Consider the following 288,358-nt stretch of genomic DNA (forward strand, 5'->3'; position numbering starts at 1 on the left):
TACAAATGTAGTTTAATCCAGGCTGACGAAGCCTTTGGTCCCTCCTAGCCATAATAAATCGTCTTTCAGCAGAAAAAGCTGCTGTAGCAGAGACAAAAGAACAATCCAAAACATCTTTGATTATTCTGTCACTTCTCTCTTCTACTGTCAGGAATGGCAACAGGAACAGAATGATGGGTAAAACAAGGTGTTCTGGGATATTTCCTGTCCCTTGAGAATTTTCTGGCGAAAAAATAAGTTACCGCCACTATATAGACGGAGGTAAAATTTTGCGAATATTCTGGTGTTAATTTTGTCTTTCGTACATTTCACTGTTTAGTAAACCAGGCATTAATGTGTACGTAGTGTTATTTTCAGCAAATGTGATAACTGGTGAAAACATATTCTTGCGCAAGAAAACTCGCAATTTTATATTTACCGCAGGTTAGCAAAATGGCGAAAACATATTCGGCAACAAATTTGTCTATTTACCGCTCTTTAGTAAACAGACCCCCAAGCGTTGAGTTTCATAGGCAGGTGTGTCCAATCATGAGAAAAGGTATTTAACTTTCATCTGAAAAAGATGTTCACTTATTAAAATGTTAGATAAGTCATTTCACTGAACTCTGGTTCTTGTGTCAAAGCTTGTGACCTTTGGTCTCTACAGCACCAGCAATTAGATAGGTTTGTCCTCTAGTATTCTTGTGTACAGGTATGAGGTCTGTCATGCTCAAACACATTATTTGAAAAGTCCTAAAATACAGTCCTTATCATAAAAAGAATTTTTGACAGCTTTGCTCTTTCTCTGTAATGATAAAACTGTAACTTCTGCTTCATGGTAACTAAGATGTATGAATCCATACTGGGTTCTTTTTATGTTTTTAGTAGCCTTTATACATGGAGCTTAAAATTACACAAAGATCCTTTTCCTGCCAAACCCAGGTCACAAGCATTTGAGATTAAAATGCCATAATTGAATTAAAAAAAATAAATTGTTCTGTGTCCTGTCACCAGTGGCAGTAATTGTGCTCGAGGAAAACCCCTGTTTCAAAGATGAATCATTAATAACTCTCCCAGAGACATACATATTAAGGGGCAGATTTATCAAGGGTCGAATTTAGAGTTCATGGGAGTTTGTAGAAATGCCCATAAACTTCCATGAACTCGAAATTCGAATAAAAAACGAGCAATCAAATTTTCTTAAAAAGTTTGAATTTTTCAAACTCGGGTGAATGGGATCGACCTGCAAACGCGAATCCAATTTTATTTGAATTTGAATCAAATTCAATTTGAATTTGAATGAAATTTGATTTGAATTTGAATAAAATTTGAATCGAGTTTTTTCTTAAGAAAAAAACTGGATTTTCAGGAAAGCTGCAAACAACTCCAAATTGATCCCAGGTAAAAATGCCCATAAACTCCCATGAATTTGAATTTCAAATAAAAAACTAGCAATCAATTTTTCTTAAAAAGTTAGAATTTTTCAAACTCGGGTGAATGGGATCAATCCACAAACTCCAATTGAATTCAAATCAAATATGATTTGAGTTTTTTTCTTTGAAAAAAATTGATTTTCAGGAAGGCTGCAAACAACTCCAAATTGATCCCAGGATCTCCCTCATTGGCTAAAACAGCAATTCATCAGGTTTAAGGTGGCGACTAGTCAAATTTTAATTTTTAAAGGGCCAGAACATGATAAATTTAAAAAATTGAATTACATTTGTTTTAAAACAAAAATCGAATTTAAACTATTCCCTAGTCGAATTTCACAAAAAATCTCGAAAATTTGATTCGAAAACAAAAAACAATTAGACCACAATTTTTTTTTACACTTTGCACACTACCTTCTGGTGCTTCTCAACTGCTGGTAACTTTAAGAGAAACATTGCCACTGTTTTTAACATGGTGAGTCAGCAGTTTTAAAATTTCTCTCCGAAATAATGATGCCTCCCTCCCCTACATGTCACCTAATTTCAGCATTATTCAGAATCGACAGTATGCAAGTGGCATTCTGCTCCTCATGACGGATTTTTAATCCAGTAAGTAGCAGAGTTTAGCAATCTCAGGGGTGCAAGGAAAGTGATTGGTCTTTTATATGTAACATTTCAAGTCTAATTCGTTGTAAATCTTGTTTATTTCATATACCTACAAGGAAATAGTGTTTTTTATGTTTTCATCTAAACTTCTTACATTAAAAATATTTTCAGGTTTTTAACTAAACTAGACTTTGATAATCACTATGCAAATGAGTAATTTGTATAGAAAGTGCAATTGTCACCTGAGATAAAAGCATGGTTTTTAAGTAAATTAAGGTTTGTCTCTCATCAGAACGAGACATCTGCGAGTGACATGCCTGCTGCTCTATGTTTGTTTAAAAAAAAAGAAGCAAACTCAAATGAATGAGGATTAATTGAAAACGTATAACAAAATGTAATCAGGAATAATAATCAGTTGATTTGAAATAATACAATATATGTTACCAGTGTCAGTTTTCCCCCTAAAAACTTAAGAAAGATAACGTCAGGTTGATATAGAATAGGGCACTGGTATTAAGCCAAACTGTCATGAAAGGTATTTGTTCCAAAACTTAACATGATATCGTCATAATAAATTTCCACTGGAGTTTGGAAAGAAGAAGAACAAAAATGATCATTTAGGGATTCTATCAAGGTGCCCTTTAATTTGAATGTTATATAAATTTATTCTACTCTATAGCACTACAGAATATGTTGATGCTTTATAAATACATGTTAAGTTTTGGTATAAATTCTGAAAGACACATTTATCAAAGGTCAAATTTTGAATTTATGTGAGTTTTTAAAAACGCTCATAAACTCCCATGAACTTAAAATTCAACCAATCGAAATCATCGATTTGTAAAACTTGGGTGAATAGGATCGAACCGAAAACTATACTCGAGTTTTTTATGAGAAAAAAACTTGAATGTCTCCCATTGACTAAAACTGCAATTCGGCAGGTTTTAGGTGGCGAATAGTCGAATTAGAGTTCTGAAATGGCCAGAGTATGATAAAAATCAAATTGAAATTTTTTTAAAAACTCAAATCGAATTTTAACCAGTCGAATTTGATCGTTTTGGCCAAAAAAAACAGTAAAAATTAGAATTTTTAATTTGACCCTTGATAAATCTGCCCCTGAGACAACCTAAATCAATTCAGTCATTTGGACAACAATAAGGATTGTACTGCTTTCATACTGGTTAATAAATGACATTTGCAAAATTAAATTATATTAAGGGGAGAGAAAAGTTGTGATAGCACATTTTCTGACACAACTGAGGCTTTAGTAACACCCAAGGCTCTCTAAAGACACTAGCTGTACCAACTAAGACAAAATAATTTTTCCCTTTTTATCTTTTTTCTTATTAAATGAAATGTATTGCTTTTATTCTTTGTTGCGATGATAAAAAGAAGCACAGAAGTCATGCTGAGAAGGAACAGAACAGAATGTTGGTTCCTCTACCTACGTGCAGCTCCATAGCTTGTCTAGGAAGCTGTGTTGATATCCTTATTTTTGAAATATCTTCAGCTTTATAAAGATGTCTAGTCCAAAGTCTACCTGCTGCTTCACTGGCTGATCCATATTTTACTTAGCAGGTTTCTCATTATGGAACTCATGAAAGAAAGTAGCTGCTCTCTGCTTGATCAATGGTTCTGTATGCTTTGTGTTATGAGGCCATAGTTGATTTACAGCAACAGTGTGTATGGAGCCTAATGAGTTTGCTCTTGGGTAAAATCTGTACAGCACCTACAATTGTGGATCATGATCTTCTGAAGGGGTTAGAAAATCTTGAACCACCAGGAAGGCATGCAAAGAAGTAGAGATTGCAAGGCTTATTATTATTTCTAGGTCGAAATTAGTTTTTTTAGATTTTGGATTAAAAATAAACCTCGAAATGAAAAATTTTAACTTGAATTTTTCGAGATTTGTTATACCCCGACCCTGGAAATAGAAACCAAAAATACACATCTAAAACCTGTTGAGGTCATGTAGGAGTTAATGGCAGAGGTCCCTTCAACAATTGGAATGTTCTTAATAGCCTTCATGATGTTCGAGTTTTTTTTGGTGGGTTTTGCTCGAAAACTTGATTTAGTTCTCTGGTTATTAACTCCAAACTCACTGATTAGTTTTTTCCATTCAAGTTTTTTCTTAAAGAAAAACTTTACCCCAAAATGAATATTTAAGCAACAGATAGTTTATGTAAAATTTAATGGCATATTAAAGGAGAAATCAACATGTGGGGAAAAAACCCCCTACCCCCCACCCCAGGTAGACCTCCCTCCCTCATCCCCCCAGGCTAAATACCCCACCCCCCAGGGGAAATGCCCCATATTCCATACTTACCCCTCGGCGCAGATTCTTCCAGTGAAGTTCAATGCGTCCATCTTCTGCGTCCTCTGTAAGATGACCGCTAGATCGGTATTTCTGCGCATGGGAAGTTGGAGCAGTTTGCCGGTTTGCGCAAGTGCACATTCGTGGAATTACACGGAAATTGCCGATGTCCCAGTCAGCTTACCGAGGACGCAGAAGATGGACGCGTGGAACTGCGCTGGAAGAATCTGCGCCTAGGGGTAAGTATGGGGCATTTCCCCAGGGGGGTTGTTAGCCTGGGGGGAGGAGGGAGGGAGGTCTACCTGGGGTGGGGTTTTTTCCCCCACAGGTTGATTTCTCCTTACCAAACCGGAATATATAGTTAAAGGGCATGTAAAGGCAAAAAAATAAAATCCCATTTTTACTTTCTTTAATGAAAAAGAAACCTATCTCCAATATACTTTAATTTAAACATGTGTATCATTTTTATAAGAAACCTGACTGTATGCAGTGAAATTCTCCCTTCATTTACTGCTGTGGATAGGAATTGTCAGATGGTCCCTAACTGCTGAGCAGGGAAACAATCATACTTATGAACAGCAGGGGGAGCCCCCGCCTTACTTCCCAGCCATGCAGAACTCAAGCAGCTTTGTTTATGACGATCCCTAAGCAGCCCAGACCACACTGAGCATGTGCACAGTCTTAGTCTTGCAAAGATATTTAACAAAGTTACAAGATGGTGACCCCCTGTAGCCAACTTTGAAAGCATAAATTATTTGTTTGATTAGGCTTGTGGTGCAGTAAGTTCATGTTTATATTTAGTATACAAAATACAGCATTTCTAGCCTTATTCTATTTCAGACTTTACATGCCCTTTAAGTAAATATTGTCCTTTTACATCTCTTACCTTGAACTACCATTTCATGATGGTCTGTGTGCTGCCTCAGAGATCACCTGACCAGAAATACTACAACTCTAAATGTAACAGGAAGAAGCGTGGGAAGCAAAAGACACAACTCTGTCACTTAATTGGCTCATGTGACCTAACATGTATGGTTTGTTTGGTTTGTTTGTGTGCACCGTGAATACTACGATCCCAGGGGTGGGCCTTGTTTTTTAAAATGGCAATTTTCTATTTAGGATTACCCAATGGCACATACTACTTAAATAGTATATTATTATGAAAACAGTTTATTTACATGAAGCAAGATTTTACATTTGAGGTGTTTTATGCAATATCTTTCGATAGAGACCTACATTGTGTGAGGGGTATAGTTTTCCTTTAAATTAGAAACCATTCGAATTGTGAGTTCATTTGAGTTTTAAAAAAGCTCACATAGCTCTAAATAACCCCCAAAGTGAACACCAAAGAATGATTGGACAGATCAAATGCATGTACTGGTATATGATCCGTTATCTGTAAACCTGTTTTCCAGGAAAGCCATCTCCTATAGACTCCGTTGTTTATCAAATAATTTAAATTTTAAAAAATCATTCTCTTTTTCTCTGTAAAAATGAAACAGTACTTTGTACTTGATACCAAGTAAGATTTACTTATTGGAAGCAAAACAATTTACTGTTTAGATTATATTTTAGTAGACTTATAGTATGATGATCCAAACTATGGAAAGACCCCTTATCTGTAAAACCCCAGGTCCCGAGCATTTTGAATAACAGGTGCCATACCTGTAGTTGTATATCAGCCATGCCTCTTTTTACAGCAGTGGTTGTAAGATAAATGAGTTTCTTGGTCTCTTTTGTAAACTGCAGAAATAAAACAATATTTTCCACGGTTGATCATTCAGTAAGAGCGTGTGTCTAGGGACTTGCAGCATAACGTACCTTAGGCTCATGCTCCCTAGAAAAAGGGAGAAAACTGTATAAGTAATCTTTATGCTCAATACTTGCTGTAAAAGCAAACAATCTCAGTAAAATAGTAAAATTATTATAGTCATATGAAGTTTGGGAACCCCTCTTAATTCTTTATAGTTTTGTTTATTATTGGCTGAGCTTTCAAAGTAGCAACTTTCTTTTAATATATAACATGTCATATGGAAACAGTAGTATTTCAGTAGTTACATAAAGTTTATTGGATTAATAGAAAATATGCAATATGCATCATAACAAAATTAGACAGATGCATAAATGTGGGCACCCCAACAGAGATATTACATCAATACTTAGTTGAGCCTCCTTTTGCAAATGTAACAGCCTCTAGACGCCTCCTATAATGTTTGATGAGAGTTTGGATTCTGGATGGCGGTATTTTTGATCATTCGCCCATACAAAATCTCTCCAGTTCCGTTAAATGTGATGGCTGCCGAAGCATGGACAGCCTGCTTCAAATCATCCCATAGATTTTTAATGATTTTCAAGTCAGGGGACTGTGACGGCCATTCCAGAATATTGTACTTCTCCCTCTGCATAAATGCCTTTATAGATTTCGAAGTGTGTTTAGGGTCATTATCTTGTTGAAATATCCAACCCCTGCATAACTTCAACTTTGTGGTTGATGCTTAAACATTATTTAAGAATTTGTTGATATTGTGTTAAATTCATCCAACCCTTGACTTTAACAAGGGCACCAGTCCCTGAACTAGCCACACAGTCCCACAGCATGATGGAACCTCCACCAAATTTGACAGTAGGTAGCAGGTGTTTTTATTGGAATGCAGGGTTCTTTTTCCAGCATGCAAAGCGCTTTTTGTTATGACCAAATAACTAAATTTGTTGTCTCATCAGTCCAAAGCACTTTTTTCCAAAATGACTGTGGCTTGTCTAAATGAGCTTTTGCATACAACAAGTGACTCTGTTTTTGGCGTGAGTGCAGAAAGGGCTTCTTTCTCATCACCCTGCCATACAGATGTTCTTTGTGCAAATTGCGCTGAATTGTAGAACAATGTACAGATACACCATCTGCAGCAACATGTTCTTGCAGGTCTTTGGAGGTGATCTTTGGCTTGTCTGTAACCATTCTCACAATCCTTCGCATATGCTGCTCCTGTAGTTTTCTTGGCCTGCCAGACCTGGGGTTTTACAGCAACTGTGCCTGTGGCCTTCCATTTCCTGATTACATTCCTTACAGTTGAAACTGACAGTTTAAACCTCTGAGATAGCTTTTTGTAGCCTTCTCTTAAAGCATGATACTGAACAATCTTTGTTTTCAGATCTTTTAAAAGTTGCTTTGAGGATCCCATGCTGTCACTCTATTAAATACATTTTCTCATGATCGGACACACCTGCCTAGAAGTTTATTTATCATAATCTATAATATATATATGTTAATATATATAATAATGAATTTTAGTGAGTGCAGTTATAGAGGCGGCTTTAGAAGTAATTTGCTGAAAAATATGTATTAAAAGAATCACACCATAATGTGACGTTTCGGGCAAGTCACATGCCCTTTATCAAGATAAAGACCCTTTAAACAAAACAGGGATTGTTTGTCCATATATTGCAATATATTGCAAGTTTGGGAGTTTTACTTTGAAAGCAGCATGTAAGTTGCAGGTAAAACTTAGTCCCTTTGTAAAATGTATAATGAAGCAATAGAATTCTTAATGAATCAGATGAAAATTAAGCGTAGGACTGGCCAGACATGGGATGACTTTGACGTAGTTGGCCAGCTTAAATATATTGCAATATATGGACAAACAATCCCTGTTTTGTTTAAAGGGTAAGGCATTTTTTAGTAGCAGTATGCACAAAATGTCTCTGTCTTAAATATATTGATAATGGGTTGAGTGCAGAGGAATCTTGTATTTTTCCATATGTATTTTGTGGTCACACCCTCATTGCACCCCCGCCTAATCATTTTAAAAATTAGTGGTGAGCACAACTTTCCCTTGTGTATATATATATATATATATATATATATATATATATATATATATATATATATATATATATATATATATATATATATATATATATATACACTTTCCAATGAGTATCCGCACTCCAAGGCTGTTGCTAATGGCGGGGTGCACGGTAATCGTATGTATGTCAATTATCAGCAGACCAGCACTCCCTTTAAAAACATAATAATTTTAATGCCCGACGTTTCGGTCCACATTTGGACCTTTTTCAAGGATGATATATATATATATATGGGATTATGTAATAAAAAGCAATAAGTCTGCCAAGGAGCAGTAATCTATATCAACCAATCAGCAGGTTGCATTTACTGGTTACCTGTTTAAAAGCAAACATCTTATTGGTTGCTGTGAGTTACTGCTCTTTGGGCAAACATTGCTTTTTATTACAATTGGGGGTAAGTATGTTATAGAAAAGCCAATTCATAGAAACTTCATTTCCTATTCTTTATAGTTTTTGAATTATTTGATTTCCTTTTCTGAAATTTGCCACCTCTGAAATGGGGGTCACCGAACCAGCAACCACAAATGTTTGCTTTGTGAGGTCACAATTGTATTGTTCTTGTTACTTTTGATTTCCTAATACTCTCCTATTCATATCCAAGTCCATCATTCGAACCACTGCCGGGTGGCTAGGCAAAATGGGACCCTGCTGGAGCTGCTGAAGAAAAAGCTAAATAATTCAAAAAACATAAATAATAGAGAATGAAGGCCACACACAATTGTCATCTTCTGCATCATATTAAAAGTTCATTTTTAACCTACCAAAACTGCAACCATTCTGCGGTTGCTGCTGAATGACAATGATTTGCATTCAGACAAAAGGAGAAAACAATTTCTTCTTTTTTTATAGGGAGAAAAACTAAACAGTTTTTTTTGGGCACCCATTGAAAAATCAGACAATTTTAAGGTGTTAGTGACACTATCATGTACAGTATTGATGTTCTACCTAAAATCTAGTTTAGTTTGCATGTGTATAAATTTCATAACTCTTACTGCTTTAGGAAAAATCAAAGTGAGAATGTACATTGTGGCTGACTCATATAATTTGGTGTTCCTGTGATTAAATCACCATGTGCGACATAATCCTAAAGCAGAGCGCACAGGATCAAGATAATGGATTCCTTATCAGCTACTCTGATGATTACAATCCCTTGATATGTGTTTATAGAATTAAATAGCACCGAAAGGAAGAGATAGGTGAGCCAGCAGCAGAAGTACGTCTGCATAAGGTTTTTAGGTTACCTATGACAGGCCTATGGCATGCATAATTTCAGACACCCAGCTGTTGTGCTTTCACTAGGAATGAGCTGTTCAGAATAGGAAGTAGGTATATTAAGATCCCCTGTCATGCAAAGCAATTGTAACAATGTACAGATATTTCTCCCATTTAAAATATAACAGCAACATAAAAAAGGTAATAATATAATAGTCCTTGTTAATCTCTCTGGCGTAGCTAGAAATGAGGAAACCCATAGAAATGTTGGAGTTTTGATGCAATCATTAAGGGGGTTATTTATCAAAGGTTACGTTTTAGAGCTTTGTGAGCTTTTTTTTTTTTTAAACCTCGAATGAACTCACAACTCGAATGGTTTCTAATTTAAGAAAAAACTTGAATGCAAAAAACTCGTATCAGTAAATTCGAGTTGAGAAGCCCAAAAACTTGAATTGATCGGGTTTTCAGCGGAAAAAACTCGAATTGATTAAACCTCGAACATCATGAAGGCAACAAACACATTCAAATGGTTAAAGGGACCTAGAACCTAGACGGTGTAGTTTCATATTCAAGCTATTTCGAATTTTCAGGGTATCATAAATCTCAAAAAGTTTGAGTTGTTTTTTTTTTAACCTGAAAAATCGATTTTTCACTAAAAATACCCTTAAAAACTTGAATTTTTCATGGAAAAAACAACTCGACCTTTGATAAATAAGTGTCATTTCACTCTGCCCCAGGCACAAATGCAAGAGAGCTAAGGGTTGAAAACCTAGGTTCCTTAGGGCTCATTTATTATAGCAGTTGTGCCAAGGGCAATGGGAAATGCAAGCTACACAGTCTGTGTTTTATTCAATCTTGTTCCTTATATTCTGATTTTTTTTTTAATAAGCATGCAAACATTCAAGTTTGTTTTTTTAAATGTGAGTTTATTCGAAGTAGAAAAATCTCTTAAATTACACATATTTTCAAAATGAGTCATTTAAAGGGGTCATTCCATGTGGCACCCATACCCAAGGCACCATATATGTATCATTGTATAAGACTCTGCACTCACACGATATTTTGAAGAAGAACTAATGCCTAAAATTGGTTAGAATGGTTAGAAGTGCTGCATTTTATATATTGAATGTCCTGTACCCACCCAGAGGGGTACACAGGGGCTCCTCAGTGTCAGCAACACTGCTCTCTATGGAGAAGCTAATCATAGGAGTGATCAAAAATAATCAAACAGAAAATTAGCTTTATGTGTCATTGAAGCAGGTGCTACAGGGTCAATAATCTAATTCGAATCTAAAATGATTAGGTTTCTGAACTGCTCTCAATTAATTACTATTAATTGTACTAGTGTGACAGAGTCATGTAGCTTAAATATTTTTTTATTTATCTTTAGATATCTGTGGACAGTTCTTTCTATCTTTCTTTCTTTCTTTCTTTCTTTCTTTCCTTCCTTCCTCTGCTGGACAGCACAAACAAAAACAATTTCTTTCTTAATCTCTTTTCATTACTTCTTGTGTCTGTCCTACACAATTCTCAACATTGCAACACATTTTTTTTCCTGTGTCAAACATGGCAACAACAAGGTTAAAGGGCATGTAAAGTCTGAAATAGAATAAGGCTAGAAATGCTGTATTTTGTATACTAAATATAAACATGAACTTACTGCACCACAAGCCTAATCAAACAAATAATTTATGCTTTCAAAGTTGGCTACAGGGGGTCACCATCTTGTAACTGTGTTAAACATCTTTGCAAGACTAAGACTGTGCACATGCTCAGTGTGGTCTGGGCTGCTTAGGGATCGTCGTAAACAAAGCTGCTTGAGTTCAGCATGGCTGGGAAGTAAGGCGGGGGCTCCCCCTGCTGTTCATAAGTATGATTGTTTCCCTGCTCAGCAGTTAGGGACCATCTGACAATTCCTATCCACAGCAGTAAATGAAGGGAGAATTTCACTGCATACACTCAGGTTTCTTATAAAAATGATACACATGTTTAAATTAAAGTATATTGGAGATAGGTTTCTTTTTCATTAAAGAAAGTAAAAATGGGATTTTATTTTTTTGCCTTTACATGCCCTTTAACAGCCATGTGAAAACCTGATGTTTGCAGATCTGAAATGCTAAAGCATTTAAACATTATTTTTCTCTCTTAGAAAAGCATCTAACTTGCCACTAAAACAAAAAAAAAACATTTTTTGGATATAAGCGTGCAAACTTCAAACATTTATGGGGGAATGTAATAAAAGTCACAAAGAGCAAAACAATTAGCACAAATAAAAATAAAAACTCTCTTTTCTTAATGTAATACTCTTCCTTAAACACATGATAAAAAAATTAAAACCAATTGCAAATTGTCTCGAAATATCACTCTCTGCTTCATACTAAAAGTTAAAGGGATACTGTCAAGAGAAAAACAAATGTTTTTTTCCAAAATGAATAAGTTAATAGTGCTGCTCCAGCAGAATTCTGCACTGAAATCCATTTCTCAAAAGATCAAACAGATTTTTTTTATATTTAATTTTGAATTCTGACATGGGACTAGACATATTGTCAGTTTCCCAGCTGCCCTCAGTCATGTGACTTGTGCTATGATAAACTTCAGTCACTCTTTACTGCTGTACTGCACACCCTCCCTCCCCCCCCCGACTCAGAAGCCTAACAACAGAACAATAGGAAGGTAACCAGATAACAACTCCTTAACACAAGATAACAGCTGCCTGGTAGATCTAAGAACAGCACTCAATAGTAAAATCCAGGTCCCTGTGACACATTCAGTTACATTGAGTAGATGAAACAACAGCCTGCCAGAGAGCAGTTCCATCCTAAAGTGCTGGCTCTTTCTGAAAGCACATGACCAGGCAAAATGACCTGAGATGACACACCAATATTACAAGTAAAAAAAATACACTTGCTGGTTCAGGAATGAAATGTTATATGGTAAAGTGAATTATTTGCAGTGTAAACATTGTTAGTTAGAAACAAAATCTACATCATAAAAATCATGACAGAATCCCTTTAACATGAACAACCCATTTAATATGGTTATTATGACATCACGGTGGGGGTAATTGCCACCATTTCCACGAAAAAAATATTATTCCAGAGATTTATCGTAACTTTACACTTGTTTTTATCTCAAGACATTGATGCTAAGAAATTGCAGAGAGTTAAGGATGACAATTTATATCACATTTTAGGATGCCTTGGATTTAAAATAAAAAGTTCTGCTGACTGATGCTCATCTTTTATAAATGCTTAGACAAGACAACACTGTGTTACTAATTCTAGGCAAGAACTTAGGTACAGTACATGGTGTACTTTCTGGGCACTTTTTTTTTAATTTGGAGAAAGGGGGGATTAGTGATTTAATGTAACTGGATTAGAATTGAAAGTGCGGCTCACATCAGTCTGGTAGATATGCAGAGCAGCTTTTCATTGCAGAAGTCACCTGTAAATCCATTTAACATAAAGAGTTGTTTAATCAGAGAAATAGGGAAAAAACATGTATCAATAATCATCCAGAAAGGAGCACGGAGCTGCATTCAGTTTTGCTGCCAGCGGCGCTGCTGGCGTGAGGCGTGAGGTGAGTTGTAAAACTTGACTCAAGGCGGTAGCAGCCGGCAAGTAACCAGAGGTGGCATAAAGCCTCTCCTGGTAACTTAAAGAGATGAAATTTTAAATTTTAAGTCAGAATTTTGTCTCTTCACCTCTTCTCTTCAACTTCATGGCAAAACGTGCAAACATTCCCTTCTCCCTCGCCCGCCTCCTGGGACAGACTACTGTCTGCATGCGCCAGTTTGCTACCTTTGGTGACGTTCAATGCAGAAAAGGGGCTGGGAGGGGGCTCTACAATACTGCAGACTCACAGGGGGGGGGGCTGGACTGCAGGGTCTGTTATAAGTAGTTGGGCCACTATCACAAGTGGCAGTGTGCAACGGGTTATCAAAGTCAACAGAATACCACCTCTGGTAACCTTAAAACAGAAGGAAAGGTGAAATTACTGAGGGTGCAAAATATTAGGCACCCCCCAGGCCAGTGCTCCTGGTAGCAGAAAACTGCACCTGTCTGGGGTACTGCTGAGCAAGCACCAATGAGCCATCCTTTTCTTTCTCTTCTTCCTCTTCAATGGCCCTGGGCCAATGCATGCACAGTACAGTGAAAAAGACGGCCGTTTTTCTTAAAGTTTGGATTTTTACTGTACTGCACATGCACACTGGCACAAATAAGGAAGAAGATTGTGCTGTGCTGCTTACTTATTAGAGATGGGTGAAAAATTTGCGAAATGCATTTAGCGAGCGTCAATTTTTATGCACGCAACTATTTTGTCCAAATGCATTAAAGTCAATGGGCGTCCGAATAATTTTGATGCGTAACAAATTTTATGCGTGCGACAATTTAAATTTTCACTGCAGTTTCGCAAAAACATTCGCCAACGCCAAAACGTGAAGGTCCACCGCAAATCAATGCCTGGGAAATGTATTTGCCCATCACAATTACTCATTAATTCACTGGGTGGAGTTTTCCGTCACTTTTCTGCTAACAGGAACAATGGCCTTTCCCTTCACCTTTATGATCCATAATAAGAAGGCGCCTGACCCCTCCCCCCGAAAAAAACTTACAAGGGGTAAGGTGCACACAGAAGCTCTGACATGTTACCCCCCCCCTCACCTGCACACATGCACAAATATTTAAAGAAGAAGAGCGGCTGGGGAGGGGTATTTCTGTGCTATAGAGGAAGTCAACTCTGTGGATCCTCTAATGGAGAGTGTGCAACTGTGTTCTCTGCAGAAGCAATGGGCCGCCCTGGACCCGCTCCAATGACAATTAGACAAGGGAGGGTGAGGGGATGTCAGCAAACCCTGAAATACCCTTAAATATTATGGTGATTGTTACTACTAGTAAATTTTGCGATTTTGGGGGCCCAGCCTGAATGTTAAGGTGGCCAAAAACGGGCAGATCCGCTCATTTGGAGAGGTAACTAAATGCGTGGATCTTGCCCCAATATGCTCACCTTGAGTGAGCGATATCGGACTGATCCGATTGTGAGCCCAAGTCCCAACGATCAGATCATAACGCCAGGAATGCAGGCGGTCAGTGTGAAGACCACATCAATGAACCAATGCGGTCCTCAATCTGAAGAGATTTTTAATTCGACCCGATTGACATCTGGTTGATTTTTGGTCAGATATCAATAGAGGAAGCCCATCGGAAGACCCCATGCGCTGGCCATGTATGGCCTCCTTATGTTGGGATCTGAAGAAAATGGTCATTTGTTCTTCCAGATAATCCTGAAAGTTCAGACTAGGGGTAGGATTTGAGTTGAAAATGTATGATCCATTTTGCAATCCTAGATATACTTGGACCAACCAATGGCTGAATACCTGATGTACTAAGGTATCCCTATTATCTGTTATCTTGTTACCGGGGTGGCCCGGCAACTTATTGGCCCTTCAACTGGCTTCCCCAATCGATATCTGGCCGAAAGTCTGCCAGATGTCGGAAGGGCAGGTCTAAAAATCCCTTCGCATCGTGGACCACATCTGTTTGTTGATGTGATCCTGCGATCTGACCTCCTGTATTGCCTGCATCATGATCCAATCGCTGGGGCCTAGGGTCCAATGATCGGATCAGCCCGATATTGCGAGCCGAGATCCGCTCGTTGGGCACATGTATGGCCACCTTTAGACAGATTCAGCATCTTATCTGCCTGTGGCCGGGATTTGTGGAGAGGTCACCAAGGCCTGGGTGTAGCGCTGCAGGATTTTAGGGGGTGGCATGCTGCCCAACCACACCCACATTGGTTTGGAAACACCGGGAATGCACAGGAGATACAAGGAGTTTTTTAATTTCCTGTGCGCCAATCCCCATTGCTCCGGTTCCGATGATGAAAATTGAAATGAATAAAAGGGTCGGGAAAGGGGGTGACAAACGATGGCGGCAGTGTCAGACTGTCCTACCAGGATACCAGGAAAACTCCCAGTGGGCCCAGGTGTCAGTGGGTCCTCATGCTGCTAAATATTTGGCCTATTTCATGTCCATTTCCTATTTCTAGGCTAAATAGATGGAATAATAGATTATAGTATGTAAAGAGAACAGAATAGGCAAATAGAGGTTGAGTGAGTAGAGGAAGAATAATAGAACTGAGAGTGGGCCCCTGGTCTAAGGTTTTTGGGTGGGCCCCTGTTGTCCCAGTCCGACACTGGACTGAGGGCCAAGGGGCGCCCACTATGTCAATCCGGCCCTGGTAGGAGGCAGTGTCGGACTGGCCCACAGGGATACCAGGAAAAGTCCAGGTGGGCCCAGTTGTCAGGGGGCCCTCATGCTGCTAAACATTTGGCCTATTTTATGGTCATTCCCTATTTCTATGAGAAAAAAGTGGCTAAATAGGTGGAAAAACAGATTATAGTATGAAAAGAAAAGAGACAAGGACAATAGAGGTTGAGTGAGGAGAGGAAGAATAAAAGTACTGAGAGTGGGCCCCTAGTCTGAAGTTTTTTGGTGGGCCTCTGGTCTAAGGTTTTTTGGTGGGCCCCTGGTGTCCCAGTCTGACACTGGTAGGGGGTGTTCCAAAGGGTATCCCTAATGAATATCAGGCCAAGAATCGTCCAGATATTGATCTAGTTTTGATTTTTTTTGGCGATGGAGGACACGTCGGCTAGTAGAAGCAATGCTCATCCGGTCTGTGCCAATATCGGGTAAAGATCGGCTCATTTGGCCACCCTGCATATCTCATGGTGTCTGACCACCTTACAAGGGGTTTAAACCACAAACCTCCATCCACCTCTCTGTTTAGGAAGCTCTTGTGCCAGTGACTATTCCCCTGCTCTCCCTCGTTCCCCTGTGGGGCTGATAAATCTCTCTGGATCCCAACACGAGCAGCTCAGCGATTGGCATTACAGATGTATAAACTTTAGGACAACGATCCGTTTATATTGCGCTTTCCATTAACCGCGCTTCTCATTAGCCCCGGAGATCGTCGATTCGGGTTTCTATAGAGATGACGCGGGCTGCGACCAACTATTGGCTGTCGGCTTGGTAAATTTCATTGAGTTTGCTCCAATAGCTAAAGGAGAATGACTGCTACAGCCTGGTCCTTTCTCCCTCCTCAATCCTTTTTTTTTTTTTTTTTTTTTTCTTGCAGATCGTTCTCTGTGTCTGTCTGTGCATAGGCAATGAGAGCTCTTTACTGGCACAGCCGCTCACACTGATCCCAATGATTTCTCCTGCTCAGAGAATACTCAGCTCTTTCTTTTATTCATTTAGCCGTTGTGTTTCTCGCATTCCTTCGGTCAGCGACAAATCGCCTTTGGATTGGAAACAAAACGCGTTTATTTGTATGAAGCCATAAAGGGAGCCTGATCTGCTTCGAGGGATCACGATTAGGGATTTGCCTGCGCCCGAGCTTTTGCGCCGCTTTTCCCTGGCGCTCAAGGTACGTGAAAATAAGATTTTCCTATGGATTTGTCTGGTTGCTGCTTTGGTTTTGCTGCAGTCGCTACTTTTCCCCATCGGTTACAAGTCAATACTTTACTCCTGTGCTGCTGCAGCTGCAAAGCCTCCCCAGTCCCCCTACATATCACATCAATCTGCTGGTTATCTCCCCGACCCAAGCGACGATTTTGTCGCATCTGTGGAAAGAGACAGTAAAAAAAAAAGAGGCTGTGTGTGTGTGTGGTGTTTACAAAGTAGCTAATCAGCCTTTCAGACAAATGCAAAGAGTAAAAGGGGGAAAATCCAAGCACAAAAAAAAGGAGTCGCAGTTTGTCTCCTTCTCTCTGTTTCTTGCTATTTTGCACGACTATGTCGTCATCTGTTGGGGCACATGGCGGGTGTTGGATTTATTTGGGGCTGTGCTGGAAATGAAGGGCATTCTGTGAAGCAGGGGGATATGGTGTGAGGCTGCTCATGACATGGTTTCTATGTTGTATTTATTGCTAGGCTGCACCTTGCAGGAACCAAATGCTGCACATTCAGTCGGAGCCCAGATGATGCTCATGTTACCAGCAAAGTTTACAAAAATGTAAAGATCCTACCCCCCACCTTAAGCACATTTTCCATTAACAGTCCACCCTGCAGTGTTTGTGATGTTTAATCAAATCTTCTCCATCCCAGTAAAAAAAAACAAAAAACAGTTTTGGCTCACCTATCCCTTATTATTTAATAATATAGGACTGATTTCATCTTGCAGGCATTAGCCCATGTGGCATCCGAATGCCGGTTGAAATGACACAGGCTGTAAAGTCCCTTCTCAGTTCTGCATGCGGTGATTTTTTTTTTGTTTTTAAGCAAGTCGCAACTCAATCGCCTGTAAGCCCCCCAAAACTGTGATATTGCATCTGGCACCTATGCCAGCATCTGTGACAAATATTGTGCAGGTTGATGCAGTCATTTATTATAGGGGTAACCATGCCGTGTCCAAGGGTGGATACCAGCTTCATGTAATCGTGGCAGGGTCTCAGATCAGATGCACACAGATGTCTCTCACAAAGGGATATTTGTGAAAAAGTTCCATTTTAACCCTTCCACTGCCAGAGGGTGCCGGCCCATTTTGCAATAATGGTGCATTATGGAACAGTGGACTGATGAACTGCTCTCTGGCATTGCAGCTTTTGGCTGCAATGGCTGAATTTTAAATAGACGAAGACAACATTTTTTTTCCCCCATGGTTCTGGATCAAAGGGTTTACAGTAGATGTACAAGTACAGAGCGGGCGATCGTCGGTTGTCTCCTTTGTGGCATTGCTTTTGACTCTTGGGTTATCTATTAGTATTCATATCCACATTCACATGCGATCGTCGCTGTTATACTAACCCTGGAATATTGTGGAAAAGAGAACCCCATATAAGTTGAAACTGCAATCGACTGCTCTTAGTGTGTTGCTGAATCGCTGGCTCCACTTGTATTAATAGACCACCCGCTGTGTCGTTTTAAGATGATCACCCAAATTCCATATGGATTGTTCTCATATCAGGACTTATAGCCATATTCATCACAGGTCATTTTATATTGGATTTTGATACTATTTATCAACCCCCCCATAGCCTGCCCTAGAATTCCATATCCCAATTTTACTATGAATTAATATATCTCAATATTCTTGCAGTGGAAGTAGAAATGATGTGAGAAGAGGATAACTACATTTCTATCATTAAGCAAAGGCTCTGTTTTCCCTCCCCTTTTTTTTGTGTTTGATTTTAAGAATTCATGCTGCGTTTTCATTTGCAGGATATAAATATATTGGACTGCCTTCATACTGTAGTGAGTCATTAAATGGCTAGTCCCAAACAGGAGATGATTCCAGTCCGGTCGTAAATTACAGAAATCCTAAAGCGGGCTACAGCTACAGGAGACAGTGTCTGTCCTTTAAATATGAATCCACAAGGTGGTAGTGTGTACACTTTTTTTCTCGACAACCATTTTTTTTTTTCTTCCCTGGTCACTTACATGAAAGATTTAGTTTGATGAACATATAAGGTCTCTCCGAGAGTGATCTATTTTATATTTAAAGACCAACAAGTGTATCAGAGCCTCCATTATTCACTCAGGGCCTTCTCAATCGCCTACACCAATCTGATAAATCAAAGTCTTCTAAAAGAACACATTGGCCAGGATCACAGTAGCTTAACACTTTATTGGCGTATTTGGCAGGAGTGTGGGGGGGATCTGGAGATGTGCTTTTTTTTTTTTTTAGAACTGATCCTGTGCTCACATGTATGATTGGGGCATATTTCTAACATTACTGTCCAATAGGAATATGCTCATGCAGAACATCCAGTCACTCACTGAATGATTAGGTGTTTACTTTGCTAATTAGAAATCTGTTCTTCACAGTCTAGAGTATTACGCCATTGCAATGAAATTATTGACAGCTATTCCCTGCGCAGTTCTGGAGGATTTTCCATTAGTCTTAAAGTTCAGGACATCAATCTTACAATAAAATGCAAATGAAAGTCAATAAATAATTTCCAAAGGACATCTGAGTGCCACTTTTTCTGCTGTTCTGTATGTTTAAACAATTCATCCGAAACACTTTTCTTTGCATTGGATTCAATTAGCCAGCCTGGAGTGAAATGTCAGTGTTTTCCCTGAATGTGCTCTTTTGTTGATTGTGTAAATGTGTGTCCGAGGGCACACATGCAACAAGAATGTTAACATTGTGTACAAAGAGAGTTGTGTCATCTGCAAGGATTACAAAAGGGTTTCTATAAGTGCTTCAATAAAATGAAAGGTCATCACAAACTCTAGACCAGGGGTCCCCAACCTTTTTTACCCTTGTGCCACATTCAAAAGTTTTGGAGCAACACAAGCACGAGAAAAGCCTCTGGGGATGCCAAATAAGGACATCAATTGGCTATTTGGTAGCGTCATGTGGACTGGCAACCTACAGGAGACTCTATTTACAGTACACGTTTTTTTTTGCAACCAAAACTTACCTACAAGCCAGTATTTAAAAATAAGCACCTGCTTTGAGGCCACTGAGAGCAGCATTCAATGGTTTGGTGAGCAACATGTTGCTCACGAGCCACTGGTTGGGGATCACTGATCTAGACCATAAAAGAACTTGCAGGTAAAATGATTATCAATGTTTCCTGCCCAGTTTCTAATACTATGCTACAATATTTGTTTTCCCTCTTCCATGAGTGGTTGATGAAAAGCTGCTTTTGGTGCAAGGGCCCAATCAGTGATTGCTGACATAGGCAAGCACATGATGTCAATAGGCAAGGGTTGAGCTAAAGAATCATCAAGATCCTAAGCACAATGATAGCTGATAAGCCATACCTTTAGTTCTATATAACTTAAAAGATACACATTGACTGATTATTACTCCAGCCCTGGAAGAGCAATAGCTTCCAAGATCAAGCACTCTTTCCAACACAATTGTTTTTTTCATATGGATCATTTATTTTGGAAAGGCTGAATACTCTTAAGGTGAGCAGAAAATTTGACTAGTCCAGGGCTATAGGCAGACCTGGACTGGCAATCTGTGGGTTCTAAAGGATGCCACAGACAGTCACTATTTATTGGGCCTGTGTGGGGCTGTTTGAGCTTCTTTGTACTTGAAATGCCAGGGCTTATTTTGAATACCAGTCCAGACCTGGCTATAGGGCATGGCATTATGGCAGCCTTGTAACATACTGTATGTGATATGAAGGGCAAATAAAAACTCACATTCTGGTGAATAGTTGAGCTCCCCAGTTGTTAAAGGGCAAATATATTTTCCCCAACCAAAGGTTGTGCAGTGAACCTGCACTATGATTGGGGGTAACAGTAGTTTTTTTGTAAAATAATTGCCCCCCGCCATTGCTAGGACACTCCCACCAGGAGGGAACTCCCAGTGTGAGCAGCAACGCATAATGCCCATAATGAGCTTCTGATGTCACATGCATAATGAGCAAGTTGTGGCATTAGCTTATTATGAGCATGCTTGTGCCCCAACATGGCAGCTCAAACCAGGAGCTACCAGTTACCTCCAACCAGAGTGTGGGCTCTATTAGCCCGCACCTTTGTTTGGGGAAATGTTTTCACCTAATAGGTGCCCTTTAAGAATTTGACCATTGCAGACTACTGACTAGGAGGGATCTCAGAGAAAATAGTGGTGGAAAGGCCCATAAGTTTATGCTTGTGGTGTCTGAGATGGGGAGGCAGTCAGTGGCAAGTTGCAAAAACCAATGACTAGACCCTGCCAGAGGCAAGGGCTGTTGTACTAAAGAAAGCTTTCTTTTGTATACCAGCTTAGTGCAGTATGTTTAACAAAAAGACACAGTAGAATGGGGCATCCAATGCCTATCAAATAATAAACTTGTAATATCTTATTAAATCAGCACACATAGAGAAATACAAATCCACCCATTTTTTTTTTTTATAACAAAATAATGTGTAACTCTAAGGAACTGTCCAATAGACTTAATTCAAGAAATATTTTCAGTGGCTTCAGAGTTTGTTCTAAATGCCATTTTTATTGCAATGACTATGTATTTGTCAATTACTCTTGGAACAATTTAACAGAAACCAAGAGATTAACAGAACTGGCAATATGCATGAACCCACTGTGGGAATTGGTTTCTTGGCTGGAAGAGAGCAGGCATTTTTCTACTTTGTTTTAAGAGCCAAAACCAGCATTGCAGAAAGGGACAAACACTGGTTTCAATTGTAATTGCATATACCAATATCTGAAATGTTTGATACATATTAGAATGTTGCTTAAAATTATTTTTTCCACAGTTAAATAGCCATAAGATATTTATATCCATATACTGTATATTGTACCAGTTACTAGGCTCCAAATATATCACCCATAAGCACGCTGATAACAGTGAACAGCCAAAGAGCTTACTCACCAGAGATCCAATCATCAGCTCTGTACTGACACACCCACCTATGAGAGACAGTTCTTACACTCAATACAACTCTGCATTGCTTCCATGCCCTTCATATTCACAGTAATATACATGAATATACTAAATAAGCTGAGATTAGATTTAGCTGATTATATTTAGTGGGAAGACTGTCAAGGTCACATGAGTATCATCGTTTTTCATGGTTATTAAATAGGAACAAGATGTTAATTCCCCCGCCAGTAATTACTATAACAGCACAGATAAACACATTTACTACTGCATACACAATTAGTTGTAATATTGGTGTGTAGGCAGACATCTTTGGTCATTTTGCCTGGTCATGTGCTTTCAGAAAAAGCCAGCACTTTAGGATGGAACTGCTTTCTGTCAGGCTGTTGTTTCTCCTACTAACTGAATGTGTCGCAGTAGGACCTGGATTTTACTATTGAGTGCTGTTCTTAGATCTACCAGGCAGCTGTTATCTTGTGTTAGGGAGCTGTTATTTGGTTACCTTTCCATTGTTCTGTTGTTAGGCTGCTCCAACTTGCAGTATAGCAGTAAAGAGTGACTGAAGTTTATCAGAGCACAAGTCACATGACTGGGGGCAGCTGGGAAACTGACAATATGTCTAGCCTCATGTCAGATTTCAAAATTAAATATAAAAAAATCTGTTTGCTCTTTTGAAAAATGGATTTCAGTGCAGCATTTTGTTGGAGCAGCACTATTAACTGATGTGTTTTGAAATAAATTCCCATCACAGTGTCACTTTATGATATTCCCTATACCAAACACTACTGCACCCACCCTGGAGCTATACTCATCCTGATGGTGATAGTAATTTCAGGGTTCTGTCTGTGGGTTACATCAATAGGCACATCATACCTAAAAAACCACAAGCAGAAATAGTTTTGTAGGCAGTTGAAGGCAGTTTACAGTGCCATTGTGTAATGTGATGAGTTGGGCACAACTGCCTCATATGGAATGGAATTGTAGGGAACAAACTGCACCGTTCTGTGTGAAAATACACATGGTGAATTCTGGAATAGCATTAAACACACTGCACTTGCCTTCATAAGTGTTCCCTAAGGATTACAAATTTGCCTAAAGGCATTACAGACTTTTATTTTTGCTGTTGTCATGTGTCAGCACTCTGTAAGCATGCCCTAACCATATCGACCATCAGGGTAGCGTCTCCATTGATCAGCCAATGATCTGGCTCATCCAATCAGGAAGTCTGCCCTGATTCACTCAGTTTTTTTTTTTAATTCTCCTCTCAGCAATAATATATTTTAATTCAATATGGACAGGCTGAGATTATATTTAGCTGGCCCATTTCAAACCCTATAACAATGGCTCTTTTAAGCATTTTTTACACTTGATTTGCAGTAAGTATCATGAATGATGTTCCATGGTCCAGTGCTTTCTATTTAAGCATGGCTTTAATGCCATTATTGGAATTACACAGAAAATAACCCTTTTGGCAGGTGCCATATACTGTATTTTCTAGTTTGGTACAGCAAAATACACATAGCAATTACTTTAGCTTTTGTTATAGTCATTTTATTTATTTAATTGATTTTTTTTTATTCATTAAGCATAACGCAGAAAGTCTCCAAAAGCATACATCATAAATAAATACAAATACATCAAAAATATTTGGTGAAAATCAGTGATGGAATATTAGTGTCTGTTTCAGATTTAACTGTCGTTAATTAAGGTTTTGACACTTGTTCATTGAATGCAGTAGGGGTATAATCTGCTTGTCTGAGAACTATAGAGTAGCTGGGTTTAATTGAGGGTACTTAATTGAAAACATTTAGCAGAACTCTTATGAGGAAACATTTTTGTAGTTCAGCGCTCTACTAATTGACTGGGTAAATTCTGCATACATAACAGAATAGTCTTGCTTCTGTTTTTGACAGACTCCCAATACGACCCCCCTCAGCGTTCAGAAGAACTCTCTCCCTTTGGTGTGAAAGCCATTCATAGTGACAGAGTCACCTGGAAAAGTAAAATAAGATAATCCAGTTCTGTGCTCAACCAAGCAGCGTATTGCTCTGCCATTTCATGAATTAATGATATTAAAAAAAAGTGACTAGCATGTTGAACGTCTTTTCCTATATCCTGTAGGTTAGAAGTTTAAATATTCTGTGAGAAGGCTGATAATAAAGGTCTAACTGTAAGCCGAGAGCTGGCAATAAGCCACACAGATCAATATGGAGTTCTCATTTCAAACAGCGGTACTTCTCTGTCACAGTTCAGCTCAGGTGCACTCAAGCAATGTTTGTAAAGCATTTATGCTCTGAGCCATTTCGATCCCCACATTTGACAGGGTTATGTACTCAGTTCTGTCACCTTTTAATAGTTCTCCTTCTGTTTGCCTTAGTATTCCTAAGATCTAAATGATATAACAAAATACCCATGCTTTATTCCCTAATACTCTGTGCCCGGATAGTTGTTTACACTCAGTCTGCTAATGGATTCTTGCTTTTGCTTTATAAGGTTAGCTCACTGAAAGCAAAGATAATTAAAGTAGTGCTGCTTTGATATTTTAATAAATAAACCCGGTTGAAGCTCTTTTCTCTATATAATTCATATTTCTAACACTTGGGGGGTTATTTATCAAAGTCCGAATTTATCTCAATATTTTCTGAAAAAAATACACTTTCCCGAAAATTTTGTTTGCATGAAAAAATCCGATTTTCACGTTTTTTTCGGGTTTTTAACGCGAAAACTCAGAATTTTCCCCAAAAACTCTGAAAACTTTGGGGTACTGCCAAAAACCCAGTGCACATCAAAAAATCATTGGGATTTCTTCCATTGACTTATATGCAACCTCAACAGGTCTGAGATGCCGGATTTTCAGATTCTGACTTTTCCCATCCTCGGGGTTTAATAAATTCCAAAAAATGTGTAATTTTTTTAAAAGTCCGATTTTATATTTCGGAGTTTTGTAAATAACCCCCTTAATTTTCTAGCTTATAGTTTTTTATACTTTATTGTTGCAGAAATATTGAATTATGATAATTTACACTCAGAATTATGTTTTTGAATCAATCACATACCCATTGTGGCTTCTCCTAATAGTGGTCCTAATAGATGGAATTCCAGCATAGGTCTCCTCTGAAGAACAAAGGCAAAAGCCAAACTCAACAACTGGACCACTGTTAACTCTTACAACAGATATATAAATGGAGCTTTATTCACATTCAGAGATGTACATAATTCTTTGTCACATGTGGTTTGACATCTGACATTCTTCCTGTCATGGACGTGTCTGGTTTTGCTTGGCTACATATATTACACTGATATTCCTGGGAAAGAGATCCTTACCCACTAAGTGCCACCTTGTAAGGAAGGGAAAGTAAGGTTTTCAGTAATTGTTTTCTCCCTTCGGGACACATAAATATATAACGATTTCTTGTTACCAATTTGGTAAAAAAAACAATGGTAGACCACATTAAATTTTTCAAAATATAAAAACAGTCTAACTACAGTTCCTGAAATTCCCCATTGGTTCCGACTCCTGTTTCCAGTTTCTCCTCGGGCGGCAATCACAATATCACAGTCTGTATGAGTCAGTGCTAAAAGCTAGGAGAAATAAGAATGCAGCATAAAGATAATCTAAGTGTAGTGGGTTTTGGTAGTTGTAGTTCCACACTGTCGCAAAAATCCACTATAAGGTGCTAGATTACTTTTTACATCCACCACGTGCCTTGTTTTTAAGTTGGGTACTTACAAACGTTTATAAACTTTAAAGCATTCAGATATACCAGGAATGGAGTATTCTATGACTTTTCCATGCTGTCAAAGAGAGTATATAAAGCGCAGAAGATAGTGTAAAACCTTTTTATTATATATAAAAAAGAACAAATATTCCACTCACATTTGAGTGTTATTTTAAGGCACATCAAATCTCCATTTTTGGTATCCCGGTTTCAGCTATGACCCGCGTTGCTTCTACCCACCATAACACCCCTTGGCGCCTGGGGATGACGTCACCGCCCTTGCCTTACGCATTTCGTCACTATGGGACTTTGTCAGAGGCTTCATAATATTGTCATATTGTCATATATCAAGAGCCATTAATATCCTTTTTATATCCTTATTAATATTGTTATCATTAGTTATAATTGCTGCTTAGTATAGTTAGTTATAATTGGTGCTTATAAAAATTTCATTAAACTGTAATACAGATTTAATAAATATATAGTCTTTATAATTATATCTTTTAGTTGTTTCTGTATTTCAACCTAACTTTTTTTTTATTATTCCACACCACACACTCATGCTGTGTGACAGATTATACCTGCTCTACCTGGCAGATACTAGCATGAGTCAGAAATATGACATGCTGACACACAGCACGTTAGATTTGTTTTTTAAAAAAACGTTGGGTTGAAAAAGTATACCCATAATCCATAAAATCATAAAGCCTAATGTTGAAAAATAATTATTAAAGGGATTCTGTCATAGGAAAACATGTTGTTTACAAATGCATCAGTTAATAGTTTTCCTTTAGCAGAATCCCGCTTTTTAAAACAGCAAACATATTTGTTTTATATTTAATTTGGAAATATGACATGGGGTTTGCCCATCAGCAAAACAATGGGATGCTAACTAGACAACAGCTCCCTGACACCTGCATTGCTAAAAATGAAAATTCAAGTCCGGCTTACCCAAGTAATGAGTAAGGAACAGTAACACCAAAAAATGTAAGTGTTTTAAAGTAATGAAAATATCATAAAGTGTTGCCCTGTGAAAAAAAACTGATCTGTTTGCTTCAGAAAACTACTTTAGTTCATAAAATACAAGCTGCTGAGTAGCAATGGCAGAAATTATGTCACAGGTTAAATAGTGGATAACAGATAACATTATGTTCTACAGAGATTATCTGCTATCTGCTGTGTAACCTGAGCCTTTTCGCTTTTAATTAGCTGCCCCCATTACTACATAGCAGCTTATTTACATAAACAATAGCAAGCAAACACACCAGTTTTACTGGTGCAGGGCAACACTGCATTATATTTTTATTACTTTAAAACAACTAAATTTTTTGATGTTACTGGTCCTTTGAGTTGCTTTGAGTAGGAGAAACAGAAACCTATATGAAAGTGGTTCCATCATGAAGTGTTGGCTCTTTCTGAAAGCTCAGAATCAGGTACAGTGACTGAGATGGCTGCAGGGCCAGGCCGCACCGCGCAGGAGCCCTAGGTAAGGCCGCCCGACATGGTGCCGGGTTAGCGCAAGTGCTCATGTGCAAGGTGGCGCTCGAATGCGTGAGGTACGTGCCTGGCGCCCCCCCAGTTTTGCACCCTAGGCATGTGCCTATTCTGCCTACCCCTTGGCCCAGCCCTGGATAGCTGCCTACACACCAATATTACAGCATTAGTTCAAAATAAAATTTTAAATGGTAGAATAATTTTTTTGCAATGTACAGAGTGTCATTTAGTAACAAAAACTGTTCTAAAAACAGGACAGAATCTGTTTAAAGGAACACATTCCTATGGCAATATTACTAAATAGTTGCAGTACAAAAACCTGTATAGGCAGTAAAGTCCCCCAAAGTCACCACCAGCCCAACGGTACCTGACAGTCATAAAGAAGACTGACAGCAGAAAGAGCTACTGTTTTCCTCTATTACTTTGACTTGGGGGTGGCACAATCCTCCTATAAGCTAATTGCAAATGAAAACAGTACTCTAGTACTCTTGAGTGTCCCTCAGATAAATACTGTTTAGCTGGAGGTGACTTTGAAATACTTTGGGCTTGGAAGATTTTCATTCTGCAACTCTTTAGTAATACTGAAACGTTCCTATGGATTTTCATAGGAATATGTCATTGTCCCTTTAAGAATCCACTGCAGTTTAGGTGCACTTTAATATCACATATATATCACAGTACATACTTTAGAGGTTCTTTTTTGTATTCCCTTCATTTAAAATACACTTTGCTTTTATGAATAAAGCCCCTGTTATCCTTGACCTTGCCTATACTCTGATATATAGTTATAATCATGGGCTGAACCTCTGCAGAGAATTTTTATGAGCCATTATGGATGGTCTCCTTATGCTAAGTTTCAGCAATGCCTGGACAAATTATTAGTTAGAAAAACCAGCACATAGCTTATGCCGGTGAAGGTTTTTCTACACGGCTAAATGAGGTATGATGCAAATCACTAATAAATCTTAGCTGCTCGGTGAACTCCTTCAATTTGTTTGACTGAGCTGTGATTGGTTTTCTCCTTAATCTGATTTTTCAGTATAGCAGTGCATCTGATGCTTCACTAAAACAGTTTATGAGAACCAAAGTAGTGCAATCAATGCATGCGCATACTATAATCTTTCACTGGAGTGAGCTCTGCATTGGTTTAAGACGTAGACATCTGCATATTTATATGTTGTATAGGATGCAACTATAAAATAAAATCCATGTGCACCTCACTTGATATAAGGAGTCAATCGGAAAAGGGTGACAAGCCATTACATTTTGGCTAAATAACACAGTGGCTCTGAAATCAAATTTCTGCACAACCCTCCTTAGCACTACTTGACAGGTAGAGAAACATTAAAAAATACCTTTCTGCATGAACATTTTTCTCTTAGAGCTTAGCCTGGCTCTGACATTTGTATACAATTTGAAATGAAGTAGAAACATTTTATTTTGGTAACTGTTAATATCAGCTTTTTGTATATTTTTTCTTAGACACCAATCTTTTCTCTCAGTCAATGTCCTTGGTCATGCATGGAAAAACGTTTTTTTGCCCAGGATGGTATTTACAGTTACTTTCCCTCTCCAACAAAAACATTATTAGAGCATGTATTTATCACCTGCTGTGTATGATTCACATCTCTGTGAAAGCTATTTCTCTTGAATAGTGTTCTGTTATTCTTTGGTATCTACAGCTCGCTTTGCTTAAATGGTGACAATATCATGGCACATTAGCTGCTTATGGTGACAAAATGAAATCAATACTTGACATCAGGTGCCTCTGGTTGGTGGCATTGTGTTAATGCTTGATAGCTGTAAATATGTCTTGTATGGATGTTATATATGTTTAATGTTAATTAACCATATTGTTTTGGATGAATTGCTATTCTATATGCAAAGAATTCATACATAGTGCTCATTTCGTTTTGGACAAAGACTAAATCAGCAGCCTTCTGGCCTGTGTATGGGACACTATTGCCTTTTCTAATAATTGATTCATCCTCATTCAGTTATCATTTGAGCCAGCTAAATTATCTCTTCATTTAAGAATGGCATTGGTCTGTATATATATATATACATATATATATATATATATATATATATATATATATATATATATATATATATATATATATATATATATATATATATATATATACATATATATATATATATATACATACATATATATATATATATATATATATATATATATATATATATATATATATGGCCCCCTACGGGTTAATCTGCCCTGGGTTCGGGCTTGGAGGCTTGCACCGAATTTCACGAAGGCCTGAGGTGCCGCATATCTTGCGGTGGATGAGATTTTTGCTGGTGCCAAAGATGTTCCTGTGCAAGAAGAGTGGAGCGATTGGAGCAGGAGGCTCCTGGACAATTGTTGTCGCTGCCGACTTATCTGCGTGTTACCCCGCTGCTGCGGGTGCAAGAGATTTTCAGCCATGTGATACCATGCCCATATTCAAGATGGAGGATGCAATTGGGATGGATGGCCAAATTCGGATGTCCTGGAGGGGATAGATCCATGTTAAAGTGCTCTCGGTATTGGATCTGAAGATTGGAGGTACCGTTGGAGATGGAGGAGCTGGAGGAGTGGACACTAGGACCCAAAGTGGTTCACAGTAGTGAGGCCAGGAAGATGGAAACTAGTGTACCAGAAAGTGAAGTGCTGGAGTGGACTTGTTAAGGCACTCGGGAGAGTTGTAATAAAGTTTGAGTAACTGCAACTGCTTCATTTTGCACTTGAAATGTTGATACAGTATTGTGCATGCTGTTTTTCCTTTGCAGTGACCATTGTTACCAGGTATACCTTAGGAGAGGATACAAGAAGTGGATGTGATGGTACTGTAAGTTGATATGTGTGGGGATGTTTAAACCATTGTCGGGACAAAATGGGTTTTTCCCCTGGGTGTATGTAGGGGCCCCTACGGGTTAATCTGCCCAGCAGCTTTAAGGCCCCCACCTTTTTCTTAGAGTGATCTGCCAGGAGAAGTATGACAGCTTTCCTGGACACTCCATGTCATACTTACCGGGATAGCCCCGCCCCAGTGCTCCCATCAGAAGGACCCTCCCCAAAGCTTTAAAAGCCCAACCCCACCCCCTAGTCCGGTGTCTTTTTTTCCTTCTGCTTCAGTTTTTTTTTTTTTGCTCCTGTTAGAAGCAAGTTTTCTTTTTAACCTTGGGGAAGCAGTAGGGCTGCTGTTAGCGTCCTAGGGACTCGGGTTGGTCCTGGTGATCTTTTACCCCTAAGCACATTACCTCAGGTGGAATCTTCAGTGTTTAAACATCTGGATCAGGTAGGCACAGTTTTTACTGTGGCTAATATCATTGCTTTCCTTGATCCATGTGCCCTCCAGCCTGATTACATCCAGGTCTGTGGCAAGTGCTATGTCCCCCCATCCGTATGCCTACCTGGGCATGTCTAAAAAGCGTCCAGCGGCATTGGGGTATATGGCTCATACACCCTTTATGATTTTTACGGATGGGAGAGGGAGGTGGCAGTTAGGTACGTTATTCTGATGACAAATATTTAGTTAGCGGCCTGAACCTTATGGCCTCCTTCTCTTTTTTCCCCCACATGGGGGTATTATTTTTTTTCTTCTGGAGGAATTTAGGTGTCAGAGCCAGCTGCCTCCCTCAAAAGACTTTCCCAAGGTTGAGGTAATTGGCAGCTTCCAGGGTTAAATAAAAGAAAACCCTGAGGTCTTAAATCTACTGGCAGTTAAAGCTAAATTTAAGCTGAGAATGCCACCTTGTTCCAGAGTCTCCTAACTCTTAAAAAAGTATGAGCCTTGTTGGCCATTGGAAGAACTGTGCAGCTGCAAGGCTGATATATACGTTCTATGAGCAATGATAATGCAATGCAGTGAGAATGCAAAACTGTTTCTACGTGCTGAGAGCAGCTGAGAGCAGTTCTATGCAATGATGATCTGCAGGGTCTGAAAGCAGCATTAAGGCAAGACTTGTCTATATGTGATGGGAATGTTGCAAATACAATGTTAGCCTTCTTATTTGAGCGCTGAGAATACTATGTTGATCTGCAGGTTCGGTTAACAGCAGCTGCAGGTAATTGGGTAATTACTCTGGAGGTCAGTGTTCAGGTTCAGTTAATGAACAGGTAGATCCCCTCCCAGCCCCTCCCTTAGCAGCTCAGATTGATTATCTGAAACATCAGGTAAGGTTCTGTGTTACGACTCTTTCCTTTATAGTATAGGTTTGTGAACTAAATTAACATGTACTTCTTCTACTCTGCTTCTGATTTAGCTAGCTTAGAAGCTTAGACATTACTGTATGGAAGGAAGTAAACTGTTTAGCCAGTATATATATGTGTTTATATATGTGTGTATATGCGTGTGTATATGTGTGAGCATGTGGATACTGGCTAGCTGGGATGGGCAGCCAGAGAAAGGGGCCTCTTTACTCTTGAGCCGAGTGCTCTGTCTGCATTATGTAGGAATTCCTAGTCCTGGCACTACTGAATATTGCAACCAAACTGACTGTTTGTTTCAGTGATTCTAGAGCTGGCTTTAATAACCAAATACAAATGCATATGTTATCCATTTATGGGCCTGTCGCTGCATAAGGCAGTAACCAAACTGTCTGTATATGTGGAAACAAAATGTGTATGTTATACATTTATGGGCCTATCACTGCATAAGGCAGTAACCAAACTGACTGTATATGTGGAAACATTTCAGTGATTCTAGAGCTGGCTTGAATAATCAAATACAAATGCATATGTTCTACATTTATGGGTCTATCACTGCATTTTCTAGTAATCAAACTGACTGTATATGTGGAAACATTTCAGTGATTTTAGAACTGACTTGAATAACCAAATACAAATGCATATGTTATACATTTCTGGGCCTGTTGCTGCATTATGTGGTAACCAAACTGACTGTATATGTGGAAACTTTTTAGTGGTTCCAGAGCTGGTTTTAATAACCAAATATGAATGTACATTTTTGGTATAGGCACTTTTTAATATTACACCAAACTGAATGTAGATGGGGTAACATCAGTGGTTCGGAGCTGGCTATAATAACCACATACTAATGCACATGTCATACATTAATTGGGCCAGCCACTGGTCACTACTATAACCTTACTGTATGTATATGCTTAAACATTTCAGTGGCTTTGGTGCTTACTAAGGTTATAACTAAAGTAAATGAACATGCTATACATCTCTCTGGTTTGGACACCAATCAATAGAACAACCAAACTGAAGGTAAATGTTAAACTGATGAGTAATGGGTGTGGTAAGGTTCTAGGCATTTCCGGAGGGTGCCTATATAACCTTCAGGTTTGTATGTAAGCATGGTAACACAAGTTAAGGCTCCAGTATCCCTGGGTCATGTCTGTTTCAAGTAACTTTGATTTAGGTTATAAGCATGGATTACTCTTGCAAATAAGCCAATAGGGTAACGTATGCTTGCTGATAACAGCAGCCAAGACTGACTTAAAGGCGCTAGCCAAGTCAGATATAGGTATTATGAACTTAATTACAGATGCAGCCACTTTGGTTTGTCTGTTTGACACAGAATAACTAAACACAGATATCCCATTTATCTCATTTAACACAGAAAACTGTGTCACAACATCCCATCTAATTAAAGCATTCACCATTGTGAACAATGGTGCTTTGGTATGCTAATGAAAAGGTTAAATGCATTAAATGAGTTAAGATGACTTTAGATAACCCAGTTTCTTCAATTAACCCTGAGTCATGACGCATTTAACTCACAAATCCAAGTGGCTTCATCTGTAAGTACGTCAGCTGTGTTGCAGATAAGTATTATACCCTTATTTACAGCAGTCCATAATGGCTTAGGGGACTGTGTCCCGGTAAGTATTCCACAATCGGTATATGGGTTACAGATACAGTAAAGGTGGTAACTGATGTAGACATGTATCTTGTCTAAATGGATTGGCTAAGGCCAATTCTGATTCATATAAATGCTATGTAATATATAGGATTATGCACAGTTACAAAGATGGTGTGAGAGTAGTGGCCAAGTCTGGTTTAAAGGTATACGACTATATTGCATATGGGTGTTATGCAATAGTCAAACAGCAGGTAGGTATTATACAATGGCTGTATTATAACATGAACTTGTAGACCACAACTTTTGAAGTCAACGTGGTCCATATATTTGCTTACATTCAACTATAGGCTGTTGGAATAGTTATCAGTCTTAAGGATCTCACTAATTAGAATCTATGTTCTACGACTGGACTTATTCCTGCTGATTAAGAAAATAAGATAAATACGTATCCTGCTTCTGCGATAGGATTGGCCTGGGGCTAAATGGACGTAGACATGTATACAGTCATATATACATTTAACAAGGATTCTAATATCGCCACAGCTGGATATCAGGCAAGATAGATGTTCTGTATATTCCAATGATAAATCAAGGTCTATTTATAAAACTGGTATGATATTCATCAGGATCTCTTTCTTGGTTACAGGAGTGCAACTTATCTGGTCTCAGTCTGGAAGACAGTGGGTGCATCAGTCAGTGCAAATGTTTGGTTAAATCACATACTGTATACTGTATTCACTACTGCCACAGGGTTTTAGAGCTTTGCAATGAGGTATTTTATAGTACAGACCTATTTAGTTTGTCTCCAATACAATAGGGGTCAGCTCTTGGACTATATATTCATGGGACATATTATATTAATGGGTACCATATAAAGCTGGCTGTAAAATTAGGTATTCTCCATCAATTCAGTTATAGCTAAAAGTTTTGATCCACAGGTTCATTATAACAGGCTATTCTGTAATGTTAATCCATATGGTGGACAGGAAGCATGCAATCTTGGCATGCTGGATTTTCTAAAGGTCTGTTACTCTGGGTTTAGCCTTTTACACCACCATAGACTGGCCTGGCTAGTTGAGGTAAGTATCATAGGGCTTAACATCAAGCTATAAAAAGGGTCTTATACACTATCCTTTTAGACCAAGGCTGCAGTATCGGCCTTAGGCAAGGTCCTGGTTATTGCATCTCTTGCCAACAGGCTTGGACATGCATGTATGGTTAGTAGGGGAGTTCCATTGCAGAATAATAGGTAAATAATTATATCTCCATACCTAGATTAATTTTAATCTTGAACACTTAAGGATGGTACTGTCCATGTCCGGGGATTTGAGAATAACCAATCTCTAGCAGTATTGTTGGTTGTAATACTTCCTTGAGTCATTCAAATTTCTTCCTATATGGTAAACTCATGGGAGCAGGCCATACAGATTGCTTATAAGCACAATCTATGGTGTACAATAACTCCAGCTATGTACAGGTCACATCTGTGAAGGCTCGAGGACTGTATCATAGCAAGGTTATGCATATCTGCAGGCATTTCTTTTACCTGGTCTACTCCAGGGCACGCTGATCTTAATACTATCCAGTCTTGTTTGGTGTTGGATCATGAGCTAAAGATAAAAACAATTTCAATCTGTACAGACTGCAGAATGCTTCTAGATACCTCACAGGGCAGGTAAGGTATTCCCACATTGGCAGCACTCCTTCTCCATAAGTCATTCTACGGACCTCTCATTGAGAGGTGTATTGGTTATGGTCTGGAATAAATACAGGTTCCTTAGTATTAAAGAGACTGGGAACTACACTAGGTGATGCCATGTACCGGTAGTGTCATACAGAGCGGGGTCATGTAGAAGACTAGTGATGGTATTTTTCCTTCCCCCTACTAAATCCTCTTTTGCAGGTACCATGCTTTTGAGCCATTTCCAAGAGTCCTCTTGTGGATGTTATGCGGTTGGAATAAACATGCTGGTATGTAGTAGGAGTAAGACTATGTAGAAGTGTTACTCTGGGTTCCTATCCGCTTCTATTTAATAAGAGATAGTTCTCTCTTTTTAAATGTAATTGTCATGCTGGTTTCACACTCGGTATCATTACTTTGGTGTGGGTTCCTTTAAGGAGTACTATTTCCTTTTATTCTCTTCCAGTCCATTTCCTCTGAAAATAGAGTTCACAGATTTCCACAAGGTGATTTTGGTCCACCTTTGGGGGTTTCATTCTTCTGAGTTTTATCTGGTATAGATTATACTCGGCCACTTCCTTATGTGTAACAAATTCCCTCCCATTGGGATATTAGCTTGCTAAGTCCCGGTAAGTATGACATGGAGTGTCCAGGAAAAGGGAAGATTGTATCATACTTACCGTGATCTTCCTTTCCTGGACACTCCATGTCAGGTTTCCCATCCCTTTTTTGGTAGTTTCTAGAAGCTTATTACGAGACACCGGACTAGGGGGTGGGGTTGGGCTTTTAAAGCTTTGGGGAGGGTCCTTCTGATGGGAGCACTGGGGCGGGGCTATCCCGGTAAGTATGACATGGAGTGTCCAGGAAAGGAAGATCACGGTAAGTATGATACAATCTTCCCTTTTCTGCTACACTGCACTATAGTGTATGTAAGGAGTGGCCTCTTCCTCTTTCGCCTCTGGATGCTGATCCAGCTGGGTGTGCTCAGAGGGGCTGATAGATATGAATAGATATACTAGGGCAGACTTGTCATAGTCTCTCTAGGAGAGAAAGGCAGAGAGGTTAGAGAGAAAGAGCAGTTCTGAGCTCCAACATAGGAGTGATAGATTGGAGGTATCTCTCCCAGGCAATATTGCCTGTAATATAGGGATCCCAGCGGAGAGGGAATCAGGTGAAAGTGATTGCCTGAGGTTGATCCAGAGACTACTGCTGGAATATGTCGCAGAGGTGAAGTGGGATAGCTGCCAAGTCTGTCCCCAGGGAGTGTCAGCCTGTATCTGCTCTAGGTGAGCCTGCCTGCAGATCTGTGTGAACTCTCTATATGCTGTTGTAGAAACCTGATGTCACTTGCCTCTGCATAGTAATAAACCTTGTTCCTGTTTTATTAAGAACCTCCTGGCGCCCAAGTCTTTTGTTATTGCACAGTAGCCTGTGGGAGTTGTAGTTACACTACGCCTCACCTTTAATCTTCCATATAGCGAAGGCCCTAACCTGAAGTGTTAGAGTCACGTGTAACCCATGCTGTATTGCACTAGCTGGTGAATTAACCCTGTATGGCCCAAATAGGTTTTACATATATATATAACCAAAAGGGCAGTTTTTATGTTCTACTGGCTAGTATTAATATATATGTTTAGATTAAAATAAATGGGGTAAAACAAAATGTTTTTTTTAAATAAAGTGTATTTAAACTACTCAAGATATTAAACCATTATCTGTAAACCACTATCCAATTCAGATGATAACTGGATGTTTTCTGAAATCTCTCTGATAATCATAACCAAAATTAAAATCATTTGTACTTGTTCTTCAGGGTCAGAAGTCAAAGCATTACTTCAGTTTTTTTTCTAAATTAATATATTCATTATCAACAATACAGTACATCAACAGAATTTGTGCTTGGTCTGTAATCATAAGTGCTAATCATGCCCAACTCTTCATGTACCCTTTTCTTAGCCAATGTAGCATTCTGCCAGATCTGAGAAGTGCTCCATTAAACTCAATTCTCATTTCATTCACTTTCTGGTGAAAATAATTCCATGAATATTATTAGAGTCTCAAATGTTTAATCTAAATGAATATAAAATCATTAATATACATTCTGTTTTCTGTGTTATGTAACACATTATTATAGTTTGTTATAATGCTAACAGAGGATTCCAGACATATAAAAGCAATATATACTTTTCACCATAGAAACCATCATTTATTCTTTAAAAAGTTCTCAGAGAAACTCAGTTAAGCAATTATTGTTGAATTTTTCAATCACTCAATTAAGGGCCTGAAATGACTGTAGAAAAAGTCAAACACCTTTAACACTGACTGAGCCATCCATGTATAATAACCACCGTCTATTTTAAGAATTTTTCTGTATGACATGTACAAACATTGGTTTCACAAAGAAGAGCAGATTCCAACCACAGATTCATCTATGTTCATTTAGGTAAAATAAGGAGAATTGCAGCAAAATGAATTTATAAAAAGAGAGGGAAATTGGGAGGGGCTAAGGGGGTTATTTAGGGTCAGGCAGGTTACAGTTGTGGAAAAGTGATATGGGGAAATACATGTTATACAATTTCAGAGGATAGTGCTAAAAAGGTACAGTAGTACATAGCCAAGACTGGTCCAGCATGGCCTCTTAGAAGAATAAGTTTGACAAAGGTCTATTTAAATGAAGATAGTAACATTACAGAGGCCAAAATAGAGTTGACAAATAGGAATAGGGGTGAGCATAATAAAACAGTGTTTATATATAAAAGAAGCCATAGGGTCAAGGGAAAGTCATGAGTGGAGGTGACAGGAAAGTCAATTACAGGATCAAAAGAATCAAAGCGTAAGCAAAGGTGGTAGTCAGGGCCCTCTCATGTACCGGAGCACCCAGTGCTCCTTAGCATGCGGCAGGGCGACATGCCGTCCCTAAAATTTTGCCACAAATCAGGGCCTGGTGGTAGTATATGTCTGTAGGGGGGGGATCTATTTGAGTATAAGATCTTTGTTTTTAAGAAGTCTGTAACGTCCTGAGGAGAGAATAAAGAGTTGATTGATTCATCAGCGGAGCAATGTTACCTTTGTTAGACTTGGATGAGTATCAGGGATGCAGTGGATTTCAAAGTAACTTAAACATATTTATAATTTTCTAAATTTATATAAATATTTGATACATTTTCAATGTAGAGTAATTGTTTTGTATGTGTACTGTACTGTAGATATGTGTCAGTTGTTTTTGTAAATAAATACATTAATTATTAATTAAAAACCCCCCTATAACCAGCAATACTTGTACATGAGTATAGGAGAATAAATATACATATTTACAGAAATTTATCCATGGTCAACAAGCAATATATAAGGGTATTCAATATAAAAAGTTATTATTAATTTGTTATTGTCTATACAGTGTATTGTAGTAATCTTGCTTAGCTTCTGTGACCATAGAATTGAAGCATGACAGGCATGTTTAGTAAACAGTGAGCTGAACACCACTGTTAATGCATACACACACACAACGTTTTGCAATTACTGACAGTTTGTAATTCCAGGGTTCTTTATGAAGGTGCTGGATTTTGTAATTTAGTACAATTTAGTACATTAGTAATAAGAGGAAGTCCACATGTTAAGGCTTTTCTCTATATAAATCTTCTGGTAACCTGAGGGCAGTTACAGCAAAAATCTAGAAACATTATCATTTTCTGTTGCATTACTTTCTCAAATTTAGCATTTTGCATTTGGCATTTTCTTGAGCATGACAATACCCAGAAATGTTTTTTCTTGATTTGCTTGAGGTACCCATAAGCTTATTTCTATACACTGTAGCTTGAGAAAGAAACCTAAACCACTGTTAAATCTGCCCTTTAGTAAACAAGAACAGATTGCAGAAACTGGGAACTCCCGTGTCCTCTAGAGAATAATCATTATTAGTTGATCTTTCATTTAACCAAATATGTAATTTATATTATTTTGATTTGCCTGCTTACTTTAAAGGGATACTGTCATGGGAGAAAATTTTTTTTCTTCAAAATGAATCAGTTAATAGTGCTGCTCCAGCAGAATTCTGCACTGAAATCCATTTCTCAAAAGAGCAAACAGATTTTTTTTATATTCAATTTTGAAATCTGACATGGGGCTAGATATATTGTCAATTTCCCAGCTGCCCCAAGTCATGTGACTTGTGCTCTGATAAACTTCAATCACTCTTTACTGCTGTACTGCAAGTTGGAGTTATATCACCCCCTCCCTTCCCCCCCCCAGCTGCCAAACAAAAGAACAATGGGAAGGTAACCAGATAGCAGCTCCCTAACACAAGATAATAGCTGCCTGGAAGATCTAAGAACAGCACTCAATATTAAAAACCCATGTCCCACTGAGACACATTCAGTTACATTGAGAAGGAAAAACAGCAGCCTGCCAGAAAGCATTTCTCTCCTAAATTGCAGGCACAAGTTACATGACCAGGGGCAGCTGGGAAATTGACAAAATGTCTAGCCCCATGTCAGATTTCAAAATTGAATATAAAAAAATCTGTTTACTATTTTGAGAAATGGATTTCAGTGCAGAATTCTGCTGGAGCAGCACTATTAACTGATTCATTTTGAAAAAAATGTTTTTCCCCATGACAGTATCCCTTTAACCTAAATACTCTTTAAAATGTTGGTTTAATGGAAGGAAAAAAACTTAGGGGCAGATGTATGAAGGGTCGAATATCGAGGGTTAATTAACCCTCGATATTCGACTAGGAATTAAAATCCTTCGACTTCGAATATCGAAGGATTTAGCGCAAATCCTACAATCGAACAATCAAAGGATTATTCCTTCGATCGAACGATTCGAAGGATTTTAATCCAACGATCGAAGGAATACCCTTCGATCAAAAAAACTTAGGCAAGCCTATGGGGACCTTCCCCATAGGCTAACATTGACTTCGGTAGCTTTTAGCTGCCGAAGTTTTTTTTAAAGAGGCAGTACTTCGACTATCGAATGGTCGAATAGTCGAACGATTTTTAGTTCGAATCCTTCGATTCGTAGTCGTAGTCGAAGGTCGAAGTAGCCCATTCGATGGTCGAAGTAGCCCAAAAAACACTTCGAAATTCGAAGTTTTTTTACTTCGAATCCTTCACTCGAGCTTGATGAATCGGCCCCTTAGTAAAGAACTTGCAGTTTTCATTCTATAAAAAGTGTCAATGTCAGCATTTCTCACTTACGGTATATTAAATAATTTATTATGATTTGAAAAAAAAAAAACAACTGCCCATCTAATTAAAAAAATATGTCTGTTTTTTGTCAATAAATCTTACCAAATGCACATGTATATAACACATAAAATCTTAATTTCATTCAAATGTTCAGTCTTCTGCAAATTAAGATACAGATCACTGTTAGCTCGCCAAAATTACTTACAGTTTTGATTTTAGAGTACAGAAGAGCTAAGCTTTTGATTTTATTACATTGGTTTCTGTATTTCTCTTTGGGAATTTTGCTTAAGGCTTGCAGTATTACTAATTGGGACACTTGATACAGATATTCCTATTGAGTTCAAAAGAAATATTCCTGTAATATGTTCATTTTCCTAATTAACCCCATGAGAAACCACTGTTTTTGCAGCAGATTACAAGGCAATCTGTTTTTAAAATAACTCGTACACAGGAATTTTTACTTTTTTAAATGTACTTGGTAGGATTGCTTAGAGCATTTAACATTTTTTTCTATTTAACCTTGGTAAGTTGTGTTCAATATTGTCCATATAAACAATAAAAATGTTACAAGAGTTAAAAACATGTATTTACTATTTATTAACTATTAAATTATGGTAATAAGAGAAATAAGCTTATTGTTTCCTTCTCTTTCTCAGTATAAAAATACATAACTAACATTTCTTTTTTTGTTGTGAGTTGAAATAGAACTCTGAACTTGCCAAACTATTTAATAAGCTGTTTTTTTTTAATTGGAAATAAGCAATAGAGTAGTTCCTATTCATATGTAAAAATGTGTTTATAAATGAAGAGAAGATAGACATCTTTGTCTCCATCAAGTTATGCCATCAGAAAGCAAGCTGGGTGATCACGGGGTCACACATTTTTGGTTCATGAAGCTTCTGCATATTGGAAAACTCACAACAGTCCTGTGCACTGAGAACAACAACATATGAATAATATATTTTTATCATATTATATGAATTAAATAAATATAAATATGACCTATATGTAGATACAATAAAGAAGCAAATGAGAGGATATTTAAAACTAACAGGCTATAAATAGAAAAATTCTTATTGGATAGGTAAATAATGATAATGGGGTCTTAAATGTTTCCTGGTAAATATGGTACATTTATATGTGTATATATATATATATATATATATATATATATATATATATATATATATATATATATATATATATATATATAGTGAATAAAGTACCCCCTCTTGTAAAATATAAGGATATTATAAGTTACCAAGGAGTTTCATGACCATATAAAAACACGAGGCCGAAGGCCGAGTGTTTTTATACAGGTCATGGAACTCCGAGGTAACTTATAATATCCTCATATTTTACAACTGGGGGTACTTTATTAATTATAATACACAAATTTTAGTGAGTCATGTGACAGAAATGACATCACTACTCACCGTTTATAACTGATGACATCACTACTCACCGTTTATAAGGATATAATTTACAGGATATTCATGGCTTTTGTGTATTATATATATATATGCAAAATATATTGTTGCATTATAATAATAGTTTTGGTTGCATATAACCCCACCATCAAAATACTAATATATGCTGGGGGTCATTTATAAAGTTCACACAGTGCATATTTTTCCGCAGATGGTTGTATTGAGCATGTTTTTTCCTGAATGCTAATATATTGCACTCCTCTGCTCATATTTCCGTTTTTTGCGAATTCACAGTGTGAATACATTTTCGCAAATGGCGCACAACTGAGCCATGAGTTTGCGCGAGCACACCCAATGTGCAAGGTTGTTGTGCGCAAAAAAAGTGTTGACAGTAACTTAACTTTGCGGTTTGCAAAACTGTTTTGCGAATATTTTATCCACCACCAAAGTTGTGCGAATTGAGACGCTGAGTGTGCACATAAATATTCGTGAATTGTGGCATATTTAAATATGAATTTGGAAAAAAAAATCGCAATTCTGTTTACACCCTCTTATTCAGCTTTATAAATATGACCATGCGCAGGGCAAATATATTCACTTTGCGAACCAATCTGCTCTGCACGAAGTTTATAAATGAAACCCGCTTTGTAGTGTTGAGAACTGGGCAGGTTTCCATTAAAAAAAGCCCTAGAATGCATTATAATTTCTGGATGTACTGTACAAGACAACATGTTGGCTTTCTTACAACAAACAGAAATATAATTAATAAGTAATGCTATCCTGGATTTCCACTGGGACAGTTTAAAACATGCTGAAGATGCTAAAACGAATTCAATGGAGATCTGATGAGACAAATAGCTGTCTGAAATTGACAACTTTAAATATACAACTGGAACTTAAAAAAAGAATATGTCCAGGGTTTTCCACCACTGGATGGTTGAATTTCTGCAGAAATATATGTCATGCTTATGTAGATAATTAAATTTTTGTAGTTTGCTACTGTTTTTTTATTTAAAACCAATGAGATAAGTGTTCAAAGTTGTCACAAGAGTTTGCCCTCTTGGATTCTGTTAGGAGTGACGGTGACACTGCACATGGTCAGTGAGCTCTAAGCAGCTATTAAAAAGCTACTTTAGTCCTCCTTTAATACTCATGTTAGTAATATACATTCTGCAATGATAACATTTTGGTAAATTCTGAAACTCTGTAATATGAACCTTCAACAAATGTAAACAGAAATTGTAAATAAGGGAGCTACTCGGTGGGATGCCTCTGAGCACACATGACCCACCCATCTATAGTTAAATAAAATGTAAATATACAGATAGACATATCACACATAGAAACATAGGTACCCCAAATTATTATATAATGTCATAATATAAGTCCCACAGAATTGTTGATTTTAACATGAGCAGACCCAAATTATGCTCTGTTGCACCTATTGGTATAATTTTACTAACACCCCAGCAAATCTCAGTTTTTGGACAGTTATAAAGTGCATCCCTACCAGAGACAAATACAACAGAAAATAATACACACAATATGTCTATGCAGAGAAAAGGGTATTAAATGCAAATACAAGTAGATGACAAGTCGTGCAATTATATTTTTTAAGGTCTGTGCAGTAATCTGCTAAACAATGTAAATTTATTTTATGCAATGCTTGCTAGGATTAAAAAATTATAAAGTAATGTACCTGTAAGTGCTTTTAAAACAGCCTCTAATTAAAACATTTCTCATCAAAAGTGTTTTCCAATGAAAGTGGCTGATCTTATATATAAGAATAGTAAGTGTAATTGGTGTTAATTGAACACTTTGTTAGTTATTATACGCTAGTAGAATGGCATTAATGTTATTAGAAATAAAGACAACTGCGAATGAAGAAGCAAAATCTCTTAAAGGAATAGTTCAGTGTGAAAATGAAAACTGTGTAAATAGAGAGACTGTGCAAAATAAAAAATGTTTCTAATATCGTTAGTTAGCCAAAAATGTATTGTATAAAGGCTGGAGTGAACAGATGTCTAATAAAACAGCCAGAATCCAACTTCCTGCTTTTCAGTTCTATAACTCTGAGTCAGTCAGCGACTTGAAGGGGAGCCACATGGTACATTTCTGTTCAGTGAGTTTACAATTGATCCTCAGCATTCAGCTCAGTTTCAAAAGCAACAGATATGACCCATGTGGCCCACCCTCAAGTCTCTGATTGGTTTCTGCCTGGTAGCCAGGGTAACCAGTCAGTGTAAACCAAGAGAGCTGAAAAGCAGGAAGTAGTGTTCTGACTGACATGTTATAAATCAAATCACTCCAGCCTTTATACATTACATTTTTGGCTAACTAACTATGGGGTCCGTTTACTAAAGTGCGGTAAATCTGACTTTAAGTTTCCGAATGTTATCGCTGAGAATATTTTTAGGCCAGAATATTCGCAGCGACTAAGTTTACTAAACAGCGATGCGCTCAGAAGTCATTGCGATCACTTGCGGTAACTATGTTAAGGAACGAGCTTACGTTAGCGGTAATTTTAGCGAGTTGCGAATTTTCTGCCGAAAAATTAAGTTTTTGCGAATATTTATGCTATAAAATAGTCTTGTTTTATGGCGGTTATTATGGCAATTTTTACTGACATTTATGGCCAGAAATGCATCTTCAAAACTCATAAACTTTATTGACTGATGATTATACCATCCAACAACATTACCAGAATAACACCAATCAAACATGTCTGCATCATATAAACCCTTCTGCCAAAAGAATCATAGGAACAAGAAATGATACCAGTCAATCTCTTTGCTTCATAGAAATGCACAGTTTAATGTAGCCAATCACAATGAAACCACAAAAGTGTAGAGGCTGACGAATCCTTGGACTGTGATGCCTGCTGCCAATAATACGCCTCTGAGCTGAAACTGCTGCTGTTGCAACAGATAGAAGCAGAAGCCAAAACATCCTGTCAGCAATAGCTACAGATCTGTCTCATGTCAGCAAAGAATGATGGGTAAAAAAAAAACAGTATTATGGGATATTTCCTGCCCCTTGAGAATTTTCTGGCGAAAAAAATTCTTTTACGCCACTACATAGGTGGCGGTAAAAGTTTGCGAATATTCTGGCGTTAATTTTGTCTTTAGCACATTTCGCTGTTTAGTAAACCATGCGTTAATGTGTACGTAGCATTATTTTCAGCGAATGCGATAACTGGCGAACAATTTTTCTTGCGCAAGAAAATTTGCAAATTTATATTTACTGCAGGTTAGTAAACTGGCGATAACATATTTGGCGAAAATTCTGTCTATATATTGTGCGAATATTTTTAACGCACTTTAGTAAACCCCTATATTAAAAACATTTTTTATTTTGCACAGCCTATCTATTTACCCAGTTTTTATTTTTACACTGAACAATTCATTTTAAGAAACCAACAAATATATTTGTACAGTATCTAAATTAAATGAAAGTGAGAAATATGCAACATGTATTTATATTTAAAGTAGTATACTTAACATCTTTTTTGAGAATAGTTAATTAACTCAATTTTTGTTTTCCTTCTTCAGGAGCTAGACTGGGCATATACTACTTTAGTCATATAGGATTCACCTTTAAATAGGAAACCCCTTATACAAAGACCACAGGGTCCAACTCTCTATTATTTGCAGGATTCCAAAACATTCATATATCTAAAGACCTTCGATAAAAAAATCTGTTGACCTTACCTTGGTAGATTTTTGGCCATCTAAACAATTTCCAACCAATTTTTAGATCTGGACACTAGCATACTGTTTATGAGCAAAACTGGAAAACTCTACAACAGTATAGCATTGCACTGCATATTGACCTGCCTTGCATCATGTGCCCCAGTCAGTTGGAGCATAAGCCTAACTCAAAGTGTATTTAGTCAGGTTTAGTTAGCATGAAAAAAAGTTTCTGCCTTATTATTATAGAGAATAATTATTTATTATAAAGGAGTATATAAATGTATTCAAGAGGGACGGGTTGGGGAAGCATATAGACATTCCCCCTCATGCCCCTATTACCCTATACAAGGCGTAGAGCATAGCCAGATCGGAAGTGCTTTTTGTATGAACTCTAAGAGGTACCCTTTTGTTCCCCTTAGTGATCTTGCACATCTGTCTGGGGCCCTTGTAAAGGATGCCTAGAGTCTAGTTTTCAATTTCTGATGACTCTACTAAAAGGATAACCAGCAACTGCACCTAATCTATTAGTGAATTCAGTAGCCTTCAGTTATGGTGATGAATTATTTTGTTGTAAAAATGGACAGGGTTGCAGACACTTGACTTGTGTTTTTTAATATACAGTCAGGACTAATACGAATAATTTACAGATAGCTGACATCTGTTCTCACAAAGCTTGCTCATATGTTTGATTTCAATTATAAATGTATTCATAACAGCATTTTATCAGTAAGCACAATCTGAAATGCTGTCACTTATATCTATTACAGTATTTTATTTGATTTTTTATTTGATAGATGCATAAAATCAAGCAAACACTTTGCCCGCCCAAAAGTGAATTATCATTTGCTGCAATTTTATGCAGCTAATGCATATTAAAATATATGTTACTATATAATATATCATTAATTCATAAACCATAAATCTTGTGACTTGCACCTGTAAGAAGGTATAATGTAAAAAAAAGTCTCCCATATTCAGAAGCTGTCAATACATCTAGAGGGTATTTACTAAAACTCGATTTTTTTATTCAAAGTTGACCTAACTCCCATCTACAAATTTACCTAATTTAAAAAAAATAATCAGATAGAAAAAGTTGGCAGGGGAAAAGTCCCAACAAAATCATGCAACAATTTGAATCGTACAACTTTTTCAGATAAGGTGCTCATATCATAATCACCTTTGGATTATCGTATGACAACCAGCGCAGAGCAAGAAACATCTTCAAATCGTAAGAGGGACGTCTTTCATTTACTTCTACATGACCTTGACAGGTTTTAGCTGGAGTATTTTTGGATTTGGATTTTTAGCAGCTTTGGGGTAAAATAATTCTCAAAAAAATAATAGTTTTCTCCCCTCTACAATTTTATTTCCCCCTTAAAAACGTAACCATAAAAAATTGAAGATTTATAAATAGGCCTCCTAATGTGTAAATATATCAGAAATGCATACCACAAGAGGGAAAAAGTAAAATTTTAGTTGGAGAGAGATTTAAAAAAAGACTACTCGTGTATCCCATGAGTACTTTTAAAAGCTGGTACTTGACAATGTCAAAAGATGGAATAGAATCAAAGGAGAAAATGACCTTTATACGAGAGAATGGAGGATTATTTTTAAAGCAGCTCAAAGGTCTACAGTGACATTCACTAAACAAATAGGGAACATTCTTTACCTTATCTGTAAGTGAACAGTTTATGAAATAGTTGTTGCTATTCAAAAAATTTGCAGAAATATTCTGAATCCTCCTGAATTATCCAGTGCTTAATGGTTAATAATCTTTTATTGCAAGGAAAAAATCACTCCAAAGTTAGTGGGAAATTAAACATATTACATGTATGAATATGATAAGGACCTTATATTGTAAAGTACACTATAAGGACTGTTGTCAATGATGAATAATCTTGGCACTGTATAATATATAGGCAGTGTTGAAATAGTGGATAATCATTATACAGTAAAACATTTTCAAAACACTGGGGCTTATTGCAGTAGCTTTACATATTTGGTAGTGGAGGGTGCACTGATAGCCTAAGTCATTTTGAAATCAATCAGATATCAAAAAATCCAAAAATACATTCAAGTAATCACTAATATATACAACTTTTGAGATTGACTCACTCAAGCAGTTTGAATTCAAGTTTTTACTGGGAGTTTTTTTTAAACTTGAATTTGTGTATTCGATAATTATTAAGCACAAAAACTCAAAGAATGTGAATATAATAATTAGGCACCTAAAAACTGGCCAATTCATAGAAGAAGTCAAGCTTTTTTTTTTTTTTTCATTTCCGTTTTTTTTGTGTTTTTAAATGTTTTCAACCAAACTGCATATATACTGTATGGAGCAGGAAGATAAATGGTGAAAAGGTTATTTAAAGAGATTGTTCAATTTTAACCTTTGTGAAAGTTCTTTTTTATTTTTTGAGTTTCTTTGAATATTTTCACTTTTTGTTATGCCTTTCTTAGAGAAAGAGTTTAAAATGCAATCTGCTTGCATTCAGGCCAGTTAAACTAGCCACCAGACAGCACTTTTGGTTCCAAACTATAGAGCTGAATTCAGAAAAGTCTAAAATATATTTAAAACAAATGCAGACTCTTGGGGGCACATTTACTAAGGGTTCAAATTTCGAAGTTAAAAAACTTAGAAATTTGACCATCAAATTTGATATTTCAATAGTCAAAGCATTTTTTCGATCGAAAATGGGCATTTTTGATCGAAGTAAAAATCGTTAGGAGAAATAGGAGGTTCCCCATAGGCTAAACAGCAATTTAGAGGGTTTAAGGTGGCAAAGTCTCGAAGTCAACGTTTTTTAAAGAGACAGTACTTCGATTTTTGAAGTCAAAGTTTTTTCAATTTTGAATCCAATTTTGGCCTATTCGATTGTCGAAGTACCCAAAAATTACTTTGAAGTTTTTGAATTAAAAAATTCACTTCAAACCTTAGTAAATGGGCCCCTTATTATATCATTATGTATATGATTATAAGTTAATCCTAGGGCAAACCTCTTGTAGACATGCAGTCAATTTGTTGTATGCTTTCCCTCAGAAAGTGTGTAACACATTCATTCCTATTTCAGTGTGAGAAATAGGTTTAGCAATTATAATTAGAATGCATAATAATGATGGGCTAGACACATTTATGTTAATAGTACACATGTCCAATATTAGTTCTTTGGTTTGTTAGAATTAGTTTATATTATCCAGGTTCTGGCTAATAGAGATCGCACTCCAGTTGGGGGTACCAGTAGTTTGTTTTTTAAATTGCTCCCCACTAGCGCTAGGACATTTGCAACGGGAGGAAGCTCCTGGTGTGATTGGCCATGTCATAAATTGAGTATGCACAAAATGAGTTTCTGACATCACGCACATATGTGAAAACACAGAAAGCATTATTGCTCTCCCATGCAACACATTTAGATAAGGAGTCATATACAATGCAGAGGATCCTTAGAACTAGCAATGCCACTGAGCCAGGTGGTAGCTTCAGGGTGCCCCCAGCAGCCCTCAAGTGTTGTTGCACTGAAAGAATAGTGTACATTTTTCTTTTATGCTGAACACTGGAAATGACAGTTGAATACAGAAAAGATGGCAGTGGCATCAGCTTTGAAGCATCAGCTGCAGTTGTGTCAGGTGCATCTTCCCTCATCACTGCAATTATGCTGGTATCAATGGGGAAAACACTGCATTGTGGTTAAAAAAACATGGTGATTGTATCCAACATTGCACTTTCCATACTGCAGTACCGTAAGAAAATTGCCAGAGAGTTTTCTGGCATTCTTGCAAAATGACATTGCAGAAGCCAATGCTTACCATTTTTATAGTGCGCTACAAAAATGTAATTGAAATAAAAGCCATCAGCTTTATAAGGAGACGCATGGATAAGAGTAACTAAAAGAGTCTTTAGGGCTCTATTAATATTGTAAATCTAATTCCCCCCATGGCTATAATAGCCAATGCTGCTAAAAGAAAATCATGTATTTCAGTTAAATAACATGCAGCTGTTGCAATCAAAAATGATATGCTTTTCAGATTTACATCTGTGCCAGGCCTGAATTTTTGAATGTTACTATTTGAATGTGTGTTTATTGAAATTTTATTGAAATTTATTGATCAGTTATGTAACATATAAGTGCTTAAATATATACATAAAAAAGAAAACAAACACATTTATCAGATGCTGCTTGATTAAGGAAAATAGATTATAGAGTACAATCTTGGTTTCAAAAAGCTCTAATACCACTAAAATTCCACCATTGACAAATGGGACTCCCAGTTTCTCAGCTCAAAATACCAAAATACTGTAGAGATCATATAAAAGTCTTATACATATTTAACGTTTTTGACACTGCGGACACTTCAAAATTGAATCAAGGCTATGAAAAGTCCCTAACAAATTAATGGCTACAGTGACCTCTATTCTCTTGTACCACCTTCCCATAATGCAATATTCAGTATGTGTATTGTCAACTATACCTTAAATTACATTTTTGGATTCATAAATGGAGGGGTTGTCAGTGAAAGAAAGGTGAGAGAGTCTTTATTGGTGAAGGGATTGATTGAAAGCTATTATGCAAATTGTTTTGAATGTATTATGATCATAACATGGTCTCCTTTGAGATTCTGTTGCAGAGGCAATTCCATAAGGGAGTAACTCAAACATTAAATTGTAGACATGCAAGCTTTGACATCTCTGCAACAAAATTAGTATGAAATGCTTTTCACAGTGTTAAACAAGGAACACAAATGGGATATCTTTAAAATGCTGCTTAATAAATATACATGTCAGTATATTCCCCTTGTCAGCAAGAAGTGTCTTTGCAAAGCAAAACCCTTTTGGTTCAATAGTCAAAAAGTGTTGGTGTTGAGGTGGATAAGAAAAGACATGCTTTTATGGCTGGTTAGCTGGGACAGTGAATCATTTATAAGGTACAAGGAGTCCAACAAATCATGCAAAAAAGCTAAAATCTATATGGAAAACGATATTGCAACCAGCAGTAAAAATCCAAAGCTATTTGTTAAATATTTAAATAGTAACAAAATGTAGCAGGAAGGGGTGAGACCCTTAATATCAGAGGGGGGTCAGCTGGTTGATGAAAACAAAAAAAAAAGTGCAGATTCTGAACTCTGTCTACACAAATAAAGAACCAGTTAATGAAGGTTTCCTTCCTAATAGTCCTAACTCTAGTAATACAACTAATGATGCATGGTTCACACATGAGGAAATTCAAAAGAGACTAGAACATATTAAGATAAACAAAGGTCAGGGGCCGGATGGTATTCATCCCAGGGTACATATTGAGTTTAGCTCTGTGATTGCCAAATCTCTTTAATTAATTTTTAGGATTCATTTCACTCTGGCATGGTGCTGAGAGACTGGCAAATTGCTAATGTGGTGCCGCTATTCAAAAAGGGATCCCCCAAAGCCTCAAAGCTTTTGGCCAGTTAGTCTGACATCAGTGGTAGGAAAGCTTTTTGAAGGGTTAATAACGGATAAGATACTGGACTTCATAGCAAATCTTAATACTATGAGTTTGTTCCAGCATGGTTTTATGTATTATAGATTTTGCCAGACTAACTTAATTTCTGTTTATAAGGCCCCTGACTTTTTCATATCTCCCAAGTGTCCCACTTTGGGCACTAAAACCCACATTTTAGCTGGCTGCCCGCAATCCCAAATCACCTTTCAAATGTCCTGCATTATCAGCAGGTCCACAGTAGAAAGTTTGTGAGAATATGATGTAACCCTTTAGTTTTTTACTGTTAACACACCTATGGCAAACTTGAGAATTTGTAGAGGGGCATCTGTAAACTTCATCAAAAGTGATATAAAATGGGGAGTTGGGGACAGTTTGCATGAACATGTATATTAATCAAAAGAGCATGGCTACAAGGATGTCCCTCTTTTCATTCTAAAATATTGCAAGGTATGCTTTTTACTTCACTACAGTTTTACTATTGTTATCTTTAATAGTTCAGTTGTGTTGCTAATCCTTACTTCCTGGGTTGCTAATTTCCACCCAGCTGCTCCTTCACTATAATAGCTTTAGCTTCACTTTTTGGAAGCTTCCTATGCACTTGATGACTGCTGATAGTTATAACAACTCCCAGCAGTTTTAGGAAATCTCAGCTTCAATGGCCAGGGTAGAAATCATGCAGGTGTGGGGGGGTCTACACACGTGTCCCTCATCCGGTTTCTTGGCAGGGAAACCTATTCCAACTTCGCAATCATGGATCTTCGACACGTATTTCAAAAGATAAAAATCTTCCTTTATTAAATTACATTTAAAAAGTCAGCTGTGGTACAGTGAATAACGCTCAACACTGAAGCATTTTGTGCCCCATTGCACTTACTCAGAGTGTCCGCGTCAGTGTTGAGCGTTATTCACTGTACCACAGCTGACTGGTTAAATGTAATTTAATGAAGGAAGATTTTTATATTTTGAAATAGTTGTCAATGACCAGGGTTCTGTCTATTTGTCTTTTTCTATCAGATCTATTAAGTTACTAATTTCAAACTGTTCTTTCTGTAGCCAAGTCTTTAAGATGCACTTCTCCATTAAGCCTTTTATCGCTGAAACTTTGTCTACAATCAGATTTTGATATTTACTTGTGTTCTCAAATACAGCTTGAGTTCCAGGTCTTCTCTTTCTCCTCCAAATTTTTTATCTTAGTGTCCAAAGCTAAGTAACATATTAACAATTAAATTTGAACTTTTATGCAAATAGAGTTTTTTGCAGCAAAAAAGATTAATTTGAATTTGTTTTCTCAAATGTTTGAGACAAAAAACTCTTGAAAAACTCGAGTATAAAAATGTGCCATCTATAAGCTAGCTAGTTTATGTAGAAGTCAATGGAAGTCGTATTAGCCCAATTCAAGTTAAGTTTAAATTTGAGTTCTCAAGACTCTCGTATTCAAGAAAATGACATGACCCATTGACTTCTATAGGACTTCTATAACTTTTACCTAGCAAATTTTGTATTAGTGGTTTTCGGGGTTTTTACACTAAGGGGGTTATTTACTAACCTCTGAATACCAAAACCCCCCAAAAATTGTGTTTTTTAGTATAAAATCTGAATTTTTTAAATAAAAAAATACACATTTTTCGAATTTATTATACCCCAAGGATGGAAAAAGGCCAAATCTGAAAATCCAGCATCTCAGACCTGCCGAGGTTGCATATAAGTCAATATATATATATATTTTGATCTGCGCTGCGATGCCGAAGTTTTTGGGGTTTTCAGGACAAAAAATCCAAAAAAAATCTTAGTTTTCAGTGGAAATTCTGAAAAATTCATACGATTCGTATTTTTCACAACGTTTTCTGTTTTTTCCCACAAACAAAATTTTCGGGAAAGTGTATTAACAAATAAGCCAAAAAACCTGTGTCAGAGTTTTTTTCTTGAGATAAATTCGGACTTTGATAAATAACACCCATAATAAATGAAGAATTTTTGGAGCTTTATGAAAAATGGGAAAACCCCAAATTTTTAGAGATTCACGGAAAAAAATCAACATTTGATTGCTTGTAAATGATGTGTATGTGATTTTGCTGCGCTCCACTTGTTTATTCACACTTTTACATGGGGTTTCAAGTTTTGTGGCTTTTAATAAATAAGTGCACATTTAAGTTTTGTGAGTTTTTGAGTTGTTTTGATGGAAAAAAACTCACAAATTCCAAATTCTGTTTTTATAAATATGCCTAGAGTAAATTGTTATTCATTGATTTGCCTACTAGCTGTAGGGTCTCCTCATAATCCCCAGGCCCATAAAGTGTATGATTTTTATTAAACAACTGTCTATATTCTATTTAATCTGAACAATCCCTCCAACAATTTTAGTATTATTACCTGTTATTAATTTATATGCAACATAAAAAGCTGCTCTTCAACTAAATGTTTGTCTATATTGTATATAATATTGACTGTATTTATGTATTTCTTATTAGATAATTGGCTATGACAATGGGATCTCTGATAGATATCTGATCAAGGCTAGTTCAGATATGTAAAAGAATAACATATACTGTAGGTCATGAACTGCATCAAGCTATAGATGTGTTTCTCTCCCAATGGATCTTCAAGGGCCATGTAGGATCCAATCATTGGACTGAGGCCAAATGATTAGAAATGTGCAACATGAAAGTGAGTATTGCCTACTGGGACCTGTCCTTCAATATTACCATCTGCCAAAGGCAGAGCATTTCCCATTATTTTGAATATGATATGATTGTAGGCAGGGTAATGCTTTTTCTGAGAGGACCATGCCAGTCAGACAGCAGCTTGTGACATAAGCAATATACTTTTTTCAATTTTGGTGTCAAAATATATTATACTAATGATATTAGTATTTCTTAAATATGAGATTTCATGGAAATTAATGATTTATGGTAAACAAATGAAATGTATGAGATGTCGTTGAAATTAATGATTTAAGGTAAACAGATAAAATATACACTTGCAAAGAGTACCCTCAAATATACTTATATCTGGTAAGAAGAAATAATTGTAACATAAATATTTTTGTTCTTTTTTAAAATCAAAAGAAAGCTTAGTGACTATTGTAAAGTATACTTGCATTCAACAAATCTATATTGACTTGTTTAAAATTCCTAAATAATTTGAGCATTAAGTTAATTAACACACATGGAAAAGCATTGTACGATTAATGCATTTAGTTAACAGTTAAATAAAGCCCTCATTTTTATCATTGTTTCCTATTGGTAGACAATTAAACTTCTAATACACTTTAGTATTTACTTCTGAGTAATATCTTCATATTTTATTTGAGATCAGTAGTACCTATTAAAGATGCTGCTGTCCTTCTTATGAAATATGTTGTCATCCCCACATATGACATTTTAAAAGTTTATAAAAACACTGCATTCAATTTCAGATGACAGACACAAAGTACAGCACAGTAAAATAAGACACACATTTACTTTGTTTAATTGCTTCTCAAAATAATTCAGTCTTAGAACGTAATAATTTTTTTTATTATTAGTAAAATATATAAAATAAATTTGTATTACATGTTTTCGCATTTACTTCTATATGAATAGGGCTCATTTATCAACACTGCACAATTTTGACAGTGGGCAGTAACCAACCAACAACCAATCAGTGATTGTCCTTTATTCAGCTAGCTGCGGGTAAAACAATGAATGCATCAATTTGTTGCCATAGGTTATTTCCCATGGGCAATTGTGTGGTATTAGTTTTAATAGGCTTAAAAGGGAACTCCGACTTCCAAAATAAATTTGATAAAGAGGCCCATGTAGCACAGAAACCCCTAATATATCCATCACAGATCCCTGTTTCTTCAAAAATGATGAATAAATGCCATTTTTCTATGCTGAAATCCAGCTGTTTAACAGTTCTTCTCTGCATCAATTGAAATCCTGACTGATGTTACAAATTGTATACCTGTGTAGGTGCTTAAATAGTGACACATATGCATATCATTAATGAATTAAAGGAAAAAAGAAGTGTTCTCACAAAATAATATACAAATGTTCAAAATTGTACATATAAAATAAAACACATGAATATCTATATCAAAATAACAATCAATTTTTTCAAAGAATATTATTATATTGATTGTTATTTTGATATAGATATTCATGTGTTTTATTTTATATGTACAATTTTGAACATTTGTATATTATTTTGTGAGAACACTTCTTTTTTCCTTTAATTCATTAATGATATGCATATGTGTCACTATTTAAGCACCTACACAGGTATGCACTAATTACTCTGATGAAGTGTCAGGTTTGCTGACACGAAACGCGTTAGTTGTAATCCCCCTCCACTGTACTTTTAATGCGCTTAATAAAGCCAACAATTTGATATTCAAACGCCTGACTCCGTGACTGCTTTGATAGGCGCTCCGTAGCGTTACCATTGAAGTATGTGTTAAGCCGGCTAGAAGGAGCCAGATGTATCGCGAGAGCTGCGACTCAGCAGGAGCCGGCGTACCACGGATGAGCTCCGCCATTAGCCGCATCGTCCTTGTGTTTGTTTTAAGCATAGACAATGCTGTTATATTATGTTATGGATATATATGCCTGGGTGCAGTCTAATTAATTGATCATATACTCATGGCATATGTTGAAACACAGCAAAATGTATTTTTAACAAAACTGATGTTTCATCTGAAGTTTGAGAGAAGCTGGGGGATCTAAGCACCAGTTTTGCTATGAATACATTTAATATAAGTTTTGTGTGAAGGTGTATCCTGTTGCCATGACTATTTGATTGATGAATTAGACCACCATATGCACCCAGGCATATGTATCCAGACTAAACATGGGTGTCTTCATGGAAGATGCTCATATCTGTATTTAGTTGTGGGTATAATGTGTGTTTTTTCCTAAATGATGATGAGATAGATAAGACAGATGTAAGAGGCGCCCTATTCTGTTCAAAACATATCTTAAATTGACAAAAATCATGACTTTTAGTTGTAGTCTTCACGTACACCAATGTGGTGCTTTAAGGCCTATAGCATACCAGGCATGGAAATTTCATGCTTGGTTTATGTTTTGGCTTTAGAAAGAAAATTGTGTCTTTTAAGGTAAAAAACATTTAGAACATAACACATGTTGTATATTAAGCTCTGATTCAAATGGACACTTCAATAAAATATATGCACCAATTTCAAATCAGTTTTATACAACAGAAAAAAGGTTGATATCTATAGTAGAAGCACGCTTTGATGTAGTTTGAAGCATTTCTGGAAGTGCCATCTGTTTCATGTCTTTCTTGTGAGAGTTTTTATTTTATATTATAGCCTAGCATTATTTGTTCAACAAGTACAAATCTACTCTGATTCATGTATGACCAATGAGTTCTTTAGAAAGGCTTATTGTTCTGTCAATATCATTTTGTGTTCTACAGTTATATCTTGCTCATTGCTGTCACCTTTTTTGTCTGAAATTTAATTGATAACCATGTCACATATTTCACTGTCAACTGAAGTAATAAGGGAGAATCTTTGTCAATACCATTCATCCTCATCCACAACTTGTAGACTCTTGTTAATCAACTCTGAAAATTTGGTTTGTAACTAAAGAAATTAGTTATTTTTAACTAAGGGTAGTCATCATCAAAAAAATGAAGAACATGGGGCGTGGTCTGTCTGATAGCCGCATGGACAGCTAGTCTGTGAGCTCCACGCCGACCCGATCCCCAAAAGCCTGCTAGCAATGGCGTCAGCGATCGGGAGATCGCAAAAAATGCAAAAACCTGTACTTGCTGCATCCCAGCCAAAAACCTGTACTGGCTGCATCCCAGCCAGCCGCTAAGGATACGGCACCTATGTTCCTAAGGAGAGCTGAGCGCTCGCTACCCAAGATGGCGCCTGAGATACCGGCAGCTGATGCAGCTGATGCAGCACTTGCGGCCCTGGGTAGTGAGGAGGAAGGGGAGCGCTGCGGTGGATTTTCGTCGGCCGGCCTAATTGATGAGGCAGCAGGGGGAGCTGTGGGATCTATTGGGAGTCCTGATAAAAGCAGCATGGCTGGAGGTGAGCAGAGTTTTCGCTTTTACATTACTCAGCTCCCTACTAAAGGGGATATACAAGAAATGTTACAGGAGGTGACCTCAGTAATTAAGGAGGAAATTCGCGACATAAAGAAAGAGATTACGGCCCTGGCAGAACGTACTGATTCAGCGGAGACAAATATATCTAGGCTCTCCTCTAACCAAAAGGCCCTTTATAACCATATCTCCCGTCAAAATTCCTCTATTCAGGAAATAAATAGGCAACTGGAGGATCAAGAGAACAGGAGCAGGAGGAATAACATTAGAGTCAGGGGGGTACCTGAGACAGTCCATAAAGACGAGATATGCCCTGCCCTGAAGTGTATATTTAACACAATATTGAAGAAGGAGTCGGATGTGGATAACGATAAGAAGCTGGAGATAGAGATAGAAAGAGCACACAGAGTGCAGAAATCAAAAGCAGCCCCTCCTAATGCTCCAAGAGACATCCTATGTTGCCTACACAGTTTCTCTCAAAAGGAAGAGATTATACAGAAATCAAAAAGGGTCAATAACATCGATTATGAAAATAACAAAATTACTGTATTTCAGGACCTCTCACGAATAACTCTCTCTAAGAGAAAATTTTTAAAACCACTAACAGCAATGCTAAGAGAGAAAAATATATTTTATAGATGGGGATTCCCGTTCTCCCTCACTGTTACTAAGGACGATATAACGGCAGTCATTCGTTTCCCTGAGGATACAGTACCCTTTTTCAATAAACTTCATTTACCAGTAATAGACTTGCCAGGATGGTTTCCAGATTCAGTGGAAGTTCCTGTATTCCTAGTGGAAGTGGAAGGAGAATGGATATCGGCAACTACTCCTAAGAGAAACTCATCAAGACATTTACCAATTATAAAACATTAATTGAAAATGTCTGATATGATTTGAATATAGAAATTTAGTTGTTATCCATCCCTATATAGGGTGGATATATGGATATATGGATAAATATCTTCCTTAAATTGTATAGGTCTCTGAATTTCATTCCCCCCTCCCCCCCCCTTTTCTTCTTTTTTTTTTTTCCCTCTTTCCCCCTCTCTCTCATATACATTTGTGGATAAAATTTAAACCAACAATGCATGTTTTGTTCTGGTCCCTTATCTATGCTTACTAATGCGGTAGAGATACGAGAGAGAGTCAGAGACCTTGCAAATTTAAATACTTGAGTTTATTAAGTGCCATATAATTTATAGTGGACATTTTTTTCATAGCTATGAATCATAATTTAATTTTTTTTTTTTTTGTGTGATAAGTTTTTAGGTCCACTTATTCTTGATTTAATGTTACTGTCATTATATGTGTCCCCCATCATTATTACCTTAATATATATTTAAATAGCAGGAGGGTTGGGATCGGAGGGGTGACCACTCTAGTTATGATCCTAACGGGTTTCACCCAACCACATACCCCAAATAATTATACGGTGCTAGGCACCGGGGCCGCTGTTACGTTATCACAGCTCAGGGACTGTACCCTGACTAGGTTTCCGCGGCATAAGTCTACCCTTTCTTTTCCTTTTTTCACTATTCCCCCCACACTTTGGTTCCTTATACTCACGATGCAAATAAAAGACAAATGTGAGGAAATATATGATTATTGGCAAACCTTGTATCTGGATGCCTATGGCTAACACAATTAATATGGAAGGTAATATATTGTCCTTCAATGTCAATGGCCTGAATGAACCGGTTAAACGGGCGCAGATACTCCATCAATGTAAAAAACAAAAGGCATTGATTGTAATGATTCAGGAATCCCATTTTAAGAAGGACCATATCCCAGTGCTTCAGTTACAATATTACCCCCAAATATACATGAGTAATAACCCTGACAGGAAATCCCTTGGAGTTATGACTTTAATTCACAAAGATCTCCCCTTTAAACATCTAGAGACAATTACGGATAAGGAAGGCAGATATGTTATGGTAAAAGGGAAAATGGCTGATCAAATTTGTACCATTGCAAATGTATACGTTCCAAACACAGGTCAAGTGGAGTATCTAAAACATTTCTTTAAGGCCTTAGAAAATTTCAGGGAAGGTCTTATAATCTTAGGGGGAGATTTTAATGTTACGCTGAATCCCCTAGTAGACTCGTCTTCTAAAAAAACAAAAATTTCATATAAGGGCCTTAAGGAAATTAAAAAAAGTTTATCAGAGATGCAGTTAATAGATATCTGGAAGGTACTGAACCCGACAAAGAAAGATTATACACACTTCTCAAAAGTTCACTCGGTTTATTCACCCATTGATTACATATTTGTGTCTCAATATTGGTTAAAATTATTCTTAAAAGCAGACATAGGCAATATCCTTCTATCGGATCATTCGCCGGTTATAGTAAAATTTGCCATACCAAAAACGTTGAAAGCTATATACGTGGCGTTTTAATGAGTTCTTTTTACATACAAAAGGTGGGATAAATCAAAAACAAACGTAGATAGAGACAATAATACAAAATAATGCAACACCAGAAGTATCAACGAAAACGTTATGGGAAACCATTAAGTGCGTTCTTCGAGGTAATTTAATTGCCATGGGTAGTAACCTTAAGAAGGAAAAAGAAAAGGAATTAGCGGCATTACTTAAAGAAATTGCACAATTAGAACAATCTCACAAAGAAAATATTGCTCATAAAACAATGATTATTTTAGAATGTAAAAGGTTACAACTCAAGGCATTATTAAACCAAAAAGTCCAGAAAAGCTACATGAGGACCAAGCAGAAATACTATGAGTTAGGAGATAAATGCAATAAATATTTTGCTAGGACGATTAAAAAAATTCAACCGCAAACACATATCATGTCAATAAAAGACAAAGGTAACATAACTCATCATGATACCAAAGGTATAGCGGAGGCCTTTTGGGAATATTATCAAACACTATATCGTTTAAAATGTCCATCTACACAGAAAAAGATATCACATATACTGAAGGACTTTATTGAGAAAGCAGGTATACACAAATTATCGGGAGATTCTGGTGAGGAGTTAGATGCCCCGTTTGAACAGAAAGAAATTGAGGATTGTATAGACTCTTTACCAGCAGGGAAAAGTCCAGGACCAGATGGGTATATTGCTTCCTTCTACAAAACTTTCAAAAAAGAATTAATTCCACAACTCCTTTGCTATTACAATAGTATAGGTGATAGTAACAATTTTCATCCTCAAGCACAGGAGGCGCATATTACTTTAATCCCTAAACCGGACAAGGATCCAAAACTATGCCAAAGTTATAGACCGATTTCTTTGATTAATATAGACTTGAAAATATATGCTAAAATACTTAGTAATAGGATAAAGAGATACTTACCGGACCTTATTCATACTGATCAGACGGGGTTCACACCTAAACGGGAAGGAAAAGATAATATATTTAAAATTATATCTTTGATGGAACATGCCCAAGGGAACAAAGTACCTTCAATTATTCTCACTACGGATGCTGAAAAGGCGTTCGACAGGGTGTCCTGGACTTTTCTTGAACAAACCTTATATAGTTTCGGCTTCGGCCCAGCAATGATAAATAGAATAATGGCTCTTTATGAGAGGCCCACAGCTAGAATTAGAATTAATGGGACATTGTCCCCTACAGTACAAATTTGCAATGGGACACGACAAGGATGTCCTTTGTCTCCCATTTTATTTATCTTGGTTATGGAAATATTGCTTTCTCATATTAGAAAAGATCCTGACATATCTGACATTACTATAGAGGGTAAGGAGTACAAGTGTATTTCATTTGCTGATGACCTATTACTATATATTACGAAGCCAATTATATCGCTTCCAAAGGTCATGGGTATTATGAAATGTTTTGGGGAACTTTCTAACTTTAAGGTAAATTATAATAAATCAGAGATTTTGAATATAAATATACCATATGCTAGAACACAATACCTGAAATCTAGTTTCCCCTTTAAATGGACTGACCTAAATATTAAATACCTGGGCATTAAAATAAGTGCAGACTTAGGTAAATTGTACCAAGATAATTATCCTCCATTGTTGATATCTCTTCAAAAATTGATAGACGGTTGGGATAAACTCAGACTGTCATGGTTTGGCAAAATCCAAGCTATCAAGATGGTTTTTATGCCTAAACTTTTATATTTCATCCAGTCGTTACCGATAGTGATTCCAATATCCTTTTTCAAATCTATCAAATCCATGGTTTCTAGATTTATCTGGGGGAAGAAGAAACCAAGATTAAAACACACTATATTAATAGCATCAAAAGAAAAGGGGGGCCTGGGATTACCCGATTCATATCTATACTATGTTGCAACACACCTAGTCAGGATATTAGATTGGTCCTCAGTTAATCCACATAAAGACTGGATTAGGTTGGAACATCTCACGACAGGCTTCCCCTTAATTAATAACTTATGGATAGAGAAGGAATATACCCCTAAAGTAGCATTGCATCACCCTTTAGTGGGGGCCACGCTAGGAGTGTGGCATAAAAATAAGATTAGATTAGAACTAACACACAACCCTTGCATTTTACAGCCTTTAATGTTCAACCCTGATTTTCCTCCAAGTATGGAAAAAGGGTCATTTACTAGATGGGGAAAGATGGGTAATAGGGAGACTACTTTAAAAGACTTTATTAATAATGGAAATATAATTTCTTTAGCGGAGATACAAAAAAGATGGAACCAACACCCCAGAGACATATGGGGATACAATCAATTGTATGCGTATCTCAAGTCAAAAGTATCTATTGATTGGCAAAGAACCGAAACAGAGTGGGAAACCTTACTCTCTTCCCCAAAGGTCTTCGCTAAACCCCTCTCCAAACTATATAAACTTTTAGTAGATACCTTGTCAGTAGGCCCAGACTCTCAACATCAGGAATGGGCAGAAGAATTAAACATAGAGATAAATGATATTATGTGGAAAGACATTCTTAAATCCATATCTCTGACATCAAAAGCCGCCAGAACTAGAGAAGCGGCATATAAACTGCTAACACGTTGGCATTATACGCCAAGGAAGATGAAAAAACTTTACCCTAATAATACTGATATATGCTGGAGATGTAATATATCAGAGGGAAACCACACGCATCTGTGGATAACCTGTCCAGGTATTCAGGCATACTGGAAAGAGGTCCTCCAGATAATTAACGAGGTTACACAACAAGACATACAAATAGATATGCCCCAGACAATCTTGTTGAATGTGAAACACGATAGGAGTACAACGTTAAAAGACCCACTTACCCTGCATTTATTACAGTCCGCTAAAGCTTTAATTCCAATAAAGTGGAAGTCAATAGAAGCTCCAACGAGTAAAGAATGGCTATATAAGGTAGATGAATTGAGACAAATGGAGGAAATTACTTGTCTTAGTCATAATCAAAGTGACAATATGGCATCCATGGGTAGAATTCATGAAGACGATAAAATAACACTCATGTGAATTATTTATTTATTTATTTATTTTTTTGTTTGTTTGGTTTTTGATCTAAGAAAGAACTTGCTGTTCTATGCCATAATTGTATTTAATGTACATAAGGTGAATTGGAACCATACTTCTCCCCCCCCTTCCCTACTTTTTCTTCTTTTGTACCCCTTCCCCCCTTCCTAAATTTTATTTTTCTGTTTCTAAAAAAATGAAAAAATAAAGAATTGTTAAAAAAAAAAAATGAAGTGATGCCTTCCATAACTTGTTTGTTTAGAAATGTTATCTATTAAAGCATAACGATCAACATATCTGCCCCACGTGTGAGTTTTCATCAGGATTTATATATACATATTTCAATAATTTTATTACATAGCTTTATAAAGCACAGGACAGTTCATAAGGATATATAATAATTGACAATAGGTCATGAGTGCTCTGCATCTAGGTGGGCTGCTAAACAGATATCTACAAGAATAATTATCTTGGCATTATGGGCAAGTTCAAGAAACAATTGGTGCTTAATTTGTACGCATGCGGAATATTCAAGGTTGTCTTGAAAACTAAAAAAATCTTAAATACTGCATGCGCTTATTTATTAAAAACACATTTAAAAATAACTTGATTGCATAAAAACATGGAAGAAAAATGTTAATTATATTCTACCCATCATTTAAAAAATTGCTTAAATTTTGCTAATACAACTGCCACATTTATCAGCTTTTAGATTTTGATATTTTTAAAGCCCATTATATTCCACAGTGCTGTACATAAGGGTACATGATAATGGACAATAGGTAATGGGGACCCTGCATCTAGGTGTGCTAAACAGATATCTACAAGGAAAAATAATCTTGGTATTGTGGTAAGCTAAAGTTAGGCAGAATTAAGAAAAAGATGGTGCTTAATTTGCACACACAGGGAGCCCAAATGATCAAAAATCTTACAGTATTCACGTTTTCTAATTACATTATACCCATTATTTTCAACAAGTCTACCAAATTACAAATTACTCTTTAAAACTCCAAATATAGCTTGAAGTTGCCAATACAACTTCCAATGACTTCTACGTTAACTCACCAGCTTCTAGATACCACAATTTGATATTTATAAAGCCCAACATATTTCACAGCACGATACATAAGGGTACATAATAACTGACAAACTGATACACCCCCCGAAAGGTTTTGCATTACATTACTTTTTATATTTAAAGGACCAGTAATGTCAAAAAAAAATTCAAAAAAATTTGAACAAAAATGTTTGAAATAAAAAACCACTAAGACATCTGTTTAAAATTGCAAAGTCTTTATTCAAAAAATAACTCCATCGTGCGATGCTTGATTTCTCCTCCCTGCCTTCTTTAGGAGATAGCCTGGGAAGAGAAATTGAGCGCCGCATAATGGATTGTCGTCCTATCGGCTTTTCTGCAGAGGAGCACAAGTGGAGTTACGGTAAGTTATTTTTTAATAAAGACTTTGAGATTTTAAAGTTACATATGTCTTGGTGGTTTTATTTTCCGTTCTATACAAACAAATTTTTTTTAAAAATATTTTTGATGTTACTGGTCCTTTAAGCTCCTTTTTACAATTATATATATTTATAGTCCCAATGGAGAAGCACACACACACACACACAAAAAGGAGAAAAAAAAGAAAAATAAATATATATTTATTTTATATATATATATATATATATATATATATATATATATATATATATATATATAACACCAAGGTAATGGGTTGAGTGCAGAGGACCTCTTGTAGTTGACTATATATATATATATATATATATATATATATATATATATATATATATATATATATATATATATATATATATATATATAAAGACGGCTCGAGTGGAGGGGCTGAAACGTAGAAAATAAACTACCTTTGTATCACATAAGACCTGTGAGTGTGGTTCATTTTTGGCAGTATATATATATATATATATATATATATATATATATATATATATAAAATAAATTTAGGCACAGTGCACACGGATAACCAAAAAACAATGCCTGTGTGCTGGTTATAAATATCAATAGTAATAAGCATAAAGAAAAACCGCACCAACAGGTCTTTATAAAAAAATAAAAAAACTTTTATTGATCAACGTTTCGGCTGAACCGATGGAGCCGTCTTCAGCCGCTGGAGCCGTCCTGAAGACGGCTCCAGCGGTCGAGCCGAAACGTTGATCAATAAAAGTTTTTTTATTTTTTTATAAAGACCTGTTGGTGCGGTTTTTCTTTATGCTTTTATATATATATATATATATATATATATATATATATATATATATATATATATATATATATATATACAAAAAGAACAAAAAAACAGCACCAGGGGTCTTGCAATGAAAAAACTTGTATTTTTACATGGTATGTAAAAATACAAGTTTTTTCATTGTAAGACCCCTGGTGCTGGTTTTTTGTTCTTTTTGTATATGTACTTTACATAAAGACCTGTTGGTTCTTTTTGTATATGTACTTTACTCCGGGCACAGGGGCAGCTACAAGGTAGCTTTTATATAATGTAATGTAAACAGAGGGTCACACTCACAGGACTTAAAGGAAAACTATACCCCCAAAATAAATACTTGAGCAATAGATAGTTTATATCAAATTAAGTGGCATATTAAAGAATCTTATCAAACTGGAATATATATTTAAGTAAATATTGCCCTTTTACATCTCTTGCCTTGAACCACCATTTCATGATGTTCTGTGTGCTGCTTTAGAGATCACCTACACAGAAATACTACAGCTCTAACTGTAACAGGAAGAAGTGAGCAAGCAAAATACAGAACTCTATCTGTTAATTGGCTCATGTGACCTAACATGTATAGTTTGTTTGGTTTGTTTGTGTGCACTGTGAATCATACAATCCCAGGGGGCTGTACTTATTTTTTAAAATGGCAATATTCTATTTATGATTAACCAATGGCACATGCTACTGAAAAAGTATATTTTTATGAAAATGGTTTATTTATATGAAGCAGGATTTTACAAATGTGCTGTTTTAACAAATATCTTTTTATAGAGACCTACATTTTTATTCAGCAGCTCTTCAATTTGCATCTTAACCAATCTGGGAACTGGGTCAAAATTACCCTAGCAACAGTGCATTGATTTGAACAAGAGACTGGAGTATGAATAGGAGAGGGCCTGAATAGAAGAAACTGTAATAAAAACTAACAATAACAATACATTTGTAGCCTTACAGAGCAATTGTTTTTTAGAAGGGAGTCAGCGACCCCCATGAAAGCTGCAAAGAGTCCGAAGAAAAAGGCAAATAAATATAAAACTATAAAAAATAAATAATGATGTGTGTATTCTGATGTCTTATGTCCTTGAAATAACATGGTAATATATTTCCATCATAACTCTGGTTTCTGAAGAAATATATACCTCAATATAATCAAAGGCCTTATTTATTGTTTTGTATGCTTTATGCTTTGAGCAAGCAATAATCTGATAAAATAAACGTCAGGAATATTTATATTATTGCTTTCTCAAAAGCTATTTTTCTAGCATCGGAAGAAAGAATATATTATTTACTATAATAAAGTGACATTAATATTCATTAACCAGTGCATCTGATAGAACCATTTTTGATGGATGTAAGTAAAATATTTTATTTGAAAGAAAAAGTTTCTTAAGTAAAACGTTTTATTTTTATTGTGAGATTATAACTAAAAAATACATTAAGGGACCTATTTACTAACATTTGAATTTCTATTTTTTTCATGAATCATTTTTTTTTTCTAAAAGTTCATTGAATACAAAACTTTGACATGCAAAAGCTGTCAAAGTCCTATACAAGTCAATGGGAGCTGAGCTTATCCTATTTGTTTATTTTAATTAATTCTGCCTTAGGTTATTGGATTTTTTTATAGTAATTACCAGAAAAATCAAGGTATTCATATGATTATTCTGATTTTTTTTAATTCATGCTTTTTATAATCAGATCGTTCAATAAATTACACAGCATTTGTGGTTTTAGAGAAAAAAAATTATTTGTAGCTTCAAAAACCTCGAAAACCACTAAAATGCTATTAAATTAAAAATAAATTATTTGATTTCTTTTTTGCACTAGTTCTGCTGACCATCAATTTATGCCAAAAACTCTATTAGATTTATAGCAAGAACAGTGTTCCCTAAATTAACATTAAAAAGCTCACAATTTTCAGTGCATGCAATAGCATCACACATATGTACCATTCGTACAAATTTAAAAATACAGAACCATACCATATATATATTCACAAAATTAAATAGACTGTGTTAGATTTCTTGTTTAAAGGTTGGAAAGGGAAGAGGAACTTTATGGACAGGTTTGATCTTGGAAAGCGGATTTATTCAAAACCATAAGTAATTTCTTACTGAAAGTCGGTTTCATATTCCTCTGGTAGATTATAGGAGGAAATACAAAATACAAAGTTTATTTGTACTTCCTTGTTTAGCTAGCCATATCCTCTGTAAAATCAGACCTTATCACATGGGATGTTAGGCTGTTCACTTTAGTTTGTGTTTACTAGGGAATTACAATGCCACAGGTAAACTATTGCAGCATATTTGGACATTTTTGGCCAATCAACCTGAAAGAAAAATAGGTTTACTAACTAATGGGTTTCCCTGTCTCCTGCTGTATTCTGCCTGCCCTATGCTCCCTGTGATTGCCATACTCTGCCTGCCCTATGCTCCTTGTGTGTTCCATACTCTGCCTGTCCTACTCTGCCTGTGTGTGCCTTACTCTGCCTACCCTATGCTCCCTGTGTGCGCCATACTCTGCCTGCCCTATGCTACCTGTGGGATATATGTCTGGTAGGGTTTGTTCTGGGGATTTGTTAGCATTTTGAAATTGTTGTTAGAGGCCCCTAAGATGTTTAATCATGTGCTGCCGGCTGCTGTATTATCCACAGGGGAGGAGGAGGCATATGGATGCAAGGGTATGCTTTAATATGACTTACATTTTTCACATATGAGTGATATCCCTGCAGTGAGCACCGACCATTTGTTTTTTTGGTGTGCTACCACCATTAATGTGGCCATGGGCGTAAAAGTTCTTGTGGTAACATGGGTGTGGTTTAAAGTGGATATGGTCTAAAAACAGAGAGTGGTCAACACTGGCTTCCATTATCTGCACTCCAACATGTAGGCAAGAAAAAGTGTAGTCCTTGGTACCACAGAAGTTGAACAGCACTGCCTTAAAACATGCAGAAATTAAAACACTTGTAAAACCCACTTGACCACCTCCCTGGTGAGTTGCTTTAGGTACCTGCAGACTTACAGAACCGTTCACCCTAATATTTAAAATACTAATTAGAGGGGTCTGACAGGAAGATACACCAGAATTTGGACAAATAAATGGAGAAGTAGTAATTTTAATTCATAACAATTAAAGGTGTATTTACTAAAGGCTGAATTTTAGTGGTATTTGGTCATTTTGAAATCATGAATGCCATGAATAATTGTGAAAAAAATTAATCTCTTATACCGCTAATAATTTGCGTTTTTGCAGATAATTACTGGTGAAAAAATATCCGAGAACCTCTAAAGGTCTGAATGGTTGGAAAAAGGGTCCAAAAAAACATCAGCTCCAACTGACTTCTATGGGAACTCGACTACTAGTTTTTTCATATATCTAACATTTTTAGAGAAATAAAAAAAACCAAATTTTTATAGGATAATACGATTCATGAAAAAAAGGAAACCAAGATTTTTAGTAAATTGGCCTCACGGACTCTCATGTTTAGATGACTAAAACAAAACCAGAGCAATTGTTTAGCCATGATCTCTGTATAATAAACTTCTGTTGCAACCATTGCATTATCTTTTCCTAATCTCAGTAAAGAGGAGTTCATTATACAGGAAGTAATATACTGGAAAGGAAAGCCGGATTCAATTATTCTTTTTTTTTTTTTTTTGCAGTGCATTCAGCCCTATCAGGCTTACCTCCCTTCAGAAACTGTTAAAAGAAAGGATGTTTTCAACATTGTTTTGAATGTACTTAGACTATATTAAACTATATTTAAAGCAATTAAGATAGAGTCTAAAAATCTATAACATTATTGTTGCATGAATTTTCCTGACTGTATTGCACATGCAGTGTGAGGACACAGATGGTGGTCCTGTGCTAAAGCAAGCACCATACCAAATTATATCTCTGACTGTAACGTGATAATCATCCTTTCCCTCTCAACAACAGCGAATCTGCATCACTGGCAAGGAAGTTCGTGGAAGTTACATAGATTCTGGGAATCATACATTGTTAAAGCATTCCCAGCAGGTTTCTTGGAAATGGAAACACAAAAGGACTTTTATAATAAAGACATGAAAGAAGAAATAAGGTGCCTTACATATACAAACACAGTAGGATCTCTTGACAAACCTATATTATTTTCTGTATATTTTGATTTTTCCCCAATGCTGAACACACATATAGATGTAAATGTACAATTTAATAGTAGTATTCTTAGAAAGAAACAGTTATTTAAATATATCAATTGTGTGTATGCCAGAAAATGTGTGATCTATAGGCACATTTGTGTGAGCTTAGGGATATGCATTGGTTATGTTTCTTTCTCCCTGAGAGTTGCAATACTCTCAATGGTCAGACATCATTTTTGAAATCCATCATTTACATCCGTGAAGGATTCTATGCCTTTAATGTCCAGAAAAGGCTGATATTTTATATCAGTGCTGTCTTCTTAGGGATAACCAATGTGTTCAAATTCTTAACATAATTAGAACTAAATATAAAAACTAAATAGATTTATTTAAAAGTGGACATGTAATATTCCTTGCATATATAGGTATGGAATCCTTTATATGAAAACTATTAGCTTTATTTAATTTATAAATGATTTTTAGATAACATATGCTGGACCAAATTTATCAAGATCCAGAAAACGCCAGGTCCCAAGCATTTTTGATAATATACAATGTATATAATTTCTTTCTCTCGAAATATGACATTAACTCTACATGTTTCTATATTTATAACAAACATAAAGGCTTCTTCTAATAAACAGCTGTTATTAAATGCATTTTTAATAACAAATACAAATACTAAATTGCAATTTACATTTGGAAGAAAACTGTCAAGTTTTTTTCTAATAATACTGAAATTGCAGTAATATCCTCCACAAAAAAGCAAAACAATGAATGTGTTGAAAAAATGCTTTGTGGAAACATTTATTTTCAAAGTCTGTTTCTAATCTCTCAATCACTAAACAATTCATAAAGAACTTTGCAGTTTATCATATTTCAGTGTATTTATAGTGAAAATTGGCTTAAATGTGCAAAACACTTTGAAGTTAATGAGCGTTTTGTTTTTAGCAACTTTTCTAGACCGTGCATCTTTTTTCCCAATATATTGGAGTCTATGGGTGTTTTTTGTGGTGAAACCTGGTGATTATTACCTGTGTTCCTCTGCTCATTTTCTTTTTGCTTATTTGAATCTCCTGGTATTGATTTCGGCCTGCCCATCGGACTCTCCTTGTCAGCTGCCTACCCAGAACCTCTTCAATTTATTGAACGCTCCATGTCAGCCGCCTGCCCAGACCATCATTGGACTTTCCTTGTCAGCCGCCTGCCTTCGACCACAAATTGATGCCCATTACCCAATTTAAAACATTAATGGAAATAAAAAGAAATATATACACAATGCAGCAAGATGAAAGTGAATGAAAGTTGAATTTTTGCTATATTTGAAGCATACATAACAGCTAAATTAGAATTTATAAAAGGGAATATAGAAACATGCATATTAAGTCTATATAATATATGGGGATCAGTGCTATAATTAATATGCAACAGTGTTTTGCTAGCAAAAGTTTTTGTGAGTACAAAATTGGTTCTCTAAAGTGATAAAACAAAATAATATTAATTAATTTAATTGTTAACATGATGTATAACTTTGTTCATGCCCTTTGCTTTATTCTAATTGGTTGCTAAGTAAATGCACTTTTGCAATTTAGCACCTACATTTGTGTATGGGCTCCAAGTTTCATTGTCTAAATGGTAGATTAAAGCTTGGCCCTGACTTGTTGCATTGAGGTGTTGATTAAATATGCCCCAATGTTTGTAAAAAATAACTCAGTGAGGATTAGTACACATAAAAGTTCACTGAAAAAACAGAAGAGTGAGACAGCATAAACATTGAGGATTCAGACAAACAAATCAAAAATTATAAAAAGAATTATAAAAAATAATTTGTGAAGATTTTGAGGCTCTATAGTACTGTTTAGGGAACATCTACTGTAGTCATTGTATCAATATATTTGTGAGGCATCTTTAACATTTTTCAAACTACTATAAGAATAATGAAATCCCTGATGTCTGCTGATAAAACATTAATAAAAATTGCTACCCTTTAAGTTGTAGAATCCAAGACACTATTATTTTTAAAACTCCTTTATTGCATGCTTTATTTGAGAGTTGGGATTTTCACATCCACAAGCAATATATATTCACAATCCCATCTCCACTTTTTTCTCTGTATCTGAAGGTACCTTAATTTCCCCAGGGTTTCTTGTTATTTTGCTTTGGTTATCTGGAAAAAGATTAAAGTCAGATGCGTTTCAAATATTGTAAACAAGGTTTAAAACCTTTGAATGTTTCAAAGACGACTTTAACCTGCTCCGGTATGACTTTTGGGCATATATACATCCAATATTTTTTTTACTGCTCTGAGCAGAAATGTATTAGTGTTACAGAATATCATGTTTGTCATGCTTTGGGTTAGGTTTCTTATATGATAAATCAAATTCAACGTTTTTTCTCTTGTTTCCAGTATTTTTTCTTCTAATAATGTTAATTTTGCCACCAACTAAAATGTAATATATAAGGACACAAGTTTCATATTTAGTTTTTTTCTAAATTACACTGTTTAAATTACAAATAATTTACTTCGCAACCAACAAATATATTTGTTTAGCTTTAATATTTGTATGGAAGCAGCCATCTCAGGTCATTGTGCCTAATTCTTTGCTTTTAGAAAGAGCCAGCACTTTGCAATGGAATTTCTTTTAGATAAGCTATTGTTTCTCCTTCTCAGTGTAAATTGAGGAGTCGTGGAGCTGTTATCCTGATACCTTCCCATTATTTTGTTGTTGGGCTACCGTGGGGAAGAAATGGAGGGGCCTGATATCACTCAAACTTGCAGTGCAGCAGTAAAGAGTGACTTAAGTCTATCACAGCACAAGTCACATGAATGAGGGCACATAGGAAACTAACAATGCATAGTCCCATGTCAGAATACAATATTAAATATAAAAAATGTGTATATGCTTTTTTGAAAATGGATCCGTGCAGAATTCTGCTGCAGCATCACTATTGAATAATGTGTTTTTTTTTTTTGTTTTTTTTAAAAAAAAACATTTTCCCATGATGGAATCCCTTCAAATATTTTATTCCAAACTATGGTGTAAATATTTTTATGAAGCATTGCATATTTATTTAAGAAAATAAGGTACATGCAATGTCTATTCTATCCAGTACAAAACATCAGTTTAAAGTAAACATCTATTTGGAAGCGTAAGGTATCTAGACCTTGTGCAAAGTAAATTATATAATTGATTAGAACTTTTTGGGTTGTTGTTTCACTAAGGATTTACACCCCCTTAAGGACTGCCATTTTTCTTGAGTAGCTAACAAGATGCCAGAGACATTGATGACATAAAGTTCTCTAACCCTTTGGCAGAAATAGCTGATATCAAAATGTAGTTATTGGGATTGTGAATAATGCATTTTGTTGTAATAATAAGAAATACATTCACAGATGCACATTGTGATTGTGAAGGGCTTAGTTGTATCAAATAACCAGGCACACACAATTAAAGAAAATCCTTGTCTTCCTTGGTCTCTAAGAAGTCACTTGCTAGCTCTAGTCCAACTGTTGGTAATCCCACAAAAATATTAATTTTACTATTTATTTTCAGTTACAAAAAGGTCCCCACATTGCTCTGCCTGTCCATTTTCTGATCATACAGAGCTTCACTGATTTTCACTACATTTGCTTGGTGAACGTTTATCAGATAATTATCCCCATAAGAAACTTTTGGAGAATTAACCCTCTCAGCCCTGTTATACATAAGCTAGTAGGGAATGAATCTGGCCAAACATATCTCCTTTGACAAAATGCCATTACCTGCTCACTGTATATTTTAGCTGATTCATTGTATTTGGAGCATCTTACAGAACAGGCTGAACAGGCTGAACATAATGGCCTTTTGTTCAGCTCAATTTAATTTTGTATCTATGTAACTACCCCATTTTCTTGCCATTATTCCTTCCATATCTGAATGGGGGTTTACTCCTTACACAAAGGGGCAGATTTATCAAGGGTCGAATTTCGAAGTGGAAAATTCTTTGAAATTCGACCATCGAATAGAATCCTCCAACATTCGAATTCGAAGTCGGAGGATTTTATTCATGGTATGATCATATTCCGATCGTAGTTCGACCCTAGGGGGCAGATTTACTAAAGTTCGAGTGAATTTTCGAAGTACAAAAAGTTCGAATTTCAAAGTCATTTTTTGGATACTTCGAACTTCGAATAGGATACAATGACTTCGAATTTACTGTGACTTTGATTTGAAGTAAAAATCATTCGAATATTCGACCATTGGATAGTCAAAGTACTGTCTCTTTAAAAAAACTTTGACTTCAATACTTCGCCAACTTAAACCTACCAAAGTGCTATGTTAGCCTATGGGGACCTGCCAGAGCATATTTCTACGTTTTTGGGTATCGAAGTAAATAAATTAAATTGTTCGAATCATACAATTCGAAGTACAACCGGAGTACGATTGAACAATGAATAAAATCCTCCCACTTCGAATTCGAATGTCGGAGGATTCAATTCGATGGTGAAGTATTTTCCACTTCGAAATTCGACCCTTGATAAATCTGCCCCTAAGGACTACAGGACTCTAGTTTAAAGGAGCAGTTCTGTTTAGAAATAACACTGGGTAAATAGGCTCTGCAAAGTAAGAAATAATAATTCCCTCTCGGTAAATGTAGGGGCTGCAAGAGAGTGTAAATCTGTACAGTTATTTAGCTATATAAATCTTAGTTACAGTAAAATTGCTGCACGTACAATACAAGAAATCCTATAAACATGGCTTTAATTTGTAGTGCAAAAACAAACACATCATTTTAAATATGACATTTAAAAATAATTACTACAGATTATGCTACCCACATTTTTTCCCTTTTTTGCGACACATGTGTTCATAGGGTAAATGGCAAACTACCTTTTTGTTAGAAACAAATGCAAAATAATTGCACATAGTTGTTAAACCTGTGGTTGCAATTAAAGTTCAGGTCTACGACTCACTAGTTACATACTGTGAGACCTATTCAACAGAAATGTTCTCATCGACATGGAATGCAACAAAATCTTGTTATGCAAGAGCCTGGGTAAAAGAAAGTCACTTAACCTCCATGTACTCTCTCACTGTGTCTTTATTCTAGCTGTGCTTTACTCATTTTTCACCCCTTACTGTGCTGGCATATTAAAAATTGCTTCTTTGTTCTCTCTAAATGTAGCACATTCTGTTTCTATCTTTATGCATTTTGGGAATTCTTTTTCAGCTGACACTATTAATGCTTCCTTGTATTGCTTATTTTCTCTATATTGACATTATGACACAGTATGACCGAATGAAGTAGATCTTCTCAGAGACCATCCACTCATCCACTAAACGGTCAACAACTACATTTTGTTAAAAAAAATGGTGTGTCCTCATGTTGGATTGCCCTGTGTATCTTGTGCCCCCGTCAACAATTTTAATTCATGTTACCACATATTCATTGGCACACAAATGCAAGGAGACATTGTTTTCCTGCTAACCATGTCTCCCCACACCGTCCAATCAGATTATTTTATTCAAGAGGAAGTTAGTCTATTTTTTGTTGATAAATACAACAGCAGTTTACCCCTATCTTTTTGACCAGTGAGATCACACCATTACATAGTAACCGAGTACTACTCAGCAGTGCATTTGGCAAAGGACAAAACACATGACCATGGTTTTCAAAGTTTGTGAGCTAAAATTTGCAATCCATTTACACCAAAATTATTGTCTCCATACATAATGTATTTGCTGTTCTTTTGAAATACCACAAAGTTTGTATTTCCACAGTTTTGTAAATTTGTTCTGATGGTCTCTCCAAAGGAATTGGAAAACAGAATTAAAGTCACAAGAGGTCATTGAACGAGTGACTCCAAAAAGACACTGCTGTCAGTTTGTTTGGAGATAACCATGAACAAAGCATTCTTTTGTGTCTTTATGAAGCTTTCCCATAGATTTTGCTGGGCACATATTTTTTGTATTTTGTCTCTGTGATTTATCTGTGAAGAAAACCATGACGACCAATTACTACACATAGCATAGACCTTAATCTTTAGGAGTATTTGTAAAATATATGGAAAATTAAATCTGAGAGAACAATGCACTTCTTATGCCAGACAAAAAAATTAAAGTGTCATAAAATACAATAAAATATGGATGACCTAAACCTTTAATACTATTAGCACTCAGATTTTTCCTCTGAATCTATCTGAATCTATCTGAAAGTATACAGTTTAATTTTAGACATTTTAAATGTTTTCCATTGTGAATCAATAAATGGCTCTTTTATTCCATATGATTTACACCCCTTTCTATTTAATTTAATGTAATAGGAGAGTGATTTAATTTTGACTTATTCTGCTATCTTTTCAGAATGTTGGCTTAAATCATCCTAAGGTTTTTGCAGTTTAATTATAGCAAGCCATTAAAAGGGCTGTAATTCTACTGCCTCTGTTAGAACTGGTATTAATTTGCTTTCCTCCACATATGTGTGTAAATAGATGTACAGTAGCTGGCGAATAAATTCACCAGGTTGTGAATTTGCGGTGTCAAAAAAAATTTGGCGCACCTCAGAATAATTGCGCACATAATTGTCGCACGTCAAAATGATTTGGGCGCCTATTGACTTTAATGCACTTGGACAAAATAGGTGCGCATATAAAAATTGTAGAAAAAAATTGATGCCATTAACTTTAATGCGTTTCCATGAATTTTTTGCCTTTTTGCGAATTTTGTGGTAAATTCGCACATTTTTCGGCTAACCGAAAAAGGACAAAATCGCCCATCACTACTGTCTATTAGGGATGTAGCGAACTGTTCTGCGGCGAACTTGTTCGCGCGAACATCGGCTGTTCGCGTCCGCCGCAAGTTCACGAACGTCGCGCGACGTTCGCGTCAAAATCGTTCGACCATTCGACCATTCGATCGCTAAAATCGAACGATTTTCGTTCGATTCGAACGAAAATCGTTCGATCGAACGATTAAAAATCCTTCGATCGTTCGAATCGAACGATTTTCGGATGTTCGAAGTTCGCGAACTGTTCGCGAACTGTTCGCATTTTTTGCCGGTGTTCGCGAACGGCGTTCGCGAACACATACTCGGCGGTTCGCTACATCCCTACTGTCTATCTGTCTATTAGTCTGTATCTAAGTAACGCTCCTTCAAAATGTATATTTAAAATATGTATATTTAAAATGTTTTATCAAAATACAGAGACACTTTTTAGAATGAGGCTTATAAACACCATTGTACCTGATCCAAAATACTCGGGACTTGGGTTTTTCCAGGATTTCCATTATTTGGATCACCACACCTTTTGTCTACTAGAAAATCATGTAAACATTAAATAAACTCAACAGGTTGGTTTTGATCCAATAGGGATTCATTATATCTTAGTTTGGATCAAGTACAAAATAAAGTTTTTTTATCACAGAGAAAAAGTAAATCGTTTTTAAAAATGTGATTATTTGGATAAAATGGTATCTGTGGGAGATGGCCTTTCTATAATTTCAATCTTTCTGGTGTGTATGTCCACCTTTTTATCAGCACCTATTAAAACTGTCCATTCAGATAAATGGCATTGTATGCAAAAAAATTTAAAACTATTTTCATTTCCACTTGCTTTTGAATGAGACATTTCACAATCCTCTGCATGAATTAAAATGTATAAAGGGTGAAGGGGCACATGATTCGAATATAAAAAACTTCGAATTTCTACGTTTTTTTTTGGTTGCTTTGACCATCGAATAGGCTACTTCGACCTTCGACTACGACTTCGACTTTGTTTCGAACGATTCAAACTAAAAATCGGTCGACTATTCGACCATTCGATAGTCTAAGTACCGTCTCTTTAAAAAAAAACTTCGACTACATACTTCGCCACTTTAAACCTACCGAGCTACAATGTTAGCCTATGGGGACCTTCCCCATAAGTTTTCTAAGCTATTTCTGATCGAAGAAAAATCGTTCAATCGTTGGATTAAAATCCTTCGAACCGTTCGATTCGAAGGATTTAATCGTTAGATCGAACGATTTTACTTTGATCGTTCGATCGAAGTATTTGCGGTAAATCCTTCGACTTTGATATTCGAAGTCGAAGGATTTTCCTTTGAGGGTCGAATATCGAGGGTTAATTAACCCTCGATATTCGACCCTTAGTAAATGTGCCCCATAGTTGATTAGTAAAGGAAAATGTTATAATTGAAATATTGTCTTTTTATATTTAGACTCAAGGGAATAGTATTGGGCTTGTACAAAAAAGCACAATATCGCTATAGTTTATTTTTAAACTGATATTTTAATAATAAATACAGGTTCTGTTCATGATAGTTTATTTTTTTCACAAGTGCATATTTTTTCCTATAATAATGAAGGAAATCTTACCTAAAACTTGACATGGAGCTAAGTGTAATGTGGTGCTTCGTGACTGGGGCTTCTTATTTCGTTGAAATAAATCACCTTTGTGTTTTTTCAAGTCCTGTGAGTGTGGTTACCTTTTTTAATTCTTATCTAACAGATTTGTATAACCAGCACCCAGGCAGTTGCTGTTTTTTGATTTACTGTGTGTACCACTACTTGTATCAGTACTTAATAATAAGCTTTAGTGGAAACTATATGCACTTGTATTTATGGCAACCTTTGACTCTTCAGATGCTGACAGTGGCCTGAAACAGAGTAATGTGAACTTTGGTTCCAACATCAATATCATTATCCAATAAGCCACCAAACATGATCTAAAGCCAACTTATTACTGAAATTTCCCTTTCAGACAGAAATAATCTCCACTGATGGGCTGGTGTAAATCCAGGACAACCTTCTCATTTAGCATACAAAATTGTGATTATGCTCAAAATATATATAATAATGTTCTTGTATCATGAACCAAACACTGATCCTGGTGTTCCAATCCCTTCCTCCTCTTGTTGACACAAAGCCTGTTACTAAAACCAGCCAGAATTACTTGGCAGATAAAACTTGCTTCTGTATTTACACCATCTGAGAATACTGGAAGATTTTACTTTCCATCTGGAAACAAAGAATGACTCTTTCTCTGGATATAGAAGAAAAAGAAAAATGTTTCCTAAAACTGGATATTTATTGTGACACTGAAAATTAAGATTTAAGTGTAATGCTTCTTTTTTGTGACCACAATATTTTTATTTACAGATTACCCTACAGTTACGTAATATTTCAGAAATCTACAGATATAATTTAGGAATTCAAATTTAATTTGGTGGTTGGTGGTTTTTAATACATTTTTAGGCTTTTATCAATTTTCAGTTTTTCTGTTTCAGTGCTTTTGCTAACGAGGGATGACAGATACACTGTATGTGAGTTTCAACACATGATTAAATGCTTAGTAAAAATGACCTTTTTCAACAGAACAAATGTATTCTATTTTTAGTTTATTCATGGCTGTGTGAATAGACACTCAATCTTGGTTTTCTTTGAGTAGTGTACTATACAAGGTTATGAAGGCAGAGGAGATTGTAGCATAACAGTGTCAAATGACGCCCAGTATTGTAACCCATCCTATAGCATGGACAATTATATTTTATTATTTTATTCCCCATTCACTATAATAGATTTTACTTTTCATTATTTAGGGGAAGATTTATCCAAGGTAGAATATCGAAGTTATGTGAATAATAAATTCAAACGGGAGGTTATTTATGAAAAAACTTAATATTTGATCGAATACGAATGACCCAAAAATTTCGATAAAATTTTATTCTGATTTGAATCAAAGTCGAATTCAAATTTTTTTTTCAAATGTTTCAACGGACCTCTGCCATTGACTTGTAAATGAACTTGAACAAAAAAACACACCAGCACACGAGACTTGTATCTGCAGGGCAAGCCCTTGCAAAAGTTTTTACTGCGGTGGTGCAATGTTTCGGGGCTCCGCCCCTTTGTCAAGCATACCCCGAAACGTTGCATACAAGTCTCGTGTGCGTGGTGTGTTTTTTTGTTCCAGTTACTGGGAGGTCACCGTATCCTCCATCCATTGAGCACCGAGCTAATCTATACAGCTGCATAACGGGTGTGCGAGGGTCTACTCCAATTGTAAATGAACTTGCCAGGTTTTAGATGCCGAATATTTAAATTATAACCGTTTCCACGGTCAAGGTGTGATAAATCACATTCGAATTTACATTCGAGTTGCTGCTTTTAAATTTGAATTTTTAAGTTTTAACTAAAATTGTTTTTCGAAAATTCTAATTTACCATTCAAACCTTAATAAATCTGCCCCTTAGTGTGCATCTTGAGTTTTCCTCTGAAAAAACTCGAATGTCAGGAAGGCAATTAACATATTCAAATGGTTCATGGGACCTCTTAGATTGACTTGTAAATGAACTCAGCAGGTTTTAGGTGGTGAATATTCAAATTATAACTGTTTCCAGGGTCAAGCTGTGATAAAAAAACACATTCAAATTTACATTCAAATAGGTGCTTTTAAATTAACATTTTTGAATTTTGCCTCAAAATTGTTTTTGAAAATTTAAATTTACCATTCTGCCCCTTAGTGTGCATTTCTCATATATGCGATGGTAGCAGTCATCTTTTTGTTGTGTTTCATTAAAGACAATTGTTTGTAAATTCTTAAAAATGTTTATCACCCTCTTTTATATTAATATGAATAATATGTCATATGCTATGAAATATGTGGGACACCCCTAAAAAATCTGCTTGATAGGAATGATGCACGTGGTGCTTAATTTAGTTTTCTATAGAATGCTAATATATATGGTGAGCTGACTTCATGGATAGATTATTCATAGATTTCATGGTCCTAACTGTTTTCTTAAATTGGCTAAATGAAAATAATATTAAGGTCAAACATTTTACAAGCAAGAGCAGGAGGGGCTGCCTACTAAGGCTCAAAGCAGTGTAAAGGGCACTGTTTGTATCAGTTTTGTGTTGAATGTGCTTGTTTAATTCTGTAGAATTAATATGGGGTAAGTGGGGTGCAGACCAAATGCTGGTACAAAAAGGGCATTTGATCCCAGAAAGCCTAAAATATATCTGTAAGCCCCTCTGCCCATGGTAATGGAAGTATATATATATTTGTATATATAAATATTTTTTTAAAGGGCATGTAAAGTCTAAAATAGAATAAGGCTAGAAAGGCTGTATCTTGTATACTAAATATAAACATGAACTTACTGCACCACAAGTCTAATCAAACAAATAATTTATGCTTTCAAAGTTGGCTACAGGGGGTCACCATCTTGTAACTTTGTTAAACATCTTTGCAAGACTAAGACTGTGCACATGCTCAGTGTGGTCTGGGCTGCTTAGGGATTGTCATAAACAAAGCTGCTTGAGTTCTGCATGGCTGGGAAGTAAGGCGGGGGCTCCCCCTGCTGTTCATAAGTATGATTGTTTCCCTGCTCAGCAGTTAGGGACCATCTGACAATTCCTATCCACAGCAGTAAATGAAGGGAGAATTTCACTGCATACAGTCAGGTTACTTATAAAAATGGTACACAATTAAAGTAGATTGGTATAGTTTTTTTTTTTCATTAAAGAAAGTAAAAATGGGATTTTATATTTTTGCCTTTACATGTCCTTTAAACTAACCCTGAAAACACCATTAGTCTGCATCAAAGTTTCATATTTTAATTAAAAGGCAGGATTCAGCCTGTTTATTAAGTCTAATTAAACTGGATTATTAACCTCCAAATCATTCCCACAATAGCTCAACCATGTATCATGTAATGCTATCAAATACACACATATATCTCTCACTCTCATGCCTATCACTGCCCTTTTTGGCAATTACAATATGACACAACCTCGTACAGTATGTGCAATGAATGATATAAGCTGCGTACATGGAGTGCAGTCAGATGAGCATACTGAAAAACCAAAGGATTCATTGCACCATCTGTTAAAATTATGGAAGTCCACATGCAGAATGGGTTATGCTGTGAAAACAGATGGCACACTCTAAATAATCGGAACTGTAATCATTTCACACAGTACCATTATAAGACTCCCGATAAATATTTTTTATTGCATCAAGAAAACTGAGAATGGCATTGGTCTATCAACAAATTGGAAAGAGTTATGTCTGCTGTCTACTTTAAACGTAAAATAATGGCATGTCTTTAATGCAATAAAGCTTTGCTTTGTTTCTTGTTCCCAGAAATGCACTTGGTATTTTCTTAAAGACTCATTTGAAACTGATGCTAATGAACTGATAACCTTCAACTGAGATATAATTTCCCTTAAGGGAAGATATAGTACCACTGAGAAAAGCTTAGACAATGATATAAATGTCTGCTAGAGAAACAACAGTGCATTTTGTTACTGTAAACCATTTTGAGCTATGTAGTGAGTTTGAAGGTCAATGTAGAAGTAAATGAACTGCAGCTATAGATCTCTAAACCAACAGGTAAGCACATGTTGAGTCATTGCTGTTCAGAACCTTTGTTCTGAGTGGGGAAAGGGGAAAAATTCAGTAACAAAAATGAGGAGTAAAGCTGTGATCACATACTGTATTTGCTTGTAAGAGGAAAATAGTAGGTAAATAATGAGGCCAATTTATGAATATTAGCTATTGGTTACTGATTGGCTGTAGATCATAGACTCCACGGAACATTCTAGTACAGAGTGTCAGTGCCATAGGTTATAGATTTTAAGAATTTTGCTTGTTATATGGGAAAAGTGTATTTCCTAGTAAGAATGTTCCATGTGGTTGAACATATTCGGACTTGTTAACTATGCTTAAAACCAATTGGGGCTCATTTTCCAACACTGAGCTGCAGTCAGTGTTAGTAATATATATTATATTTTAGCCATGGAGTTTTAAGTAAACTTAATTCTGGTCAGGTAATAAAAACACTTTTTGTATGTTTTTGACCAGGTCAGTTGAATCATTTTATTTAATATTGAAGTGGTGTGTGTTTGGGTTAGCCATTAAATATATGGAATATCTCAGTATTGTTTTTCTTTAATTATGAGAATGATGGTAAAATGCTCGATTCTAGGGCTTCGCATGTGACCCCAACACTCCAAAGGACAGCACAGTTTATTTAATGTTGATGATATCCCAGTTCAGCTGCATGTGATAAAAGAAAGATTTCAAAAGGATGCTTTTTTTTTACTTTATCTAGACTACTGTGGTCTATGTAGGGACAATATTTGTGAATTTTAAGTCATTGTTTATGGTTTATAGTAGGTCTAAACATTAATCTACTTACTTTAAAAGAGTAGCATATTACTGTATTGACTTTTAATTAGCGATGGGTGAATTATTTCACCAGGCATGGATTCATGTCTAATTTGCTGCAACAAAAAAATCCCTCTTGTAAAAAAATTGGTGTGCGTCAACATTATTTTGACGCCCATTGACTTTACTGCATTTGGACAAAAAAAGTTGTGCATGTAAAAATTGTCGCTCATGAAAAAATTGTAGTGTGTCGAAATAATTTTGACGCCCATTGACTTCAATGCTTTTTCACAAATTTTTCTTGAATTTTTTCGAATTTCACAATTTTTTTGCCGAAACGGGACAGATTCACCCTTCACTAGTTTTAATTAGATGTGTCTCTGTGAATTATTATACACAGTGACAGCAGCCGGCAAACAAGCTTTTCTGGGGGAAGGGCATCTGTTGCTAAGAGTGTGTGCCATAAGCAGTGGTTTTGAGGGCTATTTTTTACTAAAACACAACACCGGTCAAAAAGTCCAATGTGCTAAAAAAAATCATTACCAGAGTAGAAGAGATAAGGTAATCCTGGTACATCTGAATACAAGAATTTATAAAATGCCACATGGTCATTTCTCAGGTTCCTCCCTTCAGACATCTTCAGTGTTTGTTGGTGACAGTTCCAGGGCTGTTTTGAAGAATGGACAATAGATCTCTTGTAAAAGGGAAACAAAAAAAGCAATAAATACTAACAACCTTCCTCCATTACTGCCCTTGACCTGAAATACAAAATATATTGCTGGAGAGGCCTTGAACTACTTTCTGGATAACTGGTGGATGATCATAGGGGTGAGGGTGAACTGTCAAGTCTTATTAAGCAGAAAGTCAATAGTTATTTTAGTAAATTTAGGACAATGTGTGATAAATATATGTCAACCATTTTGGCAAGGTGTGGGAAAGAGAATGTAAGATCCAGGCATGAACTGTGTTAGTAGGCTTTTTGAATTACTGCACATTTTGGAAATGGACCTGATGAAACATTTTTTTGAGGAGAACAATATGTTTTTCTGTTATTTCATTTGTAAATTTTTTCATGTAATTCGGGGTTTCTGCTGCCATCCACTCTTTACATAGAATGCATACCTCCCAACATTTTGGAAATAGAAACTGGGACAAAATGATTTGCATCGTGGAGCACAGCAAATTGTTTTGACCACAACCATGTGGGTGGCAGGTTTTGAAAGTTTGAACACATTTTTGTGTTTTGAACGTATTATTACAGTTTTGCTAGTGAAGGGGAATTGCCCTTTAAGCTGCAAGTCACAGTTTCCCCAAGAGACTCGCTTATCTTAAAGTGTTACATTTGTTTCTTTGCTTATTTTAAATTGTTACAAAAAGTGCACCTGCCACTACTCTGGGCTCTCTGCCAAAAGCCAATTAAGTTTTAGAAACATTGTATCTTTTTCTGGCTGTTCAGTGCAGGAGATCAAAGAGAAAGTTGGGAAATTTCAGTAGTAATCTGGGACTGCGGGTTGAGCTGTCAAAGTCAGGACTTTCCCTTGAAAAACAGAACAGTTGGGAGATACGGGAATGACTCAGTATTTACATCGAATGCCTCAGTATTGTTCTTTAATGTGATCATGAGAGTGAGGGCAACATGCAAGAGTCGATTGAATTGCATAACTAGGGGCAAATTTACTTAAGGTCAAATATCGAGGGTTAATTAACACTCAATATTCGACTGTCGAAGTTAAATCCTTCGACTTCGAATATTGAAGTCGAAGGATTTAGCGCTATTCGTTCGATCGAATGATCGGACGAAAAATAGTTTTTTTTGGATTACAATCCATCGATCGAACGTTTTTTGTTCAACCAAAAAAAGATTGCTAAGCCTATGGGGACTTCCCCGTAGGCTAACATTGACTTCGGCTTTTAGGTGGCGAACTAGGAGGTCAAAGTTTTTTCTTAAAGAGACAGTACTTCGAATGGTTGAATAGTCTACGATTTTTAGTCGAATCGTTCGATTCGAAGTCAGAGTCGTAGTCGAAGGTCGAAGTAGCCCATTTGAAATTTGAAGTTTTTTTCCTCTATTCCTTCACTCGAGCTAAGTAAATGGGCCCTTTTGTGTAGTTTCATGTTAATTAAATATTTTCAATAAACGCAAGAGTACATACAGTTTATGCATTTATGCCATTTAGATCTTCTTATAATCACTGGAATCTAAACATACCAAATAGCTTTGTTGAGTGAGAGAAAAATGGTTGCCAAGTAAAATGCTTCAAATAATAAATGACAAATGTTACCTGCCGATTGCTTGCAATGGAGCATCGATCATTTTGACATTAATTTGTGATCATGAGTTACCTGTTCTACACTCTCATTACTGAAATCAGCAGGAAAACTGACACTGTCTTTTATTTTATTTTGGAACTCAGGCAACGTAATACTGCTGGTCTTGGTTGGGTAGAGTCCCTAGTGTATATAAAGCAGAACAACAATTAATCATATTGTAAACTTGAATTCAAGTAACAATTATAGAGGAGTCTAATCTAATAATGCCCAGCTTTCTCCTCAATGGTTTAATCAAATCTTTATTTTCTGCTTGTTTATACTGGTACAAAGACATCATTTTATTCCTTGCCACTGTTTCTTTTTTATTACACTGCTTCCTTAGAAAGCACAGGGAATGCCTGTCTCACTTTAAAGGAAAAATAAAGCTTAACTAAAAAATAGCCCAAGGTAACTGCTGCCCTTTAGCAGTAAAGATATGTGCCTCCAAAAGATACCCCAGTAGCTCCCCATCTTCTTTTTTGCTGATTATAATATACTGAATATATATATATATTTTTTTCAAAATGAATCAGTTAATAGTGCTGCTCCAGCAGAATTCTGCACTGAAATCCAATTCTCAAAAGAGCAAACTGATTTTTTTATATTCAATTTTGAAATCTGACATGGGGCTAGACATTTTGTCAATTTCCCAGCTGCCCCAAGTCATGTGACTTGTGCTCTGATAAACTTTACTCTTCACTCTTTACTGCTGTACTGCAAGTTGGAGTGATATCAGCCCCCTCCCTTGTCACCCCCAGCAGCCAAACAAAAGAACAATGGGAAGGTAACCAGATAACAGCTCCCTAACACAAGATAACAGCTGCCTGGTAGATCTAAGAACAACACTCAATAGTAAAAACCCATGTCCCACTGAGACACATTCAGTTACGTTAAGAAGGAAAAACAGCAGCCTGCCAGAAAGCATTTCTCTCCTAAAGTGCAGGCACAAGTCACATGACCAGGGGCAGCTGGGAAATTTACAAAATGTCTAGCCCCATGTCAGATTTCAAAATTGAATATAAAAAAATCTGTTTGCTCTTTTGAGAAATGAATTTCAATGCAGAATTCTGCTGGAGCAGCATTATTAACTGATTCATTTTGAAATTTTTTTTTTTACCCATGACAGAATCCCTTTCATAATCATCCCTGTAGCGTCAACTTATATGACAGACAAAACTCATTTACTGCTTGATAATTTTCAATGACCCCCAAGCTTCTCTTCTTAACAGCTGTTCAAAGGCCACTGAACATGTGAGTGTCACAGACACTCCTAACAAAATCCAAAATGGGAAACTCCTGTGACACCTTTGAAGGCCTGGATCATTACTTCAATAAAGATGCTACATTTTTAGGCTGGTTCAATAAGTTCATTATATAAAATATGGCATTTCTAGCCATATTCTTTTTTAAGGTTTAGTTCTCCTTTAAGGAATAATGTTATAACCAGTACCACTTATAAAAGATAGCAGAAAAGGAATGTTCTATGCACACTAAGGGGCAGATTTACTAAGCTCGAGTGAAGAATTCGAATGGAAAAAAATTTGAATTTCAAAGTATTTTTTTGGGTACTTCGACCATCGAATTGGTCAAATTCGATCGAATCGAATGATTCAAACGATTCGAAGTAAAAATCGTTCGACTATTCGACCATTCGAATTCGAAGTACTGTCTCTTTAAAAAAATACTTCAACTTCATACTTCGCCACTTTAAACCTACCGAGGTGCAATGTTAGCCTATAGGGGCCTTCCACAGCACTTTTCTAAGTTATTTTTGGTCGAATAAAAATCCTTCGATCGATCGCTTAAAATCGTTCGATACAAAAGGATTTTATCGTTTGATCGAATGATTTTTATTCGATCAAAGTATTTGCACTAAAATCCTTCGAATTCGATATTCGAATTCAAAGGATTTTACTTCGAGGGTCGAATTCGAGGGTTTTTTAACCCTCGAAATTCGACCCTTGATAAAGCTGCCCCAAAATGTTATGCTCTCATAATTTGCCCTTTATGTAAAATAAATTAAATGGAATTGAATACTTCTTATACTGATCTACTGCAATATACAGTGTGAAATATCTTGCTGTACATGTAATACAAGCAGAGATCTTTACAGAATATAATAATGTATTGGACTATGATGAACAGTGTTTTGCAATAACCCAGAGATGATCTGGGTTTATTATTATTATTATTATAAGTATGGGATCCCTTATGCAGAAACCCATTATCCAGAATGCTCCGAATTACTGGAAGGCCATTTCCCATAGACTCCATTCAGTTAAAAATGATTTCCTTTTTCTCGATAATAATAGAACAGTACCTTTTAATTGATTCCAACTAGGATTAATTAATTCTTAAATTAATTGGGAAAATTTATTCGGCAGGCACAAATTCACTGAGAATTTCAGAGTTTCGCCGCAGGTGAATACATTCGCGAAATTTCTGTGAAAATTCACCAGCATCAAAGTTTTTTTGTAGCCGGCGACATCTTAGCCGTCGAAGATTAATGGACGCCGGCGACAAAATATCGGCGTTTCGTGGAAATTTGTGAAATTCGTGGTGAAGCAACACAGGACAAATCTATACACTGATCCTGTATAAACAGTGGGCTTTCTTTATATTTATGGCATAAAATTAATCATATACAGGTATAGAACCTGTTATCCAGAATGCTCGGGACCTGCGGTTTTCCGGATAAGGCATCTTTCCATAACTTGGATCTTCATACCTTAAGTCTACTAGAAAATCATGTAAACTTGAAATAAACCCAATAGGCTGGTTTTTCTTCCAATATGGATTAATTATATCTTAGTGTGGATCAAGTACAAGGTGCTGTTTTATTATTACAGAGAAAAAGGGAAACATTTTTAAAAATTTGGATTATTTGATTTTAATGGAGTCTATGGGAGCTTTCTGGATAATAGGTTTCAGGAATTTAACAACAATGTCATATTGTATGCCATAATTATGTACTGTTTAAATAGCAGGTCTTGTTCCAGTCTTGGGACACACATTGATCTTTATATCTAACAGCAGAATAAATTCGCCCATCACTACTGGGGACTGCTTGTACTATTAATTATACAGTTAGCTGTACACAGATGTACTCAAGCACACTGCGTCCCTGCATTACAGAGCTTGAAAAGCAGATTTGATGCCTGAAGGGCAGAAAAAAATAATATCACCTGCCGAAAGCTATAAAAGTTTGGTACACTGCTACTTGGTTTGAAAGTCTTGGTTCATTGTATCTCTTTCTATGTCCCATAATCAGCAATTATACGCAAAAAAAGTCCCCTCCATATACAAATACAGCATCTGGCCAACATTCTCAGTATTTGCAATTATATTTTCTGATCAGAGGCAGTTTCTGGTATACAGACAGACTACAGAGCATGTATGTGTTTTACTCTGTATGTGTAGTTGTTACCTTTCTTAAAATGCCTTTTTTTTATGGTAGTAAAGCCCATTGAATGGGTTTCTAAAAAAAAAAAAACTCTGTTTGAACAGTTCTCCGATTTCCCAGTTTATTGTTGCCTTTGTGTTTAAGCTGAGAAAAGGATTTGCTTGGGATGAGACATTCTCATTTCAACATTGCAAACATTTTTAAATCACTGCACGCTACTAGCATCATATTGTTTCTGTTATATACTGTAGTACTGTACAATAAATAAGAGCCTTCAGTATTAAATTTTTTGTTGTAAATAATATTCAGAAAAATAAACGTCAATAATGTTTTTTTATGGAGTAAAGGATTTTTCTCGTATATGTTGTTAGTGCTTTCTTTTTTCAAAAATATATATACATATATATATATATATAGACAAATATATATATATATATATATATATTTTTTTTTTATGGATGTATTTTAAGTAACAAGTCATGTAAATGGTCTGGTTTGTTGCTTTGCTAAAAATGTTTCTGTTCTGTAACAATTAGAAGCATTAGCTATTAGCAATTAAATAGCAGTGAAATGCGCCAGTACAATGAATACAAACTATTAATCTCCTTTAGGCTATGCATAAGAATGAGTATTTTTTAAATGTCATTAGAAGAATCATAATCAATAGACATGCAATTATTATGATAAAAAAAACTTTATTTGCATGTAATTTCAATGATATAGATGAATACAAGAGCTTGTGGAGCAGCTAATTATGATTTCAGTTAACAATTTACAGTGTATCCAATATGACATCCAATAATTTAAATCAGTAGAACACTTATGAAGGACTTGCATAGAAACACAATGAGGAATAATACCTAAAATAATGAACATTTTAAATAATTACATGTAAACACTGGCTTGTCTTACATTATGTACAATCAAATAATAAGAACATTCACAAAGTGATCAAGAGTTTTCTTGACTGGCTATTGGTCTTTCCATTGAGTTCTATTAATATTATAGGTAATAAATGACTTTAATAGTTGTTCTTGAACAAGACGTTTAAATGTGCATTGATGCTTTGGTCTATTGGTCTACTACTTTCCTATTGCAGTTAGTGTTTTTTAAACCCTTTTATGTTCTATTTTGCAAACATTCTTGGATTGAGTTGAGGTACAAAGGATTTACAGGTATGGGACCTGTTATACAGAAAGCCTGAGAACTGTTTTTTTTTTTGAATAATGAATCTTTCCATAATTTGGATATTCATACTAGAAAATCATGTAAAATTAAACAAATCCAATAGGCTGGTTTTGCTTCCAATATGGATGAATCATATCTTAGTTTGGATCAAGTGGAATATACTGCTTTATTAAAAGGAAATCATTTTTAAAAAATTACGTTATTTCGATAAATTGGAGTCTATGGGACACCGCCTTTCTGTTACTCGGAGAGTTCTGGATTATGGGTTTCTGGATAACGGTTCCCATAACTAGATATATATTTGAAGCCTTAATTGCCAATATTTTGTCAATGCTCAAAGGTATTGGCACAAGAATGAGAAAGTTTATCCGTTTACCATAGTAAAAGACTTCCTTCACCTGCAATAGACATAATCCCCTTTAAACGAATCCAAGGACTTTCCTTCTGTACCACAGCTTCCTCACCCAATGAACCTGCCTAAAGCTCAAGTCTAATGTGTAAAATATACCACTCCATTCAATTGCAGCAGGAATAATTTCTCTAATCTTATATTTTTGCATATATTATACACATCGCTAGAATTCGAAATGACAATTACCGGTTTACAGTAAAACATCTCTAACATCTCCAAAGTAACCAGTAGCCAAAGCACAAGAATATAGTGAAAGATTTGGATGAATATTTTGCAAAGAAATCAACATACATTAATCATTTAATCGGAGACAGTGTTCCAGAATACACACCGACAACTGAGCCAGTAATACCTTCTCTGCACTCTGACAGAGCTTGGTAGTGAGGTATGCTTGTGTCCTCTTCCTTCTGCAACATAAATCATTTTGATTACATCATAGCACATTCAGGTGTCTGCTCCTACTTGTGCCAATATACTCATGAAATAAGGCCATGGCCTGGCTCAACAATTTATGTACAGAAGGAAAAAAAAGGTGTTTTTTGCTCAAATTTTTTTGTGCTTTTGCCCCAAACCCTAAATTTATAGGATTTCGGGCTAAACCCAGTGCAGACTATGATAATTTAAAATTGAGATAGGTGCCTCTCTCATCTACTTTTACAGGACCTTGACAGGTCTGAGATGCAGGATTTTCAGATTCAGACTTTTATATAAATATTAAAAATTTTAGAGTTTTTGCCCCAAAAAGCCTGACCAAAGAAATTCAAGTTAAGTCAATATCTCACCAACAGAAAAGAATATTTATAAGCAAAAATCAATTCCTTTTCATACTTATGAGGTACAAGACTGACGACTGAAAATATCCAGTAGGACGTTTTTGGACATGCAACTGTCTACTAGTTTATTGATATCAAAATAGTGCATATAGAAGTTGTTATGATTTGTGTTTAACAAAATGGAAGAATTAAAACTTTTAGGGGGTTATTTATCAAATTTTAAGAGGTTAGATGTATGGGGAAGGAAATTGGGTGGAGTGTGGCCAGTGGTGGACCTACCACACCCCCTCATTGGCTGCCAGCGATGTGCATACTTGTGAATCCTCCACAATGTGCACACTTGGAGTGGGGTGGAGGGGCCCGGCTGCATAGCCTGCACCTTGGCACACACTGGGTAGTTACTTTATTGCCAGAGAGACTGTATAAGGAGGGGTTACTGGGGGTTGCAATTCCTGTTTGTTTTGCCAGTACAGTGGAGGTTTGCAGGATGAGAAATGTGAGTAGTTGAGATAAGTGCTTGGGGCTGACCTGACACCTTGATGATGCCCTAGTAATGCTGCATCTGTATCTGCAACCAATTAAAGGCGCCACAGCTGAACTTAAAATTGTACATTCAACCCCCCCCCCCCGCCCACATGCACACACACACATTCATCGCTTTCCTTGTTTTTGCTCCAGGACATTTCTGTAAAATGCTAAGCAAAGTTTAGGCATATAGACACATGAAAATAGAAATTAAACAAATTTTAAAGGAGACACCGAAAATCATGCTTATGTATTTATATTAATGTTAGTTTGAGACTGCACACCCCATAAATACCTGATGCTGAATTCCACTTCAAGAAGGAAAACACTGCACATTTTTTTCCAATATCAATCCCACAATGTAGACATTTTTCCTTTTATTGTTATACCCTTTAAGATAATTTTTTTCATAAAAGAGTGATTACTTGAATGTATTAATAAAGTGCATTTCTTTTTTAATTACAGGTTACAAAAAAACCCCAATATGAATTGAAACTGATGAAACGGTGGAAAAACCACAAAACCTGATAAAGATCTTTGGAATATTCACATAAAAATATACTTTGTCATTGTGGAATGGGCTTTATTTCATCTGTAGGTTGGATCTTACAGATGACGACCGCACAAAAGAGGCAATAATTTATTATAAGGATTATTTTTACTCTGCCTGATTTCTTTTTTTACTTGCCTTTGTACTCTCAGCCTGGGAGATAAAACTTTTGCTCATGTTGATGTAAACAATGTCGAGACCAACTGGATTATTATGGTTGCCTTTGATCTTCACTCCAGTCTGTGTTGTGGTAAATTCAAACTTGCTATTATGGATAGCAGCACTTGCTGTACGATTTACAACAATCGACTGCCAAGCCCAGCATCCAATTGTACCTACGAACTACGGGAAAATACGAGGCACAAGAACACCTTTACCAATTGAGATTCTTGGCCCTGTCGAGCAATATTTGGGAGTTCCCTATGCCTCACCACCAACTGGAGAGAGACGCTTTCAACCCCCAGAGCCACCCTCATCCTGGACTGGTATTAAGAATGCAACTCAGTTTGCTCCAGTTTGCCCCCAGTTTCTGGATGAAAGATCTTTGCTGAACGATATGCTGCCAATATGGTTTACTGCAAATTTGGATACAGTTGTTTCATATGTGCAGGATCAGAATGAAGACTGTCTCTATTTAAATATTTATGTGCCAACCGAGGACGGTATGTATATGATAGAATTTGTCATTTATTATCAAGTTCCAGTTACCAGCCATGTAAAACATTTTTCATCTATCTATCTATCTATCTATCTATCTATCTATCTATCTATCTATCTATCTATCTATCTATCTATCTATCTATCTACTATCCTTTAACATTTATCTATATAGTATTACAGCTAGCTATATTAATTATTAAAGGAGAAGGAAAGGCTTGTAGCACTTGAGGGTGCCAAATGTTACAGAGACTGTATAAGGAGGGGTTACTGGGGGTTGCAATGTTTGTTATGCCAGCACAGTGGAGGTTTGCAGGATGAGAAACCCCAGTTACTTACCTGAAACCCAGGCCAGTGTTCCTATCAGCAGAAAAGGGCACCAGCCCAGGGTTATACCAGTGAGATCTTCTTCCGTCCATAGAGAGATCTTCTTCCGTCTTCTTCCTTCTTCGCATGGCTGCGCAGGCACAGTACAATGAAAAGCTGAACTTTAAATAAAAAGTTGCCTATTTCGTTCAACTGTGCATGCTCTTGCCCCAGTTAGTTTGAAGACTAACATTTGGCACCCCCAAGTGCTGCAAGCCTTTCCTTCATCTTTAACGTATACTGCCTTTAAAAAACTGTTGCTCTGAAATGATATACTGTAGTAACATATGCATTCACTGCCTAGATATATGAAACTTGCAACACTGTATACAAATGAAGGATCACTTTAGCCATCTGACAAAATAATTTGGAAATCAGTTATGAAAACATTTAAATTGTTAACTAGTAATTTAAGGGAAAGAACACCACTAATAATGCATTCACGTTTAATATAAATATAAATACAAATACTTAAAAAACATTTAAATCAATACAATGAAACCTCTTTTGGTGTCAACAGACTGATGCCATGTCCAGGTATACATCATATTCATTATCTGAACTGGCACAGACACAAAGTAAATGTATGTGACTTTGAACAGTCACATGAAAAATAGTATTTACAACAAATGGCTTGTTACCATGTGTCGACCAAATATTCTAAAACACTGTGATGTGCCTATACTGTGTGTGTGTATATATATATATATATATATATATATATATATATATATATATATATATATATATATATATATATATATATATTTATTTATTTATTTATTTATTTATTTATATTAGTAACAGGTAAGATAACATTTTGGTCCTGTTCCTGTGCCTTTATTAATAAATAATTTACATAAACTTGACCTAGGCAGAAACAGTATCCTGGAGTGTGTGCTAATTGAATATATATGTATATATATGGCCCCACTTGTGAGCCTTAGTCAGTTGAGTGTGTGCTGCTTATTCCCTGAATTTGACCCATTTTGTTTCGCCAAAAATTTGCCGCTGGTGAAATGTCGGTGATGCCCATCAAAGTCTATGGGCGTCAAACAAATTTTGTTGTGCGCGTCTTTTTGTTGTTGTTGCAGGATGCCGTACAAGTATATGGGTGTCAATTTTGCGGCGGAACAAATTCATCCATCCCTAATAACCACCTTACTCTTCTTTTGCAAGACTTGTGTGTGTGTGTGTGTGTGTGTGTGTGTGTGTGTGTGTGTGTATATATATACATACATATATACATACATACGCATATAAAATCTATAGTCATTTAAAATCTATTTATTTTTTTCCAAAAATAAGTGAATAATTGCAGACTTGAAATGCCTTGCTGTGAATGTAATTCTCCTTTTCTAAATGTGTGAATCATGCAGAATAGTTTTTGTCCTTTATAAATAAAGGATTATGATAATAATAGTATAACTGTGAACTTAAATCCAATTCATGTTATTGAAAGCAAAGCGGCAGTTTTCTTTTCAGAAAATGCAAGATGAAAACAATGAAAGCAGTATGGGGTAGGCAAGCAGCATCCAACCGGTGCCCATACAATCTGATTATTATCCTTACATGACAGTTCTCTGACAGAAGAATCCCTGTTGTTATGGAGACAGGCCATGAAACTTGCTTTTCAAGTCAAAGGGCTGAATGCGATTTAACGAGTTAAATTCAGGTTTAAGGTTTAGGTTTGTTTGTAGAAAAGCAGACCTTAAAATAGTTTTGCTTACTGTTTAAACTAATTGAAATGCGTTCTACATGTTTTGTGTCGTACATTCAAGGACAATTTAAAATGCAATTTAAAATGAATATTGCAGTTTGTTTCTCCCTAAGTCTTTATAAATAACTGTGGAGAAAATAGTTGTCATCTTTTATTTATATGATATTATGTACTGAATATGCAAGCATATAATTTAAAAGAATAACTGCAGTTATTATTGTAAAATGTAGTTGGCTTTATTTACAAAAAAGGAGAAAGGTGTAAATTCCAAACAGTACAAGAACAAAGTGCCCTGTGTTGCCGTTTACACTTTTCCTTGTGTGTTGCATCTTGAGGTGCAGCTCTTTCCTTCCACCTTTCGGATGGAGTATGAAGGGTTGTAAGCAGCACACTACCTGTATTTGTTCACACTGCATAGGAAGGTGGATTAGGTGCACTACACATTTGTATTTCTAACTTATGCATCACTGAAGCCTGGGAGTGCGGTGCAACATAAAGCACTTTTTGCCTAAAAACCTTGATTTTGTAAGAAAGAAAGTAAAGTAAAATGGCTTATTCTACTTTGGTAAAAGGCATTGACAAATTTTATGCTTGCATAGTGTTATGTATGCCTGGATACTTATGCTTTAAAAAAAAAAAATTAACAGTACTTCCTTTCTTTGTGGTTCATAAGGTTCATATACACTACCCCACAATTACCCTGAATTATTCATTAACATTAAGGGGCAGATTTATCAAAGGTCGAGTTGTGTCTTTCTGAAAAAATTGGGTTTTTCTAGAGTAGTTTTCAGTCAAAAACTTGTATTTTCGAATTAAATATAAAACTTGAATATTTCGGGGTCAATAAAAAACCTCAATTTTTTTCTGTGTTTTTGAAAAAAAAATACCCCGAAGCTGGAAGCTGGAAATAGCTCAAATCCTAAAATACTCCAGTTAAAACCTGTTGAGGCCATGTAGAAGTCAATGGCAGAGGTTCCTTCAACCATCTGACTATGTTAATAGCCTTCATGATGTTCACATTTTTTTCAGTGGGGTTTTGCTGAAAAACTCAGCAATTTGAGTTTTTGTTCAACCTGAATTCACTGATTTAAGTTTTTTCCATTCAAGTTTTTTTATAAATCGGAAAATATTCGAGTTGTGAGTTTATTCTAGGTATAAAATAACAAACCTCTAAAACTTGACCTTTGATAAATCTGTCCCTAAGTCTATAGCACATAGGGTGCTTTGACTGCCACGGTCAGCAAGAGGAAAACAGAAGCAGATAAAATGTCCCTCTCTGCCCGTCACTGCTTCACATAGTAAGTGATGGGACATGGGTTGTCTAGAGAACAGTGTTAGGACAAAGGAAAAGTTAACCCTTGAGACTGCACCGCCCCATCCAGAAGCCTTGCAGCCCACAGAACAAGATTAAAACTTAAAGGAGAAGGAAAGGTTAAAACTAAGTAAGCCTTATCAGAAAGGTCCATCTAAATATACCAGTAAACCCCCAAAGTGCTGCTGCTCTGAGTCCCCTGTCAAAAGAAATACAGCATTTCCTTCCTTCTATTGTGTACACATGGGCTTCTGTGTCAGACTTCCTGCCTTCAGCTTAAACCTCATTGCCCTGGGCAAGAGCATGCTCAGTTTGCTCCTCTTCCCCCCCCCCTCCCTTCTCTACTGTAATCTGAGCCCAGAGCAGGGAGAGACTCAGGCAGGAAGTGATGTCACACCATGTTAATACTGCAGCTCCTATCCTAAACAAACAGAGTTTCTAGAGCTTTTTACTCAGGTATGGTAAAACATTCTACAGAATAAATATAGCATTCTAGCTTGCACTATTGCAGCTAATCTATTGGCAATAAAATGCCTCTGTAGCTTTCCTTCTCCTTTAACTTTTACTAATGTTTTAATTAAAAATTGGTCCAGGAAGGCATTTAAAACCAAGTTAGGCACAGGGAGACAGAGAACACTGGTTAGGTAACGCAATATTAACCACAACTAGGTCAAACGCAAGGCTAATCCGCCAAGTCTGCAGTGAACCACTACAGTCTTATAATTGGTGAGTACAATGATAGCGTGGTGTGAAACACAACTGCAATATCACCATAAAGCAAAAGAGGACAAATGTTACATAGCCTGTAACCAGTATAAGTAACCTCTTAGATTGCCACTCTTTCAAACACCAAACAATCGTGGTCTTAATGATTACACCACCCCTTCACCCTCCGACACCCCCCCCCCTTGTTTTCTGCTTCAGAGGAATTGCTATGTCTAGGTGGCATCAAAAATAGATCCACTAATTATGGTGCTTACTGGTATAACCCATAGAGATTCCCTCCCGTTTCTTGGTGTGAGGTTGTAACCTAAATTATCAGCAGTTAAGTCTCCCTGCCTAACAAAACTAAAATTCGCCTTAACTACTGATAATTTAGGTTACAACCTCACACCAAGAAACGGGAGGGAATCTCTATGGGTGAAGGGGTGGGCGCTTTATGGAACTGCTCTCTGGGGTAGTTTAAACGCAAGCTGCAAAGCACCCTCATTATTTTGTACTATTAATTAGTGGATCTATTTTTGATGCCACCTAGACATAGCAATTCCTCTGAAGCAGAAAACAAGGGGGGTGTGTCGGAGGGTGAAGGGGTGGTGTAATCATTAAGACCACGATTGTTTGGTGTTTGAAAGAGTGGCAATCTAAGAGGTTACTTATACTGGTTACAGGCTATGTAACATTTGTCCTCTTTTGCTTTATGGTGATGTTGCAGTTGTGTTTCACACCACGCTATCATTGTACTCACCAATTATAAGACTGTAGTGGTTCACTGCAGACTTGGCGGATTAGCCTTGCGTTTGACCTAGTTGTGGTTAATATTGCGTTACCTAACCAGTGTTCTCTGTCTCCCTGTGCCTAACTTGGTTTTAAATGCCTTCCTGGACCAATTTTTAATTAAAACATTAGTAAAAGTTAAGTTTTAATCTTGTTCTGTGGGCTGCAAGGCTTCTGGATGGGGCGGTGCAGTCTCAAGGGTTAACTTTTCCTTTGTCCTAACACTTATTTCTTTAACCCTGCACACCATCCACTGTTTTACTCAATTGATGGGTGGTGCTCCCTAACCTTGTTTGTGATTGTCTAGAGAACATGTAGCAGTCACAAGCAGATCATCTTTCATAAATGCATAACTATTAGTGATGGGCGAATTTCTCCCATTTCGGTTCGCCAAAAAATTCGCAAATTTCCCGTGAAATTCATAAAATGAAGAAAAATTAGCGAAATTGGAATTTTGACGCCCACGTCAATTCTGATGACCATGTCAAATTTACGTAAATTTTTGGGTGTCCAAATAGTGTTGATGCGCAATGGTTTTGATGTGAATGGCTTTTCCAATGCACATCCAAATTAGCCAGCGAGTTTTCGAGGGACTTAAGTGAATTTATTCACCCGCGGCAAAACACAGAAATTTGCCGCAAATTTGCGCCTGCTGAATGTATTCGCCCAACACTAATAACTATGGCAAGTGGTGACAGCAGAGGGGCATTTAGTCTGCCTGTGTTTTTCACATGATAGCAGCAGCAATAGCAGAAAAAGCATATAAGCCATTACTCTTACTCCACATCTTCTTGGAGTTTTGATAAAAAATGTAATGGTATTTAAATAAAATTTTGTATCACAGTATTCTTTCGTGGAAAGTTTTGTCTTCCCTGGCACACGTATATAGAGGTAATAGCCAAATTTGCTTCATAATTAAAATATTACAGTTGTGGGATCCATTCCTGAAACATGTTATCTGGAAAGCTGTGCATTATGGGAAAGCTGTCTCCCATAGATTAAATTCTAATCAAATAATTCACATTTTTTTAAAAAATATTTCCTTTTCTCTCTAATAATACAACAGTACTTGTACTTGATCCCATTTAAGATATAAATAAACCTTACTAGAGGCAAAACAATCCTATTGGTTTATTTATTGGCAGATTTATCAAGGGTCAAAGTGAAAATTCAATTTAAATTTGAAAAAAATTCGACTATTCGAATATCAAAATTTATCATGTAGTGTCTCTTTAAAACTTCGACCATTCATCATCTAAACCTGCCAAATTGTAGTTTTAGCCCATGGGGGACTTCCTGGAACCTATTTGGAGTCATTTGGTGGACTTACTTACTAAAATTTACTTACGAGGCAAATCCTTTGATTAGAATTCATTCGAATGTGCTAAAACTACGATTTGAACATTCGAATACAGCCTATTCACCCAAAGTTAAAAACTTTGATTTTATTAATAAATTTTGATTGGTCTTTTTTTATTAAATTTTCGGAGTTGTGGGAGTTCAAAAAAGCTCCCATAACTTCGAAATTCAACCCTTGATAAATATGCCCCTTAAAGTTTAGACCTAAAGTATGGGCATCCAAATTATGAAAAGACATTTTATCCAGAAGGCTCAAACATTTTGGATAACAGGTCTCATAACTGTAAAGAAATAATACATAAACTGTAATGGGCTGATGCTTAGTTTCTATAACCTTAACCTTAAAGTAACAGTTCAGTGTGAAAATAAAAACTGTGTAAATAGATAGGCTGTGCAAAATAAAAAATGTTTCTAATATAGTTAGTTAGCCAAAAATGTAATATATAAAGGCTGGAGTGAACAGATGTCTAATAAAACAGCCAGAATCCAACTTCCTGCTTTTCAGCTCTATAACTCTGAGTTAGTCAGCGACTTAAAGAGGGGCCACACGGTACATTTCTGTTCAGTGAGTTTGCAATTGATCCTCAGCATTCAGCTCAGATTCAAAAGCAACAAATATGACCCATGTGGCCCCCCTTCAAGTCTCTGATTGGTTACTGCCTGGTAACCAGGGTAACCAGTCAGTGTAAACCAAGAGAGCTGAAAAGCAGGAAGTAGTGTTCTGACTGACATGTTATACATCAAATCACTCCAGCCTTTATACATTACATTTTTACTTAACTAACTATATTAGAAACATTTTTCATTTTGCACAGCCTATCTATTTACACAGTTTTTATTTTTACACTGAACAATTCCTTTAAGGCCAAGTGAAACAAAATGCATGCCTACATTCTAGCTAAGATTCATGAAAAATGTTGTCACTCGCAAAAAATAAAATTTGCAGCAAATCAGTAAAAGGTAAAAAAAAATTCTCTCATCACTAAGGTGCAGATTTATCAAGGGTCGAAGTGAATTCAAGGGAATTTTCGAAGTAAAAAAATTTGAAATTCGAAGTAATTTTTTGGATATTTCAACCTTTAAATAGGATACTACGACTTCGAATTTACTTCGACTTCGATTCGAAGTAAATATCGTTCGAATATTTGACCATTCGATAATCGAAGTACTGTCTCTTTAAAAAAACTTCAACTTCAATACTTCGCCAAATTAAACCGGCCGAAGTGCTTTCTTTACACATCAAACTAAAATCGTTTGATCATATGCTAAAATCGTATGAATCGTTTGATCCGAACGATTTAATTGTTCGGTCATACTATGGCCAAAAATACTTCGACTTTGATATTCGAAGTTGAAGTATTTCAATTCGATGGTCCAATTTCGAAGTATTTTACATTTTAATATTCGACCCTTGATAAATCTGCCCCTAATAGTAAGAAATGCATAAAAATACAAAGTGGTTTTAGAAAAGATTAAAAAGTGGTATAAATAAAAAGAAACTTGTTTACTATTATTTTTCATGTAATATTGTAGCAGAAAAAGATATGTTGAAATCAAAATTGTTTTTATAACCCAGAATAATATTTAAAAGTTTTAAAATTTAAACTAAATTCATTAAAACAACTTTAAAAAAACTACATTAAACCCCCCTAAACAACAACATGATATTGAAATGCTTTTATATTCCAGCTAGTTGCTAAGCAATTCGGTAGATGAAATGCTTCACACATTCCTGATTATGGAGTACCGTGGAGAGGAAAAAAATATAATGTTTATAGGCAAAATGTCTTTGTAGGGTTGTGCATTTTCCCATTGTAAATGGATGTATGTAATTTAACTGCAATGGTAAATGAGTTCCTTTTTCTATTGACTGGCCTACATTTAGCAGTGTTATGAACTTACACAATAACATTCAGCCAATTTGGAAAACAGTAGGTATAATTTGTACATATTTGCATCACTTATTATTTAGTATCAGCAAAAAATACCAAGTACAATATCTGCCTTATATTATTTCTGAAAATTGATTTAGGTACTATTTATTAACGCATGATACATTATTACAGGATTTTTTTACAAAATGTATCAGTTAATAGTGCTACTACAGCAGAATCCTGCATTGAAATCCATTTTTCAAAACAAGAAATGGATTTTTTTATATCTAATTTTAAAATTTGCTATGGGGCTAGACATTTTGACATTTCCCAGCTGCCCTCAGGTCATGTGACTTGTGCTCTGATAACCTTCAGTCACACTTTACTGCTGCACTGCAAGTTGGAGTACAAGCTGCTGTAATGTAAATAGAGCCTTGTCTGCTGAGCCTGTCAATTGAACAATAGGCAGGAATCAAGATAAGCTCCCACTGACTCCACTTCAGAAGGACTGAAATAAGATAGTCCTGTGATCACTGCCCCCACTTACGTTTCAAAAATAAATAAATATATATATATATAAATATATATATATATATATATATATATATATATATATATATATATATATATATATATATATATATATATATATATATATATATAAACACACAATTCATTTTGGGCACTGGAAAAAATATTTTATATAGATAGTTTATTATATTTGTTTACACAAAAAAAAACACAGGAGAAACACAGGAGTACACTCCCAGGACTGATGACAGGGAATAGAACAAAGGATAAAATAAGGACATACTTGAAAACCAGGAAAACTTAGGAGGAAGTCTAGGAATGGTTAAAATAGCTCAGGAGAAAGGAGGCAGTAAGTAGTAAATGAAAAAAGAAGTATTGCAGCAGGAAAGGAGCGCAGTGTGTGTGAGGTGGATAGCAGAGGGAACTCAGCTCCTTTACCTCATCTAGTAACCAGTAAAACAAACTAGGAAGGCAGCAAGGAGAGAAAGTTCCCCCCCCCAAAGGAATGCAGAGAACAAACTTACAGAACGGCAGGAGCTTTGATAGTGTCTGTGGGAGGAGGGGCTGCTAGTGCAGCTGTAGAGCAGGACCTAGGAAAGTGAAAGTAATTGCTTCCCTGCAAACCATGTGACCTCTCTCCTCCAAACATCACACGCATGGGCAGAGAGGGGTGGGGGAGTGTACAGCTAGATTCTCATGTCGTAGTGCGACCTGGCTTTTCATTACAGAGTGGCTGCCTCCAAGCACACAGGTAATGCTGTGCCTGCTGTTAGAGCAGCACAGGATGAATGTGTAATGAGCAGAAATGGAAGCCCCCATGACAAAATACAAACTAAAATAACTTATGCATGGATTTGTGGATTAACATTTTATTTGCCAGACAGTGTTTATGGATGTGTGTTTTTTATAAAAATGCAAAAAAAAAAAAAAGTTTAAAATGACGACAGATTCCCTTTAAGTAACTATTCTGAAGTGAGCATATTTACTTATTTACAGGCATAAACTATGAGCAACTCATTAGATTTCCTAGTTATTTGAAAGGCAAACAGTTTGGCTTAAGTTCTGTTTGAAATACTAAGGGGTTATTTATCAAAGTCCGATTTTATCTCAACATTTTATGCTACAAACTCAGATCAAATCCACTAGGGTTTTTTACGATTATTTGTTATTACACTTTCCCGAAAATTTGGTTTGCGGGAAAAACAGATTTTCGTGATTTTTTCAGATTTCTTATGCTTTTTTGCCTGAAAACTTTGGGGTATTGCACGAAACCCAGCGCACATCAAAAAATCATTGGGACTTTTCCCGTTGACTTATATGCAACCTCGACAGGTCTGAGATGCTGGATTTTCTAATTCGGACATTTCTATCCTCGGGGTTTAATAAATTCTGAAAATTTTTAAATTTTTGTCCGATTTTATAAAAAAAAATTGGAATTCAGAGTTTAGTAAATAGCCCCCATATATGTAGTTCTCTTATAATCCTTTATTACTTCTTCATGTTCTATTAAACAAAGGAACTTATTAGGAAAGAAATAGTGATCTGTCCCAAAAACTTGTTAAACAGTGAAAATTCACAAAAAGCATTAGTCAATGGGTATTTTTCTGCTTGAACTTTTTCCATTTCCCAATATTTCTTTTTTGTGGCAACATTTTTCAATGCACAATACATTGGAGTCTATCTGGCAAATTTACTAAAGGGCGAAGTGGCTAACACTAGCGAAAATTAGCCAGCGTGATGTCATTTGCTGATTTACTAACGGGTGCTGGCGTAAATTCGCTAGCGAAGTGGACCTACTCTAGCGCTACTTCGCACCCTTACTCCAGGTGAAGTTGCACTATTGCAAAGGGACGTAACTACAACGTTACCTCAGACCAGGTGAAGTGCAATAGAGTAGATAGAGCTTACTTCAAAACAAGTTGAACACATTAAAAGAGTTCTTTTGGAAAGTTACATTCCTGATTATGGAGTACCGTGGAGAGGAAAAAAATATAATGTTTATAGGCAAAATGTCTTTGTAGGGTAGTGCATTTTCCCATTGGGGAAGGTCCCCATAGGCTTGCTAACAATTTTCTGATCGAAGGATAATCCTTCGATCAATGGATTAAAATCCTTCGAATCGCTCGATTAGAAGGATTTAATCGTTCGATCGAACGATTATTCCTTTGATCGTTCGATCAAACGAATTGTGCAAAATCCTTCGACTTCGATATTCGAAGTCAAAGGATTTTAATTCGGCAGTCGAATATCAAGGGTTAATTAACCCTCGATATTTGACCCTTGATACATCTGCCCCAAAAAGTTGGACACTTAATGACACACAGACAGTATTCCAATTCATCCAATTGATGCTCAGTTAGTTGGGGTCTGGTGCAGACCAGTCAAGTTCTTCTACCGCTATCTCTGCAAACCAATGCTGTATTGACCTTACCTTGTGCATGGAAGTAGGAAAAACAAGGATGATTATCTTTGTATGAAGTAGTGGCACCTGTGTCAGCAATAATGGGTGTGGTTTAAGTGTCAACATACTTTTGGCCTATAAGTTTAAAAATAATAATAATAGAGGCCTACTTAAAAATCAAACTTGTGAATTTTAGAGGTTCCTTTATTAAAGGTCGAATTTTAGTGATATTAGAGCTTTTTGAAACCATGATTAAACTAATTTTCTCTAAAACCACGAATGACATGAACGTTTGAAAAGATTTAATTATAAAAAGCATGAAGGACAATAGCCTTTGGGCAAGATGAAAAAAATCCAAAAACCTCAAAATTTTCATGAATGAAAGAACGTTTGTACAAAAACAAAAGTTCTGATCTCCGAAAACCTCTAAAAACATTTTTCTCCAAAAAATCAGAAAGACAAAGCAAAATCGAGCGCCAATTCATATTGTACAATTGACACACCGAAAACTCTTTTTTATCTAATTTTCACTGCGAAAGCTCAGCTTTTTCAGATTATTTGTCAAAAACCCCCGATTTTATCGGCTGTCCTGCGCATTTTACAATGTCAACAAACAACTTCAAGGACATCTGCCATTGACTTCTACATGACCTCAACAAGTGGATTTTTAGCAGCATTGGGGTAGTTCCATGAAAAATTAGAATTTTCCCCCTAAACACCCAGACCATAATAAAATCTAGGTTTAATAAATGGGCCCCTTAGCGTGTTCTGGAGTGCTATAGCTAAAATAAAGACAATCACCCGTAGACTCAATTTTATCTAAATAATCAAACGTTAAAACTTATTTCCTTTCTCTCTGTAGTAATAAAACAGTACTATGTTGTACCGTTCTGTGATAAGGAATATCTCAAACCGTATTGTAATTTTCGCAATTTTTAAATCTCCCCTCATAAAAATCTAAGGGGTTCTGATATAACTATGATAGACATAATTATTCAAATCTGAAAATTCTGATTTTACAGATGGGACAAAAAAAACAATTTTTACTGACAAATTTAAAATGTATCTTTTATATCTTTCTATAGTACAAAAATGTGTTTAATTGTCAGTTGCTGATTAAATGTAACCTGTGCTTGTTTGTAAAGGGAATTTAAGTTTCACTTTCAAGAAGGTCATACAGGAGAAATTATATTGAGGGCAGCCTGAGACTTAATGGGGTTTAACAGCATTGGAAATAGGAGATTGAAGAGGATGCAAAATGTTAATCTGTTGCGTGTAATCCCTGACCTTTCTCATCAGAATTTTCTGTGCTATACAGGACAAGATAGGAAAGAGATTGCTGTCTGATTATAACAATCTAACCTCAGCAAAGAGACAAAACCTTTCTTTATTAAATGTCACAAGCCTGTCACAGATGTTTTGTTGAAGAATAACCAAATTACTTTGATTTGTGTTATAAAAACCTTTTAGGGAGGTTATATACCTCAGCCTTGAATTTACAGCTGCACAGAATAGATGAGCTGCGAATGAACCTTGCTAAGAAAATAATAAGCTCTTAAAATGGTTAGTCTGAGAAAGGAGGCAAAGGGATGCCAAGAATTAATTAATGTCTTTACATTTTAAGCAATGGCTTAAAACCAAAGTGCTTGCCGCAGATCCAAATTAACTGTAGTAAAGGAAAAAGATGAAAATGCATGAGGAAATATATATATAATTATATGGGATAATGTACCCCTCTTGCCAAACAAAAAGGATATTAGACTTCAGTAAGTCTAATTTTCAAACATTGGTCAATTTTGCACCAGGGCTGTGACCCATAGAATTTAATCAGCAAATAGCTTCAAACATTCTTCTGCCAGTTAGGAACTGAAAGCAATTGCCAGCAAATTAATTGCTGCACTGGTGCAAAATTGACCAGGGTTTGTAAATAAAAACCCAGAGAGTTATAGGATATAAATCCAAAGCAAAAGTTTTCCTACACAATTGTATAGGGTCTTATACTAATATGGATATTTTTTGTGTGTGTATATATATATATATATATATATATATATACACACACACACACACACACACACACACACACACACACACACACACACATACACACAGACAGGTATGGGCTCCGTTATCCGGAAACCCGTTATCCAGAAAACCCCAAACTACGGAATGGTCGTCTCCCATAGACTCCATTTTATCCATATAATCCAAATTTTTAAAAATTATTTCCCTTTTCTCTGTAGTAATATAATATATATATATATATATATATATATATATATATATATATATATATATATAATTTTTCTTACTATAACCCCTTGTTTGTCATGAGTATAACCCCTTATTTGTCATGATTACAGTTTGTTCTGAACATACTTCTTGTCTATTCCGTCAATCATGAAAAATCTATGGCAAACCGGTAAACTGACGCTACTAGATAATTAGATTACCAGTGCACAGATAATTGATTTGTGACAAAACAGTCACAAGGATGAAGGGAGGGTGTATACTAGGAATATTATTAGCTACCTTTCATGGAGTAGCTTTAAAGGGGTTCTTCACCTTTAAATTAACTTTTAGTATGATGTAGAAAGTGATATTCTGAAACAATTTGCAGTTGGCTTTCATTTTTCATTTTCATTTTTATTATTTGTGGTTTTTGAGTTATTTAGCCTTTTATTCAGCATTTCTCCAGCTTGCAGTTTCAGTGATCTGGTTGCTAGGGGCCAAATTACCCTAGCAGCCATGCATTGATTTTAATAAGAGACAGGAATATGACTAGGAGATGGACTGAATAGAAGGATGAGAAATTAAAAGTAGCAATAACAATAAACATGTGGCTTTACAGAGGATTTGTTTTTAGATGGGGTCAGTGACCCCCATTTGAATGCTAGAAAGACTCAGAAGAAGAAGACCAATAATTAAAAAAAATATATAAAAATTTAAAAATGAAGGCCAATTAAAATGGAGTGGCAAAACGTCACAATAAAATCAAGTGCCAATTCATATAATGCGATTGACGCTCCGAAAACTCAACTTCCACTGTGAAAACATGACTTTTCCAGATTATCAATGAAAACCAAAACTTTTTCAGATTATCCAGTGCAGATATCGATGTCAACTTCAGGGACATCTGCCATTGGCTTCTACATAACCTCGACAGGTTTGAGATGGAGTATTTTCTGATTTGGATTTTTAGCAGCTTTGGGGTATAATACATCTTCACAAAAAATTCAAGTTTTCCCCTTTTAAACCTCAACCAGATAAATTCAAAGTTTAATAAATAGGCCCCCTAGTGATATTGGGTATCTTACAGAAAAAACACCTTCCTCTCACATGTGCTTCAGAGTTAATGTTAATTGTTTGCCTCCTGTGGACTCCAGTGTTGGCTGGGAGTCACGTTATTTAATGAAATAAGTGCATTAATGTTATATGCAGGGGCTGAAGAAATGTTATGGTGCTATAAGGTTAGGTTTGCTAATAGGATAATTTGAGGGAGAGATTATAAAGGGGTAATAAAAGTGGTGTAGCTTTTTAAAGTGGTTCTGGTTTGATTTTTGGCAACTTGATTGCAGTAACTTTTGTTTTGATTCAGAAACGCTTTAAATATTACTTTAAATATTACTCTTTGCCAGATTAGCTATAGAGATCCCAACCAGCACTCTTTAATCGTTATTATAAGGGCAATGTGCTGTGTAGTTGAAATACATTTGCACAGTATCCAAGATTTTAGAGTATCATCTTGTGAATATGTAATAAAATGTAGAGAAATACTTATTTGCAGCTGGATCATTTTAAAAAGCTGTTGAGTGTAGTTTTTAAATTTGCTTCATAATGATGACAATTCTGTGAATTAGACTGTGCATCAAGTCATATCTAAATAACCAATTTATTTGCAGTTTTTTTTAAAAAAATGTAATTATGTTGAACATGGTATGCTGCAATTCATTTCAGGGGTTTTTACTCTGGTTCCCATGCCCACAGACAAGAATGAAGAAAGAGACTTGGGAAAAAAAGGGTTCTCACAGCTGCCATCCAAAACACAATACACTACCCTCCCTACTGCAATGCAATTAAACCCCATTTTATTACATTTTGGTGGCAGATAAGATTACAGAGCAGCCAACTACAACACTGGCTGAGTTTCATATTCAAGACTCTAAGTCCAGCAAAAATGCCCAGCACTTTAAGAAAATATTTGCAGTCTAAAACAATTGTAGTATCAGTTGTGGAAAAGTTTTACCTGAATCAGCTCAATTGTCTCATGCCTTTGTGCTGGTTCTTTAAGAATATAACCTAATTAAGAAGTATTTTTGTTTTCACTGTTATTCTTATCATGCTGTAGTTTCTTCTTCCAAGGAGTGTTCTTCAAAGGCAGAAGTGAAACAGTTATATCTGATGGCCATAGTCCAATGGACTTTTACTGGCCTGCAGAGGAGGGGGGGTTGATTGGTTATGTAATGGGTGGCGGGGAATGGGTTTGCTAGTGATGTCACTGGGAGGAGAATGGGTGAATCTATGACATCAGGGGGCAGGAAATAGTCAGCGGAGAATTGAGGAGAAACAATGTAATTTGAGAGGGAATGGAGTGTTTAAAATGTGGGGTTTAGCAGAGAACACTTAGGGGCCAATTCACCAAGCTCGAGTGAAGGATTCGAAGTAAAAAAACTTCGAATTTCGAAGTGTTTTTTGGGCTGCTTCGACCATCGAATTGGCTACTTCGACCTTCGACTACGACTTCGACTTCGAATCTAAGGATTCGAACTAAAAATCGTTTGACTATTCGACTATTCGATAGTCGAAGTACTGTCTCTTTAAGAAAAAGCTTCGACCCCCTAGTTCGCCATCTAAACCTACCAAACTCAATGTTAGCCTATGGGGACCTTCCCCATAGGCTTTCCTAAGTTTTTTTGGTTGAAGGATAATCCTTCGATCGTTGGATTAAATCCTTCGAATCGTTCGATTCGAAGGATTTAATCGATATTCCAAGTCGAAGGATTTTAATTCCCAGTCGAATATCGAGGGTTAATTAAAGGAGAAGGAAAGCTACGGAGGCATTTTATTGCCAATAGATTAGCTGCAATAGTGCAAGCTAGAATGCTATATTTATTCTGTAGAATATTTTACCATACCTGAGTAAAAAGCTCTAGAAATTCTCTGTTTGTTTAGGATAGGAGCTGCAGTATTAACATGGTGTGACATCACTTCCTGCCTGAGTCTCTCCCTGCTCTGGGCTCAGATTACAGTAGAGAAGGGAGGGGGGTGGGGAAGAGGAGCAAACTGAGCATGCTCTTGCCCAGGGCAATGAGGTTTAAGCTGAAGGCAGGAAGTCTGATACAGAATCCCATGTGTACACAAGAGAAGGAAAGAAATGCAGTGTTTCTTTTGACAGGGGACTCAGAGCAACATTACTTTGGGGGTTTACTGGTATATTTAGATGGACCTTTCTGATAAGGCTTACTTAGTTTTAACCTTTCCTTATCCTTTAACCCTCGATATTCGACCCATGATGAATTTGCCCCCTAGGGTTGAAATAGCTGGCCATTTATTGGGTAGGCTTTACCCCCAGTGATTTCCAGTAAACTGGCTGGTGACAAAGTGCTTGAAATTGCTCCTCAATTATTTGACAATCACCTGGACTTGCAGATACACACACACCTGAAAATACAGTAGTCACTGATTGCTGCAATAAATGAGGGGTGTTTCTGAGAGCTTTGTTCTGCTAAACTGGAAATCTCTTAACCCACAAAACACCCTGAATCATTCCTTGTTCCTGTGCCCTGTTGACCTCCTGCGTTTGTCTAAAAATGATACAAATTCCTCTCTACAAAAGCAATTTTTTTCAATCAGTTTTTTAAACAAATACCCATGAATCTTGCCCTAGCTTTACACTTTTTTAATCCCTTTAGAAAGAATCTACTTTATGTTCTATTCACAACCTATGGGCTGATTCTGACTAATACACTGTATTAAGCATGGGCATTGCACCATGTTGCAAATGCTTCAGTTCCAGCATTATAATAATAGCTGCAAATGTTGAAGGCAGCTGTATTTCATTTTGAAACTCAATTCACTTTAATTTTAATTACACCAATTGGATAGATTTTGGTGCAATCAATGGTCCAGTCACTGCTGTTTGCACTGACTCAGATTTATAGGGTAAAATAATAGGGTAAAATAATGATAACTGATATTGGCATGTATGCAATCTGCAAGTATTCTACCAGAACTATGCAGTTGTGTGGCTTTTTATTCTGCTTGGTAAATATACCAGTTTTATATACTGTATACAGTCAGAGAATGTGTATTGATGTGTTTCCTCTTTCTAACCCAGAGCTTCTGCTCCAGCTGTAGGATATACACAGACTCCGTGAAGTGATGGTACAAATTCAGCAGGTTAACTTAGACTCCCTATTCTTGTTGCATGTATAACATGCTCAACTATTCTAAGTATGAGGGCATAGTTTATTCTTTGAACATAAAAGTCCTTCTTTGCCTGTTTGCATTTATAAGGATATTTTAATTTCGTTGTTATAAGATCTATGAGGGTTGTCATATTGGGGTATATGGAAACCGGCCGTATCAAAACAACTTGCATTTTCGATCCTACCAAACAATTAAAGAAAATTAAAATAAGGTTGCTAAAAATGCTATTCTTAACCGTTTATCAATTTTATTTTTCGATCATTTAAATATTAGATATTTTTTAGATAATTTCTAACATATAATAGCATAGTTAAATGGGCTTACAGATTCTCTGCATGCTATATATTCAGTCCCCAAGGCATCAAAAAGAAAACCTGTTTCCCTCAGGCCTAATGCACCTTCCCAGATCCCAGTATGTCCTTCATGAGAGATGCAAGAGCACTGGGTCTGTTAGATTGATAACATGGGCCCAACTGCTACTAAAACTACAGGATGTCTGTGGGAGGAGACATTGATTCTGGCCTCAGAATTAATGAAAAGTATTACTCAGGGTGGAAATGCATGCAAGGTCAGTAGCACCTTCACATCTAGAGAAACAATAGCAAGAGGACAGTAATTATAATGAACATTGCTTTAGGTCTGATTAAGAATAAATAAGATCTAATGGATAGTCTGTGGCTTTTATAGTTTTTGTATACCTAAATCATGCTCACAATATCACTTCTACAACTGTTCAACCTGCTTGTTCAATGCTGCTTTTCCTCAACCAGCCCATGCACAGGCAATGTATTTTAAGCCCCTTAAAGAAAAGTGCACGGAAAATGTTGGGGGAAGTGGCATCACTGGAATCTGAAATGGTGCTAGATAACTGTTCTAAATGAAGAATATATCCAGTGCAGAGATATATAACTGGGTTGGGGGAAATTAACATAGCATTTAGACAGAGCACCACGAGGACTGTGTTGTGATAATGTCTGTTGCACATCTTTCCTCTCCTTTACTGTGCTTATTTTACAACTCTGTGTACACATATTTGCTGCAGTACTGATTGCCTGAGGCATTCAACATAGAATAAAAAAGGAAAACATAATCTATTACAGAGTAGGATTCAGAGTTACAAATTTGCAATAAACAGATACATGTGGGCTTTCATCCATTAACTATAAACTCCCTTTTAAAAACGTATTTGGATATACTCTCAAAAAAAACAAGTTTTTTTTAAACTAATAAATAAGATAAAATCGAGCATGGGAGTTTGGTCGAGCATTTTTTAAATTAATATTATGAGCTAAATTCAGATTTCAGTAAATAACGCCCTAAGAGTGAAAGTGGTGTTGTTCTAATCTGGGGATTGCATTTCTCTATTCTTCACTAATGTTATTACAATGCAAAATTCAACTTCACATAACACTCAAAGCCTGCTTAAATGTGGTGTACTCCTTTCTTACCAAAATAATGTCTTTTGACTAATGATTAGGAACATTGACCCCTAGCATCTAAGAATCCATTAATTTACAATATGACTATGGAGATTCTCATTTATCCAGTTCATGGTACAGTAATCATTGAAGACATTTCACTACTCATCCAAACAGCTTCTTCACTTCAACTGAAGAAGCACCATGTATTAAACACCGTGAGTTAAGCACCATACCCTACTGATGCTTACTGATCTGCTTCTGGGAACCTAAGGTTGCCCTGCAAAGACAGATCACGCATTAGGTTGTGGAGTAATAGGGCATTGCTGGGCTACACTAGTCCTATAACACCAGTATTGTACATTTAGGGACCTATTTATCATGCTGTGTAAAACATTGGAGAAAGTCATCATGGTTAATGTTGCCTGTAGCAATCAATAAGCTATTAGATTACAACAGTCACTTATAATTTAGAAAACAAAAGCAAATATCTGATCTGGTTGTATGTTTTACACAGCATGACAAATAGGCCCCTAAAAATACATGCATTTTGGGAGGTATAGTTCCCCATAATATTCAATACTGATTGCAATGCATTTCCCATATCATGGTCCTTTATTTTTAAACACAATGTTTTATGCTTCCTGTGTGTACAGGAAAGTCAGTACATTATGACATGGATATCTATTCTCTTGTTAAATATTCTTTGCTATTTCCATGAATTGTATATTTGCCTTGCAAAAATGGTTGCTGGCTGTTGCAAAGGATTATAATGGAATTTGTATACCACATTTTATGCTTCAGAATTGGAAAACTTTGCAATGAGCTTTGTTTGTTTTGCTGTGGATCAATATAAAGAAAAATTACTTGTCTGATTAAAAAGAAAATGACCACAAATTACAAAACTGTTATCTAATGCAAATTAATTCCATATGTGTGTGCATTTCTAAATCAATAAACCAGTTATACAATTCAATTTAACTTGAGTAATCTTGATAAAATCATTAAGGTAAAATCATTAAAAACTCATAAAATGTTATTCTAGTCCGATGGGAAGTAGGTTTTTCTCACTGTGGCTTCCTGCTAAGCTCCTTCCTTTACCCTGTGGCTATGTGTAATGCAGGAACTGCTAAAGTATATCTTGATATGACTGTTGCCAACCAATTATTTCTTACACATGGTCACTGAACTTCTTCATGTCACAGGATAGTGAAGACCTTGGATTCATTGTTTTGAAATTTATCTTTAGACACATTAGCTGTCAGTGTTTTAAAAGAGACTGGCGAATCCAACTTTGGCTTCTCTAAAATATTGCATCCACCAAAAGAAAACAAAGACTTGATTCTAGCTTAAAAAAAAGAAAACTGCCCTTTGTATTTAAAAAGAAAAACTTTATAGTGTCATATACTGCATAGAGAATGAGTGGTTTGTTCGATTAGAGTTAAAAGTGGTGGATGCTCCATCTGTAGATGATAAAATGCTTCCATGCTTTTAGATCCCCAAAGTTCTCTCAAAGTAAAGTCTCTCAAAAGTCTCAAAGTTCTCTCAAAGCAAGGTCATTTGGGATGTATGTTGACATGTTCCCAAAGACATGCCCTATAAAAATTTTTAACACCAATCACATATGATGCTCATCACTCCACACAATATAGTCTACCCTTTCTAATATAACATGACAAGTGAAGTGTTAAGACCTCCTCTTCCTTACTCCCCAACCCCACATAATACTATACACAAGAATAATAATATAATATATAGTGAATAAAGTACCCCCTCTTGTAAAATATAAGGATATTATAAGTTACCGAGGAGTTTCATGACCATATAAAAACACGAGGCCGAAGGCCATGGAACTCCGAGGTAACTTCTAATATCCTCATATTTTGCAACTGGGGGTACTTTATTTATTATAATACACAAGTTTCAGTGAGTCATGTGACAGAAATGACATCAGAACTCACCGTTTATAACCGATGACATCAGAACTCACCGTTTATAAGGATATAATTTACAGGATATTCATGGCTTTTGTGTATTATATACAGTATTCCACCATAGCATTTGTACTACAAACATTAAACAACAATAATACCAGTCCTTCAAGAGAATTTTTTTGCAAACAGTTTTGCAAAGAAACAGGTTAATCCTGCTTTTTAGGATTCTTTACTCAAAGAGCATTGCTTGCAAAATTAAAACTGCTAGTAGCAGTTTTTTTGGAATTTTTTGAATGTGTAATTTGATTGATTATGATTTTCCTACAATCCAAATTCAAAAACAAAGTAAATTAAAAGTTTATTTTTAGCTCAACTTAAATTAAATAGATGTGCATAAACTTAGTTTGCTTAGGAATTCTAATTTACAAATTCTCACTTTGGTATGCCAATATCAATTCTCATATAGGTATGCCAACATCAGTAAGAGTTAATGGACCTTTAAAAACCATGGTATCATTTGAAATATGGTGCTAGCATAATAATAGAAGACTTGTCTTCAAAGCCCATATTCACTGCATGTAGTTGGGTTTCTTTTGTTTTTACACTGGTGTAAATAGGTGTTCTGGTTTTGAAATTGCAAAACAAAATTTGATATTTTATTACAACATCCTTTGAGTTATTATGTACTCATCCCCATCCACATATATGGCGTTCCATATCTTAAAGGTAAAATGTCCTCCTTGTTTGAAATAATTGATGTTTATTCTATATGGTATGTTGGCTGTTAATGAATTGTCTTACAGATCATGTAAGGGAATTTTAGAGACAGATAGAGGAGTGTAGTCTGTAATGTGAACTATAGCTATGAGGTTAAGCTAAGAAACAAAGATACTAAAAAATATATTACAAGAGAACAAAGGTTTAAATCTCTCGGGGTTGCAAAATGTTATGCACATCACAGTGATTGTAATCACTTATCTGATACCCCAGGCTGCTGCTCCTGTTAGCAGAAAACTGCTTGCTCTACAAGAACCATGGGGCCAGGGGTATCAGCTAGGAGATAATCATTGGGGGGCTAACATAGACATCCCCCAGTGATTAAGACTTTTCTTCTTTTTTACCATTTTATTGAGAACATTTCTTAGAGATCAATGTTGTGTGATCAAATGCCCTATGCAAAATAACAATAAATTATCAAGAATATAATCCATTGCATGCTTTATTCTCCTCTGGTATTTTACAGCTGTCAGAGTGAGTCATGATACCTCATTCACTTAAACAGAAATTGCTCTGTTTTCTGGCTGAAATAAACCAGTACCACTGCAGTCATACACTAACAATTTAAGTGAAAGGATGGCAGCAGTTGAGGGGTTGGGTGCTCTGACATAGGTTAAAAGCATATCTGTTATCAGCTCCTGAAAAGTGGGAACTACAACCCAACTTGATATTGAATGTGGCTATACAGACAAAATCAGTATTAGAGCTTCTAAATAAATACACAGTGTCTACCAGTGTGAGATATATCTGCATTATATCATGCTGTATACCAAGCATGGTATGAATGGCCTTTTAAATGTAAATACTTTTTTAATAACAAATATGTTTTTGCATATTGCTATACAACTAAGGTGATATACTGCTAAAGCAAAGCACTTTAATAAAATGTCTGAAGCTTCTGATACATTTCTAGAACACTGTTTAGTTACAGAATATACTGTATTGCAGGTAAGTTTTATCATACATTATCATACAGTTCAAGGCCGTATCTTGAAATGTGAGTAATCATGTTTGTGTCAATAAGTGTCATCCCTTTCCTTGTTTTATCTTCATTCTTATGAACAATTTGCAAATCAAACATTCCAAATCAATACAAAACTCTTGAAGATTTCTATATAAAATGTTGAAACCTGGAAAGAAAGGCATTGGTAGAGGAGAAGCTGTGCCTTCATGCCTTGCATATATAATCTAAATGATGCAGCATGGAAGAATGCATATGGTGACAGTTCAATAAAATAGAGTTGGATTATGAACATCAGTGTGTAGCACAGCAAGTGTTAAGCATGTCTGAAAGCATAAATTGATTAGAGGAATAAATTAGCAGCAGCTGCTAAAAGTATAGCAGATGATTATCTTGCATATATTTGATAGTATGTATCTTTAATTTACTAGGCCATGCTGATTTTGTTCAATATGCTTTAACACAATTTTCTTTTCTTTCCGTACCTGTGCTACCCTCAACATTCTGTTGTAATGCTAAAAAGCTGTTGCTTTTGTTTGGTTTAGAGATTTTACTTGCTGCATGAAGCTGAAATTGTACAGAACTGCCTTCTTCCTAAGCCAATATAATAGCTTCAAAATGCTCTTTACACTCATAGAATAATGCAAAGTATGTCACTTTACAGATCCCAAATAGGTTTTACAAGCTTTGAGCCAGGCATTCTAAACTGTAAGGAACATTGAGAAAATGTTTTGCAGTTTGGTACAGAGGTGGGTTATGAATTACTCAAAGTTGTAAAAATGAAATGACCTATCCTCATCTATAAAAACATAGGACTTTCCACACATAAACTTTTAGGAAAAACTGGGGTGAATAAATATGTTGCTTTACTATATATGTTACAAAGCAACTGCATGTTTACAAGATAACATGATACTATATAGAATCTTCAGACTATGGATGCAGAAGGCCTTAATGGTGCTAATTAAAATTGATTTACAAAGCCTCCTTATCTTGGTCAGATTCTAGCAGATGTCAGTGCCTTTCAAAGTATAAATGGCTCAGTAGTCAGTTCTGTTATCTATGGGATGGATTTCCATGGGTCCAGGTGCTGTGTGATTATTTGCTGTCCATAGTAAAGGGAGCACACGGGTCTTTCTCTTTGGACTTTACATGGTGTCAGGGGTAGCTATGCTGAGGAACCTGGAACATAAGACCATAGTAAGAAGAATTGTGCTCTGAGGATATCAGCCCTTGGAATGGTAATGGAATGGAAAGTAATGGAATGGAAGTAATGAAAAGGGGTGCTGTGACCATAGCTCATGCAATAGAGTATGTGCTCCACCAAGGAGATATACACTGGGGTTGTTCCCAAGGTGGCACTTACCAGTTGTAGGGATTAAAGTCGGTTGAATTTCTATCTTTGATCCTTGGTGCACCTTTTTCTATTCAGAATTCATACTGACAAAATACATTTGTTGTGGTCATCTTAATTTATCAGATACATTTTAATTACCTAATAATATATACAAATTATGTAGTCTTTTGTTTTATTGTTTTCTGATACTTTTATAAATAACTAGTTTCTAAAGAAAAATGATTGCAAATTTGAATGCACAATTGCTATAGTATTTTATTTTTCTAAATTTAACAGTTTGAACAAGTTAGAAATAATATTTTGTGTGTTGGTACGTAATTGGTCACGGTGCTTATCTGACTCACTGTATCCAAGCCAATTGAAGTCAATCCCATATATTAAAATCTTTGGGCCTTGCAACCTCTCAAAGGTTTTATGTGCACACTGAACTGAATGTGGACAACATGAAGACTGAGATAAATGTCTGCTGCACAGCTTGTAGACTGGTCAAGTGTGCAAAGCAATAGCACATACAACTGCAAGGGACCTGGAGAAGAGGTGCTCCACTGCTTATACAAGCATGATCTGCATGGAAGTGTCACAGTCGGCACCCTAAATCCAGAACCAATGCTAAGCACCCTGTTCACAGCTCTTGCTTCAGCCTATAACAGCCGCTTTTCACCTCGGGAGGAGCCCTCGGCTAATCGGATGCCGCCAGGTCTTATTAAGAGAGGTGCCAAGCTAAGGGTTCTGGACGAGCAAAGGGGCACGAATGTAAGGCAAAGTCTTTAGGCAGAAGGTCAAATCCGGGTCGGTGCAGGCAGAGTACAAGCAGAGTCAGACAGGCAAGGGTCAAACCAGGAGATCAATCAGAAGGGATAAGGATACAGAAGAGTCAGTTACCAGGCAGGGTCAGGATTTCATAAGTCAGGATTGTCACAAACAGGCAGGGGTCACAACAGGTAATCAGATATCAGAAAACAGAAGCTTTAAACAGCACAGAGGCACCAGGAACTCACTAGGAAGAAACCTATAACGGGCACTGAAAAATACAAAAAGCCCCTTAAAATATGTTTAATTTTCACGCCGTCATCCTGCCAGTGCAAATGGATATATATACTTCGAAATTCGAAGTTTTTTACCTTCGAATCCTTCACTCGAAGTTAGTGAATCGGCCCCTTATTGTAAATTAGTCTTGTCAGTATATAAGGCATTCAGAGTTATATTAGTTTAGTGGTGATTAATTTGTATTGGGCAGCCTGTTATAACTCAGTAAACTGGGCCAGACTGTATCTAAGTGATCTAAACATTCCAATTAAAAACCCTGAAAAATTTCAGTTGAATTAAGATGTTTTTTGAATTGATTCACTCAACATCCTGTTAGTATCAACAATACACTTCCATGTATCATGTATTTGCTGAGCAGCCATCTTTTTAAAGGTATTGTTTTAAAATCGCAGCAATGTAATAGCTAGTGATGGGCGAATTTGCCCCGTTTCACTTCACTGAAAAATTTGCCCACAATCCATGCCTGGCGAATTTATTCGCCCATCACTAATAATAGCAAAACTGAGCACCTGGATTTTTATTTGTGCGAGAATAACAGCTACAGACCTATTGTTACTGTTAGCCATTTGTTCTACTCTTAACAGTTCCCTTGAAAAAATGAGTAAGAGAACAAACAATGAGTTCAACTTGACAATTGAGGCAATGAAATGAAAGAGGATACAATTCAGCATTGTCCCAACTGTGTCTATGTTGTGCAAGAGTGTAAATTGCTAGAAGAAAAAGATTTCCTTGTCCGCAGAACAAAAAAGGTATATTTTGGAGTAATTTCATACCACTTTTGTCAGGTAATCTTCTGTACATAACGAGCAATCTGAGAATTTTGTATTCTGTTAACACAATAAAAAAAAAATTGTATTCTTTATCTTTATGCATGCAAAGAAAATATTCGTAGTTTTACTCTACAATTGCCATTAGTATCTGTTACTTTATGCCAGAAACTTTGTGGAGAAAGACCTAATTTTCTAGTGAAACAAATGTATGTTTTTCAAAGGTGTAAAAGTTTTTCTGCTTTTATGGAAAAGAGCCGTTCTAATGTGAAAATCAAAAAAAATCAGGTTTTATGAATTTGGCAGCAAATAGCATTTTAACAGGAGAAAAAAAAACTCAAAATGTTCTAGACTTATTATACCCCAAGCTGCAAAGAGTCTGAATCTGAAAATCCACCACCTCAAACCTGTCGAGGTCATGTATAAGTAAATGGGAGATGTCCCTTTTACAATTTGAAGATATTGTGATCTGTGCTGGGTTTTGTCCACCCTTTCATCTGGGTTTTTTTTTTTTTTGAGTGATGCGGTCATCAAATCCAAAAAGTTTTGCTCGATTTTATTGAATGGGATGGGAGTTTGGTTTAATAAAAATATGAGATAAATTTAAGTTTTAGAAAATAACTCCCTAAACCTGTAGTTCTGCTTTTCATCCAAACCTTACATACATGTAAATCCCCAAAAAATTTTCTGATTTGGGTTTTCACTCAATTTTATTGAGTTATTTCCCGACCTGTTTTTTCAAGTTATTTTATTGATAAATAAGATAAAATCATGGATGGGAGTTTGGTCAAGCTTAGTTTAATAAAAATAAAGATTCTGCTTTTCATCCAATCCTTACATACTTATTATACTTAAATTTTAATGAACATAATTAAAAAGAAGGTTACATTGTTCTTAGGATGTTACTGATAAATTTCCTGTAAAGAAAGAGCTGTAACTGGAGCAAGTAGATTCCAATATTTTGAAACATTGTGTAGTTTCTATGGAGAAATAACATTAATTAGAGAAAATGTGTAGGATGCAAGGAAAAAGTGTGACTCACAAGTAATATTAGCCTTATATTTGATATAGAAAAGCAAAGCCAAAAAATGATCAATGATTCTTATTAGCCCAATAATTATGTTATTACCCCCTGTGTACTGCATATGCAATAAGATAACTATGAAATGAAAAATAGAAACCCAAAGCTTACAACTACAATATGAAGATGGGATTTAACTCTTTCATGACAAACTGTTTACCCAAAATTCCTGACAGTTTGGTAAATAATTTCACTAAAAGGTATGAAAGAAAATAGCAACAAATACAGAAACCAGAAACTGTTGTCCAGTAAGTTCAATATACAATATTTACATTCAGGGGGTTATTTATTAAAATCTGAATATTAAAATATCAAAAACCTTGAATCTTTTGATATTTAGTAGCCTGAATTAGAAAATCTGCCATCTCAGGCCATGTTGTGATCTTGTATAAGTCAATGGGAGAGGCAACTATCTCAATTTGAAGTTTTATTGCTTTGCACTGGGTTGAGGCTGAAAATTTGACCTTTCGGGGTTTGAGGACAAAAACACAAAAAAATTGAACAATTCGGGGCACATTTACTAAGTTCGAGTGAAGGATTCTAATGAAAAAAACGTAGAATTTCGAAGGGTTTTTTTTTGGGTACTTCGACCATCAAATAGGCTACTTCGACTACAACTTTGGCTTCAATACGAACGATGCAAACTAAAAATCGTTCGACTATTCGACCATTCGATAGTCAAAGTACTGTCTCTTTAAAAAAAACTTTGACTACATACGTCGCAGTTTAAACCTACCGAGGTACAATGTTAGCCTATGGGGACCTTCCCCATCACTTTTCTAAGATTTTTTTGATTGAAGAAAAATCTTTAGATCGATCGATTAAAATCCTTTGAATCGTTCAATTCAAAGGATTTTATCGTTCGCTCGAACAATTTTTACTTCGATCGTAGCATTTGCACTAAATCCTTCGAATTCGATATTCGAATTCGAAGGATTTTACTTTGAGAGTCGAATTCAAGGGTTTATTAACCCTCGATATTCGACCCTTAGTAAATGTGCCCCTAAATGTAAAAAAAAAGTCAACAAAATTTGCGTGATTCAGGTTTCAGCTTGATTTTATCAAGTTTTTCTGTGATCCAGTAATCTGGGTTATTTTAATTAATAAATAAGGCCAAATTGGGCATGGGTGTTTTGTTGTGGTTTTTTATAAAAATTAGATACATTTTAGTAAATATTTCCCTTTATATGCTATAGGGTCTTTATAATTATTAAAGGAAGCATGAGAGGGATCGCTATTTTTTCTTTGGTATGATAATTTAGCATGGAATGAATGGATTCAGTAGAAGGATAGGCTTTGTAGTGTGCCTTTTTTTATATAATTGCTACACCTTGGATATATACAGTAGATTTAAAATGGCATGGTGCCAGCTTCTGCTTAAAGTATGTGTGAAAATGTGAAATGATAAATAAGCACAACTGCATTACATGAATGTTATCACAGCAGGGTATATTTATAGCAATTGGCCTAATACAAAATATGCAGTATACATTTCTCCCGATTTGCATTTAAAAAAAAAAAAAAAAATATATATATATATATATATATATATATATATATATATATATATATATATATATATATATATATATATATCTATATATATATAGATATATATAAATATATGTGGTAGAATTATTCAATAAGTGGATGAATAACACTTAAATCCAAATAAAGAAGGAGGATGAGACAGTGATCTAATAAGCATCACTGAACACTGGAAATAAATCAACCCAGATTGCTTATCCAAGGGCACACATAAATTACATATAAACCCTCAATAGATTTTAGTGGCAAGGTGCAAATGCTGTCTTTAATTGGTCTGCTTTGTTTTATAGTGTGTATATTATGTCAATATCATATGAGTATAATCTTGTACATGTTTACATTTTTACCTTTTATTCAGCTTCAGATAAAATCAATTTGAATATGTTTCTGAAAGATGTTGAGAGATGATGTTATTAGTTTCAGTTGGATGGACATAGCCATACCAAGGTAATATTTTTCAGATAATTATGTAATTATGTATCATTTGAAGTGAAGTGGCAACAAAGAGAGAAGCTAAATTATGTTCCCATGAATGTGCTACTTTCATCTGAAGACAATGATGTAACTGCATTTGTAAGCATTCCCTTGAAGAGAAAGTAGGTTATGTAGATAATGGACTTAATATTGTTTTTGGTAAACTGTATTTAAAAAAAAAACAGCTGCTTTTGCAATCAGTTAAGGTGAATGGAATTCAGACTATAGCTCAATAGGATATACACATCTTTGTATTCAAGGGATAAGTGCAGGTCTTTGTTCTCCATTAGTGTAAAATGTTGGGAAGAGTGCAAAAGTTCAAACAATATTGTGATTTGAACTTATTTAGTGCTTAATATACCATGAACTTCACAAATGACCCCTTATAACAGCATCAATAGCTATTCAAAAAGACAACATTTGCAAGAAACAAGGATTTGGACTGGCACTAAGTAATACCATCCCATAAAGCAGAATGGAATTCAACTGCTCAAACTGCTCTTATTGGAAATTACCAGGGAAATGTGGATTATAGAATATGGACACGTTTTGTGCACTTCGTGCATAAAAATGCAAGTGTAATTTTAAATCTGATTGATAGAAAATAATGCCATTCTATTTTGTGTCTGTGTAACCAAATGTATATATTTTTTACTAAAGAAAATATTTTGCTCTTATAAGATTAAAAAAAGTAATTGGGTATATTATTGATAGAATTAAATATGTTCATGTTTCTTTAAAGCTATTCCCTTGCATTCCTCATATGGTCATTTGAACATGGAATTTATTATTACAAGTCAAGTGTGGTCTAATTGGTCAGTCGATACAAGGTAGCTGCCAACTTCAAAGGCAATCAAATAAGAAATTACATTATGTAAATCATGTTTAGCTATTAGGGTACCACCTCCAACCACTGACCCAAGTATAATCACTGAAACTTGACTATCTTAAGAGAAAAGACAGCTTAGTTAGCTTTGGCTTGAAGCACATTATTTTTTTGTCTATTTTTTAAATTAAAAATTGTTTTTATTTTTTGTTATTTCTTGCACATATGAATAGTCAAAATTTAAAAAAATATTTTCTGGACAAATTCTTAAATCCTGAAGACCTTTTACAGTATGTGGCATAACACATATATGTAGCCTGGGTACAATATATATCCTTGTGGTCTATATATCTTTGTAAAAGTATTATTGTTAAAGGGATTCTGTAATGATTTTTAATGATGTAGTTTTTATTTCTAAAATACTCTGTTACCACTGCAAATAATTCACTCTTCCATATCAAATTTCATTCCTGAACCAGCAAGTGTATTTATTTTAGTTGTAATATTGGTGTGTAGGCAGCCATCTCAGGTCATTTTGCCTGGTCATGTGCTTGCAGAAAGAGCCATCACTTTAGGATGGAATTGCTTTCTGGAAGGCTGGTGTTTCTCCTTCTCAATGTAACTGAATGTGTCACAGTGGAACCTGGATTTTACCATTGAGTGCTGTTCTTAGATCTACCAGGGAGCTGTTATCTTGTGTCAGGGAGCTGTTATCTGGTTACCTTCCCATTGTTCTGTTGTTAGGCTGCTGGGGAAAAAGGGTGGGAGTGACATCACTCCAACTTGCAGTACAGCAGTAAAGAGTCACTGAAGTTTATCAGAGCACAAGTCAAATGACTGGGGACAGCTGGGAAACTGACAATATGTCTAGCCCCATGTTAGATTTCAAAATTAAATATAAAAAAATCAGTTGGCTCTTTTGAAAAACAGATATCAGTGCAGATGTCTGATGGAGCTGCACTATTAACTGATGCATTTTGGGGGGAAAAAAACCATGACAGTATCCCTTTAAGAAAGCTTGAAATCTGCTTACTCAAATGTTTTGTTTTCATTCTAATAAGCTGCACTGGTGAAGAGGAAAATTGTCCCTTTCCACTAATATATCAGACCTGAAACTCTTGCTATATTGCACTTGGTGTTCTGGAATCATTATGCTGGTATAATATCCCCTTTACAGTCTGTGTAGAATTTGTTTCTGTTGCAGCTAAACCTATGAAAGATCTATCCATGCTGCTATTTATACCTGACTTTTCCCAGCAGGCTACTAGGGGCAGCAAAAAGCCACCCCTTTGTAATTTTAAGTGGATTATTTACTAAACCATCATTTTTTCTGGTCGAGGTTATTTGAGGGGAAACTCAAAATTTTCATAGAAAAAAACCCTCAAATTTTTATTGAAAAAAAACAAATTTTTTGAGATTTATTATCCCTGAAGCTGCAAAAAGTCAGAATCGGAAAATCAGCCTACTTAAACCTGCCAACGTCATATAGAAGTCAATGGGAGATGTACCTTTTACATTTTGAAGATATCATGGTTTGCACTTCGTTTTGTCCGATAATGGGAAAAATTCTGGGTTTTTGGGTATTAACCAGAGAAAATCGAGCAAGTCAGGTGTCAAATACAAAAAAAATCAGATGAGGTTTTCGCATGATTTTGTCAAGTTTTTTCCAGACCGACCCTGAGTTATTTTATTAATAAACAAGATATAATCTTGGATGGGAGTTTGGTTGATCTTGGTTTATTAAAAATAAGAGATAAATTTGAGTTTTAATAAATAATCCACTAAAAAGTTGAAATTCTGATTTTTAACGTTAAACACGGAAAGTAAGGGGGGCAGCATAACTGGTAGCAGGAGCAGAAATGCCCATAACTTCTCCTATTCTGCCACTGACCATACTTCCGTCCCCTCCCTTTATGCAAAATACAACACAATAGTGGGAAGATCTTGGGAAACCAGTCTGAGGAGGTGACAGCTAGAACAAAAATTTAAGTGAACACTGGACCAATAAAACATATATGGAAACTAAACAGAAAGAAAATGCTATTAAACTTCTAATATTTCTGTTAGAGAAATAAAAAGCAAATATACAATTGAATTGAGTATTACCCATAAAAATGCTTAATGTGATTTTATAAATGTACGTACCGTTTGTAGTTGTATAAAACCAGTCTTTTTATTTGTGAACAGTATTTTTCACAGTTGAAAGTTCATTTAATTTTTTACAATACCCCATCTAGCAATTTGAAAAAAAAATCAGTCACTATTTAAAATGTAAAAGAGTTTCACAGAAGGGGATAAGTGATAACTGTTCAATTTCAATTAGTTGTGGATGACTGCATTGTTTTCAGAGGAGTTTGCATCAGTACATTTTTCAATTGCAAAACACTCATCTATTTTACTGTATTACTGAAACCACAAGTGGATTAGCAAACCCTGTCAAAAACTGATTTTCAAAAAAAGGATATTTATTTTTGAAATAATTTAAAGGCATAATAATGGAGAAATTCAAGTCTCTGCTAAAAAAACAAACAGGAAGAGCATGATAATTCTTTTAACATGATTAAAAGAGAAAAAAAATGTCAATACTCAGTTAATGGTGCTGTTCTAGCAGAATTCTGAAGTAAAATCAAAAGAGTAAACAGATTTTTTATATTTAATTTTGAAATGTGACATGAGGCTGGACATGTTAATTTCTTAGGTGCTCTCATTCATGTGACTTCTGTTCTAATAAACTCTAGTCACTCTTTACTGCTGCACTGCAAGTTGTAATCATCCCCCTCCCTTTCCCCATCAGCCTATCAACAGAACAATGGGAAGGTAACCAAATAATAGCTTCCTGAGACAAGATAACAGCAACCTGGTAGAATTGAGAACAGCACTCAATAGTAAAAATCCAAGTCGCACTGTAATTCCTTCAGTTACATAGAGTATGAGCTTATCTGAAAGCAGTTCCATTGTGAAGCACTGGCTCTGTCGAAAAGCATAAGCTCAGGCACAATGACCTGAGATGGCTACCTAAACACCAATATTACAGCCTGAACCTGTTGATTCAGGAATAAAATTTCATATGGTAAAGTGATTTTTATATATTTTTATATATTTGTAATGTAAACATTGAAATTTATAATTAAAATTATACCATAAAAATCATGACAGAATACCTTTAAATACCAACTTTTGTCATTCAAAGTTGGGATACTATAACAATGCAACAGTAAGTTTAGCAGAGCCTTAATGCTAACTAATATGCCTTAATCCCAATTAATATTTAAGTGTTTTGTGTCTGGGCATTATATAGTGAATAAAGTACCCCCTCTTGTAATATATAAGGATATTATAAGTTACCAAGGAGTTTCATGACCATATAAAAACACGAGGCCGAGGTAACTTCTAACATACATATAACAGTTACTGCCCGAACTCCACTGCAGTCTCTCACGGCGTGTATTAAAACGTCTTTCTTACGTTTTAATAAACTCCGTGAGAGACTGCAGTGGAGTTTGGGCAGTAACTGTTATATGTGTGTTTAAACACCGCTTTGCCGAGTAGGTGTGTCCGGGAACCCGCAGAGGATCTCTGGGAAATAGACTGGTGAGCTCCTCGCGTCGTGTACGAGTGAAGTGTTGTAACTTCTAATATCCTCATATTTTTCAACTGGGGGTACTTTATTTATTATAATACACAAATTTCAGTGAGTCATGTGAAAGAAATGAAATCAGAACTCACCGTTTATAACTGATGACATCAGAATTCACCTTTTATAAGGATATAATTTACAAGATGTTCATGACTTTTGTGTATTATATGCCTATAAATTTGTTAGAGAATAATTAAATTATCCCTGTAATAATACCTTGTGGTGTTGTTGTGAGGCGGGCCTTACTCACTGCAGGGATGCCTACATCCTTCAAATTTCTGGTTTTGAAGCATGTCCATTTTTTTGGCAAGTGTGTCTGATGTCATCATGCTTGGCTCAAAATTCAAATATTTAAAGGTGTATCACCAAAGGTGTAGCACAATCATTTTCCTATTGCCCAATGAAGGTCTATTCCTGATAGTTCCTGGGTATGCTTCTCTTCTGAATTACTGTTCCTTGACCCTTGCCTTTCCTTGACCACTGCTATATCACTGCCTGAACTGACCTTGGCCTGTTTCCTTGACTATACTTCTGGTTCATAATTCTGTATTGCACTGACAGGTTATTGACCCCTACCTGTTCCATGACTATGTTTATTCTTTCCTCCCATCATACTTTCTGGTTCCCTTGACTCCCCAGAACTCTCGCTTTGGTTCTCCCACTGCCTGGCGGCATCTGAGTAGTGAACGGTTCCTCCTTATGTGAAATGCGGCTGTTCCTTCTAACGTGAAAGGTAGCTGTTATAGGCAGAAGCATGAGCCGTGACGGAACCTTGGTGTTTGTTCTGGGTTTTGGAATACAGAACATGACAATCCCCTAAACAGTTGTTCTATTGCTGTAGAAATTGTTAGTTATATGAAGTAAAAATGTCAGTTCTCATACAGTGTTTTACAAACTGTGAACACTGTATGTAAAAGGGTAAGACTTTTGTAGTCATTATGATATTTTTTTAAGGCATACATACATAAGGTAACAAAATAAAATGTATATAGCACAGCAGAATGTACTGTAAAATATTATTGCTGTTTATGTTGATCGATAAGTAGGAAATCCGCATTCAACCAATGTTTCCATTGGCTTATTGGCTTCTTACGTTTATTTTTTTTTACCTACCCCATGGCCAACATTCCTAATAAGGACAGTTTCCTCCATATTTAATAAAATCCACAATATTTGCCTAGGTTCAGTAACCCATAACAAACCATTCTGGCTTAAAATGAGGAAGCGTTACAACTGGGGTGAAAAGCTTTATGTACCCAATAGGCCAGTTTTTAAATAACAAGGATGCTATTCTTGAGTAGAAACTACCTGGAATGCAGAACACAACATGTTTTCAGCTATAACTTAATTTCTCATAATATGAACAAATCATTGGGTGGCCCTATGCTATATCTGAAATTCAAACTGGTAAATAAATAATGGGATTAAAATATTTTTAATGTTGGATTGACGCTCCAGAAAAATGGCTTTTTCAAATTGTCGCCATGAAAATCGGACAAAAACCTGACTATTATTATCCAGCGCAGATCATAATGTCAAGAAACAACTTCAGGGACATCTGCCATTGACTTCTACATGACCTCAACAGGTTTGAGATTTTTCTTTGAGTATTTTCAGATTCAGATTTTTAGCACCTTTTGGGTATAATACATTTCTTAAAAATTTAGTTTGTTTCCTCTAAAAATTTGAGTTTCCCCCTTAAAAGCATATTATGATCCCTCTAATTACTTTGCTATGCTGGTAATAAAAACCTTGCTATCAGTGGAAGAGTGTTGTTGAACAATTTGTATTTATTGTTTACTATTGTATACATTTTAGATTAATACATTGTCCATTGTCAAAATGAAAAAACATTCTGTACCCATTAATATTATAACATTAGATGGCTAAAGTTTAGGATCCTTCATAAAGCTCTTTTTTATAGTCTTAATAATGATTTTTTCTTTAATAATATAGAAAGCAATTCAAAATGGTTAAACTGTATGTTACCTAAATATAAACCTATATATACACACTGTATTATTTATGACTAATAATTCCTTGAGAAAAATGGGACCATTTAACAAAAATATTTTTTTTTTATTAAAAAACACATTTTGAACTGTCAGATGTAATGTAACACTTGTAGTATTCTTTTTTTTGTGTATGTTACATTACCTTTACAGAATTGTTTTCCCACTTTTTTTTCACAAGCCATCTGGTTTTGAATTATCTTGTTTCCCTTTTATTCTTTTTTTACTGTGACCTATAGGAGCCACCACAAAGAAACAAGCTGATGATATAGCCAATAATGATCGTGGGGAAGATGAAGGTATTTTTTTATATTCAAGCTCAATTTTGATGCATGAATATTTTTTTTTCCCAAATAAGTTTTCTTTTACATTTTCTTTTTCTGCCCAGAATGCTTTTGTGCTCATTTTGATTTTTTTTTTTTTTGGTTTGGAAGGTGCTTACTTTCCTTTGTTTTTTTAAGAAATTTCAGTTAATTCATGGTTAATTTGATATGTAGAATGCAATCTTTACTTTTAAAGCCTGCCTCAAATTTAAACAAGTAGCAACACATACAGTGACTAATTTTAACTGTAAAATGCCACATTATCTGCAATAAAGAAACAAGACAAAAGACAACAAACTGCATGTTTTGTTGTCAGGTGATAAAATGCTATCTTTTAAAAAAAAACTGTATTTAAATTGTATCTTTTTTTTTTTTAGAAAGCTTCACTCTACTCTAATCTGATTTCTATACCTTTTTAATATGTGATAATAAAATAAAAAGGCTGCTTGTGTAAAATAGTACTGTGGAACTATCACTTATATACATGTAAATGTATTGTCTTAAAACCAACAGTCTAAGGGGCAGATTTATCAAAATCAGAACTCACCACTGTCAAATTCCACCACTCTCTATAATTTCATATGGGAATTTGTCAAACGACTCAAACTTTTGAGAGTGGTGGAAGCTCCAATGTCACACTTAAATCTCCTCCTAGGGGCAGATTTATCAAGGGTCGAGTTTCGAAGTAAAAAATACTTCGAAATTTGACCATTGAATTAAAATACATAAATTTCCAACTTTTTTCACTGAATTTGGTATCCTGCGGTCGAAGTAAAATCGTTTGATCAGACAATTACACCGTTCTAATCGAACGATTCGAAAACTTAGAAAATGCTGTAAAAGGTCCCCATAGGCTAACATAGCACTTCGGCGAAGTATTGAAGTCAAAGTTTTTTTAAAGAGACAGTACTTCGATTATCGAATATTCAAACTATTTTACTTCAAATCAAATTCGAAGTAAATTCGAAGTCATAGTATCCTATTCGATGGTCGAAGTATCCAAAAAATTATTTTGAATTTTTTTACTTCAAAAATTCCCTTGAATTCACTTCGACCCTTGATAAATCTACCCCCTAGTGTTTTATAACTGTAGCAATAAATGAAAAATTAACCATATTTTCATTCAAAATTATTGAAGGAACTCATAAGTGCTTGCATTTTTAAAATTATTGTAAGTCAAAACTGTATAGCACTGAAGTTAATATTTTTGATGGTGTATATTGATTGCAAATGCATTATTGCCCTTATTCAACACATACAAGTCAGTCAATGTGATTTTTTTTTTAAATAATCTTTTTTTTTAATTTTAACATCAGTGATCTACTTTATTTGAACACAAAGAAGACAGAGAGTACTAATCTATTTTTGTTTCTTTTTCACTGTCCATTTCAGACTATCACAATATTTTATATAAACTCTACCATTAATGCATCTTATATTCCCTAATAATTTTAGATTTTACCTTCAAATTTTTAGCTGCCTTTGATTTCATTTAAATTATCTTGTACATTTGTTATATAATTACTCCTTGTATTGCTGCAGATTCAAATCATATGGTTTGTGTATTTAAAACATTTTCAAGGCCCTTTGTGTGTACATAAATCCAACTCAAAAGCAGTCAATATAGCTATATGTTTAGAATGGGTCAGTGTAAATGGTAAATATTAAGTATAAATATAATATAAATATATTTTACTTTAGGGGCATACTAAAGTATGTAAAATAGTTTCAAATATACACCATACCTCTGATATCTAAAGTCAGTGAATTTTGTCCTATTTGTGGTAGGGTGAAAAATTGTGGCCTAAAAGTAAGAATCTCTAACAGGTCTCTAAAGATTGTCTGTTGGTTGCTTTTTACACCACTTTTTTTCCACCATTTAAAAAAATTGTTTCCTCTTGATGTTGTCTTATTTACTTTGATAGGATGTTATGGATAGGATGTTATGATTGAGATGGTATACAATATTGTTGAAAATCACAAGTAGGGACGGGGAACATTTTTGCCCCAAACAGTTGTGTGGTGACATTTTATCATTTGTTTTAGGTGACATTTTGGTGGTCATTTATTAAGTTTCGAGTTGTGTTTTCCACGAAAATTTCATTTTTAAGTTTATTTTTTTTTTATCAAAAATCCACATTATTTGGTAAAAAAAAAAATCTAAAAATTTTTGAGATTTATTATACCTGACCTGGGAAATAGCTTGAGTCTGAAAATACACCATCTAAAACCCGTCAAGGTCACGGCAGAGGTCCCTTGAATCATTTGAAGATGTTAATAACCTTCATGATGTTCAAGGTTTTTTTTTTCGGAGGTATTTGCTTGAAAATTTGGTTAGTTCGATCGATTCAAGTTTTTTCTGCCGAAAACTCAATCAATTCAAGTTTTCAATTTGTCAACCCTGAACCCGCTGATTCAAGTTTTTCCCATTCAAGTTTTTTCTTAAATTACATTTGAGCTGTGAGTTCTTTCGAGTTCATTTGAGGTATATAAAACTCTAAGGGAGTTACTGTTTCCTGCTACAAACTCCGATCAAATCCACTCGGTTTTTTACACTTATTTATTATTAAATTTTACTGAAAATTTGCTTTGCGGGAAAAAATCTGATTTTCATGATTTTTTCATCAGGTTTTCACAATTTTTTCAGAATTTTCACCTCGGGGTATTGCACGAAACCCAGCGCACATCAAAAAATCATTGGGACTTCTCCCATTGACATGTATGCAACCTCGACAGGTCTGAGATGCCAGATTTTCAGATTATGACTTTTCCATCCTCATGGTTTAATAAAATCCAAAAAATTCATGATTTTTTAAAAGTCCTATTTATTAACCCTCCCATTAATTTGGATTATATTCATTTAACACAATGAGGCTTAAAGGGAAACTGTCACCCAGACATAAAAAGCTGTATAATAAAAGTATTTTTCAAATTAAATAGGAAACCCAATTTTTTTTAATTAAAAGATCCATACCTGTTATAAACTCGTTTAAAAATCTCAGCTGTCATATATTACCTGCCCCTCCTCTATGCCTTAGTCACAGAGGCAGAGCAGACAATTACTTTAACTTTCCATTCTGCACTTCCTAGATATCACTGCACTCTACAATAGTAATGTGCTAGTCTACAATAAGTTAATGTGAATTCAAAGACTAAAAGAAACAAAATGTAAATAATTTATATTGTGTAAGTGAAGTTTATTTAGCCTAACATCAAAAATTATGATTTGGAATTATTTCTTAGGGTGACAGGTTCCCTTTAATGATTACTGGAGATTTTAGAGCTCAGTGCCACTGCTAAGTACAAACACCCCATGCCACAAAATGGGGTTTGACTGCTTGAACTGTAGCTGAATGCCTGCTACAAAATTGACACATTAATCTGTTTTCATAAATGTGTATTTTGTTTACATATTGTCCTTGCTTGCCCTGTTTAAAAATAACAAAACGCATAGGGGCAGATTTATCAAAATGTTTAGAGATTAATAAATAAATTCATCCCTATGGGATTTTTAGAACCGTATTTTTAAATTGTGATTTCTAACTTTCACTCAATGATAAATACAAATTTAAGCTGGTTATTATTTAAGTCTGAATTTATCTCAATATTTTCTGCTACAAACTCCGATCAAATCCGCTCAGGTATTTTCCGCTTATTTATTCTTACATTTTCCCGGAAAGATGCTTTATGGGACAAAAAATCTGATTTACACGTTTTTCTTTTAATTTTTTCATCCGATCACGATTTTTTCGTAATTTTTACCCGAAAACTTCGGGGTATTGAACGAAACCCAGCGTACATCAAAAAATCTTTGGGACTTCTCCAATTGACTTATATTTAACCTCGACAGGTCTGAGATGCCGGATTTTCAAATTCAGACTTTTCCATCCTTAGGGTTTAATAAATTCTGAAAAATTCGTGATTTTTTAAAAGTCCTATTTTATAATAAAAAAATCACGAATTTTTCACTGTTTAAATGCAGCTTTGCTGAATTTTATTTGGTAAATCTTCAGCCCACTGGCTTCACAAAGGGGATAACATTTGCTTCACATGAGTGTTGGCAGACCCAATTCACACCCTCACTGGTGTACACATTAACTCACGTTTTCCTTTAGTCCTCACTGGCTTTCAGCAGACACAAATCCCAGAATCCTCTTTGGGCCACTCAAGACACTCTTGTCTCCTGGGATGGATTTTTCTTTTTCTCTACAGTCCTTTGGAGCTCTCTCCAACACAGGGGAATCACACTCTTTCCCAGGTGCACACAAACTCCTTCCTCCCCTCAAAGAGGTTTACACGTGGCCCCTTACCCTCCTCCACTCCAGGAGGTATCCAGGGGGGAAGTTCTGAGGTGTTGCTCCACACCTGCTTTTAACTACACTCAATTAGCGAATTACTTAGCTACGTCTAGCTTAGGCAGCTGCAAACCCTTATATGGACCAAGAAATGGAAGCTCACCCTGCTCTCTTCCATTCACTCCAGGGACTCACTGTCCAGCTTTTCCTAAGACAGAATAGAATTAAACAGCATTACTTGCTGCAGCCACACAGACTTTTCCCTGGAGTTTTCACTTCACCAGCATAATACTGGTGAAATACACACAGAATCAATGTCATATATATATATATATATATATATATATATATATATATATATATATATATATATATATATATATATATATATATATATATATCCTGATAGTTTGAACAATTTGAACAATACACAGCATTAATAATTAAGCATAAATAATAGCAATCATTTTATCCAGGGCCAATAATTAAATTTTGGCAGTACTGGAGCACAATTTATTTTAATTTTAGGTGTATAATTTATGGAAATCTTTGGAAAACTATTTTTTTTTGTTTCATTTAAGCTTCAACTCTGCTCTGCTACAATGTAGCTTATCTAAAATATTTTGGTGTTCAGAGCCGGCTTTAAAATCTATATTTTTACCGTAATTAGCATAAAATAGTTTGTAGCTTCTTAAAATTATGTAAAGCCTTCGGGATATGCAGAACAACTCATACACATTCATATGGAAAAGCAAGTAGAGAAATAAATGCCACCAACATAGTCCTCTGGGCATTGTGCACAAAACATGGTATAATTCTTTCTTCTGACAAGAAAGTTAAAACAGGTATTTTAAGGTAACTTCAGTTTATTTTAAATCATATGTTTTCAAGCCTCTCCTTCCTCACACCTGCACCAATGTGTATTTGTTGTTTCTGTACTTTTTTTGTGGATGGAATATTTCCATTTCCCACATGCCTATGGGTCTTTACCCACAAAAGTGTGCTTTAACGCTGAAAAAGGGGCAGCCTCAGGTCTTTTTTCTCAAGTGTGGAGCACAGAGACCTGTAGCAATGTAAAGGGAGGAAGGCAGGTTGCAAAATGTAAATAAATGGCAGATTGTGCACTTTGAACCTTGCCTTCCAGTTGGTAATATTGAAGATATTAAGACAAGGGCTTTATTGTATATCAGTCCATGGTTTTTATGTGCTGTACTTTCTCTGGTAAGGTTGACATAATGGAACCAAGTGAAAAATAGAAAACTAATACCTGAAATAGGCACTGCTATGCACCTCATAGAACAGAAACACGACACTTGTTTAAGTGTTTGCTCTGTATATATAAGCATGGCTAGTTTCTTTATTTGCTTATAAACTGTATGGTTTATGCTGTCCTAACAGCTGTCAGAATGGTGAGTATAACCTATGAGGGTATGTTGATGTGTGAAAAAATCAATATAACAGTAACATAATAACATTCACAATTAAGAAGCAAATGTAGCATATAAGGAACTCATTTTTTTTCCTAAAGCCACTTTGTGCATTGGTGGTATATCAAAAGCTTTACTGGCTTAAAATCACAATATCCTGGGTCTTTATCTCATAAGTTAGGCCAATGGAACACCTGTTACCTCTGGTTATTTTTCTTGTTGTACTACAAATTCTGGCTGGAAATCAACTGTTATGAGCAGCAACATCAGGTTATTTGTATTATTAACATGTATAGCCTTGTTTCTTTATCTTGGTCCCCCAGATGTTGTTGGGCTATAACTGATATAGTTATTATATAGCTGTTAATTTGAATCATAAGAGGAAGAATGCTTGGAGTTGTAGTCCAGCAACATCTATGTACCCAAGGTATGGTATACACTACACTTATTTATTCTCCATGAATGTGCAATGCTGCTTTATATCTTGGCATTCAATTGATAAAGTAAGGAAACTAGATAATTTGAATATTGATTGTTACTTCTTATAAATGCAAGCTGCTTGACCCTTCTAGCTGAATATTCAGATGTGGGATTTTTTATATAAATAGATTGGTGAAATTGTATAATAAAGAAACAGTTACATATCAAAAAAAAATGTTATGCATATTTCCATGTAACAGGTTATTTAAAACTGAGCCAAAAATAATAGAGAAACTTTGAAAAAAAGTATATAGGAATTTATTGTCAATGGAACCAAAAAGTTAACAATAAATTCTTCTTTACTTTTCACCTCATTTGGGAGTCCTGGAGTGTGTCTATTATTGAAATCTCTCTCTCTGATGCCCTTAGTATTTTCTTTGATGAATTGCAAAAAGTTTAATTTGAAAACAATAATGCTAGAAAAAAATTGATGCCACTAAAAAATGCAGGTAAACTCATGTTCATTTGATCTTTGTATATTTTCTCTTTAGATATCCATGATCCAAACAATAAGAAACCAGTCATGGTTTACATTCATGGAGGATCCTATATGGAGGGCACAGGAAACATGATCGATGGAAGTATACTCGCAAGTCATGGAAATGTCATTGTTATCACCGTTAATTATAGGCTAGGAGTTTTAGGTAAGCAAATCATGTTTATTTGCATTCCAGAAACATTTCATGAATTTTTTATCCCCAGAAAAGCTGAGCAAACAGTTTCAGACAGATCTACGATCTGGTCAAATCATATAGATTCTATTTGCATAAAGTGTTCCCAGAACATTCAGCTGCATAGGCTCGTTAGTCAATGTCCATTTCCATTTATTGCTCATGCTAGGAATGCTATGAATACTCAAACAAATATAGAGGTGACTAAACATGGTTCCCCAACTAAAGTGCATGCTTTTAGAATGGAACTACTACATTTCACCAATATGGAAATTAACAGAATTAACAGAATTTTCTTGCACATTGACTAATTTCTAGAATCATCAGATTTTGAATTACATTTTTGCCCAAGATGTATATTTTTCTCTTTAACAACTGTATTCGATTATTGAACTGACCAAGATCTACTCCCATGTTCCTTTCTTTTGCAAGTCATTAAAAAAAAATATATGTATTCATCTAAAATCTATATTGAATATAAAGAGGTTATAACAATTGCGAAGGGCTTGATGAAAGAATAGAGTTACATATAAACTCTATTATAAATCTACAACATATTCTTCAGAGCTGTATATATATCGACATACACATATGAAAATTCAGTAATGCTGATACTGATAAATTAAGTTTTTCCGAAGAGCTTACCAGTCTGATATGTTAATATTTTGATATTAAGTTTGGATTCTGTTTCTATAGAGATGACTTAAAAAAATAAATTCGGCTTACCTTTATTTCAAAGCCGCTACCCTAGGCAAGTGCCCTCAGGTGCCTTTATAGGAAAAACAGCCTGTACTACATCAATCATCTTCCTCTTATCTATCACATCACTCATTCTTACACTGTAATCAAACATGAGAAGGGCAGACACAGGGCTATGGAGGTGTTTGGCAATAAATAAAAAAACGTGTTTAAATGCTCTCTATTGCAATAAGAAGTTAGAGGGGTATAACCAGAGCAAACATGTTTTTATTTGGATAAACACACATTCAGTGGGCCACATAATCCAGCCTCGTGCTGGAGAATTTTGGGGGGGTTGTACTCAAGCCTCAGTAAGTTTTGGTTGGTCAAAAGTTATTATATCTCCTTTATCTGCCCTGTTAATGTATGCTAGAAAACTACATCTTATAGCACAAATTCTATTTTACTGCTTTGCAAACAGATATTTGGACTTCATAATTGAAATTAAAGTTTTACAATACATATACAGTAGTATGTTGACATCACAAAAATACAAAGTCATTCTTATTTGAAAATAAAAGCCATAGAAAATAATTTAAAAAATAAAACTGTATGCACTATTTAAATACTACTTTGGTTAGGTGCATTTTCTTTGTTTGACACTTTTCTCAATCAGTGGGATATACTACTTCTTGCTGTTTTTATCACAGCAGGAATCAAGAATGTGAAAGTTGTTCTTTCCTTTGACCTGATTAAATCTGCAGGTTAATAAAATAAGAAGAATACTGCAGTGTTCGTTTTAAATCTACCCAGAATGTGTTTAGTCATAGCGAGACCTTCTATAATTAAGGAAGCACAGTAGCTTGCCTGAAGGTGCTGAAACTAGAATGCAATCTAGGCTAAATTAAATGAGTTCAAAGGTGTGATGGACTCAAATGCTCCTTATGCCAAATCAGGCATTTCAGGCTTCATGTATCTGCTGACATTATTAAATGTTCAATTTTTTGCAGTATGAATCACAAACCATTACATGTTCATGATTCTTGGGCTGTGCATTGCGCCAGTGTCTTCCCACACTTCAAAAATGGGGTAGAGACAGATGTGAATGGTGACCAATCTCTGTAAAGTGTTGCATAACATAAATAATCAATAATTTATTAACTTTCTGGGTTTATTTTCTAGCTTGTGCAATTGTTTATACTTTCTTGTCTTCAATAGAGACTAGCATTAAAAAATAAAATTTGGATATAGAATGTATATAGAATATTTAAAATAGTACAGTCAATTATAAAACTGATTTACACTTAAACATGAGAAACATACATTTTTCTTTTTCAATTTCCTTACAAAGCAGCAGTTCTCTTATGCCTAATGAATGACATCCTAATTAATTATTATATTGATCTCACAATCCTATTTTGCACTGGTGGTTTAGCGGTCTTAAAAAATTACATCCCAATGAAAGTTTATTCTTTTGCATCTAATAGGACTGAAGATCATTGTTTCAGAGTTAAACAAAGTCAGCAGTAGGCTATTACTTTGCAATTCATTTTTTTTGTAAGCAGATTGATTGTGACATACAGTATGACCTGTTCCCCACTCAGATCAATGAGAGCCCAAGGACTTTAACACATTAAAATCTACAGTATTTTTCTATAGATTGATCTATGATTCACCAATGATTATGAATCGGCTGACACTTTATGATTTGTAAGTAACAAACTGTAATTTAATTAGTGATTGGGAGTTGGTCATTTTCCCATGTATACAAGTAATCTATAAGTGCTTATGTAAAGAAAAAAAATCCTTATTCTAATTAAAAAGCTATAGATTTCTTTATATATGGGGAGGATGGGATTTCCACAAAGGGGTATACTTCTAAGCATTTTTAGCATCATTCAGCCATAATTATTCACACTGCCAATGACATAGACTACCACAGATGTGTAGCAGCCAGGTAGGACCATATGAGTACAGATGATGCTTGCAGGATGATTATTAGCAGATATATAAATATATATATATACAAATACAAGAGGTCCTCTGCACTCCACCCATTATCAATATATTTAAGACAGACGTTTTGTGCATACTGCTACTGAAAAATGCCTTACCCTTTAAACAAAACAGGGATTGTTTGTCCATATATTGCAATATAGTTAAGCTGGCCAACTACGTCAAAGTCATCCCATATCTGGCCAGTCCTACGCTCAATTTTCATCTGATTCATTAAGAATTCTATTGCTTCATTATACATTTTACAAAGGGACTAAGTTTTACCTGCAACTTACTTGCTGCTTTCAAAGTAATACTCCCAAACTTGGTTGCCCTGACTATAGTTGGGAAGGGTGGGAGCTACAACATGGAGCTGGTCACTGCTCCTGTATAAACTATAACAAACAAGGGAAAGTTGTGTTCACTACTCATTTTTAAAACCATTAGGCGGGGGTGCAATGAGGCTGGGACCAATATATATATATATATATATATATATATATATATATATATATATATATATATATATATATATATATATATATCATCATTTATTTATATATCGCTGTCAAGATACGCAGCGCTTTACTGCAGTTATAGCAAACAGGGAATAAATGGTGGATAACAAACAAGGATTACAGAGTACAATAGGGTTAGAAGAACCTAGAGATTCGAGTTTGCAAACTAAAGGTTAGGGTACAATTGAGACATTAGGATTATATAAACATTTGTCATGTTTGATACAGCAATGATTAATCAAGGTACATCGAATAAGCCTCTTTAAACAGGTGGGTCTTTAAGGAGCGCTTGAAAGTTTGGAAAGAAGGAGAAAGTCTGACAGCTTGGGGCAGAGAGGAAAGCAGAAGCCCGAGAGAAGTCTTGTAGACGAGAATGGGCAGAAGTGATCAGAGGAGAAGTGAGGCGAAGATCAGAAGCAGAGCGAAGGTTTCGTGAAGGAGTGTATTTGGAGATTAGAGATGAAATATAGGGAAGGGTTTCATTATTAAGGGCCTTGAATGTGAGTGTAAGTAATTTGAATTTGATTCTAGAAGAGATTGGGAGCCAGTGAAGGGACATACATATGGGAGCAGCTGATGTTGAGCGTCAAGCTACATGAATGAGTCTAGCGGCCGCGTTTAGAACAGATTGGAGTTGTGAAAGGTGACTTGTTGGAATACCTGTGAGGAGTAAGTTGCAGTAATCAAAGCGGGAGATGATGAGAGACTGAATCAGTGTTTTAGTTGATTCTGAACTGAGATATGGTCGTATTCGAGCAATGTTGGTAGTTGAAAACGGCAAGTGTTGTGGTGAAAAAGACAGATGTGAGTCTAAGATAACTCCTAGGCAGCTTGCCTGTGTGGTGGAATTGAAAGGTTGTGTTGTTTACGGTGAGTGATATCTGAGGGACAGGGGTATATATATATATATATATATATATATATATATATATATATATATATATATATATATATATATATATATATATATATATATATATATATATATATATATATATATACACCAATAGTTTCCAAACCAGCACTCCCTTTTGTGTAAAAAGTATAATCTTTTATTGTTGCATCAATACCCAACGTTTCGGTCCCTATTGGGACCTTTCTCAAGGATCCAATGGTTTGGAAACTATTGGTGTATACACGATTTACCATGTACCCCTCCTTCTATTAAGATTGACTTTGGAGTGCGGATACTTGTCTAGAAGCCACAATACTTCCAAGATCAATGTAAAATAAGCTCCAGAGTTTATTTTACATTGATCTTTTATTGTAAAAATCTGACGTTCCGGCTGCGACACCAGCCTTTATCAAAGTACTGGTGTCACAGCCAAAATGTCAGATTTTTACAACAAAGGCAGAGTTATTCATTATAAGTCCTGTGAAGTGCGATCTCTGATAGCATCTACAATTTACTACAACGTGGATTGCCAGTCAGTGAAAGCCTTTTTCGTTAGTGCCGGGACCCTTGGTTTCATATATATATATATATATATATATATATATATATATATATATATATATATATATATATATATATATATATATATATATATTTATATATATCTATATATATTTATATTTATATATATATATATATATATATATATATATATATATATATATATATATATTCTTTTAATTTGTGGCTTGAGCAGAGCAGACATAAGACATTTAAAGAGTGGAAAGAACAGTGTGTGGTAAATTAGGCCTTATGAATGACCAACTAAATCAATCAATAATCAATATTGTAGATTTAACATACAGTATTATGCTAAGAAAAGAAGAGGGGAAATAAATCATTTGTAGATATATATGTGATCAATAAAAAGAGTCCTGGTGACAGTGAATAACACAAAAGCAATATAGTTAGAGACTGTCAGTGCATTTACTTAGCAGTGAGATGGAAGAATAATCAAAAGGAAGATCTACCTTAATACACATCTATTGCTTAATTATTAGAATTGCTAATGCAGCTCTTTGAGCTAAGAAAACATTGACGTTAGTGAATATCATGACCTAACAACACATGCTTAATAGTGAAATTATGTTAAATTACAAGCAAAATGCATTCCTTGATATATTTTAATGCAGTATAAAAATGTCTGTGACATGACAATACATAACTGCATATTGGTAATCTATAAAGTGGACTATAATATATTCAATTCTTTACATTCTTTTATGTATTTAGGGTGGGATATATAAAATAGAATTCTATATTACCGTGTATTCCAAAATAAAAAAAACTACATCATTAAAATGCTTAAGACAGTACAAAATTACATATGCATCCAAATGTATTGAAGACATGTGAGCCACCCCAAGAAGTAGACCCATGATATTCAGAGCATCACAGAACTTCTAAATTCATTTGAAGATGAAGGGAAGCATGTTGGAGGAGAATACTGTAAAGTAAGAATACTTTTCCTACAACAGAACTACATTAGAAGAGAAGGTAGAAGACAAAGGTTTGAAACAAGGTCATTTTGATATTAAACAAACTAGCAATGCATTCAGAATCAGGTTGAAATGTCTGCATAGTCAAATAAACTATGGAGAAACATAGGGTGGAGAAAGGTGTTTTGCTATTATTTTACATACCTGTAAAATAAAGTTTACATTTTGTCCAGGTTACATTATATATTTCATTACATTGTAAAATTTATTTGTGAATGATGTAGTATAATACAGGCATGGGACCTGTTATCCAGAATGCTTGGGACCTGGGGTTTTCCAGATAATGGATCTTTTTGTAATTTGGAATCATACCTTAAGGGGCAGATTTATCAAAGTTCAAAGTGCAAATTTGATATAAAAAAAAAAATCGAATTTCAAGCTAATTTTTCTGTACTTCGACTAGGGAATAGACCAAATTCAATTCGGTTGGTCTTTTCGAATTTAGAATTTTTTAAATTCAACCCTTGATAAATCTGCCCCTAAGTTTACTAGAAAATCATGTAAACATGAAAAAAAAACAAATAGGCTAGTTTTGCTTCGAATAAGAATTAATCTTAGTTGGGATCAAGTACAAGCTACTGTTTTATTATTACAGAGAAAAAGGAAATCATTTTTAAAATCTGGATTATTTGGATAAAATGGAGTCTATGGGAGTCTTTCCGTAATTTGGAGCTTTCTGGTCTAAAACAGAATAAGGCTAGAAATGCTGTATTTTGTATACTAAATATAAACATGAACTTACTGCACCACAAGCCTAATCAAACAAATAATTAATGTTTTCAAAGTTGGCTACAGGGGGTCACCATCTTGTAACTTTGTTAAACATCTTTGCAAGACTAAGACTGTGCACATGCTCAGTGGGGTCTGGGCTGCTTAGGGATCATCATAAACAAAGCTGCTTGAGTTCTGCATGGCTGGCAAGTAAGGCGGGGGCTCCCCCTGCTGTTCATAAGTATGATTGTTTCCCTGCTCAGCAGTTAGGGACCATCTGACAATTCCTATCCACAGCAGTAAATGAAGGGAGAATTTCACTGCATACACTCAGGTTTCTTATAAAAATGATACACATGTTTAAATTAAAGTATATTGGAGATAGGTTTCTTTTTCATTAAAGAAAGTAAAAATGGGATTTTATTTTTTTGCCTTTACATGCCCTTTAACAGCCATGTGAAAACCTGATGTTTGCAGATCTGAAATGCTAAAGCATTTAAACATTATTTTTCTCTCTTAGAAAAGCATCTAACTTGCCACTAAAACAAAAAAAAAACATTTTTTGGATATAAGCGTCAGGTTTCTTATAAAAACTGTACACATTTTTAAATTAAAGTATATTGGAGATAGGATTCTTTTTCATTAAAGAAAGTAAAAATGGGATTTTTATTTTTTGCATTTACATGCCCTTTAAGTCCTGTGAGTGCCTTGCTTTACATAATATTCTATATGACTTTTCTGCAGTGTGCAGTCTTTTACTCCATTAAGTCAGTGTAGCTATTTTTCATATATATATATATATATATATATATATATATATATATATATATATATATATATATATATATATATATACACATATATTATATATATCATATATCTGCCTAGCTATCTTGTTATTCAAGATAAACTCATATTCACATGATACTGCCTGCTGTATATCTATAAGAGCAACATTACAGCTAGTAAATATGCCCTTGAAGGGATACAAAGCAGTGACTAAATAAACCCTTGCTTGCTGATGACTGTAAGTGGACTCTTCAGAAAATATCTACAGGTAAAGGTTATTGGCTGTGACTAATCATCATTTTCCATCATTTCAATCTTATCCCTTAATCGAAAGTAATGACTTTCATCTAGAGGAAAGGAAAGACTTGTTCTCCGGTCATTTATCACTGCAAGCTTTATTAGACTAATAGTACTGTGAGTAGTGCACGGCATTGATTGGAAGACACTTTAATGAGCAGGCTCATATCACATATGAAAAAGGGAAAAAAAGAAATCCTTATGAGGGCCAATTTGGATCTGGATAGCTTGCTGTGCTTGAAATGGAATACTTGCTGGGCCTGCAATTTAATACTCCCACAGGGAAGTAAACACACAGCACAATATAAATGATAAACTATGCTTTTGGTTTTGTGGTAAACTAAACATACAAAGTTACATCAAATATTAAACATAAAAATACTCCAGGGTCTAGTTATGATTTGCTCATTGATCTAAGATGTTAACAACATAATAGATATTGACAGCTAAAACACTAGAAAACCACATTGTATGATTTCCACACACTGTACCATTTATACTTTGGGATATCAGATAGGACAAAAACACTGTAGTATACAGTAATCTTAAATAAAAAACATAGACAAATATAGCTTAGTAAGGAAGTAAGGAAAACAGCTTAAATTTTTAAGAAAAGCTGAAAACAGAAAAAAATCCTGGTATTTTAAAACTAAGCTCATATTGCTCTAAACATTTTGTATTGCTGCATAATATTATACTGGATCCAATGCATAAAAAGTAGTTGATATAAAACATAGAACTTGTTGGGGCAAAATCACAACTGATCATTCAAGGACAAGGCAACCTAACAGGGTATCCCAAACTAATTGCCATTAAAAATTATATATTGCACACGCATTTGACAGCTTTTCTGCTCAGAGTCACACAACTCACTACACTACAGCAAAGGGTTCTGTGCTGTAATAGCTGGACTGATATTACCTCCTCTCCCCCTCAATGTCTCACCCTGGTGCCCTGGGAATGGAAAAAGTGCTTCATGCTATAGGTCTACCATGCTCATTTAAGAATAACAATTCATTGCTCCCGGGCCCCTGAACACATTTTTTGTTTGTTCTCTTTTGCCCTTCTGGCATAAGTAAAGTATCTCCTATATAAAGGCACTAAAAGCAGAGATTGGCAGAGCCACGTTCTTTCCTTTTTACAAACACTGCTGATTGGATACAAGGAACCCTGCTATATTGAGTTGATTTGAGGAGGGTGCTTGTAGGTTGAAGATTTTGTTGTGAACAGACAACGTGCGATCAACGGAGCTCTCCATGCAGGTGAAACAAGCCATGCTTAACCTTAAAAAACAGAAAAAACACATCTGAGAAATTGCTACAATATTAGGAATGGCAAAATCTGCATTTTGGTACATCCTGAGAAAGAAAGAAAGCACTGGTGAACTAAGCAACGCAAAAAGACCAGGACGTCCACGTAAGACAACAGTGGTGGAGCATCACAGAATCATTTCCATGGTGAAGAGAACACCCTTCACAACAGCCAAACAAGTGAACAACACTCTCCAGGAGGTAGGCATATCAATATCCAAGTCTACCATAAAGAGAAGACTGCATGAAAGTAAATACAGAGGGTGCACTGCAAGGTGCAAGCCACTCATAAGCCTCAAAAATAGAAAGGCCAGATTGGACTTTGCTAAAAAAAAAAAAATCTAAAAAAGCCAGCACAGTTCTGGACATACATTCTTTTGATAGATGAAACCAAGATCAACCTCTACCAGTATTATTGCAAGAAAAAAGTATGGAGAAGGAGTGTAACAGCTCATGATCCAAAGCATACCACATCATCTATAAAACATGGCGGAGGCAGTGTGATGGCTTGGGCGTGCATGGCTGCCAGTGGCACTGGGACACTAGTGTTTATCCATGATGTGACACATGACAGAAGCAGCCAAATTAATTACAGTACTGTCTGCTGAAATCCAGCTAAATGCAGTCAAATTGATTGGGAGGTGTTTCATAATGACTCAAAATATACAGCCAAAGCAACCCAGGAGTTAATTAAAGCAAAGAAGTGGAATATTCTTAAAAGGCCAAGTCAGTCACCTGATCTGAACCCAATTGTGCATGCATTTCACTTGAAGAAGACTAAACTTCGGACCGACAAGGCAGACATACAAACAGCAACTGAAAGCCGCTGCAGTAAAGGCCTGGCAGAGGAATAAAAAGGAGGAAACCCAGAATCTGGTGATGTCCATGAGTTCAAGACTTCAGGCTGTCATTGCCAGCAAAGGGTTTTCAACCAAGTATTAGAAATTAACATTTTATTTTTAGTTTTTTAAATTGTCCAACTACTTGTGAGCCCCTGAAATGAAGTGATTGTGTTTAAAATTGTAGTTCCTCAAATTTTTTTTATACAGATCACGTAACTCCGAAGTGACTTCCAATATCTTTATAAATTTCGGTAGGGTGCATTATTCATTATAATCTGCAGTAAGAAGTTCTTTGCCACTGCTTTATATTATTGAACCCAATGCCACACTTACCCTTATATTTACATGACTCTTGAGCATGTTGTATTGCTGCAGGTTGTGGCATAAGGGGAAAGAAGACACAGATGGAAGATGCAGGGGGTGATCAACACCTGAGATGAATGGAGAGAGACAGAGGGAGTGAAACAGATTGGAGAATGAGGGCACAAAGCTGGAGAGAGATATAGGTGGGAGGGGCAGACAGAGCGAGACTAAAGAATGACAGGGTGTGGGAGGGAAAGAAGGAACGTGACTGGAGAAGGAGGGGTGAGTGGAACAGGGAGGAGAGAGACGCAGACAGATCGATAACGGAGATGGAGGGGTCAAAGAAGAGGGAGAGGTACGCTGAGGCAGCAAACGGCAGGCAGAGGGTGGGAGGGAAAGGGAGAATCGAGACAGAAGGAAAGGCAGAAAGAATAGAATAGGAGGGGAGAGTGAGCATGCAGAGCGAGAGAGGAAGTAGGGAAGTGAGGTGGACAAGCAGGAAGAAAAGCTGCAGGGACAGTGTGGCAGTGACAACTGATGTCTGATTACGTTATAAACGGCGCGTTCTGACGTAAGAACGCTCTGATTATAAGGATATAATTTACACTCTGGTCCCATAGGGAAATGACCAGACTGTAGATTATATATCAGTTCATTCTGCAAAGGAGTGTCTACATAACATTACCATAATGTGCTGGTAGTGCTGGCAGTGCTGTATGGATGGAATGTAGGCATCCTCTCTTCAACCCCATCGGTCACCACTGAACTTTTATTTCATTCAAGCATTCAAGTTAGAGAGCAGCAGTGGTCTCAGGGTGCATATGAGCCTATGGCAGTTGGTAAGAACTGGACTGCGCCCTGCACCTTGCTTTAGCACTTGCATCTGGGGCACACACATAAATTTGTTTAGCCCTGTTTTTATCTTGACTGGTTTCAAGACTTTAATATGTACTGCATACTTGTTATTGATAGATATATATTTCAGTACTGGCATAACAAAGGTAATAACCTATGACCAATAAATAATCATATGCTTATTATCATTTCTGAATACCTACTCTGAAAAAACACACTTATCTTGTATTAGTGTTTACAGCCACTTCTAAAAAAATGGTGCACATTTAAAAAGGATTACGTTTCCATTTTCATACAACATATTATTTACCATGCTCATGACCTGATTTAATTCACAATATTACAGAATTCCTATGAATTCATAGGACAAACTGATCATTTACTTGAAAACTGATCTGATTTCCACTATCATTGCATAACATCACTGCCTACATCTCAAGATGCATAGGGCTATAGTAAGATGAATCCTCATCTATGGCGTGATTCTAAAAAAGTCCCGCCAGATATAATTTGACCTTTTTTACACTATCACAATTTTTGTCCTCGAGAGCTAAATTATCTATTTATTTAATTATTTAAATTATTAAAGAAAAAATTGGAAGCAAATAGTCACATTTGCATTTGCTCACAGCAGAAAAGTCGTACAACAGCAAAAATCTCATTGTTCAAATCATTTTGAATGAGGCTGAAAATCTTAAATAGTTTAACAAACAGAAGTAGATAACATTATTTAGACAATACTTTTTTTATTCTGGAGCCGTTTCATGCTGTTTTTCTTTAATAAATTCCAACTATTCAAAGTTTCAGAAAATACTTGCACATTTATTTGCATTTGTTTTCATGTTTCTTATTGGAAAAATTCAAACTTGATCATTTTTTTTTATAAATCTGCTTAAAATGTAAGAAAACAGCAAGAAAATATTTGGGGTTATGCTTCAAGGTCATTCACTTTTTTAGACCACATTTTTGGATTGCTCGAGAAGTACTGTCCATATATACTGTAGATATTTATAGATGTGTAGAGGAAATACATTAAATTATAAATAATTATAACTTTGAATAAGAGTAGAAAGAGTGATTTGATTTTACTGTTAACATTTAAAAGGCTAAATACTAAAAATACCAAAAAGTTGTAAAATTTCTGAGTAGATATTATGCACTTCTTATACAGATTTGTTTTAAGAACATGCATACAATATTTAAATGTGTTTTTCCTGCATTTTAATATCTTCCTTGCCCTTCATGCAACACTTAATTTAAGGAATTAGTCATATTTATTACAAAGGTTACTTTTATCTTTTAGGCTTTGAAGCATGGGAAATCGTGGACTTGGTTGTAAAAGTTCCAGGAGATTAATAGCTTCACTTCTAGATATGACAAGACCAGTTTCTGATTAATGAGTTATAATATTTAGATGTTTACAATTATCAGTGTGGAATAATATACAAGTACAGACTTTGCATATTAAGGAGTAATATACAGGATATAAATATAGTGGGTCTTTATAAAATTTACACATAGCAGAATAGTTTGTACAGTGAACATATTTGCCATGCACATGGTTATATTTATAAAGCTGGATAAGAGTAGTGTATTTTATATGGGAACAGAAATATGATTTTTTATCCGCTCTGCAAATGTCTATAAGAGCTTTTTAGATTTAAACAAACTCGAATGTTTGCTTATTTATGAAAAAATCCAAATGTAAAAAACTTGATTAAATGCAATCGGTAAAAAACTTGAATACCTCGGATTTATCGAGTTTTCGAGTGAAAACCAGAGCAAAAAATTGTGAAGGTAAAAAACATTTTCAAATGGTTAAAGGGACCTGTGCCATTGACTTATACATGAATTTGACAGGTTTTAGCTGTGGGGCATAAAAAACTTTTTTAGTGATAAAAACTGGAATTTTTTGAAAAAACACATCTCAGCCTTTAATAAATAACCCCCTTATTGACTACAATGAAAAGAGAAAAACTAGGGATTACGACTTGGAAGGATCCCAACTTAAGGCCATGATCAGATAGGGACTTGAAAAGGCTGCTAGAAAATCTTTATTTACATATCTCCCAACACAAATGGCTGCATGTTGGTTCATACATAACAAACAATCTTAGATATTACCTCTTTCTTATCAGAGAAAGGTAGGGGAGAAAAGAGGTGTCAAGACATTCCCTTCCTTCCCTGCTGTTGTGCACCCAAACTTTTGAATTATGTTATCAAAATGCCTTCTTAAAGGACATGTCAAGTCTAAAATAGAATAAGGCTAGAAATGCTGTATATTGTATACTAAATATAAACATGAACTTACTGCACCACAAGCCTAATCAAACAAATAATTTATGCTTTCAAAATTGGCTACAGGGGGTCATCATCTTGTAACTTTGTTAAACATCTTTGCAAGACTAAGACTGTGCACATGCTCAGTGTGGTCTGGGCTGCTTAGGAATCATCATAGACAAAGCTGCTTGAGTTCTGCATGGCTGGGAAGTAAGGCGGGGGCTCCCCCTGCTGTTCATAAGTATGATTGTTTCCCTGCTCAGCAGTTAGGGATCATCTGACAATTCGTATCCACAGCAGTAAATGAAGGGAGAATTTCACTGCATACAGTCAGGTTTCTTATGAAAACTGTACACATTTTATTTTTAATTTTAAAGTATATTGGAGATAGGTTTCTTTTTTATTAAAGAAAGTAAAAATGGGATTTTATTTTTTTGCCTTTACATACCATTTAAATAGGCTTAACAATCACAATAAAATGACATCAGATTTTTGCTTCTAATCATTTAAAAATGTGACTGAAAAATACATTAAGTTCACAGTGCCCTAAAACTGAGACAATAAGTTCACAGTGCCCTAAAACTGGGACAATTTAATACAAAACATTTAATTTAGTCCTATGTAATGTGAAAAGACAATCTGCTATCCATTTATTTCCTTGTGTTTCATATTTATTAGAGATGACATTTTATCATAGAGAATGCAGTGCTGTTTCATCAAAAAAACAGCATAAGTTGACAAAGTGCTTGTGACATTTCTGTCCCCTTATAGTATACAATTAAGTGGTGTTTATATGATTTACAGAGAGTTTTTCTTTCAGCTTTGTGTTTATTCTGTTGACTTCAAGTACTTATTTGTTTGTTATGTAATCTATATTACAAAAAAATGGCAAATAGCAATTTTACATTTCTGAGTTTAATATTATTTAATGTAAATTTTGTTAGTGACTTGTGAAACACTGGTACACAAATAGAATCTACAGTAGGTATTTATATAGTGGTTATAATAAAATATTTCTTGTCAGTTGGAACGATAGTTCGAAATGTTTGAGCTCCACAGGAAAATCTTTATAGTGCTCTATTCTGGACCTCCCACTACTGATGTTTAGTAATGGGCGAATTTGGGGCGTTTCACTTTGCCGAAAAATGTGTGAATTTCCAGCAATAAACTGCGAAAAATTCATTAGTTTTTGACGCCGGAGTCCGTTTTGTGGATGCTGGCGCCCGTTTTTTCTGGACGTCCGCGAATTTTCACTGGCAAAATTTCGCGGTGGTTTCATGAATTTATTTGCCGGCGAATCACAGGAATTAGCTGCGAATTGCGCCTGACGAATAAATTCGCCCATCGCTACTAATGTTACACCCAAAAACATTAAAATCCATTAAAATCCATTTACTATCAGCTTTAGGGGTCTGTTCATTTAAGCTCTAAATTGAATAACTGTATTGTTGAGTAAAATGCATTTTTATAGTTTTCCCCCCCCCCCCTATAAAGTGATATCTATTTGTTCTAAAATATAGTTGTGCTCATTGGAATAATATTGTGCAGCGACCCGTGCTAAATTTTATTCTTTCTAAATTTTTAGTACCTCTAAAACAGGATCGTGCATACTTTAATGCGAGGTCTACTTTTAGTGATGTTGTCCCATTATGATATACATTCATAAAAGCATTGTGTTTCATCGAAAATATTTCTTAAATATTATATTGATTCATAAGAGAATTTAGATTGCTATATGTAACAAACAACTAATGTATTTCTTATGTAACCGTAACATAATAAATATCTGAATGAAAAGAATGGAATAGGAGGGTGATTTAGACTGATTTGTTTACCAGTTAAAGGTGTACCGGAAGATCCCGATTTACCTTTTAGGCACCCCTTTTCTAAAATGTTAAAATGTTTCAAGAGAAGTACTAAATTTGACTTTTATGAAGTAAGGGATGGCATTTCATTAATAAATGCTGTCATCAACTTTTTATAATGGAGTATGTCAGCTAGTACCAGCTTATGTCAGATATCAGTTCATTTTTCTGGAACAAATAAGTTAATAATACTAGACATTACTAGACGGATAGTAGCTTTAAGCTTATAGCAGCTCGCTCTTCTTATTGGCTTTAGTAGTAACATTACAGCTGAAAGAAAGCAGAGGTGCCATCCCCCACATAAGATCATCTAATTAGTGCTGTTCAGTAGTAATGCTTGATGAGAAAAAATCTGATCAAACCCCAACCCAATTCCATTCTTTAAGAACCCATAATGCAATACTCTACTTTCTTTACTCTTTACCAACACCCCAAACTTTCTGTAATCCAAGCAAATGTGCTCATTCCCTGAACTTATCTCACCCTAGAGATAACCTAATGGGTCCTGCAGGTTTTGAGTGCATCTGAATATTGCTGACATCACTGTGCATAGTATTTTTAAAACTACATTGGTCTGAATTGCACTATAATTTGTTTTGTAAATGACCCTCTAGGCTCACATTCCTGCACTGTCATGCACAAATCATTTCACCCATACTCTCCTGCACACATAATCATAGGGGCCCATTTATTAAACCTCACATTTTTCTGGTCGAGTTTTTAATGTGGTTTTATTTTTTAATTTTTAAAACTTGAGTTTTTAGAGATTTATTATACCCCAAAGCTGCTAAAAATCTGTAACTTCAAACCTGTTGAGGGCATTTAGAAGTCAATGGCAAATCCCCTGAATTTTTTTCTTGACACTGTGATCTGTGCTGGTTTTAATCTGATAAATACAAGTTTTCACATGGACAATTCGATAAAGTCGAGTTTTCTGAGTGTCAAACATATGATTCGAATTGATGCACAAATTTGTCACAATATTTTTCACTCCAACTTTATCAAGAAAAATGATTGATGAATGAGTTAAATTTGTGGATGGGAGTTAATTCAACTTTGTTTTAATAAAAAAATGAAATAAACTCGAGTTTTAGTAAATAACCACCATGCCTTTACTTGCTTGTGATTCTTTATAAACACACTTTTATTCACACTTTCAAGCTCACTGTATTATACACAGTTGCTCACTCTCAGTCATTGCCACTAAAATTATTCTAAGCCGGTGATGCTTTCCCCTTTATTCTAGCATGTGTATCAGTTCTATTTCTAGTTACATCAGTTATCTTCAGGGTTTTTCATTCTTCCTCCTGCTTATACATTAGCTTAGCAATTAATTTTTTTCCATGCTTAATCTCTTTATATGTAAACAAGCTTGATTCATTGATGCAACATAAAGTAGTAGCATAAGAGGTTTATTTTTTCCCTCTGCATGTGGGAGTAATGAAAGCAAGCAAAAGTAATTCAACAGTCATTTTAAATATCCCATGGAAAAAAGTACTAATACACAATATTTCATGCACGAATGTACAAGCGAATAGGTTTGGATCACTTTTGGAAAACCTGTTCATACCTAAGAATGTTAAAGCTCATCATTCAAATCCTCTCATTTTCCTCACAAGAGAAGCATGACAGTATAATCTAATCTGGAACAATCTCTTCTACCATCTGCAGCCAAAATGAGAGCATTGCAAGTCTGAACAGTAATTTGGTCTAAAGCAGAAGAACCTGAACTAAATCCTATACTTTACATTCAGATTGTTATTAAAGGGATACTGTCATGGGAAAACATTTTTTTTCAAAATGAATCAGTTAATAGTGCTGCCCAGCAGAATTCTGCACTGAAATCCATTTCTCAAAAGAGCAAACAGATTTTTTTATATTCAATTTTGAAATCTGACATGGGGCTAGACATTTTGTCAATTTCCCAGCTGCCCCAAGTCATGTGACTTGTGCTCTGATAAACTTCAATCACTCTTTACTGCTGTACTGCAAGTTGGAGTGATATCACCCTCTCCATTCCTCCCCCCAGCAGCCAAACAACAGAACAATGGGAATGTAACCAGATAACAGCTCCCTAACACAAGATAACAGCTGCCTGGTAGATCTAAGAACAACACTCAATAGTAAAAACCCATGTCCTACTGAGACTCCTTCAGTTACATTGAGAAGGAAAGCAGCCTGCCAGAAAGCATTTCTCTCCTAAACCGCAGGCACAAGTCACATAACCAGGGGCAGCTGGGAAATTGACAAAATGTCTAGCCCCATGTCAGATTTCAAAATTGAATATAAAAAAATCTGTTTGCTCTTTTGAGAAATGGATTTAAGTGCAGAATTCTGCTGGAGCAGCACTATTAGATGTGTTTTGAGAAAAACAAGTTTTCCCATGACAGGATCCGTTTAAGGATTTGCATACACACACTTGCATGCACATGTACACTAGCACTAGTGATGAGCACATTTTTTCATTAGGCATGGATTCATGGAGAAATTCTGCATTTCCATATGTGCAAATTTTGTCGCGAAAATGTGCCGCGAGAAAGTCGCTGAGACAAAAAAGTCGCCACAAGAAAAAACACCCATTGACTTTAATGTATTTGGACAAAAAGTTACCAAGACAAAAAAGTTATCATGACAAAAAGTCAGCAGAGAAAGAAAAAATGCCCGTTGACTTTTCTCCTACTGACTTCAATGTGTTTAATATTATTCGCAGTTTCTCGAATTTTTCAGCAATTCGATTTTTCAGCAATTCGATTTTTCAGCGAAACTAAACAGGACAAATTCACTCATCATTAACCAGCACATTATGTGCATATATAATCCTAGTAATCCTAATATCATGATACAGGCCTCCAAGCCCGGGCTGATAAGTGCCATTCCATGTGGAGGGGGAAAGCTTAAAGTTCCCAGCAGGGCCCCCTTACAAGTGAAGTAAAGGTCACACAGAACATATCCTCAGACATATTTATCCTCACAGAACCCATACCTGTTGTACCAACAGTATATAAACCAATGATGGATTAAAGGTAATATCAGCTTTCAGATGAGTCAAAACATGACTGGGTTTGGTACTCTGCATATCAAATGTGAATATCTGGGCAGGGGCAGGTCACACAGTATTTAGGAGGAATAATTGTGATTGGAAATTATCCCATTTGTTTCCTCCAAGACCAGGAATTCTATACCTTTGAAGCTAAGTATAGGTTTTCCAAGGTTTACCTTTTATTTTATAAACTGTTTGTAATTGTATTCTAGAATGTGTGTCTCATTTTGTAAACATCTTTTTGTTAATTTTGTTATAATATTAAAGAGATAACTTAATAAGTTTGTCTTTGGTGCTCCAAACAAACCTAGCCTGAAAGTGTGTAACTGTGAGCCTTAGCCCTGTGCATGCTGAATGGAAACGCTAGTCTGTCTGTATGCTGATTATTTACTAAACTCCAAATACCCGAAATTCCTCGAAATCCGAAAAATTTGTGATTTTTTTTATAAAATCGGACTTTTAAAAAAATCATTGATTTTTCAGAATTTATCAAACCCCAAGGGCTAAAAAGACAGAAACACGGCATCTCAAACCTGTCGAGGTTGCATAAAAGTCAATGGGAACAGTCCCATTGATTTTTGGTTGTGTCTGGGGTTTAGGGCAATTTCACAATGTTTTCGGAGCTTTCGGGTGAAAACTCGAAAAAATCGGGAAAATCTGAGCTTTTCCCTGCAAAGCAAATTTTCAGGAAAATGTAATAATAAATAAGTGTTAAAAACCCCAGCGGGTTAGATCGGAGTTTGTAGCAGCTGATATTGAGATAAATTCGGACCTTGATAAATAAGCCCTCGGTGTGCTGGAGTACTTGTTGAATCAGTATGAACTAACCCTGACAATAACGAGACAGTGTTTAATGCATTAGTGTATTGCGAGCTATCTGTTAGAGAGAGCAGGGGAATAGTCACATTAGGTTTCTATTGCCTGTTAATGATAGATGGTGGCAGCAAATTAATTTTCTGGGTGTTGGTTGGTCTGTGGGGGTGCTTTTGCTTTAGTCTAGCTTGTGTGCAAAGTGTATTCGAGACTGAGTTAGTGACCCCTGATAGCTACACCTAGGGGATTATTTATTAAGGTCCAAATTTATTAGAGTATTTATAAGTTAGAAATCCGAGTAACTCAGATTGCCCGAATGGACCTTGTTTATGAAGAAAAAAGGCCGAAAAAATAGGGTCGGGGAAACTTTGGAGCTTTCCCCGAAAACTCTTAATTGTTTGTGGTTTCTGCGAAAAAAACTTTCTGCAAGTGTGGCTAGAAGTACCATATTCGTGACACCTAGGGGCACATTTACTAAGGGTCGAATATCGAGGGTTAATAAACCCTCGAATTCAACCCTCGAATTTAAATCCTTAGAATTCGAATATCGGATTCGAAGGATTTAGCGCAAATCCTACGATCGATCGATTGAAGTAAAAATCGAACGATTCTAACAATTTTAAGTGAACGATCGAAGGATTTTTCTTCGATCAAAATATAAGCTTAGAAAAGTGATGGGGAAGGTCCCCATAGGCTAACATTGTACCTCGGTAGGTTTAAACTACCGAAGTATGTAGTTGAAGTTTTTTTTTAAAGAGACAGTACTTCGACTATCGAATGGTCAAACGATTTTTATTTCGAATCGTTCGAATTGAAGTCGAAGGTCGTAGTAGCCTATTCGATGGTTGAAGTACCCAAAAAATACTTCGAAATTCGAAGTTTTTTTCATTTGAATCCTTCACACGAGCTTAGTAAATATGCCCCCTAGTCATTTCTATGACAAAAAAATCGTCAGACTGGTGATTTTATATATGAATTCTTTCTATTGCTTAGTTACAGCTTTCTGATAAATAATTCCATTCAATATTTTATTTCCAGCAAAAATAAGATTCGTTCAAAATGTAAATCTCCAAGTGGAACAGGTTATATTTATGGGATATTGAAACATCACTTTCACTGCACTGATAGCCTTGTTATTATAAGTTACCTTGCTATGATAGACTATTGAGCAGTAATCAATATCTAATTACAAATCAACACCTGAAGAACTGAAGTGCTATACACACAGCATGAGAAGCAGCTAATGATCACATTCTAATTAGATTCCTGAGGAACATTGCAATTCTCTAGGTAGAACAGTAAATGAATAATTGCTAAAAGTATAGGCCCTACTCTTTTCCCCACAGGTTTTTAATACCTGCATATTTCTGAAGATGTTTATTTATGATTTTTCTGGTTTATAGGTTACTGTTGGTGATTATAGATTATTGATTATTTTTAATTTTGACATTTTTCTAATGTGAAATAAAATCTTATATATCTTACAATTAGTTATTATAAAAATGCATATCTCAAAAGTAAATTGTGTAGAAATTCAAAAAAAAATTTAACACATATCTTACCCATTATTTTCAATGAGACATCCAATTTCAAATTATTCTTAAAACATTTCATTTGAAAGTAGCTTCCATTTTTGCTAATACAAATCCCATTGGCTTCTACATTAATTTGACAACTTTTGGATGGCAAATTTCTATATTCCATTTTTTGAGTATAATAAACGTAATAAATTAAAGTTTAAAGTTATACTTACACTAAAAAAAATACTCTTCAAAATATTAATGTACATTTGGGGCAGATTTACTTAGGGTCGAATATCGAGGGTTAATTAACCCTCAATATTCGACTGTCGAAGTTAAATCCTTCGAAGTTAAATCCTTCGACTTCGATATACCGCTATTCGTTCGAACGATTTTAATCCATCGATTGAACGAAATTCCTTCGATCAAAAAAGCTTAGAAAGCCTATGGGGACCTTCCCCATAGGCTAACATTGAGGTTCTGTAGGTTTTACTTGGCGAAGAAGGGGTCGAAGTTTTTTTTAAAGAGACAGTACTTCGACAATCGAATGGTTGAATAGTTGATTTTTAGTTCGAATCGTTCGATTCGAAGTCGAAGGTCGAAGTAGCCCAAATTTTTTTTCGAAATTCAAAGTATTTTTTCTTCTATTCCTTCACTCGCGCTAAGTAAATGTACCCCTAAAAGTTATCTATAGATCATGTTGATACATGTTGATACTGTAGGTCAGCTTTTCTAAGTAATTGTTAATTAAACCTGACTGTTTTGTTAAAATAACTGTCTCTTTTAAACTTAGAGTTTCTAATGCTAACTACTCCTTAAAAAATATGGCAGCATGAGAGTATAATTAGATAGGTAGTGTAAAATCTTTGGGTAATTAATTTTATAGCAAAATTGTGAAAAAAATATCTGGTTGCTAGGAGTTACTAGATGTGGGCAAACTTTAGTCCTTTTTTACATTGCTCCAATAGAATCCAATATGATTGCAACAAAATAGAGGTGTCAAGAGCTTGGGAGGTATTTGCGTAGGGATAGATTCGGAGCTGGATTAAATGTCATATTGCGATGAGTCTGGTGGATGGAAAACCCCTCTTGTGTTAATGAAATACCAATATGCTTTACTTCGCTATATTACCATGTCCATTTTTGCAGACAGACACATTGATCCTATAATAAAGCAATTGGAAGCTATATCAGAAGATCCAAAAGAAATAACATGCCATCATAGAGAGGGATTAATCTAGCATGTCACATTGCAGTAAGTATTTAATCATGAACTAATCAGTAACATACATAAATACATTTAAACAACAACTCAGCATGAGGCTGGCCCATATCCAGAGCTTCAAATAATGGGAACTAAATTCAAGAAAGAAAGAAGCGATACATCTGAAATATATTCAAGAAAAAAAGGCAGAAGATAAAAACCCCAAGAAAGAAAAAAATAAAGGCATAGATGTGCACCTGTTACATGCCCTTCCCTTCCTTATTTAGTCCATTAATAAAGTTTTGTACATCTTCAATGTAAATTTATATCTTACAACACATTTATTTTCTTCTGCCTTGTTTAATTCTCCTCGCCCCCCCCCCCCCCCCCGAGATTCTGGGACTCAGCTCAACCCAAGTCAGTGAAGTATCTACCAATCATTATCCTAGTATAAACAAATAGTTTGATAAACAACCTATGACACCAAGTTTTTGATAATTGCCACCAACATATTATCATTCTTTTTGGTGAAACATTATGTTTAAATAAAAAGACCTCAGTGAACCGCTCATCTTATTTAATGTTTCTATCTTTGGAATATGTTATGAACTAAAGGGGGTCTTATCAAATTATGAACAGCAAATACATAGTAACATAGTACACAAGGTTACAATATACAGACATCCGTCAGTTCAACCTCTGAAATCTCTAATTGCTAATTGATCCAGAGGAAGCCTCTTCCAGTTTTCAATAGAGGGGGGATCTTGCTGACTGCCAAGAGGGAGATCTAACTACCCTGGCTGAACTGTGAATTGATTTTAGTAACTTTGATTCTCTGTGATTTCATAAAAGGGCATTCAACCCTTTTTTTGAAACTATCTAATGTATCTACCAGTATAACAACCATCAGGAGAGAGTTCTACATATTTACAGTTCTCCTGCCTAAGACTAAGACTCAAATTAGTACATGCTGTATCTGCTGCCAGATTCATTCACAAACACTCCTTATGTTCTGTGTTGAGAATGGGTATGTAGTATACTCTTTAGTGCAAGCAGCTCTCTCAAAAAGCAATAGCATTTTTCTACATGTGTATCCTAAACAGCAGGGATGACAGTATCATATATCATCTATCTATCTTTTGTCTAGCTTTGTAAATTATAGGCAAGTGGGTTTCTTATGCAGAGAAAAGACAAGGACACAAAAATGCAGAAAAATAAGACTTTAATTGTTTAGCAACAGTAACACATCAACAGGGTGTTTGTGTACATATGGCAAAATGCCATGAAAATTATAACAGTCTCTCACACATGAGATTGCAGTCTTCCTGACTACCCAGGGCCTCTCCCATACTCTGGACAATCACAAGATTAAAAACCTGTTATTTACAGTTCAGAGATCATGTCTCTCTATTAGACAGGCCACACAGTCTACTTCCCAAGTGATCTTCTCTGCTGCACTTTCCCAGCCTCTTTACAGATGCAGTCACAAAACCATTGGCACTCAATTTCTTCCTTAAGCTCAGGCTCCTTTGTTTCTCCATGTCTCAATCTCAGACAGTCTCTCTGTTTTAGGATCCACAGCCCCTTTGTTCTCTCTCTGGTTTCCTCTCAATCAACAGGAACAGCCAAAACTTTTCAGTCTCACACACTGGAAACAGTCAGAGACCTGTCTCCTTCCGACATCCAAGGAAGAGCCCATAGGTATGCAGCAGGCCCGGACTGGCAATCTGTGGGTTCTGGCAAATGCCAGAGGGGCTGCTATAAGGTGCCATAGAAAGTCAGTATTTAGTGGGCTGGTTGGGCTATTTGGGCCTCTGTGTGGGCTGATGGGCCTCTGTGTACCTGAAATGCTAGAGCCTATTTTAATTCTCAGTCTGGACCTGGTATGCAGTAGCAGTAGCACTGTGGCAGGCCCTTACCTGATGCATTTTACTCACATTCCCTGCTAATTAGTAACAGGATTACCATGTCATTTTACCATATGAGATACACTATGAGAGTTTGCCCTGGTGCTCTCTCTTTCTTTTTTTAAGCATGACAAATTGAACCCCTACTATATACCAGGCATTATCTGCAAGTGATACTGATTAATGCATTTTGATATTGGAACTTTTGGACAAAATGTTTGTTTTGCATTACCAACTGTCTCATAACGTGTAATGAATTTAAAGGGGGTCTGTCACCCTAAGAAGTAATTCCAAATCCTTTTCTATGGTGTTAGTCAAACCAAATAAACTTTAATCAAACTATATAAATTATTTAAATCTTGTTTCCTTCAGTATTGGAATTCACAATCACAGCAAAGAGGCAGCCACCATTTTGTCAAGCTGTCAAGGATAGGTAGGAGATGCTAAAGAGGAGAAGGAGGTAGGAAAGTGAGCCCTTTAGGCAGGAGCTAATACAGTGCTGACAGGAGCATGACAGAGTGGTCGATTAACCAGGACTGGACAGAGCAGGACAGGACGGAGCAGGCGGAGACCAGGACTGGATAGGACAGGAGCATGATTATGTGGACGATGGTAGCAGGACTGAATCAGAGACAGGACAGGAGCTGGACGGTGAGTCAAGAGTCAGATCATTCTGTCAAGGATAGGTAGGGGGCAGTAAGGAGAAGAAGGAGGCTGGAAGGTGTGTCCTTCAGGCAGGAGCTGATACAGTGCAGACAGGAGCAGGGCAAAGCAGCTATAGACCAGGATTGGACAGAGGAGGAAAGGAGGGGGTCAGGCAGTATATAATTGACAACTAAGATTTTAAACAACTTAATAAAATGTGTGGGTTCTTTATTTAAAAAAAGAGTCTCATGCTTAATTTGAAATGGTTATTTTATTATACAGATTTATGTATGTCTGGATTACATGTCCCCTTTAAAAATGAAGTAACATATAAGTTAAAAAAATTTTGGTTTTGAATAGATACATAAAGCACTTATGAGGCAAAAATATAAAAATGAGGGAAGGGGTAGTTTTCCTATGATGCATGCAGTGATATATTTCAGCACTCCAGCTGGGTCTTTGGTTAAGGTGTTTAAGAATTATTAACAAAAGTACCACCACACTGTGCGATATTAACAGCTCAGTTTCATTTATGACTTTGGACAGCACCTTAATAGTCTTTTAAATACAAGTTTTCTTGAAATGAACATTTATGATCTGAACAATTTTTGTTTTTAAAAAATATATTTTCCCTCCTTTTTATTTATATTTTCTAAATATTATAATAACTTACATTATCCAATAGTGTAGGGATTTCATAAATGTTCCTTCTTCTAATGACTTCTTGCAGAATTCATCAGCATTTAACTTGGAAGAGCCATGGAACAGCAAGTGTGGTGTGTGTGTATATATATTTATATATATATAATTTGTATATAATTTGAATTTGTATATATATATATATATATATATATATATATATATATATATATATATATATATATATATATATATATATATATATATATATATATATTGTCCTCTTCCATTTGCATTGCATGAATCATATTGTGGCTCAGGATATTATGCTAATTAGTGAGAAATAGATGGGACTCGTGATGCCGTGTTTTCCAGATGGCATCTTAAGGCGTTAAACCCTGTTATGAAATTATAAAAACTCCAATTGCCAAACTGCTTATTTTGGCAATAAGGACTTGTGGGAAAGACTTTACTAGATGTTAATTTTCTCATAGCAAGTGTTGGGGTGGCACAAGGTCAGTCATCTGAAGTTTGCTCCATTACTTGGAAAAACATCAATTGCCTGAGTCCTTCTAAAGAAGTTGAAATACCTGATAGAGGTCATTATTCATCTTAACTTTTGTCTGTGGTGGAAACTGACACTTTAGGGTAGGGACACACTGGGCGATTTGGAGAGTTTTAGTCGCCTGGCGACTAATCGCCACGACTTTTCTCCCCGAATGCCTCCCCTCGCTCTGCGCCTGGCTAAAATGAAAAATCGCCTGCGCTAATCACACGCGGCGATTCGTTTTCCGAAATCGCCCGAAGTTGCGCCACGAGGAAACTTCGGGCGACTTCGGAAAATGAATCGCCGCGTGTGATTAGCGCAGGCGATTTTTCATTTTAGCCAGGCGCAGAGCGAGGGGAGGCATTCGGGGAGAAAAGTCGCGGCGATTAGTCGCCAGGCGACTAAAACTCCCCAAATCGCCCAGTGTGTCCCTACCCTTAGGGCTTGCAATCTGTCATACTGTTCACCTGTCAGGTCAGTTTGTCTGTAAGAGTTGCTGTGGGTAAGGGCTCAGAGAAAGAGAGAGTAAATAAAAACACATGTGCTGCTAAAAAAATACACATGGCAAGGGGTGGGTGTTAGATTATGATTTGAAATGGAAATAAAGATCACTGCATTATGGGGCAGATTTACTAAAGGGCGAAGTGACTAATGCTGTCAGCGTGACCTCATTTTGGAACTTTGCCAATTTATTAACGTGCGCAGGCGTAACTTCGGTAGCAAAGGAGATAAACCCTAGCGATACTTTGCTCCTTAACGCCAGATGAATTTGTGCTCTGGCGAATGGACGTAACTACGCAAATTTACTAAGATGCAGGTTTTGATGAACGTTACCTCTTGCACCAGACTTGCCTTCACCACCTCAGACCAGGCAAAGTGTAAAATAATAGTTGGGAAAAGTCCCAACAAACTTGGCGACTTTTCATTTTTCAGGGTGATAGGCTGCAAAAGATTGTATATTTTTTCTGGGGTAACTGGCTTCCCCCCTACATTTCCTAACATATGGCACATAAACTATACAGTGGGCTCATGTGTAGGGCAATATAACAACTCTATTTTATTTTATGAAGGTTCCCTGGGCTTGTGTAGGGTAATGTATTTGCTGCAACATATACGTCCATTGAAATGTAACTTCCCGCCGTATGCAAATTAGCCAACGCTAGCACAACTTCGGTTTGCTTGCCGCAGTAACGCTAGCACAAATTCACCAATGTTCGGCACCCTGGACGCAACTTCGGATTTTAGTGAATTAGCGTTGTCCTGGTGAATCTACGCCTGGCGAGGTGTTGTGGTGTGAGTGAAGCTGTCGCTGGCGAATTTTCGGAGGTTAGTTAATTTGCCCCTATATGTTTTATCACAATAGTAAATATAGCAATAGTAATTATGCATATCTTAACAGTTGTTACCAAGGGGAACATAGCAAAAGCACAAATATCTGCAATTATTTCTTCCTGTTGACGACAACATTTTTCTATTGATTGAATTAATTAACAGTAGAAAACTAAACAACTCTTGTAAGTACATATCTAATAAGTGCTATTTAGCACAAACCTATATCAGCCTATTTAGCACATACCAATATCACTTTGCTTGTCTATTCATGTAGGTGAAGTACTGTTCCTCAGATAACAATGTTATGCTGCAGCGTATGACAACAATCATAATACATGACTGTCATGGAGTCCTTGATCAGAAATAAAAACAGAGATGCATAAAGTGTGCATATTAGGATTGCAAAATTAAGGTACTGTAGCTTTAAATGTTATTATTAATCTGAGTGCATAAATTTGCACCTAAAAATCCCATACAGATCAATAGAAAGCTTTAAAACATTCCTCCATCAGACTGTGGCAAACTTTTTCTTCACATTTTGATAAATATTACCCTTTAAAGTTCTATATCACAATGCAAAATGCCACAGTGTTGTTGGATTTAACATAAGATAAACATTAAACTACTGGAATAAAAAGTGAGCAACCCATTTTAATATGTAAATGCATGTATCGTCATATGAAAAAGTTTGGGAATTCCTCTTAATTCTTTGGAGTTTTGTTTATCATTGGATCAACTTTCAGAGTAGCAACTTCCTTTTAATATATAACATGCCTTATGGAAAGAGTAGTTTTCAGCAATGACATAAAGTTTATTGGATTAACAGAAAATATGCAATATGCATCATAACAAATTTAGACATGTGCATAAATTTGGGGACTACAACAGAGATATTGCAACAATATTTAGTTGAGCCTCCTATTGCAAATGTAACAGCCTCTATAGCCTTTGATGAGTGTCTGGATTCTGGATGGCGGTATTTTTGACCATTAGTCCACACAAAATTTCTCCAGTTCAGTTAAATTTGATGGCTGTGGAGCATGGCCAGCCTGCTTCAAATCATCCCATAGATTTTTGATGATATTTTTGATGATATTCAAGTCGGGACTGTGACGGCCATTCCAGAATATTGTACTTATGTCCCTCTGCATAAATGCCTTTGTAGATTTCGAAGTGTGTTTAGGGTCATTGTCTTGTTGGAATATCCAACCCCTGCATAACTTCAACTTTGTGGCTGATGCTTGAACATTATCCTTAAGAATTTGTTGCTATTGGGTTGAATTCATCCGACCCTCGGCTTTAACAAGGGCCCAAATCCCTGAACTAGCCACACAGAAAATGTTCATGATATTCTGACATTATGGAAAATTAAAATAATTTTTGACAGCAGAATAGGGTTTTCACTAACTGCAAATAGCTACTTCCATAAATATATGTGCTCACTATGATACCACAAATGAATTTGTTCACTATGAATAATGCACTATTTATAACCAACTCCAATGATTTGCAAGGTTGAATTCTTATTTGTTTGTTTTTGTGGACATTACTGATTTGCTCCTCTCTACATAAGGAAAGTAAAGTAATTCCATGTGTTTTCCAGTGATTTGGATTTATATAGAGGTGTGTAGTCACTTGGATATTTTATCATTGATTGCAATAGCAGAAAGCTATACATACATACCATTTCAAAAGATAAAGAAGCTTTTATTCTTTATTTTTTTGCAAGAATGTGCAAAGACTACCTGCATATATTTTAAAATATTGTATATTTTAAGCATATTTTTATTGCTTTAGTTTTTGATTGGAATGTAGTTGGAATGTAGAAAACTGTGACACCTACATTTTCTCAGTATTTGTTGGAAATCTTATTTTTAGATAGGACTGGGTTTTCAGCACTTTGAATAAATAGCATTTTTGGCCCAATGTTACTTTTTGAACAGATTTTGTTTGTCTAATCCTGAAAAAGGGCAAACATTTTGAATTCTCTTCAAGATTTCTGATAAATTTAGAGTTGTTTATTAGCTATAATCATATCATCTGTTATTGAGAGCCAAATAAATGATAGCTTTGCAGCTGATCGTAGGTGGAGACAGATTCACTGTTCTCATGTTGCATGTTTGTGTTCTTCCTTGAATCACATCCAAAATGAGCTCCATATTGACTTTTTGCATTCTTCTTAACCCTAGTAGGATTTGGATGTGTCTACTGAATTTTTGCAAAATAATGGATGTTGTGTGTTTCTGCATAGGATAACTTGTATTAGTATTAAATACACATTCAGCCTAGCATGGCCTCTCTAATAACCTCAATCAAGAGGGGACTTTATTGCATGCCTACCTTATAATAAATACAAGAGAGGTTTGCAACAATAGCAGTAATCACCTAGTGATGCTAAGCTAACCAATAATGCTTGTAAGAAGCCTTACTGTGGCACTCATGGTACTTATATTTATTATTCACTTTTTATGATTTTCATCACTTTGAACTTTTTTTTACATCTTTTTCACTTGGAATTTGGGGTGCAAAAGGCCCATTAGGACTCTGCCCCCAAAGACCTAGGAAAAGACGTGTGGCCTTTAGGTTCCAGTCCTCCCTGACTGTCACTCTAGTTCCTTGAGCAAAACCCTTGTCCTTTAGGGCCTTTTGGCCTGGGGGTTGGGGATAAAGTATCTCTTTTTAACCTCGGAAATGGAGACTGAAAACTCATATAGAGCCATTAGGTTTGGATTTTCAGGATACTCTTTTAAGGGAGGGTTCAATGATTGCACCCTGCACTGCACACTCTGTTTTTTCACTGTGCACTTTTTGGGGTTACTGGGAACACAACCTCGAGCTTTCAATTATGAAAAATAACATTTGTATGAATGCCAATATACATAGGAGGGTTTATCTGTGGGCAAATCATTTTTGACCCTACACAGAATATTTATATGACTATTAAAATTGTTTACTATTGCGGTATGTACCATCATTTTGTGTTTGCATGTTAATTGCAATGTTCATTGACTGAACATAAGAGACCAAGTATATAAGATACTTCCAGCAGAACAGAGCTTACATTTCTGGTTAAAAATACCCCAGCCCTTAAAATTCAGGAAATGGTGCATATCTAGGGGACAAACAGGCCCGGATTTTTTGGGGCAAATTCACTAAATGGCAACTTTTCACTAGCAACCGCTTTGCTACACTCCACGCCACTTCACCAGGCACAAATTCGTTACCACTGCTATTCACTAATATGCAAAGTTGCGTCTCAGCAGCTGAATGCTGGCGAATTTTTGCTAGCGTTACATTGGCTGGGTGAGCATTTCATAGCGAATTTTTGCTAGTGTTCATTTGTGCCTAGTGAAACTTCACTAGCACTCTTACGCTTAGGTTAATTTGAATAGGGCGGGAATATTGGTGCAAATGTTTGAAGTTCCCAGTTTTTCAAACACACGTCCAATCAGCCATAATAAAAACAGAAGAGATCCTCTAATGCCGTAGACATTTGCCAGAGCGAAAAGTCGCCTGGTAATAGGTAGTGATGGTCTTGTTTGCTAGTGAATTGTCCTCTACACCTGTTAGTGAATTGGTGATGTCCCTGCGGATGAGATTTCTGGCGAATTGTCGATAGCAACGGCCACTTCACTTGAATCTGCCCCATTGTGTTTGCTCCCTTTCCCCCTTGTAAGTACAATGTTTGCTAAGATAACATTTTATTAACGTTGATATATTTACTGATGCTTACCATTCAGTTCAAAAATACCTACCATGTTAGATTTAAAAAGCAACCTGGTGCCATGTAAAGCACAAATGCATATAAAAAAGTTGAGTGAATAGAGTAAGGGATACAAATGCATATAAAAAAGTTGAGTGAATAGAGTAAGGGATACAAATGCATATAAAAAAGTTGAGTGAATAGAGTAAGGGATACAAATGCATATAAAAAAGTTGAGTGAGTGAATAGAGTAAGGGATATAAATAGGGAGATAAATTATATTGTATTTTCTTTTGAACACTTTTAATTGGCAAATAGCAGATGAATGTCTTGCAGTCGTTGTCATTACAGGTTACTGCTATGCCAATATCTTGTGCAGAGACAACTCTTCTGGGTATAATAAGGAATAGAATTTAAATAACAGAGCAAATAAGTCTTGTCATGAGTATAATAATGGTGCAAGCGATGTGAATGAATACAAATTACAGGACTCATCCAAGGAATCTAGGATATTATTTATCCTGTCAGTTAAATAGAGAACCTGTTGGCCGGGACTAGAGATGAATAAACATATTTAAACAGATCTTGATTTGCATGAATTGCCATCATTTGTTATTCAGCATAATAATGTTTACACTTTTGCGCCAATGTGCAGTCTCTAACTAGGATCCGGACCTGACATGGAAATAATGTTTGCAGAAGAAAGATGACAAAGTAACAAAAGGAAGCCTAAAGGAGTTCATTGTGTTTCAGCAAATGTATTAAATATTTTATGAACAGAAATTCAAAAATCTGTCATAATTCTCATGTCATGTTAGCCTGAGGTTAAGTACTAAAATATTCATTACTTAACTTATAAAAGTGTTGATACTGTCTTGAAGTTTCTTCTGCTGATTGCTAATTCCTTGTATTTACCAGTGTAACTTTGTTAGGACCTGGTTTAATGAGTCTTAAAGGCATGAACAACCCCAACTGTTTTATACAGTTACATCTTAAAGGAGAACTAAACCCTAAAAACGAGTATGGCTAAAAATGCCATATTTTACATACTGAACTTATTGCACCAGCCTAAAGTTTCAGCTTGTCAATAGCAGCAATGATCCAGGACTTCAAACCTGTCACAGGGGGTCACCATCTTGGAAAGTGTCTGCGACACTCACATGCTCAGTGTGTTCTGAGCAGCTGTTGAGAATCTAAGATTAGGTGTCGTCGCTAATTATCCAGCAGAAAATGAGGATTGTCTATAATTTAAGATGATGCTACAAGGTGATTATTACATTTTAATGCTAGTTGCACTGGTTTCTGTGCTGCCATGTAGTAATTATCTGTATTAATTACTAATCAGCCTTATATTGTAACATTTCTATTCTATGTGTACTGTATATTGTGAGTGGGTCCCTAAGCTCAGTAAGTGACAGCAGCACAGAGCATGTGCAGTGAATCAGCAAAAAGAAGTTGGGGAGCTACTGGGGCATCTTTGGAAACACAGATCTTTACTGCTAAAGAGCTGTGGTTGCCTTGAGCTGGTCCAGAAGCCCAAAACATAAAAAAACATAAAAAGTTCATGAGTGAATAGAGTAAGGGAATGAAACACAGATAAATTACATTGTATTTTCTTTTGAATACTTTTAATTGACATAGCAGATTAATGTACAGTATTGCGGTCTTTGTCATTACTTTGTCACAGAGAATTTACAGTGAATCAGCAGAAAAGAAGATGGGGGAGCTACTGGGGCATCTTTGGAGACACAGATCTTTACTGCTAAAGGGTTGTGGTTGCCTTGGGCTGGTACAGAAACCCAGAACATAATGTACAACATTTCTAGCCTACTTCTTTAGTTAAGCTTTAGTTCTCCTTTAAACCATGTTAAGAACCTTGTCTTAGGTTGCAATGATATTGTTAAATTACTAAACCTAAACCCAGAGGGCACTTAAGGAACTTGAGCTCAGTGTGCAACAATAAAACAACTGTTTTTTTATTTTATTTTTATGAGCAGCCATCAGTAGTGATGGGCGAATTTATTGCTAAATCTGAGAAACCACCGTGAAAATTAGACTCTGGCGTCCGTTTTTTTTTGGACGCCGGCGCATTTTCACCAGCAAATTTGCGCCGGCGTCAAAAAAATGGACGCTGCTGTAAAAAAAATGGATGCCGGCGTCAAAAACGAGACGCTGACACCATTTAGCTAATTTAATGCCCCAAATTCGCCCATCACTAGCCTTCAGCTTTCTAATTGCCAACAAGTCATATAGTTTAAAACTTGTGTCTTCTTAGTCCACCTGTGCAATACATTACTGCTCTTAAAGGACTATTGTTTCAAGTGTAGATAAGCTGCTGTATCTTGTCCTAAAGATTTACCCCTATTAAGTTAGGCCATTGGTTCAATGAATGTTTAATTTTCCTTGCCTAGCCTTGCCACAAATCCAGGCCTGCTTTTATTGGGACTCATTAGTGTAGGGCAGGCATTTCTGATCATCACATGCAGAGCCACAAGTAGTTGAGCCCCAATAAGGACAAATCAACTCGCAGTTGGAATTAGCTCAGCATCTACCCTGGCGGAAATCCAAAACCCAGTAGGCAAACTTTTGTTTCCTTTTCATGATTCCTGTTGACTTTCATGCAAATAAGTAGCTTTTCCTCAGTCCAAATGTGATGTTCATGTGAATAAAATTATCGGCTGTAATAAGTAATACTTTTGAAAGGTTTACTAAGCATTTAGTTTGTTTGGCACACCAATAGCAGGGTTCAGTTGAATAGAATTCAAGGTTAACTTGAGAAGAATGCATTTATGTGTAAAATAAGAATTGATGAAGGAAGAATACTGAAGTGTGATATACTGCAGGAGGTAAGTGAACTGAATAGGGAGAATGCTGAGAAAAAACAAGTTGAAATGATTGAGTGTGCAGTATAAAATGGGTCTGAGTGAGATGTTACTGTAAATAATGGAATTTAGTGAGATGAGCTGAAAACTCCAGACAGAAAAGTGCCTTTGGCAATACAAACAAGCTAATGGGAGAATGAAGGCAAACAGTATAAGATGATACTGGATTGTGGAAGGAAACAATTTAATCCATCTGACATTAAAACATGCTTTTGTGATAATACCTTTTTAGTTAAATCTTGGGTTTATAATATACACTTTGAAAAAATTACAAAAAGCAGTTTTCATGGTACCACGTCTTATAATTGGTATTTCTTTAAAACTATGCGCTATAAAACTACAGAAGCTAAAATCTACTGTTTTGCCAGTCAAGTCCCTAATAGCTGGTTTATTATGATTTTATTATCTACAGTAGGCAAGCAATTTACTATGCCATATGTGGACTATTTTTGAACAGAAAATGTAACATATTTCAGAGTAATAGTTAATAGTTCCTACCCCTTAACTGATTTTCGGCATTAACTTTAAAATAATGGTTCTACAGAATGCTAAAATTAGACTCCTATGTCAACAACAATGTTCACAGGAAAGATGTATTATTTTATAAATAATAATAATAATAATAATAATAAAAGAAATAAAAGAGTAATATCAGTGCTTCTTTAAAAAAAGATTCTGAGCATTATCTGTGGTGTCACAGTCTCCAGTTCTAAAGTTAAACCTATTAAACATTTCTGGATGTCATGGCAGCTAATCAATATGTGATGCACCCAAGGCCAAGGTTAGTTATGGAATGACAATGTCAAATACTAAGCAACTATCAGGGCAATGTACAACCTGGAGTTAGCAATCTTTTTCTTGTACAGTTATATTTTTATGCAATACCACCCCTTTGTAATGATTATAGGACACATTATAACATCTCTAAAAGGAAGATACATTAACCAGGTATTGATTTTGCACAAGAACAAATGCTTTGTGCAGCTTTTTCTTTTCAAAGGAGACTCCTATTCCTACCTTTTGTATAATAATTATGGGACTAGATGGCTCTGATGCATTTTCATTTTCTTCAGAATAGTAAGTAGTAAGGCAGGTGTCACACATATATTTTAAATATAAATAAATGTGTTCTTTACAAAATAACATAATTCTGTATGTTTCAACATTTTTAGCAAAATGAAATCAATATAACCAATTATTCAATTATTCTCCAATTTTTCAATTTGTGAAGAGGCTTTTGGTCAGGTCGACAGGTTATAATAACATGCTAGATTTCAACCTTTATTTTGCACCACAAAACTAAAGAAAAACACTTACCAATTCCACAGTATATGATAAAAAAAGTACAAAGCTAGAGGTAACAATTTAACAAAAAAATGTCAACAAATAATTTGTTGTATAAAAAGTATTTGTTGATTTTTATTTATGCATATTATGATATTTTCATTAAAGAAAAGCAGATTCTAATTTAATTTATTTTTTCTTGAATGCTAGAATTGCACACTTCACCTTATGTGTGTTTCCCTACTCAGGGCTGTAACTATTAACACTGGGGAGGTATCCTCCACCATTTATTCTGTAGATGGTTCCCAGAACTTTAATGAAGAATACAGTTACATGTCTATCATAGTGATTTTTAACCCCTTGGCCAATTAATACTTATGACACTGCCACACTGCTTACACCAGGACACATGTCACATATTAGTAATGAATAAACAATTTAATTGTAAATTAACTCACTTTATTTACATTCTCCAAGACAACTTTTCCAATTACTGTCACCACACAAGTTTCCCCAACAAACCATATAACCAGCATAAGGTGTCCCAGGCTTCTGGGCCACAGCCTGGTGCCTACTGTACTTCCATGATTAGGCAAGTTTCTCCTGTTTCACTTCGCTGAAAAATTTGCGATTTCCCGCAAAATGGCAAAATATTCACAGAAAATCGTGAATTCGGAAACTTCACAAAAAATCATGAAATTCGAAAGTTTTCATGAAAAAATCATGACATTTGAACATTTTCATGAAAAAATTGTTCAATTCGGACGATCACAAAAAAAACTACCAATTCAAAAAATCGTGAAAATCGGAAATTGATGCCGTAAATGCGGAAATTCGCCACAAATTCATTCCAGGGGAATTTATTTGCCCATTGCTATCCATGATCCTTTCTTCTTTTCAGGAATGCTCTACCTTCTTACAGTCTTTCAGCACAAGGGTGAGCCTTGTGTTCGACGCCTACTATTTAACCTAGTCCCTCTTCCACTGGGTCCCTATCCGGGCAAGGTACTGTCGGGATACTGGTTTCTTCCTCTCTCTTGGTCCCTTCCTCTCTTGGAGCCTCAGCTGCTCGTCTCACTACCCTACCGCTAACTCTAACCAAGTACAGCAAGCTCCACAAACCCAACTTGCATCTCATTATCCTATCTACTATTTCTTGTTGGTACCTGGCTGTGGTATTGGGCTCCGGCTCCCCTGCATCATTCACTTGTTCTCCTTCTAAGCCAAAGAGAAGTGGCTAGCTAAACTCCCCCTTATATAGCCTCCCCTGGGGCAGTCCCCTTCCCAACAGCACAAACTGGAGAACACCATTTTTGGTCAACAGGTTGAATAAATGAAATCCTTTCTCAAAACCTAATATTACACAATGAGTTGAAGTTCAAATAAATACTTTCTTATTATGGCTTCAGTATGCCTTTTGAAAAACATACGAGAGGGTAATAGAAAAAAAGATGTGTATTTTTTTCTTTATTTTGTTTTTTTGCTGTAAACTTGGTTCAATGAATAATACTACAGATTTTATAAGAATGAAAACACTCCCACTACCATTCAAATCTTTTAAAATATTAACATTATATTTGGGAAATACATGAAATTCGAAATAGCTAAAGATACAGTACCTTTGCTTTTAGGATATATGAGGTAAAGAAAAACACACTGAGAATCCTGACAGGCTAATCTAGAAATATTACACTTGCAGTATGGATTTTGGTTCAAATCACTGATTCTTTGATTGACCTCTTTTCAACTAACTTCACGAAATAGTGTGCTGCTGCCTGTTAGCTTTTCATTGAGTCTGTTTTCTAGTCTGTGAGAGAAATAAGAAACTATCTAAAGGAGATTATGGATTTAAGCGCTGCTGGAGCTTACTATTCACAACTTATCTGTTCGCTACGCAACTGGTGTGTTCGCTGCCTACATGATGATCAGACACAGCACAGGTTGGTGCTTATGTACAGTATCTTCAGAAGGAAAGAACTTATTGTCAAGGTTATAGTAAAGAGAGAGGTCATGGCTGTTATCATAGCAGCACTATCCAAAACACACTACAGGGCTTTAGTGCAAAACTATATTCACAAATGTAATTGGACATGCTCTTTACACCTTTCAGCTACTGCCAGCATGCAGCTAGAGCTGCAAAGTTGTTGACTTCTTTCTCTAAAGCAGTTGTACAAGCAGATATTATATTAGATAACTTTAAGAAAATTACAAGATTGCTTAAATTATCTAAAACACTCTTGATCCAGGCACAGGACTGATTGCCTATTTGAACTCTGGAATTTTTTTGCAACTTGCGTTAACAAATAAAGGGGTGTTCTGCTGTAAAATCCCACCGAGCAAAATGGTGCTCAGCTCAAAGCTGTAGAGCATATTCTGCTAACTGATAAATCTTTCCTGTTTGATAAATGTGTCAGTTCATAAAATTGCCAAGTATCTGTCAAGGAAATTTTCCTGTCAGGAACCTATTTTGTTACCACGCTAAAATAATTCAGGATTTAGCGGGTTCGTTTCATGCTGAAGTTCTTATATTGTGTCAATTTTAAATATTCCTTGACTGCAGCCCGCTGTTGATCTGAAGCCTCGTTTGCAAACTGCAGTCACAATATAATCTAGTGCTGATTGCAGCAACATCTTAATAGCCGGTTAATGCAGTTGTGTATCTGCATAATTGTGTTTACTTATCATTTTACTTATATTTATTTGAATACTTAATTGAAATTCTGATACAACAATTTAGTTTTGGCCCCTGATGGCAAAAAAAAAAATACACTTTAATTGTTTTCTCTATAGCTAAAAATCTAGCCTGTTATTTTGGATAGCCAATGTTTTACAGTAAGTAGCATTTATTTTACAGTGATTTTTTTCTTACATAAACAATAAATATGAGAACACAGGTAATCTTTTTCGGCTCATAGAACTAGAGTTCTCGGCATAAAGTCAGTTAGTCTAAATTCCATGTTACTTGACTCAGCTGAGGTATGCCAAGTAGATCTAAAGAGAAGTAAGGTCTTCTGTGTTCATTTATTAATATATTTTTGCCTATGAGTCTGGTTGAGTACTATTTCTTACAATACAAGTATGTGATCCGTTATTTGAAAACCTCTTAAGCTCAGAATTAGGGAAAGGCCATCTCATACAGACTCCATTTAAATTAAATAATTGACACTTTTAAAAAATTCCTTTCTCTCTGTAATAATAAAACAGTACCTCGTACTAGATCCCAACTAATTGTTCCTTACTGGAGGTAGAACAATTCTATTTGGTTTAATTAATGTTTAAATGATATTTTAGTAGACTTAAATGGGTAGTAACTGCACTGCATTGCTCAGCTGAACTTTTTACATACAGTATAATAAAGGTTGAGGAATGCTGGGAGCTGTAGTCCATCAACATTAGGGATGTATTTTTAAAGAGTTGTTTCACCTTTAAGTTAACTTTTAGAATGTTATAGAATGACCAATTCTAGGCAACTTTTCAATTGGTCTTCATTATCTAACTTTTATAGTTTTTTCACTATTTGCTTTTTTCTTCTGACTCTTTCCAGCTTTAAAAGGGGTACTGCTGACCCCATCTAAAAACAAATGCTCTGTAAAGCTACACATTTTTTTGTTATTGCTACTTTTATTACTCATCTTTCTATTCAGGCCTCTCCTATTCATATTCCAATCTCTTATTCAAATCAATGTATGGTTGCTAGGGTAATTTGGACCCTAGCAACCAAATTGCTGAAATTCCAAGAGCTGCTGAATAAAAAGCTAAATAAGTAAAAAAACACAAATAATAAAAAAATGAAAAACAATTGCAAATTGTCTCAGAATATCACTCTCTATATCATATTGAAAGTTAACTCAACTGTGAACACCCCCTTTTAAGCAATATGGCATAATAAAACTTTTCCAAAACTTTTCCCCATATCTCCACAGCCAGTGACTACTTTAAAATGGAAAAAATCCTCCAATGAGAATTACAGCTGATCTGCAGTTAGGCCCATAAATCTTTGGACAGAGACAACTTTTTTCTAACATTGGTTCTGTACATTACCACAATGAATTTGAAATGAAACAACTCAGATGCAGTTGAACTGCAGACTTTCAGCTTTAATTCAGTGGGTTGAACAAAAAGATTGCATAAAAATGTGAAGAACTAAAGCTTTTTTTTAACACAATCACTTCATTTCAAGGGCTCATAAGTTATTGGACAATTAACTCAAAGTCTATTTCATGGGCAGGTGTTGGCAATTCCTTTGTTATGAAATTGCTTTAATATTAGAATTGGCAAAATCTAAAGTTTGGTACATCCTGAGAAAGAAAGAAAGCACCGGTGAACTCAGCAATGCAAAAAGACCTGGACGTCCACAGAAGGAACCTAGTACAGAGCCCTGTGGTATTCAGTTATTTCCAGGTCACATCCATGAAGGCTCAAGAAGACTGTGTCATAGCAAGATTATGCATATCTGCATGCATTTCTGTTACAATGCCCACTCCATAGGGCACGCAGATCCTTATTACTATCCAGCCTTGTTTGGTGGAGGATCATGAGCTAATGATAAGAACAATTTCAACCCATACAGGCTTCAGAATGCTCCTAGATACCTTGCAGGGCAGGTAAGTTATGCCCGCAGTGGCGGCAGTCCATCTCCATGAGTCATTCTACAGACCTTTCATTGATAAGGTGTATTGTTTATATTCCAGGATAAATACAGGTTCCTTAGTAGTAAAGAGACGGGGATCTACACTAGGTGATGCAATGTATCTGTAGTGTTATACATAGCTCGGGCATGTAGAATATTAGTGATGGGATTTTTCTTTCCCCAACTAAATCATCTTTTGCAGGTACCATGCTTTTGAGCTATTTCCAATAGTGCTCTTGTGGTTGGTACGCGGTTCAAACAGCTGTGCTGGTAAATAGTCAGAGTAAGACTATGGGGAAGTGTTACTCTAGTCTAGGTTACTATCTGCTTCTCTTTAAGTGAAGTTAGTTCTCACCTTTTACGTGGAATTGTCATGCTGGCTTCACATCAGTATCATTACACTAGTGTGAGTTCTGTCTCTAAAGAGTACTATTTCTTTTTCTTCTCGAAAGACATAGTTTACAGGTTTTCTATAAGGTCATTTTGGTCCACCTGTGGAGGTTTCCTTTTTCGGGGTTTTATAGGTATAGATTACACTCGTTTTTACTTATGTGGAACAATTACCCTCCCATTGGGAATATTAGCTTGCAAAGTCCCGGTAAGTATGACATGGAGTTGTCCAGTGAAAAGAGAAGATTGTATCATACTTAACGTGATCTTCCTTTCATGGACAACTTCATGTCATAGTTCCCATCCCTTTTTAGGTAGTTTCTAGAAGCTTATTATGAGACACCGGATTGTGGGGTGGGGTTGGACTTTTAAAGCTTTGGGGAGGGTCTTTCTGATGGGAGCACTGGGGCGGGGCTATCCCAGTAAGTATTACATGGAGTTGTCCATGCAAGGAAGATCACGGTAAGTATGATACAATCTTTCCTATTTGAGACCCTGAAATGAAGTGATTGTGTTAAAAAAAGGCTTTACTTCCTCACATTTTTGTTCAATCTTTTTGTTCAACCCACTGAATTAAAGCTGAAAGTCTGCAGTTCAACTGCATCTGAGTTGTTTTATTAAAAAATCATTGTGGTAATGTACAGAACTAAAATTAGAAAAAAAGTTTTCTCTGTCCAAAGATTTATGGACCTAATTGTATATCAATTTGGCTCCATGTTCTTTGACCCAGCACTAAACACATCTGTCATTTATCCCCATGTCTGATTCCAGTGTAATATAATGAAGAAAAAAAAATGACATAGTTATGCATGTGTAGAATGACAGCAAGACGCCGGACATGGTGCTGGAATTCAAGATTCTTATTTGTCAGATCTTTTGCATGTATATATAATTTTTAAATTAGTAGAATTCTCATTGGTGAATTTTCTTGCATCCATAATTATGTTTTTCGGCAATTTCTATAGAAAACTAGGGGTCACTGTGGGATGGTGTTATGGCTGGGTTTACATCCCTTTTAAATGAACAGTAACCAAAAATCATAACTGCAGAAATCTTGCTGAGACATCCTATTACAGGCATGGGACTAGTTATCCAGCATTCTCTAGACCTGGGGATTTCCAAAGGGGATGGATTTGGATCTCCATGAAAAACTAATGATCCAAATTATGGAAGGATTTCTGAAAAACCCCTTATCCAGAAATCCCCAGGACAAGCTTTCTGTAGTTATGATTTTTTAAAATCAAGCCTTTTGTCTGATTTAATAGAAGCAAGTTCATCTGAGGTAAGTCTTATTAATATATTAAATCACATAAAGACAGTTTGCAATATCAACTTTAAAATCAAACATGAATTTTAGTCCTACTGTATATTCATTTTTATTTAATTCATTCAAATTTGCATTATTTTATAGGCAATTTATAAAGCGACTGAGTCTGCTTTATTTGGTCTCCACAGGGATCACCTGAGAACAGGCGCTGGCAACTTGTAAAAGAAAATTGTATTAGCCCATTTAGCGCTGAGCAAAAGTTTCTTTTTTTTTATCATAATTTCTACTGTGAATAGATATTAAATGCACACAGAAAGCTATTCACAAAATCTACAAATGGGGAAGATTTTATTTAGGCCTTTAGCATTTAACATGAAGCGTGGATGGTATCTCATTTCTTTTAGTAGGAAAAGAGTGTGCAGGTGTCATCAGAATAAGAACAGGTTGGCTAGGATCACTGGATGACTTTTAGTTATATCTTTGGCATAGGATGCTATAGGAAAACTCTCTGTGAAAATAATGTGTAGATAAAGTAGGTATTCTGTACTGTGCTGGTAAAATGGGGCATATTTACCTTCTTTTAGCAACTTTATCAGGATTTGGGAATAGGAATATAGGAGCACCACTGAGTGTCATTATGGGGCTTGAGAAGGCCCTACACAGGACCTTAACTCATGGAATGGACAAAGCAGTAATATGTTGGTTTCAATATTCCATCATTTACTGCTTTAACCTTTTAATATTATACAACAAATCAAAAGCTATAAATCACTTTTCATCTTAAGCAAGACTTTAGATTATTTGTTTTATGCTGATGTTAGTGTTTTTTTTTGCTACATTAGGCAATTATTAAACTCTACTTGACATGTATTCCCTAACACAATTGTAGGTATCTGAGGTTAGTGTTAGTTAGTACAGATTAATTAATTATGAAAATAATAAACAGTGTAGGTGGACTAAACAGACCCCTTGTCAACCTCTCTATATATGATGATTTGGGAATGGTGGATACTGGGTCATCTCATAGGGTTGGCTTCATAAGATATGACTAGAATAGGCTTGTTGGTGTATTCAGTTCAACACAGTGCAACATGACACACCCATTATGCTTTTGAAGTAAAGGTTGTTCCTCTGCAACATGTTACACTATGATCTACTGTATATGTATTTGGACTCTAACCACATGTAAAGATTTAACTTGAGGCCATATTTCTAGAGCTATTGCCACATCAGTCTGCTGAAATACACAGGCCGATTTCAGGCCCAACCAAGGGCAGTAGCCTCTTCTTTCTCATCCAGACTATTGTGTCAACTCTGACATAAACACATTCAGCCTATTCTCTCGCAAAATGCAAAGTCTTGAGTTTGTTCACTAAAATCTGATGTGTGTGTTTTGACTTTTTTGTTGATTTATGGTGAAACATTTTTTGTATGTTAATCCTTAGAATACCTGTCCTAGCATGAAGAGGATGTTACTTTCTTTTGCATCCTGATTTTGCCATGTTCCTCATGGATGTATGAAATCCAGACATTTGTTATTTCACACTCCATAAAGCTTTACTGGGTCTTCCCCTTAATGTTGTAGAGTTCCTGTTCCATTTTTCTGATCTTGAAAATATTCAGCGGTATTGGATACACAGTGGGACATTGCCTGTCATTCATCTATTTAATTTTTAGCACTGGCCCATTTTATACAGGAATTTACAGATGTCGACAGCACCAGCCAAAGATTATGCAGTTTAAAATGCCTTTATTGAGACATGGGTTTCTGGCCCCAATTCACTTGGGTGAATTGGGGCCAGAAACCCATGTTTCAATAAAGGCATTTTAAACTGCATAATCTTTGGCTGGTGCTGTCGACATCTGTAAATTGTGAATAAACGGACGCATGGTGGAAACCGTTGGACGTGCATCAGGGCTTAAGAATTGGGAAGCATAGGTGCTGACTGAGAAATCCATTTTATACAGGAAGCCCAGTTTTTCCTTAGAGACATAAATTGTTGTTTGAGAAATTCTGGCAGCATCATTCGCAAGCAAGTGTCTTGGATGACATTTGTTCTTGTTGCTGCAACCTGGCTTCAGTCAGATGGAACCCAGGCAAGGATTTTCATACATTCTCTTTGCCTTTCAAGAGAATATTGAAGGTATTAAAATGATGTTTCTTCAAGTGCACTAACAATACAAGCAGTTCTACAAGAATGTAAAATATTCTTGAAGTACTTCTTCATTACTATTCCTTTATTCATCTTTATTGCTTACAGCTAATGATAGCTTGAGTAAACAGCAATGTAAACATTTTTTAATCAAATCAGTTTTGAAGACCAGTCATTTGCAGCTAGGATTATATTACCAAATCCAGATAACTTCCATCTGTTTAAAATAATCCCATTAGAATTCCCTCATCAGTTGAGCTGTTATAAATATGCAGAAAAGATAAATAACTTGAACGCATGGCTCTCCATGATAATTTGGATGCAATGACTGAGACATAATGTTAATTGTCGTAGCCAGCATGCTTACTGTGTTGTTAAGATGAAAAAGAAAAGCAAGGGAAATAAAACATCTCAGTTTTATTAAAGCTTTACCGAAGCAGTTACCTCACATATACAGTATATGCATTTTTTTAACAAATATTACCCAGAAATATTTAACCCTATTTTTTTAATATATTTTACTCTAAATATTTAACATACAACTTTTCCCATAGTGCTTCTTCTATATAATGATTAGCTAGTACTTATATTTATTTAAGATAAATCCATGATTGATGGCAAGCCTTAGTAATTTGTTTTATTTTTTAAATGTTTTTAGTAGCTACAAAGTATGGCACCTACAGAAAGGCCCCTAATCTATATAACTCCAAGTCCAAATTAGGTCTCATTCCTGTAGACATATTAATTGCATGATTTAATGGAAGTTCATTGCATGGTAACAAAATAAATAATGTGTTAATGCAATAATACTATATGTTCTCAGGTACATTTTGTAATGCTTTATTAGAAAGCACACCTCTATTAGTCCAACCTAGTCTGCCACACTTCAAAGGGTTAATGCTTTATCAGAAATTCACATATAAAGTACTCAGCAGGTGTGCATTTATTTATGTCAAATCTTTAACTACCTTTGCAGGTTTTTTGAGTACTGGGGATCAAGCTGCAAAAGGAAACTATGGGTTACTGGACCAAATACAAGCATTGCGGTGGATTGAGGAAAACATTGGAGCATTTGGAGGCGACCCAAAACGAGTAACTATATTTGGCTCAGGGGCCGGGGCATCCTGTGTAAGCCTACTGACATTGTCCCACTATTCTGAAGGTAATCTTATTAAAAGCTCTCAAAGAATATATAAAATGAGGATTTATAACATAAAAAAACATAAAAAAAACCTGATTAATTTTTTTAAATAATGTCTTTTTACCTTTTTTCACTTCTTCTGGTATAGTATAGCTATTAAAATAAAATTCAATGTGATTTTGAAATATACTTGAACTAACGATGCTTTATATATTATATTTCATAAAATGCATACATTGCTCATCATAAGGCTTTCCGGCATTGCATTTGTCATGTTCTACATTTAAATGGATAAAGTGCACAGTGGCATAACTTGATTTTCTCAGGCTCCCCTGCAATGTAATTTTTTACGGCCCATTCCACATGTCATTTCCACCACCCCCATGCCCACAAGCACATGGATTATCAGATGGCACAAGTGCTAGCAGGAAGTAGAGTTTAGGGGTAATGCAGATCCTTTCCAGGCTCTCTGGTTATACACCTGGTGATTCAGTTCTGTACCAAGTAGTAAGTAAGACACTAATGCAGCACTTAAATGCAAAAAGGTACTCTTTTTATTCCTAATATCAGACAATTTGGAAATACCTGCTTCAAGTCAATACCTGGTTGTAATTACTTTCTCTGATTCAGATATAGTTTAAATACTACTCAGTTGAACAAAACCATGTTAAATCACGACAGACCCTATAAGGGTCATTTAAAAAAAAAATTAAAAAAAATTAGGGGCAATGAAAATGAATTAGGGGTTGATGAAAGGAGAGTTGGAGAGCAAGTGCATTAGATATTCAGTGAGCATTAAAAGATCAGATCAAGTAATAAAAAGTAAAGCTTAAAGATGAAATATTACAGAAATAGTATACATATTATGGGCATATGAAATATTAAATATGAAGGGGCAAATTTACTTAAGGTCGTATAAATAACCCTCGATATTCGACTGTCGAAGTTAAATCCTTAGACTTTGAATGATTAAGCGCTATTCGTTCGATCGATTTGTTCGAACGATTAAATCCTTCAACTCATTCGATTCGAAGGATTTTAATCCATCGATCGAACGATTTTTGTTCGACCAAAAAAAGCTACCAAAGCCTATGGGGACCTTCCCCATAGGCTAACATTGACTTCGGTAGCTTTTAGGTGGCGAACTAGGGGGTCGAAGTTTTTTCTTAAAGAGACAGTACTTCAACTATGAATGGTCAAATAGTCTAACGATTTTTAGTTTGAATCGTTCGATTCAAAGTCGAAGGTCAAGGTCGAAGTAGCCCATTCGATGGTCGAAGTAGCCAAAAAAAACATTCGAGATTCAAAGTTTTTTTCCTCTATTCCTTCACTCGAGCTAAGTAAATGGGCCCCGAAGTATATTCAAATATTACTCCTATCATGTGTAGTATACTGCAGTACCAAACTTCCAAAACCTCTATATTGAATATAGAAAAAGGGATTTCTAAAAACAAAGCCACTTTTACTTTTAACCAATTTAAAGTACACCTGATTGCCAAAGGATACAACCAGAATTCAGTTTTTAGAACTAGGCTTAGAAATAAAATGCACTCTGTAAGTTATTTCAGCATCAGCAAATAAAGTAAAGGATTCGGCTAATGTTTTTATGGATATGTGACATCACCATCGCTTGCTGGAACTGCATTGTATTTTTTAAATATAAATGCCATGAGTCTTCTAAATTTTATGTTTGTTCAGTATCATATAATATATAATAGCATATTATTATTCAAATTCTATGACCCGCACAGACTGCTAAATTTGAGTAGCGCTCAAAAAGTTTTACGTGCAGAAGCAACAATGCATATAAATTCACTAAATTATCAATCATGAAAAGTCTAATTGTAAAAATGTGTTTGTGCGTGTAAGAAGATGGGGAAAGGGTGAAAAAGCATCCTATGAGTTTCTTGTTCCCCACTTCTGCTCACTGGTTAGGATCAGGTAAATGGAACAGAAGCTCAAGATAGTTCTTAGTATTTGGCAACTGCTCTGCCCTTCCATACAAAAGATTTATATATATATAAAAAGTTTGAACTCTCATAGCGTTCTCAAGCGAAGGGCCAGATTCAATTCAGTGAGAAAAAGTTATCTCATGGTTTATCACATGAAAACTCATGGACAAGATTCAATTTAAGAGAAAAAACTTTTCTCCATAGACTTCAATTGAGTTTTCATGTGATAAACAGTGAGATATGTTTTTCTAAATTGAATTGCACCTCAAATTGAATCTTGTTTTCACGTGATGAACCTTTTTTCTCACTAAATTAAATCTGGCCCAAGGTGTAGAAAATTATTTCACGATGGGGGTTTAAGTCTGATCTTAATTGCAGGAATAGTATTTGTAGGTGTAACAATGAGAATACCTTGTCAACAATTTTATAATAAGAGCTCAAGCTTTCAAACTATATTCATGTATAATTCAAGATGGCAATAAGGGATTTTACAACCCTTAAAGGGCATGTAAAGGCAAAAATCCCCAATCCCAATCCCATAGGTTTCTTTTTTTAATGAAAAAGAAACCTATCTCCAATATACTTTAATTAAAAAATGTGTAACGTTTTTATAAGAAACCTGACTGTATGCAGTGAAATTCTCCTTTCATTTACTGCTGTGGATAGGAATTGTCCCTAACTGCTCTGCAGGGAAATAATCATACTTATGAACAGCAGGGGGAGCCCCTGCCTTACTTCTCAGCCATGCAGACCTCAAGCAGCTTTGTTTATGACGATCCCTAAGCAGCCCAGACCACACTGAGCATGTGCACAGTCTTAGTCTTGCAAAGATGTTTAACAAAGTTACAAGATGGTGACCCCCCTATAACCAAATTTGAAAGCATAAATTATTTGTTTAATTAGGCTTGTGGTGCAGTAAGTTCATGTTTATATTTAGTATACAAAATACAGCATTTCTAGCCTTATTCTATTTTAGACTTTACATGTCTACAGTGCTACGCAATATGTTGGCGCTATATAAATACATGTTAATAATAATAATAATGTCCTTTAAACCATATCCTTCACAGCAGATGATTATAAATGCTTTTAGAATGCTGAAAATTCTAGCAGTAATAGGGCGGTATTGCAGGGATAATTACTGGGATACAGACTTCTTGGTACCTATAAGCAAACTGTGCCAATTGAGGATACTTGTATTACAAATATTATTCCAAATAGAATAATATGCAAAAGAATGTACTTGCCATTTACAGGGATAATTGAATGGTTAATGCAAAAGTGAAAATTATATGGGGGCTGAATTATTATATATTGAACAGAGGGATCCTGAAGGGTCCTCTGCAGTTTGATATTTTTACCATTTATCAAAAGTTTCCTGATTGTGAAGGATATTTTTCTGACAGTCAGGAAAGTTTTGAATGAATAGACACATTTATCAAAGTTGAAACCTATGTCAGTTATACAGAGAGTTTTGATTTAAATAGTTGGTCACTATTCTGCTATATGAGGTGAAGAGATACAGGGAGAAAGAATAACAACAACTTGATTCAATGGTACACAAACTATTAAGTGTAAAGGCTTGGTAAATGTTTATTAAATAGTAATATCACTATATGCCACATGAAATATCATGTAATGATTGAAGAAAGGTGGATAACTCAGAATTATACACTCAAGGAATGATATATCTTTATGGAAGGATATGTCTTGGAAAAAAAATCTTTATAATATAAATGTGCAGGCATGAGCAAGTGAGAGGGGGAAAATGACTGGAAGGGAGATGAAAAGTCTAATTTTAATGTAGGTGTTGTTCAGGGGCGTAACTATAGAGGAAGCAGACCCTGCGGCTGCAGGGGGCCCAGGAGGTATAGGGGGCCCCATGAGGCTCAAATTCATATACAATTTCAATACATTTTGGTAAAACAGGATATGTTTGGGGCCCTAAAATTAATTTGCTGTGGGGCCCAGTAACATCTAGTTACGCCACTGGTGTTGTTCCTGGTAGTCAAACACCTGTAAAGGTGGAAACAACATGAAGAGAGGTGGGGATGAGACAAAGTATAACACTATATGAGCTACTATGGATATATTAAATATAATAAATCAGCACTGTAGAGCTAAACTAATTGTAATGACAATAAAAAGTAAATGAGTTGCATTCTCTCTTCTTTATTTCTTTGATTAAAATCTAGACACTATTTTAATGCCCCTTCCCATTAGTATCACCCTACCTCTAATGGGTCAGATACCCATTTGAACAAACCCCTTTTTTTGCCATATTGGTGCAGAATTGCAATCTGCTATATGCATAGTCAGTCTGTGTATGTGTGCCCTGCAGTACTGTTCATTTCTCAAAGATATATAGAGAAAAAATCTGCACATTTGTATTGACAAAAAAATACTGTATAAAATCAAGAATGAAGTCATGTGTAGCAATTTTTATAAGGTCGTTTAAAAGTATTCTTTAAGAACAAGCAGCCATAGCTACTTTTCTGTGGCCCTTTCAAAGAATAAAATGATGAGTCAAGTGTCTATTAAATGGACAAGAGGACATGATTGCCCAATAGAACAAATTTTAAATGATATAAGTACTTTATAAGTACTTCAATAATTTAAGAACCATAGAATAAGTTATTGTAAAATTGTATTTTATTTGTACTTAAGATTAAAACACAGTTCAATATGAACATTTGCAAATCAGTTAAATAGTATGCTGGAAATAAGAGAAAATTGTACTAGGTGAAGAAGCGTGCTTCTTTTACCAAAGATTATTCTGTTAGAGGCTAGGATGTAGATTACACAGACACAATGCATGTATTATCATCTTAGTAAAAGCTGCATTGTTGTATTATTTTTAAGATTCACATTTGCATTTATAAATTTTGCACCTGCAGGTTTGTTCCAAAAAGCAATCATACAAAGTGGAACAGCCCTATCCAGCTGGGCAGTGAACTACCAGCCTGCCAAGTATACTAGGATATTGGCAGATAAAGTGGGCTGTGACATGCTGGATACTATTGACTTGGTTGAATGCCTTCGGGATAAGAACTACAAAGAACTCATTCAGCAGTCTATCACGCCAGCCACGTACCACATTGCCTTTGGACCAGTCATCGATGGTGATGTAATTCCAGATGACCCTCAGATTCTCATGGAACAAGGGGAGTTCCTTAATTATGATATTATGCTTGGAGTTAACCAAGGGGAAGGCTTAAAATTTGTTGATGGTATGGTAGATAATGAAGACGGAGTTTCTCTAAGTGATTTTGACTTTTCAGTCTCTAACTTTGTAGACAATCTGTACGGTTATCCTGAAGGAAAAGATACACTCAGAGAAACTATTAAGTTTATGTATACTGATTGGGCAGATAAGGAAAATCCTGAAACCAGAAGGAAGACTTTAGTAGCACTTTTTACAGACCACCAGTGGGTAGCTCCTGCAGTGGCAACTGCTGATCTACATGCTCGATATGGTTCTCCTACATATTTCTATGCATTTTATCACCATTGCCAAAGTGAAATGAAACCAACTTGGGCTGATTCTGCTCATGGTGATGAAGTCCCTTATGTGTTTGGAATTCCAATGATTGGGCCTACTGAACTGTTTAACTGCAATTTCTCAAAGAATGATGTCATGCTCAGCGCAGTTGTTATGACATTTTGGACTAACTTTGCCAAGACTGGGTATGTTTTCTTTTTTTCTTCATTTTCTATTTCTTTGCAAAGTGCTGCACTGTTAAATATTCAAACCACCTACTGTAGTTCAGAGTTAATTTGTAATCAACAATCTGCAGTTTAAATTAACTTCATGATACGTTTAAACAATTGTGACATGTTCTAATAGTTTTATAGTTCCAAATATCTATCCCGAGGTCTGTACACCACCATGTACCACCATCATAAGGTCTAATCATGTTTGCAGAATGTCTCTATATTTCCTCTCAACAAGGGCTATACAGTAGTTTTTAAATTGGTATTGTATATGAAGAACCTCATAAGTTACATAAAACAATAATATGAACACAAATAATATATTGAAGTTCTTTTTTTTATATCTGTTGTGACCCATGCCTCTAAAGTTGTCCACAGCAGGTCATATTTCTCAGCTTGTGTTTCTGAAAATGATGTGTATAATCTGATCTGCTGCAGATAAACCATGCTTAAATACCAATATACTCAGAAAATCAGAAAATAGAGGAGCATGCTGCATGGTAATAATAATTTCCAGATGCATACATACTAGTATAACAACTGATGAAGGTGGCATCTTGTGCCTTAATTAAATAGGCATCAAGCATTATCATGTTATTGTTAGCTGACCTAATACCTCTGTAGGGCCATGCCATACGAACAACTGGTAATTACTCTTCCAGGCACACATCTGTTATTTGCTATAGAGATGGCCTTTTCAACATTTTGACACCAAGTGAATTATCGCATAGAAACAAAAATATTTATGTCTGCATTATGTTGTTAACTGCTTATCATCATGGCATAGTTGTTATGAAGGGACACTTTAAACAAAGGTTTAAAAGATGCCTGCAGAATCTATTTTATATCCTTGATTAAAGGAGTGATTAACAATGTCTAAGAGGTAATGTTGATGAAAGTATACTTTTTTACCTTATACTGTTAAAACAAAATATATTCTTATTGTATGATTCCATTAGCTAACAAAAATGCACTTTTACAGGAACAATGATTCTTGCAAAATTTATTTATGAGTCACCAGTTAAAGGGTTAATCTAGATGACATTTTAAAGGGAGAAATTTACATATAATTCCTTTGAAAGTGGACATAAATGCACTAGACCCATTTATCTGATTTTGCATACAACATAGGTGCTGCATGAATGTCTACTTTAAGTAATGCCCTACTATGTGCATTTAGAATCTGGTTAATGTGCACAGCTATTACTAAAAAACACATTCTAGGTTGCTGTTTAATACATAGCTCAGAGACATGTTAACTGGGATGGCAGTGGATGTGATTTACTTAGATTTTGCTAAAGCATTTGATACAGTGCCACACAAAAGGTTACTGGTTAAATTAAGGAATGTTAGCCTGGAACATAGTATTTGTACCTGGATAGAGAATTGGCTAAAAGATAGACTACAAAGAGTGGTGGTAAATGGAACATTTTCTAATTGGACCAGTGTTGTTAGTGGAGTACCGCAGGGCTCTGCACTAGGTCCCTTGCTTTTCAACTTGTTTATTAATGACCTGGAGGTGGGCATTGAAAGTACTGTTTCTATTTTTGCAGATGATACTAAATTGTGCAGAACTATAGGTTCCATGCAGGATGCTTCCACTTTGCAGAGTGATTTGTCTAAACTGGAAAACTGGGCAGAAAACTGGAAAATGAGGTTCAATGTTGATAAATGCAAGGTTATGCACTTTGGCAAAAATAATATAAATGCAAGTTATACACTAAATGGCAGTGTGTTGGGAGTTTCCTTAAATGAGAAGGATCTAGGGGTCTTTGTAGATAACACGTTGTCTAATTCTGGGCAGTGTCATTCTGTGGCTACTAAAGCAAAAAAAGTTCTGTCTTGCATAAAAAAGGGCATTAACTCAAGGGATGAAAACATAATTATGCCTCTTTATAGGTCCCTGGTGAGGCCTCATCTGGAGTATGCAGTGCAGTTTTGGACTCCAGTCCTTAAGAGGGATATAAATGAGCTGGAGAGAGTGCAGAGACGTGCAACTAAATTGGTTAGAGGGACGGAAGACTTAAATTATGAGGGTAGACTGTCAAGGTTGGGGTTATTTTCTCTGGAAAAAAGGCGCTTGTGTGGGGACATGATTACACTTTACAAGTATATTAGAGGACATTATAGACAAATGGCAGGGGACCTTTTTACCCATAAAGTGGATCACCGTACCAGAGGCCACCCCTTTAGACTAGAACTTTCAACTTTAGAACTTTCATTTGAAGCAACGTAGGGGGTTCTTCACAGTCAGGACAGTGAGGTTGTGGAATGCACTGCCGGGTGATGTTGTGATGGCTGATTCAGTTAATGCCTTTAAGAATGGCTTGGATGATTTTTTGGACAGACATAATATCAAAGGCTATTGTGATACTAAGCTCTATAGTTAGTATAGGTATGGGTATATAGAATTTAATTAAAAGTAGAGAGGGGTGTATGTATGGATTTTCATTTGGAGGGGTTGAACTTGATGGACTTTGTCTTTTTTCAACCCAATTTAACTATGTAACTATGTAACTCCTTTGGTAAGCTTTCAGGCTGCTTGAGGTAAGCAGATCAATTAAACACAGCCATGTAAGCATCAATACTTCTTAAGTATCCAGGTTTAAAGAGATTTTGTTGCGCAATTATGTGGATTTAAAATGGATTGCCTGTAAAATCCTTATGTTGTAGGACTGGTTAGTTCATGTGTGCCATGTTTGGGAACATAGAAATGAATGGATTTAACAATATAAATGAACATTAATTAGTTATGAACTGTGCAGAATTCCATGGTATGGGAGGCCATCTGTAATAAAGGGGTGCACCTTTATCAATATTAATTAATTTTAATAAAATATTAATACAAATATACAGAATCAATGATTAAACCTTTTGATATACTGCTTGTGAGTAATAACTAACACACACACAAGTAAAGGTAGAATTTAAAAGCGTTTACTTAATGTCATAGGATGGTAATTACAAGAATAGCCAGTTCTGCATCAATTCAGCACAATCAGGCGGCCCCACAACCTTTGGTTCATCACCCTCCGGTTCCCGATAATCAACAGATGATCCAAATCCTGGCACCCACTCATGGGTCCTAGGCTAAGCTACCCATTCAAACGTAAAGGTGTGCATTATAATCAACAGCTAGAGAGACCTTTAACCTAAATGTTATATAGAAAGCCAAGCTCTTGAAGATAAGGCTACACTGGAATAAGGAATATTTTATTTAAGCTAATGGATGGGGTCTGGTACTATAATATCATGACCTTTTAAACATTTTCTTTTTGTTTCATGCAGTTAAGCCAAACTGACTTCCAGTAAATATCCTTTTTAACAGTTTTTACAACTGCATGATTAAACATGTTTAATATGAATAGATATAGATATAAATAGATATCTTTACTTGCTATACTTGCTATACATAAGTGTTTTAACTTAAATGTAATTTAAACAGTAACTCTTGATTCAAGCCATGATACAATTTCTTTTGTGCCATACATTTTGCTATGCCTAAAACATTTTAGATAACCTGTCCAGGATATAATGCCATTTAACTGGTTGAAATACTTAACTTGTAAGTATGCTATTATTATTCTATATCAATTTGCAAATTCTTGGCTATGCTTCATTATATACTAGAAGTGTATATATATATATATATATATATATATATATATATATATATATATATATATATATATATATATATATATTATATTCATTCATATATTACAATGTATAGTATCTCACATACAGTTGCTCACAGTTCCCACAAGTAATTTTTTTAAAAAGTCCATTTTATGCACATTTAATAAACAATCAAACCCAGAGAGTCAACACAGGGCCCCTACACAGGTGCCTGGGTGCAGAATTTAAGTGACCAAACATGGTGGCCGCCAACCCTGCCATGCAACTATGCCTTCAGGCCCAAAAGCCTGGGCCTAGGGTGGCAAGATTTTAGGGGCAGCATGCCGCCACAGCCACAACCTACAGAGTGCTGAGGATGTGTACTTTTGTAATTCTAAGTGATCCAATGCATGCGCGTGTGGGTGGAGGGGGTGAGCGAGCATAGCCACAGGGCGCCAGGTCCCTTCGGTCTAGCAGCGCCTCAGCCCGGAACCCAGGCCTATCTGCCTTACAAAGCAGGTCTGTTTTGAGGAGAAAGGTTGTTGTGGTTTGGGAGGGAGGAGTATGGGCCAGTGCAGGAGCCCTATGTTTGCTACTCGGTTTATTTTTTCTTTAAATAGAAAACAGAAGAACATACTTTCATACATTAATATTATGGATTTAAATTATCCCGTTTGGACACCTCCCCAAAGGTGTCCTAGAAAACAGGCTGCAGTTTGAATGAGAGACTTGAAAATACATAAGAAATGGCCTGAAAAGGAAGATAAGTAATAATACAGTAACAATAACAATAAAATTGTAGTTATTCCATGTTTGGTCCTTATGAGGTACAGTATATACTTACACAGATATGCAGAGGTTCAAGAGACAGGGCTCTGTTGATATAACTATCTACAGTGCAAGGACTAAACACAGGGGCAGATTTATCAAGGGTCGAATTTCGAAGTTGAAAATACTTCGAAATTCGACCATCAAATTGAATTACTTCAACTTCGAATATCGAAGTCAAAGTATTTTTGCATCGAGTTTGACCATTTGCGGTCAAAGTAAAATCGTTGGAACGATTTGAAGGATTTCAGCGATCAATCGAACGATTTTTCTTCGACTTCAAAAAACTTAGATAACTGCTCTAGAAGGTCCCCATAGGCTAACATAGCACTTCGGCAGGTTTAATTTGGCGAAGTATTGAAGTCAAAGTTTTGTTAAAGAGACAGTACTTCTATAATCGAATGGTCGAATATTCAAACTATTTTACTTTGATTCGAATTTGAAGTCAAAGTATCCTATTTGATAGTCGAAGTATCCAAAAAATTACTTTTGAATTTTGAATTTTTTTACTTCGAAAACTCCCTCGAATTCACTTCGACCCTTGATAAATCTGCCCCAGAGTAGTTTCAGTGTCTGAGTATATTTAACTCAAGAAATATCCAAAATTTGTTTTGTGGTTAAAACAATAGGCAAAAATTATGTTCAGCTCAAGCCTCATTAATTGCACTCATGTTGTAAAGGGGTATACTGCTGCTTTGCATTCAGTACCATCAGTACATCCATCAGTACAGGGTTACTGTATGATTTTCAGTGAATAGTAGCCATAAGTAATTTTCATGTCACAAATCATCTTCATTTTGTCCTTTAAAGTGATAATTAGGGATGTAGCGAACTGTTCGCCGGCGAACTAGTTCGCGCGAACTTCGACTGTTCGCGTCCGCCGCAAGTTCGCGAACGTCGCGCAACGTTCGCCAATAGGCGTTCGCGTCAAAATCGTTCGACCATTCGACCATTCGATCGCTAAAATCGAACGATTTTCGTTCGAATCGAACGATCGAAGCCATTGGATTGAATGAAATCATTCGATCGAATGGCTTCGATCGTTCGATTCGAACGAAAATCGTTCGATCGAACGATTAAAATCCTTCGATCGTTCGAATCGAACGATTTTCGGATGTTCGAAGTTCGCAAACTGTTCGCGAACTGTTCGCATTTTTTGCCGGTGTTCGCGAACGGCGTTCGCAAACACATACTCGGCAGTTCGCTACATCCCTAGTGATAATAAATTAATTAATTTTTTCTACTTTTAGAGAGTAGCAACCGAAAATGAAAGCAGAAAATATATGCAATAAGCAACTTCTAAAAGGTTTCTTTGCTTATATTCTGTAAATGACAGTAACTGTATAAGTATAAATAGAGCACATTATTCACCTGCTAAGTAATAGGTGAACCAGAATACAGTTTATTTAAAATATATATATATAACAATAAAAAATATAAAATGTACTTGCAGATTACCTAAAATAATATGAATTATACTTCTGCATTAACCTTCATCCTGCATCATTTTTTACAATATATTTTCAGCTTTTGTGCCAGCATACTGTTTTTTTTAACCTTCAGTGTTTTACACTGAAATAAAAATAAAGGCACACTCTGTGTAGCACTAGAGGGCTGTAAATCTTTTCAATGAAGATTTTAATGGCAGGCTTAGGCTTTCCAAACTGCAGTTCTACTGCAGTGCAGTGTGTAGACTGCAGCATTATTAAAAAATAACAATGTTGCCTGAAAATATAAAGTTAAAGGGAAATGCAATATTATTATCATTATATTATTGCTTATACCATGCCCAGAAATTGCTTGTTCTGTAAAAAATCATTTCAATAGATGTGCAGATAATAACTTCAATTAAAATAACGGGTTATTCCTTTTCAGATTTAAAAAAATTATATTTTAAATGCATGCTTATATTTTATTTCCCAACATCAGTTTATTTATTTTAGACAAATTGAAAATGTTATACAGGTCATAAAGCTAGCTATTCTTTCTGTTGCTTGCAACATACTTGTATTGATGTATATGCTTTTTAATATCCATGCAATAAAATGCAAATTTGAGAAAGGGCAAGAGGAAAATGAAGAGTATGAGAATTCATGCCAGATTACTGAATTAGGGTCTGGTGTGATTAAGGGGCTATTTATAATGATGTATAAAATTATTCACAACAAAAAAACAGACTCTTAAGTACTATAGAATAAAATGCAAACTTGTTAAGCTGTGTATTTTCTTTGACACCACCTGGTCATTTTTATGGCATTAACCTTTCAAGTCAATGAGAATAATTTAGACAGCAAGTAAATTGGAGACTGAGAAAAAACAGGATTGATGGCAATGAAAAAAAAAATCCCAGTAATTTAGGCGGTTATTTACTAAACTCCGAATGCAATAAAAATTTTTTTTATAAAATCTGACTTTTAACAAATCAAGAATTTTTAGGAATTTATTAAACCCAGAGGATGGAAAAGTCAGAATCTGAAAATCCGGCATCTAAGACCTGTCAAGGTTGCATATAAGTCAATGAGAGAAGTCCCAATGATTTTTTGATGTGCGCTGGGTTTCGGGCAGTTCGGGTGAAAATTCAGAGAAAATATTGAAAATCGGATTAAAAAGTCCAAAAAATTTGTGAAAATCTGATTTTTTTTCCCACAGAGCAAATTTTTGGGAAAATGTAATAATAAATAAGCGTAAAAAACCAGAGCGCATCTGAGTTTGTAGCAGAAAATTTTGAGATGAATTCGGAAATATAACCCCCTTAGTGATCAAAATGGTCCAGTTTCCCTCATCAATAATAATGACAAGAAACACAATTTTGTGGATTAATTAATAGCCACGGCAAAAGGTTCATTATACCCCTTTAATTTTAAAATACTTTTGCTCATTGTTTTAATTAAGCACTATGCATTTTTTTGTTATTTCTTGCGCTATAACAGGGCAAAAACAGAAATAAAATGTAGTCACATTTTACTTCCTAGTTCATTAGGAACATAAAAGCATTCAAGCAGTTCACTGACAAGCTAATTGTGTAAATAAACCCCTTCCTTCCCCCACTGCAGTCTTTGTTAGGCTTTCAGAAAAGGAGCAGCTCAATATACAGATGCTTATCAGTTGTGCTTGCATGTACCAGGAAGTAGACTCTCAATTTCAGATTTTACCATATTTAGCACAAGAAACCATACATATTTCTTAATTAAAGCAACAATTACTGCATGTTCAGCACAAATCCAATTCATTGAATTAGGGGGTAATTTAGCAAAGGTCGAGTGTTAAGAGTTTTTTTATACCTCCATTGAAATTGAAAACTCGAATGGTATCTTATTTAAAAAAAAAATCGAATGGCAAAACCCAGATTCTTTGAGTTTGAGTCCTGAAACTCTAATTGAGTTTTCGGGGGGGCGGGGGAAAGTTATTGGGCAAAACCCTCCGAAAAAATCTCCAACATCATGCAGGCTGTTAACATCTTCAAATGGTTGAGGGACCTCTGTCATTGACTCCTACATGACCTTGACAGGTTTTAGATGGTATATTTTCGGATTTGAGCTATTTCCAGGGTTGGGACATAATAAATCTTGAATAATTGGAGATTTTTTTTAAAAAAAACTTGAATAATTAGAGTTTTTTCCTAACACGAAGATGTGAGTTTTGACCAAAAAATACTCGAAACTAAAATTTTCATGGAAAACACAATTCAAACCTTAAAGTGGACCCGTCACCCAGACATAAAAATCTGTGTAATAAAAGTCCTTTTTAAATTAAATATGAAAGCCAAGTTCTTTTTTTTATTAAAGCATTCATAGCTGTTGTAAACTCATTTAAAAATATCAGCTGTCAATCAAATATTGCCTACCCCGCCTCTATGCCTAGGCGTAGAGGCGGGGCAAACAATTACTTTCACTTTCCATTCAGCACTTCCTAGATGTCACTGCTCTCTCCACATTCCCTCAGCTCTCTTAACGATTTAATTGTGTAACCAGGGCATGGGGATGGACATTGTGTCCCTGTCCCCAGGTGCATAAACAAGATTCTGAGATGATACAAGACTTGCCTTAATAACAGTGTCCACAAAATGGCTCCTTCCTGGTTAATATAATTATGAGTTCCCAGACTGATGGAAACAATATTCAAATAATTTATACAGTGTAATTAAAGTTCCTTTTGCTTGACTAACATGATAAAATAGGATTTGGAATAATTTTTTTTGGGTGACGGGTCCCCTTTAATAAATCTGTCCCTTAATGTTAAAAGGTCTGAGTGGTTAAAGAAAAGATCTGCTATTTTGGTGACTATTTATAGAGAAACTAGAGGGACTGATTTAACACCCCATAGAAAATAATTTAATTTGACTGCTGTTGTTGGTTTTACCAACCAGAACCTTATTTTATAACAAGGCCGCTGATTTACATATAAACAGAAAAGTTACATTCCAATACTACCTTGGGGCAAATTCACTAACCTCCGAAAAGTCACCAGCGATGGCTTCACTCACATCGCCACACTTCGCCAGCCGAAAAATCGGCAGGACAATGCTAATTCATTAAAATGCGAAGTTGCGTCCAGGGCGCCGAACGATGGGCGAAGTTTTGCTAGTATTAATTTGGCAAGCAAAGCAAAGTTGCGCTAGCATTGGCTAGTTTGCATATGGCGGGAAGTTAAATTTCAATGGACGTATATGTTGCAGCAAATACATTACATTACACAAGCCCAGGGAACCTTAATAAAAGAAAATAGAGTTGTTATAATGCCCTACCCAGTGTTTAGTTGATGTGCCATATTTAAGGAAATGTAGGGGGGAAGCCTGATACCCTAAAAAAAATTACAATCTTTTGCAGCCTATCACCCTGAAAAACTGAAAAGTTGCCATCGTTTTTTGGGACTTTTTGAGGAACGCCTATTTACTCTATTGCACTTCGCCTGGTCTGAGGTGGCAAAGGCAAATCTGGCGCAAGAGGTAACGTTCAGTAAAATCCACATCTTAGTGAATTTGTGTAGTTACATCCATTCGCCAGTGCAATGTAGCGCTAGAGTCTATCTCCTTCGCTAGCTAAGTTGCACCTTCGCCCGTTAGTAAATTGGAGAAGTCCTGAAATGACGTCACGCTCGCGAATTTTCGCTAACATTAGTCACTTCGCCTTTTAGTGAATTTCCCCCTTTGACTTAGCTTCCACTTTGACTCAGCTACCACTTTTTTCTCACATCTTACTATTTCTAAAGAACTTAAACATATCATAAAACTAAAACATTACTGCTTTTTTTTCCATCTCAGACCTTAGGAAAAACCCTCTGTTTTGTATGGTAAGATGAAGAGTTTTACTTTGGCAGTACAGGAGAAGTAATTAATGTTTCACTACCCAGTATTTCAAATTGCATTGGCATTTGGTTAAATGATAGAGGAATAAGTTATATTTCACAATGTAATATAGTAAAGTTTAAACGGATGGTATAATACTCCCAAAAGATTCACTGTAACATAACCTTAAGGTGTCTCATAATTACCCATAAAATCCACTAACACAATTGCTTATTTAATGGACTATGTGAACAAAATAGGTGCTGTATATATGCAGAGAAATGTGTTCTGCTCTGTAGAAAGCATTTGGTTAAGATCAAGTTGCTTTCTTTGCAACCTTGTGGAATGTTTGTTAAAGAATCGTTGACCATGTAATGCATTTACTATTAAAATAAAATAATTTGATTGGATAGTTTTTTTGAAAATATTTTTAATACAAAAACAGCAAGATTTGTAGGGCTTATAATCAAATCATCATAAATATTTATAATTACATCAGATGTGCAACCCAGTGCTGCTTATAAACAAGCAAAGTAACAGTCAGGTAGAGGCCTCTCCTGATTGATCAGTATCAGATTATTAAAGTCTCATTAATTGTAGATTTTTTTTTTTTGATAAATGTTTTATTTTATTTTATTATTTGACAAGTATGATTTGACATCATTTCCTGTTTTGTATATTGTGAACAATCCTTTAGTCTGAGCTTATCTTTATCAGCCCTGAATAGACTGAGCATGTGATTTGCTTAGACACAAATTAAAGATAAGAATCAGTGTGGAGCATCTTTGGGTGTAGCATGTGCATAGTAGGACTTTTAGTGTATACAAAGGAACTAATAGGGCAGCGTTTCTACAACAATTCTGTGTTGGGTATAATTTTTACTATATGTGATCTATTCTTTAATAAAAGGCCCGCATAAAATAAACACTAATGTCTAGAACCTGTGGAATTGAGTAACACATCCACAGTTTAACACGTCACTAAACCTACAATAACATGCGATTTGAGTACATGTTTATCTTAATTAAAAATGTACACGGGATGGGTATGAGAAAGAATTGAAGGAAAGGCTGAATAACCTGAATTTATTTTTGTAGTAAGTAAATCTATTGTGACATGTTATGGTACGGTTTTAATTGTGTGATAAATGTAAAAGTTCTTTATTGCTTCTCAATATGCCAATGGAATAGTGAATAATACATTTAATTTGACTAATTAACTGAATGGCTGCTGTGCTATTTTTCAAGTAATACAACCTGTCATGTATGTTTCCCAGAGGTATGCATTATTTTACTGGAATACATTTGTTCTCAAACTGTATTGTTACTCTTGCAGAAACTTTTTGGCTGCATTGCTACATGCTTTAACGATTTGCCTGCCAAGCACATACGGCAAACGTGCTGGCAGGAGCTTTAACTGCAAAGGACGTACAATGTACTTCCTTGCAGAAATCCACTATTCTCTCTACATCAGTGGCTTAAGCCGCCTCTGCAGAGAGTAGGCAGCACCGACAGCCCCCTGGGCAATGAGATTGGGGGGCTATCATGTCAATCATGCGACAGGATTGTCGCAGTACCGACTTAGAAGCAGCAGATGGCGATGATCGCACTGATCACGTATCTTGCTTTTTCATTTTACCATTTTGTGTTTTCTTTTTTTACCCATAAAAACTGTTTATGTGGCAGCTTAACTATTAGATAATCTACTTTGGCCACTAATTATGCTATTGGATATGTTGTTTTGTTATTTCTTTGATTTACACAATTTTTGTGGTATTATTGCAATTTTATCCCTGCATTATTTTTCCTTATGTATCTTTAGTATAGTTTTGCTGTTTGGTGCTTTGGTATAGAAAGATGTATTTTACTTTGTTTGATCTGTCAGAATATGTGCTTTACAAAAATATATGGTTTTCTGGCGGTCTTATTACAGTTTGGGGGTCTTATGGCACATAATGCAAAGTCGGGGCTCTGTTTTCACCAGCTGAGTTGGCCAGAGTGAAGATTCATAAGCACGTTTTTATTTGGGGTCCGTAAATACCACATACTTTGGTAAATCTATGCATATTGGGCATCAAACTGTTCCGTAAACCCTTGGCATTTTTGGTTGTTTTACAATTGTATGTAAGAAATTGGGTGAGATAAATGTGACCGATTGCAATATTATTAGGCGATTTTCAGAAATGTCATAAAAACCGCTGCCTTTAGCGTAGCTTTGCAGTTTGGAGTAGAAAGGCATAATGACCTATTTTTAGTGATGGACGAATGTTGCCGCCCACATCAATTTTGACGCTAGCGTTAAAGTCAATGGGTGTCAGGACATTTGCTTTGCGGGAAAAAATCTGATTTTCAAAAAATGTTCAGGATTTTTCAGCCGTTTTTCACTATTTTTTCAGATTTTTCACCCCAAAACACCTATTTTTGCCTGAAATCTTTGGGTAATGGCACGAAAACCAGTGCACAACTTCTTCCATTGACTTATATGCAACCTCTACAGGTCAGAGATGCCCAATTTTCTGATTCAGACTATCCTCTGGGTTTAAAGGGCATGTAAAGGCAAAAAATAAAATCCCATTTTTACTTTCTTTAATGAAAAAAAACTATCTCCAATATACTTTAATTAAAAAATGTGTACCGTTTTTATAAGAAACCTGACTGTATGCAGTGAGATTCTCCCTTCATTTACTGCTGTGGATAGGAATTGTCAGATGGTCCCTAACTGCTGAGCAGGGAAACAATCATACTTATGAACAGCAGGGGGAGCCCCCGCCTTACTTCCCAGCCATGCAGAACTCAAGCAGCTTTGTTTATGATGATCCCTAAGCAGCCCAGACCACACTGAGCATGTGCACAGTCTTAGTCTTGCAAAGATGTTTAACAAAGTTACAAAATGGTGACCCCCCGTAGCCAACTTTGAAAGCATAAATTATTTGTTTGATTAGGCTTGTGGTGCAGTAAGTTCATGTTTATATTTAGTATACAAAATACAGCATTTCTAGCATTATTCTATTTTAGACTTTCCATGCCCTTTGATTAATTCCAAAAGATTTGTGATTTTTCAAGTCTGATTTTTTTTAAAAAAATTTAAAAAAAATTGTGATTTTTGCATTTGGAGTTAAGTAAATAACCCCCTAAGTGTCAGGATGGCAAAAGTCTCTGAAAGAAAAATGGTTTTATTTAAGCCAGCAGCAAGCAGGTTGAAAAAGAATGGCAGTTTTCTTCCAAAAACAATTTTAACAACAAAAATAGCTTTCAGCAACAATAACAGTTCACCGAAAACACAATGGCAGCAATTTAACAGACCTCTCAGCAGGCAATTGTGTGTATATATGCACAGACTTCAATATGTCAAGTTGCCAGACTTCTGTCTGTGTCTCTCTTAGAGCTCCTGCGAGACTGACCAGCCTAGGCTTTAAGGACTACTAATTAGCCAACTGAGACCCAGCTGCTCAGTCTGTAGCACCTCACTCTGCTACACTCTTCATTTAACTTCTATTAGGGCAAACATCCATAGCCGACAGTAGTAAATAAAAAAAGTATGGGTTAATAGGAATCATTTGAATGTTAGCCTAACTTGTAGAGTGAAAGAAAAGTTGATTTTTCAATTAACTGGATTTACTTAATCTTTGTGAAGCCTCAAGTCAGAGGCTTAAAGGGATACTATAACCATTTTAATGTATTTATTTTCATTGTATTATACTAATAGAAATATCTAGTTTTAAAAGTTAAAACATCCAGGCACTTATTTAAAAGTGTTATTGACTAAAATAGGATAGGACTGCCATAGCCGGAAATTCACATGACCATTCTCAGGGGTAAAATTTTGCAAATATGTCTACCGACACATATGCAGTCAATGGCATTAGCCATTGGTGGTCATATATGGTAGTGGCATTTTCTCCACCAGCGCTATTGCTCTGGCATATGTGACATTAGCCTTCTTTAACTTCTTCCCTTTTATCGACTGTTATTTTCCACTTGAAAAAGTGTCCAAATAAGTGGATCACAGGGGATGGTCAGTAAGAAGTATATAAAAATATAGTAATTCTGGGTCTAGCATTTGTAACAACAGCCAACAACATTAGCTTATACTGTTTATAGAGAAATAAAATAAAACTTACCACTTAGGTATACCCCTGTATTAAGTGCAATTCATAAGGTGCAAAATACTTTTAACCAAAAAAAAAAAACACGAAAAATTCTAATACAAAACTTCGGGAAGTAAAAGCAGTTGAAGTGCGATAGAACTCAAAGGGAGCTGCACTGATCTTTTGGGGACTTTTTTTGTTAACTTTTAGAGGTTTTTGGATTTTTTTTCTAGAAATTTCCCAAAAGAGGTTTTAGAGATACTTGGGGTTTTTTTCAGATCATTCAATGTTTTTTATTTGTGCTTATTATATTCGTATCTTTTAAACATTTCATGGCATTTAGAGGAATAGAGTTTTTTTAAACCTTGTTGATTAAACTCAAATTTTACTAAAATTAATTTTAATAAATGGACCTCAACATGTTCAACTACAAAATGGTCAACATTGTATAAAACTAGCTGTTACTAAAATAGCAATAATTCCTTTATGAATAGAGTACATTTGATTAAATAATTCCAAGCAGAAATTTACAAGAATTACTGCTAGGAATGGCATTCCATATTCCTAGTTATGTCTTCGTATTTCCTGCAGTATTTCCTATTGCAGTAATTTGGAGATGATTTTCATTAGTAATCAATATACAATGATTGCTATAAGCACATCTCTGAATCAATTAATCATATAACACAATTTGTTAAAAAAAAATTATATTAATGTATACAGTATATATATATATACTGTGTATGTATGTGTATATATATATATATATATATATATATATATATATATATATATATATATATATATATATATAGATAGATAAAGTAGTTGGATGCCTCAGCATACTCACCAACACAAACAGACCTGGTGCTCTGCACAAAATAGACGCATATCTTTTGTTACTCAGTTTACACATTATAGTGAATCCATAGAGACGATATTACATAAACACTAGTATATCTTAAGAAAAACTTATCCAAACATACAAGATTTTAAGGCCAATCCCATTGTCTCCTACCATAGGGGTAGAACTTTAGGTAATTCGGTAACTTCCTCCAATTTGAAAACTAAAAATCCAACAATAACCACTTTCTTGGGAGGTAAATTGACAGGCATGTACGAATTTTGAGTTGTAACCAATGCCCTTTTGTTTCTAAAGGAAAATAATTTGTTAATCTCCGGAATGGAAAGAGAGTAAAATTACTGAGATACTACACTTGTTGTACAAAGTTTGCAATTTATGTACTAACCTGTCCATGTTTCCTCATCTATATAGTTGAGACCACACAGATGGTGAAGTCACGTATTTCACAGCATAGATCATCTATTAATTTAGGGAACATGCCCTTTCCTGTATCTAAACACTTTTTAGAAAAAGCCCATACTTCAGACCAATTGAAATTCATGGTGTTGGAGAGTATACCACCATTAATGAGGGGTGGTGATCGGGAACTCAAACTTAAACAGAGAGAATGGTGGATAAATAAATTGGGATCTTTATATCCTTCTGGCCTCAATCGTGATTATGATCTTTATTTATTATTGTAAGAAACTGTAGTATCCAGCAGACTATGTTGTAAATATTGTGTACTATTATTGTTTTGAATGGTTGCAGTGACAAGCGAACACTGAAATGATGATTTAACTTCCTACACTCCCCTTTAAACACATCAGGTGGAGTGAGTTGTGTTTTGTAAAGCTTGATAGGGCAAGTGTATTGTCCGAAACGTAGCATCTGTGATGTGATTGAATATATCCTTTTTGCAAAGAAAATCCTGAGTGCTGCTTCTTTTTCAACAGACAATGTCTATATATATAATAAGCTCATTTTAACATGTCCTTGCAGCATCTGTACTATAAGCAACTTCAGAAAAACAAGTGAAAAAGATCATTAAGCCTTAATTTAAACTACTTAACAAAAATAATTATTTTGTGTTGTGTTTACCAATATACTAAACGTTTGTCATTTATATAAAAGTTGCAAATCTTCTCTAATTTATTTAGGTAGCAAAATCATGAACTAGCCAAATCATTATATTTTCTTAAAAATCATTGTCCTATATTGTAAATCCCAACATGTAGTTTACTGAACTTTAGTGAGTTGTATGGTAGAATTCTAGAGATAGGTAAATTAGTTCTAATCAAAACTATCATTCAAGCACAATTTGGATTCTGTTAACTGTACAATATATATTTTTACATTTTTACTTACACAGGCTCATTTGGTTGAGCAGGAATGCTAGGGCTGCAGTACTTGCCTTAAGCAACCTGTAATTACATTGCTCTTTAGTGTTGTGATCTCATTCTTGACTCTTGTACTTTCACCAAATGGTGGAATTTCACCAAAATGCACAAAGCCAAAGGGGAAATTACATAGCAGTTAATGTATTTTTAAACTTTGCAATATCATATACAGTACATGCCCTACCTTCTTTCCACTATGCCACAACAATTTTTTGTAGAAAAAGAAAAAGAAAATCATACGATTCATGGAAAAAAAAATCTCTGCCAAAACTGGGCAATCTTTTGTAACTTCTAACAACTAATTGAGACGCTGTATCAAATAGTCAAATATAAAATTAATGTTTAAACTGTATATTTATGTTTTCTCCCTTTTTTTATTTTTGTAGAGATCCAAATAAGCCAGTTCCTCAAGATACAAAGTTTATACATACAAAGCCAAATCGATTTGAAGAAGTTGCTTGGTCAAAATATGATCCAAAGGACCAATTATATTTGCACATTGGCTTGAAGCCCAGGGTAAGAGACCATTATAGAGCAACAAAGGTGGCTTTCTGGCTAGAACTTGTACCACATTTACACAACCTCAATGAAATATTCCAGTATGTCTCGACAACCACAAAAGTACCTCCACCAGACATGACATCATATCCCCATGTTACAAGACGCCCACCTTTAAAACCAAGGATTACAACAAAACGTCCTGCCATGACAACAGCAAACAATCCTAAAGAAACCCAAAAGAATGTCTTGGGTGAAAATACTATTATTGCAGAAGACAAAAGGGATTATTCCACAGAATTAAGTGTTACAATAGCTGTAGGGGCATCACTGTTGTTTTTAAATATTTTGGCTTTTGCTGCTTTATACTACAAAAAGGATAAGAGACGTCATGAAACACATCGACGGCCTAGCCCACAGAGGAATACAACAAACGATATAGCTCACATACAAAATGAAGAAATAATGTCATTACAGATGAAACAACTGGAACATGATCATGAATGTGAAGCTCTCCAGGCACATGATACTTTGCGACTAACATGTCCACCTGACTACACCCTTACACTGAGGAGGTCTCCTGATGACATTCCCCTCATGACTCCAAACACTATAACAATGATTCCAAATACATTAACAGGAATGCAACCACTGCATACCTTTAACACATTTAGTGGAGGCCAAAATAGTACTAATTTACCCCATGGGCATTCCACCACTCGAGTATAGCTTTGTCGCTTTTTTCAACCGCTTGAAGAAAACAAAAACAAACAGAAAACTTGCTATGACATAGAAAGGAAGGGAGTATTTTCTTATTCATTCCGTCCAGTGGATCCAATATTCATAAAGATCAGTCCAAGACATGAAAAGTATAAATTGCTTTCATATTGTTGCCAATGAATTTATTCATGCTAGACAATATTTAATAAGATAAACATTCTAAACAGCCTCCTAAAATGAATGTTTCCTTTTAAACACATGATGAGACATATTATTCTGAAGCAGAACATGTGTCTTTACTGCTGTTGTTTTTGTTTTCTAATTTCTCTATGTGCCACAAGTGAATGGCCACCGGTCAAATAAATTCATATAATGAGCTTTTATGAAACTGTAATTCATAATGGAAATCATATTTAAAAAAGAGGACTGACTATGCAGAGAAAAATGTATAGTTTTGGCAATGAAGGTATATGCCAACCTGAACTGTATTTAAAGGTAATCATATTTGTATAAAATGTAAATAGATGTGAGTTTAAGGGGAAATATCTTTTATTGTTGGTTTTAAGTTTAAAAAGAACTTTTAGAAAGGTTGTGTTTTAGTTGTTACCTACGTGTATATACATTGTCAATATCCATGTCTGTTGCCTCCAGAACAAGGAAAAAAATTCTTCTTGATAAAGAAGAAACATGTTTTGGAATTTTATAACCAATTTCATTTGTAGGAAGCAATGCAAGTTCAATTGATGATGACATTTTGGATATGATAACAGAAAAATCGCCCATTTGAGGTTATACAACTGCATGTATAATTTTACCTGAATAACTGATTATTGTTTCTTTTCAGCAACATTTTCTCTTTTTTATCTTTTGTTTTATAAAGATATTGTCATACCAGGAAACATTTAGAAATGACAATAATAAAGTAAAAATATAATATGTTTTTGTATGTTTCCAATAACTGTATTCCACTTAGCTCCACCCATATACTATCAGACATTAAAATTGCCCTTGAGTCATAAAAAAAAGTCTCCAATTTACAGTCATTTGTGGAGCAAGTCAAAGCAGAATTACTGCGTGACTAATGCAAAATGGTAGAAATCATATTCAGCTAAATAGCGAATTCTACTTTAAAATCATCAAACCATACCTGCCTAGTTGGCTTGGGTTACTTAAACTTGGAGACTCATCACTACACCCAGCATCCAATGTTTGTCATATAAATGTGAGTCTGTTTTTTTTCTAAATTGTTTATGTATCTGTCACATACTTAATGCACATTATTGAAAGATACAAAAGAAAGATCACCAAATGATTTTCAAATAAATCTTAAGCATTTTATTGGACAAACATAATTTTCCTCTCCAATTATTTTAATCAATAAAGTTTGCTTAATGTCAAGGAAAGAATAAACTGTACTTTATGCTAGTGATTTTGTCATTGAACATATGATTACATATTTTAATAAAAATTGTTAATCAAAATTGTTGCATTATTAGATCAAGACAGTTAGAAATATAATTATATTATTTAGTGAATAATTTACACTTTGACAGTTTTGCAGCAATTCTTGAATTTTCAATGGTGCATCTGGCCTGTCCACATATAGCAATACAACAGAACCTCTTTTATTTTAAATTGATAGAGCTGAGACTGGTAGGTCAGAACAACTACTACTCTCTATCCAACAGATGTTTGTGCAGTTTACCAGAATTTTATCATGCTGCAATAAAATGGTAGTAGTCTAATTAGATTACTGATAGAAAATCTTCTACTAGAATCCCTGGTACATAGCAAAACATGTCTTTATTAAAAGTAAGGGTTTATCAGAACTGACTATAAGGGCTCAAAATAATACTCTAGCCATTATAGACTGATTGCTGTAGGCGCTACATTAAATATACCAGATCTCAGTGCAGAAATTGCGTGAAAATATACGTCTATATACAACATTTTAACATTTTCAGTACTAAGGAGAAATATCAACAACAAAGCAAATGTTACCATTCGGAAACTTCAACACGAATAGTAAGACATTATAAATAAGCAACACTGTGTAATAATTACATACCATTACGCATAACACAAACTATGTGGCTGATTTAACAACTCAATTTGTTTTTTAAAATAAAAACTGGTCCTATTTTACTAATTTACTAAATTGGTCAAATTTACCAGTTTGGTGTAAAATTAGTTTTACTGATTTAGAATGTGCCATAGAAGAGTACAGTGTTAAATGTAACACAATGTGCTTTCTTTTACAAGTGCTTTCCAAATCGGAATAGCTTAAAACAGTTGACTCTTCATAAATTTACACATTGATGTACTTTTATAAATGTCAATAATATCAATACTTTTCTGACTCAGGAAATAATTAATAAACATTTTAACTTTCGAGAATCCTTCAGGATTGACCAGTTTGAATTTTAGGAATCGTGAAAGCTGACAAAATAAAAAGTTACGTTGGGGTCTTATGAGCAAATGTATCAAAAAATACATGTTTAAAGGTTTCTTTTACAATTAAACCCTTCTTTGTGGTCTCCTGTTTAACAATCAAGATTTTGTGCAGGTGGTTTGTCATCGTTGGGGTATCCAGCCATAACTCTCACATCTGAGAAGAAAAGCACATTTCATATTTTCATACATGTGAATACTTTTTCAGGGAAGCCTTACTTCTGCTCTCCAATATTCCTTTTAGTTATATTGTTATGTTTAGAAGATTTTGTGCAGACACTCAAATATGAAGATGCCAAGTCAGGAGATATGCAACACTCTGGGAAAAACAAGTTACTTAGAAATGAATGGTGTCAGCATTTAATAAAAGACAAACATTTTGTGGGTATTGAATTCTGTGGAAGCTCTTCACCATGGGTATAAAAATATACATTCACATCTTCCACTTTTCAATTTGCTGTTACTTCATAATTGAGATATTACAGTCTTTGTGTACAGCTTTGTACATAATACAGGTACGGTATATGTTACTTTTTTTTTATAAATCCATAAGGTATCTTAACCAGAGCATACAAAAATGATAAATAATATTTGGTAATAATAACATTTTTTTCCAGCTATGAAATATGCATTTGTCCCCATTTTTTTATTTCTTACTTCATTTGGTTTAAAATGGTGTAAAATTAATTTAAATGTATCTTTAGTATTCCTAGGCAGTTTAACACCCCAATATCCCAGAGACAAATCTTGCCAATCATATTTATATTGTCTTTTCCACTTTTGTATTTGCAATGCTGTAAAGCCTATTTGCAGGATTTGTGTCTTGGAAGCATTTTCTGTATAAAGTGATAACCTACCAAAATCCTTCAATATACTTTGTTATGTCAGGAGTCCCTTATCAGGATTAGTTAAGAATATTTAGACTTCATCTGCAAAAAACATATTATGCTCTTGTCCATGGATTCTAATGCCTTTTATCTCTGGATTTTGTTTAATTTTGAGCTAACAACTCCATTACCAGATTGAATATTAAAGGGGATATCAGGCATCCATGCAGAGTGCCATTAGGAATGGTGAACCTGATTGAAAACCTGAGTAGGACGCCACTGTCACTGGATTTAAATATAAAACCATTACCGAATCCATAAAACAGGCAAGAAAAGCACATTTCTTTCTTATATTCTGTAAATAAATGCAAGAAATGCGGTTGAATGCCTAAAGAAATAAGTAACATTGGCTGATTATAATGGTCAGATACATCGATTAAATTCAGTTCTCTTATAGTGGAATCGGCAGCCTGCTCTTTTTAACAAATCCTACCTGGTCCCACAAAAATTTGCCATCGTCAAAAATTTTTGCATGTCAACACTATTCGGACGCCCATTGACTTTAACGATGGCGTCAAAAATGACGCGGGCATCAATTTTTGAGTTTCGCAAAATTTTCGAAATGGGAGAAATTCGCCTATTACCAGTCCTTACCTGCCTTCGGAATAAGAGTAAAAACTGTTGTTAATACTTCTTGTAATGTTTTTTTTTTCTCCATCATAAAATTTAAAAATTTCACCAAACGAGGAGTCAATATTATATTCCCTTAAATAATATTTTTATAATATTTTGCAGTTAGTCCAGCAATCCATGGGGCTTTATGTAAGGATAGGGACTCTATCACCTCTTCTTCATTAATAGGCATAACTAAAGCTGAAAAATCTATCAAATCAACACAAAGTAAACAAACGTACGAAATTCATAAAATTCATCGCTTGACTTTTAGGATATACTGTACAGCATTTGAGTCTAACTTTAAATAACTTTATAGAGACTAGATTAACATTTAGCAAATACATCCACAATCCCCTTTGGATTCTGAACTTTAGCAGCACTTTGGTCCAAAATCTGTATTATGTAGCTCCTAACGTGTAGACGTTTAATTGTTAAACTAACAGAGTGTCTGCTCCATTATCCATAATACTTTAAGCTATATTCAGTCTGCCTTGAGGTATATTTACTCAACTTCTCCTTAATCTCTTAATTCATTTATTCTCTAGTTAAATTATTAATTTCACTCTGCTTTTTTATCCTCAATAGAATTTAATTAAATGAATATACCATAACATATCTGATTTTACAGGATATGAATGTGAAAAAAAGTATAATCTTTTCCCTCCTGGTGGCTCATCCTCCATGCATCATGTATATCCCACTCCCTGATTCTTTTTTTTTTGCATGTTTCTGTATAGCAGCACTAATAATACTTAACTTTATAACTGAAATCTCAGCATACATCAAGTTTGTCATTATTTGACATAATAAAATCCCCACAATCAACAATTCATCTTGTCTGTGTTTGCATACCAGTTTCATAAGATCATCAAAGAAGGCTGTTTGCTGTGTATTTGGGGCATACAAAATTAGTTAACAGATTATTAACTTTGCATATCAAGATGCTATATCTACCAGAGGGGTCTGTACTATTTCCTCAAAAGCAAGCATATTAGCTATAAGTGTAATTACATTTTTTTAGCTTTAAAACTCCTTGGATTCTGCTTAGAAAATGTGTCTTCAGGAATCATACTACCTTTAAAGGGCATGTAAAATTTAATTCATTTAAAATGAAAAAGAAACCTATCTCCAATATACTTTAATTAAAAAATGTTTACCGTTTTTATAAGAAACCTCACTGTATGCAGTGAAATGCTCCCTTCATTTACTGCTGTGGATAGGAATTGTCAGATGGTCCCTAACTGCTGAGCAGGGAAACAATCATACTTATGAACAGCAGGGGGAGACTCCACCTTACTTCCCAGCCATGCAGAACTCAAGCAGCTTTGTTTATGACTATCCCTAAGCAGCCCAGACCACACTGAGCATGTGCACAGTCTTAAGCTGGCCATAGACGCAAAGATCCGATTGTACGAATCAACGTACGATCAGACTTTCCCATCTCCCGACCTGCCACTAAATATAAAGTCTTACCATTCAGAAGTAGTAAGAACAGATCAGCCGATGTTCTGCCCCTGACACCAATCATACGATAGTTATGTCCGACAAAGCTAGTGAAAGTCTCCCTCTGAAAATCGTACGATCGGCAATAGACGCAGAGATATTACCCGCAGCCGACAGAAATTTTCTAACCTGTCCAATCGACCAAACGACCAATCCCAGCCAGATAAAAAATGTCGGGACTCTCCACACACGGTCCGAATATCATACGAATCCTCGATTCGTATGGTCGGATCTTTGCGTCTATGGCCAGTTTTAGTCTTGCAAAGATGTTTAACAAAGTTACAAGATGGTGACCCCCTGTGGCCAGCTTTGAAAGCATAAATCATTTGTTTGATTAGGCTTGTGGTGCAGTAAGTTCATGCTTATATTTAGTATACAAAATACAGCATTTCTAGCCTTCTATTTTAGACTTTACATGCCCTTTAATTTGTTCACCCTTCTCAGGGCCCTACACCTCTTCAAATGGGGTTTCAATCGCCTAACATTCATAGATAAAACTTTAATCATCATCTCCCATTTAAATAGCAATGGCCATGTAATGCTAAACCCATATTTTACCACTACATTCTATTGGAAGACAAAACATACCAATTACAAAACCTATTGCTGTGACATTCTGAAATATATATACTGTACCCACTAACTGCTTTTCCTATCCTATCCACTGTTAAATTATGTTCAGGTGGCAGAACATCTTTTATCAATCTAAGCATATAATCCAGTAACTAGTCATTCTAATTTTTTTAGGCTCCCCTTTAAGCCTTATATTACTGGGTCTGCCTCTATCTTTTAAATCTGCCATTTTGCCTTCTAATGCTTTATGTGAGATCTCAAGCTTTTTATACTGGCCCACCAACTTATTAGGAGCTTGTTCTTGCATTTTAGTATCAATACAATCCTTGTGGCCAACCAACTCTTTTATCTCAGTAGAATGCTCAGCATTTCTTTTATACCTGTTTGAATATCAGTTCTAAGTAAATTTAGCAAAGCTATTAACTTAGTTTCGGACACCGGAAATTCTTTGCTTACCAGAGACTTGGATTCACCATCTGAAATTTGACTCACCAGAGACAGAGAGGCTTTTTCCAAGCCATATTGATCATCGAGCAACAGCTGTGACCCGTTTGCTTAGTACAGGAGGAAGCGAGTTTAAGTGGTAGCTCTTTTTATGACTTCCCATCACAGGTATCTGCAGATACACATCTACTCACCTTTGATTTCTCAACTCCTTTCTTGCCTATTCACGACACCAGGCTTCTCCAGCTTTCTCTGACTTCTCCCACCTTTATCGGTAGCTTTATCTGCTTGTCTCCACATGATTTACCTGGTACTAGGTTTGCTCCACAGAGACCACTTAAGGACCAGCAGCTGCACAGTCACCATCTTACATAGATCACAACTCCATCTTTAGACTTTTAATCTTCATATATTATAGTTCTGTTTTTTAATTTTGTAACATTTTTGTTCAGGGGTCACCAGATACTAGCAATCAGGCCACAGTGTAACATTAATATATAAATCTAGACTAGAGGAAAAGAACTTTCATTTGAAGGAGCATAAGTGGTTCTTTACAGTGTGGACAGTGAGGTTGTGGAATGCCCAGCTGGATGTTGTCGTGAGGGCTGATTCTGTTAACACCTTTAAAAGAGGCTTGGCTGATTTATTAGACAAGCATAATATTCAAGGCTCTAGTGATACTAAAATCTAAAATGAATATAGATATTGGTATAAATAGTTTCAGTGGTTGTGCGTAGGTATGTGCACTGGGATTCATTTGGAGGGGTTGAACTTGACGGACTTTGGCCTTTATTTCAATCCAACTTAACTATTTAACCCTTTCCCTGCCAAGAACGTAGCTCCTACGTTCTTGGTTAAAAAGGCTTTATGTGCCAAGAACGTAGGAGCTACGTTCTTTAGTAAAAACGCACCCTCTCTGCACAGAATCAAAATCGCAAGTGCAGAGAGGGTGCAGCAGCTTCTAAACCCCCTAGGCAACGAGCCTACCTGATCCGATGGGTCCCACGCTGCCCCCCCGCGCTGTGACGTCACAGTCACATGGGATCTGCAGGGGGGTGGGAGATCGTTTGTAAAAAGCACCCTCTCTGCACAAAATAAAAATCAGAAGGTGCAGAGAGGGTGCAGGGGCTGTGCGATCCCCCTAGGCAACGAGCATTAGGGATCTGATTACTCCCTCGTCGGCCCCCCCCAGCTGTGACGTCAAAGTCACATGGGATTTGCTGGGGCAGTTAATTCCGGCCCCCAGGCGACACCCACGCATTCCACTGCGCACTTGGAGGATCGTGGAGCTGCTGCAGCTGAAGACTTCACTGTGCTGGTGAGATCTGCGCTGATCTACAACAGGTAACACACTTGCACAACTACAACACTCACACAATACACTTTCTGTACATTTTTGACTAATTTGACTTTTTTTTTACAGATTTAGTTTTTTTCTGATTTTTGTACACTTACTCACACTTTACTCACACCTTACACACACCTTACACACACCTTACACACCTTACACACACATACCTGCACTGTGTAAGTGTGATTTATTTTTTTTTTTACTTTGCCTTTATTTTATTCTGCCTTTTCGGCCTTTACCTTGCCATAAACTTGTATTTGTTAGTATTTTTCTAAGTTTGCAAAGTTATTATTGAATTCATTTGATTTTATTGATTTTACTGTATTGTATTATTTTATTTCAGTTTTGCATTGAATTGTTTAACTGTATTCCTTTTGTTCATTGCTTTCATACGTGTGCTTGCTGGGATTTTTGGGGGTTGTTTTTTTCCATTGTCTATTTTTATTGCATTTTAGTTTTCTGTTCATTTACTTGCATTTGCTTGTTCTTTGGTATTATTCTTGTTCTTTTTCTTGTTCTTTGTTCTACTTCACTGTGCTTTATTCTTCACTGTTCTTGATTGGGTTGCTTATTAGTTTGCTAGTGATTTTGATCTATAATCACTTTTCTGTTTTATTGCTTTTCATTGTATTGCATATTTATTTGCGGGTTGCTGTTTGGCTTTTGTTTTTTCATTGATCTTATATCTTGAATTTGCTGTTACAGGGGTTAGGTTTTTCTTTTTATTTGCCAGATTTGCCTGCCAGAGTTCTAGAGGTTTCCAGGGGTTGTTTTTTTTTTTTTCTTTGTCTTGCAGGGAGTTCAAGGGGTTACTGACAGATTTGTTTATATTCTGGTGTGTGTGCTTTTTTTTTTTCTTTTTCTAGTCCTCATCTTTGCTTTTGTTGTCCCAGTTTTTCATTGATCCTTTTATCTTGAATTTGCTGTTCTGTATTAGATCTTGAATCTGTAGTTGAATTGGTTCTGTTTTATTACATTGATTTGATTTAGTTTGGTTATATTAGTGGTTTTGGTGTTCTTATTGCTTTTCTCTTTTTTTTTTTAGTTTGCTATTGCAGTTCACTTCTTCGTGCCAAAAAAATTGTTCTTGCATATTCGTTTTTGATTGTTATTGGTATTTTTTTTATTTATTGATTGGCATAGAATAGTGACAGGTTCCAGGGGTTAGGTTCTCTTTCTTTCCCAGATTTGCCTTCCAGAGGGTTCTGGTGGTTGGTTTTTTTCTTTTCTTTGTCTTGCAGGGAGTTCAAGGGGTTACTGTCAGATTTGTTTATATTCTGGTGTGTGTGCTTTTTTTTTTTTTTTCTAGTCCTCATCTTTGCTTTTGTTGTCCCAGTTTTTCATTGATCCTTTTATCTTGAATTTGCTGTTCTGTATTAGATCTTGAATCTGTAGTTGAATTGGTTCTGTTTTATTACATTGATTTGATTGAGTTTGGTTATATTAGTGGTTTTGGTGTTCTTATTGCTTTTCTCTTTTTTTTTTTTAGTTTGCTATTGCAGTTTACTTCTTCGTGCCAAAAAAATTGTTCTTGCATATTCATTTTTGATTGTTACTGGTATTTTTTTTATTTATTGATTGGCATAGAATAGTGACAGGTTCCAGGGGTTAGGTTCTCATTCTTTCCCAGATTTGCCTTCCAGAGGGTTCTGGTGGTTGGTTCTTTTCTTTGTCTTGCAGGGAGTTCAAGGGGTTACTGTCAGATTTGTTTATATTCTGGTGTGTGTGCTTTTTTTTTTTTTTTCTAGTCCTCATCTTTGCTTTTGTTGTCCCAGTTTTTCATTGATCCTTTTATCTTGAATTTGCTGTTCTGTATTAGATCTTGAATCTGTAGTTGAATTGGTTCTGTTTTATTACATTGATTTGATTGAGTTTGGTTATATTAGTGGTTTTGGTGTTCTTATTGCTTTTCTCTTTTTTTTTTTTAGTTTGCTATTGCAGTTCACTTCTTCGTGCCAAAAAAATTGTTCTTGCATATTCATTTTTGATTGTTACTGGTATTTTTTTTATTTATTGATTGGCATAGAATAGTGACAGGTTCCAGGGGTTAGGTTCTCATTCTTTCCCAGATTTGCCTTCCAGAGGGTTCTGGTGGTTGGTTCTTTTCTTTGTCTTGCAGGGAGTTCAAGGGGTTACTGTCAGATTTGTTTATATTCTGGTGTGTGTGCTTTTTTTTTTTTTTTTTTCTAGTCCTCATCTTTGCTTTTGTTGTCCCAGTTTTTCATTGATCCTTTTATCTTGAATTTGCTATTCTGTATTTAGTTCTTGAATCTTGAATTTCTGTTTTATTACATTGATTTGATTGATTTGGTGTTTTAGTGGTTTCGGTGTTATCGCTTTAATTTTTTTAGTTTGCCATTTCAGTTTACTTGTTCGTGCAAATAAAATTGTTCTTAAAAATGGCCAGAATGTTTTCCGCAGAAGAGGCTGCTGCATACTGCATGGCATCCAGCTCAGAGGAGTTTAGCGACTCCGATTCTGAGTATGTGCCTCCTAGATCAGAGAGTGACTCATCTACTGAGGAGTCATGGGATAGTAGTGGCACGGTAAGTGCTCTGGAGGAGCCCATGGAGGTAGATGAGGAGGTTGTGCAGGATGAGGAAGAGGGCAATAGGGCTGATGCTGCAGCTGGAGGAGAGCCTGCGTGGGGGCCTCCTGGTAATTTCCCCCTTGCCATTCCCCCATTTACTGCAGTCTCTGGAGTTAAGGTGGACACTGGGAATTTTCAACCGATTGATTTTTTTCAGTTGTTTTTGACAGAGGCCATCCTACAGGATATGGTCCTCTATACAAATTTATACGCTGAGCAATACCTTGTCCAAAATCCCCTGCCAAGGTATGCTCAAGCTCGTGCGTGGCATCCAACAGATGTAAATGAGTTGAAGAGGTTTTTGGGACTCACATTGGCCATGGGTCTCATAAAAGCCAATTCTTTGGAGTCATATTGGGACAGCACTACCGTGTTGTCCATCCCCATTTTTTCTGCCACAATGCCAAGAAACCGGTATCAGCTACTGCTCCGGTTTCTGCATTTCAACAACAATGCCACTGCTGTACCCCCCAATGAGCCCGGACATGACAGGCTGCACAAATTGAGGCCCCTTATAAATAGCCTGTCCGAGCGCTTTAGAGAAGTGTATGCCCCATCCCAAAACATTTGTATAGACGAATCGCTTCTCCTTTTCAAAGGGCGCATAAAATTCCGGCAGTATATCCCAAGCAAGCGTGCCCGCTATGGGATAAAATTTTATAAACTGTGCGAAAGCAGCTCTGGGTACACAAGTTTTTTTTTAATTTATGAAGGGAAAGACTCCATATTAGATCCCCCTGGTTGTCCCCTTGACCTGACTGTCAGTGGCAAGATTGTATGGGAGCTCATCTGTCCCCTTCTGGGCCAAGGTTACCACTTATATGTGGATAACTTTTACTCGGGTATCCCACTGTTTAGAGCCCTATATTCATTGGATACCCCAGCCTGTGGCACTATAAATCGTACCCGTAAAGGACTGCCCAGGGATCTCCTCGAGAAAAAATTGAACCGTGGAGAAATTTATGCCCTTAGAAATGATGAGCTCCTTGCCATCAAATATTTTGACACAAGAAACGTTTTCATGCTGACAACAATCCACGATGAGTCAGTAATCACAGAACATAGAGTTGGTAGGCCCCCTAAAATCAAGCCTCGCTGTTGCAAGGAATACAGCAAACATATGGGTGGTGTTGATAGAACTGACCAACTCCAGCACTATTATAATGCCACCCGCAAAACAACGGCCTGGTACAAAAAAGTTGGCATCTACTTGATCCAAATGGCCCTCCGAAATTCATATGTTGTATATCAGGCAGCAGTACCAGGCCCAAAATTGACCTATTATAAATACCAGCAGCAGATACTCCCTGCCCTGTTGTTTTGTGGTACAGAGGAGGCCGGGCCAGAGATGCCAGCTATGCCAGCAAGTGACAATGTAGCCAGGTTGATAGGAAAGCATTTCATAGACACGCTTCCACCCACACCTGGTAAAAAGTTTGCCCAGAAAGCCTGCAAGGTGTGCCGCAAAAGGGGTATCAGACGAGATACACGGTACTATTGCCCAAAGTGCCCTCGCAACCCCGGGTTATGTTTCAAACCGTGTTTTGAAATATACCATACTGAGCTGCACTACTAATAATGATCTTGTATGTTGGTGTGTATTGATTGGCGTTATATTAAGAATTGGTGTCCCGCTTTGTGCAAAATTTATATTCAGGGCATTCATAGCATTTTATGTTCTTAATTTTGTATTTTCTTTTACCTCAAATGTCCCTAGGGCTATAGATCACACTGGGGGGTGTAGCCAAATGAGGTGTTCAGTGATGGACAAGGGCGCCCAAAAACTTGTGGTGTGTGATGACTCCATGAGATCATTTCATCTCACCTGCTGATGACTTTATCTCTCTGATGCCACAAAGACATTTTTTTTTTACTGACACCACATAAGCTCCCTCTGAGTGCAGTTGCTGAGTATATTGGTATTTCGGATTTTACTAGTATATTCGGTTTACCTGGAATTTTGGTTAGTATTGGTTTCTGCTTTTTTTTGTAAAGTGATATGCACTTCATAACTTTCTTTGTTCAACTGCCAACCAAAACCCTGTTTTGCCCGTAGTTGGTAACAGTTTGCATTTCAAAAGTTTAGGCTAAATGCAAACTGTAGTTTTTCTCTTGATTATGGATAGTAGCAGTACTGTACTAAATGTATAACTGAGATTATTTGAGAGCAACGGGCCACTTGATTGCACTGAAAGCTGACCTTGAGTTTTCAGTTCAGATTCTTTATTTCTGGGTAATATATATTTTGTTCTTGTGTAGCCATTCATCTTTTTTGCAGAATTGTGATTGGCACACCACATATTGCCATGCTGTGTCGGTTTACTGAAGAGTACAGATCAAACAAAAGGGTCCAAACATGCTCCACTAAACAGATAATGGTAAGTAGAATATTCAGTATCTATTCCGTAGGTTTTTGCTGCTTGTGTTTGGGTTTTTGGAGCGAAATGTAATTGAGGTTTTTTTCTTCATTCAGACCAAACCGTTAACCTTTACAAAGAACTATCCACAAATCTGCATGTAGGAAAGCAAGAATGTGGCCACTGAATATCTGCAAGTCTGCACTTTCAAGGATTATATACTTTATAGGGGTATTTCACAGGTAAGGGGGTTAGTTTAGACTGCAAACCTGGAAGGTATGCCCTTAGAGTGCAGCCCCAAATGTAGCTATTGCCCATGCTTTAGAGTATTTGGTGGCAGTGTCTGTAGGCACACCCCTACATTTGTGCAGTGGCATAACAAGTATGTGCCAGGCCTGCCCGGCCCCGCAAGTAAAATTTTCTGTGGACTTGGTATGTGATCCTGCCCACAACCCCAAGCGAACAGGAAGGGCTGCGGACAGATGTGTGCATCGGGCACTCTGAAACTTTTATTAGTGGGGGGTCTGGTGCACGCTTCTGTCCACAACCCTCCCCAGTTCACAAGCTATACCGGGCCTCCTTTTCCCCGGTCCCGCGACCATGGGGATTGCTTCCTCTATTGGTTATGCCACTGCATGTGGGGTATTGTTTTGTTCAGGAGAAGTTGCAGATTGATATTTAGCAGTTTTATTTTTTTTTTTTTAGTTTTTACAGCAACTCCTAACTATCAATCTGTAACTGATCCTGAACAAAACAATGCCACACATGCAGGGGTGCACCTAGAGGTGAAGCCTCCAAACACCCCAAAACAGGGCCAATACACAAGGGCAATTTCAGCTGGAAAATTTGGGGCTGCACTCTAAAGTGTACACCTTGCTGTTTCCCCAGCCCAAACACCCCCTTACCTGTGAAATACCCAGACAAACCATATATTCCTGGAAAGTGCACACCTGCAGCTATGCAGGGGCGCCATCCTTGCTTTCCTACATGCAGAATTGGAGGTGCAGTGCTCCGTAGAAGTTTAGCATGAAATAAAGGGGGGGGGAAGGGCCAAAGTTAGATTTCTCCCCAAAATTGCCATGACCAAGAAGAAAAAAACCTACTAAAAATCAATCTGCAACTCCTCCCAAACAAAATGATACCACACACGCAAGGGTACACCTAACGACACGGTCACCAAACACCCTAAAACAGGGGAAATAGATACATTTGGGGCTGCCCTCTAAGTGTACACTTTGCAGTTTTCCAGTCTAAACACCCCCTTACCTGTGAAATACCCCCCACAAACTATATATTCCTTGAAACTGCACACAAGCAGCTATTCATTGGTGCCATCCTTTCTTTGCTGATCGATTTTTAGTAGGTTTTTTCTGTTGTCATGGCAATTTTTAGCTATTTCAGGCTAGACTGTAAACTTCTTCGGAGTGCTGCGCCTGCAATTCTCCGCGTATGAAGGAAAGGTTGACGCAGATGAATGGCTGCAAGTGTGTACTTTCTAGGAATATATGGTTTGTGGGGGTATTTCACAGGTAAGGGGCTGTTTAGGCTGGGAAACTGCAAGATGTGCACTTAGAGCGCAGCCCTAAATTTTCCAGCTGAAATTGCCTTTCTGCATTGGCCCTGTTTTGGGGTGTTTGGAGGCCGCGTCTCTAGGTGCACCCTTGCATGTGTGGTATCGTTTTGTTCAGGACAAGTTGCAGATTGATATTTAGTAGTTTTTTTGTAGTTTTCACGGCTATTTTGGGGAGAAATCGAACTTTGTCTCCATTTTTTTGTTTATTTCCGGCTAAACCGTAAAATTCTTCAGAGTGCTGCGCCCACAATTCTCCGCGTATGAACGAAAGGATGGCGCCAATGCATAGATGCAGGTGTGCACTTTCTAGGAATATATGGTTTGTGGGGGGTATTTTACAGGTAAAGGGGTGTTTAGGCTGGGAAACTGCAAGGTGTGCACCTAGAGCGCAGCCCCAAATTTTCCAGCTGAAATTGCCTTTCTGTATTGGCCCTGTTTTGGGTTGTTTGGAGGCCGCGTCTCTAGGTGCACCCCTGCATGTGTGGTATCGTTTTGTTCAGGACAAGTTGCAGATTGATATTTAGTAGGTTTTTTGTAGTTTTCAAGGCTATTTTGGGGAGAAATCTCACTTTGTCTCCATTTTTTTGTTTATTTCCGGCTAAACCATAAACTTCTTCGGAGTGCTGCGCCCGCAATTCTCCATGTATGAAGGAAAGGATGGCGCCGATGAATAGCTGCAGGTGTGCACTTTCTAGGAATATATGGTTTGTGGGGGTATTTTACAGGTAAAGGGGTGTTTAGGCTGGGAAACTGCAAGGTGTGCACCTAGAGCGCAGCCCCAAATTTTCCAGCTGAAATTGCCTTTCTGTATTGGCCCTGTTTTGGGGTGTTTGGAGGCCGCGTCTCTGGGTGCACCCCTGCATGTGGGGTATCGTTTTGTTCAGGACAAGTTGCAGATTGATATTTAGTAGTTTTTTGTAGTTTTCAAGGCTATTTTGGGGAGAAATCTCACTTTGTCTCCATTTTTTTGTTTATTTCCGGCTAAACCGTAAAGTTCTTCGGAGTGCTGCGTCCGCAATCCTCCGCGTATGAAGGAAAGGATGGCGCCGATGAATAGCTGCATGTGTGCACTTTCTAGGAATATATGGTTTGGGGGGGGTATTTTACAGGTAAAGGGGTGTTTAGGCTGGGAAACTGCAAGGTGTGCACCTCTAGCGCAGCCCCAAATTTTCCAGCTGAAATTGCCTTTCTGTATTGGCCCTGTTTTGGGGTGTTTGGAGGCCACGTCTCTAGGTGCACCCCTGCATGTGGGGTATCGTTTTGTTCAGGACAAGTTGCAGATTGATATTTAGTAGGTTTTTTGTAGTTTTCAAGGCTATTTTGGGGAGAAATCTCACTTTGTCTCCATTTTTTTGTTTATTTCCGGCTAAACCGTAAACTTGTTCGGAGTGCTGCGTCCGCAATTCTCCATGTATCAAGGAAAGGTTGGCGCCGATGAATAGCTGCAGGTGTGCACTTTCTAGGAATATATGGTTTGTGGGGGGTATTTTACAGGTAAAGGGGTGTTTAGGCTGGGAAACTGCAAGGTGTGCACCTCTAGCGCAGCCCCAAATTTTCCAGCTGAAATTGCCTTTCTGTATTGGCCCTGTTTTGGGGTGTTTGGAGGCCACGTCTCTAGGTGCACCCCTGCATGTGGGGTATCGTTTTGTTCAGGACAAGTTGCAGATTGATATTTAGTAGTTTTTTTGTAGTTTTCACGGCTATTTTGGGGAGAAATCGAACTTTGTCTCCATTTTTTTGTTTATTTCCGGCTAAACCGTAAAATTCTTCAGAGTGCTGCGCCCACAATTCTCCGCGTATGAAGGAAAGGATGGCGCCAATGCATAGATGCAGGTGTGCACTTTCTAGGAATATATGGTTTGTGGGGGGTATTTTACAGGTAAAGGGGTGTTTAGGCTGGGAAACTGCAAGGTGTGCACCTAGAGCGCAGCCCCAAATTTTCCAGCTGAAATTGCCTTTCTGTATTGGCCCTGTTTTGGGGTGTTTGGAGGCCGCGTCTCTAGGTGCACCCCTGCATGTGTGGTATCGTTTTGTTCAGGACAAGTTGCAGATTGATATTTAGTAGGTTTTTTGTAGTTTTCAAGGCTATTTTGGGGAGAAATCTCACTTTGTCTCCATTTTTTTGTTTATTTCCGGCTAAACCATAAATTTCTTCGGAGTGCTGCGCCCGCAATTCTCCATGTATGAAGGAAAGGATGGCGCCGATGAATAGCTGCAGGTGTGCACTTTCTAGGAATATATGGTTTGTGGGGGGTATTTTACAGGTAAAGGGGTGTTTAGGCTGGGAAACTGCAAGGTGTGCACCTAGAGCGCAGCCCCAAATTTTCCAGCTGAAATTGCCTTTGTGTATTGGCCCTGTTTTGGGGTGTTTGGAGGCCACGTCTCTAGGTGCACCCCTGCATGTGGGGTATCGTTTTGTTCAGGACAAGTTGCAGATTGATATTTAGTAGTTTTTTTGTAGTTTTCACGGCTATTTTGGGGAGAAATCGAACTTTGTCTCCATTTTTTTGTTTATTTCCGGCTAAACCGTAAAATTCTTCAGAGTGCTGCGCCCACAATTCTCCGCGTATGAAGGAAAGGATGGCGCCAATGCATAGATGCAGGTGTGCACTTTCTAGGAATATATGGTTTGTGGGGGGTATTTTACAGGTAAAGGGGTGTTTAGGCTGGGAAACTGCAAGGTGTGCACCTAGAGCGCAGCCCCAAATTTTCCAGCTGAAATTGCCTTTCTGTATTGGCCCTGTTTTGGGGTGTTTGGAGGCCGCGTCTCTAGGTGCACCCCTGCATGTGTGGTATCGTTTTGTTCAGAACAAGTTGCAGATTGATATTTAGTAGTTTTTTGTAGTTTTCAAGGCTATTTTGGGGAGAAATCGCACTTTGTCTCCATTTTTTTGTTTATTTCCGGCTAAACCGTAAACTTCTTCGGAGTGCTGCGCCCGCAATTCTCCATGTATGAAGGAAAGGATGGCGCCGATGAATAGCTGCAGGTGTGCACTTTCTAGGAATATATGGTTTGTGGGGAGTATTTTACAGGTAAAGGGGTGTTTAGGCTGGGAAACTGCAAGGTGTGCACCTAGAGCGCAGCCCCAAATTTTCCAGCTGAAATTGCCTTTGTGTATTGGCCCTGTTTTGGGGTGTTTGGAGGCTGCGTCTCTAGGTGCACCCCTGCATGTGTGGTATTGTTTTGTTCAGAACAAGTTGCAGATTGATATTTAGTAGTTTTTTGTAGTTTTCAAGGCTATTTTGGGGAGAAATCTCACTTTGTCTCCATTTTTTTGTTTATTTCCGGCTAAACCGTAAAGTTCTTCGGAGTGCTGCGTCCGCAATCCTCCGCGTATGAAGGAAAGGATGGCGCCGATGAATAGCTGCATGTGTGCACTTTCTAGGAATATATGGTTTGTGGGGGGTATTTTACAGGTACAGGGGTGTTTAGGCTGGGAAACTGCAAGGTGTTCACCTAGAGCGCAGCCCCAAATTTTCCAGCTGAAATTGCCTTTTTGTATTGGCCCTGTTTTGGGGTGTTTGGAGACCGCGTCTCTAGGTGCACCCCTGCATGTGGGGTATCGTTTTGTTCGGGACAAGTTGCAGATTGATATTAAGTAGGTTTTTTGTAGTTTTCACGGCTATTTTGGGGAGAAATCTCACTTTGTCTCCATTTTTTTGTTTATTTCAGGCTAAACCGTAAAATTCTTCGGAGTGCTGCGCCCGCAATCCTCCGCGTATGAAGGAAAGGATGGCGCCGATGAATAGCTGCATGTGTGCACTTTCTAGGAATATATGGTTTGTGGGGGGTATTTCACAGGTAAGGGGGTGTTTAGGCTGGGAAACTGTAAGGTGTGCACTTAGAGCGCAGCCCCAAATTTTCTAGTTGAAATTGCCTTTGAGTATTGGCCCTGTTTTGGGGTGTTTGGAGGCCGCGTCTCTAGGTGCACCCCTGCATGTGTGGTATCGTTTAGTTCGGGACAATTTTTTCTTTCTTATCTGGCTTCATTGAAAATTTTTATTGGAGATTTTTTTCTCAAATTGACTTTTTACTTTGTGACTGTGATAGTGTTTCAGAAAAAAATAAAAAACTTGAAAAATATTGTTGAGTTTTATGGTGGTTTGTGTGATGGCGACTACATTTACAGCAAAAACTACACAACAACTAAAAACCTAAAAGTATGCGGTTTCTAAAAATACCTAATTTATGGGGGGTTTTCACTTCTTTCGTTAGATATACCATGTTAACCGGGAGATACACTTATCTATTTTGTTTTGAGGTGAAATTGTACAAAATGCTGTTTCATTATTGGGGTGTCCTGTGGACAAGAAAAGTGGGATACCAATATGTATTTCGTATCGTTGGATTCAGCAGAATCAGGGTTTTTACAAACAGTAATTTTTATCGGCATATGTAAGATATTTTGGGAAAAAAGACACAAAATATAAACCCTTTTTTCTTTATTTCACTTTTTTTTTACATATTTCACTCAAAATTTTTGTTACATCTCCAGAATAAGTAAAAATTTTTTTTACAGTGTTCAAGCCCAAATCGTTCTGAAAAAAACAATATATAATTTGCCATATTTCGTGTAGGTTTTCTTGTCAAAAAACCTAACTAAATGCAATGAGTTCAAAATGTCTGAAAACTGCTTGGCAGTAGATGTTCACTTTTGGAACAAATCGGCTGGCAGTGAAAGGGTTAAGAGAGCTTGAAGAAAAACACAAGCAATAACAATAACAAAGCTAGCTTTGCAAATCACACTTCCGTGTGGCTGCTAGGGTCACTACTACACATATATTTTTTTTAGCAATGTTACCATTCTAGTTGACAGTTAAGTATATATAACACAGACTTCTAAAAGGAGCAAACTAAATATATGCATTTACTGTACATTATCATTCCATGATCAATACGGATTTTCTTCCCTGTTGATTTTTCTTACTTTAGTTTTTATTAAAAGCTTCCTTTTATTTTTTATTATTATTATTATTATTATTATTATTATTATTATTATTATTATTATTATAAATAACAGGTGATTTGATGTCTAATCATTCCATGTGCTAAATTCATGATTTATACATAACTGTATTTTGTACCATATCTTTAAAGTTTAGGTAGTCACTTTGCCTGTGAATTTTTATATTGAATCTTTAATTTAATAAGCCAATAATAGTTTCAGTTTTTAAACTAGAAGCAATGCTAAACATATTATTTTTGGCTCCAATTCTAGAATATGTTGTGTAAAGTTGACCATGGGAAAAGCAAGGACTCTCTAGTTTAAGGCTGGCAACCTTAATAGATTGTGCTTGAGCTTCATTGATGGAAATCAATACAAAATTAAATATGCTTTTTGCTCAAGTATACAATATATCTCCACTTTTTACAGCAATAAGAAAATTAAGCCGTTTAGGGTAAGTATTTATCAAATTTATTTGATACACTCTTGAGTATTGAAAGTACATGTTTGGGACCTGTTATCCAGGATAATAGGGACCTGGGTTTTACAGATAGTGGTATTTCCATTATTAGGATCAGCATACTTTACTAAAGATTTTTTTAAATTTTTTAAATAAACCCAATAGGATTGTTTTGCCACCAAAAAGGATTATTTATATTTTTGCTGGGACCAATTACAAAGTACTGTTTTGCTATTACAGTGAAATAGGAAATCATTTTTAAACATCATAACTTTTGCTTAAAATGGAGTCAAGTTTTCCACGTAGTATAATCAAAGGTACTGTAGGAATGTGATTTCACATGAATAACACATTTCCAGTGAATAGAGCACAATTATTAGCCAAAACAATCTCAATTACATACAGAAAAAGACATTCTGGAAATGAAAACACATTTGAGCTTAATCATTTTTGAATACTTGAAATGCACTATAAATCCACACTTTTTCAGCAATGGTTAGGACTAATCAGTATAGGAGATGGACTCTGTTTGGCATATGTGAAACCAAGTAGTTTCACATGAACAACAACACATTTGTAGTGAACAGAAGAAGCCTCCTTATATTTTCACAAAATATTTGATCAGTATGCAAATGGTTCATTTGTTAAGAAGTTTTCATTTGTATTGAGAACAGTAGAAATGTGTGATTTAAAATACATTTTACTTTCAAGCCTTTTGATTTTGTTGAAAAGCCTATATGATTTAGGGGCATATTTATCAAGGGTCGAATTTTGAATTAAGTCTAAGGTTTTTTTTGGTCAAATAAGTTTATTTTTGATCAAATAGGTCCATATTCGGCCGAATTTGAATCATACGAATTAAAGTAATAGCTCATTCGATCGAATTAAAGTTTTTCCCAAAAAAATATTTTTCAAAGTCCACCAATTGACTCCAAATAGGTTCTAGGAGGTCCCCCATAGGCTAAAACAGCAATTTGGCGAATTTAGATGGTGAATGGTCTAAGTAAAATATTTTTAAAGAGATAGTACATGATAAATTTTGATATACAAATTTTCAAATTTTTTTCAGATTTGAATCGAATTTGGACTATTGAATAGTCGAAATACACAAAAAAATAGCTCTAAATTTTTTTTTTTTCATTCGAAAATTCACCTTGACCTTCGATAAATCTGCCCCTAAATGTTGCTAAAATCTCCTAAAATACATCTTTTTAATTTTTGTGATGGTAGGCAAGAATAGAACATTTATAATGAGGAAAGCACTATTAGATAAATACCCATGCTATCAATACAAAACAGCAGGTTTTATGGGGAAAAAAATGGTTTTGTACATATTGAGTAAAAGTCCTTTAATGAGGGATTATGTATGAAATTTCAGCTGTATGAAGTAACAAAAACATGTAAGAAGGTGGAGAAGAAAAGCATAATTCTGGAGATTTAACATGGTGTGGTAAAGTATAGGTACATTCCAACAAGGAAACACCTTTTCCTATGGCAATTTGTTACCCAGATAAAAGGCTACAGGGTAAAATTTTTGAAATGAAATACAGTAATAGGATCCCTTATCCCGAAACCCGATATCCATATACTCTCCCATAGACTCCATTTTATCCAAATAATCCAAATTTTTAAAAATGATTTCCTTTTTCTCTGTAATAATAAAACAGTAGCTTGTACTTGATCCCAACTAAGATATAATTCATCCTTATTGGAAGCAAAACCAGCCTATTGGGTTTATTTATTGTTTAAATGAATTTCTAGTAGACTTAAGGCATGAAGACCCAAATTACAGAAAGATCCGTTATCCGGAAAACCCCAGGTCCCGAGAATTCTGGATAACAGGTCCCATACCTGTATAACTAAAAGTGGTGAAAAGGTGATAGCATTATTAGCTCACTTGTGTAGCCAATAAGTGTGTGTACCTTTATGCTGCTTTGGTTATGTTTAATTTCAAAATGTTTACCTTATAACTTTTTGACTGGCTTACAGTACAACACCTCATTTGTTTTTATATATTTCATGCTATACTAAATGCTAAAATGCAGATCGACACTTTTGGGAATGGCACCTGAAAAAGAGAGATGACATACTGTGTAGAGACTTTGGTTCTTCCTCCATATTCCATATAAATCCACTCCATTCAGAGCAACTAGGTGCACTGGAGAAGTAAACAGAAAGAGAATTACCTACTGTTAGGACTCTTAACAAAGCATGAATCAAATGTGGCAGTTGGAAGAGTACAGTGTGGCTGTTAATGATTGATATCAAGATGGTGGCTATGAAAAAAACAGAAAATTCAAAAGGTAACTCTTTTTTAACTCAACAAAATGAACTGAACTATAAGCATACAATGAGCAAAATCCTACTCTACTTAAACCACGTTTGAAAAGGTAAGTGGCAAAGCTAACTAATTTTTCCTGTCATTATTGTTATTTACTATATGTTCAGCCCAATAAATGGTGGGTCTTTACTTTATAAACTAGATTGTGGTGGTAGAAAATTAGAAAAGGAAAATAAGAAACCACTCACTTATAATTTTTAATTTTTTTTCCCTTTAAAACATTCACTTTTTTATGTTGTTTTTTAGTTTGTTCATTTATTTTGATTAACTTCCTCAAATGTATTTGTTAATTAATTTAAAAAGTAGACAGCAGTTATAGTGAATTTTAATTCTATAAATTGCTGAATTTACAGCTTCTGTTTTAACTACCTTATAAAAACACTGTAAACATAATATCCTAGACTGTAAACTACAAATATTTAAATGGTAAAATATAATGCTTATGTTGTGTTGATTCAGCAAACCCAATTGAACGAAGCAAAAATAAAATTACATTCCTCTTCTGAAGGGCATTATAGCTAAGTTCATTATATACAAATACAAATATCCACAGGTCACCGTCCATCAATCTTTTGTCTAACTTATCATCATCTGCCACTTAGCCACCCAGATTTCCAGTTTTTAAATATATTTTATTGGGCTGCATAGTTTTGTGTCATTTGTAAACACAAATACATTGCTTATAATAGCATCCCCCAAGTCATTAATGAACAAAATAAAAATGGAATATCTTGAATAAAAAACGTGAGTATATAAAACTCGAATGAATATTACCGACCTGAAAACGTGAATCAAATTGGAATCAAATTAGACTAAACTAAAATCGAGTTTTTACTCTGAAAAAAACTCGATTGTCAGGAAGGCTATGTTAACATGTTAAAATGGATCACTGGACCTCTGCCATTGACTTATAAATGAACTCGGTAGGTTTAAGATGGCGAATAGTCAAATTCTAATTGCTCCCAGTGTCCAGGTATGCTAAACCTCAAATTCAAATTCGAGGTTTGGATTATTTCCATCTCTAATTTGTGAGTTTTAACCAAAAATCCAACTCGAAAATTTGAATTAAACTTAATAAATCTGCCCCTAAGTGAAGTAGTAGATATTATTAACAGTCCACCAGAGGTAATGTCAACAATTACAAACATGTTTTGAAAGGAGAATTCAACCCTAACATTAAAAAACCCCTACCCCCCTACCCTACATTGACCCCCCTCCCTCTTCTCCCCAGCCTAAGTGTTACCTCGGGCAAATGCGTGTAGTAGTATGAGTGAAAAATGTATGTGATTTTGCCTTCCTATTGACTCCAATGCACTTTGTCAAATTTTTACACCGGTGTACGAATTTTGAAAACAAGTTAATCATGGCATATTTTCTCAACACATTTAACAAGACTTGAAAGTAAGTTACACATGTTTTATTGGTAGCCCAATGAATGAAGCTTAAATTTTTATTTTGCAATAGTTTCCTTTAGGGGTCATAAGAATTTAGGGGCAGGTTTATAAAGGGTTGAAGTGAAAATTTGAATTAAAAAAATTATTATTTGTGTGTGCTTTGACCAAAGGCCAGAATTCGATTTAAATTTGAAAAAAATTCAACTATTCGAATATGGAAATTTATCATGTACTGTCTCTTTAAAACTTCGACTTCGACCATTCGCCATCTAAAACCTCCCGAATTGCTATTTTAGCCTATGGACAACCTCCTAGAACCATTTGGAAGTTTTTTTGGGACAAATCCTTTGATTCAAATTTGATCGAATGTGCAAAAACTTTGATTCGAACAATTTGAATACAGCCTATTCACCCAAAGTTAAAAACTTTGATTTTTTTTTAATAAATGTCAGTTTCAGACCCTTGATAAATCTGCCCCTTGGAGTTGTATTTATCAAATGTTACACTCTATCTTTCACCCATTGATAAATACCAATCTAAAAATCCAAAATGAATAAAATGAGTGATGACATTTTACTATGGTGAGATCTAATTTTACACTTTGATAAATCTGTTCCTAAGTTAGTTCTTTATACATGTGGAAATAAAAGTTAGAACACCCTCTAGGTGAAGCACCTACTCTTTTTGTTTATTTGTTACATTTATGTTGGCTGTTATCTGCATGTGATATGATATAGGGGGTTATTTACTAAGCTCCGAATACCCGAAATTCCCCCGAAATCCGAAAAATTCGTTAACTTTTTTTTATAAAATCTGACTTTTAAAAACAACCTCCCTAATGTGAAAACAGCAAAACAAACATAAGTTGTGTATGGTTGGAGACAAAAATGGAGAAGACAAAATCAATATGGTATCTTGTGTAGGTCAGTACAGAGAAATCTTACTAATATCTCAAATGGTTAGCATTAGAGTAGGGAAGTTGTGGAATTATTTTCTCTTGCTAGAACATGTTGCTTTTATCATCAAAAAATGCAAAGCTACTATCAATATTATATATATTTTTATTGAATCTAATGTAAATGTCTGATCATGCATGTGATCTGATCAATTAAAGAGTTGAATATTGAATAAAATGTTGGTTTACTGTTTAAATTTCATTATTGGTTAATGTACACAAATTAGCAAATTAGCTCATAAGTTACAGACTAATAGGAAATGGGAAGTTTTGAAACTGTAATTGAAGGAATTAAATTCACTTAATAGAGAGACTATTATCATTTTTTTAATATAAAGGTAATCATTTTTATGCTTAAAAATAAGTTGAATTTTTACTGTTTATGGAATTTTATTAGCAAACTTAGTACTTTAGCAATTTGCCAATATTCTAAGAGCCATTAGCCTGATTTCTGTAGTGCTAATAAGGCAAAATTATTAAAAAAAATAAATATATAAAAAAATATATAATATCAAATTGGGAGAGAATGACAAACATTTTAAAAAATTACTTACATTAGCAATTAAAGTCTAAAAGACATGAACATTCATTATGACTTGTTACACTGTCGTGATCATACCAATTATTGAAATAAACAAAAAAACATTCATACCCACTAATTATGAGTGAATCTATTTATTATTATTAATGTAAACCATCAAATAATTTCATCTGTATGTTTTGCACATACTAAAACAGAAAAAATAAAGACCGAAGTAGTTTACACAAACCATCGAAATACTTTAAACATGAATAAAGCTTAATTGATAACAGCTTAATATATTTTGTATGATACCATGCTAGAGTCCTGCGCGGGTCCATTTTTTGGGACCCGTACCCGACCCGTACCCGCAACCCGCACCCGCAACCCGGACCCGCAACCCGCATTCTTACCCGCTTGGACCCGCTACCCGACCCGCAAGTACCTTATCCGCAACCCGGACCCGCGACCCGCTGACCATCAAGAATCAGGAAGTGCTGTCATTAGAAACCGGAAGTGACATCATCAGAAGTCGATATGATAAGGAAAAAAGAAGTAAAACAGGAAGTACATTCATTGTAAACCGGAAGTGACGTCATCGGGACACGGCGTGACCAGAAAAAGGTGCAAATATCGTTAATGAGAAGATCCGCGGCCCGACCCAGGACCTGCACACCCTCAGAATCACCGCCCCGCGGGTATACCCGCACCTGGAACTTCTCAGCACAACCCGCCAGGTACCGCAGGTTTTTGCGGGTAACCCGCGGGTACCCGCGGGTACCCGACCCGCTGCAGGACTCTATACCATGCTGCAATACATATTGCCAGAAAAGTACAAAAATGGGCTCAGAATTTCTGACAATAAAACTGCATTCATAAACATGCTTATGTTGGGCTTTCCTATACAGTGATGAATGCCGAGTTGTATATTGTACCTCTTTCAATGCATAAGGTGCTTGGAATTTTGTGTAAATAATCAAGCAAATTATTACAATTGCTGCAGACTAGTATTTTTAAAAGGTTATTAAATAAGCCCTTAAAATGTTATTGTGTTCTCCTGAACTCCAAGAACAGGGGAGAAGAACTGTTGTTCAGGCAACAAGTAAACAGCATGAATGATTCTTTTTTACCACTCATTCCTCAAATTTTAACTTCCTATTCAAAACTGCTTCACTGCAGCCCCCTTTCGCATTTTGGTATTGCAAAGAATCTTAGACTTTTCTCCTTATTCTTGTGCTGGGTATTATAACATCAAATGTAATTTCACTCTGCCAGCCTCTTAATGTAATACAGTTATTACAAGAGTATTAAAGGAAAAATGTTATGACTGGAATATATCTTAAAGGGCATGTAAAGTCTTAAATAGAATTAGGCTAGAAATGCTGTATTTTGTATACTAAATATAAACATGAACTTACTGCACCACAAGCCTAATCAAACAAATAATTTATGCTTTCAAAGTTGGCTACAGGGGGTCACCATATTGTAACTTTGTTAAACATCTTTGCAAGACTAAGACTCAGTATGGTCTGGGCTGCTTAGGGATCATCATAAACAAAGCTGCGTGAGTTCTGCATAGCTGGTAAGTAAGACGGGCGCTCCCCCTGTTGTTCACAAGTATGATTGTTTCCCTGCTCAGCAGTTAGGGACCATCTGACAATTCCTATCCACAGCAGTAAATGAAGGGAGAATTTCACTGCATACAGTCAGGTTTCTTATAAAAACGGTACATATTTTTTAATTAAAGTATATTGGAGATAGGTTTCTTTTTCATTAAAGAAAGTAAAAATGGGATTTTATTTTTTTTCCTTTACATGCCCTTTAAACCTAAATACTCTATGAGGTTATACAAACATCTGGTTATATAACAGATATTTTTAAAGTGGGAAGATTTAAGGAATGAAGTGACATGATCCTTCTGGGTAGAAATAAATATATAAAATATTGGTGGAAAAGTAAAAAAAAAATGTAGACAGGTGTGTGTTACAAACCATCAGTTCAAAAAAAGTTTTTTAATCTAAAATCTGCAAAAAATGCTTTAAAAGATATTCTTAACTCTTAAATGGTTAGTTCTTTATCCAACTAGAAAGGTGCTAGGACCTGTTACTTTTCAAGATAATTATATTTAACAATTATCCAGGTAAGATAAAATTTAAACTTTTCAAAGTTTATATTAGTTTTTAACAGTAAAATTGTTAGGTACATTCCAACTGTCATTTTGTGAACATTTTAACAGGATCAGGTGTGAAAAGGCAAAATGGAACTTATTTATGTTCTAGACACTCAACATCAAAACATTTAGTTCATAGCAAATGTTGGGCAATATCGTACATCACTGGGTGAAGCTCCAAAGATCATCACTGGTTCCTAATTAATTAGAAGCAAACTTATTTTCTTCATGTAAAAGTTTTCAAAACTATGGAAATTTTGCCAGAATGCTTTGGATCCTATATGATGGTAAATGTAATCAAGGTTAAGGCATTTTCAGCTCTGTAATAGCATCCTATGCTACAACTATTCATTTTGCAATTTCTACCAAACACTGTGCCAAGTGGTTACTAATGGAGAAAACCTTTGTAGCCATTGGGTAGCTGTGGTAGTGAAGCAACAGTGCTTACTAAAAAAAGGAAGCTGGGAGAAAATGTATGCTACAATGATCCATTATAAGGTCCTTTTTTCTTTCCAAATTGAAAGTTATGTTTTTGGTAGCAAGCCTAAATATATTTACATTTTAAGTATAATGATAAATGCAAATTAAGTGAACTGTGAGGTATACAATATATTCCATGAAAAATGATTGCCATGGGGCATGGAAGAAAAAGGTATAACATTGTAGGAGAAAAGTGAGTAAGTAGAAATAAGAGAAAATAAGTATACATTTAAATGAAAAAGGAACAAGGGTGGTATTAAAGGGGCTGTTCACCTTTAAATGAACTTTATACTAATAATTTTAAAATTATAAAAAAGAAAAAATGAAGACCAATTGAAAAGTTTCTTAAATTTAGGTATTCTAAAACATACTAAAAGTTAATTTGAAGGTGAACCACCCCTTTAAACTAAAAACGAACAAAAAAAGGGAAAAATTAAATAATAACAACAACAAAGAGAAAAAGAAGTAGGTAAGAGAGTGAAGTTGTCAGGCTCTGCTGGGATTCAAGCCAAGGACCTTTGGGTTCCTGGCTTGATGACTTAACCACTGGGCCAGGTGAGTAGTTTGCAAGGTTGCTCACTATATGTTAAATGGCCTTTGCAGCCTCAGCCCAGCAGTAGCCTGATTGGTTTGCAGTCAGCCAATCAGGACTGACTCTGCCCTATTTAAAGCCAATCCTCCTCACATGCCTTGCCTGAGCATTGGCTATTCATACTAGCACTGTGGCACCGCCCCTAGCTATGGGTTCCAGCTCTAGCCTCCTTTCTTTTCCTTGTCTTGAATGCCTTGTCCTGTCCTGTCTTGTCCTGCCTTACCATCAACCTTTTTTCCTTACCATGCCTTATTCTGATCCTGCCTTGCCTTCCCCTTCCAGTTTTGCTCCTGTCCTACTTTAACCCTTGCCTTAACCTTATTCTGCCTTGACCTTGACCTGATCTTGCCTTGCCTGTTCCTGTTTCCTGTCCTGTGCCAACATGTACCTGTAACCTGTCTTATTTATTCCCTCTTCTGGCACTGAATCTTGCTCTGCCTTTGCCTCCCTCTCCTGCTATCCAGTCCTCTCCTGCTATCCGCTCCAGTCCTTCTGCTTCAGTCCTCTCCTGCTATCTGCTCCAGTCCTTCTACTCCAGTCCTACTGCTACCATATCCACAGTCTAATCTGATTCCACGCCTGCACCATCCTGTCCTGATCATCGCTCACACAGTCCTGTCTTAGCCATTCTGTTCCTGTTCTACACCTGCTCCATCCTGCTCCTACCCTGGTGTTTATTCAACGTTTCGGCTTTTAGACATGAGCCGTCATCAGGAAGTGCAGGCCAAATACATACACACATATTTATACACATAAAACTGGGGAGAAAAGAGCGCCAAAAAGTTCAGCTGACATAGGTAGTGGGCATGTGTGAGTTAACTACATCATCAGTGCTGATCACCCAATTGGAAGACTAATACATCATATACCCCATAATTAACAAACCTGTTGATAGAATTAATAAAAGCGTAGATTAAGTGCATAGGTGGCTGGATGAACACAGGGACGAATACCCCGCAAATGTGAGAAATAAAAACAAAAACCCCCGTTGTGTCTTACCGCCAGGACGATCGTCAGCTACTACATGCCAACGTAATGTTGGCTTCAAACCAGGTACTGAAGAGAACGTGTAGAGGAGCAGAACCTGCAGAATAATTTGCCTGGTCTGCAGGTTCTGCTCCTCTATATGTTCTCTTCCATACCTGGATTGGAGGTGATATTACGTAGACATGTAGTAGCTGAACAATCGTCCTTGTGAAGTCTCACATAGTTCCAATTCACAGACATCACTATAGAAATTATTACTATTATATTATATTATACGCAAAAACAATGAAAAAGGTACTTCCCGTTTAGAACTTGGTGCAGGAAAACTGGTGGGAAATAAAAATGTGTTCCTATCTGTCAATTTCCTGCACAATTTATACCCCAAACATTATATTTTCTAAATTGTGCCTGAGTCGCACAATTTATTTATTTCTTTATCTTTTAAAGTGGACCCGTAACCCAAAAAAAATTATTCCAAATCCTATTTTATCATGTTAGTCAAGCAAAATGAACTTTAATTACCCTGCATAAATTATTTGAATCTTGATTCCATCAGTGTGGGAATTCATAATTATAGCAAGCAGGTAGGAGCCATTTTGTGGACACTGTTATTAAGGCAAGCCTTCCATTATCTCAGAACCTTGAAAAAAGCTTGAAAAAAGGCTCCATGTAGCCTGAAACGTCACTTATCCAGGTCCTACCAGTGTTACAAATAAAGGCATTTTTATTTGAAGAAAATTTGCTGTGCTGTACGTCAAGCAATGTTTTGCAAGAGAATTGGAAAGTAGCCATTTAAGGTACGTGCACCAGGACTCTCAGGTGTAGAGAATTGGGAGCTGATTCAATTAACCAATGAAATACCAAAGTGTCATGAAATGCTTAGGGGTCACAGAGTGCCATAAAATATGTGGTTATCATAGTGTGTCATTAAAAGTTGTCTCCTAAAATTGTGCAAGCAAGGAAAAATGAATTGCCTATCATATGACCAAGGGGCAGATTTACATAGGGTCGAATATCGAGGGTTAATTAACCCTCAATATTCGATCATCGAAGTTAAATCCTTCGCTTTCGAATATCGAAGTCGAAGGATTTAGCGCAAATAGTTAGATTGAACGATGGAACGAAAAATTATTAACGATTAAATCCTTCGAAACGTTCGATTCAAAGGATTTTAATCCATCGATCAAATGATTTTTTTTCGACCCAAAAAAATCTACCAAAGCCTATGGGGACCTTCCCCATATGCTAACATTGACTTCGGTAGCTTTTAGGTGGCGAACTAGGGGGTCGAAGTTTTTTCTTAAAGAGACAGTACTTTAATCGAATGGTCGAATAGTCGAACGATTTTAGTTCGAATCGTTCGAATTGAAGGTCGAAGTAGCCAAAAAAAACATTCGAAATTTTACATTTTTTTCCTCTATTCCTTCACTCGAGCTAAGTAAATGGGCCCCCAGATGTCATCAGTGCTGGGGGCTGTGTTACATTTGTTGTTCTATCATGTAAAAAGGGGTGTGTTTCTGTTCATTGGGTGTAATTTTTGGCTTGTGGCTGCAAAGTGCAGCGGTAAAATAAATTTTACACTTTATGTACATTTCAATGTAATTTTTAAAATAAAATGTGAGAGTTTTAAGTAATTTTATCATTGTATTTGTTAGCAGTTTTATTTAAAAAACAACATTTCCCATAAGTAGTGATAGGCGAATCTGTCCCATTTCGATTCGCCAAAAAATTTGCAAAATATTGAAAAAATATGGGAAAAGGCGAAAAATTCACAAAACTCATAGTCAATGGGTGTCAAAATAATTTTGGTTGCGGCAGATTTTGTGCCGGTATTGTTCTGCGAAAACATTCGCCCCTGGCTAAACGTAGAAATTCGCAGCTAATCCATGCCTGGTGAATTTATTCGCTCATCACTACCCATAATTCATTGGCACAAATGCGCAAATGTATATAACAGAACTTCTGGTTTTGAGTGGTTTATTTGGATTTAAACTTAGCAATTCACATGGCAATACTTAGTAGATGATGATACAGGCTTGTTATTTTAGTTTTGCTGACACCTTGTTTTGTTTTTCACATGTTGGGCAGTTTTGGATAGGTTGTGTGTCTTGAATACTTTTTTTTTTAATTTATAAACATTGTGTTTCTGCATCACTACGCACTTTTTATAAGGTTATTATTTACAGTGTTTCTTATGGCATAAATAATGCCTTTAAATATATTTATAATGATTTTATATACATATATAGGTCACCTTACAACTTTCTTTTTTAGTTTTATTATTTAATATATAGTGCTTTCTATTAATTGAATTTAATATTGTATGATGATTATTTGTATGGCACATTTAACCAATTAAGTCCACAATTGGAGTTAACCAATTAAGTGTTGTGGTGTCACTAAATGGGCGAGATTGTGTATGTTTTAAATTTTGTTACTTTATTGTTAACTTCTTTATGGTAAAGCATCTTGAGAAAGGTTCAAAGCCATGAACCGAAAAGTCGATGCGGATGCATTGCATAATTCATAATATATATGCTATTTAATAAATGATAAATGATTTTTAACACGCTGTTCGTGTAACCTTGGAATTCTATATATATATAATCGGGTGTCATATTAAATATACAATTAAATATACAATCCTCCAGTGTAAATCAATATTTTCCATCTTTCTATAGGTATTTGTTCATGTAAAGGTAGTACAATTAAATCAACAATTCACAATGAATTGTTCTGAATTTGTTGACGTGTTTTGGAGACACTAAATGAATTAATGTTTAGCTGCCGGCAAATGAATAAGAAAAAAATAATAAAATTTTCTTTGGATAACTAGGCCAAAAGTATATTGATTTCCCTAAACTCTGGATATTAAAGATTTCTTAAGCTTTCAAGTTTGTTTGCATTAATTAACAATAAATAATGAGAAGCAGTTTTATGCTCAGGGGAACTGGACTCAAGAAATGCATTTCATGTTGATATTTTAAAAACATGCTATTCATTTGTGATTTATGGTAAATATTACATATGGTAATAAAATATATTTTATTTTTCAAAAGCATGACTTTGAAACGTTATCTAATGAACTTTTCACAGTAAAAATACAACTTAGAATTTTGCTAAAATGAATATAGTTTAAAATACTATTCAACCTTTATTGCCAGTCTAGTTCAGATTCATTTTGTGTTAAAACAACATAGGTAAACAAATCATATTACAGTAAAACAAAGATTTTGCATTTCCAAGGGAGTTGGCATCAAAACAGAGTACATTCTGGGAAAACATAAAATATGGGTGGGGGATATAAAACAGTGCTTACCTCTATGTGAAAAAAATGTCATCTATTCTGGGAAAACGTAAAATCAGGATATGTAAAATCATGGTTCTACTGTCATAAGTCATGACTAAGGTATCCTTGACTATCAAACCTCCTCTCATACCCAATTACTCACACATACTGTATTATCAGAGCTGGTGAAGAGGTTGCAGCTTAATTAACATAACATATATATTAAAACTCAAAACAGCAGGTCTACAATATTGTTATGACACAAATAATTAACAAATAGCCACAGTAGTATAAACAACTCAATACAGTTAACATCCCTTAACAATGTTAGCTTCAACACACTGCTGAAGATTTATTAAGGGTTGAATTGAAAATTAAAATTTTCATATTTTTTTTATGGTCACAACTCAAATTCAAATTGTGAATAATGCAAACTCGATTTGAAATATAATTAAAATTTTAATTTAGAGATTTATTACACTCTGGCCCTTCAGAAATTTGAATTTGACTATTCACCACCTAAAACCTGTAGTGTTCAGGTATAAGTCAATGGGAGAGGTCCAGGGACCAATTTGGACATATTACTAGCCTTCTCAGGGAGAAAAAACACACATCAAGTTTTAAGGTCTGTAAAATTTGTGTGAGTTTTAGATATTCTATTTTTTTTCATAAATAACCCCCCAATCAGATTTCGAGTATATTTGAATTTAATAGAGTTTAATAAAACTCACATGAACGCAAAATTCGACCTTTAATAAATATGCCTCACTGTATCCAGCTTGAGATTAGGCCTTGGCATCCGGAGTCCCAAACCCACCTGGGTACTGAGCCTCCTTGGAAACACCTAGTCCCAGGTCTACCCCTTACACAATCCATGTACCCATTAACCTTGACATACCTCCTTGAAGCTATGCCCAGGGAAATACCACCAACAGCTGCAACTGTACTCTAACTTACTCCTCTGTCACACCTCCTTTTACGTTCCAAAAACAAGTTGGGTAGGTGTGAAGCTGTTCGTTCCCAGCCACTTCTAGTAAGAGTCTCCCTAACCCCTAACCACCTTCCGTTTTATAGGCTCCTGCATCTTACCTCTGCCCTGCTTTAAAACTACACTTCCCGTTCTGTCTACCACCCCCATAACAGGCTAAACAGATACTGCTTATCCCCTTGTCATGGCTCCTATTACTTCACTGGCTTCCCCCAGCTTTCTCCTTTGGGACCCCTTTATTTTGATAATATTGTATAAATATGAATATATAATTCATATGTAATTCATATTTAGTATATATATATTATGATGAATGCAATAGCCCTATTGTGATTTGCCAAAAAAATTGCAAAAGCACTGAAAATTTCATAATAGTGAAATAATTGCATTTCCTTGACTTTTGTATAACACCACTGATTTAAATCATACATACATTTAAATTTGTTAGGGTGTCAGGATATCAAAAATCTAAACATGAACTTAAATCAGAAAACAGTCCATATTAAGTTGTCCATTCAAGCCCTTTGGTGCTACAAAATTCAATTCATGTATCCAATATGCCTCTAGTTTCAGGTGGTAAATCACCACCCCTTGGCCTTTCTTCAACTTGGTCTATGGGCATGCCCCCAAAGGAATTTGCCAAATGTGTTGGAGTTGTTTACAGTATTTATGTATTTCCTACTGAAAACCCAAAAACAAGCAGGGCTTGAAGCCATATCCAAAAGAGTAAAATCTTAAGGGTCAAATAATACAGGGAATCACTGGTTTTGTTAGTTGACTACTACTCACAACTAATTGTTCTTTAAAACTTGCCTGATCAATTTCAAGTAGTTACAAAAATACAGACCCACGAACTCACACACAGTCTCATCTTGGGCTAATTTGCTTGAGAATGACCCAAGCTAACAAAATTAACTAATTTCTGGATATCTGTACAGTATTGCCAAATGCACTGTGCCATCTAGTGGATAAGATTGGAATCCTTGCAATTTTTTTTTATATTTAAATAGGTAACTGTAGAATTTTAGAATATGGTGCTTGATATCAAAGAAAAGAAAATTATCAATTACAAGAAGTAAACTTTAAATATGGATTTGTGTAATATACAAATTGCTAATCAAGTATCTTCCATTATGTAATGTATAGTTTTCTTGACAAAACAGAAGGTATTCATGTCTTCACATTTTTAAGCCTAAATTTCCAAGATGTATCAAATGTAAAAATGTAAAGGCAATTGATATTTTACAGCTTCATTGCAAATGAATTTAACAATGCAATCAATTGTGATCAACTGTTTCTGCTGTAGAAAACAATGTGATCATGGGGGAAAAATCTCTTGAGTTTAGCTATGATTATATTCAGTGCATTAAACAAATCTCAACAATACTAGTTTATAAATAAATGTTATGGGTATAGTTGACTAGTTGGGAAAGTGTTACTACAGTGACTATATTTTACTGGAAAGATGCAGACAGAGGAGGAAATAATGTTTCAACTATAAACAATAAAAATAAACCAAAAAATAAAAACAGACCAGTGAAAATTGTTTAGAATAGTAATTCTATAAAAATCTAAAAGTTTTCAAAGTCACTGCCCTTTTAAGCTTGCCCACATCTAGTAAATCACAGCAAGCAATCAGATATTTGTTTTCAAACAACTGAACAGTAAATGCAACCTGCTGATTGGTTGCTATAGGTTACTAGACATGTAGTATACTTAAGACCATTTATAGTATATAGAGAAGTCCTAAATGGCAAAAATATATTCAAGATGATTTAGGAAGAAAATGATATGAAATATTTTTGACGAAAAAAAGCATGTATTTTTTTATAAACAATATATATATATATATATCGCAGTAATATGAGGCATTATATTGCACTAGTCAACAAATACTTTATAATAACATGCTGAAATATGGGGAGAGAAATCATTAAACCAGCTTATTTTTAGGCAGTAAATAAGATACAATGCCACAGTTCCTATTGCTGGAGGTTAATGCCTATTTCAAAGCAAGGCACTGCATTTCCCTTCAGTGACATTGGAAATACATGACATGCACTGACTTAAGGCCATATTCTCTGGGATAAGGATATACTAACACCGAGCAACAAAACTCTAATGTCAATCAGTATTGCTGAGTAGACAATATTTGCAGATGTCAAGGTTTTGGAAATTAGTAGCACAAAAGCCTAGCTGTTTCTCTTCTGATAAAGAGTGTAATAGAGTTATTTGATGCAGAAATGAATAATGATATGCTGCCAGCTTTGGAGTCATTTGTGTCACTCAGTTCAAGCAGACCAATGAAATAGGTACATCATTACTTACCTCAAGTGGGTTTGAAGAACATTAAATTATTAGGCTGCCTCTGTTTTGAAATTCTTAATGGAAAACTGCATTTTCAATATAATGACAGAGCCCAAGCATTAATCAATCCCAACAACCAAATGATGTAATAATGCTCTCGAGCCTCAAAGAGTATCTTAACTTAGTTTTGGATGTGGTCCAGTATGCCTTAGTAACACATGGTTAATGTACAAAATTATATATTAAGAAGAAATTAACACAGTATATGGATGATAATTATACTTAACTAAATAAAGGTTCAGGTTGTTTTGGTTCCTATTTCTGGAATGTAGAAAAGCAAAGGCTGGATTCACATGGTCATAAATATGTATAAGTGGCAAGTGGGCAAATAAATTCGCCAGGCGCAAATGCATGGCAAACTTTCGCATTTCGCCACCAGCAAATAAATTTGCGAAACTTGTGTGAAAATTTCAACCATCCTATATACACTGACAAATATAAACTATACTGTATATACCATGATCCGTATACTAATAGTAGATTTTAGTATCACATAAGCATTTGATTTTATGCTTGTTCAAGAAATCATTCAAGCCACAGGCATCAATAGAATCTGATCACAATATCACTCGGCAGTGCGTTCAGCAACCTAACTGCCATCATTGTAAAGAACCGCCTACACTGCTTCAGCTATAATTTCTGTTCCTCTAGTCTAAAGTCATGACCTTATGTGCATTGATCCTTTTTATGGGAAAAAAGATCCCAAAACAGCTGTCTATAATACCGTCTAATGTATTTGTAAAGAGTAATCATGTCCCCTTGCAAACATCTTTTTTCTAACTCCAACCTTGATACTCAAGTCAAAACCCAGAACCACTGTCAAGATCCCGGTCACAGCTCACACTTCTGCCTATAACAGCCACCTTTGGCTTTTGGTGGAGCCCTCTGCTACACGGGTGCTGCCAAGTCTTAAAGAGAGTAGTGATGGGAATGAGGTAGCTTACAAGAATCAGGGTCAGGCAGGCCAAATCAAAACCAATTGGTAACTCTGTACAAAATCAGAATCCAGAAGAGAAGTCTAGGAAGCAAAGAAGGTTGGTCCAGGCAGAATCCAGTCAAAGTCAGGATACAGGCAGGGGTCAGAATCAGATTAGTAGAACAGCATCAATCCCAGGAACTATACTAGATAGACCTATAACGTGCATGGAAGGAACTGAGAGGTTTGGATTTATAGGTTGAATACTTAGATATATAGAACGGCCGTGGGTTAATAAAACCAACCTGTAGCCAGCAATCCATGACGGAAATACTTAGAATATTATTGAAGTGAACCAGCAGTCTACTCAAATAGGTGAGCAACAAGAAGACCACACAGCAAGCAGTAATTCCCCGTTTCAAATCCAGGCAAGATGTTACAACATGATGTAGATGTAGCTTAAAATACAGACTTTATTGAGCTTCAATTATAAACCTGTCATTTTGCCTGAAGTGTTTCATGCATTCCCTCAAATGCTTACCTCACCCATACACTAAGGGGTATGTTTATTGAAGGGTGAACATTTCAAATTTTTTTCACTAAAAAAGAAAATTCTCTAAAACATTACCAATATACTAAAAGTAGAGAATGACAAGTTTACTAAGAGCACACAAATACATTTTTGCCGAGAGTAATTTCTCCAAGTTCAGGCTGGCAAACTCAAAATAAAGATAGAGCAGCCTCCTTTGCATTTAATCATCTACTGTACATCACTTCCCCCATGCTAATTTTTCCTGTCTGTCATTTATTTATTGCAGAAATTCTCAAGAGAATTTTTCCCACAACAATAGTATGGTAAAAATCCATTTCTCTTCTATTTATATTAGTTTGGTTACATATCCCAACTTGTGGTCCCAAAGTAACTCTCTGTTTAACAGCTGTTGAAATGTCTCACAGCCAGGTATCACTTTTTTTTCTAACGTAAAACTAAAATCATCAGATGATGTTGCATTTTTTAATGGAAGATCAATAAAGTCTCTTATTTTAAGGCATAGTAAACCCTTCTGCACAACACTGCTCAATCAAACTTTGCTGGAAGCTGTAGACTAACGAAATCCCTTTACATCTGCAGCTTTGGATGATACAGTTCGCACAACTTGGATTTGATTGCCTAAGCAGTTGTGTGCCTACCTAAGGTACAAGTTTAGGGAGGTGGTACCTGGGTCACATGGGTAGTCATGAGCAAACTTTTTCACCAGCCATGGATTTGCAGCAAAATTCCGCATTTTGCCATGCGCACATTTTTCGCAAAACTGCTGCATACACTTGCAGTGGAAAAATTTGCCAAGAAATACCTCCTGTAAGAAAAAAAGCCCATTGACTTTAATACATTAGGACAAAACAAGTTGCCATAAAAAAATGCCCATTGACTTTAATGCATTATGACAAAACAAGCCACCATAAGAAAAAACATTCACTTTAATGCATTTTAATGCAAAAAATTATCCAAGTCATTCTTAAAGGCATTAACTGAATCAGCCATCACAACATCACCCGGCAGTGCATTCCACAACCTCACTGTCCTGACTGTGAAGAACCATCTACGTTGCTTAAAATTTAATTTCTTTTCTTCTAGTCTAAAGGGGTGGCCTCTGGTAGGGTGATCCACTTTATGGGTAAAAAGGTCCCCTGCTATTTGTCTATAATGTCCTCTAATGTACTTGTAAAGTGTAATCATGTCCCCTTGCAAGCAGCTTTTTTCCAGAGAAAACAACCCCAACCTTGACAGTCTCCCCTCATAATTTAAATCTTCCATCCCTCTAACCAATTTAGTTGCACGTCTCTGCACTCTCTCCAGCTCATTTATATCCCTCTTAAGGACTGGAGTCCAAAACTGCACTGCATACTCCAGATGAGGCCTTACCAGGGACCTATAAAGAGGCATAATTATGTGTTCATCCCTTGAGTTAATACCCTTTTTTATGCAAGACAGAACTGTATTTGCTTTATTAGCCACGGAATGACACTGCCCAGAATTGGACAACTTGTTATCTACAAAAAACCCTAGATCCTTCTCATTTAAGGAAACTCCCAACACACTGCCATTTAGTGTATAACTTGCATTTATATTATTTTTGCCAAAGTGCATAACCTTACATTTATCAACATTGAACCTCTTTTTCCAGTTTGCTGCCCAGTTTCCCAACTTAGACAAATCACTCTGCAAAATGGCAGCATCCTGCATGGAACCTGTAGTTCTGCACAATTTAGTATCATCTGCAAAAATAGAAACAGTACTTTCAATGCCCACCTCCAGGTCATTAATAAACAAGTTGAAAAGCAAGGGACCTAGTACAGAGCCCTGCGGTACTCCACTAACAACACTGGTCCAATTAGAAAATGTTGCATTTACCACCACTCTTTGTAGTCTATCTTTTAGCCAGTTCTCTATCCAGGTACAAATACTATGTTCCAGGCCAACATTCCTTAATTTAACCAGTAACCTTTTGTGTGGCACTGTATCAAATGCTTTAGCAAAGTCCAAGTTAATCACATCCACTGCCATCCCAGAATCGAGGTCCCTGCTTACCTTCTCATAAAAAGAAATTAAGTTAGACTGCCAAGATCTATTAAGCATAAAACCATGCTGGCACACATTCATAGTATTATGATTTGCTATAAAGTCCAGTATCTTATCCTTTATTACCCCTTCGAAAAGCTTTCCTATCACTGACGTCAAACTAACTGGCCTATAGTTTGAGGCTGAGAACGGGATGCTTTCTTGAATTGAGGCACCACATTAGCAATTCGCCAGTGTCTCGGCACTATGCCAGATCTCAATGAATGAATAAATAATATATTTACTGTAACACATGATGATGTACAGTACAGTGCTTATGGTATTATTCAAATATTACCGTATATGCTGTGTCAAAAACAAAAATAAGAAATTGTTCTGCTAGTCAAAGTTTTGTGGAGATCAAATGCAAACAAATATTATCAGAATCTTCATAAAGCAGGGGACTAGGGAGGGAAAATGATCCAGTCTAACAGACCCACTTCCAATACAATATATACAAATATATTCAAAATTATTTGAGGATTTTGTGAAAGCTTTCTGTTCAAGATGGGCAATGAATGGCATACATGCTACATAGGTCAGTTTGAACCTTATCAGTTCTGTTGTCATATGTACTATTGTTGTTTCTTTATGGATAACTAGGAGCATGTAAATCAATATTATACTTCAATAATTACAGGGTAGGAAAATTCCAAGTTTAATTAATATCTTTTTTTCTGACTTCACTTGCTATAAAAGGTGACATATACGTATCTACACTACCCACCAGCTACATAAAAATATAAAATACTCCAATCTCTTAATCTGCGTAAAATTGGCTCTATTTTCTTTGTTCCTGCAATTGGAAGCATCAAATGTAGTGTTCCTAACACCAACAAATACAGATGTACAGTATGTCTTATTTTATGATGTTTGATTACAGTGCAATATAATGAAGCCAAAATGACATATTGGGGGAAATGTAGTAAAAGTCACAAAGAGAAAAAAATTTGGGCAAAAACAATAGACGTTTGCATTTCGCAATGTAATATACCTCTATAATTGTTGCTGAATTGCAAATTATAATTGCCTGTTGTGCATTTAAAGGTATACCTGAAGGTGGTGTAATATTTTAGAGAAAACACAACAATTATTTCAGTAAGAAGTTGTATTAAATAGACTACGCACTGGTGCAAACTATAAAATTGACAAACTTTCTTCCACTGAAGAGTTCTCAAAAGCTATATTAAATTCCTGCAAATGAAAATTAGTTTGTGCAAAGGCAGGAATTTTTGCATTGCTTATATTCGATGTATTTAAGATAATAACAAGATACCTGGTAAGCTGCATTCTTATTGTTGAATTGCATTTATAATATTCTTTTTAGTTAGCAGCATTCTCTTTGTTCAACTTCTTAATAACTAGGGGCACAATGGAATAATATTTACAGATGAAGCTGGAATAATAATTCAGATGAAGCTGGGATAATGAAAGCGATAGCTCTAATACAGCTTATAGTAGGTACAGGGTAGAGTGCACTTGTGAGGGTAAGGGGCCACTGAGAACTATGCAGAAGCTGGAAAAGCAAATAAAATAACTTTTAAAAAGAGCAAATATCATGTTCAGACAAAAATTAATGGATTTCAAAACACATGACATAGAGTTATGGTTAGTTTCCTGATATATACGATGAAAATGAAAGGGCAAAATAAAAAACCATAATTAGAGAAAAAGACAATGGAATTGAGTGAAAATATAGAAATAATATAGGTGCTAAGAAAATTTAAGATGTCAAATACGATCTGTAACAAAATGCATGTAGAGGGGCAGATTTATCAAAGGTCGAGGTGAATTTTTGAATGAAAAAAATTCGAATTTCGAGCTATTTTTTTTGTACTTCAACTAGGGAATTGTCCAAATTCAATTCAAATTTGAAAAAAAATTAAAAAGTTTGAATATTGAAATTTATCATGTACTGTCTCTTTAAAAATTCGACTTCTAAAACATGCCGAATAGTTTTTTTAGCCTATGGGGGACCTCCTAGAACCTATTTGGAGTCAATTGGTGGACTTTGAAAAATTTAAGTTTTTTTGGGAAAAACCTCTAATCGAACTCAATCGAATGTGCTATTCCTTCAATTCGTAAGTTTCGAATTCGGCTGAATAAGGACCTATACAATCGAAAACTTACCTATTCGACCAAAAAAAAAACTTCAACTTAATTTCGGTTGGTCTTTTTGAATTCGAATTTTGAAGTTTTTTCAATTCGAAATCCGACCCTTGATAATATGCCCCATAAAGTTGTGTTAAGTTTGGTGAATAGAATGAAATTGCATTAGGCCCAATGCAATTGAGTCAGGCGTAGCTCTGCATTGTGGGAAAAAATATTGTTGGTTCTCGAAAGTGCACTCACTGCACTTGCAGACATAAATGACCCCTCTTTACTCTTCTGTATTTAGGCTTTGAATAACATTTCAGGTTATACACCATTTACTCAAGAACAAGAGAAAACGTCTGAAATGTACAAAATGTGGTAAGACTATTGAAACACTTTAACCCTGCATAATGATTTGTCTTTGCCAAAAGAACATGTGTTTTCAGGAAGACATATTTTAGGAGTTCAGCTGCCATGGTACAAACCAAAGTAGTAGAAGGCGATGGAAGAGTAAGAAAAACTGGAGGATGGTACAACTTCAGTGACACAGATTACAAGGTAATGAACAGTGGTAGGCCTCCACCTTTTGGAATATGGATTTATGGATGATGTTGTACCGCCAGTGTAACAAGCCAGAACTTTTCAGAATTTACAGTCTGACACCTCTTGTCAGTCTAACTCCATATTTTTATTTGTGGGAATGGTATTAGCATATGGTGTCCTGATTTTAAAGCCTGTAAAAAACTGATATACTGTACATAGTGGCAAATTAAGTCTCCCTCTGAAAATTAGCAAAAATTATATAAAATCCTCATGGGCCCGGACCCTGACCCGCAACCTAGTCATATTTACATGTTTAAATGGGAAGAAGCACAGTCACAACCAATCAGGGATGATACCTGGGACTCCATATGGTTGAATGCTAAAAAGATGGTGATGTACACAAGATGCACTGGTATAATACCCCAGAGAGACTACATGCCCTTTTTGCTAATCATTCACCATTATGCTAGAAAGGTTGCCAAGCTACCAGAACTCTGAACCATATTTCATGGAGTTTCCCTGTGATACAACCCTTCTGGAAAAGCATAAGGGAAATGTTGTCCCAACTTACATGCCAACAATTGCAAAAAGACTTTCTTGCAGGGCAAACCACTCCCTGGGATATACAAAGACTCCCATGCCCTAGTAAACCAAATTTTAACAGCAACCCAACTCACTTTAACCTCCAAATAGAAATCAATATCCCCCCCAGCACTCACAGACGTGGCCAAAAGAGTTAATAGCAACAACAAATTCAAATACAGAATAGCTCATATTCAAAATAAGACCTCCCAATTCAGCCATGTGGGAACTCAATGGCTTGCTTTGAACTGCACTGCTGGACTCCCTCCACACTTCCCATTTACTATAATAACTCTGCCCACCCCACCACCACTCTTCAGCACAAATTACTTCCACTTTCATGTCTATGCCTGATCTAACTGTATGCCTGGACAATCTGCCTTTGTACACCCATGTGAGGTATCCTGCAAGATACCTTTTAGAACCTTGAAGACCAACTATATGATCATGCAACGTCACTCTTATACATTCAAATGTTGCTGATGCATGCTCGTTATGAACCACAAAATCTTGTCATCTAACAGCACAAGTTTTTATAGAATGTTACAGAATCGTACCCATGCTACTACATTTGACTTGTAGTATGCAATCTGCTGATTCAACATTATCCTACAAAATCTCCTGTGAAGCTTAGCCCTATGAATAATGACTCTGATAACTGAAGTTATACCTGTACTTTACAGAAACAGCTATCCATATGTTTTTTTTACTGGATACATTTCAAGAAGGGATAGGGAAATATATACATAGGGACAGTTGATGTTTGTTATTACATACTCCCGGAACCTAAGCCACTGTAGTTCATACATTTCTAAATAGTTGCATGTAAACACATACAGTCTGCAAATACAACTTTGTACATATAACTTTTTGAACCAAATCAATAGGGTATTTTCTGGAAAACAAAAAAGATTTGTTTTCCAGAAAGATTTTCCTTTCAGTTTAGAAAATCCAAAGATTCTAATTTTTTAAATTTCAAATGGTTGGATAATGGTTTTCTTGTTATCCTTATTTCCTTATTCTCAAATCCAAAGTAAGCATAAGAACTCATAATGGGCTCTGAATGACAAATCATAGAAATTCCCTTCAGTACAATTGTGTCTGTCTAACATATAAAGGTAAGAGCAGGTTCATTATACTGGGTGATAATTGGGTGGAGGATATAGCTATAATCGCTTTTCCTTCTCCTTCCATTGCATTGCTCGGTACCATTTTTCATAACAAATACCTATTGATTTTTTTAGTCAATTAAAATAAATCCAAAACTGGCAGTTGTTTTAACCACAAATTTAACACATGTACGTTAATGTCACTAATTATGTTTGCTTTGATTTGTATATTTCTTTCTGAAAAGATTTTACATGTGTATATTTTAGAAAATTCAACATAGAAATATATATGCAGAACATTTTACCCTTAAAAAATGGATGGCAAAGTAGCTACTGTATCTTGGACAATTCAAAATAAAATAACCTTTTTTTTTTACAATTCTGTAAAGTATCACATTGAGTGCTTAGTAAAATTGCCTAAATTGTATGATCATCTGAATTCAAGCAAACTTGCCTTTATACACTATATTTTCCAGAGTAATTTTTTATGTCTTTTCAACCTTTTTTTTGAATAATGTCTGGAGTTGCTTCTATTCATGAACAAAAAAATCAAGGCCCCCTTTTTAGAGACTATTGTATAGGACCATTAGTATTGCTCTTCAAAATATGATCCCTTTTGCTTTGATTTAAATGGATAGCTTTTTGTCTAATATGAGATGGAAAAAATATAATGTAAAATAGGATGTAAAATTGCATTTCATCAATGTATCACTCATACATATGCACATAGATAGATGTCTTATCATGTATTTATCATCTTTTATGCCAGTGATCAGTGAATACTACTGTAAAATTATCAATATAGAATAGTATATGTGTCAGTTAGCATTTTAAGTAAAAAAATATATTACAAAAACATAACGGGGTCCATTCACCAAGCTTGGGTGAATGAATAGAGGGAAAAAAGCTCGAATTTCGAGTCGTTTTTTGTGCTCCTCGACTATCGAATTGGCGTAAATTCGCCTGAGTAGAATGATTCAAATAGATCGAGTACAAAAACGCTGCGACTATTCGCCCATTCGATAGTCGAAGTACTGGATCGAGCGCATAAACGCTGCGACTATTCGCCCATTCCATAGTCTAAGTACTGTCTCTTTTAAAAATACTTCGCCTGCCTACTTCGCCACCTAAAACCTACCGAATTGCTTTAAAAGCCTATGGTCTCATAGGCTTGTTTTCCAAGTTTTTGAACGAATAAAAAGGCATTAGATTGAATGAAAATCCTTCGAGCGAATATTTGATTGTGCGCCTATTCGCCCATTCGACTATTCGCGAGCACGTAAATTCGCCCAAATTGCCTATTCGATTCTATTCCCCAGTCGAATTTCAAGGGATTTAACCCCTTGAAATTCGTCCCTTGATACATCTGCCCCAACGACTTTTGTGTTAAATTACATTCAAATCTTACACTTATGTAAGTGTGATCTTTTATAATTAACATAAAGGGGTTATTTACTAAACCACAATTGTGTGGTGTTTTTTTTTGGGCAGAAACTTAATTTTTTCTTGGTACAACAAAATAGAATTTTTAGAGATTTATCATACCCTGAAGCTGTAAAAAGTCAGAATCCAAAAATCCGCCATCTCAAACCTGCTGAGGTCATGTGGAAGCCATTGGCCCTTTTATAATTTGAAGATATCATGGTCTGCATTGGGTTTTGTCCGATGATCTAAAAAGTTTGGGGTTTTTGTGAGAACTCGAAAAAATCAAGCGATTCAGGCATGAAATCCCAAAAATTCATACAATTCAGGTTTTCACTTGATTTTATCAAATTTTTTCCGACTTGAATTTTCAGGGTTATTTTATTGATAAATAAGATAAAATTGTGAATGTGTCTGTCTGCTCGCATAGAGCAGTGGTAATGCAGACAGCACAAGAACATCAGGTCCCTAATTCAACTCTGGGAAGGTTATCACAAAAAGGTTAATTAATGAATGTACTATACTGTAAATGATCAAGTAGCTATCAAGACTTTGTTGGAGCATCAGAGTGAATAAAAATGAGAATTAAGAGGAGGCATTAGCAGAATTAGATTTTAAAAAGAAAAAAAATGCTTGGTCTAATACAAATATGAGATAAAGTTTTAGTAAATAACCCCTAAAATAAATATAATGCCCTTTGTTAAATATATTTTAAAAAACAAATACATCTATAATTAGGCCATATGAATTACTACATATACTGTATAAACAGATTTTGGGAGGTTTTCTACTTTATTCATGAATATCTCATCCTGTAAAAATGAAGTTCTGAAATAGCAAACTCTGCAAATTATTCTACATATATACTAGATTGTCACCATTTAAAAAAACATTCAACTCCATTTATACCTCCTTTTCTTAAAGGAGCAATACATAATCTTAAATCATTTTATTAGTTAACTCTACCTCCAAATGAGCAAAATCTCTAACCTTCTTTTCCCTGTCTGGGATTGCCTTTTCTCTAATTGATGCACAGTTAATTTGGCTGCAGAGCAGGATGCCACAATATTTTTTCAGTTACCATGTTTTTCAGAAGTGAGCTTGGCCTGGTCACCTGCTCAGGTCAGATTCTTCCTAACTGCACTTAGAAAAATGTTATAATTGTATATGCTTTTATGTATGTTTTCAAAATGCTTATTGAAACATGCACAGAATATGAAGGGTTTTCAAGATACCAAGAAACAGAACCTGCCTACATTGTATAGTTCTGGCTGTAAAGTTTGGTGGAGAAGGAATATCATCAGGATACTTTTGGTTATGTAGTGTATTAATTCAAAGCAAGGATAAAATAAGCCTAACCATATTAGCTTGCTGGATTCCTGAACAACATCAATGTCCATGTCACAAAGGATTTTTATAAGACATGTCTATAAAAACCCTGTGTAGAGGGTCAGATACAGCATTTATATTGTAGAACAGCAATGTTATCCGTATGTAATAGAAAGTGTTAGTAGGATTTCAAGATTTTAAAATGAAAGAATAATGAAAGAATATTTATGGCATAATGGTTTAAGAATAAACATAAGTTAGTGCTCACAGTGCTTCGTACTGGAAGTACTTCCTTGTATACTTTGAATAGTAGGCTCCACTGAGGTAGAGTATGAAGTGAATGATAATATCTGTAAAGTGCAGAATAAAACTAATATCACCAATTAAATCTACTCCATATGTATAGCATTTTATCCTTGCAAATTGCTGCATGATGTACTTACTTTTCTTGAAGAGTGTATTGTGAAATTTGTGTACAAGTATATGCCAATACTCAAGCAGTAGTTCCCAAAATGTGGGGCTGGATAGTGGAAAGGGATGATTCAGTTGAAGGCCAAGTTGAGATTTGGGGAGAACATATAAGTCCTAGATACTCCTGGAGTCTTATCTTGAGAGTAAATTATGCTTTAGAATTAGGGTGAAAATATCTCAGTTTTCCTAAATATTCTTGGTGCTATAGCTGAATTTAAGAAACTTGAAACTAAAACAGTCAATACGGAGTCCTGGAATTTTTAGCTATTTGGGGGTCTATTTATTAAAGGTCAACTTGGTTTTCTCTAAAAATGCAAGTTTTTTTTAACTAAAAAAAATCAGAATCTGAAAATACTCCATCTAAAACCTGTTTAATTCATGTAAAAGACTAAGATAGGTAATTTATTGGCAACATTTAGAAAAGACTGAAGGATGCATAAGATTTTCAGTGGAAATGTGTCTGATTCACATTGAAAAGCCAACATATCAACTTTGATACATTGGCATAATTAGTGATGGGCGAATTTGCGCCATTTTGCTTTGCCGAAAAATTCGCAAAACGGCGCCGGCGTCTCGTTTTTGACGCCGACGGCCGTTTTTTTTACGCTGGCGCCCATTTTTGACGCCAGCGTCCGTTTTTTTGAAAAAAAACATTTTGACACCAGCGAATTTTAAATTCGCCCATCACTAGCCACAATTACATCAGGTGCATATAAGGGATCAAGTGTGAGCCTGAACTCAGTTGAACGCAAGGCAGCTTATTGACCTTATTCACTAAAGGTACTGGTGTCCAAACAAAATCTTTACACCTCAGCATTGATGCGCTGAGCAGCCCTTTCTACATTAGGATAATTGTGAGTCTGGGTGCATCTATTGATGCAAAGGAATCCTGGTGCTACCATTACCACGGATGTGGTGGGGTTTCCAGGGTTCCTGTATCATGCTGCATCGACAGACCCAACAGACGCCCAAAGAATCACAATCTAATTCTTTTTCATTGGCAAACACTGGAAGTCACACCTTCCCCACTGAAAATGTTAGCCACAATGTTCATTCAATTAATAAGTGAATTCTCATGCAATTGCTTTTGTTTTTTCCAAATCTGATACAATTGTGACAAATGAAATATTGCATTTACTCGCAATGATGCTGGAACTGTGGAAGAAACACTGTATTCTGGTGGAAAAAACATGGTAACATGCTTCTGATATTGTACTTTGACCCTTTAAGTCTATAGTTAAAGTCAGTAGAAGAAGGAACTGGGAAAAAACGTAATAAGGTAAAATATACACCGTGAATTTTACAGTTGGTGATTCATTATGTCAGCAGTAAAAATATAGTATGTATAGTATTATGTGCTTGCTTAAATTTTTGTTGTTGTGCAATGGAATTTAAAGTTTCCTATTTTGTCAAACAAATTAGCAGAGTCTTGAGCAGTAATATTTGGGTAGTGCAGGTGCTGCTGGTAAAGGAGGGGACGAATAAAGCTAAAAGCTAGGCTTTAGAAAATAGATTAGAGGAGAAGTGCAATTGTTTAGCAAATACAAGAAGCAAGAGCTTTGTTGTAAAAGGAAAGCATTCACTGTGTAGTTGTCAGGATTATTCTGTTACTTTCTCAACTGCCCAAAAGTGCTAGGAAAGATGAAGTGGAATGACTACAATAAACATTATAGCTCTCATGCATTCAGATTTCATTTTGGTATTGTATTTGATAATATAAGCAATGTAACTTAGTGACACATTCTGTTAGTTTAATTAAATTTCAAAATGTCCTTCTATCTATCTAATATATATATTGTGGTAGATTGACCCCCTGAGAAGGGTAAAAGGGTGTGTTTTGCCTTTAATTTCTCCCCTGTAGTAGTTGAAAGCTGCAAGGGAGATGTGTCTAAACAGAGAATGGTATCTTTTTTTGAAGGATTTTGCTGGCTGGCCCTGGAAACTATAGGAGCAAATTCACTTAAGCCCGAAGAGGCTAACGCTAGCACAAATTCGCCGGTGTGTGACGTCATTTCGTTACTTTGCTGATTTACTAACTGGTGCTGGCGTAAATTCGCTTGCGAAGTGGACCTACTTTAGCGCTACTTCGCACCCTTACACCAGACGAAGTTGCGATATGGCAAAGAGACGTAACTACGCTAATTCACTAACTTGCGCATCTTACTGAACATTACCTCTTGCGCCAGACTTGCCTTCGCCCCCTCAGACCAGGCGAAGTGCAATAGAGTAGATAGGGCTTGCTTCAAAAAAGTTGAATTTTTTTCTAAGTCCCAAAAAATGCTGGCGTCTTTTCCTTTTTTAAGGGTGATAGGCTGAAAAAGATCGTACATTTTTTTGGGGTTACCCTTCTTCCCCCTACATTTCCTAACATATGGCACCTAAACTATACAGTGGGCACATGTATAGGGCAAAATAACAACTCTATTTTAGTTTATGAAGCTTTCCCAGGCTTTTGTAGTGTAATGTATTTGCTGCTACATATACGTCCATTCTACTTTAACTTGGCGCTGTATGCAAATTAGGCATCGCTAACATAACTCCGATTTGCTTGACGAATTAACGGTAGCACAACTTCGCTACCTTTCGCCTCCCTGAGCGCAACTTCGGATTTTAGTGAATTAGCGGCACCCTGGCAAAGTGTGGCGAAGTCAACGCTGGTGCAACTTCAGAGGTAAGTAATGCCTAGTGTTCGGGGAGAAGCAGACAATCCATTCCAGTGGTCCAGTTTGCATGTTGGAGCTCACTTTTCCACAGGAAGGCTGTCCTGTGGAAAACTATTTAATCATAGTTAAGTGTTAGGAAGGTCTCTCAGAGCAGGGCACAGAACAGGAAGGTTACTTGTCTGTGTTAGGAACTCCCAGAGGGGCTGGGGGTGCTGCCTGTCACTGCAAGGAGCAGTGGGAGATGTGACCAGGTGATAGAGATTGAGTCTAAAGTGACTGAGGAAAGCCAGAAAGTAAGACAGGCTTGGAAGCTGGTGAATTTGTATCCGTGGAGGGGAGCGTAAAAGGGGACAGAGTGTGGACACCAACCTGTATGGTGAGAACCCCAGTGTGGGGAAACATCTTGAATGTGTGTTGTTTAAATGCCGATAAACTGTGTTCCTGAATGGACTTTATGTTGGAAGAGTTTTCCTGAATAAACCTGTGTTTTTGCCTGAAGACACTGTGTCCCTGTTTATATGCTCCTGATCATCTGCTTACCTGCCTACCATAGCTAATTTCCCCCAAAAATTATGTTTACAGGCAGCCAGCTTGTCACTATGTATATATTTATGTATATATTTATGTATAGTATACAACTGAATGGACAGTGTAATTTATCCATGAGTCACATCTCATTTTTCAGTCTTTTATTACTTTGAGATTTAGTTGAATGTTGAATACTTTTTACTTCTATGCCATTTATGAAGTATACCTTAAATGATCTTGCAGCATTGTTCTAAAAATGTCTGAAACCAAAGGCTCATTACCCTGAAATCTATTGCCTTCAGAAACAATTTGACCAAGATCCTATTTGATGTTCTTACTAGCAATAAGGACACTTGCTTAAATCAATAAATCATTTATTATACAGGATTTTAGCTGTTACATTTCTACATCAAGTTTTAAGCTGTTACCAAGAGTGATAACGTATAGTTCTGTTGTAGTTGGATTGCATATAAACTGGAAATTTGCTTTAATGATCCTTTTTAAGTATTGCATTCACTATGAAATAAAGTGTAATAAACTCAAAGCTGGGCTTTGAACTTTTGTACTGTCCTTTATAAATCAAGTGTAAAACATTGAAACAGGTTACTTTATTCACAAATAAAATGAGAAAATGCACATAGTTGTCTCAAATTATTGGTTATAATGATATTACTTTGGCTGCTTATTCATGCTGTAAAGGTGAAAATGTCTGTTATTTTATCTTACAGTATATAAACAAAAGGGAGTAGAGTTTTTTTATCTGTCCTATAACAATATACTGTATATCAAAACTAAACTGTCATAAAAGTAGAAAATATTACAAAAATTGTTTTCATTTTGGAGTGTACCTTCATTTATGCATTTCCATATACAGCTTGAATCTATTTAAAATGTAAAACGATAAAAGTTGATTCTTGAAAGTTTTGTAAACATTGGTGCATAATCATTTGGTTTTACTTGTCCACTTTGTTGGGTTCAAAGTTATTACACCACAGTGTGTAAAATAATACACACTTGTTAACCTTTGATTGGTCAAGCCTCCTGTGGATTAACCCTTTAAGTGCCAGCAGAATTTCCCATTTTGGTTACGCGAAATGCCAGCCGTTTTTAAGCATTTTGTACTTGTTCAGTTTAACAAGGTTTTATTGTAGAAAAACCTCCATGAAACTATGAAAATTATATATTGTTTTTTTCGTTTTAAAATGGGCTTTGACGTGCAAGCGGAATTTTGCTACTTTTCTGGGGATTTAATGTGAATTTTGGGTGAAATATGTAAAAAAAAAATAAAATTGTTAAAAAATTATGTATATCTTGAGTTTTTTTTCCACAGAAAAGTTAATTTTACATGAATTTTTTTTGTGTTTGTAAAAGCCCTAATCCTGCCAAGTCCAACGATACCCAATATGTATCAGTAACCCACTTTTTTTGTCCAGGAGTAACCCCCAAACTAAAACAGCATTTTGTAGAATTTTACACCAGAACAAATTGGATAAGCACACGTGACAGTTGATGCAGCATAACTTATATGTAAATCTAAATTATCCCTTCAAGTTTGGTATTTTTAGAAACTACAGACCTTCAGGTTTCTAGGGGTGCTGTAGTTTTCACTCAAAATTCAAATACATTTTACCAGTGCGTTGTGATATTTAGAGCTTTTTTGTTGCATTTTTAGTTTTTTTCTAAAATGCTAACTTAGACGCAGGAATAAATGTAAATCTGACAAAATAACACCGTTATAAATGCTATAATTACAGACAATTTGAAAGACAAACTTCTCCTGAACAAAATGATACCCCATATGTATGGATACACATAGAGACGCAGCCACCAAACACCCCAAAACAGGAGCAACGCATAAGGGCAATTGCAGTTGAAAATCTGGGGGCTGCGCTCTATGTGTAGTACTTGCAGTTTTTCAGTCTAAACACCCCCCAAACTGTGAAATAACCCCCACAAACCTTATATGCCCGAAAAGTACACTTCTTCAGCTATTCAAAGATGCCATTCTTGCTTTTCTACATGGAGAATTGTGGCCGCAGTCATTCTTAGAAGTCAGCGATTTGGTCTAAAATAAAGGAAAAAAGAGTTCCAAAGTTAGATTTCTCCCACAGTTTCCATGGCAACTAACAAAAACCTGCTCAACAACAATCTGCAAGTTCCCCTGAATAGAACAATACCCCATATGTATGGATACACATAGAGACGCAGCCACCAAACACCCCAAAACAGGAGCAACGCATAAGGCCAATTGCAGTTGAAAATCTGGGGGCTGCGCTCTATGTGTACTACTTGCAGTTTTTCAGTCTAAACACCCCCCAAACTGTGAAATAACCCCCACAAACCTTATATGTCCGAAAAGTACACTTCTTCAGGTATTCAAAGATGCCATTCTTGCTTTTCTACACGGAGAATTGTGGCCGCAGTCATTCTTAGAAGTCAGCAATTTGGTCTGAAATAAAGGAAAAAAGAGTTCCAAAGTTAGATTTCTCCCAAAGTTTCCATGGCAACTAACAAAAACCTGCTCAACAACAATCTGCAAGTTCCCCTGAAAGGACAATACCCCATATGTATGGATACACATAGAGACGCAGCCACCAAACACCCCAAAACAGGAGCAACGCATAAGGCCAATTGCAGTTGAAAATCTGGGGGCTGCGCTCTATGTGTCCTACTTGCAGTTTTTCAGTCTAAACACCCCCCAAACTGTGAAATAACCCCCACAAACCTTATATGCCCGAAAAGTACACTTCTTCAGCTATTCAAAGATGCCATTCTTGCTTTTCTACACAGAGAATTGTGGCCGCAGTCATTCTTAGAAGTCAGCAATTTGGTCTGAAATAAAGGAAAAAAGAGTTCCAAAGTTAGATTTCTCCCAAAGTTTCCATGGCAACTAACAAAAACCTGCTCAACAACAATCTGCAAGTTCCCCTGAATAGGACAATACCCCATATGTATGGATACACATAGAGACGCAGCCACCAAACACCCCAAAACAGGAGCAACGCATAAGGCCAATTGCAGTTGAAAATCTGGGGGCTGCGCTCTATGTGTCCTACTTGCAGTTTTTCAGTCTAAACACCCCCCAAACTGTGAAATAACCCCCACAAACCTTATATGCCCGAAAAGTACACTTCTTCAGCTATTCAAAGATGCCATTCTTGCTTTTCTACATGGAGAATTGTGGCCGCAGTCATTCTTAGAAGTCAGCGATTTGGTCTAAAATAAAGGAAAAAAGAGTTCCAAAGTTAGATTTCTCCCACAGTTTCCATGGCAACTAACAAAAACCTGCTCAACAACAATCTGCAAGTTCCCCTGAATAGAACAATACCCCATATGTATGGATACACATAGAGACGCAGCCACCAAACACCCCAAAACAGGAGCAACGCATAAGGGCAATTGCAGTTGAAAATCTGGGGGCTGCGCTCTATGTGTACTACTTGCAGTTTTTCAGTCTAAACACCCCCCAAACTGTGAAATAACCCCCACAAACCTTATATATCCGAAAAGTACACTTCGTCAGCTATTCAAAGATGCCATTCTTGCTTTTCTACACGGAGAATTGTGGCCGCAGTCATTCTTAGAAGTCAGCAATTTGGTCTAAAAAAAAGGAAAAAAGATTTCCAAAGTTAGATTTCTCCCAAAGTTTCCATGGCAACTAACAAAAACCTGCTCAACAACAATCTGCAAGTTCCCCTGAATAGAACAATACCCCATATGTATGGATACACATAGAGACGCAGCCACCAAACACCCCAAAACAGGAGCAACGCATAAGGGCAATTGCAGTTGAAAATCTGGGGGCTGCGCTCTATGTGTACTACTTGCAGTTTTTCAGTCTAAACACCCCCCAAACTGTGAAATAACCCCCACAAACCTTATATGCCCGAAAAGTACACTTCTTCAGCTATTCAAAGATGCCATTCTTGCTTTTCTACATGGAGAATTGTGGCCGCAGTCATTCTTAGAAGTCAGCGATTTGGTCTAAAATAAAGGAAAAAAGAGTTCCAAAGTTAGATTTCTCCCACAGTTTCCATGGCAACTAACAAAAACCTGCTCAACAACAATCTGCAAGTTCCCCTGAATAGAACAATACCCCATATGTATGGATACACATAGAGACGCAGCCACCAAACACCCCAAAACAGGAGCAACGCATAAGGCCAATTGCAGTTGAAAATCTGGGGGCTGCGCTCTATGTGTACTACTTGCAGTTTTTCAGTCTAAACACCCCCCAAACTGTGAAATAACCCCCACAAACCTTATATGTCCGAAAAGTACACTTCTTCAGGTATTCAAAGATGCCATTCTTGCTTTTCTACACGGAGAATTGTGGCCGCAGTCATTCTTAGAAGTCAGCAATTTGGTCTGAAATAAAGGAAAAAAGAGTTCCAAAGTTAGATTTCTCCCAAAGTTTCCATGGCAACTAACAAAAACCTGCTCAACAACAATCTGCAAGTTCCCCTGAATAGGACAATACCCCATATGTATGGATACACATAGAGACGCAGCCACCAAACACCCCAAAACAGGAGCAACGCATAAGGCCAATTGCAGTTGAAAATCTGGGGGCTGCGCTCTATGTGTCCTACTTGCAGTTTTTCAGTCTAAACACCCCCCAAACTGTGAAATAACCCCCACAAACCTTATATGCCCGAAAAGTACACTTCTTCAGCTATTCAAAGATGCCATTCTTGCTTTTCTACACAGAGAATTGTGGCCGCAGTCATTCTTAGAAGTCAGCAATTTGGTCTGAAATAAAGGAAAAAAGAGTTCCAAAGTTAGATTTCTCCCAAAGTTTCCATGGCAACTAACAAAAACCTGCTCAACAACAATCTGCAAGTTCCCCTGAATAGAACAATACCTCATATGTATGGATACACATAGAGACGCAGCCACCAAACACCCCAAAACAGGAGCAACGCATAAGGGCAATTGCAGTTGAAAATCTGGGGGCTGCGCTCTATGTGTACTACTTGCAGTTTTTCAGTCTAAACACCCCCCAAACTGTGAAATAACCCCCACAAACCTTATATATCCGAAAAGTACACTTCTTCAGCTATTCAAAGATGCCATTCTTGCTTTTCTACACGGAGAATTGTGGCCGCAGTCATTCTTAGAAGTCAGCAATTTGGTCTAAAAAAAAGGAAAAAAGAGTTCCAAAGTTAGATTTCTCCCAAAGTTTCCATGGCAACTAACAAAAACCTGCTCAACAACAATCTGCAAGTTCCCCTGAATAGAACAATACCCCATATGTATGGATACACATAGAGACGCAGCCACCAAACACCCCAAAACAGGAGCAACGCATAAGGGCAATTGCAGTTGAAAATCTGGGGGCTGCGCTCTATGTGTACTACTTGCAGTTTTTCAGTCTAAACACCCCCCAAACTGTGAAATAACCCCCACAAACCTTATATATCCGAAAAGTACACTTCTTCAGCTATTCAAAGATGCCATTCTTGCTTTTCTACACGGAGAATTGTGGCCGCAGTCATTCTTAGAAGTCAGCAATTTGGTCTAAAAAAAAAGGAAAAAAGAGTTCCAAAGTTAGATTTCTCCCAAAGTTTCCATGGCAACTAACAAAAACCTGCTCAACAACAATCTGCAAGTTCCCCTGAATAGAACAATATCCCATATGTATGGATACACATAGAGACGCAGCCACCAAACACCCCAAAACAGGAGCAACGCATAAGGGCAATTGCAGTTGAAAATCTGGGGGCTGCGCTCTATGTGTACTACTTGCAGTTTTTCAGTCTAAACACCCCCCAAACTGTGAAATAACCCCCACAAACCTTATATGCCCGAAAAGTACACTTCTTCAGCTATTCAAAGATGCCATTCTTGCTTTTCTACACGGAGAATTGTGGCCGCAGTCATTCTTAGAAGTCAGCGATTTGGTCTAAAAAAAAGGAAAAAAGAGTTCCAAAGTTAGATTTCTCCCAAAGTTTCCATGGCAACTAACAAAAACCTGCTCAACAACAATCTGCAAGTTCCCCTGAATAGAACAATACCCCATATGTATGGATACACATAGAGACGCAGCCACCAAACACCCCAAAACAGGAGCAACGCATAAGGCCAATTCCAGTTGAAAATCTGGGGGCTGCGCTCTATGTGTACTACTTGCAGTTTTTCAGTCTAAACACCCCCCAAACTGTGAAATAACCCCCACAAACCTTATATGCCCGAAAAGTACACTTCTTCAGCTATTCAAAGATGCCATTCTAGCTTTTCTACACGGAGAATTGTGGCCGCAGTCATTCTTAGAAGTCAGCGATTTGGTCTAAAAAAAAGGAAAAAAGAGTTCCAAAGTTAGATTTCTCCCAAAGTTTCCATGGCAACTAACAAAAACCTGCTCAACAACAATCTGCAAGTTCCCCTGAATAGAACAATACCCCATATGTATGGATACACATAGAGACGCAGCCACCAAACACCCCAAAACAGGAGCAACGCATAAGGCCAATTGCAGTTGAAAATCTGGGGGCTGCGCTCTATGTGTACTACTTGCAGTTTTTCAGTCTAAACACCCCCCAAACTGTGAAATAACCCCCACAAACCTTATATGCCCGAAAAGTACACTTCTTCAGCTATTCAAAGATGCCATTCTAGCTTTTCTACACGGAGAATTGTGGCCGCAGTCATTCTTAGAAGTCAGCAATTTGGTCTAAAACAAAGGAAAAAAGAGTTCCAAAGTTAGATTTCTCCCAAAGTTTCCATGGCAACTAACAAAAACCTGCTCAACAACAATCTGCAAGTTCCCCTGAATAGAACAATACCCCATATGTATGGATACACATAGAGACGCAGCCACCAAACACCCCAAAACAGGAGCAACGCATAAGGGCAATTGCAGTTGAAAATCTGGGGGCTGCGCTCTATGTGTACTACTTGCAGTTTTTCAGTCTAAACACCCCCCAAACTGTGAAATAACCCCCACAAACCTTATATGCCCGAAAAGTACACTTCTTCAGCTATTCAAAGATGCCATTCTAGCTTTTCTACACGGAGAATTGTGGCCGCAGTCATTCTTAGAAGTCAGCAATTTGGTCTAAAACAAAGGAAAAAAGAGTTCCAAAGTTAGATTTCTCCCAAAGTTTCCATGGCAACTAACAAAAACCTGCTCAACAACAATCTGCAAGTTCCCCTGAATAGAACAATACCCCATATGTATGGATACACATAGAGACGCAGCCACCAAACACCCCAAAACAGGAGCAACGCATAAGGGCAATTGCAGTTGAAAATCTGGGGGCTGCGCTCTATGTGTACTACTTGCAGTTTTTCAGTCTAAACACCCCCCAAACTGTGAAATAACCCCCACAAACCTTATATGCCCGAAAAGTACACTTCTTCAGCTATTCAAAGATGCCATTCTTGCTTTTCTACACGGAGAATTGTGGCCGCAGTCATTCTTAGAAGTCAGCGATTTGGTCTAAAACAAAGGAAAAAAGAGTTCCAAAGTTAGATTTCTCCCAAAGTTTCCATGGCAACTAACAAAAACCTGCTCAACAACAATCTGCAAGTTCTCCTGAATAGAACAATACCCCATATGTATGGATACACATAGAGACACAGCCCCCAAACACCCCAAAACAGGCACAATGCGTAATATTGGGGCTGCAAATTTATGTACAGTTCTCAAGTTTTTTCATCATAAACTGCCCCTTACCTGTAAAATAACCCCCATAAACCATATATATCCGAAAAGTACACTTCTTCAGCTATTCAAAGATGCCATTCTCGCTTTTCTACACAGAGAATTGTGGCTGCAGTCATTCATAGAAGTCAGCAATTTGGTCTGAAATAAAGGAAAAAAGATATAAAAAGTTATATTTTTCTCTAAGTTTCCATGGCAACTGAGAAAAACCTGCTCAATAACAATCTGCACGTTCCCCTGAATAAAATGATACCCCATATGTATAAATAGACATAGATACGCAGCCACCAAACACCCCAAAACAGGCACAATGTCTAATATTGGTTCTGTGAATTTATGTGCAAGTATCCATATTTCATCCTAAACTGTCCCTTACCAATGAAATAACCCCCAAAAACTATAGATTTCTTGAAAATAAACACCTTCAACTATTCAGAGATGCCATTCTTGCTTTACTATGTGGAGAATTGTGGTTGCATTCCATTGTAAAACTCTGTGCTTTGGTCTGAAATAAAGGAAAATACAATGTACAAAGTTAGATTTATCCCCAAGAATTCTCCTAGAGAATTTTGGGGCTACTCTGTGGATCTGTATATGGTTGCTACTACCCCATATTAACCCCAAAACATATTTCACTCACCATTTTGGATTCAGTGGAGCGTCTTTGAGTTTCATCTGTCCTGTGGTGTTACAATACCAATTTGTTTGCTTCTTCCTACACTATTTCAGCAATGACAAAATCTGTACCACATTTGCAGATATATTTACCAACAAAATCCATAGTAAATTTGGCCCATAAATTATACAAGTGTCCTAAGAAGTTTAGGAATTTAGGTGGCAACAATAAGGATTGGGGCATTAGCAGCGGAGATAAAATTATGCCCAGCAGCAGAAGTTTGTAGAAAGCTGGTGCCCCACTGGTAACAGGTATGGCAAAGTGCTATTAGGGCTGGGACACACTGGGCGATTTGGGGAGATTTAGTCGCCTGGCGACTAATCGCCGCGACTTTTCTCCCCGAATGCCTCCCTTCGCTATGCGCCTGTCTAAAATGAAAAATCGCCTGCGCTAATCACACGCGGCGATTCATTTTCCGAAGTCGCCCGAAGTTGCCTCAGGAAACTTCGGGCGACTTCGGAAAACGAATCGCCACGTGTGATTAGCGCAGGCGATTTTTCATTTTAGCCAGGCGCAGAGCGAGGGGAGGCATTCGGGGAGAAAAGTCGCGGAGATTAGTCGCCAGGCGACTAAATCTCCCCAAATCGCCCAGTGTGTCCCAGCCCTTAGTATTCAGAGAGCACTGCAACTTAGTCTAACCTAAACACTGCTTATATATTCACTTTGTGCTATAAGTACAAAAAAAATGGATTATTCCAACCACAACTTATCAGGAAAAATATGCTGAATGCATACACTAAGAACAAATCTAAACGATAGACCATAGTGTTTCGGTCACCCTGTGCTCAAAAACCTTTGCTATTCAAGAAAACTGAAGACATACTACCCACAAATCCAGAGATGCCTAAATCTACAAAAACAAATGCAAATGTTGCCCAGAAATACAGACAAAACTATAGATAACTGCGCTGATAGATGAGCTTTTGAGGTGCCAGTAAAAAAAAAGACTTGTGGCATCAGCATTAGAGATGCACATCATCCCACGTATTCATCACGCACCACAAGTTCTATCGTGCGCCCTCTCGACCAACCAGCACCTCAGTTCGCTATGGCACCAGCACAATACAAATGCTATCCATAACACTACAACTGGCCTAAAGCACCGTAGCTCAACACAAAAGCTGAATGCATAGACTAATAACAAACCTATATACACACACAACTGTTTTTACTGCTACACAGCACAAAAAAATTGCACACCCTGTGCCAAATCCTACACCATAAATCAAAGATCATTACTATACAGAAAAAAAACTGCCAACTTTTATTTTGTCAAACTTTTTTTTTCATTACCAATATCTATAACCTATTTATAAATGAAGAAGGGACCTGCCAAAATGATCTCAATTGGGGGCTTGAATCTAAAAAACCACTGCACAAAAAACGCTTCACTTTGACAGCACAAAAAAAGCTTCACTTTGACAGCACACCTAACCAATTACTGCTAGTGTGTGCACAAAAACCTAGAGCGTGAAATGTTAGATCTCAATGGGGGGCTTGAATCTGAAAAAAACACTGCACAAAACACAAAAAAAACAGTGCATGAATCTGAAAAACCACTGCACAAAACACAAAAAAAAAAGTGCATGAATCTGAAAAACCACTGCACAAAACACAAAAAAAAGTGCATGAATCTGAAAAACCACTGCACAAAACACAAAAAAAAGTGCATGAATCTGAAAAACCACTGCACAAAACACAAAAAAAGTGCATGAATCTGAAAAACCACTGCACAAAACACAAAAAAAAGTGCATGAATCTGAAAAACCACTGCACAAAACACAAAAAAAAAGTGCATGAATCTGAAAAACCACTGCACAAAACACAAAAAAAAAAGTGCATCACTTTGCCAGCACACCTAACCACCTAAACAGAGAATGCCAAGCTTACTATACAGATTTACTAAATCCTTTTACCACCAACAAACCCAGAGAGCCCTAACCTACCAACACAACACAGAATTCAAGCCCTCTCGTAGTGTACCACAGTGTGGTACACCTCAAAACAGGGTTGGAAACACAAAGCAGGCTTGCTAGGACACTTGGGACAAAAATACCGCACATCTTTTCTAACACCCCTGGAACGGCAAACCTTACAAGCTCTCTGGGCATATCTTTTATTAGGTGTTGGTGGAATTTGGGCAATGAAATGCTTACCCACCATTCGGGCAACATTGTCATTGCCAGGCACATCTGGAACCTCCTGTACATCTCCAAACAAAAGGGCAGGGAGCAGTTGCAGCAGAAAATTGTAATAAGACAATTTGGGGCCTGGTACTGCCGCCTTGTAAACGACATAAGAATTATAGAGGGCCATTTGAATCATGTAAATTGCTGCTTTTTTGTACCAGGCCCTGGTTTTTCTGGTGGCGTCATAGTAAGTTTGAATTTGGTCTGTTTTATCGACGCCACCCATATGCTTACTATAATCTTTACAACAGAGTGGCTTTGATTTTGCGGGCCTGCCACGTCTGTGTTGGACAACTACACTCTCATTGTGGATAGTAGTAAGCATAAAAACATTTTTTGTGTCTGCAAATTTTAGGGCCAGGAGCTCATCGGTTCTTAGAGCATTTACTTCTCCACGTTTCAATTTCTTGTCCACCAGTTCCTTAGGCAGTCCTTTGCGGTTTTGCCTAACGGTGCCACAGGCAAGGGTGTCCAAGCAATAAAGGGTCCTAAATAAGAGGATGCTCGTGTAAAAGTTATCCACGTATAAGTGGTAACCTCGGCCCAACAGTGGAGTTATGAGCTCCCAGACAATTTTACCACTGGCAGTCAAATCAAGGGGACAACCGGGGGGGTCCAAATTAGAGTCCTTTCCTTCATAGAACATGAAAAAACTAGTATAGCCCGTGCTGCTTTCGCAGAGTTTGTAAAATTTCATCCCATAGCGAGCCCGCTTACTAGGGATGTATTGGCGAAATCTAAGGCGCCCTTTGAAGAGCAAAAGGGACTCGTCCACACAAATATTTTGGGAGGGGGTGTAGACCTCTGCGAAGCGCTGAGACAGGCTATCTATAAGGGGCCTCAATTTGTAAAGCCTGTCGTGACCGGGCTCATTAGGGGGAACAGCCGCTGCGTTGTCGTTAAAGTGAAGAAACCGCAGTAAAATTTGGTAACGGTTTCTTGGCATAACAGCTGAAAAAAGAGGGATGGAAAGGACTGTAGTGGTATCCCAGTATGAGGCTAAGGTGTTACGTTCTACGAGTCCCATTGATAATGTGAGTGCCAGGAATCTTTTGATTTCACCGACATTAGTGGGATACCAGGCATGGGCTCTTGAATACCCTGGTAAAGGGTGGCTGGCAAGATACTGCTCAGCGTATAAATTTGTAAAATGGACCATGTCCTGTAGGATGGCCTCTGTAATAAATTGATTGAAGAAATCTATGATTTGAAAGTTAGTGGTGTCCACCTTGACGCCCGCGACTGCAGTGAATGGGGGAATTTCTGGGGCATAATTACAGGGAGGCCCCCACACAGGCGCTCCAACTGCTGCATCACCACTACCCTCACCCTCTTCAACCTCCATGGGTGCATCTGGCACACTGCCACCAGCCTCTGACTCGTCAGCAGTAAGTGTGCCGCCACTACTAGCCTCTGCGCTAATAGTGCTGCTATCACCTACCTCTGATTCCTCAGTAGAGGCATCAGATGGGACATACTCAGAATCTGAATCGCTGAATTCCTCTGAGCTGGAGTCCATGCAAAACCTAGCCGCTTCCTCAGCGGTATAAAACCGTTTGGCCATTGTGCCAGAAATATACAGACAATTGCAAAACTATGAATCAATAGGCAGTCAAACAAATGAGAAAGCAAGACAGCTCCTACTTGAAATATGAGAATAATAAAAAGCCAGCAAAATATGACCAAGCACTGCTAATACAAACAAACAAAAAAAAACCACAAGCTAGCAAGATGACCAAAAGTTAACCCCTCCCAATATAAACAACCAGAACAAAAAAAAAAACCAAGCCAGCAAGATGACCAAGAATTAACCCCTGCTAATATAAACAACCAGAATAAAAAAAAAACCAAGCCAGCAAGATGACCAAGAATTAACCCCTGCTAATATAAACAACCAGAATAAAAAAAAAACCAAGCCAGCAAGATGACCAAGAATTAACCCCTGCTAATATAAACCACCAGAACAAAACAAAAAAACACAAGCCAGCAAATTTCTGGGACAATCAGCTGAATCAAGCAGAATAAGACCACTAAAACTAAGTCACAGCAAAGGGAACGTTTTTTAGGGGCACTAAACAAGCAATAAAGAACAGTGCAAAGAAAACTCTTGAATACAATCACTAAAATGCAATAACACTACCCAAAGCAATAAAACAACAACGATTGCACTGAAATCAGTGGTCAAGGGTCCTAGATGCACTAGTGTCCCTGCAAAGAAAACCTTTTTTGGGGAGCTAAGCAAGTAGTAAAAAATGCAAGGGAAAAACTGAATATAATCAACAAGATGCAGCAAAATTACTGTTATTGGAGTGAAACTGGTGGTCAGAACTATAGATCCACCAGCGTCACTGCAAAGGGAAACTTTTCTAGGGAACTAAATCAGCAGTAAAGGACAATGCAAAGGGGAAACCAGCAGTAAAGACCAATGCAAAGAATAAACTAAAAAAATCACCAAAAGCAATGAAAATGAACAGTTATTGGAGTGAAATCAGTGGTCTGGACTATAGATCCACCAGCGTCACTGCAAAGGGAAACTTTTCTAGGGAACTAAATCAGCAGTAAAGGACAATGCAAAGGGGAAACCAGCAGTAAAGAACAATGCAAAGAATAAACTAATAAAATCACCAAAAGCAATAAAAATTAAGTTTTTGGGGTGAAATCGGTAGTCTGAACTATAGATCCACCAGTATTACGGCAAAGGGAAACCAGTAGTAAAGAACAATGCAAAGGGGAACTAAACCAGCAGTAAAGAACAATGCAAAGGGGAAATAAACCAATAAGAGCAATAAAAAACACAAACCAATGATAAAATGGCAAAAAACAGTAAAAAGCAATCAAATAATTGTAATACAAGATCAGAAATAAAGTTTGAACAACAAATAAAGAAAAACTACTAAAGAAAGCAAAGAAAAAAAAAGTAAAGAAAAAAAGTATAGAGAAAAAAGTAAGAGTAAGTGTGAGTGTGAGTGTGTGCTTGGCAAAGTTGCCTGTAAGTGTGTTTTAGTGCAAAAGTGTACTAAGGCCAAAGAGAGAAGAAAAAAAAAAAAAAAGAAAAAAATTTTTTTTTAGACAGTTATAAACAGAAATAAACAGAAATAAAGGGTGTAGAGAGGTGTAGTTGAGCTCACTCAGTCGAATCCAGGCAATCAAAGCGACCAACTCGGCAGGAAACCAGCAGAATGGCAGCAGGGGGGCTCCAACTGTAGCAGATGCGCAGCAGGAGTGGAAGGGGCGGCGCTTTCCGGGTGTAATTTATGGGGGGAGCAGTGGAGACGTCATCACTGTGCTCCTTGCGTCTCCACTGCTCCTATTGGCTGCCCAAAACCGATCGCTTACCGGATCGGTAAGTATAACCTTATTTGCTCGTTGCCTAGGGGGTTCTGAACGGAACAGAAGCGGTGCGCAGCTTTTAAATGCGCACCGCTTTCTGCAGGGAGGGAAATGCTGCAGAATGTAGAATCTACGTTCTGTGGCATTTCAAGTACCTTTGCCACAGAACGTAGATTCTACGATCTGTGGCATTTAAAAGGTTAATCAGTTAAATCAATCATATGGCCATCCCCATCCAGCTGGTCTGCCTGCAGGATAATTGGCTGTGCTTTTGCTGAACACGTAGGGGCAGATTTACTAAGGGTCGAATATCGAGGGTTAATTAACCCTCGATATTCGACTAGGAACTAAAATCGTTCGACTTCGAATATCGAAGTCGAACGATTTAGCGCTAATCGTACGATCGTACGATCGAAGGATTAACGATTAAATCCTTCGAATCGAACGATTCGAAGGATTTTAATCCAACGATCGAAGGAATATCCTTCGATCAAAAAAACACAGGCAAGCCTATGGGGACCTTCCCCATAGGCTAACATTGAGTTCGGTAGCTTTTAGCTGCCGAACTAGGGGGTCGAAGTTTTTCTTAAAGAGACAGTACTTCGATTATCGAATGGTCGAATAGTCAAACGATTTTTAGTTCGAATCGTTCGATTCGTAGTCGAAGTCGTAGTCGAAGGTCGAAGTAATCCATTCGATAGTCGAAGTAGCCAAAAAAACACTTCGAAATTCGAAGTTTTTTTAATTCGAATCCTTCACTCGAGCTTTGTAAATGTGCCCCGTAGATTGACGCATCATAATAATATAACTAATTCATCCACAGGAAGCTTGGCTAATCAGAAGTTGACTGGTTTATAGAACATTCTAGCAGGGAATGAATAAATATTATCTAGATGATAAACTAGAGCTGCAAGTGAGTGGATCTTTCACTTACTTAACTATTGCAAAAATGAAAATGTAATATAAGCTTCAGCATACTGAAATGGGAAACTTTGTAAAAACAACCAATAATAATAATCAAGTTTATTTTTACTATCCCTCTCTCAGTGTCTGTTTCTCTTCATTCTCTCTTCTTGCAGCAGTTAGGTGTCAGTTAGTCATTGACAGTTAGATCCAATATATCTTATAAGTGGGGCTTTCTTTCCTAACAGATGCATTAGAGCTCATTCAAATAACTGATTCCAGTACAAACAAAATCTAACAAAATAACTACCTTTTGTACAAATTCTGCATGTAGAGAGATAGGATTTCTGATTATTTAAATCAAGTGAGCTCTAATACATCTTCCAGGCAAATGGAGCCCCCCTAAAAAATATATAGGATCTAACTGTCAATGACTGACAGTTACTGACAACCAACTCCTTGATAAAGACAGAATTAAGAGAAACAGATGCTGAGAGAGGAATAGTAGAGATTAACTTGATTATTTCAGAAACAGTACAGCATTTTTAAAGGATTGTATTTAGAAAGTTTCTTATTTCAGTGTGATGATGCTTATATTAAATTTTCATTTTCACGATAGTTCCCCTTTAAGGATGAGTGATTTTTTCCTCTTTGTTTTTCCAAGGAAATGTCGCCCATAGACTCCAATGGGAGAATAAAAATGTTGTGCGTCAAAAAAAAATGTTGGGCATCAAATAAAATTTGTTGTGCGTTAAAAAAAATGTTGCGCATAGACATTAATGTATTACGGCAGATTTTTTGATGGCTGCAAACTTTTGCTGAAAAAAACGGGTTGAATTCGTCGATCCCAGTTCCCTTTAATATCTACTGTAAATTCTATTTTGTTAGGGACCCGCTATTTCTACTATATGATGTAGAATACTATATGTATATGTAATAGCTCTTATATTTTGGTTGGCCCCATTTTATCTTTGCAATTGTTTTCAATCTCTATATTATATATATATATATATATATATATATATATATATATATATATATATATATATATATATATAAATATATTTAGTCCACGAGAAAGCCAGCACTCTCGAAAATAAGTAAAGTTTGCCTGGGCGCAGTATCAGTAATTAGGATTTGTATCCAGCAAGTAAGATCCACACTCTCAGGTCTTATTTAAAATGTAAAAAGTTTTATTGTTGCATACGAGACTAACGTTTCAGCCTCCTCTGAAAGAAAGGCCTCGGAGGAGGCCGAAACGTTAGTTTCGTATGCAACAATAAAACTTTTTACATTCTAAATAAGACCTAAGAGTTTGGATCTTACTTGCTGGATATCCTGTAAATTATATCCTTATAAACGGTGACTAGTGATGTCATCAGTTATAAACGGTGAGTAGTGATGTAATTTTTGTCACATGACTCACTAAAACGTGTGTATTATAATAAATAAAGTACCCCTTGTTGGAAAATATGAGAATATTAGAAGTAACCTCGGAGTTCCATGACCTGTATATGGTCATTAGGGATGTAGCGAACTGCCGAGTATGTGTTCGCGAACGCCGTTCGCGAAAACCGGCAAAAAATGCGAACAGTTCGCGAACAGTTCGCGAACTTCGAACATCCGAAAATCGTTCGATTCGAACGATCAAAGGATTTTAATCGTTCGATCGAACGATTTTCGTTCGAATCGAACGATCGAAGCCATTCGATCGAATGATTTCATTCAATCCAATGGCTTCGAGCGTTCGATTCGAACGACAATCGTTCGATTTTAGCGATCGAATGGTCGAATGGTCGAACGATTTTGACGCGAACGCCTATTGGCGAACGTCGCGCGACGTTCGCGAACTTGCGGCGGACGCGAACAGTCGAAGTTCGCGCGAACTAGTTCGCCGGCGAACAGTTCGCTACATCCCTAATGGTCATATACAGGTCATGGAACTAATTGTTTAATTATAATATCCTTACAATAGGGGGTACTTTATTCACTATATATCTTGTTTTGATGCATTTCATTTTGTCTGTAAAATTTTTGTTTAACTATTTAGCTGCTTTTCTGTCAGAATGAAATAGTTGGAATTCTTTATTTCTTACTGTATTAGCCTTTATTGCAAAGCTGCTAATGGATTCTCCTGTGATAGCTGATGGTTTAAGAATATACTATAGCTCATTACTGAGGAAAGGTTATCTCACATAGGGGCAAATTCACTAACAGGCGAAGATTCACCAGCGATGGCACATCGCAACACTTCGCCAGGCGTAAATTCGCCTGGACAACGCTAATTCACGAAGATCCGAAGTTGCTTACAGGGTACCCATCGCTGGCGAAATTACACCAGAGAAATTACGCTCAGCAGTTCGAAGTTACGCTAGCATTGGCTAATTAGCATACGGCGTGCAGTTAAAGTACAATGGCCGTATATGCTGCAGCAAATACATTGCACTACACAAGGCCAAGGAACCTTAATAAAATTATATAAAGTTGTTATATTGCCCTACACATGTGCCCACAGTATAGTTTATGTGCCATATGTTAGCAAATGTAGGGGGGAAAGAGGATACCCCCCAAAAAAATTACGATCTTTTTCAGTCTATCACCCTTTAAATAGGAAAAAACGCCAGCGTTTTTTGGGATTTAGAAAAATTTTCAACTTTTTTTCAAGGAACTCCTATCTACTCTATTGCACTTCGCCTGGTCTGAGGGTGTGAAGGCAAGTCTGGCGATAGAGGAAACTGTCAGTAAAATCAAAAACGTATTGAATTTGCATAGTAACGCTCTTTTACCAGACCGTAAATTCGCCCGGCATTAGAGTGCGAAGTTGCGCCAAAGTCTATGTCCTTGGCGAAATTATGCCAGCAAATTTACACCAGCTACCATTAGTAAATTGGCGAAGTGCCGAAATGACGTCATGCTGGCGAATTTTCGCCAGCGTTAGCCACTTCGCCCTTTAGTAAATTTCCTGCATAGTTTCTTTATTATAAACATCCTATAATGTGAGCTAAATCTACCCCACATAATTATTCCCAAGTAGGCAAAGAATAGTGTTTTAACACATTAATATAATTATTTACCTAGTGAGAAAGTGGAAAAATAGGTTGAACGTGTTTTTCAACACATTTAGTGACTTTTGTTCCAGAAATATATATGCCTTTATTAAATAAGTCCATCATTTAATTTTGTTTTGCCTTTTGGCATCATATAAAACCTTAAAGATAGTGTTTAATTTAAAAATAAAAACTAGGTAAATAGGTTGTGCAAAATAAAAAGAAAATCAATATAGTTAGAGTAGCGGATGTCTAACATAATAGCCTGCTCTCTGAATGGTTACTAGTCAATAACCAATCAGTGACTTGAGGGGGGCCATATCCATATGGGTCAAAACCATTTGCTTTGAATCTGAGCTGCATGCTGAGGATCAAAAGCAAATTAACTAAAAAGTTATGTGCTCCCCTTGTTTTATTTTGCACAACCTATTTACCCAGTTTTTATTTTTACATTGAAATGTTCCTGTATTACATCTGGGTTCTGTGTATACCAGAAAAAAAACAATATTTTAATAAAAGTGTGGTATTTGTATTGGTCCTTTTCAGGAATACACAGCTTATACTTCCTATGGTGCATAAATTAAGCTAAACAGCCAAGTGACTGTATGTTTTGGTTAGTAAAGGTACAGTGCACCAGTAGTGGACTATATTTTTAACATCAAAAAATATGTATGTGATAAAATGTTATAATCTTGACATGAGCTTTTCCAAGTTTTTCCAAGATTATATATTATATATATTTCTTATATATTTTGCCTCAACTACAGTGATAATTATTAACCCATAGTGATGGGCAAATCTGACCCGTTTAGCTTCAGTGAAGATTTGTGAAATTCACCAAAATGCATTGAAGTCTAGGGGTGACCAGTTTTTTTGATGAGCAACAATTTTTTTCACCCGTTGGAGTGTGTTGATGTAATTTTCATAGCGAAACTTGGTGAAAATTTTTGCTAATCACTACTCATAAACTGCCAGTTAATTTAATTTTGTAGTAAGCGTGCTTAATAGGGATGTAGCGAACTGCCGATTTGGTGTTCGCGAACACCGGCAAAAAATGCGAACGTTCGCGAACAGTTCGCGAACTTCGAACACCCGCTAAAATCGTTCGATTCGAACGATCAAACGATTTTCATTCGAATCGAACGATCGAAGCATTCGATCAAATGCTTTTCATTCGATCAAATGCTTACAATCGTTCGAACGAATGGAAATCGTTCGATTTTTAGCGGTCGAAGGAATTCGAATGGTCGAACGATTTGTATTCGAATCGAACGCGAACGCAAAATGCGAACGTCGCGCGACGTTCGCGAACATTCGGCGGACGCGAACGGTCGAAGTTCGCGCGAACAAGTTCGGCGGCGAACAGTTCGCTACATCCCTAGTGCTGAAGACATTAAATTTACTGTACCCCTAAACATCATTTTATGCAAAAATTATATCTATTTCATTAAATAACCTTGATTAAAGATCCCCATAGACGCAAAGATTTTTCGTTGGTGAACGATCGATTTCGGTGCAATCCGACCAATCCGTCAAATTATCGTGAGGTTAGTGGAAATCGAACGATTGCGCATCTTACAATTTTTCGTTCATCTGTCAGAAAATTGATCGGCCAGGTTAAAAATGTTTTTATCGGTCCCAATGTAATCTGTCTATGTTTGCAGGGCCAAGCAGGCAGCTACCCTCAGTTTTCCTGGCAATATCACTTGAAATGGTCTTTTTATTTGATCGTACATTTAAACGATCGTTTCAAGATAAATGTGGTCTCGCGATAACGAAAAGATCTTTACATCTATGGCCAGCTTAAAAGATAACGCTAACCCTAATGTAACACCAGTTGCATACTCTGCTTAGTTTTTCTGATATGTCCTATTACTGCTTGTCACTGGGCACATGGACCCATTTTTGACCAGGAAATGTTAGCATATTCATATCTGGAGTGGCAGCAGACCATACCAGCATTTTTTCCTCCTCTTTTGCTGATATATTAATGCTCAAGCTTCCGCCCTTTAACAATTTGTAACTGAAACCAAGCGTGAGTTACTGAACTCACACAAGGTTTCTATATCCAATTACTTTGGCTTGTTGCTGATGGTTTTGTTTTCCCCAAGTGTTTTTTTTCTTTTTTTTAAATTAAAAGCTTCGCAGGTTTTAGGTGCCAAAGTGTTTTTTTTTAACCCACTTGGTGAACAAAAAGAACATCAACAGCAAGCCAAGATAATCAGATACAGAAACCACGCATGAGTTCAGGAGCTCATGTGAGGTTTCAGTAACTGATTCCTTGAACATTAATAATTCTGCTCATGTCTAAAGGTAAAATATGTTTCCACTTTCTTTAAAGGTTCTTTGTACAATTATTATTTTGTTTCTAAACCTTCTGATACTTTCTTGTTTTGAGAGTCATTGATCTTTGTTTCAGTTAAAATTCACTTTATTTACTTCCAAAGCCACCGACTTAGGATGCTGTTGTGATCTTGTAATAACAGAATAGCTTGCAGGCATGACTAGGCAGTGAGATGTAATCTCCATATTACTTGGTGCATGGTTTGAAATGAAAGAATTAGTAATGAAAGAGAGCATACAAGCATCTAACAGGACACTTCTCCCCAAATTTTCTCATAACCTCTATAAAGAGAACAGACAGAACTTTGTCAAGCAACAAACAGGAAAAAATGTATCATTCATCCCATTTTTTTGTTTGACTCACTATATGGAATTTGTTTAATGAATTTCCTCCTTTATCAAATCATTTCTTTATTTTCCCAAAGTACCTTTTTTAAAAAAGAACATATTTACAAGCTAAGACAAGCCAAATACCATTGTTTCATATGGGCAGATGCCATACAAGGCAGCTAAAAATTCTAACACCTAACCCTTTCCTAAAGTTGGAGGAAAAGCAATGAAGGTAACATTATAAAGTGGTAACTACCATTCCACATTATTTAGTCATGAAACTGTATTAGAAAAGAATAATAAATCTAGACTTTTCAACCATCAGAACATTTTGAAGAATGATAAATATGCCCCATTGTGAGTTCTCAAATATGAAGCAAAATAACTTAGCACGCATTAGGGGAAACAATGTAGTAGATGTTTTTTAGAGAGAGAATTCTGTGAACCTTCACTGTAAAGTAAACAAGAAGAAAATGCACTGAGATTTGTATTATTTTATTATTTTGTAATAATAATTTGTATATGATCAGGTTAAATTACAATATTATCCTATTATATCTGTAATAATAAAACAGTAGCTTGTACTTGAGCCCAACTAAGATATAATTAATCCTTATTGGAAGCAACACCAGCCTATTGGGTTTATTTAATGTTTGAATGAATTTCTAGTAGACCTAAGGCATGAAGACCCAAATTACAGAAATATATCCGGAAAACCCCAGGTCCCGAGCATTCTGGATAACAGGTCCCATACCTGTATCATCATAGATGACATCAGTAATTACACATTTAATTACTGATGTCATCTATGATGATACAGGTATTATTATTTCTTGCTGAAGAAGAAGTTAATGAAGCTGGGAAAAGATTTGTTTTGCATTTAGATGTCAGTATGCATTGCAAGGTATAGGAAAGAGGATACATGACAATTACATTACAATCTCTTTGTGGGGTAAAAGTTTGAATACTACATATGCACTGTCACTATATTAATATTAATTTGTAATCATATATCAAATACTCCCTTAGTACATTTGATATTAAAAATGGTTACAGTGTTATTAAATATTAAAAGGATATATATTATTTTTATTAAGATGCAGGAGTGTAAAGATGGATTTTATGAATATTTAAATAATACAAAAGCCTGGAAAATGTAATATTACACAAGAATTCTAAGGGATAGGAACAAACGGAAAGTATACGGAAGGAACAAAGAAAAGATATTGATAGATACCTATACTATATATTTAAGGGGAAAGTTAATCTTCGTGGCAAAATTCGGCAGTACTGAAAAATTTTATGAATCTGCACTATAATTTTGCAGAAAAATCATATGGGATATTATAAAGTACAGTAGTGGTAGCAGACTCTTCTGAAAACGTTCATATTTTCACAACAGGTCATCCTCCCAAAGGTTTTTGGGGGGTCCTAAAAAGATTTTGCCATGGGGCTAGTAACTTCCTTCTAGTTGCATCATTAGCCAAATCCCCCCTCTTTGCACACTGATGGAAGTAAAATCAAAGACAAAATCTGACAGCCCCAAATACTTTACTAATTAATGGACTATGCCAAGTACTTTTGGAAACATATTTGGAAATGAATGGCAAATTCCTTACTAATCACCCAAAAAAAGCAAAAGGTCATTAAATATCAAAACGATGTAGGTGCCTGTGGACTGCATTTATCAAATGGCAGATAGGTTTGGACATATGATAAAGATCAGAAGCCAGCACTCACTTACAATGCATCTCTACCTGTCGGACACTTACTGGCAGAGCAAACAGGAATATTGAATATTGAATATTGAATAGCAACATCCGATGAAAATAAATAAAAAGGCTATAGTGAGCTTCAATATTACAACTGTTAAAGATAAAATCTCTAGTGTTTGCAATGGTCAGGTGTAATCTGCTTTCCTGTTGGACTGACCTACTTGATCACCTGGTCCGCCAGAATAGGGATAGTCCCTGCAGCAGGCAAGAGGACTTGAATACATCAGGCAGAGATACCGTAACTTTATAGCATTTTATTGATGTACACCTGTCTGGGGACCTGTAAAACAGTAAGGAGAACACTGCCACTTTCAGGTACACCACAAGGCCACCAGCCCACCTCTTCTGTGGAACTCATGCACCGAGAAGCAATCGATCAAAAACAGTGATTGTATAGTTTCACATAACTAAGAAATTTCAACACATGAATATAAACATTTCTGAAAACAGTAAGGAGAAAACTATCACTTTCCAGTACATCACAAGGCCACCAGCCCACCTACATTACAACAGGCAGTTAACGTTAATTCAACATATCCCCATTAACAGATTACAGGAATTTTAAAACTGGAAGGAAAAGCAGCATAACTGAAATACATGACACAGTGACATTACCATATAACAATCTCAACACAGTACAAAAGGCAAACCAGGACAGTGTGCAGATTAAATCATACAGTTTTTTCCCACAGGAGACATTTTAGATACCGTGTGCTCTTCCTGTCTCCACTACAAACTTTTGGTAATATGCTACACATTATAAAAACTGCCAAAAGAATGAAATTGCCATAGCTGATGGGTAACAGGTGGCCTCAGCAGAGAAATTAACTTTATAATCTTTGGGGGTGAGAGCAGTAATAGATATCTTACCTCTTCTGTAGAGCTTGTGCACTGAGGAGGGACCAGTCCAAATTATAGATGGGGTAGGGAACGTCCATTAAGGACTATAGTCTGGCAAAGATTTTGCTCAGTGTGTGGCTATGATTTTTACACAGAAGCTAATAAACTTAGCTGGTCTGTCAGAAACAATTTATTACTTAATTAGAACCTAATAAACAGTAAAACATACAAACGTATATGTTGCACTCCTGGTCAGCAGGGCCGGAACTAGGGGTAGGCAGAAGAGGCACCTGCCTAGGGCGCAACGAAAGGTTGGGCGCTGGGCAGGTACCTGACTTTTGCCTACCCCTTGTTATGTTCGCTGCTCTCCCCTCCTTCCACCCCTCCGCTGTTCCTCCCTGCCTCCCTCCCCCCAGTCACTTTCCCTGCCTCTCCCCTCCGGCGATCTTCTTCGATTCTGCGCATGCAGGTTCACGCATGCGCACGCGAGCGCAAGTTTGCACGTGCGAACGCGAGCGCAAGTTCTCGCGCGCATGTGCAGATTCCCCGGCTTGCCTAAGGCGCAGGGCTGGAACTAGGGGTAGGCAGAAGAGGCACCTGCCTAGGGCGCAACGAAAGGGGGGCGCTGGGCAGGTACCTGACTTTTGCCTACCCCTAGTTATGTTCGCTGCTCTCCCCGCCTTCCACCCCTCCGCCGTTCCTCCCTGCCTCCCTCCCCTCAGTCACTTTCCCCGCCTCTCCCCTCCAGCGATCTTCTTCGATTCTGCGCATGCAGGTTCTCGCATGCGCACGCAAGTTCGCGCGCGCGCACGCGGGCGCAAGTTCGCACAGGTGCCGCTATTGCCTGGCTTGCCTAAGGCGCCTGGACAGCGTGGCCCGCCTCTGCTGGTCAGTACATTGGTACAATACAAATGATTTTTCTTGTCAGGAGTTTAACTTCTTGCAGATAGAAATATATTCATATTCAAGTTTACTGTGGTACATTGGCACAAGTGCAATGTGTTTTAAGTTTCTTAACATAAAGTTCTCCTAAACTGCAACTCAGCTTTTTACCAGGTATGACTGTCTATTCTAAACACACAACATTGTTTTTGCCTTTGTATAAAGAAATTAACAAAATACTATATATCTGTATGCTTGTGTTTGTGTGTGTGTTTGTGTATGAAGCTACAAATAATTCATATTGTATGTTTTGGGTACTATACAAACCAACAGTACAAGATATAACGCTGTATATTCTTTTTTGTACCCTGTTTTAAAAGACTTTCAAGGTGAAAACATATTAAACTTCTTGCTTCAGGTATACATGTTGTTGTCTTTCTCAATTTCTTTTCCCTTCAATTTTTCAATTACCAGCATAGCACACAACATTAGAGAATGAGAAAGAAGAAAGAGGAACACAGAGATACGGAATTTCAAAGCAATGCTGAAACTGTAAGATCTACTAAAAGGAGAAGCCTAAAATGAAATAATAGCATATTTTTCTACAGAATATATGCACTTAGTTCTATATGATAAACAGAACCAATTTAAAAATGTATGTGTCAAAACAGACAGAACTGATTTTAGTGTTTCCATTTCATTTGTTTTAAAATCTTTGTTTCAAAATAGGTTTTATAACTATGATAATATGTTCACAGCTCAAAAATATATAAATAAATGCAGTGGCACATGAGTTCTCTGTTTTATAAAAATTTTTTATAATGGATAATTTGATTTTCAGTTTTGGTTTAATATGAAAAAATCCATGTTTAAAATATCTGAATAAACTCATAGGCCATTGTATAGAAGCTTAGGTATGAAATCTTTTATACAGCAATCTTATAAATAAAGGATGCTATTTTTCTTAGATTCCTATTAACTGAAATAAGTCTATATTTTTGTAATGATTTTCTTGTGACAATAAAACAGTAACGTGTGCTTGATTGTAAGCTAGTTTTAATCTATGTAACATAAAAAACGATTATCTCGGAAACCCCAGGTCGGTGTTACTGTACACCAGATGAAAGATCTTGTACCTATAAATAAATTAATAGAAATTAAGTTAAATAAGCTCTTGAGGTTTTTTAAAACAGTCTTTATATTTTGCCTCTTATTTGTTTTAATAATAAAATGCAAGGAGAAAATATGAATAGTTTTATTAAATGTTGGCACATCCTTCTGGCTTCCAAGACACCACTCCAATAGTCACGTTATTTCATCCTTAGTTTCTGGTGCTCAAAATGTATGTTCTTCTAAATTAGATTTTTAGTAAGTTATAGATATACTAGACAGTTTCATAAGCTACATATTTGTTCCACTGGTTTCTTTTAATGTAATAATTAACTATATTTCATCAAATTACAAAACAAACAACATCAGATAGGTCCTTAGGTCCATAAGCCCATGGGCACCTGACTACAGTTTATTTGATCGGGAAATGCATTGGCTATGTCAGGTCCTAAGTCAGACTATTTTTATTAGAAATGCAGAAGTAGCTCCCAAACAATATCTGCCTAAGGGCTCTTACTCACGAGCGGTTGTAGCTGCGCTCCCCTGCGTTCCGTTTTTCTGCGTTCAGCCGCAGGGGAGTGCAGGAATAGACGCAATTAGCTTTTTTCAATGGGGCTGTACTCACACAGGCGCGTGTAGGCGCGAACGCAGGTTGAGACACAACATGCTGCATTTTACCTGCGTTCGGCGCCTACGCGCGCCTGTGTGAGTACAGCCCCATTGGAAAAAATGTAATGTGTCTATTCCTGCACTCCCCTGCGGCTGAACGCAGAAAAACGGAATGCAGGGGAGCGCAGCTACAACCGCTCGTGAGTAAGAGCCCTAATGGTGCTACTACTAGGATAAATCCTAGTACTGGGATAAATCAGATGCAACTACCATGTATCTGTCTAACACATTACTGACAGCATAAATCATTATCCCTTATAGAAATAAGTAGCTATAATTATTATATTATTGCATATGTGACAACATTTTTGATGCACAACCGTTTTTCTTTTCCGAAAAAAACTTTTTTTCTCACTCCAAATGCATTAAATATATTTCTTATCGTTGTTATGGGTTGGAAAGTTGAATATTTACAGATGAATAAAGTACATGTATTTTTTTAGGTATTGTATAACTGTTGTTTATGATACTACAGATGTTTATTATCTATGAGTATATATATATATAGAGAGAGAGAGAGAGAGAGAGAGAGAGAGAGAGAGAGAGAGAGAGAGTCAGTTAGTCATTTAACTATTAACTTATTAACACTTTTCCAATTGACATCTCTGTCACTGGAAGGTTTGGTATGTTTGTAATTTTTAATTTAATTTAACCTATAGAAACAGTAGAAACCGGTGAACTGAAACAGCAGCAGGCAAAGTGATGAAAAGTCTATAATTTTTTTTTAGTAAAATGCATACAAGAGCCCATATAACTTTTAAAAAAAAAATGTTTTAATTGGTAGCGCTTATCCAGATCCTTATTCCAAAATAAAATTAGTATGCAGGGAGAAAACAGAATCGTGACAGCATGAAAATTTTAATTATAAATCTGAAAGCATTGGTTATGGTTTACAATTATTACTGTCCATTAATAAATCATCCACCACAGGATCCTGTCCTTGAATAACATCTTCAAAACAGATAAATCAAGTCAGAAATCCTACCTAAAACAAACTGTATGCATAGGAAACCCAGAAGCCTAGTGATTACTAGCAACATGCTTTAATATGCTTGTAAACCATGAAGTATTTTTAAAAACTAAGAATATAATATACTGATAAAGGTACTTTGTCTGTGAGGACCTTCAGAAATTCGGAGGATCATTCCAAAAATCTGGTCCATGTCAAAAAGTGTAAAGCAACACTTTCAGTTTATTTACAATAAGAAAATTGCCCTGATATTAAACAATACTGGGAAACAATTTGGTAACTTTTTTTTCATAAATTCCCAACTGTCTTCTGCACCTCTTTTCATTTCAAATTCATCACCAACAGAAATATGTTGTGTAGTGAAAAACATCCATATTGAGACAAGGTTAGCCATTGAGGCATGACCCTGAACATCCAAAAGTCTATAAGGTTAATTCAGTAATAAGCCTTTACTGTTCATATGAAGACATGCCAAATCATATGGGAACTGACATTCAATTACTAAGTAGTAGTGATGAGCGAATCTGTCCCATGAAACTGCGGAAAAAATTGTGAAACTGCGAGATTTCACAACAACGCATTGAAGTCAATAGGCGTTTTTTATGACCGACAAATATTTACGTGCACAACAATTTTTCTCGCTCCAAATGCATTAAAGTCAATGCCCATTTTTTCTTATCAATGGGCATAATGGCAACTTTTTTGTCCTAATGCATTAAAGTTAATGGTCATTTTTTCTTATGGCGACTTATTTGTCCTAATGTATTAAAGTCAATGGGCATTTTTTCTTATGGTGACTTTTTTGTCCTAATGCATTCCAATCAATGGGTGTTTTTGCTTATGGTGACTCTTTTCTCCAAAAGCATTAAAGTCAATTGGTGTTTTTTCTTATGGGCATTTTTTTCTCATGGCGACTTTTTTCTCCTAATCCTCCAAGTCAATGAAGTGTTTTTTTCTTTTTGACTTTTTTTCCCCAAATGCATTAAAGGCAATGGGCATTTTTTTCACGGTACATTTTCCTGTAGAGAATTTTTGCTGCAGTTTCGCGAAAAAATTCGCACATGGCAAAATTCAGAATTTCTCAGTGAATCCATGGCTGGCAAATAAATTTGCTCATCACTACTAAGTAGATGCTACATAAACATAATCCCTGAAACCATATGTTGAACCTTTCATTTAAACTGGCCTATTTGATCATTCCTATAATATGTGTAAGGATAAAGGCAACAGCTTACTGACAGCAGATAAAGAGTAAGTAGGTAGTAAAATTCCTGTGAAAAGGTATTTACAGCAATTAGGCTCACCTGGATGGCTGGCTGAATTATTTTTATCTTTATGCTTCTAATGAATAAACATGTGTTGGCTTGGCATGATGATATCTACACAGAAGTAGACAAAAAATATAAAGCATCTGTTTAGGATAACTAGATGCATTGTTAAGCCCTAAAATGGCCACATAATTGCTTACGTACTTACTTCCTATACTTCCTCCTTCATTAAATAAAGCCTAATAGGGCATGTAAAGGCAAAAAAATAAAATCCCATTTTTACTTTCTTTAATGAAAAAGAAACCTATCTCCAATACACTTTAATTAAAAAATGTGTACCATTTTTATAAGAAACCTGACTGTATGCAGTGAAATTCTCCCTTCATTTACTGCTGTGGATAGGAATTGTCCGATGGTCCCTAACTGCAGGGAAACAATCATACTTATGAACAGCCATGCAGAACTCAAGCAGCTTTGTTTATGATGATCCCTAAGCAGCCCAGACCACACTGAGCATGTGCACAGTCTTAGTCTTGCAAAGATGTTTAACAAAGTTTCAAGATGGTGACCCCCTGTAGCCAACTTTGAAAGCATAAATTATTTGTTTGGTTAGGCTTGTGGTGCAGTAAGTTCATGTTTATATTTAGTATACAAAATACAGCATTTCTAGCTTTATTCTATTTTAGACTTTACATGCCCTTTGAGTCACAGAACAAAAACATCACAACATATATAACAAGCATTGTATAATTGAAAAAAAACATGTGTAGCTTAATTTCTTAAAGAAATAATTACATGTACTGTATATCGTAAAATGTGTTTATCTCTAAAAGCCCATACATTATAAAACTATGACCTGGTTTTCACAAAAGTCAATGGGTAACTTGCTACAGATGAAAGTGGGGGCTTCCCAGCAGTTTAATCTCTTATTTGATGTACTGTATCAAATGTTTCTCGCCTTTCAAGAAAATGTTCTGACAGTCAGAAATGTTATAACATATTGACACATTTATCATATTCGATACATACATACAGTTTGGCAGAATGTGCTTGTCTGCTTTGAGCAGTTGAATGCCATTCTGCTCCGATAAAAGATGCTCAATTCACTACAGATTCTGACAACCTTATTTGGACCACATGTTTAGAGAAAAGACAATCATATTTCATGGTGGAATGAATACCTTAAAGATTTAAAGAAAATTGATAAATTGGCCCTTCAATGAAAAGAAAACAAAAATGAATCTAAAGAGTTTTAAATAGTTTGTGAAAGAATTTATTTATTTAAAGGTTATGATTATTTTTTTTTTACATATTTTTGTCTAACAAATCCATTGTGTGTCAGAATTAGTAGAAAAACATATGAACCCAGATTAGTTTTGTTTTGTTTAGTCATTTATATTAACAATGGCTTTACACATTTACACACAAAAATATAAAAATACACATTATCTTCTTGACCACTTATCATTCAATTACTTGGAGGATTTTCATAAATGGGCATAATAATTTTATGCAAATATAAACTTTATAAGAAGACATGTAGCTATGTCCAAGGCAAACAATGTGCTCTAAACCTCATAATAAATAAATGTTGGTTTAGAATTTCCATTGTGTCACTATCACATGAACTGTAAAATTTCCTGATTTTAAAATAATGCATTTTATAGTCTTTAAAACAGAATGTTTATTTAAGCTATTTTCAATAATGTCTAAACAAATATTTGTTATTGTTCATTAAGTCAAAACCTTTTTTTTTATTTGAAAAATTCCAGTTTCTGTTTCCATTTTGTGAAAGAAATTGTAGTCTTGCAACAGATGTACCAAGTAATAATTTCAGTTTTTATTTGAAATATTTATTTTGTCAATATTTTATAATGATTTTTTCTTTGTGAGTGTAATATCCTGCTGCTCTTTCTCCTAACACTCTTCAAACAAGTTTTACATCTCAAGAGCTTTTCTTCGGTGATATACTGAGTGTCACCAAAGATCAAACAGCAGAAACTTATTATTAATGCATCAAATGCACTTTCAGAAAGAAGCTATCCAGTGCCCAAACATTTGTATTTTACACAGTAACTTTAGTTTTCTAACAAGCTATTCAGCAATTTTAAGATTATAGCTATGATTCAGCATGTGAGCTACCATTCTAGTAATTCTAGTTTTTAAGAGACATCTGAGGCAAATGTTATCATGGCTACATTAAACTACTGTCAGCTATAGAAATATTAATCACAACCACAGTGACAGCTCTTTACTAAGGAAGTATCCAACAGATAGGTGAAAACAATAGACCCTTCAAAAGTCGTTGTTTAATTTAAAATATGTTATTTTATTCAACAATCAATATGTAGTCTCAAACAGTCTGATATCATTAATTAACTCAAATTAAATTAAATTAACTCTACTAGTTGTAAAGAAAACTTGCAAAAGTATTTGTCAAGGAAAAGAATATGTAAAAGAACCATGTTCTGCTAGAAACTATTTTAATGGGTTCACTTCCACCAGATGCACTAACAAATATTGGACCAAATGTAATTAAATAAAATCTTTTTCATGGTTTATTTCATGAACACTTGTTCAAAATCAAAGAATTTGAAAAAAATATGAAAATAAAAATGTATCATGTACCGTCTCTTTAAAAATTCAACTTTGGCCATTCGCCACCTAAAAACCTGGTGAATTGCTGTTTTAGCCTATGGTGGACCTCCTAGAACCTATTTGGAGTCAATTGGTGGACTTTGAAAAATCCAAATTTTTTTGGGGGGGAAACATTATCTCATATGATTTAAATGCGCTGTTACTTTGTTTTGTACAATTGAAACAAATAGTCCGAATTCAAACTACTATGGACTATTTGCCTGCAAAAAAACTTGGATTTTTTTTTAAATAAATTTCAGTTGGTCTTTTTGAATTCGAATTTCAAAGTTTTTCAAATTCGAAATTCGATTCTTGATAAATCTGCCCCTTAATTTAGGTCTATGGAGAAATGTGGTATAAGATAAAGAGACACAATTTTCTCATCAAAATGAATCTGGCCCATTATTTGTTGACATGCTTGTGTTCAATTTATAGGTGAGGTTTTTGAATATCATAAAACAAGTTAAGGGAGTGCAATTTGTTAAGTGCATAGCTGTCCTCAAAAGAGTTTCCCTTTTCCTTTATATGTAGGGACACTCATTTGAGGACAACAATGTGCATGTATTGGACTAAGAAGGCAGATGGCTGTACAGAGGGTTTAAATGCTGGGGAATTCCCTACCACTCTACCACTAGTTGATATGAAGTAGTCACTTAGATGAGTGGTGAAACATTTCAAGATAAATTCCAATGTCTTTAAACTTGCTTCCACTAGATCCTATACATCATTACTAAGATAAATTAAAATCTCCATTGGCATTTTCCATGATCTTAAGTCCAGGGTACGGTGCAGTTTAAAAGACAGGCACAAACCCTGAGGTTTTTTGTACCCCACTTGGCACTCCATTGCACTCCAGAATTGAGCTTCTTTTAGCACTGTATTGTGATTTCGGTTTGCTGGTGTCCTTCATTTCAGCAGTGCTCTGGCAGATGCAAGGTGCAGGAGAGGCATGTACTTACTACATATGTTTAAAACGTTTAAAACGGCTTTGCACCCAATAGCAAAGCCATCTGCACCTTGAAGTTAAGGAAGAAAAATCCCTCACTTGTGTTGGGGGCAATAATGTCAGGTTTACATATCAGATTATAGATTAGCTGTATAAAACCATGTCATTCTATTACAGAGCTAATACATCTGCTATGTAACCTATGCCTTTTCTCCATTTTCAGCTTGAATGGCTGTCACCATTGCTACACATCAGCTTGATAGCTTGATAATATTCTTTTCAACACAAACACACATCTTTTACCAGTGTAGGGCAACAATACATTTTTTTTCTGATGTTACTCTTCCTTTGAATAGACATTTTCAGTATGTGACCCAATGCTTTGAACCATGGGGAAAAAATTGTTAAAAAAAACTGAACCAGGTAATTAAAAAACTCAAACACCTTATGTCCCATTCCATTTAATCAGTCTTGAATTCTCTTTATACACTGCAATGGGCATTTATTGATATCTAATATAATTATTTTTATGGGTAATTGATGTTCTGTAATACATTCCATACATATATTTGTCCCCATGTATATGTCGTTACATAGACAATATGTTTGTAATTATACAACATATGTGTAATTAATATACTGTCAGTTCAGATATACTTAATTAATAATTGTCGACCTAACTTCTTTTTAAGACCAAATCACCTGCAATATCGTACAGTTTTGTAATCCTTATTTATAGTTATACACCTCACCTAATTAAGCCATAAGTATGTGGACCTCTTTTTTTTTTGCATTTGGATAGGTTACATGTCACATGTTCATGACATTATGTTTCTGTATTTAACAGCTGTATATTAATAATAGCGCAAATTTTTGGTTACTACTTTCTCAAGGGGAAAAGAACATGGGATACCAAAAAAATAAAAAAATAAATAAATATATATATATATATATATATATATATATATATATATATATACAGCAGCACTCGCTTAGAAATCTTGTGTCTGGTGCTCAGCCGTATAATGAAAAGTTCAGTTTTTTTCCAATATATATCAAATCCCAAATGAGAAGAGGCGACACTCAGGGGCAGATTTATCAAGGGACGAATTTTGAGGGGTTAAAACCCTTAATTTGGCGAACTATTGAAATCGAGACAGTAAAGTAAATTCGAAGTCGTAGTATCCTATTTGATGGTCGAAGTATCCAAAAAATTACTTCGAAATTCATCTTTTTGGAATTCACTCGAGCTTAGTAAATCTGCCCCTCAGTATATCGAAAATAGAATATATGTTGTCAATTCATCATAAAATACAAACTGTTCATTGCCTAGGTCTCATCATAGCGACGTTTCTGGCATGCAGCGTGCCCTTTCTCAAGCTATACAAAATGGTCAGGTATCACAGATGTGCATAAAAGGCATTCAGAAGGAAATGACATCATAGTGACAAATTTAAAATACTTTTAACTCCTAACTCTGTCTTTATCCCCTTACATTTTTTATTTATCTTTATTTTAATCTAATATCACAATTTCTAATCTCTTGCACAAATAAATTAGAAAAATAACGATAATTTTGAATATCTATATTGAATTTGTTTTACAAGAATAAATATGTCATAGTCCCTGTTGAGTCCATGTGGCGCTAGTGAGTTCATATTTTTTACCCACCATACTTCTCTTTGTTTCAACCTCAATTCACGGTTTCCTCCATATTTAAGAGGTGGAATTCCTTGCAAAACCATAAATTTCAATTGGTCTGCATTATGACCCGATTCCAAGAAATGCTTTGATACAGGGAGTTTTGCATTTGCTAAATTGATTTAGGATATATGTTGTGATATACGTGACTTTACCATCGGGGTTGTCTCTCCTATGTATATCAGCCCACATTGGCAAGTCAACACATAGACCACATATTTAGAGGTACAACAGTAATATCCTCATAACTGAACTGTGTATCCTGTACCGGGATGCACAAATGCCTTACCCTTAATCACATTGCGGTATTGTGTACAACCAGTGCAAGGATACATCCCGGAAGTCCCAAAAATGTACCCCTTTGTTTCTGCTCTTTCTTAAGTGTAGCCGTAGTTATCATACTACCAATGGTCCTATCCCTTCTTTAGGATTGTAGTGGGGGCGATGTAAATTCCCTGATATGGGGATATGCTCTCTGTAAAATATACCAGTGCCGGCGTAAGATTGTCCAACTTTTTTTACTACAGCTATGATACAAAAGGAATTTGTTGGTTTTTATTTTTTTGTTTAGGTCTATCATCTTTTTTTTACCCTGTATTTTGCTTGTTTTAATACATATTCTGTGTAACCCCTTTTGTCTGGTGAACTCTATATTGCGATAAATCTGTAGATCTTTCAGGATATTTCGCCTTTTCTCCCAATAACCAAGCACAGGAATCAATGCCCTCATAATAACCATCGAATGTGGCCATTAATCCATCCCTTCCAATTCCTGAACCCACTGCCTCTCTACGAAGTGTCCAGTGTCAATTTCCGCAATATAATAGGTGGTATCTAGTATAACTATAGCTCCCCCTTTATCAGAGGGCTTTATCGTTATAGCTGATCTCAATCTTAAGTCATTTAGGGCCTGTTCTTTCATAATATTGAGAGCGTTATCAAAATTTGGATCCCCCAATTTATCCATCTCATTTGTCACTATGATGTCATTTCCTTCTGAATGCCTTTTATGCACACCTGTGATACCTGACCATTTTCTATTTTTTGAGAAAGGGCACGCTGCATCCACGAAACATCATTATGATGAGACCTATGCAATGAACACGTTGTATTTTATGATGAATTGACAATATATTTTCTACTTTTGATAAACTGAGTGCCGCCTCTGCTCATTTGGGATATATATATATATATATATATATATATATATATATATATATATATATATATATATATATATATTCATTCACACATTTTAAAAGGCTTAAAGGTGAGTAATATTTTGGTGTAAAAATAACCTTTTCAACAAGAAATTGTCACGGTCGGCACCCAACACCAGAACAAACACCAGGCACCCTGGTCTCGGCTCGTGCTTCACCAGTAGTGTGACCGCCTTTGGAAATCGGGAGGAGCCCTCGGCTTACTTGGATGCCACCTGGACTTAAACGAGAGGTGCAAGATGAGAGTTCTGGATAGGCAGAGGGGCACGACTGCAAAGCAAAGTCTTTGGACAGAAGATCGTAGTACAAGGCGTTAAGTAAAAGAGTAGTCAAATCAGGCCGGGTCGAGGCAGGCAGAGAATAAACATTATCAGGCAGGCAAGGGTCAAACCAGGATGTCAATCAGAAGGGATTCCGCAGAAGGGGTAGTTGGTATACAGGCGAGGGTCAGGATCCAGAGGTCAGAATAGTCAAAAGCCAGGCAGGGGTCACAACAGGAATCAAACAGGTTCAGGATACAAGATAGCAAGAAGCTCAAAAGCACCAGGTATAAACCTATCACGGGCAAGGTCCCACAGCCCTAATGGGCTTGAAATAGTGTTTGAATTGCGCGCCTGCGCCTTTAAATTACACCAGAGCGCGTCGCGCGCGCCCTAAGACGCCGGCGCCTGCGGCCTACAGGAAGCTGCTCGTCGAGGCGGGCGTCCCTGCCGTCCCCACACTAGACCACCAGGTACGTTCATTACAGAAATGTTATGACCTGGGCAGCGTCAAGGCAACAGGTCATATGCACTTCACTCAACCCTATTTATATATATTGGAGCCCAGGATAGAGTTCAAAGGCTGCAGCTTTATTAGCAACATCAGTATCGACAAAATATAACTGTAGTATAACAATAACCCAATGGGAATGCTTGCCTAAAAAATTACTCCACCAAGTGAATGAGTCACCACCTTGCCAGTCATCCAAATGTGTGGCACCTAGATGGACAAATAGGAGTGAATGGCCTCACTCAAACCCTTACCTCCCGGGCCCTTACCTGATGACTACTGCCCCATTGCCCCACTCTCGCAAGGATTCCCAAGCCTACCCAGCTGCCATAGCAGCATGCTTACCAACTGATCCAAACATTCCAATGTAACCACATGAAACAATGGTGGGAGGGCGGAATGCTGCTTGGACCACTGATCCACGTAGACTGAGGGAATTCTGGCTCATGCTGCTTCTCCCTGAATTGTAAGCCCTCCCCCTCCCTACTCCTACCAGAACCTTAACCCCTTACTCCGTCTAGCCTGCCTAACCCAGTCAAATCTTTTTTTCCACTACACTCGTCTGGGAAGACGAGTGTAGTATACTCTGGTACAATATATAAAAATTTGCAAGCTTTCTTTCACTGCTGGATGTGGTCACAATCCACTTTCCATGTTTGCAAAAGTTATGTTAAATTTTCCATGCGAAGTAATGTATTTTTTCAATGCCATTTTTTTCAAATTCTTTTTTTTACATTCCCCAAAAGAATAGAAAACTTGTGTTTAAAGAGTGTTTTAAAGATTGTTTTTATCTTATTTAAATTATCAATAAGTCATCTATATCACAATTTGATTCCCAAGTTAAACATACATTATTTTAATCAGAAGATTTTTTTAAAGTTGGTGTTAGCTGTATGCAAAGGATTTATGCCACTGTGTATGTGTGCATCAGCTTTTAGAAATCACACTTGAATCTAGTTACACAAATAAAAATTCAAGTTAAAATGTGTTGTTTAATGGGTATTCAAGATTGTAATTTCAATTTATAGTATATGTATCCATGGCAATACTTTCATAGTCATGTCCAAGGTTGAGAGTTATGTTAAATTGTTGAAAAGTATGATTTAATGTTTATGTTTTTGCATTTATTATGTTGAAAGATGGTCAAATTATGTTTCATAAATCATTTCCATGGAAACTTATTGAAGTATGAACATTTTCAATAAAAAATAAATGACTCTTTTTGAAAGTAAAAAAAATGTACTTCTGTACATGGGTTTGTTATATAATCCACTAAAAATACATCATTGACATTTTTAAAAATGACTCCCTTTTTCTTTGTAATAATAAAAAGTACATTGTACTTGACTGTAACTAAGTTATAAGAAATCCTTATCAGAACCAAAGCAATCCTCTTATTTAATGTTTATTTAATGTTTCAATGATTTTTTAGTAGTCTTAAGGTATGAATATATATGTTACAGAAAGATCCATTGTCCAGAAAACAGATCCCATGTCTGTATAGCCACTTTCCTATTCTTATGGTAGATCCCGTGCCATCCAGTCATCAGTTCAGTTTCAAAATATATGTGTCTCTATGCCCTTCTTAAGGAAACAATTTTAATCATAGCTCTATAAAACAGTATCTCTGTGATATAGAATACCATTTCACAGTGTCAGCACAGTATCCAAATACTAAAACTATTGAAAAATATTTATAGGTATAAAACATGCATCTGTATCGGCACTGTTGAGAGATTTAATATATTCACTTACCTGTTACTTCTACTTACAATTATCAGTTGACCTTTATCAAAAATGAGTGATACCCATGGTTATATATACATGTGATTATCTTTTTTAAACACATTTTATTTTTTACATTTAAATTTTCATTAGCTGATAAAAAACATCATGCTTAAAGCCGAAGGGCCATGAATTAAAAGCATTGTTGTGCTTTTATCTCCCTTGTCTTCCTTCAGGCAAGTACTATAAGTGTTGCTGCTGAAGGAAGAACATCTTGCAAAAAGTATTACTGAGGACAATTCCACATAGGCATATTATATAAATGGAAAAGTCTCTTCAATGCCTAAGGCACTCAATGGTAACATCTATGTTAACCTTAAAGGGCATGTAAAGGCAAAAAAATAAAATCCCATTTTTAATTTCTTTAATGAAAAAGAAAACTATCTCCAATATACTTTAATTAAAAAATGTGTAACATTTTTATAAGAAACCTAACTGTATGCAGTGAAATTCTCCCTTCATTTACTGCTGTGGATAGGAATTGTCAGATGGTCCCTAACTGCTGCGCAGGGAAACAATCATACTTATGAACAGCAGGGGGAGCCCCCACCTTACTTCCCAGCCATGCAGAACTCAAGCAGCTTTGTTTATGATGATCCCTAAGCAGCCCAGAC

General features: G+C 36.0%; 2 protein-coding genes across 3 annotated transcripts; both read left to right on the top strand.

The window, feature by feature from the left end:
- Window positions 1-16,504: 16,504 nt before the first annotated feature.
- nlgn4x.L (neuroligin 4 X-linked L homeolog) lies at window positions 16,505-201,979 on the top strand. 2 transcript variants are annotated; one of them, XM_018246159.2, is made up of 7 exons: window positions 16,505-16,830; window positions 90,375-91,121; window positions 126,681-126,740; window positions 133,458-133,610; window positions 177,467-177,652; window positions 182,481-183,270; window positions 199,745-201,979. In XM_018246159.2, the coding sequence occupies exons 2-7, from the start codon at window positions 90,650-90,652 to the stop codon at window positions 200,583-200,585; spliced, it is 2,502 nt and encodes an 833-aa protein (XP_018101648.1). In that variant the 5' UTR covers window positions 16,505-16,830; window positions 90,375-90,649; the 3' UTR covers window positions 200,586-201,979. The 2 variants fall into 2 exon arrangements, with proteins under 2 accessions (XP_018101648.1, XP_041437666.1); XM_041581732.1 differs by lacking the exon at window positions 126,681-126,740 and having other exon boundaries at window positions 16,507-16,830.
- Window positions 201,980-208,568: 6,589 nt separating this feature from the next.
- LOC121399871 (piggyBac transposable element-derived protein 4-like) lies at window positions 208,569-214,030 on the top strand. The gene is made up of 2 exons (XM_041581733.1): window positions 208,569-213,368; window positions 213,464-214,030. The coding sequence occupies exon 1, from the start codon at window positions 210,800-210,802 to the stop codon at window positions 212,564-212,566; it is 1,767 nt and encodes a 588-aa protein (XP_041437667.1). The 5' UTR covers window positions 208,569-210,799; the 3' UTR covers window positions 212,567-213,368; window positions 213,464-214,030.
- Window positions 214,031-288,358: the final 74,328 nt, after the last annotated feature.

This window comes from Xenopus laevis, chromosome 2L (genome assembly GCF_017654675.1).
Source record: "Xenopus laevis strain J_2021 chromosome 2L, Xenopus_laevis_v10.1, whole genome shotgun sequence".
Classification (NCBI taxonomy): Eukaryota; Metazoa; Chordata; class Amphibia; order Anura; family Pipidae; genus Xenopus; species Xenopus laevis.

What these genes read in the sequence shown, in the direction of transcription:
- nlgn4x.L (XM_018246159.2), top strand. Translation starts at nt 90,650, where the DNA reads ATGTCGAGACCAACTGGATTATTATGGTTGCCTTTGATCTTCACTCCA. An exon ending in TTATGTGCCAACCGAGGACG is followed by an intron (nt 91,122 to 126,680) that starts GTATGTATATGA and finishes TGTGACCTATAG; the next exon opens with GAGCCACCACAAAGAAACAA. An exon ending in TTATAGGCTAGGAGTTTTAG is followed by an intron (nt 133,611 to 177,466) that starts GTAAGCAAATCA and finishes CTACCTTTGCAG; the next exon opens with GTTTTTTGAGTACTGGGGAT.
- LOC121399871 (XM_041581733.1), top strand. Translation starts at nt 210,800, where the DNA reads ATGGCCAGAATGTTTTCCGCAGAAGAGGCTGCTGCATACTGCATGGCA.